This window comes from Dermacentor andersoni, chromosome 10 (assembly GCF_023375885.2).
Source record: "Dermacentor andersoni chromosome 10, qqDerAnde1_hic_scaffold, whole genome shotgun sequence".
NCBI classification, from domain to species: domain Eukaryota; kingdom Metazoa; phylum Arthropoda; class Arachnida; order Ixodida; family Ixodidae; genus Dermacentor; species Dermacentor andersoni.
In genome coordinates, this window is record NC_092823.1 from 16,270,247 (window position 1) to 16,558,604 (window position 288,358).

A 288,358-nucleotide genomic window follows, 5' to 3' on the forward strand; every position below is an offset into this window, starting at 1 on the left:
GAGTGTTCAGACGGTAACCTCCGGATACGGAGCAAGTTGAGCAGTTGTGTGCGTAATTTACGAATGTATGTTGATTATCTTTTAAATCATTGATCTTGGGTGGCTAGAGCGAATGCGTAGTTTGGAGCCTGTCTTCGATATTGTGTAATTGAGCGAATATATGCTTATTAAACATGACCCTGTAAGAGTAAGAACAAATATTTTCCAATTAGGCGCTCTCTGAAAGCCTAACTGACGCGGAAAAAGGTCGAGGGTAACATCGACCTGACCGCTTCCAGCCTTTTGAGATAATGTCATGAATGACACGGCTCCGTGAGCATGTTCCTTGCGGCCAGACGACTGTCGATTTTTATTCACATTGTTTTTTCCGAAGGCAAGCGGTTTAAAGTTGAAATGTCAATATAGCAACAAACGTGCGCTGCCAAAAGCTCGCTTGGTCACCGAAACGATACCCGATTGAATGATAGTGCAGATTTTGCGCGTCATTGCCTTCAAGAAATTGCGCTGCCACCGACAGAAGCAAGATAACGAAGTTGAACTGCTTGGCAGCCTTTTACGGGCCGCGCTAGACAAGGGCGGCATTACTGACATCGCAGGCGCTTTCTTTTTTTCGATTTCGATTTCAGAAAGAGATAATGCTACAAATGCAGTGTCATTCGTTCTTCTCTCGTGGATTTAAACACGGGCTTTAATGGTCTCCACATCGCGTTTGTTTCCAAGAGTAGGTGTTAAGCCGCGTTAAGACTACGCGCGCTACGTACGGATTGTTCGCACAGATCGTAAGCGTAAACGCAAAAAGCGCAACTAGTTTGTTCACACTACTGTTGCATTGAGCGGAAAGTACGCAACAATAGCAACCAGCCTGGGCGTAAATGTTGGAGTACCCGCTACTTTTACGACAGGCACAGATACGACTATTACGACGCCGCCAATGCACGACGCAGTTTCGGTTTGCATCTTCCAGTCACGGAGCTCCCGACCTCCCCAGATTCCGCGTTTTCATCCGGTGCCCGCCATCCCAGCAGTCCGACGTAGCACCGTTGTTCTTTGCGTGTCTATGCGGTGCGACGCTCTTATTGTGCTGTGTGTGCTCGTCGCTGGTGATGATACTAGCTTCGGAAGCCCCTATGTGACCGCCATCCGGCATTGCAACGCTGTTCCATGCTGTTGCTGCCGACGCCATCCGCGTTTTCTCGGGTTCGCGCCGAACGCACGCGGTGTCCCGGAGTGCAGTGCGGTTTTCCGGTCTCGTTGTCTTGTCTACACTGCCAGTGGCAAGTGATGATACTAAGTGCGGAAGCTTCTTCGCAGTGCAGCGATGAATTACTAATTGAAGAAGTGCGACAGAGGCCGATACTATGACCATCGCCTGAAAACTTTGGGCTTGAAGAGCCTCGACCTGCGCTAACAGCTGCTTGCTGATCGGCGCCATGTTGAAAAATGCGAAAGGCGACTGTTCCAGAACGGTGATTGGCCAGTCGTAAAAAACGTATCTTATCGAAAGGCTCAATGTGAACAGAGGCGGTTGCTAGCTGCGTAAACAGCCGTTCCAGCAGTTGCGCAAATTGCAATAAATACGCCACTTATAGCGGATGCGACTGTAGTCTGAACGCGGCATAAGCAGCAAAATGTTTGCTCACACCCGCAAACGCGCAAATAAATCGCACGCACACACACGCACTTGCTCTTCCTCGCACGAGCACGCACTCTCTTTTTCACACGCATTCACAGGCCCTCTTCATCGCGCGCATCGTACGCACAGATATCCATGCGCACACAAACACGCACACTTATGTCCGCAGGCATGCATGCTGAAACACGAGCAAGCGCGGTCGCACACGTGCACATTCACACGCCGCCATGCATGCGCCGCATGCAGGCAAGCCCACACACACATGCACTAACACGCAGATCCAAGCATGCACACACGCCGCCAACGCTCACACACACATACGCGCACTCGCGTGCAAGCATATCCACATCATCATCATCATCATCAGCCTGGTTACGCTCACTGCAGGGCAAAGGCCTCTCCCATACTTCTCCAACTACCCCGGTCATGTACTAATTGTGGCCATGTTGTCCCTGCAAACTTCTTAATCTCATCCGCCCACCTAACTTTCTGCTGCCCTCTGCTACGCTTCCCTTCCCTTAGAATCCATTCCGTAACTCTTAATGACCATCGGTTATCTTCCCTCCTCATTACATGTCCTGCCCATGCCCATTTCTTTTTCTTGATTTCAACTAAAATGTCATTAACCCGCGTTTGTTCCCTCACCCAGTCGGCTCTTTCCTTATCGCTTGACGTTACACCCATGATTCTTCTTTCCATAGCTCGTTGCCTCGTCCTCAATTTAACTAGAACCCTTTTCGTAAGGCTCCAGGTTTCTGCCCCGTACGTGAGTACTGGTGAGACACAGCTGTTATAAACTTTTCTCTTGAGGGATAATGGCAACCTGCTGTTCATGATCTGAGAATGCCTGCCAAACGCAGCCCAGCCCATTCTTATTCTTCTGATTATTCCAGTCTCGTGATCTGGATCCACGGTCACTACCTGCCTTAAGTAGATGTCTTCCCTTACCACTTCCAGTGCCTCGCTACCTATCGTAAACTGCTGTTCTCTTCCGAAACTGTTAAACATTACTTTAGTTTTCTGCAGATTAATTTTTAGACCCACCCTTCAGCTTTGCCTCTCCAGGTCAGTGAGCATGCATTGCAGTTGGTCCCCTGAGTAACTAAGCGAGGCAATATCATCAGCTAATCGCAAATTACTAAGGCATTCTCCATTAACTATTCTCCCAATTCTTTCCAATCCAGGTCTCTGAATACCTCCTGTAAACACGCTGTGAATAGCATTGGAGAGATCGTATCTCCTTAGGAGATACGATCTCCTAGGAGATTAGGAGTAGGAGATTAACCTTTCGATCTCCGAGTAGGAGATTAACCTTTCCTGTCCATGGCCTTTTTCCTTAATCGCCGTTTTTGTCATTACATTATTATTATTATAATTATTATTACAATTAATATCATTGCGTTGTACTATGTACTAAATTGTACGTATATTGTATATCATATTAACCTTAGGTGTAATGTATTAAGCACTGCATTTTTCAAGATCAATATTTTGTTGTATTATGTATTAGATGTATCCTTTTGAACGATCAATCACCTGTATTTCCATCATTTGTATAATGCGTCCGCGTATTCTAATGCCCAACATTGGGCGCTGTAGGTATGTAAGTAAATAAATAAATATTCTCGCTGCGCCAGTTGCCCGCATTGTGCGGCTTACGTAATGCACGTAAACCAGCCGGTAGCTGGCGGAGACGATAGCGGCAGAGCGCTGTACGTGTATCATTGTTCCGGTGGCAACCTGCGAGGTATCTGAATAATTAAATGTGTGCCTTACTCGTACCCATATAGTTGCAAGCACTGAGCAAAATTAGGGGCTTGTAGCGTTCCATCGGTAAGTAGAATTATGCGTGAGAGAGCTATTGTTATCGCAACACTAATAAATTGCAAGGAAGAGAAGGTAATTTCTTATTCCTGTTCTGTCATGCGGAGAGGTAGCTTACACGTGTCTGCATTTCATGGGGCAACATATTTATCTAGGCACGAGGCCGCGTTTTGTTTCCATGGCGGATTACGTGTTGCGATATACAGGGCATGTTTTTCTAGCTGCAGCAAATAAAAAACAAATAATGTGCCCGTGGCAGACGGCACAATTTTAAACCTTGATCTAAATTATTCGATAAGGCGGCTATTACTTCAACTGGAAATCGAAAGTCAATAATTTATACAATTAGGCTAATTAAAATTTCCATTACAGCACCGAATTGAAGCTACTAAACATGCAATGCATACCGACCGAATAAATTCTCACGGCTACGTCAGTTTCGAGATAATCATTTTCAAGGTGCCCAACGAAACGCATTGCCCTTCAAGTTAGTTTTGTGCTTCAATCCATAAAATAGCGTTTCCTTAAAAATCAAGTGAAGTAACAGTGCATTCTTACCGCAAGTTTGACAGCGCATTTCTCGAAATCAGTGTCATCCTCACAATTCGTTCAAGGTCGGTAGCGAGCGCCTGCTGTAGTCGGTATTACCAGTGAAATGTCAGACAACGCAAGCTCGACACGTACTGCTCGTTCGTACAGCGTGCACAACTTGCATACGAGCGTCCAGCGCCGGCAGGCCAAGCGCAGCTGCCGCCGAGTCCGCGTCGCAGCCGTTTCCCGAGAAGCTCTGGCAACCCGGTGCGGCCTGTGCGCCGTCGATAGCGGCACGGCGCCGTGGCTATCGCAGTACGAAAAAGCTATTCGCTTGAAAACGCAGTGGCGCATTGCAACAGAATGTCTGCAGCACGTTGTTGCCAACAGCACCCAGCCATCCCTGTGGCTCCTGCTTGTCTCATTATAGCTGCAGCACATGGTATGCCGAACAACGGCGGGAACTGCTTCCAGCCTGTCAGACCGGTCAGTAGGCCAACGATCAACGGCGGCGCCAGCTAAGCCAATTACTCCGGCGGATAATCCTCGCTCACCAAGTCAAAGTGGGCGACCAGCGAGTTAACCGCTTCTCTCTGTGCCACCGGTTGTAGACCTTGCACTCGAACGGCGTCCCAATTTCGCGGTTGTGTTTACTGCAGCTGTTGCCGAAGGGGCTGAGAAAAGAAAACTACGTGGATTAGTTAATACGATAGGGCTGTTCCAGAAGCGAAAATTGCCGAAATTATTCGAATACGAATATGCGAAGAAAACGGCCTTTGAATGTTAAATCCAATGCCAAATATTTTCGCATTTCTGAAAAATCGGAAGAGAAAAGGTGCTTTTCCTAAAAACGAAGAAAAAGAACAGCGGCACATATTTAAGGAATGTCTTTCACTACTTGACTTCCTGTCAGGTGAGAAGATTGTAACTGAGAAGCTTAAAGGTTATCGTATCAAGGGGACCACGACAGTTATTGTCCGCTAATGTGACCGTGGTGAGATTATCCACATTTGTTTTGCCTAGATCGAAAGAAAAATTCTGGAGCTGCCTGAAGCGAATGGCTGAGAATTACTCAGTAGATAGTTACGCTGGCTGAGGAAGTCGTTCCTTGCAAACGCGGCGCCCCCGGCTGTAGCACAAGAATTCGCAAAAGTCATTACCAACTCGCAGTGAAGCCAAAGTTACAACGCGTGCTGAGCCACCGGCACGTGCTCCGCGTGCAAAGCTTATAGTGCGCAGCAGAACGCAGTTCCGTGTTTCAGCGTCGCCAATACTTAAGAAACGTGTTCTGTAATTTCAAGCGCTACATAAGCGTTTGTACATGTTTCTGACGTCGGTACAAACAACGGGATCACAGCAAAAAGTACAGTCGCGGACAGTATATTACGGACCATGAAATCTAAGAAAAAGCTGAATATCTCCGCAACCTCACAACGCAATCTGGTATTTGCATTTTGGACCTCGACTAGAATATGCTAACAACGTTGTCGTGGGCGGTTTTACTGGTTAATGCTACAGGCTGCTCGAGAATTGAACGTTTTCGGAGATCCCGTGGTCCATTTTATACTGTCCGCGACTGTACATTCGGGGGCACCAGCCTGTATCGCACGCATGTTTCTCGCCTGCCAGCGCAAACTGTGATAGCAGCCGGAGACCGTCACGTCACACGTTGACCCGACAGAAGCGGATCGAGTCGGCTCGTCCATCTGGAAACGCTACTGCACCAGCCCGACCGATGCAGCCGCTGGCAGCGTGCACGTACGGGTCAGCCCAGCCGGCGCTGGCACTTGCGCAGGACGACTTCGACGCCGTGATTTATGCGCCCGCAGCGGCACCAGGGAAAGCCAAATGCAAGCGCATCAGTGTGCATCAGCAGTGCAAGCTCATCGTCACGATAAGACCCACGAAATACAACTGGTGCAGAGGGCACCGGAAACCGGAAGCTCAATTCTAACGCGTTGGTGTCTCGGCTCGACGTCCAGACTCGTCGGAAGCAAATTCATGTAAAGGCGGCCACGTCGGGCTCGGTCAACCCGCTCGTATCGGTTTGATGCAAATGTGGCCACAGCAAGCGCACCTTCCTGTTCGACCACAACAGTCACCACAGTCCTCCGAGTGAGTCTCGAGCAGTCGGGTTCTACAATTCTGGCGTCGTAGCAGCTGACGCTTTGAGACGCGCTAATAGACTGCATCGTGTTAAGGATCGGCGTACATAGCCCACGAAAAAGCCTGTTACGTTCTTTCGTCGGAGTGAAAACGTCCTACCGTTGTTGGCGTCCTGTTTCTGTCCTCACACAAAGGCCCGCGTCTCACACACAACTGCTAGCTTGTTTTGAAATACCCCACACGATCCTGCACAGCCACCTACCTAGTAGCAGAATGCTCCGCATGACATCGATTCCCACAGCGCCTGAGAATTGTGTAACTTTTGCCTTTCTTCTCTTATCGCACCGTCAATAATTTATTTTACGCGTAGGCGTACACGCCCCGTTTGTGAAATAGGTGGGGAAGGCACGCCGGGCAATGGAGCCGCAGCATGGATGCGCGTCGCCTTTGAAACGGGGCTGTTGGTTGCGCCACCGGGCTCTTGTTGTTATTGTGCCCGATACCCAACCTACATTTAAAGATAAAATAAAAAACAAGAAACAAAAAAACAACATTCCCAGCATCAAGCTTGCTTAACCACTATTGGGAACTTTGTTTTTGTACGCCTCCGTTGTCTGCGATCTCCCCACTTTTCAGCAAGCAAACTTCCAATCTTCTCTACTAATTTCTATAGCGGCCATGGCCACTTTCTTACTGCCATCACTGAACCTAAGGGCTTCAAGGAGGCCAGAGGAGTCTAAATCGACCGCTGGGCAGATATCTTCACATTGTAATAAAACATGTTCCATCGTTTTCGTAGCTACACCGTAGCATGCGCATGCTTCTTCTTCCTTGTTGTACCTCGCTTTATAAATACGCGTTCTTGGACATCCTGATCACCTTTCTAAAAACAGAGAGCTTCCCTTTGAGTTGTCATAAAATGCTTCATTCCTGATTTTCTTTTTCCTCTTATGTAGTTGCTCAAAGCATGCATCTTTTTCCATTGCTGCCATCAATGTCTCAGACTCTGTGACTGCGTTTGACGTTCGGTCATTTATACCGTCGCATATTTGCTGTTATTTGCTGGTAAACTTCCGAGTTCTTTTCCTCCACTGTGAATTAATGTTTCCCTGTATAAATATCTCAACACTCCAGAAACCCATCGAGAAAGCTTAAATATGCCTAAGTCGTTGTTAAATAAACAATTATACCCTGAGCTTCCCTTACTTCGAAACTTCTCCAGCCCATATCACCCGGCACAGCTTCCTTTGTAGAGCTCGCGTAAGCGCCCAGTGCGAGGTGTCCCACTCACCTTTGGTTGCAATCGAATCCTGATGGTAGCCCTGACTTCAAAAAAACAACCGCATTTCTAAATGTAATTCCTTGAACCATTGCACCTTTCCACATATCCCGGAGCACCTCGCACCACACAGCGTATCTTCGCAGCGCTCTGTACTTCATTATGGCCGCATTTTTCTGACTTTCCGCAATTATTGTTTTTCCTTTATCTCCAGATGTCGTCTTCGTTTATTCATACACCAAGATATTTGAATTCTTTTACCCGAGGTACTTCCTGGCCCTGTATTAACACTGCCTGTCCACAGTTTGATGATGTGTTGTGTTTAGTGGCGCAAGGGCCAGGTTTGGCCAAAGAGCGCCATGACAAGTGTTAATGTTGATTTATTATGGAAGATGTGACTTGGCTGTAAAGTGGCCTAAAAATAGTCGCTGTAAACTGCGTAAAATCTACGTGCTATAAAATTATGGCGATGATTTATGAAGAAAACTATGACCATTAAAATCCATCGTAGGAGAATGATGCAAAATGGAAAATGTATACGATAGTAAAATTACTTGGAGCACTGCTGCCTCGCCAGAGCCCTTGAAACACAAGGGCCTAGAGGCGCGTGCTACACGAAATTGCTATCACAGCGGTATCCTCTGAAGAGAGGACCCGCTACGAACATGTGGGGCTAAGAACATGCAAGACAACATCTTTCAGGAAGCCCAGGACTGCGCTGGAGTCAAACAGCGGTTCTGGGCCGAGTAACATTACTGGATGAAGGGGGATGTGCTGGCGGTATGCTAAGGGAAAATGTTTCTTTCTTTCAGATTCGGCTGCCCGACACTCCAGAAGGACGTGGAGGACGGTCAGCCTCTCCCCGCATCTACCACAGGTTGGAGGCTCGTTTCCGGTGAGTAAAAAGTTATGTGTGCCAAATGTGTGTCCTATTCTTAGACGACAGAATAGGACATCTGTCCGGCGTGATTTTGTTACGGAAGGCCAGAGTCCTAACTGTGGCTTTATTAGGTGGAGCTTATTATCTTTTTCCGCGTCCCACATGCGTTGCCAGTGGGCACGCAGCCGCCTTCGCAAGAAAGGCCTCAGATCTGGGACAGGCACCTCAGCGGTAGGGTTAACGGCTTGCGATGCTATGGACGTAGCCATCTCGTCCGCCAGTACGTTGCCCTCGATGCTCCTATGGCCAGGCACCCAGCATATAATGATATGCTGGTTAGATATGTACGCTTTACACAAGACGGAATATAGTTTATTAAGTACTGGATTTTGGTGTCTATAGGGTGACATCAAGGCCTTCACGACGCTTAGGGAGTCCGTATATATCGCTGATTTTTCAAGTTTCGATTTTCTTATGTGATTTACAGAAGACAGTACTGCGTAGGCCTCGGCCGTAAAGATACTTGTTTCCGGATGCAGTACACCAGATTCTGAGAAGGATGGGCCGAAGGCAGCATAAGACACCCCGGCATTTGACTTCGAAGCGTCTGTGTAGAACTCTGCGCAGGAGTGCTTGTGCTGGAGTTCAAGAAAATGCATTCGGATTTCTATCTCTGGTGCGTGTTTTGTTACTTCTAAAAAGGATATGTCACATTCAATCAGCTGCCACTCCCAAGGTGGTAACACCTTGGTTGGATGCATTAGGCGAAGCTCGAGGAGTGGGACATGTATCTCATCACTAAGCTCCCTCACTCGAAGCGAGAAAGGCTTTCTTACAGAGGGGCGATTATGGAAAAGTGTAGTGCAGGTCATATCGTTAACAGTGTTGAAACATGGATGTTCATTATTGGAGTGCACTTTAAGGAAGTATGTGCAGCTGATGTAAGATCTTTGCAGATGGAGTGGCCACTGATTCGATTCTACATACAAGCTTTGAATGGGGCTAGTTCTGAATGCGCCTGTGGCCAGACGGATACCCAGGTGGTGGATGGGATCCAGCATTTTTAGTGCACTCGGGGCGGCAGAGCTGTACACTATGGCGCCATAGTCTAACCGAGATTGAATAAGGCTCTTATAAATATTTATTATACATTTCCTGTCGCTACCCCATGTTGTGTGTGATAGCGTCTTTAGTAAGTTCATAGTTTTTAGACATTTAGTTTTGACATATTTTATGTGCGAGATGAAAGTAAGCTTAGAGTCAAGTATTACACCCAGAAATTTCTGTTCTTTGTTGACAGGTATTTGTTGTCCACCCAGCGCCATGCACGGGTCTGGAACCAGGCCTCTCTTTCTTGTAAAGAGAACACATGAACTTTTGTGGGGGTTGACATTAAATCCATTTTCGTCTGCCCACTTTGATATCTTGTTCAAACTCTGCTGTACTTGTCTTTTGCACACTGCAAGGTTACATGATTTAAAACCTATTTGTATGTCATCTACGTACACGGAATAAAATATAGCTGGTGGTAATGAAGCGCGGAGTGTGTTCATTTTAACTATAAAGAGCGTGCAGCTGAGGACACCTCCCTGGGGTACACCAGTCTCCTGTATAAATGGACGTGATAGTACATTCCCGACTTTCACGCGGAAGGTACGGTTGGACAGGTAACTTTCTATCAGTTTTAGCATATTGCCATGGATTCCCATTCTCGACAAGTCTCGTAAGATTCCGTACCGCCACGTTGTGTCGTAAGCCTTCTCCATATCCAGAAATACCGATAGGAAAAACTGTTTGTGGATGAAAGCGTCGCGAATATATCCTTCAATGCGTACAAGATGATCGGTTGTGGACCGCCCTTCTCTAAAGCCACACTGACAGGGATCTAGCGCTTTCTTCAGTTCAAGGAAGTGAATTAGTCGTCGATTAATCATCTTTTCAAATACCTTACAAAGGCAGCTTGTGAGGGCTATCGGGCGGTAACTTGCCACTAAGGAAGGATCTTTGCCCTGTTTCAAAGCAGGGACAACAATGGCTTGTTTCCATGCGGTCGGAAGGTACCCCACAGCCCAAATAGTGTTAAATAGTGCAAGTATTGTAACTTGCGTGTCACTGTGTACGTTTTTAATCATTTCATACATTATTCTATCTGGTCCTGGCGCAGAGCTCTTGCATGCGTTCAAGGCAGCTCTCAACTCTGCAATACTAAAAGGACGGTTGTATGGTTCGTTCTGACGACATTTTCTGATTAGAGGCTTACATTCTTCTATTTGTTTGTGTTTGAGAAACGATTGTGAATAATTTGTTGAGCTTGACACGTTCTCGAAATGCTCCCCAAGTGAGTCTGCCTGGTCTTGTAGTGTATCGCCCTGTGTGTTTACCAGGGGGAGTGAATGTGTTTGCCGCCCTCTAATCCTATTAACTCTGTTCCAGGCTTTGGCCTCATCCCTAAACGAGTTAATGCTCGATAAAAACTTGTGCCAGCTTTCTCTTCTGGCCTGTCGGCGGGTTCGCCTGCCTTGGGACTTTATTTTTTAAAAGTTGATAAGATTCTCTGCAGTGGGAGAAGCGCGTAGCAACCCCCACGCCTTGTTCTGATTCTTACGGGCGATCCTACATTCGCTGTTCCACCACGGTACACGTCGTTTGCATGCCAGACCACTCGCTTCGGATATGCATTTTGATGCGGCATCTATTATGAATGATGTAAGATACTCTACAGCAGCATCAATTTCTAGAGAAGACATGTCGGCCCATGAGATGTTAGTGAGAGTTCGAAATTTCTCCCAGTCGGCTGTGTCTATCTTCCACCTAGGAGCTTGCGGAGAATATTCGTTTTCTTTTGATGTTCTTATCAGTATGGGAAAGTGATCGCTCCCGTAAGGATTCTTCGTAACTTCCCATTCAAGTTCGAGCAGTATAGACGGGGAAACTATAGTAAGATCTATTGAAGAAAATGTTCTGTTTGCTAGAGAGTAATATGTGGGTTCCTTTTTATTCAGCAAGCACGCACCGGAAGAAAAGAGGAGCTGTTCAACAAGACGACCTCGCGCGTCTGTACGAGAGTCGCCCCACAGGGAGCTGTGCGCATTGAAATCGCCAAGAACAAGATAAGGTTCTGGCAATTCGTCTATAAATGACTGAAATTCATGCGTGTTTAATTTGAAGTGTGGGGGTACATAAAGCGAGCAAATGGTGACGAGTTTATTTAAAAGAACAGCTCGAACCGCCACTGCTTCAAGGGGCGTTTGTAGCTGTAAACGCTGACAGGAAATATTTTTATGAACCAAAATGGCAACACCGCCTGATGATACGACAGCATCATCGCGATCTTTGCGAAACGTGACATACGGTCGGAGAAAGTTTGTGTGTTGTGGTTTTAAGTGTGTTTCCTGTAGACACAGCACTTTTGGATTGTGTTTTTGGATAAGCTCTTGCACGTCATCAAGGTTCCTGAGAAGTCCTCTGACGTTCCATTGAATTATTGGTGTATCCATATTGGTAGTAAATAAGTGCTGTGTATACGGAAACAGATGTATTAATTACAGAGATTTCAGAGCTTAGGTTCCAGAGCTCTTTCGAGGCCCTGTAACCGGGGTTTTACTCTTTTTGAAGCGTTCGAGAGAACCTCGACGCTCCTTAGGCGCTTGGTGCGCCTTGAGGATGGGTGTAGTGTCCATTGCCTCTTGTGAGGCGCCGGACACGTGCTCTTGCGAGCGAGATGTTTCCCGAGAGAGTCCCGCCTTGGAGGGCAAGACCCCTGCGCCCACCAGCCCGGAGGTCGATGGGGCTCCCTGAGGGATCTGGCTGCGCCGGCTGTTGCCAGCGCTGGAAGGGGCCGGGGAGGTTGGGACAGCCTCGGCGGCGGCCACCTTCGGGGTCGGTGGTCCCTCATTCTGCGTCGACGGAGCAGCGCTAGCTGCAACCGCCGCGGGGGCAGATGGCGTAACTGCCGACTCACTGCCTGTGGGTCGGACAGCCGCCGGAGGCCGTTGTGACGCTGCCCCCTGACGCGCCACATCGGCAAAGGTTTTCTTGGGCAGGTACGATACCCGCCTGCGTGCCTCCTTGAAACTTATGTTTTCTTTTACTTTAACTGTTACAATTTCCTTCTCTTTCTTCCAAGATGGGCACGACCGCGAGTATGCAGCGTGCTCGCCTTCACAGTTTACGCAGCGGAGAGAGTTTTCACAAGATTCAGAAGTGTGCTCATTAGCACTGCATTTAGCGCAGGTTTGGCGGCCTCGGCAGCTCTGAGAGCTGTGACCGAAACGCTGACATTTGAAGCAACGCAGGGGATTAGGGATATATGGCCGAACACGGAGCTTGATATACCCGGCCTCGATGGACTCGGGCAGGACACTTGTGCCAAAAGTTAGTATCAGATGTTTGGTCTGTATTTCCTTGTTGTCACGCCTCATCTTAATTCGCTTAACGTTGACGACGTTCTGCTCACTGAAGCCCTCCAAGAGCTCAGCCTCAGTCAGCTCCAAGAGATCATCATCGGAGACTACGCCACGGGTGGTATTCATAGTACGATGCGGAGTTACTGTCACTTTGGCGTCGCCAAATGATACTAGGTTCGGTAGGTTCTCATATTGCTTCTTGTTTCGGAGCTCCAAGAGGAGATCACCGCTTGCCATTCTGGATGCTTTGTAACCTGTACCAAAAACTTGGGTGAGAGACTTAGACACGAGAAATGGTGAGATTGTTCGTACGGGTTTGTTTGGTGTTTCGGAGTGGACTACGTGGAAGCGTGGAAAAGTTTCTTTTTGACCGGCGAAAAATTCTAAGACATCATCGGTGCGCCCCCTCTTCAGGGAGCGATCAGGTAGTAGGGGAAAGGAAGTAGCCATAGGAGATTGTAATTTCGGCAGTAATGCCAGCCACCCACCGTGGAGTCCTACAAGGGGGCGCTGCAGGGCGTGTGAGACACGGCCTGCAAGCGCCAGCTGTACATTACCACTATAACCAAATATGAAATAACCTAGGTTGGCTATTCACACAAGGTTAACCCTTGCTGCCTGGAAAAATTGGAAGTAAGCGGAAGCTAGGAGGAGACAGGAAAGACGAAAAGTAAGAGAAAGACGAAGATTGGAGGGAGAGAGAGACAGGAAAAGGCAACTACCGATTTCCCCCGGGTGGGTCAGTCCGGGGGTGCCGTCTACGTGAAGCCGAGGCCAAAGGGGTGTGTTGCCGCCGCCGAGGGGCCGTAAAGGTCCAAACACCCGGCATTGGCTCAACCCCCAGGATCCCCTTTTCCCCGGACACGGCTAAGCCGCGCACGGCTACACGCGGGAGGGTCCAACCCTCGTGTGCTCGGGTACGTGGTGTCGCAACGCACCAAACGCCTGCTTGCGCAGACGCCCCTGCGGGGCGTCCACAGTTTCTATTGAATACCACAAAACGAGATTTTTTTAACGCTGAACTTTAATAATAAATTCTCACCTTCTTTTGGCAGACGTTGCAGATCACTTTGCTTGTTAGCAAGCAACACGATGTCGTCCGCATAAAACAAACATGGAAGCTGCTGCTTTACTATGGTGCCCGCCTGTTTGTATAAGCGATTAAACCCGATATTACTTCTCTCTAGAGCCCTTTATATCCTCACCATGCATATCATAAGCAGCAGTGTGGATAAAGGGCACCCCGGCCTCAGTCCACTGCTGATATCAACTTTCTCCTCGCTGCTCATCCCTTCCCATTCAACGAAAACGGTTTTTCTAGGTAAATCTCCCTCAAAAGCTGCAGGCCATCGTCGCCTAAGCCTTCCCCTTCCAGAATATCCCACAAGATGGCACGGTCTACCGTGTCACACGCCCCAGTAATGTCCAAAACAGCTACATATAATGGTCTCCTTTCTACTTTTGATATGTCAATACATTGAGTAAGAGCAATAACAGGTGTATTTATTCTTGTGGATTCTAGAATTTCTTCTTCTCAGATAAATGCTGGCACCGATGAATGTGAGGCTGTATGGTGCAGACTGACGCTTAATAATAACAAAATTTTAACTGTTGTAGGAGTTGGATGAAATCCCACCGCTGGCGCCAGTTGTAGGCGTTGAGGAGGACTTCGGGATGAACAACTTGGGAGGTTTATTTACATTATTTACAGTGAGCGTCAATTAACAGTCTTAGAGTCATTACGGGCCGGCAGCAACTGGGACGCTGCGGCCCGTCGCAAGACGTTCGAGAGAGAAGAATCAAGGGACGCTCTAGGAATCCCCTAGAATGCTCCCGGTCTGCGTCTTTTAAGCCCTTCGGTGTCTTGGCTTAAAACGACGTTCGGCCGATGGGCGAGCCCACTCAGATGACGCCATTTTCAGCCAATGGTAGGCGCCCGTGCGGTGGTGTCACACCCGGCGGCTCCCTACGGTCTTGCCTTGCCGACTTGCAACGCCCTCTTCAAAGGCGGACGGGGCGACGCTGCTAAGTTGTCACGGCGCATTACAGCCGTCAGGTTGTCACGGCGCATTGCCTCAGGAATGTGGCACCTGCTTCTGCATTCCTTACTTAGCAGTGGTGCGATTCGATGTGGTCTGGGGAACTCGAAGTAGGCTCAGGAAACGGCCCCATATCTAACAGCTCGTCCTCGCCCCGGAAGTTCGGAATGGCCGGTGAACTCAATTCGCTGGCCATGAGGAACGCTGAAAGAACCTGCAGGGTACTGGTGTCGAGCCTCGTTTGACAACCTTCGGGATCCTCGGCCCTGGAGAACATACGTCAAACAAACAAAACAACACAGCGCTGCACCACGTGTAAGCGCAGGCTCTTCACCCCTGACTCGCCAGGCTATTACTGAGTCAAAATGAACCCTGATCTTTTATTTCCCCAATTTTGACAAAGCAGTTCCAACCACCTTTCCAAACCGCTATCCATTTCTCCCCGAATGCCGACAAGACCAGAGTACTATTGTTGTAGCAAAACGGGTCGTTGCCGTTGCAAACAAACAGTGAAAACAGCCGAACATAACTTAATTGGCCTAACTACACGAACAGCATGTTTCCAACCTATCGCAGTGGCGTACTTATCGCACGTATTGGTGCCACTGAACAGTCTGGTCAACTTCACAAGTACGTAATCACAAGCGCGCTAGCCTTGTGGTCACTAAACAGAACGCGTACTTGCGTTGTAGGCAAACCTTTCATTACGCCTACTCACGTGTCTTTCTCTAGTCCATGATGATGTATGGGGTTTCATGGCGCAAGGGCCAGAAATGGCCAAAGAGCGCCATGCCTGTGGTAGTGGGTGTGCAGTGTAACTATGATTACTATGAAATTGGTGTGTCGTGGCTGTAAAGGGGCCTTAAAATATACGCTCTAAAGCGCGTAAAATCTGTGTAATAAAATTATGGCGATGACGTATGACTTGTACTATGAACATTTAGATGCATATAAAAAGAATGATACGATAGGTAAAATATATGAGATTATGAGAAATGCCAGAGCACTACTGCCTCCTTAGAGCCCTTGAAACACAAGGGCCTGGAGGCATGTGCTATTGAAAACAATTGTCGCAGTGGCATCCTCTCGAGAGAGGAGGCGCTAACATGTAACGTGTTAGCGCCTCCTGGTCTTACATAACACGTAAGACCACATCTCTAAGATAACGTAGCACTGTGTCTGTATTAAAAAGCGGTTCTGGACCAAGGAGCATTGCAGGATGAAGAGGAATGTGCTGTCGGTATGCTAATGAAAAATTTCTCTTTCTCTCAGATTCGGCTTCCCGACACTCCAGGAGGACGTGGAGTACGGTTAGCCTCTCCCCGCATCTACCACAGGTTGGAGGCTCACTTCCGGTGAGTAGAAAATTATGGGTGCCAAACGTGTGTACTATTCTGAGAAGACAGAATAGGACATCTGTTCGGCGTGATCTTGCAGTAGAGGGCCAGAATCCTAACTGTGGTTTTATCAGGTGGAGCTTATTATCGGTTTCCGCGTCCCACATGCGTTGCCAGTGGTCTCGCAATCTCCTTCGCAAGAAAGGTCTCAGATCTGTGACAGGCACCGCAGCGGTAGGGTTAACAGCTTGCGATGCGATTGACGTGGCCATCTCGTCCGCGAGAACGTTACCCTCGATGCTCCTATGGCCAGGCACCCAGCATATAATGATATGCTGGTTAGATCTGTACGCTTTACACAAGACGGAATATAGTTCGTTAAGTACTGGATTTTTGTGTGTATAAAGTGACATCAGGCCCTTCACGACACTTAGGGAGTCTGTGTATATCGCTGACTTTTGGAGTTTTGATTTTCTTATATGCTTCACGGCAGACAGTAATGCGTAGGCCTCGGCCGTAAATATACTTGTTTCCGGGTGTAGTACATCGGATTCTGAGAAGGATGGGCCGACGGCAGCATACGACACCCCGGCATTAGACTTCGAAGCGTCTGTGTAGAACTCTGCGCAGGAGTGCTTGTGCTGGAGTTCTAGGAAATGAGTTCGTATTTCGATCTCTGGTGCGTGTTTTGTTATTTCTAAAAAGGATATGTCGCATTCTATGACCTGCCACTCCCAAGGCGGTAACAACTTGGTTGGATGCATTAGGCGAAGCTCGAGGAGTGGGACATGTATCTCATCACTAAGCTCCTTCACTCGAAGCGAGAGAGGCTTTCTTACAGAAGGACGATTATGGAATAGTGTAGTGCAGGTCATATCGTTAACAGTGTTAAAACATGGATGTTGATGATTGGAGTGTATTTTTAGGAAATATGTAGGGCTGATGTAAGTTCTCTGTAGATGGAGCGACCATTCATTTGATTCCGCGTATAAGCTTTCAATCGGGCTTGTTCTGAAAGCACCAGTGGCTAAGCGGATACCTAGATGGTGGATAGGATCTAGAATCTTTAATGCGCTCGGAGTGGCAGAGTTATATACGACGGCACCATAGTCCAATCGTGATCGAATTAGGCTCTTATAAACATTCATCAGACACTTCCTGTCGCTACCCCATGTTGAGTGGGATAGAATTTTAAGTAAGTTCATTGTCCTTAGACATTTTTCTTTAAGATATTTAATGTGCTGTATAAAAGTAAGCTTGGAGTCTAGTATAATACCTAAAAATTTGTGTTCTTTGTTTATGGGTATTTGATGTCCACACAGTTGAAGACAAGGATCTGGAACCAGGCCTCTCTTTCTAGTAAAAAGAACACTAGAGCTTTTGTGGGGGTTGATCTTAAATCCGTTTTCGTCAGCCCACTTGGAAACCTTGTTCAGGCCCTGCTGTACCTGTCTCTCGCATACTGCGAGGTTGCAGGATTTAAAGCCTATTTGTATATCGTCGACGTATACGGAATAAAAAATGGCCGGTGGCAGTGAAGCACGTAGTGTGTTCATCTTAACAATAAAAAGAGTGCAGCTGAGCACACCTCCCTGGGGTACACCAGTTTCCTGCGTAAAAGGACGTGATAGTGCATTACCGACTTTTACTCGGAAGGTACGGTTGGACAAATAACTTTCTATTAGGGCGAGCATATTGCCACGGATGCACATTCCCGACAAGTCTCTCAAGATTCCGTAGCGCCACGTTGTGTCGTACGCCTTCTCCATATCGAGGAACACGGATAGGAAATATTGCTTATGTAGAAAGGCGTAGCGAATGTTTCCCTCAATGCGCACAAGGTGATCAATTGTGGACCGCCCTTCCCTGAAGCCACACTGAAAGGGATCAAGCATTTGGTTTAATTCCAGGAAATGTATGAGTCGCCGATTAATCATTTTCTCAAACACCTTACCAATGCAACTTGTGAGGGCTATCGGGCGGTAACCTGACGCCAACGAAGGATCTTTACCTTGCTTTAGAATGGGAATCACAATCGCTTCTCTCCATGCAAGTGGAAGATATCCAGCAGCCCAAATAGTGTTAAATAGTGCAAGTAAAGTCAGTTGTGTATCAGTGTGTACGTTCTTAATTATGTCGTACATAATTCTGTCAGGTCCTGGTGCAGAGCTCTTGCATGCGATCAAGGCAGCTCTTAGCTCGGCAATGCTAAAGGGACGGTTGTAAGGCTCATTCTCTCGACCTTTTCTTGTTAATGGCTTACGTTCTTCTGTTTCTTTGTATTTGAGAAAATATTGTGTATAATTTGTTGGACTTTACACGCTCTCAAAATATTCCCCAAGTGAGTCTGCCTGGTCTTGCAGTGTATCTCCCTGTGTGTTTACCAGGGGGAGTGAATGTGTTTGCCGCCTTCTAATCCTATTTACTCTGTTCCAGGCTTTGGCCTCATCCCTAAACGAGTTAATACTTGATAAAAACTTGTACCAGCTTTCTCTTCTGGCCTGTCGGCGGGTTCGCCTGCCTTGGGACTTTATTTTTTTAAAGTTCATAAGATTCTCTGCAGTGGGAGCAGCGCGTAGCAACCCCCACGCCTTGTTCTGATTCTTACGGGCGATCCTACATTCGCTGTTCCACCACGGCACACGTCGTTTGCATGCCAGACCACTCACTTCGGATATGCATTTTGATGCGGCATCTATTATGAATGATGTAAGATATTCCACAGCAGCATCAATTTCTAAAGAAGACATGTCGGCCCATGAGATGTTAGTGAGAGTTCGAAATTTCTCCCAGTCGGCTGTGTCTATCTTCCACCTAGGAAGTTGCGGAGGATATTCGTTTTCTTTAGGTGTTCTTATCAGTATAGCGAAGTGGTCGCTCCCGTAAGGATTGTTCGTAACTTCCCATTCGAGTTCGGGCAGTATGGACGGGGAAACTATGCTAAGATCTATTGAAGAAAAGGTTCTGTTTGCTAGGGAGTAATACGTGGGTTCCTTCTTATTCAGCAAGCACGCACCTGAAGAAAAGAGGAACTGTTCAACAAGACGACCTCGCGCGTCTGTACGATAGTCGCCCCACAGGGAGCTGTGTGCATTGAAATCGCCAAGAACAACATAAGGCTCTGGCAATTCGTCTATAAATGACTGAAATTCATGTTTGTTTAATTTGTAGTGTGGGGGTACGTAAAGCGAGCAAATGGTGACGAGTTTATTAAGGAGAACAGTTCGAACCGCCACTGCCTCAAGGGCCGTTCGTAGCTGTAAACGTTGACAGGCTACGCTTTTTTGAATTATAATTGCAACACCGCCCGATGATGCGACACCATCATCGCGATCTTTCCGAAAAGTAACATATTGTCGAAGAAAGTTTGTGTATTTTGATTTTAAGTGCGTTTCCTGTAAACACAGCACCTTTGGATTGTGTGTATGGATGAGTTCTTGCACATCATCAAGATTCCTAAGAAGACCTCTGACATTCCATTGAATGATTTGTGTATCCATATTTAAAGAAATATAGGTGCTGTGTTTACGGAAACGGAAGGGATGCCTTACATTACAGAGCCCTTTCGAGGCCCTGTAATAGGTGTTTTGTTCTTTCTGAAGCGTTCGAGCGAGTCTCGACGCTCCTTAGGCGTTTGGTGCGCCTTGGGGACAGGTGGAGTGTCCATTGCCTCCTGTGAGACGCCGGACAAGCGCTCTTGCGAGGGAGAGGTTTTCCGAGGGAGACCTGCCCCGGAAGGCAAGACCCCTGCGCCCACCAGCCCGGAGGTCGATGGGGCTCCCTGAAGGATTTGGCTGCGCTGGCCGTTGCCAGCGCTGGAAGGGGTCTCGGAGGTTGGGGCAGCTTCGGCTGCGCCCACCTTCGGGGTCGATGGCCCCGTCTGCTGGGTTGGCGGAGCACCGCTAGCTGCAACCGCCGCGGGGGCAGATGGCGTAGCTGCCGACTCACTGCTTGTGGGTCGGACAGCCGCCGGAGGCCGTTGTGACGCGGCCCCCTGACGCGCCACATCGGCAAAGGCTTTCTTGGGCAGGTACGGTACCCGCCTACGTGCCTTTTTGAATGAAATATTCTCTTTAACTTTGATCGTTACGGTTTCTTTTTCCTTCTTCCAGGAGGGGCACGACCGCGAGTATGCGGCGTGCTCCCCGTCACAGTTTACACAGTGGTGAGCATTCTCACAAGCTTCAGATGTGTGTTCGTGGGCACTACATTTAGCACAAGTTTGGCGGCCTCGGCAGCTCTGCGAGCTGTGGCCAAAGCGCTGGCATTTGAAACAACGGAGTGGGTTGGGCACGTACGGCCTAACACGGAGCTTGATATACCCGGCCTCGATTGACTCGGGCAGGACACTTGAACCAAAGGTGATTATTAAGTGCTTCGTCTGAATCTCTTTACCATCTCGCCTTATCTTTATTCTTCTAACATTGATAACATTTTGCTCACTGAAGCCTTCCAGTAGTTCCGCTTCAGACAGCTCAAGCAAATCATCATCTGACACAACACCACGGGTGGTGTTCATTGTACGGTGCGGGGTTACTGTTATGGGGGTCTCTCCAAATGACACTAGTTGCGGTAGTTTCTCATACTGTTTTACATCGCGGAGCTCCAAGAGGAGGTCGCCGCTTGCCATCCTCGACACCTTGTAACCTGGACCAAAAATATCAGTTAGGGACTTTGAAACAAGGAATGGTGAAATGTTTCGCACTGCTTTGTTTGGCTTTTCGGAATGAATAACATGGAAGCGGGGAAAGTTCTGGGTTTGGCGTCCAAAAAACTTGAAGACATCTTCGGTGCGCCCTCGTTTCTGAGGGCGATCAGTAAGGGAGGGGAAAGAAGTTTCCATGAAAAAATGTATGCATTCGGCAACAGCGCTGACCGCCCACCACGGAGCCCAACGAGGGGACGCGGCAGAGCTTGCGTACAAGTCTGCACTACGCCAGTCGTACGCCGTCACTATAACCGAATATGGTGTACCCAAGGTTGGATAGCCACACAGGGTTAACCCTTGCCGCCAGGAGAAAGGAAGTAAAAAGAAGAGAGAAGGAGACAGGAAAGGTCAAAAAGTGAGAGATAAAGACGAAGATTCGAGGAGGGAGAGACAGGAAAAGGCGACTGCCGATGTCCTCCAGGTGGGTCAGCCTGGAGGTGTCGTCTATGTGAAGCCGAGGCCGAAGAGGTGTGTTGCCTCCGCCGGGGGGCCTTAAAGGTCCAGACACCCAGCATCGGCTCAACTCCCAGGATCCCCTTTTCCCCAGACACGGCTAAGCCGCGCACGGCTACACGCGGGAGGGTCCAACCCTCGTGTGCTCGGGTACGTGGTGTCGCAACACACCAAACGTCTGCTGACGCAGACGCCCCTGCGGGGTTTCTCTAGTCCATACAGGACACGTACCTTAATCTAACAACTACACTTGCGTAACTTACGCACTCCGTAGAACCCTTAAAAATATGCGTCTACTAATAACTAGTTCTACGCACGCTCACTAAAGAAGACAGAATACGGCTGCCCTCAACACACACGAGAAACCCAGTCAAATATCTGCTTCCGTCCGTCCACACAGGACACGCGCCAATGGAACTAAGAACGCTTCTCAGTGCAAATCATGCACTCACTGAAAACTACGCGGTTAACCTTAGAAAATAAAAAAACGCTTATAAAAGAAAGAAGGTTAACTAATGCACACGCGCGTTACGATAGGCCTCTCAACAACCTTGACCTTCAGGTTACTCACGCAACAAAAAAAAAAAAGCCTATGTACTCATTAATGAACACTTCGCAAGATTAAACTTTTACCTAAAATGCATCTGTCCAATCTCGGAGCTTCTCAAACAAAACATAAACAGAGCTCATACCTTACATATTGAAAGAAATTCTTAGTCTCCAATCGCGAAAATTTGCAAATGTTCAAAAATAAAACAAAACAACACGTTTTCCTTCTACGGAAGCTCTCATGGCCTCTCTTTTCAAACGTTTACCTCTGACTCATACTTTGAGTCGTACTCGAGGTGGTCGCGGTTTGAAAGCTATTCTGGCTGCCGAGGAATAACAAAAGGGCTGACTCACTATCAGCTCCCCCAAGACGTTATAGTCTCCTGCCAATTTGCGTCCTGGCGCCCCTCTTTCCTCACGAACTCGATTGACCGCGTCGCTACTCCCCACCTGGTCTCGACTTGCCACCTTGCGCTTCTTTGAACTACACGCTGAGCTTCGAAGAGAACGACGGAACGACGAGGAATTTAACTGCCCCGTGCCCTTTGTCCGCGTCTGTGCAGAACATGCTTCGCGGTCCCCCTTTGACCGGTGGCTCGAACGATTAGGATGCGTCAACATCGTCAGTGACGACGGCACCTCTTCCCTCGCGCCCTGCCCTTTTGGGTCTCTCGCCGTCTTTGGCGGCGCTACGTAAGTCACCGCATTCCTATCTTTAGGGCGCTTCTTTCTGCGGCGCTTTCTCTTGGAATTCCCTTTTATGCGGTCCTCTGGCGTCTCGTGCTGGCCGTTACACATTTCGTCGTCCCGGATCGGTCTCTTACCCGAACAGTCTGAGTGATTTACATTTAAATCTACTCTCACTTTGCCTAGACTTGCGGACAGCTCAACCGACTCTTGAACAATGCAGCAGGCTTTACTTGAGTTAGACAACTCGCACTCTTGCGAACTGCCCTCTACTGCATTGCCCAGCTCACGCTGTGCAACGACACACAGCCTGTCGGTCTCGATCGCTGTCTCACGCGCACAGTCCGAATGATTCCCAATTAAATCATCCATCTCTAGGCTACCTAGACTGGCGGAGAGCCGCACCGATCCCTGAACAATGCAGTTGTTCTCTCGTGAGCTACGGAGCTCGCCACTCCGAGAACTATTCTCAACTGCATCGTCCAGCTCGCACATCACTTCGGCACGCAGATCTGACCTGACATGAGTGCTCGCGTCTGTCGGGTCAGCAGTACCCTTTTCTTCGCTAGCAACCTCCCTAACATTACAAGCGACGCACACGCGCGGTAACTGTGCCAATTTGTTCGCAGCTGGCCTAGCTGTCTCTACAGTCATCTGTTGGCACAGCACCTCGTCGCTCTCCCTGCGGCCTTTAACGGCCTCTGTTGCCACTAAGGCAACGTTAGCAGCTAGCCTTTTCCCTTCACTTATGAATGTGCAGCCAATCTCACAGGCACTGCTCTTCTCGTCGGCTTTTGGCGAAAATCCGCTAGACACTTCATCATTCTTGTGCTCTGTACTGCCTACAGAATTTTCTGACAGCCATTGTCTCTGTGCCATTAACTGATCACAATACTGTATCTGTTTTACCAATGCTGCCTTCTCTCTCTGGTACTTTTGCTCACGCTCACGCTTACGTTCTTGATACGCACGTTCACGTTCATTCTCACGTTCTTGACGCTCACACCTAAGGGTAAGTTCTTGAAGCTCACGCTTCCGTTCATTCTCGCGTTCTTCACGCTTACGCTTACTCTTACATTCACGACGCTCACGCTCCCGTGGTTCTTGTATCACCTCCCAAGCAAGCTCAATGCTTTTATCATCATTGCCACTATCTTCAATCGCCTTTATGATAGCTGGCGTTTTCATCTGTTCGTCCGCCTCAACTCCCAAATCGTCGCACACCAAGAACAAGTCTAACCTCGTCAACCTTCTAAGATTCATGGCAGCTGCCCCGACTTGTGGTTAGAACTGTTTTCCTTAATTAATTTGTGCAAACACACAATGCAACAAATTCCCGATTTCCAGAACTATCAAAATGAACACACAACATTTGAGTCTGGCGAATCAAAAGGAAAAAAAAAAACCACGCGCTCACTTACGGTTGCAGCACCCTGCCATCTGGTTCATTGGTCCGCTGTTCCCGGTTCCTCAGGACTCCCTGGGTCGAAGGCTCGCTCTTCTTCGCTACTCCCAGTTCCTTAGGACCTCTTTCAACGAAGGCTCTCTCTTCTTCGCTCTTCCCGGTTCCTCGCGACTCCTTTAGACGAAGGCTCTTTTTCGCTGTTCCGGGTTCCTCGGGATTTCTCTCGACGAAGATTGATCCGTAGCGCTGCCACCAGCTGTTGCATTTGGGGGCGATCCCACCGCTAGCAACCAGTTGTAGGAGTTGGAGGAAATCCCACCGCTGGCGCCAGTTGTAGGAGTTGAGGAGGACTTCGGGATGAAAAACTTGGGAGGTTTATTTACATTATTTACAGTGAGCGTCAATTAACAGTCTTAGAGTCATTACGGGCCGGCAGCAACTCGGACGCTGCGGCCCGTCGCAAGAAGTTCGCGAGAGAAAAATCAAGGGATGCTCTAGGAATCCTCTAGAATGCTCCCAGTCTGCGTGTTTTAAGACCTTCGGTGTCTTGGCTTAAAACGACGTTCGGCCGATGGACGAGCCCGCTCAGATGACGCCATTTTCAGACAATGGTAGGCGCCCGTGCGGTGGTGTCACACCCGGCGGCTCCCTGCGGTCTTGCCTTGCTGACTTGCAATGCCCTCTTCAAAGGCGGACGGGGCGACGCTGCTAAGTTGTCACGGCGCATTACAGCCGTCAGGTTGTCACGGCGCATTGCCTCAGGAATGTAGCATCTGCTTCTGCATTCCTTACTTAGCAGTGGTGCGATTCGATGTGGTCTGGGGAACTCGAAGTAGGCTGAGGAAACGGCCCCATATCTAACACTGTGTGTTCATTTTACCGTCCACCTGATTCATCCGTCGATGTGCTTATGCAGTTGGCAGTGACAGTTGACGCAGTTCAAACAGACTTCATGGTACTTGGAGGTGATTTCAATCTGCCTAATATTGATTGGAGTCTTGAACCTCACTTTCAATCTTTTTCGGGTCGGTCAGGTCAAGAACTGATTAACTTAGTTGAATTTTTTGCATTACGTCAAACTGTTTTGGAACCGACACGTGGGAACAATATCTTAGATTGGTTATTCACAAATAGACCTGAATCCGTCCGGTCTACTCAAGTGCTACCTGGAATAAGCGATCATAATGCTGTGCTTTGTGAAATGAATGTTGAACATTTAAGAAGCATTGGAACAGCAAACAGACGAGTATATAACTATGAAAAAGCAAATGTAAGCGAGATAAATAAAGCGTTGGATGAGTACCGGACGGTATTTGAAACATATGCCGACTACACTGGTGTAACTGAATTATGGCTTAAATTTAAGAAGACGATGTTTGAGCTGAGGCAGCGCTTCGTTCCGTCGTGGACAGTAACGAAAAGGAGTAAAAGTAAACCTTGGTTTACTCGGGAGTTACGCAGTCTAACACGCAAAAGGCAACTAGCTTACAGCAAATATAACGGAAAGCCGACACGTGATCATTGGTTGAATGAAGCTGCACGAAACTACCAAAAAAATGAAAGTTGCAGTGGCAGCTGCAAAGCATTCATTTAGAATTTCAATGGAGTCGAAATTAAAGGATAATCCGAAGGAATTCTGGAAACAAGCAAATAGAAACGGAAAAGACACTGCGACTATACCACCGCTTCTGTCTAGTAACAGCTTCATTGATGACGACGTAGGAAAAGCTGAGTTCTTTAATACGTATTTTAGCTCTGTTTTCAGCTGTGCATTGCAACAGAGACATGATATGAGTACCTACCGGTGATGAGTGTTATGGATGGTGTTATTAGCATTAGTGGTATAGAGTCTCTGCTGCAGAATCTGAAGATTGCTAAGGCTGGGCGTCCCGATGACTTGACAAACATGTTTTATAAATTTTGTGCTCAATCGGTTGCACCGTACTTGAAGATTATATTCGAAAAATCGCTTGACGAATCCTGTCTTCCAGATGACTGCAAAATTGCAAGCATAGTGTCAATTCACAAATCTGGTCCTCGTGACACCGTCTCAAATTATAGGCCAGTATCACTAACTTCAGTTGCGTGCAAGACTCTTGAACATATTTTGTATACTAGTATAGTAGCACATATGGACGCACATTCATTGTTTAATCCTCGTCAGCATGGTTTTCGAAGGGGCCTATCTTGTACTACGCAGTTGACTGAATTTGTGCACGATCTGGCAGGAGCACTGGGCAGGCGTCTTAGCGTGGACTGTATGTTTTTGGATTTCAAAGAGGCATTTGATACCGTGACGCACTGTTTACTAATAAAGAAAATGGCCTTTTACAATATCAGTCCTCAAGTGATATCATGGGTAACAGATTACCTACGTTTACGTCAGCAGTTTGTGGTGGTGAATGGTACTCAGTCTCAGAAGGTGCCATTTGTGTCCGGTGTTCCGCAAGGCTCCGTGTTGGGGCCGCTATTGCTCTTGCTGTACGTGAACGACATTAGTGACGGAATAGTGTCTCAAATGCGGTTATTTGCGGATGACTGCGTCCTCTATAGAGTAGTCACTTGTGACCGTGATGCTGAGATGTTTCAGAAGACTTGCACAGAATCTCAGCGTGGTGCGTCAAATGGAATATGAATTTGAATTTGTCTAAAACTGTTCATATAAAATTTACAAGAAAGAGAAACCTTGATATGCAACCATATGTTATTAGGAATGTAATGTTGGAACAGGTATTCGAATTTAAATATTTAGGTGTTTATTTTACTCCCGCTTTGAATTGGTGCCGTCAAGCCGATTATGTCGCTGCTAAAGCATGCAAAACCCTGGGATTTCTTCGCCGAAATGCAAACGCTTTTTCACAGTCATGTCGGGACATTTTGTACAAGACTTATGTGCGGTCAATTCTGGAATACGCGTGTACGGTTTGGGGCCCGCCTACTCGTAGAGATAAAGATAAGCTGGAGCGGGTGCAGAACATTGCCGCTCGTTTCGTATCTGGCATACGCGGGGCTCAGTGCAGTGCATCGCGTACGAAGGAAGCACTCAACTGGGAATTGCTAGACATGCGCCGTAAGAAGTTGAGGCTGAAGTTTTTCCATGCTATTTATTATTCAGCTGCTCGGGTTGATCGCGAAAAGTTTGTGCAAGAGCCTTTTTATAGATACAATCGTGTTGACCATGATTTCAAGGTCCGTGAATTTGCGACAAAAACTGAATTGTTTAGAATGTCTTTCTTTCCTAAAACCATCAGGGAATGGAATAGACTGCCGCGTGATGTTGTGAGGGTTGAATCAAATGATGCGTTCTTTCTGATATTGTAGATGTGCTTTGCTAAGGGCTTTGCCTTTTTTCGTTTTTCCTCTCTTGTTATCACTTTGAACACTGTGCAAGAGCAGAGGTGTCGTATGTATTTATTCTTGTACACCCCCACCCCCTGTAATGCCTTGGCGCTGTGGGTTCCTTAATAAATAAATAAATAAATAAATAAATAAATAAATAAATAAATAAATAAATAAATAAAGTAAGTTATCATCCTGACACCTAACGATTCTGAAGCCATTCAGTTCTCCCAATCTGCCATTATTCTCTGTCCATGCTTGCAGTTTTAATTTAATCGCCTGCATTGCTTACCTGTATATCACGGATGTAATGGCCAACGGGCTCTATGAGCGAATTCTATCTTTTGTCCCTTTCTTTTAGAAACTCATTCCACCTTGTCGTATTCGCCATTTTTGCAGGAATTCTTCTAGTGCTTTCATCACAGCTTCCGTACTTTTGGTCCTAATTCGTTAATCAGCCTAAGGGACCCTCGTCTAACCCTGTGGCTGTGCGTTTAGGAATTTTATCCTCGGCTTTGTTCTAGTTGAAATTTCTCAGCACCAGCTCCTCTTCCATCTGGTTCTTGTTCATGCTCTTTTTTTTTTCTCTAAAACCGCCTCATCACTGCCTTGGAATGATCCGGATGTTATTTTTCGGATGTAATTCAACTCTGTATCCCCTTCTAGTTTGTTTCCATCTTTGTCTAGGATATATTGTAGTGTTCCAGACTTTCTGCATAAAAAGTTTATGTGGTTCCAAAATATTCTAGGCACTGCCTTCCTTTTCTAACGTATTTCTGACAACTAACGTTCACTTTCACCTTTTATCTTTGCTTAAACCAGCACTTGAACGATAGATTCCTTATCCCGGTATACTTCCCATTTTCGGTCTATTTCAACCTGCGGCAACTGCGTTTTTTTTTTTTTTTTTTGCCTATGTTCTCGTGATGCTTTCTGTCGTACGTCGATCCCTTCCCGTATCCAACGAACGTGTTGCTTCTCTTTCCTTATTTATCTGATCATTACATTAAACAGGTCTCTATATTCCCGCTCTTTGCTAGGCCATTTGCCAAGTTCTTTCGCGACTCTTGTGACTATATTTAGTATTTGTTCATCGTTTAAATTCGGACTGGCCATATTTTGCTCCTTGCTCTCTTTCCCAACTACATATGTCATTTTCAAAATACGTTTATGGTCCCTTCCTGTGTTGCTATAACCTACCTAGTAAATGACCATTTCTCTGAACTTACCAAAAAATACTTTATGTTATCAGACAGTAATCAATAGCCGATTGCCTATTTCCAACTTCCCATGTGATCTGGCCATGACATTTAGGCCCCGTATTTACGATAAGAGGTTAAGTTGCTCACAGAGATCGAGCACTAACTTACCGTGGTTGTCGGTATAACCGTCTAGATCCTGTGTGTCGGCATTCGTGTCACCCTCAAAGGATAATTTTCCCATCATTCCCGAAACCCTTAAGAGGAAGCTTTAGCTCGGGTGCTCCTATCTAAATACATGTAAAAGGAGAATTCGTTTTTCTCGGCAACCACTGATCCAAATTTGGCGAGGTTTGTTGCATTCGAAAGAAAAGCTTAAGGTCTAGTGACTGCTGGTTTAGAATTTTTGATTTATGCCGTCAATTTTTAACTAAATATTGGGAAATTATGAAAATTTTCGGAAACCAAGCTATCAAGTTTGCAACGGTGTAACTCAGCAAGGAATAATATCACAATTCTGTGAATTGTATATGATAGTACATCTAAAGCCGACAAAATTGATATGTCACACATGAGTCTAAAAAAAATTCAGTAATATGGCAATACAGCTTTTGCAGAACCCTTGTAAACAACATAACAAATTCACGTAAGATATAAATTGGCACATTGAATTTGTCCGCTTTTAATTATCTAAGGAATACTGTTTACAGAACCGCGAATTGATTACAGAATTGATGCAGACCTATTAAGTTGTAAACTTTGTGCTGCTGTTTCTTTTTTCAAACTTTGGAGTTCTTGAAAACCTTTAAAAAAAATTCCAGGCCCCAAATCGAAATTCCGTTTCCAACAGGCACTATTATTTAACTTTTTCTCTCAAATGCAACAAATTTGATTACAATCGCTCCAGGGGTTACCTCAGAAAAACGTTTTTGGCGTTCTACATGTATTTGAATAGGCCGCGTCGGACTTGGGCCCGAGCTAAAGCTTTCTCTTAATATGAGCGCTGAGGTCTTCCACTTACTCTTGCTTCTTCTCTTTAGAACTTTCTCTCGTCCATAAATACGTTAGGCCCAGCCAAGTTTTCTTTCCACTGATCGTGCCTGCCAACAAGATGTTCTTGACACTATCAATTTACTCTTTCCCATTCGGCTCCATTATGTATGTCCATTCCAAGTCCCCTCCCTTTCCAATTTAGTTCTGTTGCACCCTTCCCAAAAGGGCGTGCGGCTAAGCAACGCTACCCAGAGGAAAATTTACGTGGCGAGCGAAGTGGCCCAGGAGAAAGGAGGCGAAGCGTCATAGAGAAGGAGGGTAAGCGGAGGTGCGCTGCGACGACCTCCCTTGGCAGTTGCTTCGGTTTCCCTGTGCGCGTACTGGGTTCGTCTCGCGATCGAAAGGCTGTGCGCCGAGCGAGCAAGACTGAGCAGCCACGCAAGCGGTGACAGTCCCAGCGCGAGTCGATCGACCCCGAAGTCATCGCCAAGTGCCGGTCACGAGCTGAATAAGTCCGGCAAAGTCTCCTGGGCGTGCCCAGGAGACTTTAGAAGAGGAAGGAGGAGGGGAGAATGAACAGTGCGAATAGTATATTACCAAATTGCTTGAAATAATAAAGACTGTGCATGTACTGTTAAGATCGGCCAGCTGCAGTGCAAGTTTGTCAGCCAGTTACGCCCGCGGTGGTAACCTCATCTTGGAATGCCGCCGCCAACCTCTAGCCTCGTCGCCGTTGCGAGTGAAGGAGTTCGACGAAGCAGGCTTTGTGCTGAAACCGCCACCCGTGACGGAGCAGAGTTCTACGAAGCCCCTCTGACGTCGGCTCCGGACCATTACACCTGTGTGTGTGTGAACACGAGTATGTCAGCCCGCCTCCTCCAAAAGGGCGGGTCATCTACGGTGACGTCGAACGATGACTGGACGAACATTTCCGTCCACTTGGAATCAAGGGGGGGGGGGGGGCAAGTGCTTATAAGCAGCGATTGTCGGCTGCTAGTGTGTGCTCGTCGTACTGAGCTGACTGCTCGTTGTCGTGCTCGAAATGTACTCGTGAGCGGTGTGCTCGTAAGCTGTTTGCTGTATGCGTCGTCTTGCGGGCTCCATTTGGGAGTCACGCTAGACTGTCGATGTATGTCTTGTCTAAGATGTAAATACTGCAAATAAATCCTGCTCGCCTAGTCCTGTCGCCACAAGGTCATCCTGACAACTACGACCGGTCCAACTCCTACAGTACTTACAGTGCCTTACCTTCTTTCCTAATCACACTTTACACATTATAATTATCGAAAGACAGACACAAAACATAAAAAACAAGAATAAGCCTTGAGAAAACCGCCACACTTACAAACAATGAAAGCATTTTTAAAGCATTCTACGCAATTGCACTCATACGATTGCGCATAACTTGCGTTCACTAAATGAAACGACACTGTAACCTTCTTATTTATTAATTGGCTTAAATGTTTCTATAGTTGCCATTCTTTATACTTTCGCTTTCATATAGTAACAAGTAATAGGACTTTAGCACACGGCACAGCATAACACACAAATTCCCTTAATTGTCATTCGAGGAGACCCATTTTGACTGTTCTCTGAAGAGGTAAAGTACAATCCAGGAAGCGCCAGTACTGATCCAAGGAAGTGAGGTTATGAGCCGCTGACTGCCGGAAAGGGCAGCAAGGGCAGGCACAGGTTATAAAAGGAGCTCTCCATGAGGGAATCCAGAGGGCGCCACGAGATCCACCCATTCTGCTGCAAGTGGTCTTTGGCTCCCGTGAGGTGGCCGTGCTTTGCATCATTCCTGTACCAGTGCGGGTCCTGCAGGTGCACCAGCAGTTGACTAGAGCATAATCTTCAGCAAGGCCCATGGTGACCGTTTAACAACGCAAAAAGTATCAGTTACAAGCCGAAGTGATGATACACACCGGTGCTTCGTTATCATCATCATCAGCAGCCTATTTTATGCCTAATGCTTCCTACCAGTGCTTAACTAAAGCTATTTCTTTGCCTACTGTCCCGGTTTTGGCGAGGCTGCCTAGCTGATGAGGTAAAAAGAAGTGTAACAGTCGATCCTCATCTGGACGGATACATTTGTGTATTTTTTTGTGTATACAAATGCGATATCAAAGTGGCTTATATAACTATTCTATGCTAACTGAGCATGCGCATCTAGATTCTGCGTAACAAAAAAAAAATTATAACCGACGATTACGATACTCCCTAATGCAAAATTTGAGCGCAGATTTATACGTGTTTTCATTGGGCGATATTTTAGCTGGCGCAGACAATATGTCTCGTGCGGCACGTTGCACATGAAGCGAAGTGTGGCGCGACTGCCTCGCTAATCTGGAGATCACGAGAGGCAGCGCGTGGGGGACGCGTGGGCGCAATTTATTTATTTTATTTACACATACATACTGCAACCCTAAGAGGGTTATCGCAGGAGTGGGGTACAAAATTAAGGGTGCCACACAGACAGCAAAAGGGGGTACACAAGTCAAAGGTACAAAGCAAAGCACTAGAATAAGGAATATGTTAAAGGGACACTAAAGGTTACCAGAAACTCAAGTTAAAGTGGTAGAGCAATGTTCTAGAACGTCTAAGGCGTCAATATAATCGCGTACAGAGCTTTAGTGACCGAGAAATTGAGGTAAATGCATGGCACGATTTGAGACCCCCCAGCGACATTCCGGTACTAGCCCGATGACGAAAGCACTCCTCATAATTTGTGTTAGTAATACTCAACTACTCGTATTTAAAATATCATTTCATTCGATTATAAGACAAAAAAAAAATTCTACTTGTCTACGTATATTCGATTCTAAGAAAAAATAACATTTTGACGTTACCCTTCAGTAATATGGGTGTTCGAAAGGTTTCGATTGCGCTCGACTCTGCGCCGCGCACGCTTTGGAGTTTCAGTAGTTTGGTTATCGCGTCGTGCTGTGAGGGTTCTGCTGGCTCGCGAAACTTTCATTTGGAACAAGCAGCGAGAATGCCACGTCCATGTGATGTCATGGGAAGCCCTCGTTGCTTTCCCGCTCCGCAGAGCCGGTGTCGAGGCCGCCGTCGTAGTACGCAACGACGTCGGCAGCGCGAGCCCTCAGCAGCACGTCGCGCTCGTCAGTGCTCAAATCGCTGAAGTTGAGCCCACCATCGCGAGCCAATCTGTCGGTGTCAGGGTCCATTGCGACGAGCGTCGAAGTTTGCGTCATAGAATGAAGTACCAGCTTATGGGCGTCTTGCGCTGGAGTTTGAGGTATAGTAGCGGCGCCTGGTGGCGGTGCGGGAAACGACATCTGGGTCGTACCAGCGTGGGTCGTATTCAGCCCTGGCTGTGGCGAAGCACGTTTCTAGGCCGAGTTTTGCGTCGATTCGCACTTTTTTCTGCCCTGTTGCGAGTGCGAAAAGGCTCGTCACTTCTCACAGACCACGCCGACCACGCTGCGAGCTGGCCGCAGCCTATAGTTTAACGAAAACGGACTCTCCGTGTGCCGTGGGACGTAATGCTGGGAGCAGAAGGAATCGGTGATGCCGATCCGGAGAGACCTAGCCGAGCCTCGAAAAGGCGTCACCGTCATTACTTCTGCGTCGTGGCCTGCCATGAACAAGAAGGCCTGAATCCCAACATCAGATTCTACCGTTTTCCTTCAAGGCCTTACGAAGTGGAGCGTCGGGCGTGCTGCATAGCTGCAGTTCGTCGCGCTGAGTAAGCGAAACTTCGTGCCATGCTGACTGCTTCGCCTGTCTTGAAGCTTGCTTCATTATCTGCGTTCGAAATTTCGGTCTTTTGCACCCACAGTCCCGACAGCAGACCGACATAGCAGCAGGCATGGCTGGTAATTCACGATTCGAGACCCGGCCACAGCGAAAATTAACAATTCGACCGATGCGAAGTGGTGAAGTGTGTGCAAATGAGCACAAATGGTCGGGCTCATTCGATGACAATTCACTACTCCACTACGAGCAGCACAGGTTAAGAGAGTTACATGCGCTCATCCTTGATCTCAAGCCAGCACGTTGAGGCAGCGCAGCAAGGCAGTATTGATTGCAACACATCGATGTTCGAGCGCTGTCATTAAAAGCTACATCAAGCGAGCAGCGCACTAGCTCGCGCTACAGTGCGATTCGCACGTACGTGCGAGCTCATAACCATTGCATCAGTTTAGCGGCATGCAGTCAACAAAGACTGCAGGAGGCCCGCCGTTTGGCGGCATGTCGAAAGACCGCTGCCGTCGCGGCGCGTACCGTCGTGTGCTCGAGCAGTTCCGTACACATGTCTGCTTATCGCTGCTGTGGATTCATTTATAGCACGCATTTCCTCGCGTTTGTGCGCCTGAATCTAGCAGCTAGCGTGCAAACTGCGATTTCGGTTTCTCGACGCTCATCAGCAACAGGACCAGACGGAATCACATACGCTGCACTCTGCCATCTTGGCACCGAATCACGACGCCTTCTTCTATCTTACTATAATACGACGTGGAAGACAGGAAATGTTCCAGATTGTTGGAAATGCAGTCGCGTTGTAGCGCTGCTTAAACCGGAGAAATACCCTAACGAGCTTTCCTCCTACAGACCGATTGCCTTAGCCAGTTGCGTCGGCAAAGTAATGGAAAGAATGGTCTTGTCGAGGCTGGAATGGTTTCTAGAGAGAAATAATTGCTGTCCTGATTTTATGCATGGATTTAGAAGAGGCCGTTCTTCGATTGACGGTGTTATCGACTTGGTCTCCACTGTTGAACAAGAAAGAAGTCGCCGTCGGTTAGTTGGAGCTGTTTTTCTGGATATTAAGGGTGCATACGACAATGCACTCCATTATGCAATCCTTGATGCACTGGAAGATTTAGACGTCGGTGGCCGGCTATATGCATGGATTCTTAGCTACCTCAGTGGCCGCACGCTGTATATGTCGACAAGTAATGGCGACACCGGACAGTACCCTATACATCGAGGTGTCCCACAAGGAGTTCTCAGTCCAACTCTTCTCAATGTTGCATTGATTGGCCTTGCATCCGAACTTCCTAGCACGGTGAAGATTAGCACATATGCGGACGACATATGCATATGGACATCTGGAGCTGCCCGTCCCCAAATGTGTGCTAGGCTTCAACGTGCAGTGACAATCCCAGCTAGGTATCTGCGGCGTCAAGGCCTCCAACTCTCAACAGAAAAATGTTCCGTGATTACATTCACGCAAAAACAAATGACCAGGTATCCGATAATCGTTAACGGAGTAGCGATACCTACGGTTACACACCACAGATTCCTTGGCTTAGTCATAGACCGGGGATTAACTTGGTCAAGACACGTCGCCGCACTGAAGTCAAAGCTGAACAGTTTTGTTCACGTTCTTCGTGTCGTTGCAGGAACAAGATGGGGCCCCTCGGAGTCGTCATTACTCCAATTGTCTCAAGCACTATTCGTAGGGTATATACGGTACAGCATTCCGGCGCTCTCAAGCATGAAACTTAGCTGTGTGCGCGCGCTGGAGAGCATTCAAGCTCAAGCATTGCGCACATGTTTAGGCCTCCCACGATGCACGTCAACCAATGGAACAATAGCGGAAGCTCGTGCTTGTCATATTGGGGTATACTTGCTTTGCGAACCTCTTTGAATGTACCTTCGCGTGTTGACCCGACACAGGCACCATCCTCTGCCATCGCTCCCTGCCACCCACCCAGGTTCCAGCTTTTCAAGGACTATATCGCGCCATCAAAGCGTTTTGCCATCGAGATTTTCTCCCGCCTGTATTCCAAGAGTACCCCCGTGGGTTCTGCCTAAACCTGTCGTTACATTGCAGATACCTGGAATTACTAAAAAGTCATCCGTTGCATCTATTGGCCTCAGGCAACTCACCCTGCGGCACATTTCTGCAAAGTATGGAGATACTGTACACGTGTATACCGATGGCTCTGTCACACCATATGCCTCCACTGCAGCCTTTGTCATTCCACATATGATCATCGCTCGGCGGTTTAAACTAGGCCATAGCTCAACATCAACTGCCGCAGAACTTGTTGCTATCCGAGAGGCACTTCGATTTCTCTCCGAGGAGCCTCCTCACGCATGGACGATATTCTGCGATTGCAAGCCAGCTGTTCAAACGATTGACTGTGTCCTCAGACGGGGCCCGTATTATTCCATGGCTATAGAAATTACAGAACGCCTCGACCACGCAACTAGAAATGGCCACAATGTCACCTTTCAGTGGATACCCTCACACTGTGGCCTGATCGGGAACGAACAGGCAGACGCTGAAGCGAAAACTGCTTTTGATAATGCTTTGTGAAGTACGCATTCCGTTCTCACGTACAGACACAAACGCCCTACTTCGTCGCGTTAACCGCAACTCTACGTTAGAACAGTGGACCTAACCAGATCGACGACACAAGCGATTACACAAATGGGACCAAGAAATGAAATTTCGTATGCCTCACAAGCTCAAAAGAAGCCACACGAGCATGGTGCACCGGATTCGCCTTGGTGTCGCATTCACCAACCGTTATAGACATATGATAGGTGCCAGTGATACCAGCCCAAACTGTGAATGCTGTAAGGTGCCAGAAACACCTGAACATATATTTTGTGTGTGTCCCGCCTACTCGCAAGAACGACAGCAACTTGTCCCTTCCATTGCAATGATCCATGACAGACCGCTATCGGACGAGTTTCTTTTAGGTCCTTGGCCTAATGCAAACAGCGCAGCCCTAGTAACAAGAGCCGCTATAGCTTTTCTCCAAGCCACTGGGCTGGACGCACGGCTTTAGAAGGCCAGAACTCTGTGAATTTGTATATATGCATCTCTTCCTTATACCATCATCATTCATCAGCCCTTTCCCTCCCCGTCCCTCTTCCCCAGTGTAGAGTAGCAGGCCAGAGCAAGTTATAGCTCAGGCCGGCCTCTCTGCCTTTCTGTAAATAAATTTCTCTCTCTCTCTCTCTCTATTAACAGACAGGGTGCATATATGCATTGCCAGACCAGTAGACCCCTTCAGCGCTACATAGCTTACGATATCCCAGTCGCAAATTTTCATGACTCACGCGCTCTCAAAGAAGAAACTGCGGTCCACGCATGGCAACAGAAACGATCCGAAATAACCTTCTGTAAGCATGGCTCAAGCCGCCAATACCCCAAGCACGCACCAAGAAAACGAGCGCGCGCGGCAGCCGAGCGAGCCGGAGCGAGCGGCGTCCTGGCCGTGACGTCACTCTCGAGAGGGCGCCACCCCAAATTCTCGCCGCTATGGCGTGTGTTTTCGCGCTCGTGCGGTCTATTTACTATGACGTGCGTCTTCTACGTGGTAAACAGCTCTGTGAGACGTAGTGAAATGGTTTCAGTCGGTATCGCCGGACTCTCGGCTGGCATTGAGGCGGAGGGAGCACGCACATGTGCGCCAGTGTTTGAGCCTACAGCCAGCCTCGGAGATAAATTTTGTATTTCTGAATGTGCCGGTCACAATGTTACCTTAAGGCAGTGTTATCCTCTAGTTCTACGCTGCGGTTTAGGTGCAATGAAGCATACGCGACGATCGCAGCAGCGTGGGTGCCGTTCTGCTACGATAGGAGCTGTGCTGTTATACTTTGACAAACGTTCAAACTGTTAGCTGCAGATTACATTGCGTGACTACTTGGTTCGGCGGACGAGGTTTCCACCCATGAATAAAATAGTTTTGGTTAGTAATAACAGCATAGCTTAGTGTGAATGAAACTTGTCCAGCAAAGCGGCCGTTTACGAACTGCGCGTCCAAAGCAGTGGCACGTGCTGGATTACAGATACGTTTGTTCTATATAGCGCATGGTCCAAGCATACGGCATCAACGTTTATAGGTCTATAAACGTAGTGCGGCATGACTTATGCGAGGTCGTATTGCGGCGTTAGCCCGTTTTCTCTTTCTTTTTCGAGGAAGAGGGCAACCGATTTATTTTTCGGTTGTATCGGTTCCGTTCTCTACGACGCACCCACCTGTATTATGGAAATATTGTCCTCAAAGATAGCCATCGAATTCTTATTATGCGATCCCTCACATATTTTATGGCTTTACAGGGCAAAAATGCAATGCCGACGCACATAGCTTATATATCCACCATGCTGGTTCACCAACCGCGGTATATCGCTGTGTTGAGCAGCGCCATCGGCCTCATGCAGGAAGGCTAGCGTAGACATACAGTGATTTCAAGCCTACTAGACATGAAATCCGTGAGAACAATGCCGGTGTATAACAAATATTTGACAGCGCCTGCCGCTTAGATGTTTCGTGGTTGCCTTAGGTTGGCCGTACATGAGCATGCGCTATTATGTTGTGTGTTCTAGTACCTATGCCAAGTGATCATATAGTGAGCAGATTTACAATTTCATGCTGGTAATGCAGAGACACCGGTTCTCTTCGGTGACTAAAAACACGATATATGCAGAACAGTTCACAACACACACGCACACACCACGGCTGATAATGCGCGTCACATGTTTGCGCCCCCAAGAGATATTTCCGCGTACTGTAGTTACCGATGCACCGAAAGGCTTCCCTGACGACATTATATGAACGGACATTGCGTAAATTTCACGAAGTACGATCTAAAACATCTGTAAGTCGTTCCTCAATACGCGACAGCAATACTTTAGGCAGCGCCGCGCCGGATCGCACAAGCCAGAGAGGGGGAAAGGCACGCCGCGCGCCGTTTCCTCCTGGCCCGATGAAAAGGTCTATATATACATATATAGACCGTTTCATCGGGCGAGGAGGAAAGGGCGCGCGGAGAGCCTTTCCTCCTCTCTGGCTTGGGCGATCCGGCGCGGCGCTGCTTGAAAGTATTGCTGTCGCGTGCTGCGGAACGATTTCGAGGTGTTTTAGATCTTACTTTGTGAAATTTACGCCATGTTCGTTGATATAAGGTCGCCAGGGAAGCCTTTCGGTGCATCGGTAACTACTGTAGGCAGAAATATGTCTTGGGGGCGCAAAAATGTGACACGCATAATCAGCAGTGGTGTACGAGCATTATCAGTCGCGGTGCGTGTATGTGTTGTTTACTATTTTGCTTATATCGATTTTAATTCAACAAAGAAAACCGGCGTCTCTGCATTACCAACATTAAATGGTAAATCAGCTCACTGTCTGATCGATTGGCGTAGGCAGTAAAACATAAAACATAAGAGCGCATGCTCGTGCACGGCCAACCTAAGGCAACCACGAAACATCTGAGCGGCAGGCGCTACCAAATATTTGTGATACACTGGCATCGTTCTCACGCATTTCAAGTCTAGTATGCTTGAAATTACCATATGTCTACGCTAGCCTTGCTGCATGAGGCCCATGGCGCTTCTCAACACAGCGACCACCGCGGTTGGTGAGCCAGCACGATACACATAGAAGCTGTGTGCTTTGGCATTGCCTTTTTGGCCTGTATACAGCCATAATATATGAGACGGTTCGCATAAAAAGAATGCGACGGCTATTTTTGAGCGCAAAATTTCCGTAATACGTGTGAGGGCGTCGTAGAGAACTGAACGAACACAACCGAAAAAAAAAATTCGGTTATCATCCTCTTTCTCTAAAAAGCACGAGAAAACGGGCGAACGCCGCACAACGTTTGTAAATATATACCCGCAGATGCCGTATGCTTGGACCATGCGCTATATAGAACAGAGATATCTGTAATCCAGCACCTACTACTGCTTAGGACGCTCGCGCAGTTCGTAAACGGTCGCTTTGTTGGACAAGCTTAATTCAGACTGTAAGGTATGCTGCTATTACTAGCCAAAACTATTTTATTCATGGGTGGAAACCTCACCCATCCAACCAAGTAGTCACGCAATGTAACCTGCAGTGAATAGTTTGAACGCTTGTCAAACAGCACAGCTCCTTTCGTAGCAGAACAGTGCCCATGCTGTTACGATCGTCGCGTATGTTTTAAGGCTCCTAAACCGCAGCTTAGAAATAGAGGATAATACTGCAATAAGGTCACATTAGTGATTGGAACATTTAGAAATACACAATTGATCTCCGAGGCTGATTGTAGGCTCAAATATGCGAGCACACATCGCGCTGCGTGTTCTGTACACCTCAACGCCAGCAGAAATTCCGGCCATGACGCCTTAAACCACTCCAGCACGCCTCACAGAACCGTTTACCACGTAGAAGACGCACGTCATACTAAACAGACCGCACGACCGCGAAAACAAACGCCAGAACCTACCGCCAAGCGTATACCTGCCATGCAAAAGACCGCTTTCACCCAAGCCAGTATGGCGCTGCTCATAGGCGGCGCCACTGCGTTCACAAAATGGCGGCGCCTACGAAAAAACGGTCTATAGAGAGCCGCCAGTTTTTAACGCGACAGCGTTAGGGCCGATTTACGCTCAAACCGCCCATCGCCGCACGCCGCACCGCAAGCCAGCGGTCCGCCAGTAATGGCCGACGTGACGTCACGGGAGGCGGTCGTGAACTTTTGCCTCCGTGCGGCGCCCGCATAAACATGGCGCTGGTTCGTAGCGAAGCGGAGTGCGAGGCCTAGGCTGCAGCGGCAGTTTCTTTTTTTGTGTGGTTTATTGTGATTATTGCAAGAGCTATTCAGCACCTGCAAAGCTATTTGTCTAACGCAACAAGCAGCAGTACTCTTCCTGACCTCTTCAGTACGTGCGATCGCCAAAGGAAACAGACGGATGTGTGCTGTGTTTACGCGAGGGTGGCAAGTTATGGAGCCGCCGATTTCGTGTGTTTTGCCGTTTTTTGCATGCGCATTACAAACGCGAAGGCCATCGTATACACCTGCATTCTGAGCTTGACACTAGTTTGGTACGCGGCAAAATGAAAAGATTGCGATCGCCCTCCTCAGCATATGGTGTTCGTAGGTGTTGTGTGTGCGCGCTTCATCGATACGAAGATTGCAAGTTTGTGCAGTACTGGTTTGTGTTTCAGAAGTGATGGCACGATGTGTAGCGATGAGCTTCATTATCGCCTCATCGCAGTCATTCGTAATGTGCTGTTTGTGTCTACCTTCGTGTGAGCTGTTTTGCGGGCTGCGATGCGCATTGGTGACCGCGAACACGTACAGAACGTTCGAGCGCTAGGGTTCTTACTTTTACGAAGCGTAAGTGTACTGTGATGTGTGCGTGCAATGTGTCGCAGTGGTGCTACGCGTATAAGTGTTCGTTTCATGCAATATGCATATGTTCTGAAGTGAACCGTGCATAAGCGTTGCGGGCGAGTTTTGGTTCCGGCCCTTTCTGCCTCGTTCACGTATCTTGTGTGTTTTTCAGAAGTTACTTCCGTGCTATGAAGGTGTTTGTAATCAATGAGGGCAATATAAGGAACAGCTTAAAAGTTACATAAGTACATGCGCGCTGTCGTGAAATGCGGGCGCGCTTATGCACTGTTCTCATAAACGCAAATTTCGGGCACCCTTCATTTTTGTCATGTGGACACTGGTGTGAACAGCAAAATTCCTGAGGTATATTTCTAGATTAAGCAAATTATGCAGTCTAATACTGAGGGATGTGAGCATCTTGCATGTGCAAGAAATTCAGCTGCTTGTTTCTTGTTAGTATCTGAGTACACACTGTTAGTGCCAACACCAGTGGCACGGCATGATAAGCATATAATGTGTGAAAATTACATACTTCCTTTTGATTCTTGACAATTTGCATTTTTTGATAAAAAGCCATATGCATGTAACAAAGCATGAAGATGACAACACAACTGGTATGGTCAATATATGATTCGAGGATTGTAGCAGCAGAACTTAAGGAACACGGACACAGAATGGACGACTAGACGAGGATGCAGCTGCACTGTCAACTGATTTCTTAATTGAAATTACCACTCTTATTTATTTCGTCGCCATATCTCTTATCTGTCTGAGGCTGTCTCAAAACGGTGACTTCCTTTCTTGTCAAGGCGACTGACGGTGTGCTTACACATTGCGCTCCTGTTTAACTCATCTCAAATGCCTCAAGAATCTCATGAGTTAGCCTATTGTTGTTCTTTTTCAGGACTTTCACTTCACGAAATTTGGAGGTGCATGTGCTTACTTAGCTATCTTGTCTCTTGTTCATTTTGCAACATTTGCAGTGCAAGGCCAGATTGCTGCCAGGGGTCCCTGAAAGTGATGATGCGTGCTCTCTTGTTCGAACATTAAGGCATCTTCCTGTTTGCTCTATGTATTGTTTTCCACAGGACAGGAGGATGGCGTACACTACTCCTTTGACACAATCGCAGTATCTGCTCTGGTGCATGATCTGGCATTGTGGTTCCTTTTTTTCCTGGTTCACTCATGAGCACATACTTTTTCCCTTGTTTGGTGCTGAGCACACTACTCGGACGCCGTGTCTTTCACCAACCTTGATGACATTCTGGGTCAGTCCGTGCACATATGTAATTTTTGCAGAATTGTTTTTGGCATCCACAACTTCAGATCCGCTTTTGCTTTCTTGTTTTCTTTTAGTCTTCTCTACGAGGCCTTCAGCTATGCTGCATAGTATTCACACGGCATGTCTTTCCTTGCATTTTTCAGCCTACTTAACTGTCCTGAAAACTTTGTTCATTTTGATGCTGGCATGATTTTAGTGCTGAACTAAACTCTGCACTCGCTATTGCCCTTCTTACAGTCTTGAATAGCTTGACGTGAAGGGAAGAAATTGTCTCTATGCTCTGGGCTCGAACCCCCAGTGTAGATGTCCCGGTTGGAATTCTAGTAAAATGTCGAGGAACTGCAGGGGACTGTGGTTCAGACGCTCATAAGGGAAGTTCAACTCTGGGCACGTTGATCGAAAGGACTCCAGTACGGTGTCCTCAAGTTGTTCGTAATCAGTTGCATTCTCTTTCAATAGATGAAGCGCCAATAGTGATGGCACACTAGGAAGGAACAAAGACAGGACAAGGCACTACTTGCAACTGTTTATTGAAGTCAAAGGTGGCTGATTAATAGCCATGGGGAGAGGGGGGGGCGATAAAAGAGGAACACTGATTATGTAAATGTGCACTATCTATGGACATGCTTTCATTTGTGTAAATATTCAAAGACGGGGTGCTGACACAGGCTTCCCCTCTTTTCTTAATCTAGTTGGCCTCCAACAATTAATGCGCCACAGAATCTTTACTTTTAAACATGACTGTTGTATCATGAAGCCTTGCTTCACATACTTGTTTCTTCTCATTCCCGCAGGCCTTGCAATGAAGCGGCAAGTTTGAACCTTATCCATTTTTCAATGAAAGCTTATGTTCCCACAGGCATCCATTAATACATCGGCCAGTTTGGCCGATATACTCTTTTCCACACTTCAGTGGTATACGACCCCTTCTTCACACTTAACAAAAGGGTTCGTATGTTTAATAGAACACCCGACTTTCTTAGAGCCATCTGAACCAATCGGGCGGCACAAAGTAGCAAGTTTTCGGGGCGCAGAAAAAAACCACAGGAATTTTGTATGTCAGGGCGATGTGTTTAAGATTATGCGCCACTTTATGAGATTATGGTATCACCACTGGTTTAGCTTTCTTTTCGAATGTTTGACCTTCACTTCTTTTTCTTTCTTTTTTCACCTTTTTCAATAACGTCTCCGAAACTGCGCTTAAAACCAAGCAAGAAAAGCCAGCCTTCCTCAACTTCAAAATCTGTTTGTCAAAGCTTGCTTGTGCCTTATGTCAGCAGGATATTTTTCAGTGCGGATTCGAGGCACATACTGGCAGTCGCACGTTTAACAGTCTTGGAGTGTGTAGACTCATACGGCAACAATTCCTTGCGGGCGCGGGGTCAGCACATCCAGAAGGAACCTTTGTCAGTAAGGGTTATGTCAAGATCTAAAAACTGTAAGCTGTTATCCTTGGCTAGTTCAAAAGTAAAATCTAAGCCTTTGCCTTTCTGTTTAAAATCAGATAAAATGCCCTGCACAGTATGCGAGTAAGTCACAGGGGATCATTCCGTCAGTAAAATTAAAAATCGTCAACATACCTAAATACCTTGAGCACTTTGCCTCCGTCAAACACCTTGGACAGCACTCTGTCGATGCCCGCAAGGAAAATGTTGCAAAGTACGGGGGCCACGCATGAGCCAATACAAATTCCTTTCTTTTGCACATAAAACTAGCCTTGAAAACAAACAGCTGTTGAGCACAAATAAAGCTCAATTAAACATACGAACCTTTTTGTTAAGTGTGAAGAAGGGTTTGTATACCGCTGAAGTGTGGGAAAGAGTATATCAGCCAAACTGGCCGATGTATTAATGAATGCCTGCGGGAACATAAGCTTTCATTGAAAAATTGATAAGGTTCAAACTTGCCGCTTCATTGAAAGGCCTGTGGGAATGAGAAGAAACAAGTATGTGAAGCAAGGCTTCATGATACAACAATCATGTTTAAAAGTAAAGATTCTCTGGCGCATTAATTGTTGGAGGCCAACCCGATTAATAAAAGAGGGGACGCCTGTGTCAGCACCCCGTCTCTGAATATTTACACAAATGAAAGCATGTTCATAGATAAGTTTTAGATTTAGATTAAATGTGATTTCCTTCATATATATCTTCAGTGTTCTCGCACGTGCGCATTCACATAATCAGTGTTCCTCTTTTCTCGCCCCCTCTTCCCATGGCTATATAATCAGCCACCTTTGATTTCAATAAACAGTTGCAAGTAGCGCCTTGTCCTGTCTTTGTTCCTTCCTAGTGTGCCATCACTATTGGCGCTTCATCTATTGAAAGCTATGCACCAACTAGCCCCACAACATGTTTTATTGCATTCTCTGTTTGGCACAGTATCAAGAAGTCCACATATCGATAGATCCGTGTGACACGCCTTTCCTTGATGGATCCTTGAATTTTCTTGTCGCATGCTGCCAAGTACAAGTCACTCAGGATTGGGGCTATTTTTGATCCAATGCAGACCCCTCTGTTTTGGACAAACAAGGCACCATCATGTACAGTGATTATGGCAGCGAAATAGGCGCTCGACAGCTCCAAGAAGGTCTCCACAGACATTCCTACAGAGTTTTGAAATGGTATGACTCCTTGCTTCATGACTGTCTCTCTCAATACATTCATCAAATCCACATGCGGTATTGAATAATACATATCTTCGATGTCAATTGAGGACCCATACCAATTATTCATTTCGTACATTCTTATCTCGAAGGTTAGTTCTGCGGAGTTCCTAATCATGAACTGATCTTCTACCCTAACTTGAGAAAGTTGCGTGAAAAGGTGTGCTGAAAGCAGCAATTGCCACGTACCAATTTTATGGCTTTTTTCACTGAAGAACACCGACAGTGTGGTGGTTTTGTTGCACAGCTGGCTACCATTAGTTGTTTCTCCTAGAAGCATCTTGACCTTTCTTTTCGCTTTCTTTAGGTCTTTATTTTCTACCTTGCAGAAGTTCTTGTTGATGGCTTCTAATGCTTTTGTATTGTAGCTGCTGGCATCAAATACTACAAATCCCTCTTTGTCTGAAAGGCACAATATGAAGTTTTCTTTTTTCAGTTCCTTTACAGTTTTAACAAAACTGTGCACATGGCATTTGCATTCTTTTGAATGAGCCAGTGTATCTACTCTGTCAGCCACAACTCTGCTAGTGTCCTCTTCATTCGCTTTTTCTGCTACTCGTCTGATAATGGCAAGCTTCACTGCTGCGTCTAGTCTCAGGGGAAGCGCAAATTTTGGACAGAGTTCCAATACTTCAGAAGGTTGTGAGAGCTGCAACTGTCCTACTGTGACCACTGGGTTCTTGCTTATCTTCTCGTACTCTTTTTGTTCTTGTATTGTTGACTTCAAAATTGGCAGGAACCACTTATGCCACATGTGTTCAGTGTTAAAACTGCCGCTGGCCAAGTGAAGACGATAGTATTTTTTGCCAGAGGATCGCACCTTGAGGAAGTCGGTGAGTAGGCGAATCTGTTTCCATATATCAGCCCGCAGTATCTTCATAATTCTTCTTGCGTGTCCTTGGGAAGGCGAAAACATCCTGAGTAGCAACCTAACGTCTTCCACTGAAACATTCTTCTTGATGCAACATGAGGATAAGCGGGCCCAGCAAATGAAGAAGGCAATGTGAAGACATATTTGTCGTGAGTCAAGCACATCCAGGAAACAAGTAGAAATGCTGAGAGTGCTGAAAATGAATGTCAAAGAGGTGTTTAACGGGGCCAGTTGTTCCATTCTTCGAGGATAGTAGCAGCAGAGCTTGAGGAACACGGACACAGAAAGAACGAGGAGATAAGGACACAGCTGCACTGTCAGCTGATTTCTTTATTGAAATTCCCTTTCATTTTTTTTCATCGCCATATCTCTTCTCATATATCTGAGGCTGTCTCAAAAAGGTGACTTCCTTCCTTGTCAAGGCCACTGGCAGTGTGCTTGTTGGTCATTTGAATTTGCATCATTTGCATCTTCTGAAGGACCCCGTGCATGCGAATAAAGTACTTGTTTGCTCCTAATGCTCAATTTGTGTTTTTCAAATACCATACTTAATAAGGTACCATATGATAGAAACTTTCTAATTTCAAAAATACTGGGATGTAAACATCAGTTTGTATTAATTATGGTAATGGCTATTCGCTTTTAGAAAAGTATTCAATTCAATTTGCTTCTGGCACTATACTATTCGGTCCTGAAAATACTTATTTGCTCACCTGTAATATTGCATCTTTTTTGTGCTGCCTTTCACACGGGCATTGCAAACAAGACTCGCATAAATGTGCACTCAGAGCATATTACATATAATTAAAGAAAATTTCCCAGTGGGCTAGTTGATTCGACATAACACTGTTGCGAAAAGTGACGAAGGGACAGGACTTAAGAGAGAAAAACAATGCACGACACCCGAGTGCAAACTAACAACTGTCTTATTTTTCAGAAAATGAGACCTTCATATAGCCTACTCGCACGTTCAGGGATGTTCTTCCCAGTCTAACCACGCCATCTATTGTCATTCATTAAGCTAATCTCTTTGCTGAGTGATATAGATGGCACATGGGGTCATCTTGATGTTGTAAGCTTCCATGACTTCTTTTTCTTTGGTTACTACATTTCAGCAAGATCCCCATCCTGTGGAAGATACGGCATGAAGCGCAATGTATGGCAAGGTCTCTGGGTGCTTGTATCAGACTGCAGTAGTATAGATGGTCGCACAGTCAATCATTTACGCACCTGCCTGTTTGGCGCATGTAATCAGCCCCACGTGTCAAAGGTATCTTGTAGACCATGTCTATCGTGCACTCAGTCAATCCTTTAATGTGGTTTATAGTGCATGCATTCAGGGTATTCCTTTCGCTGGTCATTCCATTTACTTTTGAGCACATTTCCTTTAGCTTTTGTCGTGCTGTGAGGACCACTCGTTCGCTCGGTTAAACTGAGCGAACGAGTTCAGCAAAAGATGAGAGCGAAGGCAGCATGCAGTGGGAGATTAAAAAATCGGCAAGTAAGAAGAGGCATAAGGAGGAAAGTGGATAGGAAGGTGCAGCATAACCATGAGGCAGAAAGGAGAGGAGTGTATGGCAAAAGTGTGCGAATAAAAGCGAAGTGCAGTGACGGTAGCTACGGGATGGTGCCAGAGTAGCACGCAATGTCTGGGAGGTTTGTTAGCGGTGGCTTCTGTGAACCACGTCCACGCATCACCCATGCGCTGGCTCACGCGATTCGAGATTGGCAAGGCAGTGGCGCCACACTTCGCTCCGTTTGCAACATGCCACACGAGACCGATTGTCCTTGCCAGTGAAATGACAACGCATGTAGAGCTGCACTAAAATTTCGTATTAGGGAGTATCGTAATTGTCTGTGATTTTTTTCTGTCAATTGCATGTGCTCTGCAGTAATAAACATTGCAGAAGCATCGTTGGTCGCTTATGCTCTTATGCCTCTCAATATAGGTATTGTATCAAAGCAGATTCCTTGCTTTGTACACATTTGTTTCCAGAGCTGTCTCTGCACATTTTACACTTTATGAAGAGGGGAGGCTATGGAACAGCTTAGAAGTTATATCACTGCTCCATGTATTGCAATTATTCATTTTGTGCTAGGTGTCATGTGCTGTAATGTAAGCTATCCAAATGCTCCTTATGCAATCTTTTGCACACGTGGCGACACAGCAAAACACCTTCTCTGCCACTGCCCAACTGTCGCATATCTGTACACGTGTACATGTGTGATAGCGTTTCCCTTTCTGTCATGCGGGCCATATTGCGATCACATCACTCTCGCTCACTATGTGTATATAATTGTTGGCTGCCAAGCTGTGGTGTACTTTTTTGTCCTTATATTCCTTGGCTGTCATTCTGCCACGTTAAGTTGCTGCCATGCAATAAAACATGTTTCAAGTTCAGTCTGCCTCTTCGTTCACGGAAGCCCTGGAACACGACACCAACCTTTCACGCTCACAATTTGTTCTGTGAGCTGTACTCCATCTCAGTAGTTCCTTGCCACACTGGGGAAGCTGTAGGGCTCCTTAGTTAATAGGAAGGCTGAATGGCCCTCAAGGTGTCTTCATCGCACCGCACCGTCTGCTCGGTGTCTGCTTTCCATCCTGTCATTACATGCTCCATTGTTGGAGGATTGACGAAAAAAATGTTTTGACGCCATAACCAGAAGCCTTGTTTACGTGCATGCGACAGCGGAGCTTCGCTTAACCTGTACACTTTCCCTTCATTTACCTTGCAGCCACCTTAATAAACAGCAGGTATGAACGCCCTCATAAATGTTCACTTGCGGCGCAGCGTCTGCTCGGCATCTACTTGCTGGAATGAAAGCAGTTTAGGAAATAATCTAAAGCTCTATTTTACTGACTGCAGCATTTATCATGGGTGCGAAGAGGGTGTTGCGACAGAAAGCCTGTGGTGCAAATTCAAGGAAATGTACTAGGATGCTGATCAAAAGTTTTATAGTTGTATAGTGCAAAACCACATTTACATACAGGAATGACATGACACTGGTCATAACTTAAAGCAACGGTTCATGGGGTCCACATATATGGGCACATAAACATCATTCCCAATGCAAGTTTGCCAGTTGCAAGTTTGACTTGATATGATAGTCACTTTTCATATAGAAGTGACATGATGACATACTGGTAATCAATGCCTGTTATTTCTTTATTCCCACAATGATCAGTTGTATAATACTTGTGCTCAGATACGATAACGCATCTCTGAATCACAGATATCACATCCAATCTGCCCTATGCAAGTTTGCTTCATGAAATGGGAAACTCATTGATATAATCAGTTACGGATTATGCCAAAGTGTTATGCTGTTTCTTGCAGTTTTGTCTTTCATGAGTATTTGCATAATGTGAAAAATAGTAGCCTGATGTTCTAAATGTTATGTATACTATATGACAATACTATTCTTTTTTCGTGATCAGAGGAGGCTTTTGTGTCAACATATAAATTGGAAGTTTTTTAACAACGAATATGTGACAAGTACTTGCAGGTGAACAAGCGTATGCAGCCTTCCAAAGGCAAGCACGGTAACGAATGTATCTTTTAGCCGTATTGGCACAAAACTTTCCGATAGGCTTTTTTTTTGCCTAAAGCCAACCACCCATCTCGATCTAGCAGATTTATCTTTTATGTGACAAGTCTGTGTTGTTTTCCTTGCAGCAAGTCCTTTTACATGTGTCTGCAAAACATTGGCCCTTCATTATGTTTGTTTTTTCTACAACTTTCATGTTTTTTTTTTGGAAACAATTTATTTTGCATTTTTGGAAGCTCTTCATACAGCAGCCATTATTTCTTGGAAAGCTTCTTTGCAACGAGGCTGTAAAGTTGTTGATACACTATTCAAGTATTTTTTTTATATAACATTAGTAGCCTTGCACTTAAAACTTATCCTTTGTCCCCAATAGTTAGCTCTATTTTGCACTAGTTGGTTAAGATGTAGTACCTAAATATATGGAAATAAATATTGCTACTACAAGTACTCACGTCGTCGTGTCACTATTCAATATTTGACACTTACTATTTTTGTTCAATTTCTGTTTGAAAAAAATTAACATTCGCCCACCTCACAATGCATGAAGATGCGCCCAAGCCATATTTGTGATGTAAAAAAGAGGTGAGGCATGCAGACAGGACACAAGAGCAGAGAAGTGGACTTCTCTACTCTTGTTTCCTGTCTACACACCTCACCTCTTTTTTGCATAATGAATCCTTACCAAATAGCTCAACTTTCTGTCGTTCTAACCCATATTTGTGCTTTCTGAAGTCTTACTTTGCTGCATATAATAGTGGCAAAAAGCAGCTTTTCAGAGAGAACTTGATTTTGTTGTTCTGTGTATTCTGTTCTTCTGCCATAAGTATAGTGAACTGATAACTATATCGCATACACACAGCCTCTCAATGGAACAGACATTTATTTGATACACATGAATTCGCACCCTGTTCATCTAGATTTCAAAATTATGCTGATTGTGGCTAGCCTCCAGTATGTACAGAAGCATGTCTATGATGTGGTCTGAGGGTACATGTGCAGTGCTACTGTGAAGCTAGTTATAGTTCTCACAGCAATGCACCAAGTAAGGTTGTTGCTTCATTGTTATAAAGAAAGACAGCATCAGCTAGGCTGTAAGGGCAACAAAAATGATTGGTGCAATTCACCAAACATACAAACAGAATATAATATGACCATAATGCCATGTGCTAGTTAGTACATCAAGTGACTAAGAGAATGATGTAAGGGCTGTTTGGTTAATCTGGTTTATTTGTCGTTTTAAAACACAGGCTGTGAAGGTAACTTCAACATGTCTAATTATTCACGAAATTGGGGAGATGGCAGTGAGACTCCCTGGGAAAGCAATACCTCAGTTGTACTAATGGTATGGCTTGATTATATAATTTCATCATTGCTTGTTTAGAAATATGATGGTGAGTTAGAACCTATGAAATGCCACTACAGCAAGGCTGAACATCCATCCTTACTTCTCAGAGGCTTAAAGAGTGATAAACAGTTATGCTTTAGAGCATATTTTGGTAACAAATATATGCCATCTTCATTTCAGTGGAATGGAAAGAGGTGATTGAGCACAGCCATGCTATTGTAGCACGCATGAAGGAATACAGGAGAGCCTGGGGGCTAATATATGTTAATAGAGTTAACAAGTAGCTGTGACTGGCAAGATTATTTTGCTCCACAGAGGATGCTGCAGTAAGGTTTGTGCAACTGTAAGCAATACAAGAACGAGTGAAAGATTACTTGTAATATATGGATTTGTATGGCAGATGAGAATGTGCACCCAATTTGCCACTACGCATTTTTTCTATTTTATGTTCAGCACAGAGTGTGAGTCACTATGGCTTCTTAACTGGAAATTTCTGCGTTCCGTTTCACAGTGTTTATGGGGCTACCTGCATTCATTTGACTACTTATGAAGTGATTGGATAATAGAACATGCCCACATTACAGATTTACACAGAACAGAATATGAATTCATCATAAAGCTCCACCCGAGAAACTCTGTTGGTTATGAAAACAAAAAATGGCAACAAACATTCCCTTACTTTCTTGTGCTGCCCCGTAAATGCTGCTAATTAACTAATGTCTACGATGCAGACATTCTGTTCTTTCATTAGGGGTAGGTGCAAGCTGCCCTGACACAATGAACATGCATTCATTGTCTACAAGCTACTGCATGTTGGAATTGGTGTTACAGCAGGCATGGTAAATGTTCTCCCCTGCTTGTGTCTTGTGCACCATATGAGCCAGCATTTCATTTCATTGTCGTGTACCTGTTTAAGCTGTTACTGATTCAGAAAGGCAAATATAAAACGACTTACTACGTCAACCATTTCATATGCAAGATCACTGCACTCATTGCAAAGCTTATTAGAGAGTTTTAGATCAGGGGGATGCAATCGTTGAGGCTCTAAGTACTAGGGGGCCTCAATGCTTGTGTCCCCTTAATCTAGATCTCTATAGTCGCTTGATAATCTTGCTTTGCTTTGAGATGAAGTACACATACTGTGCACCTATTTGTTAGTCTATGCACTTCTCTTTCTTTTTAATGTGGTTGTGCATTAGCTAGCTAGGTTGTCACTACATGAATGAGATTAGGGCCATGCCTAACGCTATCAAATAACATTCCTTTGCTATAGCTCACTGACTGTGCAAGCTTCTTTTTTATCTAGGGAAAAGAATAAAAAGAGAATGCATGCATAAATGATGTTGATAGCAGCAAATGGTCTCAAGGCAATCATCCTTGATTGTCGCCATTGCTGAGAGAGCAAGCATGCCTGTATTCACTTTGACCACAGGCTGTACATTGTTTAAATGCTGATAGAGGTATGGATAAATAGTGAAGGGGCAGCAGATTGGCCACCCAGGCCTTTATGCATGGGCATTGCTGCCTTGCGTGCCCCATAAACCTCTGTCATCTCTTAAGGCATGAATGACATAACACTACTTCTATTGGCAGGGACATCTTTAGCAGCAACAAGAAATGTAAACATTAGGTGAATTCACGCCTATATGGGGTGTCTTTTCAGCAATATGAATTAATATTTGTTTTCATGCAAACATTCTTCTCTTGAAAACATATCTGACAAGCATCTCTGCCTGAAGAAGTAACTGTGATATGTACATATCACTATTATGTATGTCATAATTGTAATCAATTGCTCAGGACGTACTGATGGCTAGTTGTTTAGTCATGACTTAACATGGCAGTGCACCTTGAAATAATGATGTAACATAGTATGAACAAATGCTAGCTCTGTGCGCTCGTGTACGTTCATTCGGTGTTACATCATTGTTCAGAAGTGCGATGCCATATTACATCATGTAAGCAATTGTAGGCTCACTGTTAACTTGACAGCTACTAAAGAGACCTCAGCAGCAAAGTGCAACTAAATCAACAAGCCACTTTTGATGATTCACATGCGTGCTCAGTGACGAAGTGACTTGTCAATCAACACAGCTGTATTCTGTGATAATAGAACCATCTGTATAGGAGTATGTTAATAGATAATGCTGCGGCGCTTCAGCAGGCTACGCTGTTGCTGTGACAGATCCCTTGCTCATTGGCTTAGATACACCTATGTGTTCATGTATGCACGTTCTTCCAAGCTGTTACGTACAGGGTCTGGCCCCATCCGTGAAAGGAATGCGCATTGGTTGGTGGCAGAAAACAGACCGAGTTTATTTTCTACAAGAGATGCAGATGAGAGCCGCATGTGTTCGAGGGGGCAAACTCTCGGTCCCTGTCTAGTGGCCGAGATGCTGGGGATGATGGAGAATTCTTGGAAGTCGACTTGGGGCAGGGTCGCTTCCTGTTTCGTCTGCACTGGTGCCTTGTCCAGCCGAGGAGTGGTGGTGCATCACTTGTACACAACATTTTCCTCCCTTCTGAGATGGAGTCGCCTTAGTGATCCGGAGGGTGTCGTTACCGCTGCGGGCATGACTCTGCAGTTGTGTTTGGCACGGTCTCAGGGGCAGTGCCAATCTCTGGTTTGGTCACCGATGATTGCGAAGGCTTCAGCATTCCTGAGAGAGTGGCCTCTGACGACGTGGAGTTATCTGCTTTTACCCCAAGCATAAATGGGAGCGGGACACTGCTCGCGGTTAGCGTACAGCCCTTATCCTGTGTCGCCGAATCTTCTGTGGGGTGTCTCAAAACACGGGGCTTGATGTGGTCACATTGTCATTGCACTAACCTGTTGGGGCCCTTAATGAGCCACGATCTATGGCCTAGCTTTTCCAAAACCGTTCCCTCTGTCCAGATCGGATTCCCTCCGAAGTTTCGAAAGAAAACTGCTTGTCTGACAGCGAGTACTGTCGACTTTGTGTCCCTGTTGCAGTTCGTATGGATTTTGTTCGCTTTTACTTGGGGCTGAATGCACGTGAGAGCTGTATCCAGCTCACGCCCGAACCCAAGTGCAGCTGGCATTTCACCCGTTGATGTGCAGATGGTGGTGTGTTGCTCTAGAAAAAGTGGGCCGGCCTACATGCGAATGTTCTGTCCTTGTTTTTGGCTAATGCTCGTTTTGTTTCAAAAGCCATCCTTTCTGCTTGGCCATTTGTTGTAGGATGGTACGGTGTGCTTGTTACATGGGTCACTCCATTTTTCTTTAGGAAGCTCTCAACTTCTGCTGAAAGGAAGGATGGCCCGTTATCAGTCACAAGCTTTTTGGGGAGCCCAAAAGCTGCGAGAAGGTTCCGGAGTTCCTCAATCAATGTGGCAGACTGTGTATTATGCATGGAGCACACTTCCAACAATTTGCTGTATGTGTCCACAACAATTAGCCAGCATTCTGCCTTCTATGGGACCAACGAAGTCTGCGTAACTGTGTCCCAAGGCGTTCTGGTGCGTTCCCATTTGGGCACTGGTGCCCTGGCTGGTGCCCTTTGGTGTTGACAACAAGTTGCACAGTTTCTAGTGAGCCGTTCGATATCTGCGTCAATGCCTGCCCAACAAAAGTACCTTCGTGCACATGCCTTCATGACCACAATTATATGGTGGTTTGCAGGTGCAAGTTTAAGAAGGTAGTTTCTCGCCTTTGTTTTGGAGTTACCATCCGGGAGCCTCTAACAAGGCACCCTTCCTGCGCTGAAAGCTCAGTCTCCAGTTTCCGGCACGATGAAAACTGTTCTTTTGGCAGTTTATGAACTTCACCGTTTGAAACAGCCTCCAGCACTTGGGACAGAACTGAGTCCTCTCGAGTCATTCGTGTTAGTTGACGCGGTGAATGCTCAAAGCTGAGCATGGTACCCAACATGAGCACGTCTCTTGGGGGATAAGGTTCAACTTGTGCCGGTAGTGAAAGTCAGCTTAGAGTGTCCGCATTTTGGTGCAGTAGGCCAGGCCTGTACAGCAACTTCTAATCATACGTTGCTAGTTTAAGGCACCATCGCGTAATCCTTGATGAAAAGACTCGGTGTACTTGCTTTGTTTCACTCACGATTCCAATCAATGCCTGGCGATCTGTTATGGTCACATGCCAGCCAGCTATGTACTTATGAAAATGACTGATGCTGTAGATTACTGCTGCACTTTCTTTGTTGAGCTGGAAGTAGCTCTTTTCGGCACTTCCCAGTGTTCATGAACTGAATGCAATGGGCGCCTCTCAGCAAATAGCATCTTCCTGAGCGAGGACGGCATCAACACCGTACGGCGATGCGTCCACAGACAAAAGAAGGGGCTTCGTCCCGTCGTAGTGAGCGAGCACTGTAGATGCATGAATCATCTCCTTAAGTGCCTCGAAATTGTCTTGATGCTTGCTCTTCCACTTCCAGGGCGTGTTTTTCTCTAGGAGCCTATACAATTCCACCACGACCATTGCTCTGTTCTCCAAAATGCAGTAGTCAAATGAAATAAGGCCCAGAAAAGCCCTTAGGGATGTCTTGTTAGATGGTTTGGGTGCTTGAAGTATAGCCTCAACCTTTTTCTCGGTGTTGCAAACACCACTGCCATCAATTCGATGTCCCAGGAACTAAACTGACGTAATTCTGAACCTGCACTTTTTTTTCTTGAGGCGTAAGCCTTTCTCAGTGTCTCGACAGAACCTGATTCAGACGCTGTGCGTGCTCATTTGCACTATTCCCGTTGACAATGATGTCGTCAAGGTGAACACTCACCCCTGGAATTCCAGGTATCTGTGTCTCCCTCAGGCACTGGAAGATAGCTGGTGCAGCGGAAATTCAGAACGGGAGGCATTCCACCCTGAATAGTCGTTTTGTGGTGTTCACTGTGAGCAGTGCTGCTGTTTCTTCATCAACTTTCAGTTGTTGATATGCTTGATAAAGTACCAACATTAAGAAGAGGGTTCCACCATGTAGGTTTGCAAACACTTCATCTGTAGTTGGTAGCAGGTAAGATGCCTTCTTCGCTGCTGCATTAACAGTAACAGTATTAACAGTACTCCTATAGTGACCACAGACATTGAGTGTACCGTCGGTCTTCTGAACAAGTACCAATGGGGTTGCCCATTTGGTATGCTGTGTTGGTTTTAGGATGCCTTGGGGCTGTAGATGGTCAAGCTTATGTTCCATAAGCGCCTGCAGCGCCACTGAAATCGGACGAGCCTTGCAAAACATTCCTGTCGCACCGTCTTCGAGTTCCAGGTGAACTAAAGGACCTGTATAGCTTCCAATGTCTTCCTTGAAGACATCTGGGTGTCATCCCACGACCTCTGTAATTTCTAGTGCTGGCTCTCCAACGTGGTTGATCCCCTTCACCTGAATTTGAAGTGCCAAAAACCAATCTCTTCCTAGGAGGTTGCACCCGGTGCCCTTCATAACCAACAATGGCAGCAGATAGTCCTTTGATCTCAACATCACATGAACTTGTGCGGAGCCCAGGACGTGTAACTGTTTACCTGACCATGTGCACAAATCGAGCGGCTCGCATGAAAACCACGGAGTGTTTTTCTTCCACCTTCTGTAGTCCGTGTCCTCGCTTATCAGGGAGCATGCCGCACCTGTGTCCACCTCAAACTGGACTGGATTTCCCTCCACTATCAAGTCCACGAGGGACTTGGGGCAGTGTGTACGTACACTATATGTGTGCAGCTTGCAGCAGGATTTGCTGACAGGTGGTGGTTTGGCACTGTGTGCCCGTAGCTGCTAGTTGTCAGAGCGTGGTTCCGTGTTTTTCTTTTTCTTTGAGATGCAGGCATGCTCGATGTGACCTTCCTTGGAGCAGAAACGGCACTCGGCTGTCTTGAATTTGCATGTTTCAGGGTCGTGCAAGCCGTCGCATCGATAGCAATGTCGCGCTGACGTATGCTTGCCTCCTGGCTTGGTTTGCGACGTCCTGTTAATTTCCCCCGAGTTTGCCACTCCTTTGATATCTCGCTGATGCCTTGACGCACTTTCCGCTGACAAGGCTAAGTCCACAGCGCATTGAAATGTCAGGCTTTTTCTGCGAACAGTCTCTGCGGAAGATGTTCGTCCCAGACGCCGCGGACGAACCTGTCCCGCAGCATCACACCTTGGGACGGCATAGTTGGGTTCGCCGCTGAAGCGGTTGTTTGGGTGTCAGGTGACGTCGTCGATATTGTAGCCGAAGGCAGCGCTCCGAAGTTGCAGTCGGCTGTCAAGGTTCCGAGGGCCGCAGCGTAGCTGCTGATCGACTCGTCTGGCCGTTGGTCGGGTCTTAGAAACACGTACCGGCTCTAAAGCTCGGATGTCCTGTTGTCGAAGCGCCGCCTAAGAAGTGTCACTAAATCATTTAAGTTGACTTCTGCCGGGATCTTCGGCGCTATCAGCGCGCGCACACGGTGTTCGAAAGTGTCGGCTCAACACGGCTTCTTCGCTGACGTCGCTCGCCATGAAGTAAAATCGAGGCGCTGGATCCACGATTCCCATGATTTGCCCGAGAAAGGCTCGACAGCGCCGTGCATTCGTCCTGTAGCCACGGTCGAAAAATTATCCGCTTCGCAACTCCTGCCTCATCGCCAGTGTTACGTACGGGGTCTGGCCCCATCCGTGAAAGGAGTGCGCATCGGTTGGTGGCAGAAAACAGACTGCGTTTATTTTCTACAAAAGACGCAGGCGAGAGCTGCATGTGTTCGAGGGGGCAAACTCTCGGTCCCTGTCCGGTACCCGAGAGGCTGAGGGCGACGGAGGATTCTCAGAACTCGACTCGGGATGGTGCCGCTTCCCGTTTCTCTGCGCTGGTGCTTCGTCCAGCCGAGGAGCGATGGTGCGTCGCTTGTCCACAACACAAGCATTCGCTAGCACAGCTACAAAAAGTGCGCCAGCGCGCCGTACACAACCGAGCACATAGTGACCTATGTTGTCGCAACATTATGCGGTAGCAATAAACAAATAACAAAAAAGCGGCACAGGTAAGACGACTGCACAGTATTCCAAAGGTGGGTCACCACGTCAATGCCACACATGCAGCACAGAATGTGACAGTGCAGGAGTCGCGTTTTCACCACGATGCGGAAGCTTCAACCTACATCGACAAAAATATACTAGTGTCGTCTGCTGTTGGCGATAGTTGCCGACTTCGAACAGTGTTGCTCTGCGCACTGCCGAATGTTTGCCAGCTTTCAACAGACGTCGGGTCCCCAAACCGAAGTGCGGATGCAGGCGTAATCGAACCGCTCGAGCTAAATAATAAAAAAATAACTAATAACACAGCAAACGTAATAGTAAAATTCTGGCACGGCGCGAAATTTTGCTGGTCGCCAGCACACGAGACTGCCAACTCGCTGATGCATGTTGCCAGTTGCTGGCTACCTATTTGGACAACCAGAGGGCGCATGCGAAACGCACCGCATCATGCGGTTTGAGCGTAAATGTAATTTTGTGACCGATCGCGACGACCGCCCGTTTTTCACGAACCGCATGCATGCGGTGCGGCGTGCGGCGATGGGCGGTTTGAGCGTAAATCGGCCCTTAAGGAGCTCGTGTCGCAGAAAAGCCGGTGTCGTCGGTGTTGGCCGCGAGCGATAAATCCCAGGAGGCACTTCATGAATAAAAAACAACTTGCAAGATGGGCTGGGTGGGAATCGAACCAGGGTCTCCGGAGTGTGAGACGGAGACGCTACCACTCAGCCACGAATTCGATGCTTCAAAGCTGTACAAAAGCGCCTCTAGTGAATGCGGTGTTGCCTTAGAAACGTGCCGTAGAAAGTTATATTGCGGTGTATATGCTGATATCGGTATTTATGAGCATGTAACTTGCAGAAGTCGCAGTTACACGAGTAGCGAAGTACGTTTCCGCTACATTTCTTCTGCGCTTTGCGCACACGCAGAGCCATCTTGCGGCAAACACAGAAGACCCCCTCCTCGCAATGTGCAGCGCTGCCCCGACACGTGGCGCGCCACTCGCCCGCTTCTCCTCTTCGGGCCGTGCGGGGACCGGTGCGGGGACCGGTGCGAGGATGCCCCACCACCCTTGCGTTTAATAAGTTTTCTCGCTCTCTCCCCTTCCAACTTCCCTGGTGACGCTTCGCCGTGCTCCCTCACGGGTTGCAGAATCAAGCGTCCTTCCTTCCCTTAGATCACTATCATCATCACTCGTCACTCGCACCCTCGCGTTTTGGCGACGTGGCTCCTCTTTCCGCTCACAGCGCGATTCCTAGGTGCAGCGTCCGATGAGGGACGCCTCTGACCTGATCGCTGCGCCGTAGCGCGTCTGTTGAGAAAGCGTCCCCTGCGATGTGTGCCGAGCTGCTTCCGAGGAGTCATGCGTCTGCGTAGTGCTCCCAAGCGAGATGGAGGACGATACCATCGAGGTGTCAGCCCGGCTTTCCGTGCTGATCACGACGTTTGGCTCGCGTAGATAATTTCTCCCTCCGAGACACCGAGTTCTTTGGTTCGTTCCGCTTGCTCAGGCGCACGTTTCGTTGCCGCGCCGAACGCTGCGTTGCTCGGCGCTCACCGCATGATTGGTGGATGCAGTCCGATGCAGGGCGCCTCATAAGTGATCGCTGCGCCGTAGCGCAATGTCTTACACCCCTTGGCGGGTCGATGGGAACGCTGTCGCGTTCCACTCTTGAAGGCGAAGCTTAAGCGTCCTCCAATTTTTGAAGCATAATGTCTGCTCCCCCTCTGATTAATACGACTGCTATTCTATCTTCTCCTGCCGCTTTTCCCCCGCTTCATTTCTTGCAAGGCCCTTCTAACCTCATGGCTAGTTATCGAAGGAGTCTCTGCAACCTATCCATTACTGCTTCGATTGGAGGTATCATGGCTCCTCTGGGTACTGTACAGGTCAGTATAGAACTCTTCTGCTGCTTTTACTATACCTTCGATATTGCTGATGATAGCACCCTGCTTATCTTTCAGACCATACATCTTGGGTTTGTCTGATGCCAAGTTTCCTTGTCACTGATTTCAGGCTGCGTCCATTTTCTTACTGCGTCCTGAGTTATAATTTCCAATATCCCCTATTTTCTCCCCGTTGGTTAGTTCTGACAGTTCCGCGGATTCTATCTGATGACTTGAGTTGGAGTTTCATTTTTTGTGGTTTCTTTATTAGGTCCTTTGTTACTTGGCAGAGCTTACATACTGGTTGCCTTGGTGTCTTGTCTCCTGCTTCAGTTGCTGCATCTGAAGTGAGCCTGGTTACGGTTTCATTCATTACCTCTATGTCGTCTTCATCTTTCTGCTTTAAGACTGCATATTTGTTTGCAAGTACCAACTTGAATTTGTCTCCTTTTACCCTTACTGCCTCTAGGTTGGCCTGTTTCTTCTTGATCAATTTTACTCTTTCTCGCTTCAAATAGAGGTGAATCCTAGCCCTCGTTAGCCTATGATCACTGCACTTTACCCTACCTAACACTTCTACATCGTGCACTATGCTGGGATCGGCAGAAAGTATGAAGTCAATTTCATTTCTTGTTTCACCATTAGGACTTTTGCAGGTCCACTTTCTGTTGCTACGCTTCCTTAAGAGGGTATTCATTATTCGAAGCTTATTCCTTTCTGCGAATTCTATCAGCATCTCTCCTCTAGCGTTCCCAGAATCGACGCCACAGTTGCCAATTGCTAGTTCGCCAGGCTGCTTTTTCCCCACTTTTGCATTGAAGTCGCCCATTACTACAGTATACTGACTTTGCATTTTTCGCATCGCTAATTCAACATCTTCATAAAACTGTTCTATTTATTCTTCATCGTAAAAGGAGGTTGGAGCGTAGATTTGTACTACCTTTATTCTACACCTGCTAAGTTTTATTACGACTACTGCGACCCTCTCATTAATGCTGTAGAATTCGTCGATGTTGCCCGCTTTGTCCTTATGGATTATGAATCCTACTACGAAGTGCTTCTTATCTCGTAGTCCTCTATAGACGTCAGACTCTGGAGTTTTGCAAGACACGTAGCGCCACCTGCCGGCGCGAAAAGGCAGTAATTGAGTATAGTGCGGAGTCAGACTCCCGTGCTAAGTTGCCTATGCAGCTAGCGACTGCCAAACGACGATTTGACTATATTGTGGTCCGTATTGCGAGTGTTTAGCCCATTTAACACCCAGACAGAGAGCTACGAATTTCTACGCTAGTCGGACGCGCCCCCGAACTGCCATTAAAGCGCTTGTTGGCTCACTTGGCTCACTCGTCAGACTGATGGCGAAAATGAGGGCAACCTCGATAGCTCCGCGCGCTACGAAGAAACGCCGCAATCGACGCTACTGTTGTCGTGTAAATTGCCATCAATGTGAATGACTGAATAACAACGCTCAGTTTTACTGATTTTCATCACGATCGTATGAAGGGGAAAGGCGAGAGCGCTGAATACGGGCCGTTCGACCTGTTGGGTAATCGAATTACTTGCATTCCCTACAACACAGCGGCTCGCATGAGAAAGTGCGACAATTTTGTTCTTCTGTAATTGTGTTGCGTAGCCCTGAGGGAGGACAGTGGTAACCAAGCGAAAACTCAAGAATCTGCAGCCGCCACTTCGTTGGTAACCGAAAAAACAACGTTGCGAACCATCCTGCTTATGTGCCATCGATATTTCCACCTTTTAACAGGCATCCGCCTCCGCTTGACTCAACAAGTGGAACGGAGAGATTTGGCGGGTCAGTTTAACCAAACGTTTTGGTTCGTTTATGAATTCAAAATCCTGTTCTAGAGCATCGTTGTATCGCGAGCTCATTTCTAGTTTTGGTATTTTTTATGTCCTGCGCCGATACAACAAGCACGTTTCGCAATGTGCTGAGCCTGCTAGACTGCGTTTTTCAAATGTGAGCAATAAAGTTGCTGTAGGAGCACTGGATGAGTAATTGCGAAGTAACATACGCGTGTAAAGAAAAAAATGTCGCGTGTGTTTACATTTATTTGTGCGCGCTTCTTGCTCGAAGCGTCTGCGAAAAGTTCAAAGGTACTGCGCGATGATGTAGCTCCTGCGAGAAAGAAAGATGCGGCGCGTAGGCACTGTAGGAAGCTTACTTTCGTTATGTTCGCACGCTGTTTTCTGCTTTGGAAAACGTTTTCTGTTTGCTGCCCTGACAAAGGCTATGGAAGGATTTACTCTCTGTAAATAATTGCGAGAAAAAAGATTACGATAAAATGCATAAAAATATAGGATAAGAAGCCAACAAACACTGACGCCAAGGACAACATAGGGGAAATTCCTTGTGCTTAATAAATGAAATAAAGAAACGATAAATTAATGGAAATTAACGTGGATGAAAAAAACAACTTGCCGCAGGTGGGAACCGAACCCACAAGCTTCGCATTTCGTGTGCGATGCTCTACCAATTGAGCAACCGCGGCGCTGTTTCCCCATCCACTTTCTTGGGTATTTATGTGTCCTAGTAGAACCCTGGGAGTGTTAGCCAGCACCACCCCTCACAGACCTTGGCGGCGGACGTCGAACGTCCTTTTGGCCGCCTGCGTCACGAGAGCGTGATCTTTTTGGGTGAAGGCAACTGGTCAAAAAACCCACATATGCTACCTGAAGGCGTCACGTAGCATGAGGTAGATGCCTTCTTCTAGTTTTTAAACCTATAGCAGATACCTAAGTTTTGTGTTCGGGACATTTTCAATATGAACGAATTTTCAATGCTTGGATCTTTATGCTGATATGCCTATAAACAAAGCTGATGCGCCCTGTACTTGCGAGTTGCAGCACGCCGAAATAACACCCGAGACTTCTTTTATATTGTACACGTACTTCACCCTGCTGAGCTTACTCCCTTTCCGAAGCGTAGATTGGCGGAAGAAGCTTTCCAGGTCCTTGATTTTTTAGGAAAGCGTGCCTCAGCACAACCGAAAGCGGAGGGTCCATTGTGGCCTATACACCTTCGCTTGCAGACAGCTGTTCTTGCACTACTCAGTTCGCGCCATGTCTGCGCTGGGGGCGCTGATGACGGGCTTTTCCGCAGCGCCGCCTGGGCAGAGTCTGAGGTCTATAGCAGAGGACGCGGCCTTTGTCAGCACTGTATAGGCCTCACCAGTTCTTCTAACCTACCCAATGCTATGCCAGTTATGTGTGATAGTTCCTCAAGTAGTCCTGCTTGGCTACCCTCACTCGAGAGTGGTTGGGTGTTAAACGTTGCAAGGGTCAGTTTTCATTGCCGGCCTGTTCGGGTCCAGAGATTCTTAGCACCCTCTGCTGCGTTACAAGTCTGACCGCCGCCTTGCACAGCTGCTCCACAGGTGCTGGGAACTGAGGGCCATTGGTTAATCGAATGATTCGTTCGGGAGGGAGTCGCCGAACACTGCACCAGGGAGGCCAATTCCTGTTCTGGTGAGGAAGTGTCTTGTTGAAGCTTACTGGGTCTTCCTAATTTGGTTGTACCTGGATAAGTACAGCCCCCCTTGCTCTAGGCGTTTTTGCCGGTGTCAGGCGTCACTTCAAGCCTGGAGATGTACTGTACTGGGGAAAGTGAATTCAAGTTTGCCACCTTCAGGGAGAAGAATGCGGGGGTTCAAACTTCCGACTATGGCAACCAAGCATCCAAGCTAGCTCAGTCAAATAACCCTGTCTAATTTTGGAGAATTCCCGCCCAGAGGATCCTACCTGCGTGAAAGCATGCTTGAATTATCCGCGATAGACGGATTTTGCTGATCAAAAGAGGTGGCACGACATAGTGTTTCTCAATCGTTCTAACATCGTGGTTTCGGAGTCTCCCGTACGCATTGCGGTCATCAACGCGGCTTCATACACGATATATTTTCGTCAATTTTGAACAGCACTTAAATGTAGTCTTAAAGAAAAGATGAGAAACGGAAAATCTTTCAGCGCTTACCGGGAATTCACGAGTCGCATATGGACGGTGGTACACCAAGCAGCTTGCGGTTGCGTCTGCCTAGCTCTGGCATCAGAGAAGTCTATCCGAACGAGACGGAATTGATACTGAAACGCCGCCCAAGGCTGCGGCGTCGGATGTGAGCAGAGTGCATTGGCAGAAACTTTCGCTCAAAGGGCAAATACTCAGAATGGCAAGAACATATGGTTCTCAGCCGCGCATAAAATAGGCGACCTTGGAAGCGGCCTTGCTCTATGCATGGAAAGCGCTTATACGATGTGTCCTTTAACAGGGTGTCTACCAAGTTGATATTTCCAAATTCCCTGAGTATTCCAGGTTTTCCCTGAGTGCCACTGCGAAATTCCCTGAGGGATTCAGAACTATGTTTTATGTCAAGACGGGCTGGAACCATATCCCCCGATGCTGTCACTCATTAGTAAGCGCATGAAATTTTTTTTTAAAAGAACCAACTTAATCCAATTTGAATACTAAGGAGTAGTGTTTACGTTATTCAAAAAAAGATTAGAAGGAAGGGGTCAGTAAAACGCACAGCAAATAAAATGTCTTCGAAAGAAATTGCAAATCGAATAAGACATTCTCAAATATGTACAAATAAAAAGGAGATGCATACAGAAGCAAATATTTTCGAATATGAGCTATTTATACCAACTGATAGCAAGCTCAGTGGTATGAGGCCCGAATTTGGTCACAATTGAGAGTCTCTCTCAACAGCTTGTAAGTCAATTTCAACTGTGCTGACATACTCTCAGCCCGTGCACGACGCCTCAGTGTTGTGCTTCACTGCTTTAAAGAGTTTATTTTGGTTTGTATAACGGACACCCGCATCTCGGCGTCAGCCAAGAGTGTTTTTTGAGCTCAGGCTCCTTCAAAGAAGCGCTCGCATACTTCATTCCCCGTTCATTCCTCAATGCGTCGATCCTTTCTGTTCTCGCCCTCCTTTTGTCGCGCGTTCGCACTACGGACCATTTGAAGCACACTCTTGGTCAGTTCACAGTCAACGTCCAATTTTTCGGACCCCTTAGGGGCAGCGAAATCTTCCGAAAAATCAGGCAGTCCGAAAAAATAAATGTATGTCTTTTACTGCTCTTAAGGGCTCAAATCGACACAGGCACGTCTGCAAAAGCTCTGAATGCCTGTCAGTACACTTATTAGGCATAGCGGTGCTCTTACTGTGACAGGAGAGGGCGGGCGCACGCGTGTAAAATTAAGGAATACATATTGTGTCCCGTGACAATTGCCCCTTCCTACGCTTATTAAGCTTCACCGCAATACTTTTACTAATGCTTCACCGCGTTACACAATACTGAGGCGAAACTAACTCTCAGGAACCAGCATTACGGATTGCGCCGTGCTTTCCGAGCTTCGAAGCCAAAATTATTGCTGACAGCGGAGAATTGAAGAAACACGGCACCGAACGGCAAGAAGCTTAATAGCGAACGTCGAAGCGGCTAGGCGTAGCGTTGCCGCAGTGGTGGCTGCGGCTGCCAGCGCATCTCCATGCGATAGCGCCGGTTCGAGGCAGCGAGGTAATCAAAATGGCAGCGGTAGTGGCTTTGATTAATGCCGTTTAGGACCTGCGGTCATGCAGAACGTCCGGAAAATCGGACGGCAAAGAGTTCTTGCGTCTGAAATTTCAGACGTTCTGACACATTGACTCTATGGGGTACGTGGTGGTGCCGCGAAGCCGTCCAAATTATTAGGAATCCGTAAAGTAGGTCGTTGACTCTACACTGGCCACTCCTCCAGCCGACGACAGGGCGTCAAAGACGATTCGTTACGATTCCTGTCTGTTACTCGAGCCAGCATTACCGCGACTTTCGACCCTTTCAATAAAATTACAGCTAATTTTCTCTGATAGAGGCACAAGTTCCCTGAGTTTCTCCAGACTACTAAATATCCCTGAGAATTCCCGGTTTTCCCAGTTGGTAGACACCCTGTTTAAGCTACAGCGAATGTGTCTGCGTTCAGTTAGACATTGTTTGTATACTTCGCGCGGGAAAGCTATTGACGTCCCTTCTGCGGCCGCAGTTTCAATACTTGCAATTTAGCAGTTGCGAATGTAGGCTCGTGATCTACGGGAGCACAAACGGAAACACGCGAGAACGAATATAAGTGCAAATGTAGAAGAAAAATCTATACACCTTTACCATGACCTAACAAATTAACCACGACAGCTCGTTTGTAGCGAATTTCACCTACTTGGAAATATTGATGTTGCTGCGTGTGCTTCTACTAGCGCACTTGTATTTTGCTGTGAGCCGCAGGTTGTGCACATTAATTTTATTTTGTATCTACATGCCTACAAGGTTGTGATTGCCAATGCATTTCCTGCATTGCAACAAATATGTTTTCCACCCTGTAACGGCCCAAAAATGGGCTAACAGTGTTAATAAATGAATGAAATGAAATAAAAAAAAAATGGACGCTAACTGCGACCGTTTTTGACGTGATGAAAATATGTATGTGAACTGTACAACTGCTGTCGCTACGTTATTGTTTTCTTTATTGTTTCCTTGATACTGCACACTTTCTCATCACTTTTTTCTCTTCCTTTCGTGCGATAATTGTTTTTCTTGGGGGGGCGGGAGGAGAGGGGCATCTCACTAGAAATTCAGCGCAAGGTATGTCAGTAGAATCAAGTTAATCAACAAGCGCAAGAGAGCTGACATAAGGAAGTATAATATGTATAGAATTCAACATGCTCTCAGGAACGGAGGAAGCCTAAAAGCAGTGAAGAAGAAACTGGGAATAGGCAAGAATCAGATGTATGCGTTAAGAGACAAAGCCGGCAATATCACTAGTAATATGGATGAGATAGTCCGAGTGGCTGAGGAGTTCTATAGATATTTATACAGTACCAGTGGCACCCACGACGATAATGGAAGAGAGAATAGTCTATAGGATTTTGACATTCCACAAGTAACGCCGGAAGAAGTAAAGGAAGCCTTGGGAGTTATGCAAAGGGGGAAGGCAGCTGGAGAGGATCAGGTAACAGCAGATTTGTTGAACGATGGTGGGCAGATTGTTCCAGAAAAACTGGCTACTCTGTATACGCAATGCCTCATGACCTCGAGCGTACCGGAATCTTGGAAGAACGCCAGCATAATATTTATCCATAACAAAGGGGACGCCAATGACTTGAAAAATTGTCGACCGATCAGCGTACTGTCCATTGCCTACAAATAGAATCAGGAACAGCTTAGACTTCTGTCACCCAAAGGACCAGGCAGGATTCCGTAAAGGCTGCTCAACAATAGACCGTATTCGCACTATCAATAAGGTAATATATATATATATATATATATATATATATATATATATATATATATATATATATATATATATATATATATAGCTTTCATTGATCACGAGAAAGCGTTTCATAGCAAAAACCTCAGGAGTTATGGAGGCATAAGGAATCAGGGTGTAGACGAGCCGTATGGAGGACTACGGTGGCTGTGGAGCCGCTATAGATATCTTTCAGTAAAGATATCTATAGCGGCTCCACAGCCACAGTAAACCGACCTCAAGTACCACTTGGCAACAGTCAGCAGGAAAACTGCCAGCATGTGATACGCGCTTTGTTCACGGCACTACGTTCCCACGTCGCGAAGATGCCTGCTAGTTCAACGAAGGATATGCTGGAAGCAGTGCTGGCTCTTGAGTCAGTAATAGACCTCAGACTCTGCCCAGGCGGCGCTGCGGAAAAACCCGTCACCAGCGCCCCCATCGCAGCCTTGGCGCTAACTGGGTAGTGCAAGAAAAGCTGTCCGCAAGCGATGGTGCATAGACCACAATGGACCCTTCTCTTTCGTTTGTGTTGAGGCACGGTTTCCTAAAAATCAAGGACCTGGAAAACTTCTTCCGCCTATATCCACGCTTCGGAAAGGAAGCTCAGCAGGGCGAAGTACGTGTACAATATAAAATAAAGTCTCGAGTGTTATTTCGGCGTGCTGCAACTCGCAAGTACGGAGAGCATCAGGTTTGTCTATAGGCATATCAGCATAAAAATCTAAGGATTTCAAATTGGTTCATGTTGAATATGTCCTGAACACAAGACTTAAGTATCTCCTATATTTTTATGTATTTTATTGTAATGTTTTGTCTCGCAATTATTTACAGAGAGTAAATCTTTTAATAGCCTTTTCCAGGGCAGCAGACAGAAAACGGTTTCCAAGGCAGCGAACAGCTCTCATAACGAAAGTAAGCTTCCTACAGTGCCTACGCGCTGCATCTTTCTTTCTCGCAGGAGCTACAGCATCGCTCAGTACCTTAATTTGAACTTTTCGCAGACGCTTCGAGCAACAAGCGCGCACAAATAAATGTAAATAAACGCGACATTTTTTTTTCTTTACACACATGCGTTACCTCGCAATTACTCATCCAGTGCTCCTATACAGCAACTTTATTGCTCACATTTGAAAAACGCAGTCGAGCAGGCTCAGTACATTGCGAAGCGTGCTTGTTGTATCGGCACAGGACATGCAAAATACCGAAAGTAGAAATGTGCTCGCGATACGACGATGCTCTAGAACAGGATTTTGAATTCATAAACGAACCAAAATGTTTGGTTACGCTGACCTGCCAAATCTCCCCGTTCCACTTGTTGAGTCAAGCGGACGCGGACGTCTGTTAAAAGGTGGAGATATCGATGGTACATAAGCAGGATGGTTCGCAACGTTGTTTTTTCTGTTACTAACGAAGTGGCGGCTGCAGATGCTTGAGTTTTCGCATGGTTACCACGGTCCTCCGTCAGGGCCACGCAACACAATTACAGAATAACAAAATTGTCGCACTTTCTCATGCGAGCCGCTGTGTTGTGGGGAATGCAAGTAATCCGATTAACCAACAGGTTGAACGGCCCGTATCCAGCGCTCTCGCCTTTCCCCTTCATACGATCGCAATGGAAATCGGTATAACTAAACGTTTTTATCCTGCCCTTCACGTTCATGGCGATTTACAACACAACAGTAGCGTTGATTGCGGCGTTTCTTCGTAGCGCGCGTAGCTATCGTGGTTGCCGTCGCTTCCGCCATCAGTTTGAAGAGTGAGCCAGCAAGCGCTTTATGGCACTTCGGCGGCGCGTCGAACTAGCGTAGAAATTCATAGCTCTCTGTCTGGGTGTTAAATGCGCAAAACACTCGCAATATGGACCAAAATCTAGTTAAATCGTTGTTTCGCAGTTGCTATCTGCATAGGCAACTTAGCAAGGGAGTCGGGCTTCGCACTACTCAATTACTGCCTCTTCGCAACGGCAGGTGGCGCTACGTGTCTTGCAAAACTCCAGAGTCTGACGTCTATACTCTGCTCTACTTCCACATACACTCAGTAGCATAATGGCAATGTCTCGCCCACTTGGTCCATTCCGTCGTCCAAAAGTGCCCTTAATAATGCAATGGAACTGCGCCGGTATTCTACAGCGTCTTTCTGAACTCAGCCTTTTCCTTCGAGACATACCTATACCAATTCTAGCCCTCTCGGAGGCCGGTCTCCCAAATGGAAGGATGATCCCAGGGTACATCAGACATGGAAATCCGAGTATACCATCATTTGCAAATGGAAGTGCGATGATATACATCAGGCGAGAAATACCTCACGTCACCTTACCAGTGCAAGACCTTTGTTCTACCTTCTTGGAAGTCGCCGCTGTGCAAGTGTGCCTAGGAAAACGAAAACTCAGTGTGGTGTCGGTGTATATAAGTCCGCGCAGGAAGGTCTCCATGGAGGCGTTCATAAAGGACCTTTGTATTCGTTGCCCCTCTCCTATAATAATCTGTGGGGACTTTAACGCACATCATTCGCTTTGGGGAGGTAAGACTCCAGATTCCCGAGGCAAGGAACTAGTCACAGCCGCGGAAGCTGCTGACTTGTATATCGGGAAGGATGGCAAACCGACTTTCTTCAGACCACCAGATTCATGGAGTGCCATAGACCTCGTGATCCATTCTACAGACCTTGTCGTATCGTCAACAACGGCCCCAGACAGGATGGGCAGTGACCACTTTCCGATCTTCACCAACATCACGGGATTTCACACTGCTGGGCGACAATTCTGTGCTGTGACCCGCTGGGACACATACAGAGAAGCGTTGGACGAATCCCCTGGTGAGCTGTTCGCAGATATGCTGCGGAGCAAAAGAGTGGCTACCTCAATGTTGAAACTGCCAGATCATTTCCCTACTCCTGATTTGAAACTAAAGAACCTTTGCGCAGCGCGTAGGAGAGCGGAGCGAAAACTAATGAGAAAAACGGGAAATCCATCTGCGAAAACTGAATACAACAGAATAAACGCTGTCATCCGTCGTCACACAAAAAGATTAAGACGAGTTCAATGGGCTGCTTTCTGTGAGAGTTTATCGGCGTTTACTCCCATGACAAGGATATGGGGAGTAATAAATAGCCTATCAGGAAAGATTCGCCTACACAGGCCATTCGAAGTACTTGCTTTAAAGCAAGGAAAAGATTTGCAAACCCTTGCAGAAGATTTTGCAGGCGTATACACATCTGGCAGATCAGCAGGAGTATCGAACCCTCTGTTGTCTGAAGCATTCCATACCATGGATACGCCGTTCACCTTTCGTGAGTTGGATTTGGCGCTTAGCAAATTAAGAAGACGCTGTGCTGTGGGTCCCGATTCGATCAGCAATAAGATGCTGACAAATCTGCCATATGAGCGAAAACGAGCACTTCTGGACATATTTAATCACGTCTAGAGCACAGGAGAGATCCCAGAAGCGTGGAAGACAGCATGCGTGGTGCCAGTGCTCAAGTCCGGAAAGGATCCTGCAAACCTCACCTCATATCGGCCAGTATCGCTAACATCATGCGTATCAAAGTTGATGGAAAGACTCATATGTACGAGGTTAACATGGTATCTTGAGCAAGGAAATAGACTGCCATCATGTATGACCGGATTTCGTCCACGGTTGAGTGCCCAGGACAGTGTCTTGGATCTACTAAGCCATATCGAGCACCATCGCGTAGACGGCCTTTCCACACTCGCCATCTTTATGGACGTTGCCAAGGCATACGACTGTGTGCTTCATACAGGCATCATCAACGGACTCCGAGCCATAGGCGTCTCGGGAAATGCTCTTCGATTCGTCCATGAATTTCTCAGTGATCGATGTGTACAAGTTAAGCTGGGAAGTATAATGAGTGTCAAGCGACGCATTTCCCTCGGCGTCCCACAAGGAAGTGTCTCATCCCCCTTGCTTTTTAACGTTGCCATGGCCAGCCTTCCAGATGCCCTGAAAGTAGGTCGGACGGCAGTTAAAATGTCCATCTACGCAGATGACATCTGCATTTGGATCTCGGGGTACCAACACAAATGTTTGGCCCGGATAGCCCAGGCCGCAATCTCCACTATGGATCGCCACTTATCGACGCTTGGCCTATCCTTATCAGCAGAAAAATCAGCCTTCATGCTTTTCCCGGGAGTGAGACGCAAGTCAACACGTTGACGCTGAATATCAGAGGGCATTCAATTCTTCGTGCAACTCATGTTCGATTCCTGGGCGTCACCATCGACAACAAGCTACTATGCCGTGGTGCGGTCGAAAGTGTTGTGGCTGCATCAGTGCAAAGAATCAACGCACTTCGTCGATTGGCAGGTGTGCGTTGGGGAAACAATCCTATATCCATGCTTAAACTGAACGCTGCACTGATAACAAGCCGCATTCTCTATCAGCTCCCTCTGATATCACCGTCATCGAGTCAATTCGAGCGCTTGGAGGCAGTGCACAGAAAGGGACTTCGCTTGGCGATGGGAGTTCCAACGGCGGCTTCAAACAAGAAAGTCACTAATGAGGCAGAGTCTCTTCCACTCCGCCTCTTGGCATCTCAGGCCTTGCTGACGCAGCTATTAAGGCTGGGCGAGTCACGCGCAGGCACGGCGCTTCTCCGGCGGCTAAGATCAAGAACTCGCTCACATTTCCATGCGGCGCTGAACACCTTCCGATTTTTAGGATTGGAATGGCCTAAACGAAGTCGCCTTGACCCGCCATGGTCTTTTCCAGAAGTTATCTGCAGCCTCAGTATACCCCACCTACCGACGAAACGCACCATTTCAACTGCCGAAGCCAAGTTTATTGTGCTGGACCACTTGAGCACTGTGTTTCAAAGCCATCTACAAGTGTACACAGACGGTTCGGTGTGCGCACAAACAGATAGCTGTGCAGCGGCCTTCTGCATACCATCCCTTGATGTTTCATGGTCTGGCCGACTGGATCGCGTAGTTTCCTCTACAACAGTAGAAAGCGCCGCAATCACCGCGGCTTTGCGGAAACTACGTGCCTTTTCTGCACGAGATGTCGTGGTGCTGACGGATTCCAAGTCAGCATTACAAAGATTACATCGGGGCCTACCTCTAGAGAAATTTACAAGGCAGTCTCTGGCACTGATTGACGACCTAACGAGGAAAGGATTTATCATAAGGTTTCAGTGGATTCCATCACACGTAGGAATTGATGGAAACGAGGAAGCTGACGCCCTTGCACGCCTAGCGCTGACATGTGTCCCAAAAGTGAAAGCTCCAAAAGCTTTTCAAAACCCTAAGGATGCAATCCGCCTTCACTTTAGACAGATGCACAAGAATCCACACGAATCCTGTGTGACTCATGGATTTACACGCGAACAAGCGACGCTTTTATACCGCATCAGGACCGACTCCGCATACACCCCAGCTTGGTTATTCAAGACTGGGCTTCGCGCTTCCCCACTCTGTGTTTTCTGTGGTGACATTGGTGACATCGAACATTTCATTTGGCTATGCCCACAGTTTGACAGAGAAAGAAAAGCGTTGGTCGACAACCTGCAAAAAAGCGGTCTCACGCACAGGACCTTTGAAGACGTTGTTTTCCCCGGAGGGCCCGCGGCATTCAGGAAGAGAGCGCAACGACTGCTGATAGCCTTCCTGCGAGACACGGGGCTCATCGACACCTGGTGACACACCCCTGATCTCAACTCGAAGGAGGATCAGGCGGAACAATTGCCGGTTATGTATGCCAGGCTAACCCCGCCTGCTTCAACATCACCACCACCACCACCACCACCACCTATTGTAACAGATCATTTATTTCCTCCATAGATCAGCAAGAACCTCGAAGATCTTATGAAAAGATAAACAATCCTATAGGAAATACAATTCACGTAATTAATGAAACTACTGCAGCACATTATATTCTTGCTTCCTTAATAATTTTCTGTCTCGATCATAATGATGCTACATAATGTTTTACTAAGGTTATTAAGTATTTCTGGGTAGTACCTTCATGTCCTCTTGCCATAGTTGGTTTAGCGTATCTGTTTTCCTCAACATTACTTTTTTTTTCTCACAACTGCTCAAGGATCTCAAAGATCAATACAGTATATTGGAACAGTTCACTCATTTTCTAAACATCTAGCCTGCTCTAAGCATCTTCACGACTGATATGGTTTAGACCAGTGCTATTACAACCTATTTTACAATCCTTGTATATAACTTGCTGACAAGTTCTTTCCTATTATGCGAACAAGAGCCACACACAGTAATCCCTTAGGACAGAACGTATTCAACTAATGCTTTGTAGGTTACCAGTCGAAGATGAACCGGAGCGTTCCCTCTTAGCCCTGTAATGGCCAACGTATCATATATGCTAAAGTGAATTTGATGATTTAAAATGCTTGTTTATGCGCAGAAAACATCATACAAAGTTTATATTTACGTTCTTGGCATGCTGTAACCGGCTATCTGAACTATCCAGCCATAGATAGTTCAATAAAATAAGCAATATTTGAATACTTGCGATAATAATTAAATTATACCTCAAGTAACATTTCACAATTTGCTTGTTTTTGCACAAGTGTACTTTCCATGTCTAGAAATAAAGGTGAACATTTTGTTCCAAGTGTTCTTCATGCAAAACTGTGTCTCGGCATTACAGGATTAATTTGTACAGTGTAAGATATTTTAGTTGAGTGTTCGATATAAACCCGTCTGGTGAGGAAATTGCATAACTGAAATAAAACACACCGATAACTACAATTAAGATAATTTTGATTGACCTTTTAAGGCCTATGCGGGTCCCGTGTTCACAATGTCAGTGTGACCTGCATGGGCCTCGAAACCTCAGTTGACATTATTTCATTTTATTTTTATTTGCCGAGGGTTAGATTTCTCAAGCAAACTTATCAAGGCATAAATGTGGAAATAATTCAGTGTGCTCTTACCGGAAAAAACTGCTGGAAATGATAAGATGCCATGAATAAGCTATCTTTGTTACCTCGACAAACCTCGAGACGTCCTTGCAAACTTTTTCTGAATGATTTACATCTAGCCCTGGTGCCTACATTCATAAAAGTTCAATGAGAGCCTTTGCTGAAGAATTACGAACCAGTGTCTATCCTGTTCAAGGCCTTCCAGACTCGTCCATCACACACAGGTGACAATTGCCAGCTGTCACTAATACTCACCAGAACAAGCAGATGTGATTTTCCCGATGACGTGCGGCAGACTCCAAGAATGCCCTTGGAAGATGCGTCAGAGTCGCCACCTATTTGGAAGTCAATGAAAACCAGTCAGCGGAAAGCTATTGAATGTGGACAGTTTCAAAACAGAGCATGCAAGCTCTCTGCGCAGGTTTGCATGTCAACACCTTGGCCGTTGCCTCCAAGATTTCACCCGCTTACTTGTACAAACGGGCGTGATGCAGACGAGGTGTAGTAAGATTAATTTTGGGAATTTCTATCTCAGAAGCATTCTGTGCTTAGGTCTCTTAAGACCCAGCCAAATGACCCCAGTGACAATCACAATATACTCAAATGCTCAAACTGTTTTAAGGAAAACCAAACAATTTCATCAGTCAGTGCTTTAGCACCACCGGTTTCGATGTACAAAACAAATGCAGTAAAATACCACTGATACGTTTTTAGCTCGCTACGAAAAAAAGTGTATACAATAAAAAAATGAAACATTTTATAACGCTTGCAACAGCACTACTCATGAAATTAAAATTATGCGAACCTCATGCACTGTGGGAATCGAGGTACACGCGAAGCTTTCTGTACTGTTTGTTTTGATTGCCAATAATAGCGGTGATGTGGACGGCGAATGGTAAATTTCTTCAACGTTTAGTCCAACAGGAGAGTGGTGAGTTGATGTTAACCGTTACCTTGCGTGCACCGCTGCTGCCTGTCAGTACAAGGACACGCACTGTGCGCCATACTGCATAATCTCTGAGAGGGTTGAGCACATTCATTATCTCACATCGTGTCATGGCAGAAGTAATTGAATTATGGGGCTGTACGTGCCAAAACCACAATCGGATTATGAGCCACGCAGCGGACTCCGGATTAATTTTGATACCATGGTGTTCTTCAACGTGTCCCAAAATCTAAGTGCACCAGCGTGTTTTATTTCCATCCCGTCGATGCCGAGGGCGGGATCAAAGCCGTGGCTTCAAGCAATGCCACAGCCTTTCCGTCCTGCCTTGTTTGCGCCAAAGCGCTCACATTTATGGTCTGGTAAGCAATACCATATCCGCAAAGCTACTGCGGCGGGCACAGAAGTGTTGATTTCACGTGTGGCTGCTTCCGTAGTGTCGCCTAGACCTTATGGTGCGCTTCAATGTGGCTCTGCTTCTGTACGGCCTGCTTAAAGGGGTTGGGACACCAAATTTTGAGGCTATAAAAAGTATGTTGTAGGCTGCTTCCGTATGCAAGGACACCCAGAACGAAGTATTGGACGCTGCAAACATTTTAAAATAATTTTAATTCAGCTCCAAAAAGTCATTAAAAACTCCTTCTCGTAGTCGAGACCCATCGCTAGCGCGGCAGTTACTACGTCACAGAGGAGGAACGAAAATATTGACGTCATAGCACACTAGCACAAAAACGTGACGTATGATGAGTAGCGATGAAATGCCGATACGGAGCATGCTGAGCCGAGCGACCGAGCATAGCCTCCACTATGACCGAGCTAAAGGCACATAGAAATCCTTTCTTAATGCAAAGAAAGAGTAAGGCGTGCAGGCACGGACACAAGAGGAGAGAAGTGGACAACACGAACGCCGCACGGCGGCCCGCGAACGGCAAACTGCGTGCGGCGAGTTGCCGAGCGGGCGGGCCTACGTTTGAGCCTGCCGACTCCGAAAGGGACCATGATATGCGGCGTTCGTGTTGTCCGCTTCTCTCTTCGCATAGTCGCATAGAGACCACTTCGGCAGCTCGGAGCGGTCTCTCATTCGCTTGGCCTTTCTCAATGTGAGGGCCTGTCCACGTTACCGGCACGGAAACTCGCCGCACGCCGTTTGCCGTTCGCGGGCCCCCGTGCGACGGCAGTTTTGCTCGCGAACGGCGAGATTTCCTTGCCGTAGAGAGGATGGGCCCGGGACCCATTTGTGCGGCAGCCGTACGGCGAAGCGGCCAATCAGCGACCAAGGAGTGGTCACTCTGGCACCGAGGGCAGCTTCACCGCCTCTGATCGTTCGGCACCGCCGATCTCGTCGCTAGGCCTTTTCCGGTTCACTTCAAAGCTAAAGCGTACGGCGCTTCGGAATGAATCACCGACTCTCACAAGCCGCAATATTTTCTTACCGTTGTTGTCGCTCTTCGCAATAATTATAATAATCGCGACATGCACTTCGAATCGCCAGTTGTTGACATCTGCTGGCAGAGCACGCGTATGCGCGAGCAGACGACGCAGCATAGTTTTACGTCACTATTTTTTGTGGCCCACGTGACCAAGCCATGTAGCGTTTCCTCCTCTGTGACGTCATAGCATCCCCCGGAGCCCAGAAACCGAAACCGAAATCGCTCGGTATAGCAATGCTATTATTAAACTATTTATCGGATATATATGAATCCCGCTGTGTGTATCGTGCTCCCTGAAGCATGACACAACGTTTGAATCAACAAACGCATGAACGAAAATTGTGATGTCTCCACCCCTTTAAGTTGTCCACTTGACAAATGAGCATGGTGCCTAATTTTCAAAAAAAGCAGAAACGCGCCGTACCTGGAACTTAAACTTATCCCGTTTGCCCGCAACCGCTGTCGTATCTGTTGGCCGATGCGTGATTCTCGCACCTACCGGTCGCCACAATGAGATCAATTTTATTATCGCTTCATGTTTCGAGAACATCACGAAAAGCACTTTGCCTCCTTTTAAATAAATGCAGTAGTAGCAGCGAGACGTGAATAACACGCGTTAGTGACTATTCACGGTGTGTTGATCCCTCTGAAAACTGTGATACCACGAAACATGAGCGGGATGGTGTGAACATCGCTCAGCAGTAGAAAAAATAGTCGTTAGCGTGCACTCATATCATATCGCGTCAAGACTTTATATTACAATTTGATATGATAATTATAACTATCATCATTATTATGATAACTGCGATAATCCCGTGACTCTCGCTTAGTAGTTACGCGACCAGAGATGTTCCTTTAATATTTGAATGAACGAATGTGTGTTGGTTAGTGGCGCAAGGGCCAGGTATGGCCAAAGAGCGTCATGCCAGTGTTAGTGGTTCGCAGTCGAGTGATGAATTCTGAGAAGCAGATGTGACGTGGCTGTAAAGGGGCCTAAAAATAGTAGTCGTAAAGTGCGTAAAATCTACATCTAATAATATTATGGCATTGAATAATGAGGTGGTACTATGATCATGAAAAATGCACTTCGAAATAATGATACGATATACAAAATATGTCAGATGCAAGAATTGGCAAGAAGCACTAGTGTTAGGAATGGCCGTACGGGGTGGCAACGTGCCAGCTATTTCAGCTCGCTGCACGTGTTCCAATCCGACCAGACGGGGCGCACTTCAGAGAACTGCGAATAACCGGCAGCCACGTGGCGCGGAGTCAGCTCAGGAATGTGCTACCCGCCAGCGCCCCCCTTGACGGAGCAGAGTTCTACGAAGCCCCCCTGACGTCGGCTCCGGACCTTTACACCTGTGTGTGTGTGCAACACGAGTATGTGAGCCCGCTCCTCCAAAAGGGCGGGTCATCTTCGGTGACGTCGAACGGTGACGTCGAACGATGACTGGACGAACGTTTCCGTTCGCTTGGAATCAAGGGGGGGACGAGAGCTTATAAGCAGCGATTGTCGGCTCCTAGTGTGTGCTCGTCGTAGTGAGCTGCGTGCTCGTTGTCGTGCTAGAAATGTACTAGTGAGCTGCGTGCTCGTTGTCGTGCTAGAAATGTACTAGTGAGCTGTGTGCTCGTAAGCTGTTTGCAGTATGCGTCGTCTTGCGGGCTCCATTTGGGAGTCACGCTAGACTGTCGATGTATGTCTTGTTTTAAAAATAAATCCTGCAATTAAATCCTGCTCTCCTAGCCCTGTCGTCCCAAGGCCCTCCCGACAACTACGACCGCTCCAATCCTTACACTAGTACCTAAACAGAGCCATTGAAACGCAAGGAACTGGAGGCATGTGCTATATTATACGTTACCGCAGCAGCATCCTCTGGCGAGAGGACGTGCTACAAATTTCTCGGGCTAATTACATGTAATACGACGTCATTCAGTAAATCTAGGACTGCTTTAATATTAAAAAGCGGTTGTTCAAGAAACATAATGGCATGGAGAGGGACATTATAGGGGGTATGCTAGAGTAAAATGATTATTTCTATATTTTTTCGGCTTCCCGACACTCTCTGGGGATGTGGAGGACGGTCAGCCACTCACCACATCTACCACAAGTTGGTGGTTCATCACCAGTCAGCAAAAAAACTGTGGGCGCCATAATTGTGTCCTATTCTGAGACGACAGAATATTCATTCATTCATTTTCATACTATCAGGACCCGATGGTATTAGAGATAGGAGTGCTCTTACAATAAATTGTTAATTGCAACTTTAAAGCCAGTAGGGTGTTCGATTGCAGCGACGGTGGCAGGAAGGTGGTTCCAGTCACTGCTTGTCTGCGGCAAAAAATAGCCATGGCAATTGTTAGTGCGACATAAAGGAATTTTAACCTGGAGTTTGTGATCGATCCTTGAAGACACGTAATCTGGAGGGAGGGAAAGATCGTTTTTAGGTGTTGGGTTAGTGTAAAAATTTTGTGATAGAGGTATAAGTGGAATTAATTAAATCATGGGGTTTTACGTGCCAAAACCACTTTCTGATTAAGAGGCACGCCGTAGTGGAGGACTCTGGAAATTTCGACCACCTGGGGTTATTGAACGTGCAACTAAATCTAAGTACACGGGTGTTTTCGCATTTCGCCCCCATCGGAATGCGGCCGCCGTGGCCGGGATTCGATCCCGCGGCCTCGTGCACAGCAGCCCAACACCATAGCCACTGAGCAACTATGGCGGGTCTTAAGTGGAAGCACTTACGGCGTGACCGAAGGATCGGTAGACCTAAATTACCTTTCATCGAAGAAACGCTCGCGTAGCGAGAGTAATTTGAGAGCACATATCCTGCAGCGCTGTTGTGAACGGATTCAAGGGCGGTGATTTACGCAAAGCTAGATCGGTCCCAAATAGAGCAAGCATATTCTAGTTTTGATCTAACTAGAGTTGCGTAAACTTTAGTGTTTAAATCAGAGAGAACAAAGGAAAAATTTCGCCGTAGAAATCCAAGCATGCGATTACCATTCTTAAATACATGGCTTAGGCCTGCTCCCGCACATGTGGGACTTGGAACCCAGCATGGGCGTTGTGGAAGAAGAGATTACTCAAGAAGGGGCATACGACCCGGGTTGAAAGGCGGCTTACGGCTGCCGGCCCGGCAGGCGCAGGGAAGAATATACTTCGTCTGCCACGCGTATTTCCACCGCCTTGAGCCGAAGGGACGGCGGCCGCACCACGCGACGCGTCCCCGCTGCTTCGAGGCTTCCTCGACTGCCGAGGGACACTTTTGGCATCATTGTCAGACCTCGAGACGGCCTTAATGTAAACAAGGTCAGTAAAATACGCTTTGAGCAAGCCTTGGCCATGGGGGCATCCTTGGCTCCGGCCACAATCGAAGAGGACGCGATGTGTCCCAATGGAGTTCAGAACATTCTTGTGGAGCGCACTCGGCACGAGAAAAACGCGGACGAGTGCGCTTGAGTGCAACAAATCAGGCTCAGCGTAGGCACGTTTGGGGTGGCGGCGTACCCGAAAATACGTGTAAGAAGTCGACGCTGAAGTCAGCGAGGTCAACTCAGAGCGAGAATTGCAAATCATCAGAATCCGGGCGCTGTCGAGGCCAGACGGATCAAGACCACCACGGCGGTGGTGGTGCTTTTCGAGGGTACCCAACTACGAGGCATGCGGCGTGAGCACATTTTGCTGCACGCTCTAGCGACGCCACACAGAAGTCTGCTACGGGTATGGAGGACTGGGACACCAGGCTGACGTGTATCCCAAGTAGAGAAGAAGTTTGGCCGTGTTGGTGGGATACATACAAACTTGTATACATAGCGCAAGAATGGCACAAGGACGAAGCAGGAACACGGGACGAACACGGACGACGAGTTGAAAGTTAGCGCTCGTCCCGTGTTCCTGCTTCGTCCTTGTGCCATTCTTGCGCTATGTATACCAGTTTGTGTGTCCCAACCCCGGAAGCAAGTGGTGTCACACCTGCGGCGAACGATCGCCGGCGGAAGATCACCAGTGCGATCCGAAAGGCACGTTGTGTGGTGGCCCGCACCCCACAGCGACCAAGGAGTGCAGGGACAAATTTCAAGCTCCCTATATTGCCAGAAGAAGACGGCGGCAGCGGCGCCGACGCGCCGAGCAGCTGCAGCTGGGGACCGACGTCGACACGGCGGCCGGCAAGAGCCGCTCGCGTATACGCCAGCTGCGCGGAAGCGGCGCGCAATCAGGCACCGCTCCAGAGGGCGCTCGGTGTCCAGCGCGAGGATCCAGGAGGAGCCTACCTGGGCCAATCGTGTCAAAGGGAAGACAAAGGAGCTACAGAGACCCACGGAGGTAACGCGGTCGGCTTCGCCAGAGCATGGTAGTAGGTCGCACGTGGACGCATTACTTATGGAAGTTAAGGAGCTTAGGGACGATATAGATATACTTCTTTCCTCTATGGACGACCGCACGCCAAGTTTCATCCTAGATGCCAGCGCTGGTTTCTCCCCTGGCGGAACGATTTCATCTCCAACGGGTGTAGGTTTCCGCCGCCGCTTCCCTTAGCGGTCGCGCCCGCGTTCAGTTCGCGCTGCGCGCGAAACGTCTCTTGTTTGCGACGGCGCCTCTTCGGATGACCGGAAATTATTATTGTGTTGTTAACTGGCACGACAGCAATGTAAACACGAAAGGGTTGATGCCACCAGTGAAATTCTGCCGATTCACAAGAAAATGGTACGAAAAAAGTAGAAGACAGACATGGATTACTGCGGTGCGCCGAGCGAAGTAAACAACTGGCAAACGAGCGAGCTTGTTCATTGATCACTCCCGAGTGTATGACGGTTATTATATGTAACCCACATGAATTTAATAATTACTCGGTACATAATCCTTTTATTCACATAAAAACTTTAAGTTGTTCAACGAGCACTTGTCCTGTCTTCTTTCTCGTGTTTCGTTTGTGTGTGCGCTGCCCAAGAATGGAAACCACTTCTGTTGTATGCGCTAGCAGTGGCCGAAGTTCACGCGTGCCGAGAAATTGAATATGTGCACGATGCATTGAACATGACCGGAGTTCATTCCCGCTTCACCACTGCACCGATCGATCAAGTTACCGGAAGATACGCGCCCGCGTCTTGGTCGCGCCGGCATTGCTGAAGCAGGAATGATTACTAATACTTTCAACTTCCATCTCTTCAGCACGGTTAAAAAATGGCCAAGCTGTCTACATTGCTGCCTCTATTCCATATTGTAGGGGACATACTAGTTAAAGTTGTGTGCGCATGTCGTACTTGTGCTATGCAGCGACAGTTCGGCAGCAGTGCACTAGGAGCCACATCTAAATTTTGCCTCTGCTTTTGCAGCCCGAAACCGGACTCGACCAACGTGCTATCGCCCCTTCTGACGTCTACAGTGCCGCGTGTGTCTGCACCACAACAATGATCGGAGTCACGTGGCCAGAGCTACTCTTCGGCGACTGCGCAAGGGTCGGACAAGCGCAAGACCACAGCATAAAACCATCAACGGAGCGAACACCTGTTACAGTTCGGCAGCAGTTCGGCAACACCTCCAGGTGGCTCTCGGCACCGCCACAACGCGGCCCACACAAGAGGCCGCATTTCTACCAGAGAGCTTGCCTTCGCGCATAGCGTTCGCCGCAAGCGTTTCCTGGTAATGTTACATAAGCTGCAGTTCCCAGGAAGGTCGAGAAGCAGTCAGGGATTTTTTAATGCTATCGCGTTCCACTCCTAAAGGCGAAGCTTATAATAGCATTATTATACCGAGAAATTTCGGTTTCGGTATCTGGGTACCGGGTGATGCTGTGACGTTGTAGGAGAGGAAACGCAACACGGCTTGGTCACGTGGGTCACAAAAATAGTGACGTAAAACTATGCTGCGTCATCTGCTCGATATAACGCCTCCTCGTTGCTCGAGCATACGCGCGCTCTGGCAGCAGAGGTAAACTGGCGACTCGAAGTGCATGTCGCGATTATAATCATTGCGAAGAGCAACAACAACAGTATGAAAATACTGCGGCTTGTGACAGTCGGTGTTCATTCCAAAGCGCGGTAAATAAGCTTTAGCTTTGAAGTGAACCGGAAAAGGCCTAGCGACAATATCGGCGCCACGGAACGATCAGCGGCGGTGAGGCTGCCGTTGGTGCCAGAGTGACGACTCCTCGGTCGCTGATTGGCCGCTTCGCCATACGGCTGCCGCACAAATCTTGAAGGTAGTGACTACAGTGACGGGGCCCGGCACTTTAACATCTGCACTACAGTGACGGGGGCCGGTACTTTAACATCTTCACTACGGTGACGGGGCCCGGTACCCTAACATGTGCACTACAGTGACGGGGCCCGGTACTTTAACATCCACACTACGGTGACGGGGCCCGTCGTTTTAACAACAACACTGTAGCGACGGGGCCGTCACTATAACGATGTCGGTATTGGGGCGAGGGATGGATGGATGTTATGAGCGTCCCCTTTGGAACGGGGCGGTGGGTTGCGCCACCAAGCTCTTGCTACTATGCTGCCTAATATCCTACCTAGGTTAACCAATGAAAAAAGAAAAACAAAAAAAAACACTATGAACTACCGCGTCCAAACTTTCTGATCCCCTATTGCGAATTGTGCTTTTGTACGTCTCCGTCTTTTGTCGTTTCCCTACTTTTCTTCCACCAATCCTCCAATCGCCTCTTACTAATGTCTATTGCGGACCTGTTTGCTTTACCACTGCTCCCGCTGAACCCAAGGGCTTCAAGGAGGCCAGTGGTGCCTAAATCGACCGCTGGATAGACGTCTTCACATTGTAATAAAATATGCTCCGTCGTTTCCCTAGCTTTACCGCAGCAAGCACATGCTTCTTCTTCTTTCTTATATCTCGCTTTATAGGTGCGTGTTCTAAGGCATCCCGATCTCGCTTCGAAAAGTAATGAGCTTCCCTTTGAGTTATCATAAATGGTTTCTTTTCTGATTTCGTTTTTTCCTCTTAAGTAGTTACTCATGGCAGGTTTCTTTTCCATTGCCGCCACCCATGAGATTAATTCAGCCTCTGACTTTCCGCTTGAGCTTCCTTGTTGCTGTGTTGCCCACCCCACAGGCCGCATACTTGCTGGTAAGCTTCCTAGTTCTTTTCCTCCACTGTGAATCAATGTTTTGCCTGTACAGATACCTGAACACTCTCCCAGCCCATTCACTTTCTTCCATATTCCTCAGCCGTTCTTCATACTCAATTTTACTGCGAGCTTCCTTCACTTCAAAACTAGTCCAGCCCATATCCCCCAGCACAGCTTCATTTGTAGTCTTCCCGTGAGCGCCCTATGCGAGGCGACCCACAGGCGAGGACGACTTACGGAGTCGCCATCTGTCGGAAGCGCCTCACATGCGTCGGCGCTAAATAAACATACTACGCGGCAGCCCTCCTGAACAATTTTGCAAGTACTCTCGAAATGGCAGTATTTTACCTTTAAAATAATAATGTTGGACAAACAGAAAATACAGAATGGTTTACAGACGCTATCTCTTTACCTACTACGTACTATCGTGAGCAATATGAGCAGGAACACGCGAGCGCGTGGCAATTGCCTCGAAACCGACGTGGGGCGATGCGTTGCGGCCGCTGTAGGAAACAAAGTGGAAAGGGCGCCGCGGTTCCGCCAACTGTCGGCACTCCCGCCTCACTAGCGTTGCTGCGTAACGGCACCGGATTGCATGTCACCGGGCGCTAGCGATGATAAGGCGGTTATGGCATGCAGAGCGTGGACCGCGCTGTCTGTAGTTCAGCGCAAAATACCGCTGTTAACCTTTTTTGTTCCTTTTTTCTTTGTCTGAGTGTGCGTATGTGGAGCGGTCAGACCCGATTCTTAGATATTTGCAAGCATGCGACAGGGAATATTTTCTGGCCGACTTCTTAAAAGGTCTATCGTAAGGCCAGTCGCACCTTTCATGGAAACGTTCGAATCTTTGATGAACAAGAAAAGAAGTAAAAACGCTACGTCACGGCCGACGCGCATCTTTAATTTCTTTTTCGTGGCAAATGCTTATAAGGGAGACCACGACTGCCCGCGGTTAGAAGTGCGTTTCAGCGTCCTGCGATGTCTCGAGTGCCGTTGAATAAGCGGGAAGAAGTCGTTGAGTTGTGGAAGAAAGCTTACTCGCAGCGAAACATTGCTGCCTTGACGGGCTGCCGGTTGAACACAGTCAACAGGATAGTGCAGGCGTACCGAGATGAAGGACGCATTAAGGATGCGCCGCACGAGAGGCGACCTCGCGCCACGTCGGCGGATCAAGACCTACAAATTGTTGCTGCAGTCAACGAGAAGCCATTTCTAAATGCGAAGGAGGTGCGCAGTACTCTTGCCCTGGAACATGTAAGCGACAGCACGGTGCGGCGAAGGCTAAGGGAAGCCGCCCTCCGTAGTCGTATCGCTGCTCAGAAGCCCCTTCTCACAGTTGCCAACAAGACTGCTCGCCTAAAGTTTGCTGTCGATCACCGCAGCTGGAAGGTCGAGGATTGGAAATATGTCATCTTCTCTGATGAATCTACGTTCTCAAGCCGCTGGGACCAGCAGAGAAGAGTGTGGCGCATGAAGAATACGCGCTTCTCTCCGCAGAACGTCAAGCAGGTGGCCGCAAGTGGACGCACGTCAGTAAACGTGTGGGCGGCTATTTCGCGGGATGGCCTAAGTCCCATTGTAAGAATCCCTGAGAGATTTACGAGTTCTGCATATTGCACATTGCTGGAGCACGAGATGATCCCCTATGCACTGAGTGGTCCACACCCGGATGGGTATTATCTATTCCAGCAGGACTTGTCTCCCGTTCACACAGCAAAGGTCGTGGCACGTCTTTTAGGCGAACTAGGGGTAAGGAGCTTGGAGTGGTGTGCGAAGGGTGCAGACATGAACATCATAGAACATGTTTGGGCACGTATGAAGGCTAACCTTTCAAGACTCTCCTTGGACTCGACGACCAGTGATGAACTGTGGGAAGCCATAAAGCGCGAGTGGAAACATCTTCAAGATGACAAAGCCTTCATCGAGGCTCTCTACGTGTCTCTGCCAAAAAGAATGGAGGCCGTCATTCAAGCAGGCGGAGCCATGACCCGTTATTAACGCATGAAGCCTGCAAGGAAAGGTCAAGCTGTAACACTGATGTATTGGGATACTTTTTGTGTGGATGAAAATTTTGTTACCATTAAGCAATCGTCTAATAAAACCTTTAAATTCACTGCTGCGTACAACTTTTCTTTGTTCACAATAACCGAGACATAGAAAAACACGCATAACAAAACAACCCTGCTTTTTCCTGCGTGCGAGCGCTATTACAGGCGCCACAGTATCACGCCGGTATCATTGCGATACGTTCCGCAAGTATGATAAAAAGAGAGCTAGAGATATTTTGCGCTCAAGTACAGACAGCACGGTCCACGCTCTGCATGACATAACCGCCTTATCATCGCTAGCGCCCGGTGACACGCAATCAGCTGCCATTACGCAGTAACGCTAGTGAGGCGGGAGTGCCGACAGTTGGCGGAACCGCGGCGCCCTTTCCACTTTGTTTCCTACAGCGGCCGCAACGCATCGCCCCACGTCGGTTTCGAAGCTATTTCCCACGCGCTCGCGTGTTCCTGCTCATATTGCTCACGATAGTACAGTAAGCTGGGACACTGCGCGCGGTCGCCGCGATCGATTCCCCCGAACCGGTTTGCGTGAAACGTAAACAATCGCTGAGAAAACTATGTGAAATATGTTCTTATAGTGGGATGGCTGTCTGTGTAATTAAATGTAGCATAACAGAATGAAACTGCAATGCAGCGATCGCACGGGTTCGCGGTGACCGACTTCGCGTCTGCATGCATGTCCTCGCACAATGTTTCGCTTTCGCTCCGAGCACGTTTTCGCACCGTGCCGTGAGCTTTATGCCGCAGCATATGAGCATTTGACACTACGCAAGCAACCACTGTTGCATGGACACTATCGGAGCTGTTCAAAAATAATTTCGTTATAGCTAGGGTCTTCGACGCCTACGGCGACTTGTGATGTTCCGTCGCGATGATTCAGTCTTAATTTTCTTTTCTTCTAAAGTCTTGGAAGCTTCAATATCATTATTTCTCAAATTTCATCGAACTGCATGTTTAGCGGTCTTCTAAGCGAGCAATTACCCGCTGCTTCTTTTTCTTAATTCAGTAGAATATTCATTGTCTGGTGCTACACAAGCAGGAACATGTGCCGTGCCTTTTTTAATGTTTTTACCGTTCCCCTTCCATTAGAGTGAACTTTCTTTATTATAATCATCATAGGTGGTACAGTGCATACGCAAAAGATTGTTGGACTCAATAAACGCAAGCTAATGGTTGGGTCCGGATGCGAAATATAATAGACATTCGGTACAAGCATAGGAGGATCAATACAGAGGATGAAAGCAACAATTAGCACATAAAAAACAGAAAAACAAATATATTTTTATTACACCATACATAAAAATTATCACCAGTTACATAAATTATCAAACCGCAAAGAACAGAACGCCAAGCATGAGTACAGGCACCAAATCAGTGGTTTATAGCTAATAAATACGATTTCAGTGCTCTGCCGAAATTTCGTTTCTTTTATTTTGGAGGGTATGTTGTTCCATGCCTTAACTAAAACAAATTCAATTAGTCTTTTTCCATATACATTATGTACAGGATGCAAGTCGACATATCCAGCGGCAGTACTTCTGGTAGAACCTGAAAAAAAAATATGGACACATGGAAAGGATGATTGCGTTTCACAATATTGTTTACATAGATAGCTATATTACGCCTACGCATAAGATCGAATGGCAATATGTTTAATTAAACAGCCTGCTGGGTGTATCGGTTCTTGAGTGCGTCATTATTCTTAATGCCCGCTTTTGTATGCAACCAAATGGAGCATAAGATAATGAAGCTTCAATGCAGCGATCGCACGGGTTCGCGGTGACCGACTGCGCATCTGCATGCATGTCCGCGCACAATGTTTCGCTTTCGCTGCGAGCGCGTTTTCGCACCGTGCCGTAAACTATGTGCCGCAGCATATGAGCATTTGACAGTACGCAAGCAACTATTGTTCCGTGGACGCCTATCATATAGTATCCAGCATCAACCTATTCGTAGACCAAAGCTTCACGACAACCGGGAAGCGCGCGCGGACGAGCGTCTCAGTGCGCGCTTTCTGCTACTCATGGAACATCGCAGCCCGACGCCGTATCAGAAATCTTTCTCGGGGAAGTGCTTGTTGCACAACCGAGTTGTAGCCAATGGCTGCTTGCCGGTTCTACGTTTCGCGCAACTTTTTGTCCTGCGAGTATGTCTAAAGGCTGACACAGGGGCTCCGTTGTGTACGTCCGGCACTGCGGCACCGAGCAGTAGCCTACCAAGTTGGGCGCCTTCAAAGGCAGCCACTACCTATTATAGTACTTTCAAGTGTTGTCAAGCATACACCCGAAGCGGGAAAACCTCCCCACTAAATCAGAACCGCAGCCGCAGGTGGGGACTTTAAACTTTCGTTTTCAGCTCGCTTAGGCGCTTCCGAAGCAGTCGACGCGGCCACTGTGTCCACGTGAGGCTTCATACCACCTCACGCCGACGGCAGCGTCAGCTCTTCCATGTGGTGGAGCTCGCCCCCAATAGTGACGGGTCTCTTCCGAGCACGTGCTTCGCCAGTCACAACGGACACTTCATCCTTACACGTGTTTCGCCAGTCACAAGAGCAATCTGTTCACTGCACATGTGTCGTTAGTCAGTCGTTTTTTCTTTCGTTCTTTTTCTGTTCCTCCACCTTTCCACACACTCTGTGGCAGTTGCCACGGCCGTATTACGGGCCACGTATAGTGTACCCGTCGTTAAGTGATGGAAAACCTCGCTGTTTTACCGAATGGCCCGTTCGACCTGGGAGCGACGTTTTCATCTTACAAAGACCTGCAGGCTGCCATCCGTCAGTACGAAGACGACAATTATGTCCAGTTTTGGGTACATTCATCGAGAACTATTGCAGCAGCGAAGAAGGATTGAGAAGAGACGCGGATCCGGCTCTGAAGTTTGCTGAGATCGAGTACGTTTGCACTAATGGGGGTCGGAAGTTTACTTCAAGATCAACAGGTGAACGACCAAATCAAAAGTTAGTTTCTTGCCAAATCAACTGTAAACTTAAACTACTTCCTTAACGCGTGACCTTTTCTGATTCACCCGCCGTGGTTGCTCAGTGGCTATGGTGTTGGGCTGCTGAGTGCGAGGTCGCCGGATCGAATCCCGGCCTCGGCGGCCGCATTTTTATGGAGGCAAAATGCGAAAACACCTGTGTACTTAGATTTAGGTGCACTTTAAAGAACCCCAGATGGTCGAAATTTCCGGAATCCTCCACTACGGCGTGCCTCATAATCAGAAAATGGTTTTCGCATGTAAAACCCCATAATTTAAACTTTCTGATTCACGGCCTTCGTTATTACAGGACGACGAAGATCGGCTGCAGAGCCAGAATAAAGTTCCTGACATCCCAAGACGGCCATGCCCATCAAGTTAAGGCAATCGAGACAGCGCATAACCACATTGTTAGCAAGGTTAGTAGCGGGCTATTGTACATTCTTGTATTACTAGGGCGTGTAACAAACAAACATGGAACAATTTTTAATGCTGCAGAGCACCTCCTGCAAAGTCGCGACCAATTATGAAGTAAATGAGTGGCTTCAATCTCCACTGCTTTCGTTACAAGGGTGTTATGAACAACTGCCACGACAGCGTAAGCTAACTGGGCAACAACTCAACGATACTGAGAAGATCCTCTCGCTAGGAGGGAATAAAAAGCTTATCCAGACTAACCTGCGGAGCAATGGCAAGATTGTGCTGCTTCGAGATCTTCGTAATGTGCAGGCAGCAGCAGCAAAGAAAGAAATCTATGCTAGTGGAACACTGCAGTCGATAGCATCTATTGCCAGGCAAGCTGGAGGGACCCTGATATCTTGGCCAGAGAGGAAGACAACCAGCTCATTGGGCTGTTTTATCAAGATGAAGACATGAGAAGTGCATTTCAAAACTACCCCGAGATAGTATTCGTGGATGCTATTCATAAGACTAATGACAGGAGGCTGCCACTGTACTTTATCTGTGTAGAAGATCCGAATGGGTACACAGAAGTTGCCGGATTCTTCCTGTGTGTGTCAGAAGATGAGGACACAGTTCGCTCACTCTTTCATCGATTTGTTGTGCTCTCTGGAAGTGAGCACATGCTCAGAACGTCTGCAGTGATGACAGACAAGGATTTTACAGAGAAAAAAATACTTGGAGAAATATTTCCCAATGCAAATTTTTACATTTGCCTGTTTCACGTCCTGCGTACCTTTAAGAGGGAAATCACACAGCAGAAAATGTCCATCACACCACCTCTTAGAATTGCAATCCTGGAAAAGCTGCAGTCAATGTGTTATGCTAGGACAAACGAACAGTACTCGCAACTGCTGCAGAGCATTCAAGATATGGAGTGTCCTCTGGTGATGGCATACTTCATGAAGAATTGGCACCCAATAAGACATGAATGGGTGTCAGGAATGCAAGGGTCACTGACCTTAGGCAATAGGACAAACAACAGGGTTGAATCTATTAACCAGAAAGTAATGCAAATTATTTCAAAGTATGAAAGCCTTCCACGACTTTTCAGTGATCTGATGGCACTGTTAACAAGCTTTCGTATTGAAAGGGACCACCGTGCTGTGGAGTCTTTGTTGAAAACACCTGCAATCTTGAACTTAACAGAAGACGAGAGCAAGTTTGCACAGCTCCTCACACCATATTGCTTTAAGAGGGTGCGTGAACAACTGAGAGCATGAACCAAGTTGCTCCATCAGTGACATCAACTACTGACCAGTGCACATGTCCCACATACAGAGCTCTTGGAATGCCCTGCAAACATATGTTCCATGAGCGGAGATTGGAAGGCCTACCAGCATTTCAATTGTTTGGTATTGCTGAACGCTGGACAAAGGCATACTATGCCAAGACCTGCAGAGTTGCAACATCACCAGAATATGCACCTGGGACTGCAGCTGTCTTTGACTTGCACAGCAATGCAAGGCCAAAAATATTGTCTGAGATACAAAAATACAGAAAAAGCAGCGAAGCATTCCAGAAATTGGCATCACGCATTGCTGAGCAGCCAATGTCTAGGTTTGAAGCTTTAATGACAGCGGTAAGGCAGTTCACCACTGCTGTAGAAAATGGGTCAGGAGTTGTCATCGTCGAATGCCCAGATCAAGAAGACGCATCAATGTCAGCTCCAGCTACATACAGCCAACATGGCACATCTGCTGCTGCTCCTTCACCTGCAGGTGAGCCATTTGCATGTATCCACATCTCCTCGTGAGCGCTTCCACACAGTTGTACATGCACCTATTTTCCTTCAGGCGGACACCAACAGCAGCCATCTGAAGACAGCGCGTCTGCTGCAGCTTCTTCACCTGCGGGTAAGCTGTTTGCATGTATCCTCATCTCCTCGTTAAGGGTTCTACACAGTTGTACATGTACCCATTTTCCTTCAGGCGGACACCTACAGCAGCCATCTGAAGACAGGAAGTCTGCTGCGGCTGCTTCACCTTCGGGTAAGCTGTTTGCATGTATCCTCATCTCCTCGTTAGGGGTTCCACACAGTTGTATATGTGCCAATTTTCCTTCAGGCGGACACCAACAGCAGCCATCTGAAGACAGCAAGTCTGCTGCAGCTGCTTCACCTGCGGGTGAGCCATTTGCATGTATCCTCATCTCCTCGTTAGCGGTTCCATACAGTTTTACATGTACCCATTTTCCTACAGGCGGACACCAGCAGCAGCCATCTCAAGATGCCATGTCGATTGAAGATGTTATCCTGCCCACAACAATAAAACATCGTGGTCGACCGAAAGGGAGAGGTCAAACAGTTGTTGGCCTACCAAAGAAGAGAAGGTGTCTACGACCAACACCATTTGTAATGAAAGCCCCCCTTGAACGTGCCGTAATGATGCTTCAGTGGTTTGTTGAAGTAGGCGCAGCAGTAAAGGCTATCAGGGGACACAAGATTGGTGAAGAAGAAATTGAAGTCGCCCCTGAGAAAGTTCCTTCAGCAGTTATGGACGACAGAGTTGAGATACGTGAAATCCAGAACTATTTCACTGATGATGGGTGGGCCGCACTCACTGCAACAATTACTCAAAAGCGTAATCTTAGTTTGTGGACATGTAGTGCATGTCAGCAAAGGGTCCATGATAACGCCATTGTGTGTGGTGGGTGCCTGGAGTGGCTGCACTTTAAGTGTGCGTCTGTCACATCTAAGCCAAAAAGTAAGGTGTGGTTTTGTCGGAATTGCTATGTGTGAAATTTTTTGAAAATGTGCAAAGTTTTCTCTAACTTATATGGGCATGTTCAGATTACGGTAATTAAGGTCTCATGACCATTTATTGTTTTCAATGAAATGTTTGTATGTGATAGGCAAATATGTTGACACAAAGGAATAACCTTTAGTTCTGCATGAAACGCTCTAGCTTTCTTGGGAAAAAGACTTGTACGACAAGAGGTGGAGAATGCTATTTTTGCGATTTCGCAAAGTTCCAAGTTTTGGGCCCTCCTGCATGCACAATTTATTTTTGTCATGCTTGAGTATTTTTTCATGCAAGCCTAACAACTTGTACTGTTTAAAGCACTAAGTAACATTTCTTTTGTTTCTTATTCTGGGAAAAAAATCCTAAACGCTGCTCCAGGTGCTATGCGCTACAAAGAAGCCACTTTTCAGCCCAACTTTCACTCAAGATGTATCGGCATTTGATCAGTGATCACCGAGGAAAGTCACGCACAACAAAAATTTATCGTGCATGCAGGAGGGCCCCAAACATGGAACTTAGCGAAACCGTTTAAATGGTATTCTCCACCTTTTGTCATATACGATCATGGTCATAGGACGTCGATTACCGTTCTTATCTCAACATGTCCATATACGAGGTCTGTTAGAAAAGTATCCGACCTTTGGCTGAAGAAATAAAACTGGCATAACTGGAGGATTGGAAACCTAATCACCCTCAAAGTAGTCTCCTTGGGACTGCACACACTTCTCCGAGTGGTGCTGCCATTGTTGGAAACATTCCGAGAAGGCCTCTTTCAGAATTTAGCTCAGCTGTGGTTGCAGCCATAATGTCCTCTCTTGTCTGAAATCGCGCTCCTTTCAATGACCTCTTGATTTTGGGAAACAGCCAGAAGTCGCAGGGGGCCATATTAGGAGAGTAAAGAGCCTGTTGAACTACAGGAGTCTGGTTTTTTGCCAAAAAAGTATCAATCAAGTGCGAGGAATGTGCAGGAGCATTGTCGTGATGGATGCGCCAATTTCCTGTTGACCACAACTCCGGTCTTTTACGCCACACAGCATCAGGTAGGTGACGGAGGACATCCCTGTACAGGGTGTCTACCAAGTTGACATTTCCAAATTCCCTGAGTTTTCCAGGTTTTCCCTGAGTGCCTTTGCGAAATTCCCTGAGTGATGTAGAACTATGTTTTATGGCAAGACGGGGTGGAACCATATCGCCCGATGCTGTCACTCTTTAGTAAGAATATGAAAAAAAAATTTTAAAAGAACCGACTTAATCCAATTTGAATACTAAGTTTATGTTATTCAAAAAAAGAATAGAAGGGAGAGGTCAGTAAAACGCACAGCAAATAAAATGTCTTCGAAAGAAATTGCGAATCGAGTCAGACATTCTCAAATACAAACAAAAAGGAGATGCATACAGAAGCAAATATTTTCGAATATGAGCTATTTATACCAACTGATAGCAAGCTCAGTGGTATGAGGCCCGAATTTTGTCACAATTGAGAGTCTCTCTCAACAGCTCGTAAGTCAACCTCAGCTGTCCTGAAATACCCCCAGCCCGCGCACGACGCCTCAGTGTTGTGTTTCACTGCTTTAAAGAGTCTATTTTGGTTTGTATGAGGGACACCTGCATCTCGGCGTCAGCCAAGAGTGTTTTTTGAGCTCGGGCTCCTTCAAAGAAGCACTCGCATACTTCATTCCCCGTTCATTCCTCAATGCGTCGGACCTCTCTGTTCTCGTTCTCCTTTTGTCGCGCGTTCGCACTACGGACCATTTGAAGCATACTCTTGGTCAGTTTACAGTCAACGTCCAATTTTTCGGACCCCCTAGGGGCCGCGAATACTTCCGAAAAATCAGGCAGTCCGAAAAAATAAATGCATGTCTTTTACTGCTCTTCAGGGCTGAAATCGACACAGACACGTCTGAAAAAGCTCTGAATGCCTGTCAGTACACTTATTCGGCATAGCGGTGCTCCTACTGTGACAGGAGAGGGCGGGTGGACGCGTGTAAAATTAAGGAATACATACTGTGTCCCGTGACAATTGCCGCTTTCTACACTTGTTAAGCTGCACCGCAATGCTTTTGCTAATGCTTCACCGCGTCACAAAACTGTACTGAGGCGAAACTAACTTTCAGGAACCAACATTATGGAAGGCGCCGTGCTTTCCGAGCTTCGAAGCCAAAATTATTGCTGACAGCGGAGAAATGAAGAAACACGGCACCAAACGGCATGAAGCTTAATAGCGAACGTCGAAGCAGCTAGGCGTAGCGTTGCCGCAGTGGTGGCTACGGCTTCCAGCGGATCTGCGTGCGATAGCGCCGGTTCGAGGCGGCGAGGTAATCAAAATGGCAGCGGTGGTGGCTTTGATTAATGCCGTTTCCTACCTGCGGTCACGCAGAACGTCCGGAAAATCGGACAGCAAAGAGTTCTTGGATCCGAAATTTCAGACGTGCTGATGCATTGACTCTATGGGGTACGTGGTGGTGCCACGAAGCCGTGCAAATTATCGGGAATACGGAAAGTCGGTCGTTGACTCTACACTGGCAACTCCTCCAGCCGACGACAGGGCGTCAAAGACGATTCATTACGATTCCTGTCTGTTACTCGAGCCAGCATTACCGCGACTTTCGACCCTTTCAATTAAAGCTAATTTTCCCTGACAGAGGCACAAAATCCCCGAGTTTTTCCAGACTACTAAAAATCCCTGAGAATTCCCGGTTTTCCCGGTTGGTAGACACCCTGACTGTAGTACTCTTTGGTGATTGTTTGACCCTGTGGTGCATACTCGTGGTGTACCACACCGCGGGAGTCAGCGAAAGCAGTCGCATCACTTGACGTTGCTGTGCACTTGGCGGGCCTTCTTTGGTCTTGGTGACATGGAACGCTTCCTTCCACTGTGACATTTGTGATTTGGTTTTCGGGTCGTGCCCGTACATCCAAATTTCGTCACCAATGATTATGGTGTTCATGAAGTCGGGGGCACTGTTTGTGGAATCCAGCATGTCTTGTGAGACTTCAACACGAAGTTGCTTTTGCTCCACCGTGTGAGCAGCTTCGGCACGAATTTCGCCGCAACTCTCATCATGGCCAAATCTTCGGTCATAATGGAATGTGCAGGGAAAGTGCTGATGCCCACCTCTTCCGCAATTTCTCAGATATTCACACGGTGGTCCCGCATCACCATAGCGTTCACTTCGGCAATGACCTGGTCATGTTGATGGCTGACCGGAGCGCGGCTCGCTTTCCACCGATGTCCGGCAGCGTTTAAACCAGTTGTACCACTCCTTAATCTATGTGTTGCTCATAGCATCGTCACCGAAAGCCGTTTGAATCTTCCAAATGGTTTCCACTTGGCTGTCACCTAATTTCTGGCAAAATTTGATGCAGTAGCGCTGCATCAAATTGGTCGCTCCGCCATTTTCGTTGCAATAAAAAAAACGCCAAGAGCACTGCGCGCTACATCACTCAAACACTGCGTCCCAGCGACTGACGCTACCGGCCGGTGGGAAAAAATTCGCACATGCGCACGAAGGTTCAAGGTCGGCTGATGCAAGCGCGCTTGTTTCATATCTATCAGGTGCTCGAAAAAAAGAAAAGGTCTGATACTTTTCTAACAGACCTCGTATATCTTCACATTTTTGTCATATGTATCGTGAATAGGTTCTCAAGCTGGGCTCCATGGAACTAATGCTATTTTCGGTTCTGCGAGCACCACAACTAGCCTGTTTTTCTCCGCCACACTTCTATACAAGAGTATTCACTAATGCAGAGGGTGCCTTTCACTAGATGCCTGTGATAACATTTTTTATACAGTCGTTGCTCAGGGGTGTAGAAGCCTCATCTTACGTTTATTTTTTTTATTTTTTTGTTTTTCATTAGAACCTGGTCTGTTTTATGTTCTGCCAGCTATTCTTTTTGTGTCACAAGTCGTTATATGCTTTTAGATGTTTCTACAAGAATCTTATGCAGTGCACACCTGTATATTTGTTGTGATTCTGATTGTATTTTTCTATACTGCATATTTATTACCTATTGCGAAGTACCATGCTACAACTAGAACGCTAAGTAAACAGTTTTTGTCTGCGATTAGTGCAGAAGAGAATGCCCGAGTGAAAGCTGTTCACTGTCATGAGGTCACAGTACTGCATTCATGTTTTTCACATCATTCTAAAGAGCATTATTAAAAGCTATTCACTGCCATGAAGTCCAAAGTACTGCATCCATGTTTTTCATATTTCAATAAAGAGCATTATTATATTTCCACACTTACACTCAGTAATTTTCCTTCGCTAAATACGCTGAAGTTTATTTTTAGTACCGTCCAAAGGCAGGAATGAGCGACAACTTGCCTGTACATTCGTGAAGTACCCATTGCGGTCGTTCGATCCGTATGTGTGCAATCAATGTATTCCGTTACTGCACGGAAGTTGCTGACATCGTGAAATTCACGTGGTGTTGTGGACAGTACTGGAATAAAATATCGCGGTCCGTGAAGTGCTCGGCATCCCCATAGGCGCCAGCACCGAGAAGCTCATGCAGCCGGGGGTCCACAACACCTTCGATGAGGTTGGGTCACAGAAGTTAGTCCAGGTTGTCAGGCTCGCTTCCTCGCCTGCGGGGAGGCGGATCCTGGAGGCGCTGGACTTTAACCCGTCAGGGAAAGGTGGTGCGTGCTCGACGCGTGGTCGCGGGAGGCCGTCATGGTCTCGCCGTTCCCGCGCAACGTGCACCCGCAACGCAATGTAGGCAGACGCCGGGCCCGGGCGGCCGCACTTCTCGGATCCGTCGCCGACGATCCACAATCGGTCGCGTTCGTCGACGTCGCCCAATACGGTTCGTCCGACCGGTTTGCGGCGGCCGTGGTGGATCACAGGGGCAACCTAAAGCAGCCGTGAAGTGCTCGAAGTTGTTTGCATAGAATGTTGTTTGCAAGAAGTGCGGCCATTGACGTCGCTACAGTGTTGACGTTAAAGTGCCGGTCCCGTCTGTGGTTAAGACCTGAACATCGCCCCCAAGTGCTCCGTGATCGCTGCGCATGCGTGGGCTGAGAGAAGGTGAGCAAGGAGAACAACTCTTGTTCGCAGGATGTGACGTCACATTGTTTCTTGTTTTTACTTTTTTGAAGGAGCTATTCTCGAACGTAGATTAGCCATTGCCGTCGTGTCGGCTGCAAGACGTTCTGCGCGCGCTTGGCGCGCTTTTGTGCGTGTCGAAAGCGTATAACGTGCGCGATATTCGTGCGAGCGCAGTTTGACTTGAGCAATCGTGGGTTTGGACTCCGTGACATTTGCTTTCGTCATATGCGAGTTAGGGGCTTGCCGACAGGTAAACCGCCGCTGTACTTAGGTGAATACCTTGTTTTTCGTGGTACTGAAATAAATAGCGCTTCGCTGCGATGGTGACTTCAATAGAGTGCGGTAATTGCTGCGCATTACGGGCGATTTAATTGCACAGAACGTGCTGCATTATCGGTGCAGATAGAGAAAACTTATCCTGTGAGACTTACTTCCGTCAGTCAGTCGGTTAGATGTTTCGCTATTATCCAGTGCACATTTCTTGATATCCACTAACGATCTGCTTCAAATATCGACGAAGTGTGTATTGATCGTGCACATTTTTTTTTTTTTTATTCACGCAACTGGCGATGGGCAGCAGCGTTACGGCCGTGAGTTTTCCTTTCGAGCAAACCTTTTCAAATTGAAGTTTTCGCTCATGTTCGCGAGATAGCAAATTTAAGTGTTACACTCGCTGCTGTATTTTTCGATTCCATGTGACCTGGATTTAAGCTGGCTCAGGTTGTATTAACGCGCGCAGAGGCTTTTCGAAAAATAGTTGTCACCTGAGAAATCAATGCAGTATGCCAGTTCTTTTGGAATGGTGCTATTTGTGAAATTGATCATATTTCCCCTAGTCATGCTCAACTACCTACTGGTCAGATGCTTGAACTTCCGAAGAAGTATTTGTAAAGTTTCCCTTCCAACTCAGCATTGTAACTGACGCTTCTCGGAAGTATGAGTGGTATTTGCCCCTGCAACACTGCCATGAGTTCAAGTTCAAATGGTGCCCATCGACTGTCTATCCGTGTGCCAATAGAAAGCAAAGAACTCATTCCTCAATTGTTGCAACATTTTTTCATTCCATCTTCAATTAATTTGTTTACTTATTTTCCTGGTCATAGTGGACTTGCACACATTGAAGTTTTGGATAGTTTGGCAAAAGCATTGCATAGTGGGCCTGTAGGGTTTTTTTGTATTTAGCGCATTGCCCTTCTGACTGGACAAATTAAGTAACTGCATTACAAGTATTTCACTTCCTTGGAATGTCTGTTCCATGTGCCTCATAACAGTACACGGTTGAATTTGGCACATGCACCTTCATATGACCAAGTGTAAGTTTGTATTGCAATGGAAATAAGAACATGAGTGCTTCAATTGTCTTCATCACATTGCTGATGCCTTCAATGTGTGAAAATGGCTTGTAACAATATTGCTGTGTTTCATGTGAGGATATGGAATAGAATAACTTTCTTCTTTTATGCTGAAGGTATTCACCCCTTTTGCCTGTTGGGCTTCAAATCTTGTAGAAAATGGGGTGAGCAGCCTGGTGTGTGCCTGAAGAGCAATGCTAGTTTGTGCATGATCATATTGTTGCTGCTGGGAAGATGACATCTTAGGCACATTTTTTTCATACAATTAACACAAATGTTTCTATCTTTCCCCTTGTGGCTTAATCGTAGAAGACCTGTTCGTTTTTCAGTTACTTTGTTGTTGTTTTTTTTTACATATCAGTATTATGTACTATCAAGTTAGTGGGAATATAAAGCTATTTGATGTTGTATTCATGGGGTATCCTAGCCGATCCCTCGTCATGGGTATGTGCCATATGTCACAGGCAACAGTCATTCTAGTCTCTCTTTTTGTGGTAAAAGTATCCCAAAGCCTATTTTGTATGCTTGCAGATGAGTTGAGATTTACACATCAATGCCAGCTCACAAAGCATCTAATACGGCAATCAGCCAGCCACCTCCGCAGATGGAGAATTCTGCAGTTTCCAATCATACTGTTTCTGTTGTCTTTGGCAGAGATTTTGATTGTACACAGCGGGAATAAACTGTAGGACCATAAAAAAACTTGTGATGACAAGGGCCATATATGGTGGAAATTATAGTAGATTATGACCAGCATTAGCTCAAGCCCTGCTAAAGGTCTGTGGTATCTAAAAAAATAATAAAGTGCTGGTTTTCATATCTATAGCTGCTGTGTGCATTAAGCTCAAAACTCCCTTCTTGGCAACATAACCCAGGAATGCCCACTCCAAACACTCTTGCACATGCACTTTGACAGCATCTGCTTTGATCTACCTAATTGCATATCAGTAAAGATGGGTCTAGTTCACTAAAGACTGACAATGCTGCATTCGAATGTAACCAAACCGTTCTCGAAAAGTTCTTGAAACCAGTCAAGCAGGTTTTTGAGAACTTTTAATCTGGCAAAATGACAAAATGAAAGTTATTTGAAATAAGTGATGCAATGCTGATGAGGTTTGGGCATGCATTTCAAGGTGCTTGGCCTTCATTATCTCTAATCATAGTGAACCTGCCAAATTGGCAAGGATCTTGAATGAATTCTTCACTAGGCCCAACTATTTTGTTGCTGCCCTATATTGTGCACTCTTCCTATATAGGAAGAGTGCACAACAAAAATCTTGTGGCTTCCTGTTATCATAACACCCTATAACTTCCTTAGATGTAGGGCCATTCGATATTCACCAATACTTCCACAGGATTCAGATGATGCCTTTAAAGATGTGTCCCTCATGCTTACATGTAAAGGAGCACTGACATTAAACTTTTGGACTGAATTTTTTTATATTAATCTGGTTCCAAATGGCAGCTTTTATGGCCACACCATGCCACTGAAAGCTGCATGTGCTTCGAGCGATTCTTAATGTGTGCCAAGACTTGCTTCACTAAATAAATTTTCTTATGACTCTTCTCAAACATCTAAATTAAAATTAGTTTACTTCTAGTGTTCTATAAGTCACAACCACGATACGATTACGAGGCATGCCATAGTTGCGGACTCCGGCTTAACTTTAATCGCCTGAGGTTTTTAACATGCACCCACTCCACAGTGTGCACCAAGACAGAAAGACCAATGTTGTGCTGCATAGTGGTCCTAACATGCTCAGTTTTCAATGACCTAATAATGGCATGGCTTACTCATGAACAACTACAGCATGCATCATTTGTTTGTGACCTACCATGCAATGTTGTCACCAGATTATGGGGCCACACTGCCTTTGGCACATCTTTAAATGTTGGCGTTAAGGATATATTTGTTGCGCATAGAAGGAATTTGAAGTTTTGTAGTGCAGTTAACTGAATGACAGCTACACACGCATAAGAAAAAAATTGTGCCAGGACTACTCAAACTCTGCAGTGTTTGAGTTTGACCAATTCTTGCGATTTTGCACATTTCGGATGACTGCAGGTCATTCATTACAGTTATACCAGCTTTTGTACTTTTTAGACATGCTGTTTGCCCCGGTTTTATACAGTGATCATAGATAGCCACACCACACCATGTTGGTAGAAAAATTCAGAATTTTAGTAAAATGGGGTTGCTCCATGTTGAGGTGCACCAGCATGTCATAGTAAGTGGAAGCCAGAAGCAGCAGATTTAAGGCATTGTGCCGCACCATGTAAAGTCAAATTATTGTGCCCCCCTCCACTCTCGATGGCAAAACCTGCTGGTGAAGCATTGTGAGCAAGCTTTCGAGGTACCCTGCGCTCTTTCCAAAACAGCGTCCGAGGCAGCCATCTATTTTGCCTACAGGACGAGAAGTCCCTGGCCAGGAGTGCATAGAACATACGGAAATAGCTGTCAATTGTGCTGCTGAACACCTAGAGATCTATAGTTTTGACCTCAGGTTGCAGAACACAGCAATGCTATAGCAAACAGTGTAGTGAAAGCTGTTTCACGGCTCTACCACGGCATAGCCAGCACTGCATGCATATACTATACACAAGCATGAGGTTTTAGCAGCAATACTGAACAGTAAATTGTATTTGTACAACTTCACTCTGTCTTTAACACTGCCAGGCTTTAAAATACATGAGAAGAGGTCACTATCTTTCATTTGATGTGTTTATACAAAAAAAGTGTGTGCATGGAAGGGGTTAATTAAGGCTCCTTTGTCAAGCCAAAATGCTTCCTGGCATGATAAAGTTAAGCCTTGTGCATTTCAGTCTGCAGTTGCTCACTGCACTTTCAAAAGCGCAATCAGCACAGAGCACAAAAAAACACACAAGCGATGGTTCAGCAATTTATTTGAAACAAATGCAACTTTGTTTTACAGAAAGACCACATTCCAACAAAGCAACCACATGCTATGCAGACAATACAGCCAACTTATGTTAATTGTACAGATGTTAACATGCCCTGCCTTTATATGTGGAAATGTTTCAAGTCTCAAAGTGTGCCCCTACTTTGTAGCTTGTCCTTGGAACAATGGATGATTCAAACAAATGCTAAATTTAGCACCATTGCCACACTGATAGAAGAAAACTACATATTAAAATGGCAACTTCTTGGAGAACAGAAAAGGGTGTATAGTGAACTTCCAATAATTTGACTCCGGTTAATTTAATTTTTTCAGTTAATTCGAACCTGGCCGACGCCCATGCATTTCTATGGGATTAAACATTCATCATTTCGATCCTAAAACTGGCATTCGCCGGATAATGCGAACTTGACCAGACCCCAATAATGACCCCTTTTAGTGGCAGTCCATGTCTCAGTAGAGCTTAGGGGACAGTGAATGCGTTAAACAAATGCCATCTCTCTGAAATGCCTATTTTTGACCCACCCGAGAAAGATTTTCAAGCAGTAACGGTAGCTGACAATGTCCGATTGTGGTACTTATCTGATTCTAACGAACACTTTTTGTTTTCGAAGGACATTGAGACGAAAATTGCCTAGCTGTGCAATCGATAGCGAAACTAAAACCGTGGTTGCACCATTCATATGCTTTACCACATATCATGGCTGTAATACGGCGAAGCTGGCTTTGGAAAATCAGCTGGCATTCTAAAATATGAGGTACGCGTAGGTTTCTACTTTGGTTTGGAGTTAAGTCATTTCTACTTTAGTTTTATACTGTGGACAAATAGAAATTTGATGCACGTTCGTTTCAGAGGCGTGTTACTCAAGCACATATTGCCAAATAAATCAACGGTGCTTCAGCAGGCTTTTGCATCTTAAATCGACCCGTCAGTCTCGTGAGGGTAGAATTAATGGAAGTTGATTGTATAAATTGCGTGATGAAGCACCAAGAAAGTTAGCTTGCTCAGGTAGTGAAAAAGCATGGAGAAAGTGCTTCACACAACATCCACCAATGTTCTGTTGCAGATGCAAAAGCTGCCTCCCTTATCTGGAACAGAATAAATTCCTTTCGAAGGCAAAATAAAAAACAGAAAGAGAAGTCATCAAGGCATTCCACATCCATCTTATTCAGTCATTACAGTGTTGCTACATCACCATTTGCTTAGCCTCCTATGCCAAAAAAAAATTGTCGAAAATGAAATGACCTGATTCCCATGTTTTTCACCTCCCAAGCAGTGTTTACTGTCAATTATTACTGCTTTCTGTAACCTCACCTGTAAATACTGTATGTTAACCTGTATGTTAACACTGAGCTATACGATAAGCTTAGTGAAAGTTAAAAAAGAATACTGGATATTCATTTTCGTTTTTTTTAGAGATAAGAAGGGGTGCTTAGAAGCGAGCCACATTTGCAAAATGCTTGAATAAACAGCAACTACCCCGGTAATGCGCTAATTGTGGCCATGCTGTCCCTGCAAACTTCTTAATCTCATCCGCCCACCTAACTTTCTGCTGCGCCCTGCTACGCTTCCCTTCCCTCGGAATCCAGTCCATAACCCTTAATGACCATCAGTTATCTTCCCTCCTCATTACATGCCCTGCCCATCCCCATTTTTCTTGATTTCAACTAAGATGTCATTAACTCGCGTTTGTTCCCTCACCCAATCTGCTCTCATCTTATCCCCTTAATGTTACACCCATCATTCTTCTTTCCATAGCTCGATGTGTCGTCCTCAGTTTAAGTAGAACCCTTTTTGTAAGCCTCCAGGTTTCTGCTCCGTAGGTGAGTACTGGTAAGACACACCAGTTATACACTTTTCTCTTCAGGGATAATGGTAACCTGCTGTTCATGATCTGAGAATGCCTGCCAAACGCACCCCAGCCCATTCTTATCCTTCTGATTATTTCGGTCTCATGATCCGGACTCGCGGTCACTGCCTGCCCTAAGTAGATGTATTCCCTTACCACTTCCAGTGCCTCGCTACCTATCGTAAACTGCTGTTCTCTTCCGAGACTGTTAAAAATTACTTTAGTTTTCTGCAGATTAATTTTCAGACCTACCATTCTGCTTTGCCTCTCCGGGTCAGTGAGCATGCATTGCAATTGGTCCCATGAGTTACTAAGCAAGGCAATATCATCAGCGAATCGCAAGTAACTAAGGTATTCTCCATTAACTCTTATCCCCAATTCTTCCCAATCCAGGTCTCTGAATACCTCCTGTAAACATGCTGTGAATAGCATTGGAGAGTTCGTATCTTCCTGCCTGACACCCTTCTTTATTGGAATTTTGTTGCTTTCTTTATGAAGGACTACGGTGGCTGTGGAGCTGCTGTAGATATCTTTCACTATTTTTACATATGGCTCGTCTACACCCCAATTACATAATGCCTGCATGACTGCCGAGGTTTTGACTGAATCAAACACTTTCTTGTAATCAATGAAAGCTATGTATAAGGGGTGGTATTAAAATTAGATCTTTCGTCTCCTGCGATAGCTTACTGGTATCCTGTCTAACGAAGTTACAACCGACTTCTATTGCATACTCCTTAAGGATGCCCATAAGATTTTCGTTCATTGCTTCAACACTAAGGTTCTCTTCCTGAGCTAAAGCCCTATACCTCTTCTGTAGCTTGATCCGAAATTCCTCTATTTCCCTCTTACCGCTAACTCATTGATCGGCTTCTTATGTACCAGTTTTTTCCATTCCCTCCTCAAGCCTAGGCTAATTCGAGATCTTACCATCCTATGGTCACTGCAGCGCACCTTGCCGAGCACATACACATCTTGTATGATGATGATGATGTATGGGGGTTTTTTGGCGCAAGGGCCAGGTATGGCCAAAGAGCGCCATGTCTGTGCTAATGGGTTTGCAATGTACTTATGATTACTATGAGGTTGGTGTGACGTGGCTGTAAAGGGGCCTTAAAATATACGCAATAAAGTGCGTAAAATCTGTATAATAAAATTATGGCGATGACGTATGACTTGTACTATGAACATTTAGATGCATTTAAAAAGAATGATACGATAGGTAAAATATAGCAGATTATAAGAAATGCTAGAGCACTACTGCCTCCATATGGCCCTTGAAAACACAAGGGCCTGGAGGCATGTGCTATTCAGAACAATTATCGCAGCGGCATCCTCTGGAGCGAGGATGCTCTACGAATTTATTGGGCTTATAACGTGTAGAACTACATCCTTTAAGAAGTCGAGAACTGCCTTGGTGTTGAAAAGCGGTTCCTTACCAAGAAACATTGCTGGGTGAAGAGGTATGCAATGGCGATATGCAAGAGGAAAATGCTTCTTTCTTTCAGGTTCGGCTTCGCGACACTCCAAGAGGACGTGGAGGACGGTCAGCCTCTCACCACATCGACCACAGGTTGATGATGATGATATTTGATGTTTTATGGCGCAAGGGCCAGGTATGGCCAAAGAGCGCCATGTCTGTGGTAGTGGGTGTGCAGTGTAACTATGATTGCTATGAAATTGGTGTGACGTGGCTGTAAAGGGGCCTTAAAATATACGCTCTAAAGTGCGTAAAATATGTGTAATAAAATTATGGCGATGACGTATGACTTGTACTATGAACATATAGATGCATATAAAAAGAATGATGCGATAGGTAAAATATATCAGATTATAAGAAATGCCAGAGCACTACTACCTCCTTAGAGCCCTTGAAGCACAAGGGCCTGGAGGCATGTGCTATTCAAAACAGTTATCGCAGTGGCATCCTCTCGAGAGAGGAGGCGCTACGAATTCATGGGACTAATAACATGTAAGACCACATCTCTAATATAATGTAGCACTGTGTCTGTATTAAAAAGCGGTTCTGGACCAAGGAGCATTGCAGGATGAAGAGGAATGTGCTGTCGGTATGCTAATGAAAAATGTCTCTTTCTCTCAGATTCGGCTTCCCGACACTCCAGGAGGACGTGGAGTACGGTCAGCCTCTGCCCGCATCTACCACAGGTTGGAGGCTCACTTCCGGTGAGTAGAAAATTATGGGTGCCAAACGTGTGTCCTATTCTGAGACGACAGAATAGGACATCTGTTCGGCGCGATTTTGTAGTAGGGGGCCAGAATCCTAACTGCGGTTTTATCAGGTGGAGCTTATTATCCGTTTCCGCGTCCCACATGCGTTGCCAGTGGTCTCGCAATCTCCTTCGCAAGAAAGGTCTCAGATCTGTGACAGGCACCGCAGCGGTAGGGTTAACAGCTTGCGATGCGATTGACGTGGCCATCTCGTCCGCCAGAACGTTACCCTCGATGCTCCTATGGCCAGGCACCCAGCATATAATGATATGCTGGTTAGATCTGTACGCTTTACACAAGACGGAATATAGTTCATTAAGTACTGGATTTTTGTGTGTATAAAGTGACATCAGGCCCTTCACGACACTTAGGGAGTCTGTGTATATCGCTGACTTTTGGAGTTTTGATTTTCTTATATGTTTCACGGCAGACAGTAATGCGTAAGCCTCGGCAGTAAATATACTTGTTTCCGGGTGTAGTACATCGGATTCTGAGAAGGATGGGCCGACAGCAGCATACGACACCCCGGCATTAGACTTCGAAGCGTCTGTGTAGAACTCTGCGCAGGAGTGCTTGTGCTGGAGTTCTAGGAAATGAGTTCGTATTTCGATCTCTGGTGCGTGTTTTGTTATTTCTAAAAAGGATATGTCACATTCTACGACCTGCCACTCCCAAGGCGGTAACACCTTGGTTGGATGCATTAGGCGAAGCTCGAGGAGTGGGACATGTATCTGATCACTAAGCTCCTTCACTCGAAGTGAGAAAGGCTTTCTTACAGAAGGACGATTATGGAATAGTGTAGAGCAGGTCATATCGTTAACAGTGTTAAAACATGGATGTTGACGATTGGAGTGTATCTTTAGGAAATATGTAAGGCTGATGTAAGTTCTCTGTAGATGGAGCGACCATTCATTTGATTCCGCGTATAAGCTTTCAATCGGGCTTGTTCTGAAAGCACCAGTGGCTAAGCGGATACCTAGATGGTGGATAGGATCTAGGATCTTTAGTGCGCTCGGAGCGGCAGAGTTGTATACGACGGCACCATAGTCCAATCGTGATCGAATTAGGCTCTTATAAACATTCATCAGACACTTCCTGTCGCTACCCCATGTTGAGTGGGATAGAATTTTAAGTAAGTTCATTGTCCTTAGACATTTTTCTTTAAGATATTTAATGTGCTGTATAAAAGTAAGCTTGCAGTCTAGTATAATACCTAAAAATTTGTGTTCTTTGTTTATGGGTATTTGATGTCCACACAGTTGAACACAAGGATCGGGAACCAGGCCTCTCTTTCTAGTAAAAAGAACACAAGAGCTTTTGTGGGGGTTGATCTTAAATCCGTTTTCGTCAGCCCACTTGGAAACCTTGTTCAGGCCCTGCTGTACCTGTCTCTCGCATACTGCGAGGTTGCAGGATTTAAAGCCTATTTGTAAATCGTCGACGTATACGGAATAAAAAATGGCCGGTGGCAGTGAAGCACGTAGTGTGTTCATCTTAACAATAAAAAGAGTGCAGCTGAGCACACCTCCCTGGGGTACACCGGTTTCCTGCGTAAAAGGACGTGACAGTGCATTACCGACTTTTACTCGGAAGGTGCGGTTGGACAAATAACTTTCTATTAGGGCGAGCATATTGCCACGGATGCCCATGCCCGACAAGTCTCTCAAGATTCCGTAGCGCCACGTTGTGTCGTACGCCTTCTCCATATCGAGGAACACGGATAGGAAATATTGCTTATGTAGAAAGGCGTCGCGAATGTTTCCCTCAATGCGCACGAGGTGATCAATTGTGGACCGCCCTTCCCTGAAGCCACACTGAAAGGGATCAAGCATTTGGTTTAATTCCAGGAAATGTATGAGTCGCCGATTGATCATTTTCTCAAACAGCTTACAAATGCAACTTGTGAGGGCTATCGGGCGGTAACTTGACGCTAACGAAGGATCTTTACCTTGCTTCAGAATGGGAATCACAATCGCTTCTCTCCATGCAAGTGGAAGATATCCAGCAGCCCAAATAGTGTTAAAAAGTGCAAGTAAAGTCAGTTGTGTATCAGTGTGTACGTTCTTAATTATGTCGTACATAATTCTGTCAGGTCCTGGTGCAGAGCTCTTGCATGTGATCAAGGCAGCTCTTAGCGCGGCAATGCTAAAGGGACGGTTGTAAGGCTCATTCTCTCGACCTTTTCTTGTTAATGGCTTACGTTCTTCTGTTTCTTTGTATTTGAGAAAGGATTGTGTATAATTTGTTGGGCTTGACACGTTCTCAAAATGCTCCCCAAGTGAGTCTGCCTGGTCTTGTAGTGTATCACCCTGTGTGTTTACTAGAGGGAGTGAGTATGTTTGCCGCCCTCTAATCCTATTTACTCTGTTCCAGGCTTTGGCCTCATCCCTAAACGAGTTAATACTTGATAAAAACTTGTGCCAGCTTTCTCTTCTGGCCTGTCGGCGGGTTCGCCTGCCTTGTGACTTTACTTTTTTAAAGTTGATAAGATTTTCTGCAGTGGGAGAAGCACGTAGCAGCCCCCACGCCTTGTTCTGATTCCTACGCGCGATCCTACATTCGCTGTTCCACCACGGTACACGTGGTTTGCATGCCAAACCACTTACTTCGGATATGCATTTTGACGCGGCATCTATTATAAATGTTGTAAGATACTCCACCGCAGCATCAATTTCTAAACAAGAGATGTCAGCCCATGAGATGCTGGTGAGAGTTCGAAATTTCTCCCAGTCGGCTGTGTCTATGTTCCACCTAGGAGCTTGTGGAGGATATTCGTTTTCTTTAGATGTTTTTATTAGTACCGGGAAGTGGTCGCTCCCGTAAGGATTGTTTGTAACTGTCCATTCGAGTTCGGGCAGTATACACGGGGAAACTAGGCTGAGGTCAATTGATGAAAATGTTCTGTTGGCGAGAGAATAATATGTGGGTGCCTTCTTATTCAGCAGGCATGCACCAGAAGAGAAGAGGAATTGTTCAACAAGACGACCTCGCGCATCTATACGAGAGTCGCCCCACAGGCTGTTGTGCGCATTGAAATCTCCAAGTACAACGTAAGGTTCTGGCAATTCATCTATGAAGGACTGAAATTCATGTTTGCTTAGTTTGTACTGTGGGGGTATATAAATCGAACAAATAGTGATAAGTTTGTTTAGCAAAACAATTCGAACCGCCACTGCTTCAAGGGCCGTTCGTAGCTGTAAATGTTGACATGCTATGCTCTTTTGGATTACTATTGCAACACCTCCCGATGATGCGATGGCATCATCGCGATCTTTGCGAAAAGTAACATGCTGTCGGAGAAAGTTTGTGTGTTTGGATTTTAAATGTGTTTCTTGTAAACACAGCACTTTTGGATTGTGTTGGTGGATCAGTTCTTGTACATCATCGAGGTTTCTAAGTAGACCTCTGACGTTCCATTGTATGATTTGTGTGTCCATATTTAATGTAAATTAGTGCTGTGTTTACGGAAACGGAAGGGATGCCTTAGATTACAGAGCCCTTTCGAGGCCCTGTAATAGGGGTTTTGTTCTTTCTGGAGCGTTCGAGGGAGCCTCGCCGCTCCTTAGGCGCTTGGTGCGCCTTGAGGATGGGTGTAGTGTCCATTGCCTCTTGTGAGGCGCCGGACACGTGCTCTTGCGAGCGAGCGGTTTTCAGGGGGAGTCCCGCCTTGGAGGGCAAGACCCCTGCGCCCACCAGCCCGGAGGTCGATGGGGCTCCCTGAGGGATTTGGCTGCGCTGGCCGTTGCCAGCGCTGGAGGGGGCCTCGGAGGTTGGGGCAGCCTCGGCTGCGCCCACCTTCGGGGTCGATGGCTCCACCTGCTCGGTTGGCGGAGCAGCGCTAGCTGCAACCACCGTGGGGGCAGATGGCGTGACTGCCGACTCACTGACTGTGGGTCGGACAGCCGCCGGAGGCCGTTGTGACGCTGCCCCCTGACGCGCCACATCGGCAAAGGTTTTCTTTGGCAGGTATACTACCCGCCTTCGTGCCTCTTTGAACGATATATTCTCTTTTACTTTTATAGTCACAATTTCTTTTTCCTTCTTCCAGGAGGGGCACGACCGCGAGTACGCGGCGTGGTCCCCGTCACAGTTTACACAGTGTAGAGAGTTCTTACATGCTTCAGTGGCGTGTTCAAGGGCACTGCATTTGGCGCATGTTTGGCGGCCTCGGCAGCTCTGCGAGCTGTGGCCAAAACGTTGGCATTTGAAACATCTCAAGGGATTCGGCACATACGGCCTTATACGAAGCTTGATGTACCCGGCCTCGATTGACTCGGGCAGGACACTGGAGTTGAAGGTGAGTATTAGGTGTTTAGTCGCAATTTCTTTTCCGTCTCGCCTCATCTTGATTCTTCTGACATTTATGACATTCTGTTCGCTGAAGCCCTCCAAGAGCTCAGCCTCAGTCAGCTCCAATAAATCATCATCGGAGACTACGCCACGCGTGGTATTCATGGTACGATGAGGAGTTACTGTTACTTTGGCGTCACCAAATGAAACTAGATTGGGTAGATTTTCATATTGTTTCTGGTTGCGGAGCTCCAAGAGGAGATCGCCGCTTGCCATCCTGGATGCTTTATAACCTGTACCAAAAACTTGGGTAAGAGACTTGGACACGAGGAATGGAGAGATTGTTCGCACGGGTTTGCCTGGTGTTTCAGAGTGCACTACATGGAAACGAGGAAAGGTTTCTTTTTGGCGGGCAAAAAATTCAAAGACATCATCGGTGCGCCCCCTCTTGAGGGAGCGATCAGGTAATGTGGGGAAAGAAGAAGCCATAAGAGATTGTAATTTCGGCAGTAACGCCAGCCACCCACCGTGGAGTCCTACAAGGGGACGCTGCAGGATCCGTAAAACACGGCCTGCAAACGCCAGCAGTACGTTACCACTATAACCAAATACGAAATAACCTAGGTTGGCTATTCACACAAGGTTAACCCTTGCTGCCTGGAAAAATTGGAAGTAAGTGGAAGCTAGGAGAAGACAGGAAAGATAAAAAGTGAGAGAAAGACGAAGATTAGAGGAAGAGAGAGACAGGAAAAGGCAACTACCGATTTCCCCCGGGTGGGTCAGTCCGGGGGTGCCGTCTACGTGAAGCCGAGGCCAAAGGGGTGTGTTGCCGCCGCCGAGGGGCCGTAAAGGTCCAAACACCCGGCATTGGCTCAACCCCCAGGATCCTCTTTTCCCCGGACACGGCTAAGCCGCGCACGGCTACACGCGGGAGGGTCCAACCCTCGTGTGCTCGGGTCCGTGGTGTCGCAACACACCAAACGCCTGCTTGCGCAGACGCCCCTGCGGGGGACCACAGGTTGGCGGTTCGTTTCCAGTAAGAAGAAAATTGTGTGTACCAAATGTGTGCCCTATTCTGAGGCGGCAGAATAGGACATCTGTTCGCCGTGATTTGGATGGGAAGGGCCAAAAACCTAGCTGTGGCTTTATAACGTGCAGTTTATTGTTTATTTCTGCGTTCCACATGCGTTGCCAGTGTTGTCGTAGTTTCTTACGCAAGAAAGGCTTGAGATCTGTGAACGGGACAGCAACTGCAGAAGAAGTGTTTAGTGATGTGGCCATTTTATCAGCCAGTACATTGCCCTCGATACCTCTATGGCCAGGTACCCAGCATATTATGATGTTCTGGTTAGATGAGTACGCTTTACACAATACCGAATACAGTTCATTGAATACGGGATTTTTATGTTTGCTGAGTGACATTAAGGCCTTCACGACGCTGAGAGAGTCTGTATAGATCGCTGCTTTTGGAAGTTTCGATTTTCTTATGTGCTTTACAGCAGAGAGTAGTGCGTAGGCCTCGGCCGTAAAGATACTTGTTTCCGGATGCAGTACATCGGATTCCAAAAACGATGGGCCGACGGCTGCATAGGATACCCCGGCATTTGACTTCGAAGCGTCTGTGTAGAACTCTGCGCAGGAGTGATTTTGCTGGAGTTCTAGGAAATGCATTCGGATTTCAGCCTCAGGAGCGTGCTTTGTAACTTTTATAAAGGATATGTCACATTGTATCACCTGCCACTCCCAAGGAGGTAAGAGCTTGGTTAAGTGCATTAAGCGATGCTCGAGGAGCGGGACATGCATTTCATCGCTAAGCTGCTTCACACGCAGCGAGAAAGGCTGTCTTATGGAGGGACGATTGCTGAAAAGTGTAGCGCACGTCATATCGGTAACGTTATGAAAACATGGATGTTCAGGATTGGCGCGTACTTTAAGGAAATATCTAAAGCTAATGTATGATCTCTGTAGGTGGAGAGACCATTCATTTGATTCCACATATAGACTTTGTATGGGACTCGTTCTGAAAGCGCCAGTGGCCAGTCGGATTCCCAGATGGTGGACTGGGTCTAGCATCTTTAGCGCGCTCGGGGCGGCAGAGTTATACACAACGGCACCATAATCCAGTCGAGACCGAATTAGGCTCTTGTATAGGTTCACTAAACACTTCCTATCACTACCCCATGTAGTCTGGGATAGAAGTTTCATTAAGTTCATTGTTTTCAGACACTTTTCTTTAAGATGTTTAATGTGTGGAACGAAAGTAAGTTTATTGTCGAGTATAACACCTAGAAATTTGTGCTCTTTCTTTACAGGTATCTGATGTCCACACATTTCCAAGCAAGGATCCGGGACCAGGCCTCTCTTCCTTGTGAACAGCACACAAGAACTCTTTTGAGGATTGATTTTAAAACCATTTTTCTCTGCCCACCCTGACACTTTGTTCAAACCATGCTGTACCTGTCTCTCGCATACTGCGAGGTTACAGGATTTGAAGCCTATTTGAATGTCGTCCACGTAGACAGAGTAAAAGATGGCAGGTGGTAGTGAAGCACGAAGCGTGTTCATCTTCACGAGAAATAGCGTGCAGCTGAGCACGCCTCCTTGGGGTACACCCGTTTCTTGCGTAAAAGGACGTGAGAGTGCATTGCCGACTTTTACCCGGAAGGTACGATTTGACAGATAGCTTTTTATTATATTAAACATATTACCGTGGATGCCCATTTCTGACAGGTCTCTTAAGATTCCGTAACGCCACGTTGTGTCATACGCCTTTTCCATGTCGAGAAATATCGAGAGAAAGAACTGTTTATGTATAAATGCGTCCCGGATATTTGTTTCAATACGTACAAGATGGTCGGTTGTGGAGCGCCCTTCTCGGAAGCCACACTGACAGGGATCAAGCATTTTGTTCTCTTCAAGGAAATGGATCAGTCGCCGATTTATCATTTTTTCAAATACCTTACACATGCAACTTGTGAGGGCTATCGGGCGGTAGCTTGCCACTGATGAAGGATCTTTGCCTTGTTTTAGAACAGGGATCACAATGGCTTCTTTCCATGCGGTCGGAAGGTACCCTGCGTCCCAGATGGTGTTGAAAAGTGTAAGTAGTGTAACTTGGGTGTCATTTTGTAAGTTTTTGAGCATTTCATACATGATTCTATCAGATCCTGGTGCGGAGCTCTTGCATGCGCTCAAGGCAGCTCTCAATTCGGCAATACTGAAAGGACGGTTGTAAGGCTCATTCTGTCGGCTTTTTCTTGTTAAAGGCTTACGTTCTTCTATTTCTTTATGTATGAGAAAAGATTGCGAATAATTGTTTGAACTTGACACGCTCTGAAAGTGCTCCGCAAGTGAGTCTGCCTGATCTTCTAGTGTATCGCCTTGTGTATTTACCAGAGGGAGTGAATATGTTTGTCGCCCTCTAATTCTATTTACCCTGTTCCAGACTTTGGCCTCGTCTGTAAACGAGTTAATGCTCGATAAATACTTCTGCAAGCTTTCTCTTCTGGCCAGTCGGCGGGTTCTCCTGCCTTGGGATTTTACTTGCTTAAAGTTGACTAGATTCTCTGCAGTGGGAGAAGCGCGTAGCAACCCCCACGCTTTGTTTTGTTTCTTTCGAGCGATCCTGCAGTCTTCGTTCCACCACGGGACCCGCCGTTTACATGCCAAGCCATGTGCTTCTGATATGCATTTAGATGCCATGTCTATAATGAAGGCTGTGAGATACTGCACAGCAGCATCAATTCCTAAACAAGACATGTCATTCCATGAGATATTTGTTAAGTTTCGGAACTTCTCCCAGTCGGCTGTATCGATCTTCCACCTAGGAGCCTGTGGTAGACATTCTTTTTCTTTATGTGTTTTTAGCAGTATGGGGAAGTGGTCGCTTCCGTAAGGATTCTTGGTGACTTCCCATTCGAGTTCAGACAGCATACAAGGGGAAACTAGGCTGAGGTCAATTGAAGAAAATGTTCTGTTTGCGAGAGAATAATATGTGGATGTCTTCTTATTCAGCAGACACGCACCGGACGAAAAAAGGAACTGTTCAACGAGGCGACCTCGCGCATCGATACGAGAGTCTCCCCACAGGCTGTTGTGCGCATTGAAATCCCCAAGCACAACGTAAGGTTCTGGCAATTCGTCTTTGAAGGACTGAAATTCATGTTTAGTTAATTTGTAATGGGGGGGTATGTAGAGCGAGCAGACAGTGATAAGTTTGTTGAGGAGAACAGCACGAACCGCCACTGCCTCAAGGGGCGTTTGTAGCTGCAAACGTTGACACGCTATGCCTTTCTGAATAACAATGGCAACACCGCCCGATGATGCGAGAGCATCATCGCGATCTCTGCGAAACGTAACATACTGTAGCAGGAAATTTGTGTGTTTAGATTTTAAGTGTGTTTCCTGTAGACACAGCACTTTTGGATTGTGTTTGTGGATGAGTTCCTGCACGTCGTCAAGGTTTCTAAGAAGGCCTCTGACGTTCCATTGAATTATTTGTGTATCCATATTGGAGGTCAATAAGTGCTGTGTGTACAGAAACAGAAGTAGTGATTATAGAGATTACAGAGATTAAATTACAGAGCCCTTTCGAGGCCCTGTAACGGGAGTTCTGCCCTTTCTGGAGCGTTCGAGGGAGCCTCGCCGCTCCTTAGGCGCTTGGTGCGCCTTGAGGATAGGTGTAGTGTCCATTGCCTCTTGTGAGGCGCCGGACACATGCTCTTGCGAGCGGGAAGATTTCAGAGGGAGTCCCGCCTTGGAGGGCAAGACCCCTGCGCCCACCAGCCCGGAGGTCGATGGGGCTCCCAGAGAGATTTGGCTACGCCGGCCGTTGCCAGCGCAGGAAGGAACCTCGGAAGTTGAGGCAGCCTCGGCTGCGCCCTCCTTCGGGGTCGATGGTTCCTTCTCCTCGGTTGACGGAGCAGCGCTAGCTGCAACCGTCGCGGGGGCAGATGGCGTGACTGCCGACTTGTGGGTCGGACAGCCGCCGGAGGCCGTTGTGACGCTGCCCCCTGACGCGCCACTTCAGCAAAGCTGGCCTTAGGAAGGTATGCAACCCGCCTGCGTGCCTCTTTGAATGATATGTTTTCTTTTACTTTGATAGTGACTATTTCTTTCTCTTTTTTCCAAGACGGGCATGACCGCGAGTATGCGGCATGCGCGCCATCACAGTTCACGCAGTGTGGAGCGTTTTCGCACGTTTCAGAGGCATGGTCACGGGAACTACATTTTGCACATGTCTGGCGGCCTCGGCAGTTCTGTGAGCTGTGGCCGAATCGCTGGCACTTAAAGCATCGTAGGGGATTTGGAATGTACGGTCTCACTCGGATTTTCACATAGCCTGTCTCGATAGTGTCTGGTAGGTTGCTTGAGCCAAATGTAAGTATTAGGTGCATGGTATTGATTTCTTTTCCGTCACGTCTTATTTTAATTCTCTTGACATTGATCACGTTCTGATCATTCCAACCCTCTAGAAGTTCAGCTTCAGACAATTCAAGCAGATCAGCATCCGATACAACGCCACGGGTAGTATTCATGGTACGGTGGGGGGTCACTGTGACTGGAACACCCCCAAAAGATACAAGTTTGAACAGTTTTTCATATTGTTTCTGATCGCGGAGCTCTAGGAGAAGATCACCGCTAGCCATTTTTGATGCTTTGTATCCGGGACCAAAAACTTCTGTCAGAGATTTCGAGACAACGAAAGGTGAGATCATTCTTACAGTCTTCTCAGGCTTATCAGAGTGGATGACATGAAAGCGGGGAAAGTTCTGTGTACGATTGCCAAAAAACTTAAAGACATCTTCGGTGCGCCCTCGTTTCTGAGGGCGATCAGGAAGTTTGGGGAAATCAGTTTCCATGAAGATTTATAAAAATTCGGCAACAGCGCCGACCGCCCACCACGGAGCCCAACGCGGGGACGCGGCAGAGCTTGCATACAAGTCTGCACGACGCCAGTCGTACGCCGCCACTATAACCAAATATGGTGTACCCAAGGTTGGATAGCCACACAGGGTTAACCCTTGCCACCAAGAAGAAGGAATGATGATGATGATGATGTGTTGTGTTTAGTGGCGCAAGGGCCAGGTTTGGCCAAAGAGCGCCATGACAAGTGTTAATGTTGATTTATTATGGAAGATGTGACTTGGCTGTAAAGTGGCCTAAAAATAGTCGCTGTAAACTGCGTAAAATCTACGTGCTATAAAATTATGGCGATGATTTATGAAGAAAACTATGACCATTAAAATCCATCGTAGGAGAATGATGCAAAATGGAAAATGTATAAGATAGTAAAATTACTTGGAGCACTGCTGCCTCGCCAGAGCCCTTGAAACACAAGGGCCTAAAGGCGCGTGCTACACGAAAGAGCTATCACAGCGGTATCCCCCGAAGAGAGGACCCGCTACGAACATGTGGGGCTAAGAACATGCAAGACAACATCTTTCAGGAAGCCCAGGACTGCGCTGGAGTCAAACAGCGGTTCTGGGCCGAGTAACATTACTGGATGAAGGGGGATGTGCTGGCGGTATGCTAATGGAAAATGTTTCTTTCTTTCAGATTCGGCTGCCCGACACTCCAGAAGGACGTGGAGGACGGTCAGCCTCTCCCCGCATCTACCACAGGTTGGAGGCTCGTTTCCGGTGAGTAAAAAGTTATGTGTGCCAAATGTGTGTCCTATTCTTAGACGACAGAATAGGACATCTGTCCGGCGTGATTTTGTTACGGAAGGCCAGAGTCCTAACTGTGGCTTTATTAGGTGGAGCTTATTATCTTTTTCCGCGTCCCACATGCGTTGCCAGTGGGCACGCAGCCGCCTTCGCAAGAAAGGCCTCAGATCTGTGACAGGCACCTCAGCGGTAGGGTTAACGGCTTGCGATGCTATAGACGTAGCCATCTCGTCCGCCAGAACGTTGCCCTCGATGCTCCTATGGCCAGGCACCCAGCATACAATGACATGCTGGCCAGACATGTACGCTCTACACAAGACGGAATATAGTTTATTAAGTACTGGATTTTTGTGTCTATAGGGCGACATCAAGGCCTTCACGACGCTTAGGGAGTCCGTATATATAATTGATTTCTGGAGTTGTGATTTATTTATATGCTTTACGGCCGACAGCAGTGCGTAGGCCTCAGCCGTAAAGATACTAGTTTCCGGGTGCAGCGCATCGGATTCCGAGAAGGATGGACCGACGGCTGCATAGGACACCCCGTCGTGTGACTTTGATGCGTCTGTGTAGAACTCCGTGCAGGAGTACCTGTGCTGGAGTTCCCGGAAATGCATCTTTATTTCAATCTCTGGGGCATGCTTTGTGACTTCCACGAACGATATATCACATTGTATGAGCTGCCACTCCCAAGGAGGCAGCAGCTTGGCTGGATGCATTAGGCGAGGCTCGAGGAGTGGAACGTGCATTTCTTCGCTAAGCTCCCTCACACGCAGCGAGAAAGGCTGTCTTACGGACGGACGATTGCGAAAGAGTGTAGCACATGTCATGTCATTAATGGTACTAAAACAGGGATGTTGGGGGTTTGAGTGGACTTTCAGAAAATATGTATGGCTAATGTATGTTCTCTGCAGATGAAGTGACCAATCATTTGATTCTACATATAAACTTTGTATGGGACTCGTTCTGAAAGCGCCAGTGGCCAGTCGGATTCCTAGATGGTGGACTGGGTCTAGCATCCTTAGTGCGCTCGGGGCGGCAGAGTGGTAAATCACGGCGCCATAGTCTAGTCGTGATCGAATGAGGCTTTTATAGAGATTCATTAAGCATTTCCTGTCACTACCCCACGTAGTCTGGGATAGAAGTTTGATTATGTTCATTGTTTTTAGACACTTTTCTTTGAGATGTTTAATGTGGGGGACGAAGGTGAGTCTGTAGTCAAGTATGACACCTAGAAATTTGTGTTCTTTGTTTACAGGTATCTGTTGTCCACGCAGTTCTATGCAAGGATCTGGGATAAGTCCTCTCTTTCTTGTAAAAAGAACACAAGAGCTTTTGTTAGGATTGATCTTAAATCCATTCCTGTCTGCCCACGTTGACACTTTGTTCAGGCCATGTTGTACCTGTCTCTCGCAGACTGCGAGGTTACAAGATTTGAAAGCTATTTGAATGTCGTCTACGTAGACAGAGTAAAAGATGGCGGGTGGTAGTGAAGCACGAAGCGTGTTCATCTTCACGATAAAGAGCGTGCAGCTGAGCACGCCTCCTTGGGGTACACCCGTTTCTTGCGTAAAAGGACGTGAGAGTGCATTGCCGACTTTTACCCGGAAGGTACGATTTGACAGATAGCTTTCTATTATATTTAGCATATTACCGTGGATGCCCATTTCTGACAGGTCTCTTAAGATTCCGTAACGCCACGTTGTGTCATACGCCTTTTCCATATCGAGAAATATCGATAGGAAGAACTGTTTATGTATAAATGCGTCCCGGATATTCCCTTCAACACGCACGAGATGATCGGTTGTGGAGCGCCCTTCTCGGAAGCCGCACTGATAAGGATCAAGCATGTTGCTCTGTTCAAGGAAATGAATGAGTCGCCGATTTATCATTTTTTCGAACACCTTACAAATGCAACTTGTGAGGGCTATCGGGCGGTAACTTGCCACTGAGGAAGGGTCCTTGCCTTGTTTCAAAACAGGGACTACAATGGCTTCCTTCCACGCGGTTGGAAGGTACCCTGCATCCCAGATGGTGTTGAAAAGTGTGAGTAGTGTAAGTTGCGTGTCATTGTGTAAGTTTTTGAGCATTTCATACATGATTCTATCAGATCCTGGTGCGGAACTCTTGCATGCGCTCAAGGCAGCTTTCAACTCGGCAGCACTAAAAGGGCAATTGTACGGTTCATTCTGTCGGTATTTATTGATGAGTGGCTTGCATTCTTCTATTTGTTTATATCTTAGGAAGGATTGCAAATAATGATTTGAGCTTGATACACTCTCAAAGTGCTCCCCAAGTGAGTTGGCCTGGTCTTGCAGTGTATCGCCCTGTGTGTTTACCAGGGGGACTGAGTATGTTTGCCTACCTCTAATCCTATTAACTCTGTTCAGGCTTTGGCCTCATCCCTAAACGAGTTAATACTCGATAGATACTTTTGCCAGCTTTCTCTTCTGGCCTGTCGGCGGGTTCTCCTACCTTGGGATTTTACTTTTTTAAAGTTGACAAGATTTTCTGCAGTGGGCGAAGCGCGTAGCATCTCCCACGCTTTGTTCTGATTCCTACGTGCGATTCTGCATTCATTGTTCCACCACGGGACATGCCGTTTGCATGCCGAGCCGCTTAATTCACGTATGCATTTAGATGCGGCATCTATTATAAAGGCTGTGAAGTACTCCACAGCAGCATCGATTTCTAAAGAAGACATGTCGTCCCATGATATACTAGTTAAGTTTCGGAACCTCTCCCAGTCTGCTGTGTCAATATTCCACCTAGGAGCGTGTGGTGGATATTCATTTTCTTTAGGTGATCTTAGCAGTATAGGGAAGTGGTCGCTGCCGTAAGGGTTGTCGGCAACTTCCCATTCAAGTTCAGGCAGTACAGAGGGGGAGATTATTGTAAGATCTATTGATGAAAAGGATCGGTTTGCAAGAGAGTAATATGTGGGTTTTTTCTTATTGAGAAGGCACGCTCCGGAAGAAAAAAGGAACTGTTCAAAAAGACGACCTCGCGCATCTGTACGAGAGTCGCCCCACAGGCAGCTGTGCGCATTGAAATCGCCAAGAACAACATAAGGTTCTGGCAATTCGTCTATAAATGACTGAAATTCATGTTTGCTTAATTTGTAGTGTGGGGGTACGTAAAGCGAGCAAATGGTGACGAGTTTATTAAGGAAAACAGCTCGAACCGCTACTGCCTCAAGGGCCGTTCGCAGCCGCAAACGCTGGCAGGCTACGCTTTTTTGAATTATAATTGCGACACCGCCCGATGATGCGACAGCATCATCGCGATCTTTGCGAAATGTGACATACTGTTGAAGAAAGTTTGTGTATTTTGATTTCAAGTGTGTTTCCTGTAAACACAGCACTTTTGGATTGTGTTTATGGATGAGTTCTTGAACATCATCAAGATTCCTAAGTAGACCTCTGACATTCCATTGAATGATTTGTGTATCCATATTTTAAATTATTTGGTGCTGTGTTTACGGAAACGGAAGGGATGTCTTACATTACAGAGCCCTTTCGAGGCCCTGTAATAGGGGTTTTGCTCTTTCTGAAGCGCTCGAGCGAACCTCGGCGCTCCTTAGGCGCTTGGTGCGCCTTGAGGACAGGTGTAGTGTCCATTGCCTCCTGTGAGACGCCGGACAAGCGCTCTTGCGAGCGAGAGATTTTCAGAGGGAGTCCCGCCTTGGAGGGCAAGACCCCTGCGCCCACCAGCCCGGAGGTCGATGGGGCTCCCTGAGGGATTTGGCTGCGCTGGCCGTTGCCAGCGCTGGAGGGGGCCTCGGAGGTTGGGGCAGCCTCGGCTGCACCCTCCTTCGGGGTCGATTGCTCCGTATGCTCGGTTGGCGGAGCAGCGCTAGCTGCAACCACCGCGGGGGCAGATGGCGTGAATGCCGACTCACTGACTGTGGGTCGGACAGCCGCCGGGGGCCGTTGTGACGCTGCCCCCTGACGCGCCACATCGGCAAAGCTTTTCTTGGGCAGGTATGAAACCCGCTTGCGTGCCTCTTTGAAGGTGATATTTTCCGTGACTTTAATTGTAACAATTTCCTTTTCTTTCTTCCATGATGGGCACGACCGCGAGTACGCGGCGTGCTCCCCATCACAGTTTACACAGCGGAAAGCGTTCTCACAAGTTTCAGTGGTGTGTTCTTTGGCACTGCATTTAGCACAAGTTTGGCGGCCGCGGCAGCTCTGCGAGCTGTGACCGAAGCGTTGGCATTTGAAACAACGGAGTGGGTTTGGCACGTACGGCCTAACACGGAGCTTGATGTACCCGGCCTCGATTGACTCGGGTAGGACACTTGAATTGAAGGTGAGTATTATGTGTTTGGTCGCAATCTCTTTACCGTCACGCCTCATCTTTATTCTTTTCACATTGACAACATTTTGCTCACTAAAGCCCTCCAAGAGCTCTGCGTCTGTCAGCTGAAGCAAATCATCGTCTGAGACAACGCCGCGGGTAGTGTTCATAGTGCGGTGCGGAGTCACTGTCACTTGAACGTCCCCAAATGACACGAGACTGGGTAGCTTTTCAAATTGTTTCAGATTCTGGAGCTCCAAGAGGAGATCTCCACTTGCCATCCTTGTTGCCTTGTAACCTTGACCAAGAGCCTCAGTTAAAGACTTTGAGACTAGAAATGGGGAGATTGTGCGTACTTGTGTGTCCGGCTTTTCCGAGTGAATCACATGAAATCGTGGGAAGTTGGATCTTTCACGACCAAAGAACTTGAATACATCTTCGGTGCGCCCTCTTTTCTGAGGGCGATCAAGGAGGGGTGGGAAGGAATTTGCCATAGGAGAACTTAATTTTCGGCAATAACGCCAGCCACCCACCAGGGAGCCCAACAAGGGGACGTTACAGGGACTGTAAAAACAGGTCCTGCAAGCGCCAGCTGTACGTTATCACTATAACCAAATATGAGATAACCTAGGTTGGTTATTCACACAAGGTTAACCCTTGCTGCCTGGAAAATTGGAAGTAAACGGAAGCTAGGAGGAGACAGGAAAGATGAAAAAGTAAGAGAAAGACGAAGATTAGAGGAAGAGAGAGACAGGAAGAGGCAACTACCGATTTCCCCCGGGTGGGTCAGTCCGGGGGTGCCGTCTACGTGAAGCCGAGGCCAAAGGGGTGTGTTGCCGCCGCCGAGGGGCCGTAAAGGTCCAAACACCCGGCATTGGCTCAACCCCCAGGATCCCCTTTTCCCCGGACACGGCTAAGCCGCGCACGGCTACACGCGGGAGGGTCCAACCCTCGTGTGCTCGGGTCCGTGGTGTCGCAACACACCAAACGCCTGCTGACGCAGACGCCCCTGCGGGGAAGAAGGAAGTAAATAGAAGAGAGAAGGAGACAGGAAAGTACTAAAAGTGGAAGGGAAAGACGAAGGTTTCAGGAGAGAGAGACAGGAAAAGGCGACTGCCGATTTCTCCCGGGTGGGTCAGTCCGGGGGTGCCGTCTACGTGAAGCAGAGGCCAAAGAGGTGTGTTGCCTCCGCCGGGGGGCCTTAAAGGTCCGAACACCTGGCATCGGCTCAACCTCCAGGATCCCCCTTTCCCCGGACACGGCTAAGCCGCGCACGGCTACACGCGGGAGGGTCCAACCCTCGTGTGCTCGGGTCCGTGGTGTCGCAACACACCAAACGCCTGCTGACGCAGACGCCCCTGCGGGGACATCTTGTATGATGCCAGGGTTAGCACAGGGTATGAGGTCTATTTCATTTTTAGTCTCGCCATTAGGGCTCCTCCAAGTCCACTTCCGGTTATCCCGCTTGCGGAAGAAGGTATTCATTGTCCGCAAAATATTCCGTTCTGCAAACTCTACTAATAACTCTTCCCTACTATTCCTAGAACCTTTGCCATATTCCCCCAATGACTTTTCTCCAGCCTGCTTCTTGCCTACTCTGGCATTGAAGTCGCCCATCAGTATAGTGTATTTTGTTTCGACTTTACCTAGCTCGATTCCACGTCTTCATAGAAGCTTTCGACTTCCTGGTTATCATGACTAAATGTAGGGGCATAGACCTGTATGGCCTTCAATTTGTACCTCTTATTAAGTTTCACAGCAATACCTGCCACCCTCTCGTTAATGCTATACAATTCCTGTATGTTACCAGCTATATCCTTATTAACCCATATATGCCTAGTGTCCTATATGTAGGACACTGAAATTTTTCAAATAACTCGAAAATTTTTTTTTTGCCAAAAAGCTAGCGCCCCCTAGGGGGTGTTTCTGAGGCTATGGCCTTCTCGCGTGCAAGTCTTGGTTAGCGTGGGAGCACAGCTCGCCACGTGCTTGCAGTTTCAAAATCGACGTTCCGCGTGAGCTTCGACGAACGCCATGCCGAGAAAGAAAATGTAAGTAATATAAATTGAAATGATTTTTGATGTTTTCGAGATTTTTGTCAGTTATTCCTGAGTAATTGAATATGCTGTGAAAACAATGTCAATGTGGTATAGGCAACATGTTTTTGTTTACGATCTGTCAAACAGCGGTGTCCTATATGTAGGACGCTAGGCAGATCGGGGGTCGCTGTTGTGTCACTCTGGAACGCGCGATGCGTCGCGCGCGTAGCGTTGAAGTAGCATAGTAAAATACATATGGACGTATGGCAGAAACTTTTTTTTTTCCAATTGCAGTCAGAAGATTCCCTGCAGTTCATTTTACCGCAGAAGAGATCCGCAAACGCTCAACGACATTCTAAACCAGATTGACGCTGGGGAAGATGTACCGTCTACGGTGGCCATTCTTCCGCCCGAAAATCACGCGGCGGCAGTGACAGATGAAGAAAGCGGTGATGAAGAATGCACCAGCATGGACCATATGCCGGGGAGCACTCTTCGTGCTGAAGTTCTGGACACTTGTTCAGAGTCAAGTGAGGACGAGAACGACCAGGAGCCACCAGCTAAGCAACAGAAACGACGTGTCAAGTGGGATAAACGCGATTTGAACGCGAGTTTCCCAACTCGCCACTCGTGTGATTCAGACTCCGCTGAAGGAGCACCGCTAACTCCAGTAGAGGCATTTGAAAAATTTTTCGATGATGAAGTCATCAACCTGCTTGTTGCAAACACCAACACCTATGCACAACAGAAGAATCGGTTATTGAACGTGAACGCAGGTGAGATGAGATGTTTTCTCGGCATTCTGCTTCTCAGTGGCTATGTGCCGGTTCCAAGGCGTCGCATGTTGTGGGAAAACTCACGTGATTCTCATAATGAACTCGTCGCGAACTCTATGAGGCGGGACCGATTTGAAGCCATTTTCACCAACCTACATGTGGCTGATAACAACAACCTAGTACAAGAAGACAAATTCACAAAACTGCGACCACTGTTTAGGCTCTTGAATGAACGGTTTCTGTTGTATGCTCCATTACTAGACTGCTTGAGCATTGATGAAAGCATGTGCGAGTACTTCGGAAAGCATGGATGCAAGCAGTTTATGAAAGGGAAACCAATCCGATTTGGCTATAAATTGTGGTGCATTTGCACCCCATTGGGCTATTTGCTTTCTGTTGAGCCCTACCAAGGGAGGTATGGCGTCAATGTGGATGATAAAAACAAGCTTGGTCTAGGAGGATCTGTTGTTACAGAAATGGTGTCCAGGTTGAAAGAAAGGCTTGATTACTGTTTTCATGTGTTCTTTGACAACTTCTTTTCAAGTCTCAAACTTGTTAGAATGCTTTCGTCAATGGGTGTCAAGTGCACAGGCACCGTGCGGGATAACCGAATAGAAAACTGTCCCATCCTGACACAGAAAGAAATGAAAAGCAAGAATCGAGGCTTCTACGATTACAAAGTCGACGCTGAATCTGAAATTATTGTATGTCGCTGGAAGGACAACAGCACAGTGACCGTCGTCTCAAATGCTCACGGGGTCGAGCCAACACAAATGGTGAAAAGATATTCGAGAGAAAACAAGTCCAAAGTCACGGTGGAGCAGCCGTTCTTGATTTCGAGCTATAATGGCAACATGGGAGGAGTTGACAGACTAGACGAAAATATTTCAAAGTACCGCACAGCCATTCGAGGAAAGAAGTGGTATTCTTCACTCCTGACATATCTGGTTGATGCATGTGTGAATAATGCATTCCAGTTGTACAGAATTGGAACGACCAAAACAGAGCTCACATTTCGAAGGACGATAGCGGTGTCGTATATGAAGAGTTATGGCACCAAGCCATTGCGTGGAAAAAGCCGGCAATCTTTACTGGAAGCACAAAGCCGATTTGACCGCATTGACCACACAGTGATTCCTCAAGAGAAGCAAACAAGGTGTGCTCATTGCCATGAGAAGACCACAACACGTTGTGAAAAATGCGACATCGGAGTCCATGTGAAATGTTTCAAATTGTACCACTCAAAGGAGTAGTACATGTGCCTAGTGTCCTATATGTAGGACGGCTAAAAAACGCAGTTCGAAATTTTTTTTTTTTTGAATAAAAGGTTGATTCTACTTTCTGAGGTACCAGAAGCAATTATTACGGGAAAATAAATCACTTTTCTTAATTTCCCCAAGTTCAGGCATGTATGGGTTAAACAGGAATCCGACTACTAGTTCTCGTCTCTCCGCTAAACCCTGGTGGCACAGCATGTGCCCGCTTTTTAGCACTGTATATGCTTCATTTGTCCTCCCAACCTGACTGAGCTCTATTATATCCCATTTAATGCCCGCTAATTCCTCCAATAGCACTGTTAGACTCTCCTCACGAGAAAACGTTCTAGCGTTAAACATTGCCAGGTTCAGATTCCAATGGCGGCCTGTCCAGATCCAGAGATTCTTAGCATGCTCTGCTGCATCACAGGTCTGACCGCCGCAATGGTCAGTTGCTTAGTAGCTGCTGGGGACTGAGGGCCGAGGTTTGATTGTTCTATTCATACAGAAGGTCAAGGACTGGCCAAGTACTGGCCAAGTACTGCACCAAGGTGGCCAATCCTGCTCTGGTGAGGGAGTGCATTACCGGTTCTGGTCACCGGGGTCAGGCCACCAGGCCTGTTTATACAGCTGTATCAACACGTGGATTTTTTTTTATCCAGTGGAAAATTGCGTGGCACCGGGATTTGAACCACAGTCCTTTTGCATGTGAGGCAGATGCTCTACCTCTACGCTATCGCATCGGGGCACAAGTAGTAAGTAATTATACAGAAAGCGTTTTATTTACTGTAATTGGAGGATTGGAGCAGATTAGTTCGACCACTCAAGGAGTGGGAACGGTTCAACTGTCAGAACCCCAACAAAAGGACTGGAATCACATAAACCACAACTCTGAAGGAATGAAGTGGGAATAGAATGGAGCGCCCCCACTCTGCAATCCTGCACCATGCCGATATATCCTGTTCTTGGGCAATGCCAGCGCAGCTCTAGAACCACAAAGACGACCGCACTACCAGGGTGAAACACATCGAAGGCCCTGCATGAGCAGCTGCTGCATGAGCATGTGCTGCCAACGAGCGATCCTGCACAACATATTATATATATATATATATATATATATATATAGATACACGCGCGCAGTGCACAGACTGGTACCCTAGGTAGGGGCTAGGACTCGCAAAAACTATAGTGTTTTCCACAAATGTGACGAGTACCAGGCCACTGAACTCCTTGCCCTGTGCCCGTTGCTGTCTATCTTCATGAGCCTAGATCCTGATGCAACCACTGGTGCCACACTGCTACTTTCAAAGGCCACCACTAGGTGAAGCGCCACGGACCGCCCAGGCCAGGGGACATCGGCTTGGTCCGATACACAAACGACAGTAAACTTCGAATTTACAGGACTACGAATTGGATTAGTAAATTCTTAACTAACCGGTACCAATTTGTAACTACTAATTAACTTTCTTCTCCGCGATCGCTAGTAAGATCTGGTGTGCCACAAAGCTCTGTATCGGGACCAATTTTATTCCACCACAAACATGGCTCCACACAATAATTTTGTTTGAAAACGTATGTGAGTGCATATGCTTGTATTGGACAGCGAGAATAATTAAGAGTCAGTAAGCAATGTCAAATACATGCAATCTGGCTTACAAAACAAAAGGAACTGGTCACTATTTAGTAATAGTTTTCCTTTGTGTGAAACAACTTCTCCCTTGAAAAGTTCCTCATTCTACAAAGGTTTATATAGTGAAATATAGAAATATTTGGATATATTTGAGTTATCACCTGGCCAAAGGAACTTCTAGTGGCAGCCTGTCTCGATCTCGCAATTCCTGGCACTGCCCAATATACAGCATGCTTGACTGCTGCAGTGGTCAAGTGCTCTGCAGCTGTAGGAAACCGAGGGATAAGGGTTGATTGCACAATTTATGGCATTTCCAAATTTTTAACTTAGCACCATCTCTATGCTATGTCGACACTATGCCACTAGACCATTGCTGTGCTGCAGTCATCATAATATTAATTACTCATCATATACACAAGCTAGACAACTATTTAGGCAAAATTTTACACTGCGCGAGGAAGACAGGACGTGAACTGAAACATAGACACACACAAAGCACAGGCTTCCAACTGGTTTTATTTTGTGAAAGCAAAGAATATATAAGGTACTTCAATATAGCAAAACAAGGAGCAATTGCAAATAATTTGTGCACGAGGTATTGACGAAAAATATCAAGGCCATGTATGCATTAAGAGTGCAGTAGAGTCTTAATGTGCCCATCTAAGACTTCAATTCTTTCCTTGAGAATCTCCTCTTGCAGTGCAAGAGCTGCGACAGCGAAAGCTGCCTGCCTTATGAGGAACAGAATAAATTCCTTTCGAAGGCAAACTCAAGAACAGAAAGAGAAGTCATCAAGGCATTCCACATCGCTAAAAGGTGTGACAACTAAGTTAGCTCACCTTCTTGATCCCTATCAAGGAAAGAAATAGAATTCTTAGATGGGCACATTGGGACTCTACTGCGCTCTTAATGCACAGGTGGCCTTGCTATTTTTTGTCACTTCCTCGTGCACAATTTCTTTGCGAATGTTCTTTGTTTTGCCATTTTGAAGAACCTTATAAACTCTCTGCCTTCACCAAACAAAGCCAGTCGGAAGTCTACACTTTGTGCATGCATCTATATTTTTGTTCATGTCCTCTCTTCCTTGCAGAGTTTAAAATTTTGCTCAAGCTACGAGCTGACTAGCCCAAAACATGCCTTACTTCAGTGTACAGCTGGGCTTGTTGGTAAAGCTACACAATGCAGCTCAAGTGTTGATGATATGTGGTGTTTAATGGCGCAAGGGCCAGGTGTGGCCAAAGAGCGCCATGACAAGTGGTGATGTTGACGATGTATTATGGAGATGTGACTTGGCTGTAAACTGGCCTAAAAATTGTCGCTGTAAAGTGCGTAAAATCTACGTGCTATAAAATTATGGCGATGACTCATGACGAATACTTTGAACATTAAAATCCATCGTAAAAGAATGATGCAGAATAAAAGATATATGAGATAGTAAAATTACCTGGAGCACTGCTGCCTCACCGGAGCCCTTGAAACACAAGGGCCTAGAGGCGCGTGCTATACGAAAGAGCTATCACAGCGGCATCCTCTGAAGAGAGGACCCGCTACGAACACGTGGGGCTAAAAACATGCAAGACAACATCTTTCAGAAAACTTAGGACTGTGTTGGTGTCAAATAAAGGTTCTGGACCGAGTAGCATTACGGGATGTAGGGGGATGTGCTGCCGGTATGCTAGGGAAAAATGTTTTCTTCTGTCAGATTCGGCTGCCCGACACTCCAGGAGGACGTGGAGGACGGTCAGCCTCTCCCCGCATCTACCGCAGGTTGGAGGATCATTTTCAGTGAGTAGAAAGTTATGCGTGCCAAATGTGTGTCCTATTCTCAGGCGACAGAATAGGACATCTGTTCGCCGTGATTTTGTTACGGGGGGCCAAGAACCTAACTGTGGTTTTATCACGTGCAGTTTGTTATTTACTTCTGCGTCCCACATACGTTGCCAGTGGTTTCGCAGTTTTCTTCTTAAGAAAGGTTTCAGATCTGTGACAGGGACCGAAGCAGTAGGACTAACTGCATGCAATGAAATGGATGTGGCCATCTGGTCCGCTAGAACGTTACCCTCAATGCCCCTATGTCCGGGCACCCAGCATATAATGACATGCTGGTTAGACATATACGCTCTACAGAGAATGGAATAGAGCTCAGTTATTACGGGGTTTCTGTGTTTACAGTGTGACTTCAAGGCTTTTACGACACTTAGGGAGTCTGTAAATAAAATTGTCTTTTGAATATTTGATTTTCTGATATGTTTCACAGCCAACAATAGTGCATGCGCCTCAGCCGTAAATATACTTGTTTCAGGGTGCAGTACACCGGATTCCGAGAAGGATGGACCAATGGCTGCGTAGGACACCCCGGCATGCGACTTAGAAGCGTCTGTGTAAAACTCTGCGCACGAGTACTTGTGCTGGAGCTCCAAGAAATGCATTTTGATATGTGGCTCTGGCGCATGTTTAGTAACCTCTATAAAGGATGTGTCACACTCTATCAGCTGCCACTCCCAGGGTGGTACTAGCTTAGCTGGAGGCATTAAGCGTTGCTCGAGAACTGGGACATCCATTTCCGTGCAAAGTTCTCTTGCACGCAGTGAGAAAGGAAGTCTCATAGAGGGTCTGTTATGAAAAAGTGTTTCACACGTCAAGTCGTTAGCGGTTGTGAAACACGGATGTTCCTTATTAGAGCGAACCTTGAGAAAATATGTTAAGCTGATGTTTGTTCTTTGAAGATGGAGTGGCCACTCATCTGACTCTACATATAGGCTTTCAACAGGGCTTGTCCTAAATGCGCCAGTGGCCAAACGGATACCCAGATGGTGAACGGGGTCTAACATCTTAAGTGCGCTCGGTGCGGCAGAGTGATATGCTACGGCACCATAATCTAACCGTGATCGAACAAGGCTCTTGTAAATATTCAACAAACACTGTCTGTCGCTACCCCACGTTGTGTGGGATAGGATTTTAAGTAAGTTCATTGTTCTAAGACATTTTTCTTTGAGATGTTTTATGTGCGGAATGAAAGTAAGCCTGGAGTCAAGTATAACACCAAGAAATTTGTGATCTTTGTTTACAGGAATTTGTTGTCCGCCCAGTTCTACACAAGGATCTGGGACCAGGCCTCTCTTTCTTGTGAAGAGAACACAAGAACTTTTGTGGGGGTTGACTTTGAATCCGTTTTGGTCTGCCCACTTAGAAACCTTGTTCAAGCCTTGCTGTACCTGTCTTTCGCATACTGTGAGGTTGCAGGATTTGAAGCCTATTTGTATATCGTCTACGTATACGGAATAAAAAATGGCAGGTGGTAGTGAAGCACGTAGGGTGTTCATCTTAACGATAAAGAGAGTGCAGCTGAGCACGCCTCCCTGGGGTACACCAGTTTCCTGGGTAAAGAGACGTGACAGTGCATTGCCAACTTTTACACGGAAGGTACGATTGGACAAATAGCTTTCAATTATTTTCAACATATTTCCACAGATGCCCATTCCCGACAAATCTCGCAGGATCCCGTAACGCCATGTTGTATCATATGCCTTCTCCATATCAAGGAATATGGAGAGGAAGTACTGTTTGTGTACAAAGGCATCGCGAATATATCCTTCAATGCGCACAAGATGATCTGTTGTTGACCGCCCTTCTCGGAATCCACACTGATAAGGATCGAGCATTTTGTTGAGCTCAAGGAAATGTATAAGTCTGCGATTTATCATTTTTTCAAAAAGCTTACACAGACAATTAGTTAGAGCTATCGGACGGTAACTTGCCGCCAAGGAGGGGTCTTTCCCGTGCTTCAGAACAGGAACCACAATCGCTTCCTTCCATGTCGATGGGAGGTATCCGGAAGCCCAAATAGTGTTGAATAGTGTAAGTAGTGTAACTTGTGTGTCAGTATGCAGGTTTCTAATCATGTCATACATGACTCTGTCAGGTCCCGGTGCAGTGCTTTTGCATGTGTTCAAGGCAGCGTTCAACTCGGCAGTATTGAAAGGCCAGTTATACGGTTCATTCTGCCTGGATTTTCGAATGATTGGCTTACGTTCTATTATTTCTTTATGTTTAAGAAAGGACTGGGAATAATTGATTGAGCTTGACACACGTTCAAAGTGCTCCCCAAGTGAATCTGCCTGGTCTTGCAGGGTTTCGCCTTGCGTGTTTACCAAAGGGAGGGAGTATGTTTGTCGCCCTCTTATCCTACTAACCCTGTTCCAGACTTTGGCCTCATCTGTATACGAGTTGATACCTGATAAAAATTTCTGCCAGCTCTCTCTTCTGGCCTGTCGACGGGTTCGCCTGCCTTGGGATTTTACTTTTTTAAAGTTTATGAGATTCTCCGCAGTGGGGGAGGCGCGTAGCAACCCCCACGCTTTGTTTTGTTTCTTACGAGCGATCCTACAATCCTCGTTCCACCACGGCACGCGCCGTTTACACCCCAAGCCATTTACTTGTGATATGCATTTAGATGCGGCATCTATTATGAAGGCTGTAAAATATTCCACAGCAGCATCAATTCCTAACGAGGACATGTCATCCCATGAAATACTGCTGAGAGTTCGGAATTTCTCCCAGTCAGCTGTATCAATCTTCCACTTAGGAGCCTGTGGTGTATATTCGTTCTTTTTAGGTGTTCGTAGCAGTATGGGGAAGTGGTCGCTTCCGTAAGGATTGTTTGTAACTTCCCATTCGAGTTCAGGCAGTAGTGACGGGGAGACTAAGCTAAGATCAATTGAAGAAAAGGATTTGTTGGCAAGACAGTAATATGTGGGTTCTTTCTTATTCAGAATGCACGCACCAGAAGAGAAAAGGAATTCTTCAACAAGTCGTCCGCGCGCATCTATACAAGGGTCGCCCCACAGGTAATTGTGTGCATTAAAATCGCCAAGAACAACATAAGGCTCTGGCAATTCATCCATGAAGGACTGAAATTCGTGTTTAGTTAATTTGTAATGTGGGGGTATATAAAGCGAGCAGATAGTGATGAGTTTGTTTAGCAGAACAACTCGCATCGCCACTGCTTCAAGGGGCGTTTGTAGCTGTAAGGGCTGACAGGCTATACTTTTATGAGTGACAATCGCAACACCACCCGATGATGCGACGGCATCATCGCGATCTTTGCGAAACGTAACATACGTTCGGAGAAAGTTTGTGTTTTTAGATTTTAAGTGTGTTTCCTGTAAACACAGCACTTTTGGATTTGTGGATTAGTTCTTGCAAATCATCAAGGTTCCTAAGAAGACCTCTGATGTTCCATTGTATGATTTGTGTATCCATATTTAATGTAAATTAGTGCTGTGTGTACGGAAACGGAAAGATGCCTTAGATTACAGAGCCCTTTCGAGGCCCTGTAATAGGTGTTTTGTTCTTTTTGGAGCGTTCGAGCGATTCTCGACGCTCCTTAGGCGCCTGGTGCGCCTTGAGGATAGGTGTGGTGTCCATTGCCTCTTGTGAGGCGCCGGACACGTGCTCTTGCGAGCGGGAAGTTTTCAGAGGGAGTCCCGCTTTGGAGGGCAAGACCCCTGCGCCCACCAGCCCGGAGGTCGATGGGGCTCCCAGAGGGATTTGGCTACGCTGGCCGTTGCCAGCGCTGGAAGGAACCTCGGAGGCTGGGGCAGCCTCGGCTGCGTCCACCTTCGGGGTCGTTGGCCCCGTCTGCTGGGTAGACGGAGCAGCCCTAGCTGCAACCGCTGCGGGGGCAGATGGCGTAACTGCCGACTCACTGCCTGTGGGTCGGACAGCCGCTGGAGGCCGTTGTGACGCTGCCCCCTTACGCGCCACATCGGCAAAGCTACTCTTAGACAGGTATGACACCCGCCTACGTGCCTCCTTGAAAGATATGTTTTCTTTGACTTTGATTGTCACAATCTCTTTTTCTCTTTTCCAGGACGGGCAGGCGCGCGAGTATGCGGCGTGCTCGCCATCACAGTTGACACAGTGTGGAGTCTTCTGGCATGTTTCGGAGGAATGTTCGGTGTCACTACACTTGGCACATGTCAGCCGGCCTCGACAGTTCTGTGAACTGTGGCCGAACCTTTGGCACTTGAAGCATCTGAGAGGATTGGGCACGTATGGCCTAACACGAAGTTTGATGTAACCGGCCTCGATGGACTCGGGGAGGACACTTGAGCTGAAAGTGAGTATCAGGTGTTTTGTTTGGATTTCTTTTCCGTCTCGCCTAATCTTGATTCTTTTGACATTTATGACATTTTGTTCACTGAAGCCCTCCAAGAGTTCAACCTCAGTGAGCTCCAGCAAATCATCGTCCGAGACAACGCCGCGTGAGGTATTCATCGTGCGGTGCGGGGTTACTACTACTTGGGTCTCTCCAAATGATACTAGTTTAGGCAGTTTCTCAAATTGTTTCTGATCGCGGAGCTCCAAGAGGAGGTCACCGCTGGCCATCCTCGACGCCTTATAACCTGGGCCAAAAACTTCGGTAAGGGTCTTAGATACCAGGAACGGGGAGATTGTGCTGACTTGTTTCGCTGGTTTTTCTGTGTGGACCACATGAAAACGAGGAAAATTGTGGACTTGGCGTCCGAAAAACTGAAATACTTCTTCGGTGCGCCCTCGTTTCTGAGGGCGATCAGGTAGTTTAGGGAAAGCATGTTCCATAAGTAATGTTGGGTTTTCGGCCGCGATGCCGACCACCCACCATGGAGCCCAACAGGGGGACGTGACAGAAGTTCCTGCTGGAGAAACTCTGCCAACGCCAGCCGTACATCGCTGCTATAACCAAATACAGCATAACCAAGGCTGGCTAGCTACACAAGGTTAACCCTTGCCGCCAGGAAACTAGGAAGTGAGGAGAAGTGATGAGAAGACAGGAAAGATGTAAAAGGCGAGAGAGAAAGACGAAGATTGGAGAGGAGGACAGGAAAAGGCGACTGCCGATTTCCCCCGGGTGGGTCAGTCCGGGGGTGCCGTCTATGTGAAGCAGAGGCCAAAGGGGTGTGTTGCCTCCGCCGGGGGGCCTTAAAGGTCCAAACACCCGGCATCGGCTCAACCCCCCAGGATCCCCCTTTCCCCAGACACGGCTAAGCCGCGCACGGCTACACGCGGGAGGGTCCGACCCTCGTGTGCTCGGGTACGTGGTGTCGCAACACACCAAACGCCTGCTTGCGCAGACGCCCCTGCGGGGGCAGCTCAAGTGTGTCTGCTCTTCCGTGTTCTCATGATATGGCTCAGCCTTGAGTGAATGTGTAGTTTCAATACTGGCTACTATATTTTAACGAATAATACAATTTCTATCTTCAACTTCCAGCCAGACAGAGTACTTCATACTACATTCTGAACATTGCTGCAGTGTAGCAGGATTTCTGTCTAATGCATTGGCCTCTACCACCAAATGCCTGAGAAATTAAAAAAAGTTATGTAGATTCCAAGCACAGTGGGGATTCATGTTACAGGAGGCATACTGCAGGTAAATGGCTACATAGTGTTGGTTCGGGTTCTTCCAAACATTGCAGTGTTGACCAATGTGTTTGTGTATGGTGAGTGATTGCATATATGACACAAGCTTTGTGAGGAGAGTACGAATGCAAAGGCATGGTTTCTTTGCCTCTTTCCTGACACTTTGTGGCGGCTTCTGTTTTGACGAGTGGAAAACTTGGCTTATGCAGTATGCGCAAATGGGTTTGAGACTTTTAAGACCAATTTCCTTGAGGCAAAGTTTAGCATGGAGTCAGTTTTGTCACAAGGAAGTTATTCCTATTCACACATGCCTGTTTTGTTTTTTGATTTTTCATTTAGTTTCAGGTCCACCTAAATTATTGCCGTCATGACAGCCGTCACATATTATATGGTAGCATCAATCTTTGTATTAATCATTCGAGTATTGAAATCTAAAAGTTTGCAGCAGTGTAAAAGGACAGGAGGACAAGAGGAGAGAGGAGAAGAGAGGTTGCAGTGTAACAGAAATAGGCAAGCACTAATTGAGCGACAAGACCACTGGACACAGGAAAAGCAGATTTAGCTGAAACACAGCAGCCTGTAAGGAAGAGACGGAACAGAATTCTTTATGAAGCTTAGTCTGCATCAGTTTTATATACCATCGGAGATCATGAACATGCCAGAGGCAAAGCATACTGTTACGGGGATGTTGGGAGTATAGAAAGACTGTATTTACAATATATATTGTCACGTGGTAGTGACGGTTGAGAAGGCAGCAAAACTATGATTAACGAAACAAGCGTTTTATTGGGCGAACTTGTGCCCTCAAAAGAGGCTACACTCAAAGAAGGATGGTAGCAGCGAACACGATCGGCGGTCGTCGAAAATCTGATGAGCGGGTCAAGCGCGTCGGCTTTTATACATATGTCGTCGAATGTTCCAGAGCAGTCACTGGGACCTGCGTGCCTTCCACAATATTCCACATTATTCGCGTCGCGCACACGTGCAATCAGATAACACAAGTTGCAGTGAAAGACAGTGGACGAAACCATCGATAACATTCCAGAAACTTCTTTTACATGCAGGCGCGTCCTGTGCTGTGCGATAACATTTGTTAGGCGGCGAGAAGTGGTCACCCAATAAAGATAAAGAAGTACACGTGTCAATATACAAGATGAGGCAGAGTAGTTAAGATGGCTGACCACCAACAGCACGCAGCAGCCAGCGTGCTGCGGTCTTCTTCCTCTCTTTTTTCATCCTTCCGTAACAGGACCCCGGGGTGGTGAAGCGCCGTCTTGGCTCATGGTAGGCAAAGAATCGCGAGCGAAGTATGGCTTCAGCCGCGAAACATGCACGACGTCAACAGGCGTCAGACTTGAGGATGCATCAAACTGAAGTGGCGAAATCTTGTAATTTACGTTGTTAACTTGACTTAGGACTTCATAAGGCCCTGTGTAGTGAGAGAGAAGCTTCTGGGAGAGGCCAACCCGAAATGCTGTAAAAAATAATTTATCATTTACAGGGCTGACCAGCATCTTAGACCTTATAAACAGAATTTTTGAATGTCCAATATTGCCACATTCCCGGTACCAGCTTTCCAAACTGTTGAGCAAAACGGGCACAACAATGTCATATTTTTGTTTTTGCCCTAAATGCTACACACATATAGAAAATGCTGAAGCAAATTCCTCTTTTCAGTGCACACAGTGCAGACACAAAACCAGTGTTTCCAGTCTATCAGATTTGCCTTTTTTTGTAACTCTCGATGTGGAGTCACAGTTGCAAAGATTGTTAAAGGACTGTACACTTCTTGACCTGACAAAGCCACTTCATCATGATAGTTCAGTTGCTGATATATGGGATGGTGAAATGTACCGAAGATTTGCGGCTGCAACACAACACTGTGGGCCTAGAATCAGCTTCACGTTAAATGCTGATGGAACACCAGTTTTCAAGTCGAGTGGCACGGCCATTTGGCCCATTCAGTTGATAGTAAATGAGGTTCCTGCTAAGCAGAGGATGTCCAAACTAGTTCTTGCAGCCTTGTGGTTCTGGAAGGAGAAGCCAAACATGGAGCTTTTTCAAAGCACATTTGTCGAGCAAATGAGCCAGCTAAGTGAAAATGGCTGTCTTGGAGCGACAGGGGCAACTTCAGACATTTAAAGCTTACTGCATTTGCTGTGCAGTTGATTCTGTTGCCAGGGCACCCATGCAAGGTGTGACTCAATTTAATGGGTATTTTGGGTGTAATTGGTGCCTACAGAAAGGTGAACGAGCTGGTGGATCGACAAAATACCCAGTAGAGTCAGTTAATTCCACTGAGAGGACAGAAAGCCAGATGCTTGAAGATATGCAAGAAGCAGTTACGGAAGGGGTGACTGTTCGTGGTGTGAAAACAGTGTCTCCGTTGATAAGTCTTCAACATTTTAACATAGTATGGGGCTTTGTTCCCGACTACATGCATTGTATTTTGCTGGGGATTGGACGACAGTTCTTAGCTTTATGGTTCGAGTCTTCTGGTGGTGCATACTCGCTAAGTCGTGAGCAACACAAAATCGATGAGAGGCTTATGGCTATCAGGCCACCGAGGGATCTGAAAAGATTGCCAAGACCTACGAAAGAGCGAAAGTGGTGGAAAGCAAAGGAGCTGGAAAATTGGATATTGTATTACAGCATTCCAGTGCTTGATGGCATTCTTGACAAGAAATACCTTCAGCACTGGGCATGCTTAGTTGAAGCTTTGCATATTATGCTGCAGTACAAAATAGAAACTTGCGAGTTAATTCGAGCTGAGCAACTCTTGCTGGAGTTTCATGTGCGTTCCCAAATGCTTTTTGGCAAAGCATTTATGACATTTAATATGCACCAGCTCACACATATTGTGAAAAGTATTCGTTACTGGGGTCCGCTCTGGGCACACTCTGCATTTCCATTTGAATCTGGGAACGGCGGCCTCAAGCAATCTGTAAAAGCTGCAAATGGGATTCCCCATCAGTTGTGCGGGGTTTTGCAAATTGAAAATACTGTAATGGAACTGCAGGACCTGGCTAGTAACCCTAGTGTGGTGCAGTACTACAGTTCTTTTGATACTAAAGTAACGCAGAAAAGTGTATGCAGCAGTGATGGTACCCGATTTTTTGGGAGTAGTTCTCAGTATACTCCACCAGCCTGTCCATTGCCTTGTGATCAAGAGATCCCACCACATTCTGTCCAATACAGAAGAATAATGTTAAATGGGTCAATCCTTACTGACAGCTTGTACGCATCAAGCAAGAAGACAAACAGCTCAGCCGTGCAGCTCTCTGAGAACTCATTTGCCATCATTGAACAAATCATTTTCAGTGGTGATAAGACTTACATAAGTGTTAAAAAGCTTAGGTGCAGACCATTAAAGTATTACTTCGTGACACTAAATCATGTGCAAGAAGTGCTTCACAAGGAGTCATCCGCAGTAATTCTGCAGCCTGCAGATATAAGAAGTGTTAGTGTATTTATCAATTTGGAAAGTGCTGCATACATATGTGCTCCTCCCAGTACACTTTCCCTTTAGTCGTTTTGCTTGGCGAGCACTATGGGAGTAACCATAATATATTTTGTTCTATGGTTAAATAAAAAAAAAGTCTTTTGTAATACATGATTGCTTGCTTTCAACATTCCCATTTGCAATGTCAAGGCTGTGAGAACCACATTAGTAGGGTTCCCAGTTTAATTTTCGTCTCCGGAGTTTTTCTTTTTCTTGAATTTTCAAATCTGTGCTCATGTCTATTTACGTCTTGTTCTCGTGTTTTTGAGCATCCAGTGTGAAATCAGGTTTTTTGGTTATCTTTGTAAAATGTAATCTGGAATTAAACTTGTGACCATATGCTCAGCAGCAGTATTTGCATGCTTATGTTGATGTACACACTAAAGTTTTGTCTCCATATGCTGCTCTATGATTTGTAGTTTGTAATGTGCTCCTTGAATCTATGTCGAGGTTATCGGGGCCACTGTAGCGAATTTACCTAAGCATTCTCATGTATATTGTATTTGTGTCCTATCTTTGAAGGCATCATTCCAAAGTTAAAAGGACCACAAACAACTTTCACATATTCTAAATTTACACATGCATGGTATGCTGTATACAATCGCAATCATTTTTGTGGCGACCCTCCTGTTTACCTGTATTGTCGTCTCATCCTTATTTCTTTTTGTAGCATGGTTTTTTTTGTAAGTCCTCTAGCCAGAAAATTGTTTCTTGTGGCCAGTGTATAGTGTCCAATAGGTTTTTGTAATTCTAGTTGCTCTACCTTGTGAAAACTTTTGTGCACTGTTAATTTGTAGTATGAAGTAGCTCGCTGTTTTAATCTCAAATGCTGCTGTGTATGAATTTTGTGCATTTTGTGCATGCTGCTTCGCAACGTATGTATATATTGAAGCATAACTGCGAGTCGGCCTAGTTGGAACAGATTCATCTTAAAACATTTCTGTGCGCAAACAAACAGGGACTTAACATGGGCAAGGGCTTAACATTTACTTCGCAAGTACCGGTAGATAATAAGCTACAGTTTCTTGATGTCAAGTTAAAATTCCTACCGGAGCATGTGTGTTGGTCATTCTCACCCTGAGCTGGAAAACCGCTAATGAACTATGCCTCAAACCATTCCAGGCTTGTGAAGAATGGGTTAGTCATTTCGTGTTTCTGGTCAGCGTTGTTGAAGTCATGTCACCAAACTGTAAAGATTGCATTTTTTGAGCAAGTTGATAGGTTGAGAAAGGCTGGGTACCCGCTCGCTGTGATGCTGGCATCGTGCGCTAGACTAATGAAAGAACTTAAAAAGGATAAAGGACAATGCACAAAGAATCAAAGGCAGAAGGATGTAGCTTCCAAGGTTTCAGTGATTCCATATGTGCACGGCCTTTCACACAGACTTAAAAAGGTGGCTGGTAGTTATGCAGTAAGAGTGGTATTTTCGGCAAAAAACAAAATAGGTAGTGTGTGTTCTAAGGTTAAAAAGAAGTTCGAAAGTAAGGGTGATGTAAAGAAAGAATGCAGTGTTAAACATCCACGCAAGAACCAATTAGTTGATTGCGCGAAAAACGCTGTTTACCAGATTCCTGTGACGTGTGGTCATGTGTACGTAGGGCAGACTGCGAGATGCAATAACACAAGGTTAAGGGAGCATTTGTCTAGTCTGAAAGGTCGCCCTAGTACGCATTTGGCAATGCATTGCCAAGAACATGATCGCTCACCTTGTCTTAGTAGCACAGACATTTTGTATAGGCATAGGAATCAAACCGCTAGGGAAATTGTGGAAGCACACTGGATTGAAAAACAAAAAGAAAAATGTATCGACCATCCTTCTGTTTCATTGTTGGATAGAGAAAATTCGCTTCTATCATCACATCTTTAACACATTTTTGTTTTTTATTTTTTGTAAGTGGTTGTTTTATGCACCTTGCTGTTTTTATGTTGAACGGGTGGCTTTTTTCCACGTCTTTTTATCACAAGTGTTATGTGTGCTATTGACGTGCTCTCTTGACTTGATCGCGCAGATCTGCGGGTATCATATGCGCTATAGGCGTGCTCTGTTGACTAGATCGCGCAGATCTGGGCATTTAAGCAGGTGGTTCTTAAAAAATAATACCAGTTGTTAGAAAGCGCTCGTCCTTGTGTTGCCCCTACTCTTCGTCCCTGTTTGTTAGAGCACAAAAAGTTTTAAGATGAGTGTGTATATACATTCCGTGGATATAAATTTATGCCTTGTTTTTATGCCCTTATGTCTGAACTCTGCTGTAATTTTGCCCATGTCAATAAATATACCGTGCTGGGATGCCACGGACTTGTTTTAAATGTTTGGTGGTCTTGTTTTATGCACAACGTTTAAGTTTGTGACTGTGCTGGTGTACTTTAATTAAATATAAGAAAACTATTATGACACCCTTTGCTACTAGCTTGCAAGGCTGCCATCAATGGTATACATTTCTTGTAGATTCATCAGAAGATGAGTCCTCTTCCCATAAACTCACTTATTTTTGCACTAAAAATGACATTTATTCTACACATTGCCTAGTCAGTTTTTTTTTTTACTTAAAATCGGTAAGTTCGTGTTTCTGTGCGTGAACACTGATATGTCTGTACGCAAAATATTCAAGAAAAAATGACAAAATTACACAAGTTACAAAGCTTGCTTGTAGCATTGGGCCTATTTTCATCTAGGCGTTTGCAGGATACAGAAGTTAAAGCTTCTGGGAGCACAACTGTAGATTACACAAAGTTCTAGCTACATTTTACACTGTACTATATATAAACTGATTGTCAGCTGGCAATGCCCAACTGTCCAAATTTGAGATAGCATGGACCCTACAGTATATTTAAAGATCGAGCAAAAATCCTAAGGAATGCAAACATAAGACGTGCAGCTCTTGAAATACCTTATATGGGTTTAAATTGGAAACTTGTGAAGTCAAGCGAGAAATAATTAAACGGTTAATGGGTCTAGAATTCTAACCGTAGCTAGATACACTTTTAATCAGGCTGTCATGTTAACAAGAAATATTACAACCAGAAGTTTAATTGGAAGAGCAATGTTCCAATGGGTCTGCTCCAATTGGAGATGTACGACCAATTGCATGACCGAATGCATACAAGCATTCCAATTGGGGCACCAATTGGAAATCACTGTTCCATTGGGTCTCCAATTGGAATGTGTAGAACCAATTGGACTAACAAACATTCCAATTGGGATACCAAATGGAAATGGTGAACCAATTGGAATAACCAACTGGAACTGTGAAGTCCAATTGGTTTTTCCAGTTCAAGTGCAGCACTCCAATTGGTTTCCAATTGATTCCATTTTGGTCCAATTGATATCAACTGGCGTGACCACTTGGACCAATTCACTTTTTTTGACTGGGGGGGCTAATAAACGAGATCGGGCGACTTGACATGCCCTGTGAGCGCGATCGATGACTTCATGAGCATGGTCAGTTGCAACACGTGGCACAGAAGGGATTATGATGTCAAAGGGCAAAGTGGGGTTGCAACCATACAAAAGATAAAAGGGTGAATATCTTGCAGTGTCACGTCGGGACAAGTTATACACAAACGGTAGTAAGGCCAGCGTGGTGTTCCAGTCGCGGTGATCGTTGGAGACTTACATCGACAGCATCTCTGTGATTGTTCGGTTGAGACATTCCATAAGACCGTTTGTTTGTGGGTGGTAGGCGGTGGACAGCTTATGCTCAGTGCACAAGAGCGGACGAGGCCGTCGACAACTAGAGACAAGAATGAGCAGCTGCGGTCTGTAATAAGTGTCGAGGTGCACCATGGTGGAGAATGACGTCGTGGAGGAGAATATCGACGACGTCTGTTGCACAGCTAGTCGGCAACGCCTTTGTTATCGCATAGCGTGTCATGTAATCAGTAGCGATGGCAGTCGACTTGTTAGCTCTAGTCGTCGTCGGAAAAGTGCCAGGTAAGTCAAGGCCTAAGCGAGAGAACGGTTCACAGGGAACTTCAACTGGATGGAGTCATCCGACAGGTGGTAGGGGAGGTTTCTTCCGGCACTGACACAATTCGCTAGTTGCGACATAACAGTGCACAAAGCAGTAGAGACCTGGCTAGAAGAACCGGCGTTGTACATGATCGTATGTATGCAAAACTTCAAGGTGTCCCACCGTCGGTGCATCGTGAAGTTGTTCAAGAGCAATAGATTGCAGATGATGAGGACGGCCAAGGAGCAACTCAGGGTCATCAGCGTTCATATTGCGGTGGTAGAGGATGCCGTTGCGCGGCAAGAACATGTGGTATGTGCCGTCAGTGCTGTCGGAGTGATTGCACTCCAGCAACGATGGACTGTAAGGACTCGTTGCGTTGTTGTTCGGTGCGCATGTCAGTCATGTCAGTGAAAGCCATCACGCAGGTCACCGGATCATGCACAGAAGGATCAAGTGGATCCATGGGGTGACGAGAGGCAGTTAGTGTCCTTGTGGAGGCATCCAGTCTTGTAATTGACAATAAATGAAAATTCCTGGAGCCAGAAAGCCCAGCCACCAAGCCGTCCTGTCGGGTCCCGGAGGGAAGACAGCCGGCAGAGTGCGTGGTGGTCTGTAACGACCGAAAATGTATGGCCGTACAAATATGGCCGGAACTTGACGACAGCCCAAACTAAAGCGAAGCACTCCCACTCGGTGATGGGGTAATTTCTCTCGGCAGGTGACAGCAGGCGGCTGGCGTAAGCTATCACGCACTCCGTACCATTCTGTTGTCGATCGAGAACAGCGCCGATGCCATGGCCGCTTGCGCCAGTGTAGACTTCGGTCGGTGCAGATGGATCAAAGTGGGCAAGTATGGGAAGGGTGGTCAGAAACCTGATGAGAGCGGCAAACGCATGAGCCTGCTCCGGGCCCCATGAGAATGGTGTGTTCTTCTTTTTGATCTGTCAAAGGCCGAGCAATGTTGGCAAGGTTTTTGATGAAACTATGAAAGTAAGAACACAGGCCGAAGAAGCAGCGCACGTCAGAAGCAGAATGTGGCACAGGGAAACTGCGTATGGCACGAACTTTTTCCGAATCTGGTTGGACACCGGATGCGTCAATGAGGTGCCCCAACACGGTAATCTGACGGTGCCCAAATTGACACTTCGTGGAGTTGGAGGCCAGCTTTTCAGAAGACCGCAATAATGGCAGTGAGTCGGGTAAGGCAGCTGCCCAACATGGGAGAAAAAACAGCTTCGTCAAGGTAACAAAGACAGGTGGTCCATTTGTAGCATCGCAGAAGAGAGTCCATCACAAGTTCAAATGTCGCAGGAGCATTGCATAGGCAAAGGGGCATGACTTTGAATTGATATAAGCCATCCGGTGTGATGAAGGCTGTCTTCTCCAACCATTTCATCAACCGAAATCTGCCAGTAGCTGGATCGAAGATCGATGGACGATAACTATTTAGCTCTGCGCAAGCAGTCCAAGGCGTCATCGATGCATGGTAGTGGGCAGACGTCTTTTCGCGTGATCTCATTTAAGTGGCAATAATCGACGAAAATATGCCAGGCACCATCTTTCTTTTTCCACACGGACGACAGGCGTAGGGCTCGCTGATGGCTCGATGACCCCTTTGCGGAGCGTTTTGCCCACCTCTGATTGGATGACTCGACGTTCAGCATGCGATGCACGATAGGGACGCTGACAAATAGGATTTGTGTCTCCAGTGTTTATACGGTAGTGAACAACAGATATTCGGCCTAAAGGCCTGTCGCCCAAATCAAAGATGCCACTATACGATTCAAGCAGGAGACGTATGTCCCTGGCCTGTGCAGAGGTGAGGTTAAGTGCAGTCATTTTCGCAAAGTCGTCCATTAAGGAACCAGAGCTGGGCGCTGCGATTGGCACTAATAAACCACTCTCAGAATTCAGACTCACAATATCAAATTCAGAACCACTAGAAACGCTGTCCAAGAACATGCTGGCCGGAATCACTTGAGGGCACAGGCTCAAATTCAGAAGAGGTAAAACAATGTCATTATTAGTAACCGTGACCGGTTCAAAGCACATCGATGATGGGGCGAAGCACATATTCATCACCAGGAAACTGTGGCTGGGCGGTCAAAGTCACGGAAGTAACTGCTTCGAGTGACAGACGCACATCACGAAGCGAGCACAAGTGCGGTGGGCGGTGCTAGGAGCATCGGCGAGTTGAGGCAGTTCTAACTGAAGAACGTCGGCCGTGCAGTCGAGGAGAGCAGAATGAGGGATAAAAAGTCAAATCCTAGAATAACGTTGTGAGGGAAGATGTTGCTCACAGTAAAGAGAACAGAAGTAGGGCGGCCAGCTATACTTGCAGTACACATTCCAAGAACCAGCATTCCACCGTCAGCCATATGAAGCACTCGGGCAGCTGCTGGGGGACCTTCTTTAAACGACTATGCAGGCTAGCACTCATCACAGGTATGTGGGCTCCACTGTCGATGAGTGCTTGGACAGCTATGCTGTCTATTTTAACGCCAATTACACTTCTCCTTGTGTGCATAGACAGAGGATTTGCTGCAGCATTAGGCAATGCAGCACCATCTCCGAGGGCTGCATTTCTTAGTTTTACGAACTGGTGCGGCCAAACGCCACAAGGGACGAAAGGCGACGTGGCTGTGGCGAACGCGAAGATGGGCGACGTGTTTGCGGTGAACGAGACTGGTGTCCGTGCGGCAATGGTGAGCGACTGTACCACATGTTCCTAGCAGAGTTGGCGCTGTTAGATTCGGCGGTGGGCGAAACATTGCGGGCATTTTCATCACAACGGCTCAGGTTGGTCGGCATGCGAAGTGTTAAGGGCCACGAGTTGCGACAGTGTCAGGCGACATGACCAATGCGGCAGCAGGTGAAACATATCGGCTGGTCGTCCGCAGTTCTCTACTCAGTCGGGTTGCGATAACGCAGAGAGAAGCGTCGGGGTGGAGCAAAAATAGTAGAAGGGCGTTTGTTAGCTCTAGGATTGGCAACAGCACAGACAGAACGTAAGCCAATGTTTTCAAGTTCCTGGTGAATGATGGCTTGTAAGAAGGGGACTGAAAATGTTGTAGCATCAGGGATAGGCAAACAGAAATGCAGGCGCCATCGCATCCAGTTCACGTCAACGATTCGCACCACATCCTCCGATGGCGACGCATGCTGCTGTGTGGGTTGATCTTCACACGTTGGTGTTGCAGTAGTAGTGGGAAGTCCGGCGAATGGTTGCAAGAGGCATCGGCTTTTGGCGTGCTGGAATTGTTGGCACTCTTTAAAGATAACATCAACTGTAGAGCAGCTTTTGCACATGAGCAGATAAAAGGCGTCTTCAGCAACCCTTAAGCACGTGCCCGACCTTCTCAGCTTCTGTCATGTCGTGATCGGGTTTGCTTTACGACAGTGCCGGCATGTCTTGGATGTACAAGAGATAGGACTCCGTGGGAGATTGGGTACGGCAGGCCTATTCCTGTTTTGCGTCAATTTTACGGCCGTCTGGTTTGCCAAACAACTCTGTCAACTTCTCTTTGCATTGGTCCCAGCTGGTTAACTTCTTTTCGTGGTTTTCATACCACACCTTTGCCGTGCCTCTTAGGTAGAACAACAGGTTAACTAGCACACGCGTGGGGTCCCATTTTTTGATTCCACTCACACGTTCGTACATAGCCACCCAATTTTCAACATCGGTGCCATTGGTCCCACAGAAAGTTCCAGGATCATTGGGTTACGCAATCACAACCTTGGCTATGCCCGATGACAAGGTACAGCAAGATGCTACTTTACCCCCAGATGTCACCTCTTATGACATTTCAAGGCAGCGAGACTGAGACTGCACTGTATTCAGCGGCACTGACAACCATGATGTAGAGGATTGACTTTCCCCCTATGTACAACACATCAGCAGAATAAGAACGAGGAAATGCCCCACACAGGTGCATGGCACTAAACTGGACGCACTACCTGCTGTATGCAAGAAAGAATGAGGAAGAATGAGCTTCCCGTTACTCCTGAGCACCTACCTACAACTGCTTTTATGGGCACAGCATTGAAGCTGCAATTGAGGTAATGCCTAACACCACATGAAATACAAAGCACACTACGTCAACACAGAGAAACCAAAACAACTGCACACACTTCTCACCGAAACAGACACAACACCTGCTTTGTTGCATCTGAGCTGAAACGGGTGAATCCCAAACTCTGTGTCACATAACATCTGAAAAAATTAGCTGCTACGAGAGAACCAATGAGATTAATCTGGCGCGCTATGCATGCATCTTTAGCCTAATGGGTAAAGAATTGGGCTGCTGCACTAAGGACCCAGATTAAAGACCCACCATCAGGCACGTTACTAACTATTATTGAGCCTATCTGACTGGATGTACGAAGAAGCCAGGAGACAGCTCATGATAATGCTTTGCATAAGAGACAACGAAGCTGAACCCACGTTTTCTGCCTTGTGCTTGCAATGCTCTACCAAGTGAGCTTCAACGGCAGTTGTCTCAATGTCAATTTTCTTGGATAGCTGCGCATATGTACTAAGCAAAGCCGTGGGAGTGCTAGGCAGCAGCACTCACAGTTATGATGGCAGACGTGTAGTATCCTTTAAAACACCCACATTACAAAGCACATGATCTTAGAAGCCGACAACTGGCTAATAAGCACTCGTTTTCTACCATGAGGCCCAAAGGCAGACGAAATCAAAACATTTGTATCTTATGAGCGAGAAAAATCAGGGGAACCATGAAGCTCAATTTTTTGTTTATAACAAGCATGTGATGGCAACAGACAATGAAGCAACAGTGACTATATAGAAAAATGCGTCAGAGCTGACGACAATCATTAGCAGCACACACTATAATGCTTTCTCTAGTTTATTGTCGCAAGACATCTGGCAGCAAATCCTCTGAATTCTTCTTCTACTATGTCTTTTGCAACTGAAATCTCGTCGTTCAGGAGTAAAACCACCGTCGCAGGGCGGCGTGCAGCGAGTTGCCATGCCGGTAACGTGGACGGGCCTTTACACGTTAAGAAATGCCAAGCGAACAAGAGACCACTCCGAGCTGCCAAGCTATGCGACTGGCAGATGCTATGTCAACTGCCCTCCACGACAGCGCTGTGCATGTCTCGGTTAGCCAGGGGCCAGGGTTAACTCGGTTACAGTGTTCGAGAAGCCTGTAACATAGAGAAAGAATTTTTAGAATGACAGGACGCTGAGCTAGGTGGTAAGGATTCATAATGCAAGAAGGGGCAAGGCGTTCAGACACGGACACAAAAAGAGAGAAGTGGTCAACATGAACGCCGCATATCCTCGTCCCTTTCTGAGCCGGCCAGCTAGTGTTACACTCAACGTGTAAAGGCCCGTCCACGTTACCGGCACAGCGACTCTCCGCACGCAGTTTGTCGTTCCCAGGCCACCATGCGGCGTTCGTGCTGCCCACTTCTCTCCTCTCGTGTCCGTGTCTGCACGCCTTACCCCTTCTTTGCATTAAGAAAGGATTTCTATATGCCTGTAGCTCAGTCATGGTGGAGGCTATGCTCGGTCGCTCGGCTCAGCAGGCTCCGTAATCAGAATTTCATCGCTACTCATCATACGTCGCATTTTTGTGCTAGTGTGCTATGACGTCAATATTTTTGTTCCTCCACTGTCAACTCATAACAGCCATGCTAGCAATGGGTCTCGACCACGAGAAGATTTTAATTACTTTTTGGAGCTGATTAAAATTACTTTGAAATGTTTGCAGTGTCCAATACCTCGTTGTGGGTGTCCTCGCATACAGAAGCAGCCTACAACAGACTTTTTATAGCCTCAACATTTGGTGTCTCAACCCCTTTAAGCGTCCTCTCAATTTTTGTTTCCGATTTTCCACACTTGGTGAAATTTGTACGGAATGCTTTTGTCTAAAGGTGTCCAAACTCCGAGTGGCCACGTTAGTGAGGATGTCATTATGGAAGTGTGGAAACAGGACATGCATTCACTGATATTGAAGGCGATGCCACACATTACACGATCGTACCCTCAACCAAATACATTTTAGAGAATGGTTGGTTGGTTGGTCAGTTGGGGTTTAATAGCACAAAGGTTACTCAGGCCATGCTGCACCAGTCACAAGACGATAGAAAATGCAATGTTAAAACAGGTAAACCTGCATTACATCAGAGTTTTAGCAGTGCCGCATTACGGTACGGTAACTGCAACATACGGTACAGTATTACCGTTCCGTACTAACCCACCGCAATGACCGAGGATGTTTTAGCTACGTGTGCATTTATTGCGTACGGTAATGTGATAACGATGATACAACGTTGTGATAATGAAACAACAACATGCTGAGCGCGAGATATTCATTTTGGCGAATACTAGAAAGCTTAAGCTTCTTTTTTATACCTGAAGAAAACAAAAGAAAAGAAAAAAGAAAAGCTGCGCCAAAGGAACTATCCGTTGGTTTGTTATGAACATGTCAGCAAATGCTTCCTCACTTTTTTAGCTGCCCTGCCTTGCACCATATGAGCCTTCACTTCATTTCATTGTCACGTGCCTGTTAAAGTAGCTACTAATTAACACAAACACTAAAAATCACTTACTAAATAAACCTTTTCACACAATGTGAGATCACTGAACTCACTGCGAAGCTTAGTCGCTTGACAATATTAGTTTTTCTTTCCGATGAAATACAGGCACTGGCCAGTAAAGCCCCTGGCCAGCTGTTTATGTTATGCTATGCACTGTTTCATTTTTCTTAAAATATGGCTGCGCATTAGCTAGCCAGGTTGTTGCTACATAACATGCAGCCCACTCCATGCTCACTCAAATAACCTGAGCAGAGCCCACAATAGAACACGTATGATACTGACAGCACTGACAGACTCACAGTCTCAAGTCGATCATCCTTGTTTGCTGTCATGGCTGAGAGAGCAAGCATGCCTGTCGTGGCACCGATAAATTTTTGTGCCTTTTCGTAATCAGTCGTAGATAGTTTAAATGCTAAATGATGTATGTCCAAGTAGTAAAGGGGCATCTCATTGGCCGCCGAGGCCAGCAAGAAAGAATTGTTTGATTTCACTAAAATATAAGGTGTCTTATCAGCAATATAAGTTTGCTGTAATATAGATATTCTCCTTGAAAACAGCTGATGAGCATATATCTGCATAAGGTGACCGTTACGCATACATAATGTTTTTATGCCAGTCATAATGAATTGTACACTCGTTGCTTAAACTTCACTCCCTTGCTACATCGAGTTAACTGCATGTACAACGCATTTACAGACAGAACTTGGCTGAACCCATCTTTCATTTTTCTGCTTCAGTTAAAGTATTATTTTGTTTGGAAATTTTAGAAGCAGCAAGCATTCAATTTCTAAAAGGCATTCTTTAAGCCGCGCTTCGTCTTTGATGGTATGGTATGTAAAAAAAGGGGGGCATTTCATGCATAAAGGTGTTTTAAGCACACTCTTGAAATTGGCAGAGTAAAAAGAAGCACAAACAAGCAAATCAGGAAGCCGTAATCGAAGCCTCACATGCGTACTCAGTGGTTAAGAGGGAGGGACTTGTTGACCTATGCAGCTGTATTCACAGACAGCTGCGCTTATGTTGCGTGTTCTTGCATGCTGCCGCTAGCACAACTACTGAAAGTGCACAAATGCGCCGAACATAACTGAGCATAGATAGCGATATATGGGGATTCTCGGATGGATAATTTTCCGTGATAGTGCCAATATTGCGTGACATAGAACGTGGCACATTGGATGATTCAATAGGCTTCGCTCAACCAGTCAATGCAGCACGCACTGAAAGTGATCATCCAAGAATACATCCCATGTTGTGACATGATGCGATTGAAATACATTTCTAAAAGGTGGTGCAGATAAGATGACTGTGCAGTGTTTCGACGAAGGATGACTGCGCCAATGCAATAGAATGCATTGGCGCATTCTATTGTTCTGCAATAGATGACTGCAGAACAGAATGTGACAGCCGAGAGTCGCGTTTTCACCATGACGCAGAAACTTGAACTCACATCCACAAAAATATGTGTCTGCTGTTAAAAGTAGTTGCCAACCTTGAACACCTTCGCTTCGCCAAATAGTTGCCAGCTCCCAAGAGACTGTGTCGCCCAATCCGAGTGCGTGTGCTGTCCACTCGTGTGGATTCAGCATGCACAAAATTTTTCAACACATGCGCCCTGCAGGCATCCGCCCTGATTTGCACATGGGTGGATGCGGGCAGAACGGATGAGCGGATGGAGCATATTTCGGCCATTACTAAACGGGAAAGTCAAACGGGAAAGAAGAGAGAGCGTATTCAGTACAGCAGCATAAACTCACTCAGTTACGAATGGTGTCAGCGATGGCATCCACGTTTTCGCGAGAGAACTACACAACCTATAAGTGAGGGCTTATGCCGAGCACAGCTTTCTCTAATAACATTTTATGGTATGCACAAACTGTATGATGTTAAACAAAAGTGAGAATCAGTAGTAATAGCCCGTAATATATATATGTTTGGATCACAGTTGCAGTTTTTTATGTGGCTCGGCCACTCATATTGACTCGTCTCGGGGTGGAAGAATGCGGCTCATATGCGCAGATATGTATGTTTTGCTACGTTTGAGAATCAGCGATGCGCCGTTTCTACAATATCTGAAGCTGACAGCGATCTGAAGTTGTAGATGTAGATATAAACAAATGCACCGCTTTGGCAAATCCGACGTGGAAGGCTGCGCTTGAAGGCTTCTTGACTATGCAAAATGTTTAGTGAAAGTGTAAAATGAATACAGAAAGCGATGTGCAAGCGCAGACATAAGCAACAACGAGCTCTAAGGCAGCCGCGTCGGCAGACGGAACTCAACGTGCCTCTATCTGCAGCGCTGTTAACCCAACAGTCCACTCAGGCCTGTTCACCCAGTATAGTCGATGAGTGAACGACATGCTGCCCCAGAGAAACCATTAATAATTAACTGCGATCCACGAAACACACAACCGACATACACTCAACATGGGCGCAGGTACACAAATCAACCGGCGAAGTCTGGTATAGTTTCGTGGAGGTTGTGGGCGATTCAGTCTGTTAGGAGTTCTTTTGGGGATTCCTTTCAGTAAGCCTTCCTAATGATACCCCTGGCTAAGCCATAGGGGTGCAATATATTACATCATGGCATGCTCATGCAGGTCGTAGGTGATTTGCTGGAGTTTACTAGCTTGAGGGCATCATCTAGGTTCACCGCAGGCACTATGCACGTGTTATTGATGGGGTGGATCCAAAGTTGCAGCAGAGATGGTTCGGTCAGTGCAGCAGCCTGTATGATAGCGGCGAGGAGGTAGTGTGGCTGGAGCATCATCAGGTCAAGGCCTCCCCAGGAGCGGCAGATGACCTTACATCTTTCTGTGGATAGAGGTAGAAGTTACTTGATTTTTTTGTGCAGCTGTATGCAGCACGCACAGATGCATCAACAAGCTGTGTAATGTGGGAGATGTCGATCTCCCGGAGAGCAGGATCAGCATTTGTACCATGGGTCACATTTTGGATTTTCCGGTAGTTCACCTGAACTCCCAAGGCTTGGGTCCAGTCCCTAGAGTCATACTGATGTGGGTACATATACATATTGCGTACTTGAACCTCCATGCTGGCCACAGTATGGGCGGTTGCGGTGCAAGGCCTAGCACAGCGGTGGCATGACACAGTGGTGGCACGAGGTCTGGTGGCCCCCCTGGGGCTCGCCCAAACATCAAGAGGGGGTCAGTAGAGAGCCTTTATGAAGGCACTGGTGTTGTGGGCACTCGAGACACCAGCGATAAGCAATTTTTGCTCTCGCAGTGCAGAGCCTAAGTGAAGTGCTGCCATACTCCCGGCCTCCCTAAAAAAAATTAAATTATGGGGGTTTTATGTGCGAAAACCACGGTCTGATTATGAGGCACGCCATTGTGGAGGACTCTGCAAGTTTGGACCACCTGGGGTTCTTTAACGTACACCTAAATCTAAGTACACGAGTGTTTTCGCATTTTGCCCCCATCGAAATGCAGCCACCGTGGTCGGGATTCAATCCCGCGACCTTGTGCTCAGCAGCCAAACACCGTAGCCACTAAGCAATTTTGGCGGGTCCCGGCCCCCCTCGCAGCAATCACTGATGATAGAAATGTTGTGGAATGGCAATAAATGCCTGCCTGCCTGCACGCGCTCCAATGCGCGAGCAGAGTATATAGACTTGCCAGAGCAAACTAGCTCTAATACAAACCATGCAACGAAAACCGAGAGAGGGAGGCGCGCAGAAAAATTCCCTGGATTTCCATATAGTGGCGGCACATGCCAGGAAAGAAAAAAATTGGGAAATTGGCACGATTTTTAAACACACACACGGCATTGTAAATATACGGCATTGACCATTTTGCACTTGTTCACGGTGCCGTATATTTACGTCATTGACCCTGAAAGGGATAAATAGTTGCAGTGAAGCAAGCACTTTATTTCAGTTCAATAAAGAATTCAGCTTTCACCGTTCTGCTATAACAGAATAGTGAAAAGATAAAAAATTATGCGCTTATAATTTTATTTTTGTGGTTATCGCCTTATTTAGGTAACAGGGAAAGTTTTAAGTACGAACTATTTGCAGCCTCGTGGAGGAACAGTGGCTGCCAGTTATGAGGGCAAGGGCGGGGCTTCACTGCAGACTTGAGTTGTACCTGACTATAAGCGGCAACAATACAGAGCACGCAAAGCTGTCATCACTCGGCGCACTCTGTCCTCATTGCAGATTGCTTTCCAGATAAGGCCCACACGGCTGCGCCATATGCAGACGCTGCTGGTGTAGGATGCCCCTCTCATCTCCTCTGTCCTCAGAGCTTTGCACACAATGGAAGACGGCCCTTGCACAGGCAAGATTGAGCCACTATCATCGGCTCCCGTCGCACACTTTCACTTGCACATAGAGCACACAGGGCGTGGCAACAGTGTTATCACACCAGGACTCTATAGAGAACATCACAGCGACGACAGCAGAAATGCACCGGCAGTGTCCATATAATCGCTACCACAATAAAAGAATGTGAGAGGAGGCACCACTGAAAGGATCATTAAATGTTATTTGAAATTGGCCAATAATAGGCAACATTAGCTTACAGAAGTAAAATGGTGGTAGGAAGGCATGTAATGTGCCACAGCACTGATACGATTAACGTTTTAAGAAAGTGTGAAGTTTGTATAAAAGTTAGCGGAAGTGGTATAGGAATGAATAATTTGACGTAAAAAGACATTGTAGGCACAATTAAATGAGACAAGCATGTCCGCAGATCAAGTACGATCCACCTTGTTTGGCCTAAAGTCGGGCCTGCTTGCACTCATTAATGCGATGAAGAGCAAGAGGAAAGCATTAGGAATGCAGTCGCTGATAACTTTAGCAATTTGAATTAGTAAAGCTCAGTTTATGAGGTCGGATAATCGTAGATGGTACGTGCTTTGTCGCTGGCTTGTGTTACTAGGCATTTGGTTAGATTATAGCAAATAGACGCAAATGTGACTTAATATACAACACAAGCGTTGAAGAGGAATGAATCTACAAAACTTAGAGAAATTTGCCGTGTCCTGTGAATAACGTATGAGATATGTTTGTGGCAGGAAGAATGCAGGGACATTAAGAGCCAGGGGCACACCGTTGTAGAGGAGGGTGGTGATGCTGTGCTCTTCTTGCTACAAGGGCATCCACTGAATTTGGAATGCAGAACACATCGCAGTGCAAACAGCTTGGTGCGACTTCAGTGAATGCTTGATGAAATCACTGATGGCTCCCCTAACAACCATGAAATCAATCAGTTCATTGCCTTACACGTGGACAGGCATGGCCCTACACGTGCCCTGCTGTGGGCAGGCACAAAAAAATAAGTATATGTTCCTTTTAGTCTGAATGGTGTATAATAATTTTTAAGGTCATCAATCCTAACACAGTTACTGTTGTGCTGATGTGAAGCTATTAACATTGAAAAACAGTTAAGGTATATACATATATATACATATACGGGCTTTTCTTTTTAAGAGCACCAAACTTCTAAAATTTGAAAAATATGAATCACGGTAACATTATGTTCACCATTCGAGTGTGCAGATTGGCAGCCTCTAGATACAGCACGATTACTGCAATTATGTGTGTAATTAGTGAAGTTACTGTAATTAACTTTCTAATAATGCTAGTAGGTATGAACGAGAGATGGAAGCTACCTTTAGGTTATTTTTTAGCTGATGACCTCCTAAATGACCACAGGGCCAATTACGAGCAGAGGGTCAAGATCGCTGCCTGTGACTGCCGAATACATCCGTTTGAAAGCAGTAGAGGTCGCCCGTGCCTCTGGACTGACGAGGGCGCAATTCAAGGGCTCGCCATCCTGGGTGCGACAATTCATGAAGAGGAAGGGCTTTGCACTATGGCGCCGTACTTCTGTGTGCCAGAAACTGCCCAAACAATTCGAAAACAAGCTCATCGAGTTTCAGCGATATGTAATAGCACTTCAGCAGCAACGCGACTACACAATGGGACAGATTGGAAATGCCAACGAAATGCCAGTGTGGTTCGATATGCCGTCAAGCCGGACTGTTTCCGAGAAAGGAGCTAAGCAAATCAAGCTCCCAACAACGGGCAACGAGCACTCACGGTTCACTGTGATGCTCGTGTGCACAGCTGATGGGAAGAAGCTGCCCCCTTTCATCATTTTTAAAAGGAAAAAATTTACGAAAGAGGAACTCACACGCGACGTCATCGTCCAGGATAATAAAAAGGGTTTCATGAATGAATGCTTAATGCTGGAGTGGGTCCGGCTCGTCTGGAAGCAGCAACCTGGTGCTCTCTTTGAGCAAGTGAACATGCTCGTTCTTGACTCGTTTCGAGGCCACCTCACAGCCAACGTAAAGCGGGCCCTGTGCGATGTGAAGACAGACCTCGTGGTCATCCCTGGTGGACTGACATCTGTGCTGCAGCCACTAGACGTTGTGCTAAATAAGCCATTTAAAGATAGAGTGCGCGAACTCTATAATGAATGGATGCTGGGCGATAATCCGACTAGTAGCCCCACCGGCTGCCTGCGGGGTCCACCACTTGAGACTGTTTGTGGCTGGGTGTCATCGGCAAAGAAATCTCTCTCTGAGGAGATGGTGCGCAAGTATTTTAGAAAATTCAGCCTAAGCAACGCGCTGGACAGCACAGAGGACGATGCTCTATGGGACGTGGGCAGCGAGAAGCACTCATATCAGACTCTAGTTCGGACGACTCTGATTCGGAGTAGCGCTTGTGTACTCGTGCCCTTCTGTGTAGTATACACCCGGCCAATTTTTAACAGTATTGCGCGACCATCAACCCACATGTTTGCCAGCCCATCATCATGGCACGGAGTGGTGAAATAGCGAAAGTAAGCACACGTGTACACCTACGCGTATCTCATTTGTTTCGCAGCTCAGCGCCATTAGTAAGGTTCTAACAAGCACGCGGTTCGGTGGTCGCGCGATACTGTTAAAAACTTGGCCAGGTGCACATGCAAGCAGCATTTAAATAAACACTGTCCCCATCGTGCAACCGGCTGAGTCGCATTTGTAAGGATGTCTTTTGGTACTTTTGCCATTGACAGACAGACAGACAAGAAACTTCAATTGGACCCAAGGGACTATGTTGTCGTAGTTGCGGGCAGCACCCACGCCGGGGGCGTAGACCGTGATCTTCAGCCCTGTCGCAGGCCCTTTGGACAGCCCGAAGCTGGACTTGAAGGTCGTCGCTCTTGACGGCTTCATCCCAGTCTTCTTGCGTGTTGAAAGGCGAGTGGCGCAACACAGAACATTGCCACAGCATGTGGTTCAAGGTGGATCGTTCCTCGCCGCAGTCAGGGCAGCGGGGATCCACACCCGGAGTGTAGTGGCTCAGCCTTGAGCGAGACGGAAAGGAGCCCGTCTGCAGCATTCTCAGCACCGAGGCCTACGGTCTGCCTAGCTTCGGGTGAGGAGCCGAAAACTGCCTGCGTGCCAGCTGGTAGTGAGCAGTTATCTCGTGAAAATTAAGCAGCGAGTCCGTAGTTCAGTCGATCCCCTGCGAAGCCGGGCCCCTCGGACCGGTGCGGTTGATGAGACCTCGCGCCTGGTCGTGGGCCAGCTCATTCGGGTTGATCGAGCCGGGGGAGACGTTCCGGCCCATGTGAGCCGGGAACCAAGTGATGACATGACGGGCCGTGCCTGTCTTGCGGGTCCTCAGTACTGCCGCAGCCTCGGCCAAGACCGAGCCGGCGAGAAAGGCCATCGCCGCCGACCTGGAGTCCGTGAAGATCTGCGTGTGCCCGGGTTCGCATAGAGCCAACGCCACTGCGACTTGCTCTGCGACGGACGCCGTCGAGCGTTGGATAGGCACCACATTCAGGATCTTGCCGTGGGGGTCAACCACCGTGGCCACATAGGAGTTTGATTCGGGATACCACACCGCGTCTACAGAGGACGCGAGCTCTGGGTTCTGCAGGGCAGTCTTGATGAGTGCTCGGGCTCTGGCTGCGCGCCGGGCCTCGTTGTATTGTGGATGAACGTTCCTCCGGAAGGGGGAGACTTGAAAGGCATCCCTTTCACCCTCGCAGAGCGGGACTGCGCACGACTCCTCGGCCATGGCTGCCAGACCCGCCATCTCGAGTATTCGGCGGCCGGCCTTGGTGGTAGAGAGGCGAATGATCTGTGCCGTTGTCTGTGCTTCGACCACTTTGCTCAGGGTGTTGTGGACCCCGAGTTGCATCAACTTCTCCGTGCTGGTCGTCACGGCGATGCCAAGGACTCGTTTAATGCTCTTCCTCATGAGTGCGTTGATCTTGTTCTCCTCCAACCGCGACCAGCTTAGCGCAGAAGCCACGTAGTTGATATGGCTCATGAGGAAGGCGTGGTAGATCCTTATGAGGTTGGCTTTGCTGATGCCCCCTTCCTGCTCGTCACTCGAGAAACGAGTCTGAGCATGTTCTCTGTCTTCGCGCTCAGGCGCGCGATCGTTTGCGCGTTGCTGCCCTTTGCATTGAGGACCAGTCCGAGTACCCTGAGAGAATCTACCCTCTGGATGCGCTGACCCGTTTTCGTTCCGAGTTCAATCGGTACTTGGTCCAGCGTCGTATCAAACTTGCTGCCTTTTCTGTCGGGCCGATACAGCAAGGGTTCCGACTTGGTCGACGAGAGGACTAGTCCCGTGCCCTCGAGGAATTCTTCCGTGACGTGCAAAGCCTCTTGCAGGGCCCGCTCCACCGCCGCACCAGACGGTGATGTCGTCCGCATGGAGAGCGTGATTGAGATTGACGGCCCCGATTCGGTCGAGTCAGACTGATAGGTCTCTCATGGCGATGTTGACGAGCAGTGGAGATAACACCGCACCCTGCGGCGTGCCACAGGCTACCAGCGTGTATCCGTCCGACTTGATCTGGCCCAACTTGATCGTGGCCTTGCAATCCCTTAGGAAAGAGCTCCCGTAAGCGTGAAAGCGTTCACCAAGGTTCAGTCTCGTCAGAGTCGAGGAGGTGCTTGTGTTTGACGGTGTCGAAGGCCTTGGCGATGTCCAGCGCCAAGATGCCTCGGACATCTCTCGTGACTACGTCGACTATCTGCCTCTTGATCAGCAGCATGACCTCTTGAATGGACAGCGAGGGTCTGAAGCCGAACATATTCGGTGGGAGGAGGTGTCGTTCCTCGACATGCCTCGATATTCTGTTGTGGATGAAATGCTCCGCCACCCTACCCACGCAAGACGTGAGCGAAATGGGTCGCAGACTGTCTATGGCTGGTGTCTTGCCCGGCTTCGGAATTAGGATCCCCGTTGCTTCCTTTCAGGCATCTGGTACGATGCTGGCCTCCCAGACATCATTAATTTCTTCGGTGAGCAGTTCGATCGAGCCGTCGTCCAGATTTCGAAGGAGTCTGTTCGAGATTCCATCCGGCCCGGGCGCCGATTTTCCGTTGAGGCCTTGAAAGGCCGCTCTGACTTCCGAGACGGAAAAGGGGGAGTCGAGCTCCTCATCCGCCTTACCGCCATAGGCCGGGTGATCTTCTGGCCCGGACTGCCCGATGGGGAGGTAGCGACGCGCGACTTCGTCTATCACTTCGTTTATAGATGCGCCTTCGCTATTGAGCTTGTGGACCAGCCTATCGATGGCCAGAGTGCGGTTTCTATTGGACTGCGTGTCGTCCAATAACTGCTTGAGGAGGTTCCACTTGCCTCCCGCACGCATCTGGCAGTCGACCGATGCGCATACTTCGTTCCATTGCTGCTGGCCGAGCTCTTCGCAGTGCGATTCGATCACGCGGTTGAGGGCCGCGATCTTCGATTCAGCTTCTGCGTCTTCCATCTGGCCGTGAGGGAATTCTTGGCGTTGAGCAGGTGTGCCAATCGAGCGTCCATGAGCGCCGATGATGACGATGATAAAGAAAATCACAAGCAAATTTGATTTTGTGTTTTGACAGATGGTTAGGTTAGACGGCCCCAACAAACACGGGATGGTGGAAGTGTGGTAGATTAAACTTGTTTTGGTCAGCCTAGCAATAGCTTTCTCAGCAATGCAGACTTGCAAGGCACGTCTCGCACTGCAATGTATGGAGCAACGTGCCATCTGCTGCAGCACCTGGAGGTGAGGCCCGAAAGCAGGGGATGTGGAATGAATAAATCGTACATATGCGAGCCCAATTCTGAGAGAAAACATGGCTTCAGTTGTTGTTTTGTTGTATTTGTGCAGTGTGCAGCCGACACTGCCCACTTTCACAAGTGTGTGTGTGTAGGGGGGGGGAGGGGGCGTATAAACGGCCTACTTTTCCACCTCAATATTGACTGTGGGGGTGGGGCACACCTCCCCCCTGAACCAATAGATACACCTATGACAAGCATGGTGCCACGAACATACAGGCAAACACATCTCACTCGATGACCCCGAGCACCTGTAGTGTCCATGTATGGCACTCTTTGGAATGAAGGAAGGCAACCCTGGGGTTCAGGGGAGCTTCCAAGATGGCTGCAGTTTCGTTGAAATAAATGTGTGTGTGTTCCCAATAGATACACCTATGACAAGCATGGTGTCACGAACATACAGGCAAACACATCTCACTCGATGACCCCGAGCACCTGTAGTGTCCATGTATGGCACTCTTTGGAATGAAGGAAGGCAACCCTGGGGTTCAGGGGAGCTTCCAAGATGGCTGCAGTTTCGTTGAAATAAATGTGTGTGTGTTCCCAATAGATACACCTATGACAAGCATGGTGTCACGAACATACAGGCAAACACATCTCACTCGATGACCCCGAGCACCTGTAGTGTCCATGTATGGCACTCTTTGGAATGAAGGAAGGCAACCCTGGGGTTCAGGGGAGCTTCCAAGATGGCTGCAGTTTCGTTGAAATAAATGTGTGTGTGTTCCCAACAGAATCGGCCGTAATCAGTCTCAATACTCGAACTACTATACGTTACAATGGCGACGAGGATGCGTCTGAACATCGCGAAGGCTGCCAAGCAACGATTTTAAGCAGAACGAAGATACCAACACACACTGTCGAAGCTTCTACTTTGCGGTATGGCGCACAACATGCTTCCATTGTTCCCTTTCTTCGACGCGCGTGCCACTGACGCCAACAACGTCGGCACCGAGTGGTTGAAGTGGGTGAAACGCTTCGAAAACTTCATCGTAGCCTGCGGTATCACAGCCGATGCCCGGAAGACGGCCATACTGCTACACTACGTGGGGGAAGAAGTGTATGACATATACTGTGCACTACCCGATCCTCCCGCAGCCGCAGCTGCGTCTACCGTTTCAAGCACCGGTGGCTCCAGTAACGCAACCCCTCTCTACACCGCAGCACGTAGGAAGCTCGATGACTATTTCGCACCCCGAGTAAACACTACCTTCGAGGTTTACCGCTTCCGTCAAGCCAAGCAAATGGAAAACGAGTCGCTCGACGCATTTTACGCCAGGCTACGACAGCTTGTTAGGCACTGTGCTTTCGCCGATGACGACACCGAAATCAAGAATCAAATATTGCTGTCTACAACGTCGACACGTCTGCGCCGGTATGCCATGCAGCATGACCTCGACTTGCAAGGAATTCTCAAACAAGGCAGGTTATTTGAAGAGGTCGAGCACGACATCTCCGTGATCGAGCAAGAAAGCCGGCATTGTAAGGAAAACTCGGCGTCAGCGTCTACACTTGCAGTAAACTCCGAGCGCACCTCGCGACCTCATCAGCCGAAGCACCATGGGAAAGAGCCGTCACGGACTCGTGAGCCTCCGCGCCATCAACGGGCAAACGCGACATGCTACAACTGCGGAAAACCATGGCCTCACAGTAAGGGACGCTCTAGTTGCCCCGCTCTCGGCAAACGGTGTACTGCGTGTAACAAAACTGGGCACTTTGCTAGTGTGTGTCGTTCAGCACACAAAGCCGTACACGCAGTCGTGCGCGACAGCAGCCCTGACAGTGATGAACACGTTTTCATGACCTCCTCTCACTGTCACGCACTCACGAGATCTCCACAGATGGATGGCGAGGACGTCCGTTTTACAATTGATACTGGCGCTACCGTGTCTGTAGTCGGTTCGAACAGCTTAAAAAATCATCTAAGCAAGGAAACGCTGTCCAAGACATCTAAGAAAATATTTGCTTATGGGGCAAGTTCTCCTTTACCGCTACTTGGAAAGCTTGATGTTGTCATGACCTAAAAGGAGAGCAGCAGCCATGAAACTCTCTACGTTGTGTCTGGAGACTGTGCACCACTGCTCAGTTTCTCTGCAGCTTCCCGTCTAGGACTAGTCCAGATCACGTATAGTGTGGGAGACGTTACCAACAGACTGGATCCGAGGATGGCCTACCCGGACCTCTTCAAGGGAGTGGGCTGTCTAAAGGACTTCCAGGTGCACCTCCATGTTGACCCCAGTGTCCAACCAGTAGCCCAACCTCACAGACGCATTCCCTTCTCTATGCGAAAGCCACTGGAAAAAAAGCTCGAAAGGCTACAGGCCCTTGGCATAATCGAAAAGACTGAAGGACCAACCCCCTGGGTATCGCCAATTGTCGCAGTACCGAAGCCACATGACCCCGAGCACATTCGAATGTGTGTTGACATGCGCTGTGCCAACCAAGCTATCCAGCGTGAGAGACACGTCACACCCACAGTGGACGACATCTTTGTTGCTTTGAACGGCTCCATCTTATTCTCTAAACTCGATCTGAAAGATGGGTACCACCAACTAGAACTTGACGCATCATCCTGTGTGATCACCACTTTCTCCACACATGCTGGGCTCTTCAGATACAAGAGACTCAACTTCGGAATCAACTCGGCAGCCGCAGTGTTTCAGGACACCATCCGTCAGGTTCTAACTAACATCCCCAACGTGCTCAACGTAAGCGATGACATATTGGTGTATGGAAAGACTGAGAAAGAACATGATAAGGCTTTGAAGGCCACATTGGAATGCCTACTTGCAAGTGGTCTCACACTGAACGTCAAGAAATGCAAGTTCTACCAACGGGAACTTACATTTTTCGGGCATGTGTTCTCCAGCAACGGTGTGCAACTGGACCCCACTAAGGTGTCTGCGATCTTAGGTGCATCACCACCTTCCAGCGCCACTGAAGTGAAGAGTCTCCTCGGGCTCGTTAACTACTGTGGTCGGTTCATACCCAACTTGGCCCACCTCACCCAACCACTCAGGAAACTCACGGCCAAAGGAGAGGACTGGTGTTGGACAGACATACAGCAAGACGCCCTGGACGAACTGAAGAGAAAGCTTTCCGAGGCCACAACTCTCGCCTACTTCAATCCAGGAAAGAACATCACACTCATTGTAGATGCTGCTCCTCATGGCCTTGGTGCCATTCTCACGCAGACATCCGGAAGTGAAACCAGAGTGGTAGCATATGGGAGTCGTGCTCTTTCTCCTGTGGAGGCACGCTACTCTCAAATTGAACGGGAAATGCTGGCCGTGGTGTGGGGAATTGAGCATTTTCACATCTACTTGTATGGGACAACAAGTCCTCTGTAAACAGGACAGGTCAAACAAGTTTTCGCCTTACTATGACCCACACCCATACACAATCACCAAAGTCAATAGCTCCAGAATCACAGCATCCAGAGATGGAGTGTCGATTTGTCGCAACTCAAGTTTCTTCAAAGATGCAAGCACAGTTCAAGTGGAACGACATCAGGACCCGACCGACATGCCATATCTGGATGATGAAGCTGTGCCAAGTAACAGTAACCTTCCAACCCCCAGCATAGCTACTCCTAGCCAAGCCATATCAGCAGCTCCCAAGACCGTCTCACAGCGGTACCCCCAACGATCAAGGCAACGACCTAGGCACCTGAAAGACTTCGTGTTTAAGCAAAACTGATTTTTCCTTCCCTGAGGGGATGATGTAGTGTCCATGTATGGCACTCTTTGGAATGAAGGAAGGCAACCCTGGGGTTCAGGGGAGCTTCCAAGATGGCTGCAGTTTCGTTGAAATAAATGTGTGTGTGTTCCCAACAGAATCGGCCGTAATCAGTCTCAATACTCGAACTACTATACGTTACAGCACCCATTGTCACAACTCTGACGTGATGAAGACCGCCGGTAGCAAGAAGCGAACGCTTCGTGCAGCCTCAGTTTCACCACAAGAATATCTTTCAAGACCAAATAAGTGAAAGCCAACCTGAAAGTTCTGGGAAGCTCAACTGCACAATCGAGGAATTGCAATTGCACTATTGACAGACCAAGTAGCCCGAATCAATGTCTAGATCAAGACTTGAAAGACTACTGCAGACTTGCAGAGGTGAGGAATTTTACGAACTGTTACCCCGTAGAATCTGTGTTCTGTATAAATACCAGTGATGAGCGCCCTGAAGAAGCAATGTGGCCAAGACTCCATGTGTAGCTGGTGGAGAGGCCAGACCCCATTATCAGTGCTTCAAGCCGCTTTCTGTAGACCCAAGTGATCGTGGTTGGGACTCTAGGTGCATATATTCCAGGGTTTCAAAAATGGAGGGGGGGGGCAAAGGACCTACTTTGCCCCACCCCCAGTCCTGAAAGTGGGGAGGCAAGTGCCCCCCTTGCCTTTCCCGGTAGCTACGGCTATTATTTACTATTTGAGGTTCCGTAATCTTGAGTTTCGATGACCTGTTGGAGCAGAACGCGAACCATTCACTCCCCGCTGCCGGCACTTTTTACGATAGCATCGTCCCAGCGCGGGCGTCCCTATTAGCTGCAGGGGCAGTGTGCATGCAAAAGCGTGGTTGGGAACCATGGGAATCCTCAAAAGGTTCACTAGCAGAAGAAACAGAATGAGGGAGGCAAGTCTCGCACAACTCGTACTTTTTCATCATGTGCCATATTGTGTACGTTGCGGCATTCCACAACTGGTACAAAGTAGAAGAAGCCAAGATCAACATCCTCATCCGCGGGGTGTACAAGATAGTACTGGGTCTACCCGAGTCCACCAGCACGCACCGCTTGCTCCAGGTCAGGCTTCACAACGTGCTTAGCGAAATCACCGAGGCACAGCGCACTTCACAACTAGAAAGAAAAACTGGTAACAGTTGTCACACGTGCAGCTCTGTAGACGATGCGGCCACCGTGAACGCGGCTAACGTGATCAGGAATTGAGCCTCGCGGCACCTAGCATGCCCTGGTGGAGAAAAAGAGAAGTGTGTCTTCATTTTCCGCATGGCGGCTGCGTGGCAGAGGCGGTGTGTCGTTTCACCTAACCTATTCTAACACCGTGGCCGTGACGTTAGTGAAACGTGAGTAACCTGAAAAAGAAAATGAAACGGGCAGCACGGTGCTGCAGGGATTCAATGTTATCTAATGTAGGCTTGATCCGGGATCCATATGGTTGAAGTGTACTCGATTTTAGGTCGGGTTAAGGTAATATAAGCAAGTTTATGCACCTGCACAGGAGCATGTCGAAGGTTACTTCACAAGAAGCCAAGAGAATGGTTAGAAGCTGTTAGTATCAAATACCTGTGATAATTCCAGGTTAACAGACTGAAGGTGAGCTCCTAAATATTTGTAAGTGGAAGGTGCCTCAACTGTTATGTCATCTACCCCGTCAAGCTTCTGGCTTTTAGTCTGTGCCCCCAGCATTTTTGTACATGCTGTAATGTACCATAATGCTCAAATAAAATGAATGAATGAATGAATTCAGAGTGTATGTGGTTCGGATCTCTTAAGAATTTCTAGAAAAGGACACAAGCTTTGTCTTAGAGTGGTTTAGGGTCATTAGCAGGGGTGGTGCCAGGATTTTTTGACTGGGGAGGCACCCACACCTCATCAATTTCCTGGAAAGCAACTCGTTCTTCCATCCATCTCCAGATGGTTTTAGAAAACCTTTTTCATGCGATACTCAACTTCTTTGTTTCACTAACGATTTGTTTGCCGCCTTAGATCAAGGATTCAATATTGACTGTATTTTTTTAGATTTTGCCAAAGCTTTTGACACCGCATGTCATAACCTACTTATCCATAAACTTAATCAGCTTAATATTTACCCAAATGTGTTGTCTTGGATTAAGGAGTTTCTTTCTAATTGAACTCAATATGTCCCAAGCAATAACTATTCACCTGCTGTGTCAAGTTACATCCGGAGTGCCACAAGGCACTCCGAGCCTTTACTCTTCTTGATTTACATTAATGGACTCCCTAACTGTGTAACATCAATTAATCTGTTCGCAGATGATTGTGTAATATACCGAAAGATCACTAACTCTGATGATTCAGATAACCTGCAAGGAAATCTTCACAATGTGTCACTCTGGTCTAAGAAATGGCTCATGAAACTGAACGCTAGCAAGTGTAAATCTATGCGCATATCATGTGTGGCCAGCAATAGCAATCAATGAGGATATGTACTGAATGACACTTCCTTAATGTCCGCTAACGCTCACAAATATCTTGGCCTTCACATAACTAATGATCTCTCATGGAATATGCATACTAATCATATTACTGCTAATGCTAATTGCACGTTAGGATACCATTGTCGTAACTTTTCTACCATTCCTACCTCGGTAAAATTGACACTCTACAAAACCCTAGTTCGCTCAAAACTAGAATATGCATCTGCCATTTGGGATAACAATCAAGCATCACTAACCGTAAGCCTTGAAGCAATTCAAAATCGAGCAGCTCGCTTTATTTTATCTAACTATTCCCGCCATTCCAGTGTTACATGTATGAAAAAACTCTGAATCTGCCAGATCTCTCATTATGCCGCAAATGTGCTCGTCTTTGCCTATTCCACAAGGTTCATCACTTTAACCACGTGCTTGAGAGTCAACTTATCACCCCACCTTTCTACATTTCATCCCATTCTGACCACAGATATAAAGTTGCCGTCCCATCCTCCCGAACGAACAAGTATCACAATCATTTTTTACCTCCCACAAGTGTCGACTAAAACCACCTTCCTGCTTCCATCATTCAGATCACAGATATATCTTCATTCAAAACAGCAGTCTACCACGCTATCGCTTAACGTTGTCTGCATACTACTGTCTGCATATTACATTGCTTTGTTAAGTACCACTCCTTTCTGTAGTGCCTTAGGGCCTTGAAAGTATGTATAATTAATAAATAAATAAACAAATAAACAAATGAGTTCATTCAGTGGGGCAGGAAGGTGGGGAACTTTTGTGTTGTGTTTTGACTATCTTTAACTGGGCTGAAGGCCTTCTAAACACATCAGTGTGATAAGCTATTCCAGCATCACAGTAAGATATAAATTAAAATTTAGCATATTTACACAGCATTGCTTCTGCTCAAAAAATGAAAATTTATATATAATACATGGCAAAGCACATACATATAAGACCGGTATTACAGTCAAACCCACTTATAACAATATTCAGGTGCCACGAAAGTTCCATTGTTATAACCAATAATTGTTATAACTGGGCTGCATGAAAAAATCAAAATAGGGGGATGGCAGAGCTGATCTTAGCAAATTATAATGGCAGGGAGGCCAGTGCCCCTCCCCACCGCCTTCCTCCATCCGGCTGCTGATTGTGCTCACTTGTTTAACTGCTTCCTGGGAGCTCCGATTGCATGTAACAAGCCACAGCTGTCGGCGTTAAAGAATGGCACTGCTATGACAACTGCAAAGAGGGGTCACGGGTGGCAAGTGATATGCAAGCACTATCGAGGCATTGCTTTGGTGGCGCCAAAAGGGGCCTCTTAAAAATTGTGAGAAGGCTGCCGCGGCAGGCTGTCAGCTTGAGAAATCCAGAAGAAACGCTGAGGCGAGATCATCATAAGCATCTCACCACGTACTTCTCACTGGCTTGCACGAGAAAATCCTATGTCCGTCAGCCTTGCATGCTTTACGCAAAGTTTGCCGACATCCTTCTCCAAGACATCCAGGTGCTCCACTTTAGTATTAGCCCCAAGAACGAACACTGGCGCCGCTGCAATCGCAGCGATGTGACGTCACGGCAAGGACTTGCCTGCTACGCCGCCGATGATCTCCTTGATCTGCACCGCCTGCGCCCGCTTTTGTGCGATACGATGGTGACTTACTGCTCTGTTCCGCAATGTAAATCTCGCAAGGACGATGGTGTAAGTTTTCACTTCTATCCGAAGTCGACGAAGCTTAAGAAAGTTTGGTTAATAAAGCTTAGAATGGGCAAGCTGCCGTCAAAACACGCCGTCGTCTGCAGCAATTAAGCACTTCAGAGAAGAGGATTTTGTATATCCCGTATACAAGACGCTAGGTAAGATCATTTCGGGTGTACTTTTTGGTTCTTTGCACGCAGTCAACGTGTCTGTCACTTTATTACCAGGTTACAAGTACCGAAAGTTGTCGCCGGAAACAGTTCCGTCCGTCAACCTGCCTGTACGTCCACACGATGCGAGGCGGCCGCTTGTGCGAACGGCGATAAGACGGCGTAAGTGTATCGATATTGATTCTCTGTGCTGTTAGCAATAACAAGTCGTTTACTCATATATGTAGATGCCAGAAATAATCGAAAACGATTTGCGATAGCCAGAATAGGCGAAATGTGCTGTCGCTTGCTCCGGCATTGCTCGGTGTAGGAGCGAGCAGTGACACATTGACTCACGGCGGAACTCCTATCGCCCGCGTTTGATTATGCAGAAGCAATGTTGATCGCGCATTTGTACCCGCACGAGCACTTCCTCCGTTGTTTAATTCACTGTAGCAACGAGTCATTACTGTATACGTATTAAAAGAGCTCCGCAGCTATCTTAAACATGTGCCATGTTGGGCACTTTCTACCGCGATCCAGCCTGATCGGAATCGAAATTATCGATCGCGATTGGCCCCTCGCGCAAGCTACCGAAGGGAGTCAATCGTGACCGATAATTTCGATCCCGATCGGCCTCAATCGCGGTCGGAAGTGGCATTAATGTTATCTATTAATAAAATGTCCAGAAAAGCTTGAATTTCAATTTCAGGGGAAAGAGGCATTCCCATACGCTCTTACGAGCTGCCACAGACATCTTCCATTTGCACTGATGCTGGAGAAAAATACCAAGAAGGCGCAGAGGAAAGCTTGAGCAGCGTGATGTTGGAACTTGATGCACCACTGGCCGAAGAGAGAGAAGCAGTAGAATGTGATGGTATGTTTATCCCTTAAGTAATACTAAATTTGACGTGCCAAATTTGTGTTGCATTCGGGCACCCACATCATTAACTGTGGTGTATAGTACTTTGCTCTTTTTAGTTGGTTTCATTTTATTTTAGATTTCCATCCTCCAGAAGCTCTGGCTGCGAGTCCAGGTGATTGCACTCCAATATCAGAAGGTATCCAGCAAACAGTGCAGCACTTTTACTGCTGTTCGTAATACTAATTAATATGTGAGACTGCATGTTATTGTTACGCTCAATTTGTCCTTTCTTTTTTTCAGAGATAAGTGCCGAGGCTGAGGAGCTGTCTAAAGAAATTGGAATTCAGGCCGACACTAGAAACAACTTATTTGCAAGAGAACAGCTTATCACAATTGCAAAAGTGCCCGATGAGCATGGTCTTGTTGTCCTCACAAGCATAGGCTCTTTCGAGTTGTTCTACAACATAACAGAACTTTACACAGAAATGCGGTTGTGTCAAGGAACGCGAAGCTTATCCTTAAGTGATGATGATGCTGTGTTCCTCACATACATGAAGCTCTATCATGACTTAACATTTTCATTTTCTCTGTTGGCGGTGTTTAGTGTCCACCGTACAAGTGTGTCGAACATTTTCAAGGATTCAATTGTAATTCTAGCAAGCATTCTTGAGCATGCAATTTTCTGGCCAACAAAGACCACAGTTGTGAACTGTCCCACAATGTATTTCAAAGAATACAAAGACACGAGGATGGTGCTTGACTGCACTGAAATAGAAATTGAGCGCCCAAAAGATCTAGTATCAAGGCTCCTCACATACAGCCACTATAAGCGCACGTACACTGCAAAGGTCCTGGTGAGTGAGACACCAGGAGGCTTAATTAGCTATGTAAGTCAGGCATATGGAGGGAAAGCATCTGACACATACATCAGAAAGGAGTGCAGAGTTCTTGACAAGTGTATTCCCCATGTTGACAGTGTGATGGTAGATAAAGGCTTCTAATCGGTGAGCTTTGCAAAGAAAAAAATATCAAAATGATCAGACCTCCATTTCTCATCGAAAAACAGCTCACTGCAGAGGAAGCTAGGAGAAATCAATCCATAGCAAGCGCCCGAGTACATGTGGAGAGGGCCATTCAAAGGATGAAACTGTACCGCATCTTAAAAAATCGGTTTGATCTCGACTTTGTGCCATACATTGACAGTATATTCAAAATAATTGCTGGAACTGTGAATCTCTCAAGGCCATTGTTCAGTAACAACAAGTTCCTTTTCAACTGATAATGTCGGTGCGCGTATTTATCAGGTTAACTCTCTCCAAAGTAATTTTGCAGTGATTACTGGCTCTTACCAATTAGCTTTGTGAGCTGCCAGGCAAAGCGTGATATTTAACAAATGTGATGAACGAATTATCTAAAAATAAAAAAATCTATCCAAGGAGCCGCTCAAAGTGTGAAGTTTTTGTCAATGTGCACACTTACACAGTGGATAGTCTGAGTGGAAGGAAAATTTCTGGCTGTAACAAGTGTGGTGGTCCTCAAACACCAAAAATGCACAAAAAATGCACAAAAATGCACAAATACCATCATCAGTGTCCGTAGTTTAGTTTGTATGATTTAGAGTACTAAAAAAAAGCATTTCTTTTTTAAGAGAGCCATTCTGCACAAGTTTTGTGGAGACTGTAGTTATTTAGGCTTATACAGGCACACACGGAAATGTCTGTCATACTGTATTGTTGTAGCAGTACATAGGCACAGCTAAGTACCAAAAGTGACCGGCTTTCAAGTTGTTCATTGAATTTGGCATAGTAAGTACTACTGCTAGCTTGGAAATATTTTTATTCCCTGCCAAGAACACGAAAGGAAGAGCAGGACCAATAACATGCGCTGTCAAACCTGTAAAAAAGTCCTTGGGCAGTTATATTAATGGCAAAAAGCAGCACACTTGTTCAGGTAAAAAAGACTGCATGGTATGGCACATTCTGGTAGCAACCTCTCCTTATGTTTTAAAGATACAATAATGCAGTGATCTTGTCAACAAAATGGGCAACGAGCTTGCAGAATGTGTACAACCAGATACTACACAGTAAACACCATCTAGCATGGACTGCCTTTCAGCCTTTGCTTCATGGCATACTTTTCGATGTGCGAACACCTAATTTTTGTAGCTGCTATAAAACTGCTTCAGCAGCTGAAGGCCTTTGAATGCCGTACTCATGGTGTATGCTTTGAAAAATAATATGCATGCAAGAATATTACTTTTACCTTTTCCAATTGCTGCCTTTTAACTAGTTTTATTTCAAAACTGCCCACTACGGATAGGTTAGTAAAGCAAACTGGAAGAACAGATTTTGTGCTTCTTGTCAAGAAGCACCACCTTTATTTGCACGACTCTTGCATTTATTTCAATAATGCCAATCTCAATTTGTACATTTTATGAGAAATGCAATGCGTAAAACAGTGTGCCTGCATTCTTCATTGTTGTCCTGTTTCATAATGCAGTTACATCACTACATATCACAGTAATGCTTGTCAGCATATCTTTGTTTTAGTATAACAGTTGGACAAAATAGGCGGCAATACATCAGAACTAGAAAATGTAGTGCTCCTGAAAATTGCATTCTTTCTCTACCACAATAACAGAAACCCTATATGTCACAGGAAACAAACGGCCCGAGTGCCAGAAGCAAGCCAAGCAATTGCCAAACCAGAAAGGAACTGTTCATGGAAACTGTTTTTCTGGTGTCATTCTGATATAATCCCTTACACTATCACAGTGGCGTTAAAGTGTGCAGCTAACTAAACATTTAACTGGGTGAGGCACTTGTTTGTCTTCACAACACAGTAATGCCAGTTAATGACAATTACAAAACAAACAACAGCCAGAAACGAAACAAGTAAGACTGCATATGCCTGCTATACTGTGCCATAGTTGTCTGGCTGCCCTAATATTAGTATTGCAGTGACAACCAAATATACCACAAACATAACCACATGAGCAGCAGACAAAAAAATGAGAACATCTTTGTAACATGGTGCCTTTGCAATTATCATCCTTGTATCAATGGAAGCCCATGCGAGTTAACACGAAATGCACATACACGCATGATTGGATACCCACGTAGAAAGCTGGGCATGGAACATAAACCAGAAGTGACTACTGTCATTCCCTGGGATGACTTTCTGATAACACAGTTATAGCATTCTAACATCACAGTTGCTTCACAAAACACAGTCAGCCAAAAATTTAATTACACGAGGCACTTGTTTGCCTTCACAACACAGTCGTGCTAGTTGCCATACCGACTATATCACAAAACAAACATCAGCTGAAAATGAAAAAAATTGATAACTACAGACGCCTACTGTAATGAGCAGCAGTTGTCTGGATACCATAGTATCACAATGTCAGCTAAATATCCCACAAACATGACCACATAAGCAGTAGACAAAAAAATGAAAGCATCTTGAAAGCATCTTTGCACTTATCATTGTATCATTGGAAGCCCATGTGAGTTAACACGAAAGGTACATACAAGCATAATTGGATACCCACGTAGAAAGCTAGGCATGGACTATAAACCCCAAGTGACTACTGTCATTCCCTGGGATGACTTTCTGATATCACAGTTATAGCATTCTCATATCACAATTGCTTCACAAAACAAAAGTCAGCCAAAAATTTAATTGCATGAGGCACTTGTTCATCTTCACAACACAGTCGTGCTAGTTGCCATACCAACTATATCGCAAAAAAAACACCAGCCAAAAACAAAAAAAAATATTGACAATTACAGACGCCTACTGTAGGCGCACCTCATAATCAGAAAGTGGTTTTGGCACGTAAAACTCCATTTTTTATGCCTGCTGTAATGATCAGCAATTGTCTGGCTACCATAGTGTCACAGTATCAGCCAAATATCCCACAGACATGACCACATAAGCAGTAGACAAAAAAATGAGAGCATCTAACACGGTGCCTTTGCACTTATCAGTGTATCAATGGAAGCCCATGTGAATTAACACAAAATGCAAATACAAGCATGATTGGATACCCTTGTAGAAAGCTGGGCATGGAACTTAAACCACAAATGACTACTGTTATTCCCCAGGATGAGTTTCTGATATCACAATTATATTTACGATATCACAGTCGCATCGCATAATGCAGTGACCCAAAAATTAAATGCATAGAATGCCACATAGACAAATGCATTGCCTGTGATTCCTAGTCTGTCATTCGAGTGTCTGTTATGGTTCGGGGTTGCATCGCAAATTCCTCTAGCCACTGCACGACTTAGCTGTTTACACACAAATATGTTTTAATAGTGACATAATGCTAATTTTTTGTGTGCTACAGCATGCTACCGTGTTTGCATTTTCTTGCTCACTGTACAGAGGGGTCCACTGTTAAAGGAAACACTTTAGTGCACAGCATGTCCAGATTTTCCTTTCTAGAAGCAGTACAATCACCTAGATTTGGAGCAGATAACTTATAGTTGTTAGTTCTCACCCCTTTCGACACACCTGTCCAGTGCACTAAGATTGCTTCCGCAGCCACATGCAGCTAGGTTGCCAGCCAAGCAAGGGCCGCATATTTCATTGTTCCCTTTAACAGTGGACTGCACTGAACATCAGTAAAAGCACTCAAACTGCAGATGTCTCCAAACTTTGTAGGAGTGCTTTCTCTGATTGCACATACAATGTTTTTTATGTATTGAGTTAACTTGGCAATGGCATTCTGTTGCTGAACATGAAGTCGCAGGTTCTTTCTCGGTTCTGCTCCTACTGAGAGAGCAAAAAAATAAGCAAAATGCTTATATACCAAGCTTTAGTCACATTGTAGCAAACCTAATATTGATGTAAAACGTCCCCCAACATCATCCCTAATAAGCCTTTTGTTACGTTGGAATGTTAAACCTCATATATCAGTCATTTTGTGCCTTAAAAAGGGAGGCTGTAGTTTGGTTATGTGCAATGCATAAAAAATTGCATGTGCAACTGAAACAAGGCAGTTCATGTAGAAAGAACATGTGGCAGTATGTACTGCTCAAAGAAATAGGAAGATCTTTCAACCACATCACTGAAATATGCCTCATCAAATAGCACTGGAATGCAAATATTATCTTCTTCATTGACAAACACAAACAAATCTGCATGATGAACTGCCGTGATGCCCATTTGTACCTGCACTTGGCAGAAATATGTGGTTGCACGCTTTAGGTTCTGAGTCAAAGCCTTTTCTTTGTTTTTCTCCATATTCTCTACCAAGAATTTTTTCATGGATTCAGGGCATTTGATTTCCAGTACCCACTCAGGACAACAGTTGCACTTTACTAATCCATCTGGACTTGCACCCATGTAAGGACGGCCTTCCATAATGAAAAGTCGACACTGCCTCACAACCAAATTCTCATGAGTGGCGCACTGGCTTTGATAGCATTTTCTTGCACTGCCTTCGAGTGCACTGCCACGAGACATTTTTGCTGTACGGACATTATTCTGCCACATCACTTTTTTTAGCAAGGGTCTCAAATCATGCGGGCCCATCTTTGTCCTCAACGTCTGTACACGGGTAAATATGCTGTAGGCAATAGAAGCTGTGACCATGCCTACACTGCGGCGCAACCAGAGACTAGATTTTGCCTGATCTCGTGTTAACTTTTCAATCATTATAATGTCTTCGTGACTCTTGCTTTCCTGCAAGTGTTCAAGTAGCTCTTCTGCTGTCACTTCACCACTGATGCCAAGAAAACTTGCCTCCTTCAAAGAACCAATGAGTGCTAAGTCTCTGGGTGCTAGCTCAGTAGTGGAACATCTCGGTTCTATGGTTGGCTCCCACATGGCTTCTGTTGCTGAAATACATTTTTCCAGAAATAATGCGGAATTAACATTCACTGTAGTATGGAGAAAATTGGTATGCACAAGAAATATGATGAAGCAGATAAAATCTTTTTTGTCTTGGATGCAAAGCACACAGATGCTTGGATAATTAATTGCTGTGGTAGTCATGACACCTACGTTTGAACAGCGGACACTGTTTAAAGGTTTCAAAGCAACATATCCTTAGCAGCAAATGTTTGCAGTGGGAGAAATGCCTTGAAGACACGTTGGGGTCTATTCAAAAGAGTCGCAAGGTTTGGTGCAATAAACATTACATTTTGCTAGATGTAGCTGCCTATGAAGGATATTGGAAGGCATGAGCCTTACTTACACCTCACACAGCCTCAGATGTGTGATTAAAGATATGGTTAATATTTTTCAGGCTTAGCTAAACTCAGTGAACTGCCTAAAGCTTCACATAAATACAGCTGGCACATCTTAAAACTGGTTATTTGCTACTGTGGTTATTGATGACGTGCTTCTCTTTAAAATAATTATGTTGCAACCACAACGAAACACTGCACAGTGCCTGACTAAGCAATATGTTGCAGTGCAGCTCATTAGGCATGTCATCGACTACATTGCAAATACTCAATATAGGAAAGACATGCAAAATTAAACTTTTGCAGTATTGGGACATGTTTGCGCACTGCATTACTGCCACTTGATAAGGAGATTATGCTGAGGGGCCAAGCAGCTGCTGCTGGCCAGTCCTTTATGAGACTCAGATTCAAAAAGCCAAACCAAATTTGAATGCATACCTAATTCAGTACCTCTGTCTAAGTGCATTTTTGCTGCAGATTGATAGCTGACATTCTCCAGAAGTCTTTCAAGTATGTTGCCTTCCAGCTGGGGAATCTTTGATTTTTGCGTGGAAGATGTAGCAACAAGAGAAGCACCAATGTTATGTTCTAGATGACAACTTCTTAGTTGTAAACACGGCACCTATTCGATAATTGAGCATCTATCATTAAGGTTTGTGCATTCATTTTCCCACCTCTCAAACTTAATAAGCAAGCAAAAAATTCATATTTTCGCGTCATCAGAGTGCTACATCCTACTTCTGTTTAGAATAAGAGATGTCAAGCATTCACCTAAGGTGTGCATATTGTTAACTATACTCAGCAGCTAGCACTAATGACTTCATTCGTACTCTGTGCCTATGACAAAGGCATCTGTAAATAGCATTTGCAGTACATAGTTTACAGTAAAGCTAGTGCGTTTGTTGAAGTCATGAAACTGTTCTTGCAGCTTAAGAAAATGCAAACAGCAAGGCTATCTACAAGAGCATTTTCACCAAACCAACATTGAAAGTAGAAATTGTGAGCTGCCCTTCATTTCAGCATTGGACTTGCTGTTTTCCCTCTCATTCCTCTCAGTTTTAAAAGAATAATATATGTACAAACCTTCTTTCCACATGGAAGGTCGACTATAGCTCTTGGCTCATACTTTTGTTTAACATACTCTTTGTGCTCCTTGCCCCACTTCTGTGGCTGGTCAGTTGGCGAGAGCTTGTCGAAAGTCCTGGCAGCATTAATATGCAGCAGTACAGCTACAAGTGTTTACACTTGTATTTTCTGTAAAATTGAAATGGTTAGGATATATCAATTCCAAAGACATTAAACCTCACAAATTGGTCTTAGTCTTTAAGCATAATATTTTTCGATAAATAATGCCTAATCATACATTCATTAAACTTGTTACCATGCATTAGAACAATGACTGATGTGAAGTTTCAGTCTGAAGGAATAACTTTTCTGCCAAGACTAATGCTCCTTGCAGCCTACAACAGGTGGCTTTTTAGTTGAAAGAGACACTTCAAAAACAGCTCCGCTGCAAAAAAAAGAAAGTTACTAGTTTAAATGGAACAGGAATGCATTTAAAAACATGTTTATATAGGTAGTTTTCACCACATATACAAAAGAAAATTGGTGCTAGGCAAATATTTCTGCTAAATGGATGTGACTTGAATACTGCTTGGCTTGAATTATGTAATTGGGACATGTGCCCCAAAGTTAATAATGATGAAGAGAATTAGCGAATCATTGATGTTACCTAACCACGTTGCAATTTATTGTGCAAGTAATGTGCACCTTTCCAATAATACAGTTGATCTGACAGAATAGCGCTATCTGCCATGGAAGACATTAAACAGAATTGTTTGCAATAAAAAAAATCACCTAGGATATCTAAATATCAAACAAAACAGTGCCAATCACACAGTGCAACATGTGCTTTCGGATGTCAAATGGAAACTTAAGTATTAGGGCATAAGCATTCCTTGCGAGTACCCTAGTGCTGTCACGCGAGAAGTGTAATGCCTTTTGTGTGCTCAAAAATGCGTAATATGCAAAATTACGACATTTACTTAATATTAAAGTGTAAATGTAGGTGGGTAGCTTTATAAGCGATAAAGAACAATTTAAAGCAAATAAAATAATACCCTAAGTATACAGGAGAGAGAGGGGGATATAAGGAAGGTAAGGATACAGGGATTCATGGAAAATGCACGGGGAAACTTATGGTAAAGCTCGGCCAACTGAAATTTGGACGTGGGCCAATTTGAAATTTGGGGGTTGACCAACTTAAAATTTGGGGGTAGGCCAACTTTAAATTTGCAAGAGAGCCAGGTTAAATTTGAGGGTGGGCCAACTAAAGTTTAGGGGTAGGCCAACTTAAATGAGGGGGTATGCTTACGCATACTTGGACAAGGTTTCTTCCCAGCAGCCAGCCAGTGATCGAGTAGTCATACCCTGCTTTGCACGAACAGCTGGCTCGATCTACCACCGCGTCGCAAACAGTAATCTTCACTTCATAAGGAGCACTGTTGACAGCAGTCGTTCGCAAGACGAACGCCAGAAAGTCGAAACGAGCATTCTCAGCTGTTTCGACGGTGCACTCAAACACGTGGCCCGCATAATAAACCTCCTCCGCCTCAGTGAGGCAGCGGCTCGTCTCGCACGCCTTGTCCACATACCGGTTGATGCTGCTCTGCGCTAATGCAACTGCGAACAAAAATAATTTACAAGCAGGTTGTGTAAATTAATACATGTGACAGCACAGCTGCTGCGGCGCTGCACGAATTGAGACGAGCGGCCAGCAGGAAAGAAACTCCAGCATTTACCACCTTCAACTCGTTCGTGTACATAAACAGAAACGATAACAGCTAGCTATTACAAGGTAAACATGAAATTAAACAAGGTGCGTCAGTGAGCATACAAGAAAACTGCCAAAACAGCTAGGGTGGAATTTTCTATGGTGATCACTTTCGGATGTAGTGTCACTTTCGGTAGGTTTCGCGAGACTTGACAGCGCTCTTGGCACTGTGCTTAGATAGAAAGCTTGGCGCAGTGCCAAAGAAAACACTGTCGGACCGATACGCGGACGCATGTGGAGAACTCTTGTGAAAGTGAAACTATTTCCAAAAGCGATCGCCCGAGCACCACTTTCCAAGCGTGCACAACGGAGCGTGTGCGTTTCTCGTTCGCGCATTGAGGACGATTGTACACACAAATGTTGTTTGCTTACCTGAAACACGATCCCTGCTGTTTTCGTCGTTCATCGGAAGCTTGCTGCAAGCAAAAAGCGAACGCAAACACCGTGCTATGCGGTGCGACGAAGCGAGCACGCGTTATCTGGGCGGCTGCCGAAACTTTAGTCCTGGCCGTGACGTCATCTGAAGCTGCCGCCATGCGGCGCCATTACTCTTTCTCGGGGCTAGTAGCGAAAGGTTTCTCGCGAAAATGAAGCCCCAGAACCGGGCATCTTGTGAGGACAACGTTGAGGCAGTCTGCTCCCCCGCGCCATCGCTGCCAACACTACCTGGTGCAAGCATCGTCGCAACTTTATTCGGACGCAGGGAGCAGCTGCCCTTTTAGCGACAACAGAAGTGCTCCAAGTGAAAGCTAGGGAACTTTCGAGGGAGCGAGGCCTAACGCCAAAAGATTTCAAAGCCAGCCGGGGCTGGCTTCAGAAATTCATGAAGCACTTCGGCTTCAGCCTCCGACGTCGCACTTCAATCACCCAGAAACTGCCAAGCGATTTCGAAGAAAAGCCGATAGCTTTTCAGCACTACATGCTGCGAAAGAGAGAAGCAGCAGGCTACAGCCTCGGGCAAATCGGCAATGCCGACCAGATGGCTGTGTATTTTGATATGCCAGTGGCATACACTGTGAATGAAAAGGGTGCTAAGGAGGTGAAGGTGCACTCTGCAGGCTACGAAAAGCAGTGCGCAACTGTGATGCTGTGCTGCACAGCTGATGGACATAAACCCTCTCCTTATATGATAATTAAAAGGAAGACACTGCCTGCTCGAGAAACATTCCCAAGAAATGTCATTGTGCGGGCAAATGAGAACAGGTGGATGTCGGGTGCGATGGTGGAAGAGTGGGTTAAGATTGTGTGGCGACGGCGTCCAGGAGCCCTTTTGACAAAGAACTTGCTCCTTGTCGTCGACTCTTACCGTGGGCACTTGACCAACAACATGAAGGCTGCACTCACCCAAGCGAACACGGACCTCTCTGTCATACCGGGCGGCATGACGGGCCATTTGCAGCCACTTGATGTCTGCATCAACAAACCTTACAAGGATCGTCTATGGAAATATTAGACGGAATAGTTGACTGACGAAGACCACATGCTAACGGCAACGGGCCACATCAAACATGCATCGCTATCGCAGCTGGTGGGCTGGGTAGCTGCAGCGTGGGACGACATCTCAGGTATTTTGATCGTGCACGCCTTTAAATAGTGCAGTATATCTAATGCGCTTGACGGTACCGAGGATAGTGCACTGTTTGAAGGTGACAGTGACAAGGAACATTGCGAGTCTAGCAGCGACGACGACGTTGAATGAGCTCTGCACGTTCAGATTCAATAAATGCTGTTTGCATTTTGTGAATGCTGTCCTCAGTTTTTTTTGTTCAGCCTACATTCGAGGTAATATATACATTCTTTTTTTTGGCTTCGGACTTTAGGGGGTCGGCTTAGAATCGGGCTCGGCCTAGATTCGAGTAAATACGGTAGGTTTAGGTTACCTTAGGTTAGGTTACGTTAGTGTTAAAGGCGTTAGGGTGGCGCAGCGTATTCTCAAAGCGGTTACGCCATGCAGATTTTTGTCTTTGCGTCTCGGCCACATTAGGTTAGGTTAGCGTAAAAGGAGTTAGGGTGGCACTTATAGATTTTCAATATATGCGTCCCGGCTTCTACTACGGTCCTACTGCTCCCACGGAAACATCTGTGATGTTATTTCCAAGGTACATCGCCATAACGCGAGAGAAAGCTATGGTCCAGCGCGACTAACTTAGCATAAGCACCGCAGGTGAGAGACAGTCTGTCTGACACAGCAGTCGCCCAATGGGGTGTCAGTGCCCGTTGCTTCCCCTATTTCACCGCGCCGGCAGCCAGCATTCGAACGAAAACTCTATCCCACTCTGCAATGCCGGCACACCTAGGGACAAACGCATACAATACGCGCTAAGAAAATCTCCTCTGTAGTGCTTAGGCAGAGTCATATATTCAAGGAGGAAAAGCCTCCAGATTTTCTCTCTTGCACCCGCTCTTACTCACACCTGCACACAAATGTCTGGAAGAAGGTCTTCGCCTCACCGTCATGCCTCGCATGCAACAGGAAAGGAGGCGCATCTGCCCCGCCTTTCTCGCTCGCACATGCGAGATTGAGCCATGTTCACCGGTTCACCCTCGCACGCTTTCTCTCACACATACAGCATGCGGTGCACGTTGACAATTTTATCGGCCTTGAGCTTTATACAGAACCTCATGGGAAAGAATCTACATGCAACAGAGGCGTTGGCCATGCCTGGCCAGGCGCAAACATGTCTCTCTCCAGTCAGGTTTAAACAAAGGGCTGTAGATGGAAAAAGCAAAGCTTGCACAGCCCGCACAGCGACGCACAATGTCGCCAACGTGCTCGCTTGCACTAGTACTCTCCCCATCCATGACTACACAAAGTTCGAATTATCAGTGGCAGTGCAGATTTCAGTGTGAATTAGAGCGATGGAAAAAGCATATTTTGATGAAAAAGACATATTGCTTTCAATATATTGCTGGACGGACCATGGCAGCTACTTTTAATTATCAGAAATTTCGAATTAACCAGTTGTGAATTAACAAGCTTTTACTGTATAGGTATTCTTCAAGACACAGACACGGTGCAACAGTGAACATGCAATGGTGAACGACATGATACAGCTGAAAGATGCTGTCTCACTTGAAATGGCAATGTGAGAAACCAGTGTGCGCTGCCTTTTGCCAGGTGAGTGGAATGTTGCAGAGAGCGTGGTAGTACTAGAGGTCCCACAGCCCATTGCAGATGCAACTGCAGCTCTTCATGGCCAAGAATATGGAACTGTATACAGTGGAATTTCGATGATACGATCACGGCTAATAGGAATTTCCGGATGATAAAAATTTTTCTGTGGTCCTGGCCGAGCCCCATTACTTTGCAACGTGCTAGAGAACAGTTGTTATGAATAAACGCCGCCCCACCGATGGCCTCGAAAGAGAACAGCGCACAGACACGCAATTTCTCCCTTTCTCTTTTGGTGCAGAGGCGTCACCGGACAGCGCGGAGGCCGCGACTGGGCACGAAGAGTTTGGAGCGGTGGCGCTTTTGTTGCTTTTGTGCTTTTTCTCCTTTTCCACGTGCCATCATACAGAGTGGCTGCTGTGCTTCGGGCCACATTCTTTGTGTTTGCACCATTTTGCCTAGTCACAACGAGCCATGTCTCGCAAGCGGAGAGCGCTCTCCTTTAAAGAGAAATTAGACATTCTTCAAAAGGTTGATGAGGATCCCAAGAGAAAGCGGACGGAGTTGGCTAAGGAGTAAGGACTCGCAACATCAACACTGAGCACAATTGTTGCACAGCGAGACTATCATGAAAAACGTGCTTCCATTCAACGTCAACGTGAAGCAAGCGAAGACCGCTCAGCACGTGAAGCTTGAGAAGGCTCTCCTGACTTGGTTTAAAGAAGTAACCGCAGCTGATGTAAATAGTGACGGTAAAGTTTTGCGGGAGAAAGGCGACGAGTTTGCACTTGCTCTGCACATCGATGGATTTCAGGCCTCAGGTTGGCGGCTGCAGCGTTTGAAGACTAGGCACGGTCTCGTTCATATAAGCGTTTGCAGTGAAGCGAAAAAAGCTGACGAGGCAGTTGTCAGCGACTGGCTAGCAAAGCTGCCATCACTCATCGCGGAGTATGAGCCTCGTGATGTGTTTAATGCTGATGAGGCAGGTCCGTTTTTTAACCTGCAACCCGAGAACAACCTCTGTTTAAAAGGCGAAGCATGCAAATGAGGCAAAAAATGCGAAGAGCGCATTACGGTTCTCTTATGCTGTAACGCCGATGGATCGGAGAAACTTAAACTCTTGGTAGTTGGCAAGTTTCAAAAGCCCCGATGCTTCAAGCGTGAGAGTCATTTGCCGTGTGTCTATCGCGCAGACAAAAAGGTGTGGATGACGGTGGCGCTGTTCAAAGAGTTTGTGTCGCTCCTTGACAGGAGGATGGCTTGCAAGAATCGGAAGATTGTTCTGTTTCTTGACCAGTGCGCCGCCCACCCGAGGCAAGTAAAGCTTCAAAATGTCAAACTTGTCTTTTTTACCCGCAAACATGACGACATACCTGCAAGCCATTGACGCTGGGATTAAAAGAACACAAAGCACCATTTCAAGAGCCTTCTTGTGCACCGCCTACTTGCTAAAACTGATCGAAAGGACGAAGGTGACCTGCGAATAAGCCTCTTGGACGCCATCCATTTTATAGTTACAGTGCAGTCCACTTATAACAATATCGAGAAAGATGAAAAATGTGATTGTTATAACCGATGATCGCTATATCTGGACTACAGTTATTTAAAAAAATAAAAAAATAATAAAAAAAACGCGGAACATATCTTTGCAGCTCCGAACTCGAATTCGCTACTTGCTCTAAAGAATAGATGATGTAGAAAGTAGGCCGTGAACAAACAAACTTTATTTCTAGCGCCAATGACCATGTCAAGGGTTAGGCGCGCCGAAATAGTCCGAAATCTGCACTTGCTCTTGCGGCAGCTTCAGCTTCACAATGGCGGTGTGCATGGATTCCAGCTGCTGCACAAACACTGGCAGTAATCCTTTAGCATGCATAAAATCAATTAAGGAGTCGATCGACGACAGTGCACTTTGCGTGGACAACGAGGTCGGGGTCAAGGAGCCACTGTCAATCTCATCGTCACTGTCGCTGCTGCCGTCGCCACCGTCGCACAACTTTGCCGTCTGTTGAGACAGCACATCTTCGGCGATCGCCTCGTCGGTGACCTCATTGCAGAACGAGGCAGCACTGTCTGCAGTTAAAAAACTCCTCCATCGACGCACCACCTGTGTCACCAGTAGTAACGAGCTCCCAGAACTCGGTTATGTCAGCGGCTTCCACCGTGTTGGTCTCAGTGGGTTGGGGAAGTTCGTCCTGATGCACAAAGCCCGCCTTTTTTGAAGCAATTGTATATGGTTGACTGCTTTACTACATACCATGCACCATAAACGAAGCGCATGGCTTTCAAAAGGCTGATCTTCAGGTGAGGGTCTGCATGACCCGACGTGCCAGGAGCTGCGCGGTCAATGGCTAAAATTAGCCACTCCAGCATGCGCCGCCGATACAGGACATTAAAGTTGGCGATCACGCCGACGTCCAACGGCTGCAGGCCTGCCGTAGTATTCGTAGGCAGAAACATCAATTCGACAGACATTAGCTTCGGGATAACGTTGTGTGCGTTACAGTTGTCAAGTAGCAACACTACTTTTCTTCCTTGGCCTTCAATTATACTGTTGAACTCAAGCAGCCATTCTTCGAACAGGTCGCGGGTCATCCACGCCTTCTTATTGCTGCGATAGCGGACTGGGCTGTGCTGATTCTTAAAGCACGTTGGCTTCTTTAATTGTCCGGTCATGAACGGCTTGAGACGATGGCTCCCGTCCATGCTAACGCACAGCGACACAGTCACCATAAGTTTCGTCACAATTATATATGTCCTTCTCTGCGTAGCACTCCAGCACGCCAGGCAGCTTTGTCTGCAGCCACTGTTGCTTTGCCTGCGTGTCCAAAGGCGCCGCTTCACCTACCACGTTTTTGTAAACGATTCCGTGCCGCTCTTTAAAGCGCTGAATCCAGACTCCCCCAGGCTCAAAATTTGGGCGTCCCAGAAGAAAAGCAAAGTTTTTCGCTTTGGTGGCAAGTATTGGCCCACTAATAGGCACATTATGCGCGCGGGTTGTGATGAACCACTGGTAAAGCGCCTCTTCAACATCAGCGTACAAAGGGTCTCTAATCCTTTTCCGCTGATCGGCATGGCCACTAATAGCTCCTGCCTTCACAATTGCGGCGCTCCCGGTTTTCAAGATGGTTGATATCTTCGACTGGGCGAGCTCATACATCTTCACGAGGGCGCTCACCTTGAAGCAGCGTCAACAGTCCTGCAAAATATCCATCTTTGTGTCAAGCGACACAGCTTTGCGCTTTGTCGGCGCCTTCTTCGAACTGGGCCACTGGGTCGTACCGTTGGTTGCACGCTGCTTCGGTGGCATCAGCCTGCTATCGCGAGAGAGAGAGACTGAGTGCCGGACGGGCGGCTGGGCACCACCGCGCCGCTTTGCTTGTCGCTTTTTTTTTTTCTTTCTCTCTTTAAGAGCGACTGTGGCCAACGTGCATGAAGCAGCTAGCGCCATCTTGTGGCGCGCTGCGCCTACTCAGGTACTCTCTGGTGCACGGGCGGGGCGGGACACGCTGCATGGTAATGGCGGCAGATACAAACTTACGAAGGTAAACATTGCCTCGTCTCGACATCGTTCGTTTCAGGGAACTAAGCAATGGAAATGTTACGATTATTTGGCATGGAAAACGCCATCTGGACGGCAAAATTTTGATCGTTATATCCGACATGCGGTGAATAACGTATCGTTATAAATGGTTTTTTTTCCCCATAGACCTAATGCATAAAATGACACTCTCACGTCGACCCATTGTTATAACCAATATATCGTTATATGTGGTATAGTTATAAGTGGACTGCACTGTATGGCATGGGATCAGGTAACTCCGACTACCGTAGCGAACTGCTTCGGCAAACGCGGCTTCTTCGGGAGTCCAAAAGAGGTGCCCCCAGAGCCGGAAGATACAATTGAGGATTGGGAACGGCTTAATATCGAGTGTGCAGCTGATGACTTTTGCACGGCAATCTCGCCACCTGTGGTGCACGCACGGTAGAAGATATTGTCAAAGAGGCCACATGCGAGTCTGCTGATTCTAGCGATTATGGAGACGACATAGATGTGGGCGACGGCGAAGGACCACCACCGGCGGCTGAAACGCTGCACGTGCTTGACGTTCTGAGGCGTGCTATGGCAGTGGATGAAATCGGCAACAACACACGCACACGTTTTTATGGATTTGAACAAAGTCTGCTAAGCGACCTGACAAAGAAAAAGAAGCAGAAGGAAATTCGATACTTTTTCTTCAAGAAATAAATGCTTTTTACGTACGTGTGCCTCAGTGAGTTCACCTCTGACTCTTTAATTTAGCTAGTTTTAATTGTGTTTCGATGATACGAATTTTGGCTAATGGGAATATTTTTCATGACCCCATGAGATTCGTATCATCGAGATTCCACTGTAATCAGTCGTGTAATTTCCTTATGGAACTGAGTAAATCCTCAAGAGACACTCTACCATCAAAAAAGAAGCAACAGTATTTGCCAAGAACTTGCTAAAAAGATTGAAATCTTGATTATTTCTTTTCGCAAAGCAAAAAGAACTGATGCTTCCCAATTTGTGTGACCCAAGGTTTAAAGCCATTTTCTGCACAAGTTCTGCATGGGCTGTTGAGCCGCTGGCAGCTGAAATCAGTGATCAATGTGCTTGCATGGATTCTCCCTCGCAGCAGTTTCAAAAGTAGGAACTTTACTCCAAGTCATCGACCAGTCGTGACAGCAATAAAAAAAGCCTGGAAACAGTTGGGAGAATGTTGAACTGCTGGCATCACAAAAAAGTCAGGGCAGTAACCCTGGACACGACAGTGAAGAGATTCAGAAGTACTTCAATAAGCCACTCATCTCCAGGAAGGATGACCCTTTGAAGTACTGCAAAGAGTTCTCTACTAAGGTACTGCAAAAGTTGCTTTGCAATGCTTTCACATCCCTGTTACCAAGGTGCCCAGTGAACACGTTTTCCACCACAGAAAATGCGGTGACATCACGGAGAGAGAGTCTAAAACCAGGTCATGTTGAGCAGCTTGTGTTTATGCATAATAATCTTTAATTCTCATAATAGCAGTGATTCACTTACCGCATTTGGTGCTCGAGGATACGGGCAGGTGTTTTTCAGAGTGTGACCTCCTCCTCTTGTTTTTTATTTGAAATTAAAATACTAAAAGCTTTGGTATTCGATATTCAATTTAATATTCAAAATTTTCGGCCATCTTTAAGCACTATAGATTTGAATTCCATTCAAGCTGAAATGTCACTATTTGCACAAACCTAATAAATTACTTCAACAATTTCGTACATCCTTATTCGTTGTGTCGAGGGTTGACTGAGGTTCAACTGTAGATTACAGACGAGCTAAACCCCTCACCTATTGTTTTTCAAACATTACTTTTACTATTACTTTTGCTATTGCTATTACTATTTACTTTTAATATTACTATTGTTTTGCAAACAGTGCATTATGCACAAGTGGCATTTTGCAAACGCCACTTGTGCTGTTCTTGTGCTGTGCAAGTTCATTGATACAACTCTAGGATAACAAACGGCTGCAGAAACTACAGAACAATGCTGACGTCAATGAAATGCCACAACTCCAGGTGACTTACCCATCATGACTGGGGACCCTTGCTGTTCAAAATGCTTCAGTAGGGCATCAACGTGGTTGGCTACCTCGCCCCCAGTGCTGGCATGGAGGATCCGACACGGAACCTGCGATATACAACAGTGCACACTATGAAGCTGTGGCACCAACATGTAGCACAGCATGTCAAATGCACAAGTGCACCAGTTAAAAAAAAATCATGAGCCAATCCACTCTGTGAAGGTGTTTGGCCAGCAAAGCTGTTCAGCACACGACATGGAGGTGACACAATTATGAACAAAAGTACGAACTCATTTGTTGTCTTAATGGTTGGTCATCGTGATGAAAGGTACGCATTCATTTATTGTCTTGATCGGTGGTTATTATTTCACTCGCAACTGCAATCACATTCTTTGATAATGTCAAATCGATGCACGTATGCTGCTGGGTGGTCAGTTAGGCCAGATCGGTGTGGCATTGCAAGGGATATGCCTGCAACATGGAACGCGTAAACCGTTCCCTTTTCAGTACCGACACATCCACATCGAAATTACCTACAACGACAACAGGGGTAGTGTCATCGCAGCTAATTCCAGCAAAGTGAGCAGCCTCGAACCTGACAGGACTATGAGCCATTGCATTTTTTGCTTGCTTATGGGGGTATGAGCCATTGACGAAAGTTTTCGACATGCTGTTCTGTATGTTGTAAGCCTGATTAGAAAGAAATTAAGCACTTTTTGCTTCACTCTGCTGAGTGCTTGTAGCCTCTGCCTTACGGCGCTATGAGTCATCGCATTCTTTGCTGGCTTAAGGGAACATGAATGCTTACAGGGGTATGAGCCATTGATGATGATAGTTTTTGTTCACGGCAAACAAAAATGCATAGAACCATAGCCATATACACCTTCGCTGTAAAAGATTTCTGGGAACAGTTGATACTATTGTGCATGTCCAAAAAATTTAATTATGGGTTATAACGTCCCAAAACTGTGCAGTGGGTTATGGGGAACACCATAGTTAAGGGTTCTAGGTTAATTTTGACCACCTGGGGCTCCTTAACATGCACTCAAATAACACAGCATTGTGCATCCTGTGCACCCTTCTGACATCACTGTGTCAGCATCTCACAAGAGTGCACTTGCCTAATTTGGTGTTCGCATTTCAGCTTGGTCCCTATAACGTAAAACTATTCCAATGTGGTTTTATTCGAATCTCCTGACGTCAAATTTGCGTAACCGTTGACGCAAGCATCAGGCAGTCACCCACAGGGTTGTCTGAACGGACCAATAAAACGCTCTCCTCGATCATAGGAGATCACTTTTCTTTGCTTGAAAAACGAATAACACTGCCTACACTGAGCAGGTCTTATCTAATTGGCTCACAAGAGGCGAGGAGCACGCTGAAGTGGAGAGGGACTCGATGGGGCCGAGCCACTGCACCGAAAATTGATAACCGGATGAAGAGGGCGGTGCCGGCGTCTGCGACTGGTCCACTCTCCATTACTTAGCTTGCGGTGGCTCGTCGACAATAGCGGTGGCATGCAACGGTAGCTTAAGAATGATGCTAAAACGGATCCTCAGCAAAGAATAGTTAGCAGAACGAGGTCGTAAACGTGCCGAAAGTGCTCGAAAACGTTACACGGATATGCAAGAACTTTTATTACACGCAAATAAACCCGTGCTCTCCGGCAGGTGCGAGTAGCCAGTGCCTTAGCAATCGGCAGCAGCCATCTTTTATTCCTTTCGGAACAGGGCAGCCTGCAGCTATTCAGAAGAAAATTCAGTTTTGTTTGGCATATTAATGCACCTTTAACGCGTACATGTCACTTTGACGCCGTGAGTTTTTGCGGTTTTGTGACGTCGCGTGAGAGGCATGAAGTGCGTGCAGCCGGAAAACTTTTGACCAGTAGCCGAGGGGTAATGGCGAAAAGGCGTCGAATCAGAAATAACTATTGTTCTTTTGTTCAGTGAAATCATGCATAATCATTGTGTACACGTCATATCAGATGGGGAGCTATCGCGGTTTTTGTGACGTCGTGTGACGGACAGTTGAAGTGGGGGTGGCATAAAAAAGTATTTGACCAATCGCAGAGGTTTGAGTGCTGAAATGGAATAGAAAAGTTTGGAATAGTTTTACGTTATAGCGACCCTTGTGTACTACATAAATTAAGAACAAACCAGCAAAAAGAAGATGCACACAGGAAACATTCAAGGCCGGAAATGAATGAATGAATGCGTGGTGTTTAGTGGCACAAGGGCCAGGCATGGCCAAAGAGCACCATGCCATTGTTAATGAGCTTGCAGTGGAGTTACGATTTCTATGAAGTGGATGTGATGTGGCTATAAAGGGGCCTTAAAAGTAGTTGCTATAAAGTGCGTAAAATCTATGTGTAATAAGATTATGGCGATGACAAATGATGGGTACTATGAGCATTAAGATGCACTGCGAGAGAATGATACGATATACAAGGTATGTCGGAAACTAAAATTGGCTTGAGCACAACTGCCTCATTAGAGCTCTTAAAACACAACGGCCTGGAGGCATGTGCTATACAAACCAACTATCACAGTGGCATCCTCTCGAAAGAGGATGCATTACGAATTTAATGGGCTTATAACATGTAGGACAACATCATTCAAGAAATCGAGGACTGCTTTTGCGTTAAAAAGCAGTTTTTCACCAAGAAACATAGCCGGGTGAAGAGGAATGCAATAACAGTATGCAAGAGGAAAACGTTTCTTTCTCTCAACTTCGGCTTCTCGACACTCCAGGAGAACATGGAGGATGGTCAGCCTCTCACCACATCTACCACAGGTTGGAGGTTCATTTCCAGTAAGTGTAAAATTATGGGGAACAAATGTGTGTCCTATTCGAGATGACAGAATATGACATCTGTTTGCCGCGATTTCGTTGCGGCGAGCCAAAAACCTAACTGTGGCTTTATCATGTGCAGTTTGTTATTTATTTCTGCGTCCCACATGCGTTGCCAGTGGTTTTGCAGTTTCTTTCATAAGAAATGCTTCAGATCTGACAGGGACCTCAGCAGTAGCATTAACAGCATGGAATGCAATTGACGTCACCATCTGGTGAGCCAGAACGTTGCCTTCGATTCCCCTTATGGCCAGGTACGAGCATATAATGCTGGTTAGATAGATAAGCTTTACAGAGGTCAGAATAGACCTCAATAAGTATGTGATTGTTATGTTTGCAGAGTGATATCAAGGCTTTAACGACACTTAGGGAGTCTGTATATAAAACTGCTTTTCGGAGTTTTTATTTCCCTATATGCTTCACAGCCGAAAATAGTGCACAGGCCTCGGCCATAAAGATACTTGTTTCCTGACGCAGTACATTGAATTCCGAGAAGGATGGACCAACGGCTGCATAGGACACCCGGAGATTTGACTTCGAAGCGTTGGTGTAGAACTCTGTGCCAAAGTGCTTGTACTGGAGTTCTAGGAAATGTATTCGGATTTTGACCTCAGGTGCGTGCTTTGTAACTTCTAGAAAGGACGTGTCACATTCTACCACCTGCCACTCCTAAGGAGGTAACAGCTTGGTCGGATGCATTAAGCAATGCTCAAGGAGTGGGACATGCATTTCATCGCTAAGCTCCCTCACCCGCCGCGAGAAAGGCTGTCTTACAGGGAGACAATTATGGAAAAGTGTAGCACACGTCATATCGTTAACGGTATTAAAACATGGATATTCATGATTAGAGAGTATTTTGCGAAAATATCTGAGGCTGCTGTAAGTTCTCTGCAGATGGAATGACCATTCATTTGATTCTGCGTATAAGCTTTCAATAGGGCTTGTCCTGAAAGCACCAGTGGCTAAGCGGATACCTAGATGGTGGACGGGATCTAGCATCTTCAGCACGCTCGGGGCGGCAGAATTATTACGACGGCACCCTAATCCAGTCGCGATCGAATTAGGCTCTTATAAAGATTCATCAAATACTTCCTGTTGTTACCCCAAGTTGTGTGGGATCAAATTTTCAGTAAGTTCATTGTCTTTAGACATTTTGCTTTAAGATATTTAATGTGTGGAATGAAAGTAAGCCTGGAGTCAAGTATAATATCAAGAAATTTATGCTGTTTGTTGACAGGTATTTGTTGTCCACACAGTTCTACACAAGGATCTGGAACCAGGCTTCTCTTTCCTTTAAAAAGCTGCAAGTGCATTTATGTGGGTTGACTTTCCATTTTTGTCTGCCCACTTAGACACCTTGTTAAAGCCCTGCTGTACTTGTCTCTCCTATTGCGAGGTTGCAGGATTTGAAGCCTATTTGAATGTCGTCCACATAGAACGAATAAATTAATGGCTGGTTGTAATGCAGCACAAAGCGTGTTCATCTTCACAATACTGCGCTATCTCATAGATAGCGCAGTATTGTCTCAGGCATCATCATACAAGTATTTAGGTATTCATCTCACGCATAATCTTTCATGGGCCACGCATGTCAACACCATTTGTGCAAAAGCTTCAAGGACACTGGGGTATCTGCGCCGGAACCTGCGAAATTCTCCTAACAATGTTCAAAAACTGGCCTATCTAACACTTGTGCGGCCACAGCTAGAATATGCAGCATCCATATGGTCCCCATATCAAAACTACTTAATAAACATGCTAGAATCCATACAAAAAAGAGCCGCTCGCTTCATTACATGTAACTACAGACCCCTTTCGAGCGTAACACAGATAAAACTTGATATCTATTTTGAGCCATAACATATTCGTCGTTCAGTCGCTCTTTAATGCTTACTTCATAAATATCGCCACTGCACCAGGCAATCTGCGTTACCTCTAGAAGCGCCGTCATGCATTTCGAGCCATTTACATAATCAGTACAGCATCAAGCGCATATACGGAAGAACACAAGCCTTCAATTCCTCAGCCCTTCCACGTGCCATCGTTCTTTGGAATGATCTTCCCGATAATATTGCATCCATATGCAACCATCAATCATTCCATGATCAGCTGCACGAATACTTTTAGGAGACATCATGACATTAAACCTTGTAAAAATATCACGCTTTTTGGATATTGTTTTTTTTTTAACCCCTGCTTTATTTTTTTTCTTGAGTCATGTGTCAGACATTTGTGCTGTACTTATATACTTCAATTCTTTTGTGTACTTTGCTCTTATGTTTGTTGCTGCTTTTTAGTACTAGCCCTGTGCAATGCTTTCCCTTTCCCTTTTTTGACCTGTATATTTTGCATTTCTTATAATATCCTTGTTCGTCTCCCTTACTGTCAATGCCTCTGGGCCCTGTAAGGTATTGTAAATAAATAAATAAATAAAGAGCATGCAGCTAAGCACACCTCCCTGGGGTACACCGGTTCCTTGTATACAGGGGGTCATAATATTGTAACGATGTTAATAAAACAATTATATTTATTAAGGGCGAACCTGTACCCACAACTAAATATCATTGCGGTCGTGAAGAAATCCCAGGCAGTCGTGTTCTAAAACTGGCCTTGAACCGTCTTCCTCTTTCTTCTCGCGTGACATCTCGTGTGCGTGGTGCATGTGAGCCGGGTCCAACCGGCTACCCGTGTCACGAAGATCGCTGCCTGTTGTTGCTGAACAACACCACGGTATGGCGAGCACAGTGTCCAATACAAAGGGCGCGCAACTTGAATGTGACCAAATTGTCGTGGCATTATCCCCCTCCTTACCGAATCGGCCCGATGCGTGAGAGGAAGTAGGGGTTCCTGCGGGCTCTCTCTTTTTCTCTTTGTTCATGACCTCTCCTGGTAGGGTATCATGCGGACAACATGCACAACTTCCGTGGAGTTGCGCCGTCTTGGGCTCTCGTGCACAGCGGATTTAACTTCGTAAGTGACGTCGCTTATACGACGAAGTATTTCGTAAGGGCCGAAGTATCGGCACAGAAGCTTTTCAGACAGTCCACGGCGTCGCACTGGGGTCCATACCCACACCTTGTCACTGGGCTGATAATGAGCTTCACTACGGCGCTGGTTGTACCGGCTGGAGTCGATGCATTGTTGGCGGCGTATTCGGTACCTTACCATCTGTCGTGCCTCCTCGGCTCTTTGCAAGAAATCATCTAGGTCAGATGAGTTATTGTTTTCTTCATCTAACGGCGACAAAGCATCCAAAGTTGTGGTTACTGCTTGGCCGAATACAAGTTAAAACGGGGCGACTCATATTGTTTCTTGAACGGCTGCATTATATGCGAAGGTGATGTACGACAAAATTTCGTCTCACAGCCTATGTTCAACATCGACATACAACGAAAGCATGTCAGTCAGTGTTCTGTTGAGGCGTTCAGTTAAAGCGTTTGTTTGAGGGTGGAACGCCGCAGTTCTCTTATGATCAGTATGTGTCATTTGCAACAAGCATTTCATTAGGTCCGCAGTAAAGGCTGTTCCACGATCGGTAATAACAAGTGTGGGAGCGCCATGCCTGAGGACGATATTGTTGACAAAGAATTTTGCAACTTCGACAGCCGTTGCACTGTACAGGGAATCAGTTTCAGCGTAACGGGTCAGATAGTCCGTGGCTACAACTATCCACTTTTTGCCTAAAGATGATGTTGGGAAGGGTCCAAGGAGGTCCATACCAACTTGCTGGAATGGGACTTTTGGTGGTTATATTGGCTGGAAGAGGCCTGCCGGTTTTACGGATGGAGTCTTGCGCCGTAGTCACTCGCGACAAGTCTTGACATAGTGCTGCACTGATGCTAATAACTTAGGCCAGTAGTATTTCAGACGAATCCTGGCGAATGTACAGCTCACGCCCATGTGTCCAGATGTCGGTTCATCGTGACATGCATGCAAAATTTCTTCTCGCATAGCTGTGGGTATGATGAGTAAAAACTTTGTCTCGCTGTTCTCGAAGTTTCTCTTGTAGAGGACACTTCCTCGTAGACAGAATGAGGAAAGCCTTCTAGAGAAAATACGCGCGAGTTGAACGCGCGAGTCCCTCCAGGCACTGTATAAGTGGAAGCAATTCCGGGTCATCTCGTTGTTGCTGAGCAAATTGTGACGCGTCAACAATGCCAAGGAACTGGAAATCCTCTTCTTCTGACACAGTTGTCCCGACTGGTGCGCGTGACAAGCAGTCGGCATCGCTGTGTTTTCTCCCGGATCGGTATACGACAGCAATATTCTACTTTTGAAGCCTAAGGCTCCTACTTGCTAGTCGTCCGGATGGATCCTTGCGATTCGCCAGCCAGCAAAGCAAATGGTGATCACTGACTGCTCTGAATGGTTTACCATAGAGGTAGGGCCGAAATTTACATATTGCCCAAATGGCTGCAAGATACTCTTCCTCGTTTGCTGAGTAGTTTGCCTCTGCTTTCGAGAACTTACGGCTCGCATAAGCTATTTCTCCTGGCCGTTTTTCCACTGCACTAGTATGGCACCGAAGCCGACATTACTCTCATCGGTATGAACTTCAGTGTCAGCTGTCTCATCAAAATGGGCAAGGATTGGAGAAGCTTGCAGGCATTTCCTTAACTCGTCAAAGGCGCCTTGTTGTTCACTTTTCCACATGAAAGGTTCATCTTCTCTTGTTAGTATTGTAAGGGGCTCAGCAATCTTTGAAAAGTTTTTCACAAATCTTCTGTAATATGTGCATAAACCCAAAAGACGTCGCATGGACTTTTTGTCTGTGGGTGTCGGGAACCTCGCAACAGCTGCTGTCTTTTTGGGATCTGGCCGAACGGCTTCAGCACTGATGACGTGTCCGAGAAACCGAAGTTCATTGAATCTGAATTGACAATATGTTGCCGATTTTCACACGAAAGATATGATTCGACAAATAGCTTTCTATGATGTTCAGCGAATTTTCACGGATGCCTATTCCCTACAAGTCTCACAAGATCCCATAACGCCACGTTGTGTCATACACCTTCTTCATATCGAGGAATATTGATTAAAAAGAACTTTATGTACTAATGCCTCACGGATACATCCTTCAATGCACGCAAGGTGATTGGCTGTAGACCGCAATTCTCTGAAGCCACACTGACACACTGATAGGGATCAAGCATATTGTTGAGTTCAAGGAAATGTATCAGTCTACGACTAATCATTTTTTCAAAAAGCTTACACAGGCAACTTGTGTCAGGAAGAAGACCAAGAGTTGACCTTGGCATTGCACTCCAAACTGCCACAGAACAGTACTGCGGCAGTTTGCACGGTGGCGCTATAGCCACTTGAGCTACTGTTTTGCTTTATGTATGAAGAAGTTCTAAAGGTAGAAAGCTTATACTTGCAGGAATGCTGTATATAGCATTTTTCTTCAAGCTGTATACTTCAGAATTTTTTTTTCTTTTGGTGCAAAGCAGCTTCGATGTTGTTACGAAGTTTTCTCCTTTTCGATAGAAATTATTTTATTCAATAACTTTTTCTGAGGAATTGGTAATAAATGTTTGCTTGAATATAATATCATTACAACGCACATTCCTTTTCCTACATATTGATACCATACATTCTAATATCAAGCATTTGCTGTAGCAGCAAAAGAATCGTTTAACAGACTACCCAATAAACTGCCTATTTTCTCGCAGACCAGTAAGTGTTAAGAGTATCAACTTAGGCATTAGGGCTATGAAAAAAAAAAAAAAAAGAGGTCTCCGATCCATGCTGTGAAGGTAGGGTTGGACAGTGAAGCTGTAAATGACAAAGATAACAAGTACCCATTGCAACATAGGTTGAAATTACAGTATGTAGAAGCCCATTCATACGTTTTGGAAAAAAATGTGAGCAAAAACGTACTAACCGGGAAAACATACAATCCAAAGTAACTGCAAGAAGTCACAGGCCTGCGTGATACATGCAGCACAGTCACAGCGTAAGCTAGAGGAGCGGCTCCATAGGAGTTCCATTTTCGGCAGCACACACTACAGGGTCTTTGCAGAGTCTTTGCAGTCTCTTCGCGTCGTTTTCACGAGAAGGGTTCAAACTGTCCGCCCGGCATCAACGGCGAGGTCCGGCTTCTGCTGTTTTCAGCACAGTGGTCTGCTGAGCCTGACGATGCCTGGATGCAGCTGCGCACGTAACTACAATTCGCTTCTTCAGCAGCGGTTCATACCTAGTGAGGTGGCACCATAACGTGTACCGAAAGGTAAACGCAGATATCCAGACTACATGGCGAACATGTCACATCCCTTGACCCGTGGCACGGCACGTCGCTGCTGCTGCCACTGATGATGATAACGATGGCTTATTGACATCCCTTCGAGACGGGGTGGTGACAAATGGCCAGCTAGCATGCTTGAGTTAACCAGGTCCAGCTATGGGCAGCATGCAACTTCTATATGCAACTGCTAGATGTGGGGACACATGGTGGAGTATAATAGAACTGCAGTGCAAAGTTTGTATGCATCGACATTGTAGCCAGGCCAGCAGTTGGGCGAACGAGTTTATTGCGGCTGCGCAAGTTACATATATAGAGAAGCCAACGTGACTGCAGATTCAGCCGTGCTACATCTCCCCTTTACTGGGAGACAAATTATGCCTTTCAGGTTGCGGGTATTGACAGGGCTTGTGGCGAGTCCTCGTGCTTCTGCGTAGCTCTTGGGACGAGTGGTCTTCTTTGGGACCTTCTCCGGGAGCCTTTGCTGGACTATCTTCGCGATGGATTGGAAAGTCCTGCAGGTGTTCTTTTGTGCGCCTGATTTCTCAACCATCTTCCATTCTCAGGATCGCTGAACGGGGCGTGTTGGCTGGCCTCAAAAGAATAGCAGGCGAACAGGTTCGCTGGAGGGTGTCGTATGTAGTGACTGGCTGACCTGGAGAGAGGGGTGGTAGGTGCCTCGTTCCGCGGTTATAATAGACCTTCTGGCATTGATGGATCTCCTGGAGCCAGCTGTGAACGGCTTTGCTTGATACTGCCTCTGGTACTAGGTGGCTGGTGGGCACAGGCAGCAAGGTCCTGGTTTGCCGTCCCATGAGTCTCTGCACAGGTGACTTTAGAGTATCATCTCTGGGGGTGTTGCGCCATTCGAGCAACACCATATGAAAGTCAACTCGGTTATGTAAACATTTCTTTAGAAGCTTTTTGGCCTCTTGTACTGCTCTTTCCGTCATACCATTAGAGCGGGGATGATACGGACTTGACTTAACATGAGCATTGCTTAGCTGCTGCAGGAAATCCTTGAAAAGCCGGCTGGTGAACGGTGGTCCGTTATCATTGCAGAGCTTAAGCGGTAAGCCATGTGTGGAGAACAGCTCTGCGCACCATGATGCCAGAGCACTAGCAGTGCTTTGACGGAGTTCGCGGATCTCAAAAAAGAAAGAATAAAAGTCCACAATTATGGCAAATTCACGACCCTCATGGAAGTACAGGTCCATGCCAACGAATTCCCAGGGCAGCTTTGGGATGTCGTGGCAGTAAAGAGGCATTTCCGTGTTTCGCGGCTGGTATTTCTGGCAGACAGTGCAATTTTTTCACAACTGCTCTATCTCATGCGATATATTTGGCCAGTACATGACGTCTCTTGCCCGTGCCTTCATCTTTTCCACTCCTGGGTGCGCAGCGTGAAGCAGCAGCATAATTTCTCGCTTTTTTGAAGATGGTATGACTACCTTGTTGCTGCAAAAAACAAGGCCGTCTTGCGCGTGCAGCTCTTCTTTGTAGGACCAGTACGGATGCACATTTTCAGGTACCTCGCTTCTTTCTGGCCAGCTTGTTTTGGCGTAACCTCAAAGCTTGACGAGAGCAGATCTTCAATGGTGGCCGCAAGAAGATCTCTCAGGCGCTGTTGCGAAGCTGAAATGTAATCAGGCACATTTACTTGAAATTGCTCAGTTTCTTCTTGCAAGAGTTGCTTGCTACGGAATCTAGATAAGGCGTTAGCACAAAACAGCTCTTTCCCTGGCTTGTAGATCAGCTTAATAGGATATCGCTGCAAAGTCAAACGCATGCGCTGTAGGCGAAGTGGACACTGATATAGTGGTTTGCTGAATATCGGCACCATGGGGCGGTGATCAGTTTCGACAGCTACGCTTTCCTGGCCGAAGATGTAATCATAAAACTTGATGCAGCCATGTACAATTGCCAATGTTTCTTTCTTAATTTGTGCGTAGCATTGCTGCGCCTCTGTTAGTGAACGTGATGAGAAAGCGACACGGCGGCCATCTTGAATAAGCACTGCACCAACTCCCAGTTGGCTCGCGTCGACCGAAAGGGTGACCAGCTTAGTTGCAACGAAAAAGGAAAGGATTGGTGCGTTAACTAAGCTCTCACGCAACATTTCATAACTTCGTTGCTGAGCCTCGGTCCAAACCCAGGCAAAGTCCTTGCGCAGCAATGTTCTCAGTGGTGCAGTCACGACGGACATGTTAGGAATGAAACGTTGTACATAATTCATCATGCCTAGAAAGACTTGGAGTTCCTTACTGTTCTTTGGCTCTTTCATTTCCAGTATGTAGTTCACTCGACCAGGGTCCAGGAGGAGGCCTTCTGTGCTAAGGATGCGACCTAGGTAGCGGACTTTGGGCTGCAAAAAGGTGCATTTCTTGAGGTTTAGCTTGAGGTTGTTTTTGAGACGTGCCAACAAAAGCAACAGGTGGTGGTCATGCTCATCTTTCGTGCGGCCCCAAAGTAGTATGTCATCCATTACCACGGCTACGCACGGTAAGCCTTTCAGCAAGCTATGCATAGCTGCTTGGAGGATTTCTGGAGCTGACGCAATGCCGAAGGGCATTCGAAGAAATCAATATTGCCCATACGGCGTGCTCATTGTCCATAGTTTAGAGCTTGATTCAGAAAGTTTAATTTGCCGAAATCCTGATGCTGCGTCGAGTGTTGAGAAGTACTTAGCACCGGACAGTTGCAAGGCTGCGTCTTCTAGGGTTGGCATTGGGTAATGTTCGCGCAGCAGCACTTTATTAAGCGCTGTAGGGTCCAGGCAAATTCTAACCTTGTCCTTCTTAACTGTAACCATATGGCTAGACCACTCTGTAGGCTCGGTTACCTTTGTTATGACGCCTTGTGCTTCCATACGCTGTAGCTCAGCCGTGACTTTGTCCTGAAGAGCAACAGGAACTCTTCTTGCTGGAACGACGACGCCCACTGAGTCTGGCTTGAGCTTCATGTCGTACTTGAAATCTTTGAGCTGCCCGAGTCCCTCGAAGACATCTGCAAAAGACTGGGCTGGCGGGTATAGTTCATGCTGTATGTTTTGCATACGGTATATGAAGCCGAGACTTTCAGCTGCTGCACCACTCGAAGTGGCAGGGACGTCTTGTTCGACAATAAAAAACGTTTGTTCCTTGGGTCTGTCATTTGCTGAAAGTATCAATTGGACTTTCGCATGCGCGGCTGTTGTGTGGCCAAAAAATGCTGTGAGCTTGACATTGTCGGCTTGTTGAGGCTTTTTTGGCAGCTTTGCAACATCGCTTCTTCAAATGACACAACAATTGGCACCTGTCTAGCTTGCACGTGATGGGATCGCCCTCAATGTAGACCGCTGTGCTCCAGTGATCGGTGGTTATCGCACCGATAGTCAACGTTTGCAAAAAAAAATTCATCGTCTTCGGCTCGTAACCCTCGCATTTGTTGGTTGGCACTGCGCAGAAAGTTGGACGACTTGCATGCTCGAGCGAAATGATCAGCCTTCCGCACTTCCTGCGTGTTTTTCCTTTTGCTGGGCACGTGTCACTGCGGTGCATTTGACCCCCACATTTGTAGCAAACGTTTTTTCTTGTTGCTACCGCGTTTACTATGGTGCGTTCGCTGGCGCTCGTAGCATCACTTATCTCACAAAAGTGCTCTTTGCCTTGTTCTTGCTCGCGGCAAATGTCGACTGTATTTTGGTACGTTGGGTTTTCCGCGATAAGTCTTTGCTGTAGGCTCTTACCCTGAGTGCCCAAAATGATTCTGCTACGCAAGATGCAGTCTTCAAGGTCCCCAAATTCACAGCTCTTCGCTAACACACGCAGTTCTGTTAGCTACTCATAAAATGTCTTGCCTTCTTTTTGGTTCCTTGAACCAAAACGAAATTCTTGGGATGTTAAGTTCGTTGCAGGCTTGTAATGCTCCTCAAATTTCTTAATCAGAACTTCAACGTCATTACTGTCTTCCGCTTCCTCGAACTTGAAGGTACTGTATGACTTCCTAGCCTCTTTGCCTATGGTAACTAGCAACGTGGCTGCTTGAACGTCTTTTGGCTGCTTGTTCAATTGCGTAGCAGTGGAAAACAGCAGAAACTCACTTTTCCAAGTTTTCCAGGCAACCTAAGGGTCGTGCGATGGATCCAGAGGCTTCGGGGGCGGTAGTAGCGCGGACGCCATCAACATATCCGCGGGGTTCCGCTACCACCATGTAGCTAGGCCAGCAGTTGGGCGAACAATGAGTTCATTGGGTTGTGCAAGTTACATATATAGAGAAGCCAACGTGACGTAACAGATCACGGGATTACTGGTGCGCCGTGACTGCAGATTCAGCCGTGCTACAGACATGTCACATCGCATGTCAAATGGTACGATACGATGCTAATGATGATGATGACAAATTAATTGCATTCACTTTGAAACTGGACGGTGAAAAATAGTCGTCTAGCCTGCTTGAATTAATCAGGCATGCCATACATGTTTTTCATTACACCAATATTTATAAATCCCCATAATCTTCTTTCTCTTCCTCAGGACTTCCCAATGTACCTTGTGCTGCTACCTATCCAACTTCTACATGAGGTGCCTCCTGGTGTAATAATATGCAAGTGCATTGCAAAAGGAATATGTATAGATGCCACGTGGTGCACATCTCACATCGTAAAGCAAGTGGCATGCTACGATGATAATGACGATCATGATTTATTGGTATCCCCTTTGAAATGTGGTGGCAACATATTCACCTAGCTTGATTTAATCAGGTACATAATATATTTTCTAGCATTCTTGTATACATTCCCTAAACTTCCCTTTCCTTAAATTCTCTTTTCTTGCTTTGTTGGCATACAGGGACACTCTAGGAGTTACAAGGTGCAGTCCGACACAGCTTCTGATGGTACAAAGTCTCCTCATGAGGTTGCCAAAGTTATCTGACCACCTGGAGCCCAGGTGGCCATCCACTGCTGTCTACCGAAAAGATGAAATGGCCAAATGTAGCCAGAAGAGGAACTTTGTGACCGACAGCACACAGCTTCCCACCTTCCTCCTCTCAGTCTGGAGGGGCTGTGTGGGTTCATGACCTACCGGCCGCTGCAACAGTTCTAAACCCAGCGACAAAACCCCATTCGTACATCATCAGGACACCGAGCAAAGTTGTCATGCCTAACCGCATCAACCTCGTGCCCTTCTCTGAAACAACGGTACGCTGCCCTGTAGGCACGAGAAAAGAGAAAAGAAATAAAAGTGCGGCAGGCAATAGCGGTGTCCAACGCAACAATCATCCTGCCAGCAGGAGCGCAGCACAGGGTGACAAGACATAACGTTTGGAGAACACAGCAAACACAGCTACAAGCGCAGGCACGTAATCAAGCGTTTCCTTGCCTGCAATGCCATCTGCAAAAAACACCGTGTCTTGCTGCACAAGGTCTGTGCATCAAGTGAACACACCTTAGAAAATTAATTTGCTAAATGCTTCAGTGTAAAGTATGTAAATATTAAACAATCTCGGGGAAGAGATGTAGGAGGTAAGGAGCGCACTGATGTATACAGACAGGGCCAATTAAGGCAACAGGGAGATGCATCCAACTTTAGTCATGCTTGCATCTCTGATGAGATAATCTACCATGCAGAAGCAGCTGCCCTCATCCTCTCCACATTCTTAATGTGGTCGCACTGTATGTTTAGGGCTGTTTGTATAATGTTTGTTCTATAATTATGAATGTGTGCTTTGGGTGTGCAACTTGTCCCTCCAGACCGCCAGAATTCGTGACACAAGGACCACTGTAACGATTCCTTAATGTTGCAGCAGCTCTGCTTTAGAGGTACAGTCGCAAGCAAAAGCTTGAAGACGAGAGATGCCGCAAAAAAATATTTTTTCTGATCAGCCCAGGCATGGCATGCTGAATTCGAGTTGTGCTGCCTACATGCATCTGTTCAATCAATGCAATACATTGTGACAATTCATGGTTGCACAGCTGTGCTAGAAGAATTTAAGCTCTTGCCCGGTACCGTAGTCTCCTGACTTTTGCCTACCACCGTAGGACTGTTTCAGAGACAAGGCAAATGTAAACAGAAGTGTTAATTTGAGCTACAAAATTAAATAACAACATAACATTAACATTCACACAATGAATGGCACAAGATTTGTCACCACACTACCATGGCACTTACAATTCAGCTGCCAAGCCTATCCTCAACAAATCACAATTGCTTTTCATGAACTATGCTTGTACGGCAGCCACCTCTATGCTGAGGCGTCAGACACGCTGGCAGCGCGGCGTTACCTAGGCCAATCATGCAAGGCTAAACTGAACACAAACTGAACCTGTGTTTTGAACAATCATCTCTGATCGTCTTCCCCTGTTGCCCAGTGTGTGCTCCTTTTATACTGCCATCTACACGCATACGCTGGGGAGCACAGGCAGGGTTACATATCGCCATTTGTGGTCAGGCATTACCTGGTAACATGACATCAAAGCAATGCTCAGTAAAACAACAGACGGTATTGGATGCTGAAAATTCCTGTAGTTACAATGCGTTAATTTCTAACACTTACCTAACCAACAGAGGCGTAGCCAAAAATTTCCTTCTAGGGGGCTCATGTTGCAGCTCAGCCTCCTCCTTATAGAATTTGTAGAGGGATAAAATATATGAATTATAACTGCATTGCAATTGCCAAAGATGCTGCAAACGAATTTTCGAATGCTACGCATTGTCAAGACAAGTAAAATGTGTATTTTTTCATAAAGGAATATACTCGTATGTCTCACAAATTGTGCCCGAAGTAACTCGTATCAATGCTTCCATGCTTTTGTCTACTTAATAAGTAAAGAAAATATCACACTAACTTTAGAACTATATCAGTTTGAAACCAGCAAAGTAGTGCATGCCGCTGATATAGAAAATGTAAAGACCGTGAAATAAAGAAGTTGAGGTCAAATATTTTAATTAAACTGTCATTCAAGAACCTTGCTCACATTTTTGTACATATGCAACAGCCAAGGAACAATCTCAATGACGCTGTCCTTCATTCCAATTTATTTATTTATTTATGTATTTATTTATTTATTTATTTATTTATTTATTGAAAATACCTTACAGGCCCCTTGACAGGGCATTGAGTAAGGGGGGTATAATAACAGAGCAAAGTAACTCGACAGTGTACAAACATACGGCTCAAAGTAGCAATGTAACACAGAGAAGGAGGAGCTGTCACATCGCGCAGGAGGAGCTGTCACCGGTCATGTATTTCGAGTAATTGCACCAAAATTCTAGTCGCAACGGAGAGCCCATATAAAGAGCAGGGGTTCTGCAAAATATACGAGGGCGAGTAAAATGAAAGTGAGCTAAAGCGAATGTATGACAGACGGAGCACTTTATTTAAAAGTTGTCTTCATGAGCACTGAGGCATTTGCCCCACTGACTAACACCATGATCATCATTTATTATTCCCTTAAGGGGGACTTCATAGGCATTACATAAGGGGGGGGGGGAGACAGTGATGGGAAAGTGCCATACATCAGCTCAAAAAAAACGAAACAAAGGTAACAGAAAAATAAATAATAAACTGTGTAGAAAACTTCAGGTATAAACAGAACAATGAAAGTATCTCAAACTGAGTAGCATAAATTAAAAGAAAACTGTACACCTAAATGTTAAAAACGCTAAACAAAAGTGGCAAAGAAGAAGAGAAGGAAAAATAGGCAATGACCCAAGCAAGTTGGATTGCTGGGACAGGAAACGTGAGAAAAAGTGGCTATTTTGGGTTCAAGTGGTCTGACAGTAACTGCTTAAATTTGGAGGGATTTGACTGAAACCACGGCTTCGGGAAGATTGTTCCATTCTTTTATGGCGATGGCGAGGAAGGATTTGTTGAAGGCGTTGGAAGAACCATGCAAATGCTGTATGCTAAGGGAGTTAAAGAAACGGTGAGATGGGCGTAACGAAGCATGCAATGAGTTCTCGGACAGTGCAGGAAAGTTAAAGTATAATTTATGAAAAAAACAGAGCATTGCAAGTTTCCGGTGGAGTGCTAGGGGTTCGAATCCGAGAGTCAATTTCATGTCAATAACGCTGTCCCAAGGTGAGTACTGGGAAGTTATGAAGCTGGCTGCCCGGTTATGAATGGCTTCGAGCGACTGAATCAAGTAAACCTGGTGAGGGTTCCATATGGCTGAGGCATACTCCATATTAGAGCGGACGTATGTTTCGTGTGCTACTTGCCTGATGAATGGAGGGGACATAGCCAGCGATCTTCGGATGAAACCAAATGTTCTGGAAGTGCTAGCACAAAGTTTCATGATATGGTCCACCCAAGTTAACTTGTTAGTTATTTTGACTCTCAGGTACCTGTATGAGTTTGTTACTGATAGCGCCGTGGAGTTCAGCGAGTACGGGAAAAGGGCAGTGAAACGTTTACGTGAGATGTGCGTGCATTTACATTTCGAAATATTAAGCTGCATAAGCCAGTCAGAACACCATTTCTGGATTTTGCTTTTATTTATTCATTTATTCATTTCCTCAAAGGTCTCTGTTGAGACATTACATGAGGGAGCGGGGAGTTAGTGACAAAGATAGGTACTACAAATTACAAAGGGATATTTTCGATGAGTCGCTTGAATGCAAGTGGGTCGATGATAGTGGCAACTTCGGCAGGCAGGCCATTCCAGTCTCGTGTTGTGCGCAGAAAAAATGATTGCTGAAAAGTAACGGTATGGGCTTGTGGGGGATATACTGTATTAGAGTGACTGGTGCGGGCAATGCGATGTGCTCTTTTTATGTACGGGTTGTCAAAAGGCAAGGAATGAAAGAATTTATGAAAAAGCTTAAGACGGGCTATTCTACGGCGTGAGGCTAGAGAGGGTAGGTTTATTTGGGCTTTTAGTGCCGAGATACTTGAATTGTATGAATAAGTTGACAGGATAAATCGTGTCGCACGGTTCTGAACCGACTCGAGGGCTTTAATAAGGTTATTGTGGTGGGGGTCAAAAATAGCTTCGGCATACTCAAGCTTGAGCCGCACAAAGGTTAGAAAAGCAAGTTGTTTAATAGAGGGAGGAGCGAGGAAAAGGTTACGGCGTAGATAACCTAGAGTACGATTAGCAGAGTTTATTATGTGGTTAACATGACAGGTCCAAGTTAAGTCACGCGAGATGTACACACCAAGATATTTGAATGAATCCGTTGTTGCAATCTGCGTGTTATTGATGCTATAATTAGGGATATCGTAATTACGACGACGATGAATAGACATTAACACGGTTTTAGCTACATTTAAATACATGAGCCAAGTGGTACACCAGTTTTGTATGCGCGATAGGTCATTTTGTAACGCCAAATGGTCGCTGGGGTTAGTAACTGCTCGGTAAACCACACAATCATCAGCGAAGAGTCGGATATGAGAAGAAATATTACAAGGTAGGTCATTGATGTATATTAAGAAAAGGAGGGGACCAAGTACGGTACCTTGAGGTACGCCTGAAAGCACGGGTGTTAAGGTCGTCTTGCTTAGGTCGGCTCAGGTCGTCTTGTAATGATTCCATTTGAGGGAACAAACGAGAGTTAATGAACGATTGAGGGAACAAACGAGTGAGGGAACAAACACGAGTTAATGACACCTTAGTTGAAATCAAGAAAAAGAAATGGGCATGGGCAGGACATGAAATGGGGAGGGAAGATAACCGATGGTCATTAAGGGTTACGGACTGGATTCCAAGGGAAGGGAAGCGTAGCAAGGGACGGCCTGAAAGTTAGGTGGGCAGATGACATTAAGAAGTTTGCAGGGACAACATGGCCACAATTAGTACAAGACTGGGGTAGCTGGAGAAGTATGAGAGAGGCCTTTGCACTGCAGTGGGCGTAACCAAGCTGATGATGATGATGATGATGATGATGTAATGATTCCTGGTCGTTATTATCAGAGATGCGGCGATAAATGGCGCAATCATCCGCAAAAAGACGGACGGATGACAAAATCCCAGATTGCAGGTCGTTGAGGAAAATTAGGAAGAGAAGCAGAGCAAAAAGAGAACCCTGCGGAACTCCACAGATAACTTCAGTAGTTTCATACGCATGACTGGCGATGACGGTGAACTGTGAGCGGTTAGTTAAAAAGCAGCGAATCCAGGATAAGACAAGAGGGTCGAGTGATAAGCATGCAAGTTTACACAATAGACGTTGGTGAGGAACATGGTCAAATGCTTTTGAAAAATCGAAGTAGATGACGTCTGTTTGAAATGAAGAATCTAAATTAAGGTGAAGATCGGTTGCAAATTCAAAAAGTTGGGTTTCGCACGAGAAGCCTGCCCTAAAACCATGCTGTTTGGGAAAGAAGAAAGTATTGTGATCGAGGTGATTCGCAATATGGGAGTAGAGTATATATGTTCGAAGAGCTTGCATGAGATGCATGTTAATGAAATGGGACGATAATTAGAGGGGTCAGCATGGTCGCTACTCTTAAAAATTGGCACAACCTTGCTTGATTTCCAGCCGTCCGGAATTTGACTGGTATTGAGGGACTGGGCAAAGATTAGCTGCAGGATTTGGCTTGTGAAATGTTTCGTGCCTTTAAGTATTTAAGCAGGAATGTTATCAGGTCCGGGTGAAGTGGATGGCTTGAGGTTATCGATGAGCTTTGAAATTCCCTCAGATGGTGATGGTTACGGGTGGCATTGGAATAAAATTTAGGCTCGGTAAAGTAATGCTCTTATCCGCTGGCTCGTGGGTGAAAACTCAGGTGAAGTAGGAATTCATTGTGTCTGATCGCTCGTAAAGCAGAACATCTGTGCCGTCTTGTCTTTTTAAGCATATGTTGTAGGAACTGTTCTCGTTGGGCATTAGCAAATTCCAAAATTTCTTGGGGTTAACACGCAATATTTCTAGATGAGTGTGACTGTAGAATTTTCTTTTGGATGACCGCAATAATCTAGTGTATTTGCGAAGGATGCCGAAGTATTTTTCCCATTTTACATTTTACAGTAAACAGGCAGAGATTTTCAATTTTCCAAATAAACACTGAAACAAAATAACAAAACACTTTGTAAAAAGCAGTGCTATGCATTGCAGCACACACATAGGTATTAGAATAACAAATAACAGGTCATGGGGAAAAGAAAAAAAGAATAATAAGAGGTATAGCTTTAAACTGAGTGCAATATTACGTAATCTTGCTAAGAAAATATCGCTTAATAACATCACTTGAATGGTCAAAGGGGTCAAACAATTCTTTGTTTAATTTATTTAATAATACTGGAAGAGTATAAGAAAGAGACTGCTCGGTATAATATGCCCTAGACGTCGGCACTAACCAAATTTCTTCACAGAGTGAAGGTCCGTCATAAAAGAATGATCCGTGTCAGGTGCTCGATAACATACAAGTAGTGTACTAGGTACATGAGGGAACGCAAATTTTCAGACACATTATTTCGCTGTGGCTGTTTATCTCGAGTAAAGCAGATGAAAAAATTGAATTTACAAAAGCAAGAATGCCGCTTCCCCGATGACCTACTCAATCTCGCCTGTAGATATGAAAAGACTGGTTGCCGTGGAGCAATTCTGAATCGTGAATATCAGGTGTTAACCAAGATTCAGCAAATAAAGCGATGCCAGTGCTATGGTTTTCGAGGATGGCCTCAACTATTTCTTTTTTTGGCAGGTAGCTTCCTATATTTGTCAGTAGGAGAGAAATTTTGTTAGTTTTAGCTGTGCGCAGGCATTCTGACAGCTGGACCTGCGACAAGGAAGTGTCGCACGGCACTTGCGTTAACCGCTATGAATGTAGTTCTACAATGGAATCTGTTTCGGCGTTGTAGGTGAATAGTTTTCTGCCAACAACCAACTTATCAAAGCGGATCTTAAATGAGGCATTAGTTTGTTAAATGAGGCGTTAGCTTTTACCCAGCTCTCACCGAGTTCGTCCTGAAGTCCGAGGAACAATAGGTTTGTGCGTCACAAGTGGTTTTCAGCGTCGTCGCACTTGTTTGTCAGTGCTTTAACGTCTGAAGCAAGCTCGGCCAAGTCAGTGTTTGTTTCGGATGCAGCTACTTTTACTGGGTTTGTTTCAATAGTTTTTTTTTTTTCAAGTATTTCGACGTGCACTGAAAGACGATGCACCGAGTCTTCAATGTTTGTTTGAACGGACCGGATCAAGGCAAGCTTGTCAAGTACGGTGCCCTGAGCGGATTCAATACAAGATATGGCTTGGTAAACTGTTTCCAAGGAAGGCGGAGCATCGTTTCCGTTAGGGCCTGGGTTTAGTTCAACATCACCAGATAAAACGAGGAGAAGAGAAATAAGGTGGGCCATTGGAAGCAAGCGATACACAGCATCCTTTGACAACACTCGATGGCGTCTTTGGGGCACGACACCGCTAGCAAAAATGGGTTGCTAGAGCGACAGTACGTGGCATAGGGAAGATAACCTGCTGCAGCTGAAAAAAGGGCGTCTGCATGACGAGTTGCAATGCGGTGGTGTGCCCCAAACAACCCCAGTGGTACAGCGGCTTATGTAGGTGCCAGATTCCCATGCTTGTGCCAGGTTGCCAGATGACAGACTAGTCCACCGCTAGAAGCAGGGGATGCAGGTTGATGTGGTCGTTGTCGATGTAGTCGTCAGCTGGCAGCCAAGCGATCTCGTTGACGACATGCGGCCCAAAAAAGCCTGAGCTTTCAGCGTTGGAGCAGGAAGTGGCGGGACCCCATATCAAGATTGCCTGCAGCAGCTGAAAAAAGGGCGTCTGCATGACGAGTTGCAATACGGTGGCGTGCCCCCTAAGGAGTCGCGATTCCTATCTCATCAAGCTGGTTGGGTTGCTGCTTCAAAAAGTATGCAACTAACTCCTTCCCATCATCGTCTGACATGAATCTGGTTCCCTTGACCTGTTTTTTTTTTCAGTTGCCCCAAATTGTGGAAGTTGCAAAGCGACAGGTCTGGGCTATATGGCGAATGTTGCAGCATTTCCCACTTGAACTTTGCCAGTTTTGCGTTAACCAAGTCAACGACATGGGGATGGGCATTGTCGCGGAGCAAGATGATCCCTTCGTCAATTTTCCACGTCGTTTGTTCTTTATTGCGACACACAGCTGATCCGGCACTTCACAATATCGGAAAAGATTAATAGTCTCTCCAGGTTTAGCAAATTTGATCAGTGATGGCCCCTGATGATCGAAAAAACAGTCAACAACAGCTTTCCAGTGGAAATGACGGCCTTCGCTTTCTTTGGGGGTGGTGAATTCAAATGTTTCCACTGTATGCATTGCCGTTGTTTCAGGCCCGTAATAGTGGCCATATGATTCGTCCCCAGTGACAATTCTAGACAAGAAGTCGCCACCCTCATTGTGATACCGGATCATATGAGTCAAGGCAGCGCCGAACCTCTCGATCTTCTGGCAGTGGTTCAAAATCTTGGGCATCCATTGCGCACACAAGAACCGATAATCGAGATGTTCATGAATTATGGCGTGAGCCGAAGCATGACTGATGTTCACACGCTCTGCCTGTTCATCGATGCTTATCCTCCGTGCTTGTCTAGTCAGCTCATCAACCACTGCAATTGCATTGGGGGTGATTGCACAGTGGCTCTGGCCCGGTCTTAGATCGTCATTACAACTTCCACTTCCTTCTTTGAACCATTTGCTCCAACGCTTCACAGTGGACAATGAAATGCATGTTCAGCATACATGGCAGCCATATGGCGACAAATTCTTTTTTTGGGAAACATCTTCAGCAGTCAAACCTCACGACACCATGCCATTCAACTTTTTGGGTGTCCAATATGTCACGTAACCATGCTTAATCTAGTGTATGAGAGAAGAACATTTATCCTCACACCTGTGTGTTACTTTTCTAAATGAGAGATGCCTGTGTGCTACATGCATGCCTGGCAGATAATGAACCAAACCAATATTGCGCGGAGTAGGTTGACTCATTTTCATATGACTCGTCTTCGTTCATTAGAAATGCAAAGATACAATGGAATATACAAATGCGAAGATACAGCTTGATAAAGGGCAAAAAAGTGTCACTGGAAACAAACTGCACTGCACGTATACACAAAACCTCGCAACAAGATATTTAAATATATGCATGTCTCCAATAGATCTACATATCTAAAAAATGTCGCTGTATATGATGCGTCAAACAAGGCAAATAAATATGTTGCGCAGTCACAGATTCACAGATCACAGAATCCTAAGCCCCCCCCCCCTTCCCCCCTCCCTCCAATCCCCGCGATGTATCGCGCGTGATAGAAGGCGGTGGCCATCCTCCCCGCTTTTCTCCCTTGCACACACAAGACGGAGTCACCATCGCTAGCTCACCCATGCCACTCCCACCCCCCCATGCTTTCACTTGCACACGTAGCATGCAGCATGCAGTCACAATGTTATCGCCCTTGGACTTCATATGGAACATGAGGGCGACAGCAGGAATGTGGCTGGAAAAAAGATTAAATTATGGGGTTTTACATGCCAAAACCACTTTCTGATTATGAGGCACGCCATAGTGGAGGACTCCGGAAATTTCGACCACCTGGGGTTCTTTAACGTGCACCTAAATCTAAGTACACAGGTGTTTTCGCATTTCGCCCCCATCGAAATGCGGCCGCCGTGGCCGGGATTCAATGCCGCAACCTCGTGCTCAGCAGCCTGACACCATAGCCACTGAGCAACCACGGCGGGTGAATGTGGCTGGAGTGTCCATATAATTGCTATCGCCATAATATAATAAAAGTATCCGGCAACTGAAGCGTCCTGTGGACCTTTACTTTCCGGAAAAGAAGTAACGAAATCGAACTTTCACCATGTAGCAATTTGCTGCGCCACAACAATGTCTTTTCTTTTTCTTTTGTGGGGGCGGAGCAACACAATGAAAAAAAAAAAAAAAACGCAAAGGAAAGCATGTTGCCTCCAATGTAATGCTTACTTTGGGCACCTAATGTGGCTACCGAAGGCATATCGAAAAAAACATGAGACGCTTGGCCCACAGAGAACCATACACATACTGCTAGGTATCCTCCACTGGCGAGACAAGACTTTCTGGAGAGGTCGCACTCAAGCAAACGCATTACAATGTATCGAGTCCCCACAGTGATGGCGGCGAGTGACCATTGTTTCTTTTATTAGTCTGCTAGTCAGAAATCGTCCAAAACTCTGCCAGGCAAAAATCAACTGGAGCAGACAAAAACAAATGTGCACCGAAGTGTGCCGCGAGGTGGTCGGGGCAACACGAGAGAAACGCATGCGCTCTCTGGCTCTGGCAGCCCGCGGGTAGCGAGAACAAGAAAATTGAAGAGGCTGAATGTGCCCTTGCGAATAAAAGTCAAAGTAGAAAAATAAATAAGAACGTAAGAACCTTTGCTGGCTTTAGTGTCTTGACATGGATGCTTTGGCACAGGTGAAAAAAAAATGTTGATAGTCTTTTCTGTGACATGACAGCACAAATGAAGCATCACAACGCTTCGTCTCATCGCACCTCACTGCGTACTTTGTCAACTTGTCTGATAGTGTGTTGATTTGGCTTACCTCGTTGTATGATCCGATGTACTACTTTAGAAAAGTTAATGCACTTTTGGCATCATGTTTATAACATTATACTCACAAAGTTCCGGAATTGAAAGTCTGAAGCACAACTTTGGAAATGTCAATGCACCTTTCACCTCAAAAGTTTGAGAACTTTATACCCATAAAGTTTCGGAATTCAAATCCATGCGCTTCGTAGATTACATGGCCTCCGCGAGATGCCGCAACGAGCCCGCTCGCCATCAAAACGGCCATGAAACTCAGTGCTCGGATGGGGCTCCTTGCATTATATGACTCCCGCTGCAAGTGCATTGCCGCAAAATCCAGCCCAAGTTTGCAATGTTCGCACTGAAATGTCTTTTTGGGCGTGAAAAAGACATTCTAGACAAAATCCAGAACGATTTCCAGCGCCAGAGGTTGTTTTGGCCGGGGCATGACAGCAGGAAAAAATGTCAGGGGGGGGGGCTGAAGCCTCGTTAGCCTCCCCCCCCCAGCCTGGCTACGCTCCCATCACCCTATCTCCTTTCTTCTTTTGCTTGTTCAGCAACTGTATTTTCTAGCTTTCAGAAAGCAGTCAAAAACAATTTAGGCTCAAAGCTTCATGACATGACTCTTTAAAGGCTGGAAAAGGGCCTGTATGTGAGAGGGCAAAGCCGAAGAAACGCATTGTAACAATGATCTCACACAAGAATGGGCTGTTTCAAGTACTACAAGTATTCTCTGCTAACCTGGTAAAAGTGGTCAAGGCAGAGGAACACTTCAGTGCTGCCAATCCAGTCACGAGAACCGTTGAACTGGGCTTCCTTATCGCCAAGCGTCACGAGGGCTGCCTGGATCTCGGTGATGCTTGGCACAGCCCTTGCTTGCTCCTACAAAAAGAAGTCTCTCTTCAAGGAAGAAGGCTCTCAGCTGGATGAAAGTCAGAAGGGTGAAAAGCAGCTTGCTTTGCTTATTAAAACAGTGCACTGAGGGACAGTAAATGAAGAGGACACATGCAGCGCTGGCTTCCAGCACTTCATTACTCCAAAGGAACAGGTCTGCTCTTTTGTAATAAGGAAGTGTTGGGAAGTCAACACTGTGTGTGTGTCCTTTCCAGTCCCTTGTTGTGCTGTTGTAACTTGAAGATGTTCAGCCAAAAAGTCAAAATTATGACTTTATCAATTTACTTTGAACTTTGTTTATATTAAGTAAGAATTTAAATGATGTGGGAGACCAAACAGATACAGCTGCCTAAAGCGACAGCTTGGCCGAGCTGCAGGTTCCCCATTACTGTCAGAGAGGGAGCACACAAAAAATCAAGAATATAGGTTATATAGACTGCTGTTAACCGCGAGGTGAACATATTGTTACGCATGAAGAAAACGAAGAACAGTGAACGTGCTTGCGGTGCCAAGTGGGGGAAGGAAGAAGAGAATGACGCTGAGTTGATCAACCAGCTGGCCGCTCTTGCGCTCACCTTCGCAACCTAAAGTAAACGGTCCCCTTCATCTGTAAGGGTTATAAACGGTCTCCTTCGCACGCAACAAAGCGGTGGAGGTGCGGGGTACCGCTCACAACAACGGAACCATCACTGCCGCAGTTTCGTCGAAGCCGTCGACTTGCCGGCCTCCCGCCATCAGCCGTGACCGTCTTCGAGATGCCAGAAGAAGTAGCCGCTCCGAGGGCAGCGCCTGGCAGTTTACTGCCATACTAACGAGTTCCACCCACCTTCGGAGGCAAAGCGGGGGAAGATGCCGACGAGTGGCTCGTCCACTACAAACAAGTGAGCAAGTCCAACGGGTGGGATGCAACCGCTCAGCTCACCAATGTGGTGTTCTCCCTGACCGATACCGCCCTCGTGTGGTACGAGAACCACGAGGACGCGCTTACGACGTGGGAACATTTTGTTGACGAGCTAAAGGGATGTTTTGGGGACTCAGTCGCCAAAACGAGCAGACATTGTCGCAACAGGTGCAGCTACCAGGTGAGACATGCACAACATATATCGAAGAAGTGTTAAAGCTGTGCAAGGTGGTCAGTGCTCGCATGTCTGAAGAAGATAAAGTTGGACATTTGCTGAAAGGAGTGGCTGAGGATGTGTACAATTTTTTAATTGGAAAGGAGAGCCTCAGTTCTGTGTCCGACGTCATCCGGCACTGCAGAACTTTTGAAACGCTCAAGATGCGTCGGATTGTGCCAAAGTTTGGACGGTTGGCAAACGTTACGACAGTTGCTAGAGTGGACACAAGTCCTTGCCTCGACCTTCCTTTGACGATCCGACAGACTGTCCACGAGGAACTTTCCCGCCGCGAAGAGTCTTTGCATTCAAATGCTGACCACCATGGTGTGTACACGTCACGTGAGGCTATGACAGCGCCACATTTGGCTCCTTGGCAACCGATGGTTACCACAGCAGCCGTAGAGTACAGCGCAGCCCCACAGTCGAGGATGACAACACGCCCTCTGACTCTGCGCTATGACCAACGCACTCAGCGCACGCCTTCTCGACGCCCGATGTATCATCGTGACACACGCCACGAACCAACCCATTACACGCGGGAAAATGATAATGTCCGCTTCATCGACGAACAACCAAGGTTTCGACCTCTCCCGGTTTGTTATTCCTGCAGTGTCCCGGGTCATATATCGCGGTTTTGTAACCAGCGTATGACCACGTGGTATGGCCAGCCCTCAGAGTTTTCTCGGCCCTCCGAACGGCCACATGGTGCCCCGTGGCCAGCACACGTATCATCTGGCGACAAGTATTGGCCGAGAAGCTCCCGGAATCGCTCCCCGGCATTTGACAGGAGTTTGACACCCCCACCGCAACGTTGTGCTCCCCGTTCTCCCTCACCGCTGCGTCACACCATGTCCCCTTCCTCACCGGAAAACTAGCTAGCGCGGCCGATGGCGGTGAGGTCGCTGGAGACGTGCTACTGACAGAAGTACCTCCTGTGTTGATGCTGAAAAACAAAGTGCACGTTCTTGTAGATAATGTCCCTGTGATGGCTCTGGTGGACACAGGCGCAACAATTTCGGTCATGAGTGTCTCTTTTAAACACGTGTTAGGGCGAAAGGTTTTGTTTAAATGGGACGAAGATTCAAAGTTCTGTGGAGTGAGTAGCAAGCCGTTGCGACCTATTGGTGTGTGTAGTGCTGACGTGTTTTTGGGAGGCCATCTTTTTACGACAGAGTTTGTAATTATTCCTCGGTCGACCCATGATGTTATTCTCAGCATGGACTTCTTGCGGGAGTTTGGTGCTACTGTCGACTGCCGCACAGGGAAGGTATTCATAAGTGGTAGGATTCCATCAGGACTCCTGGAGAACCCTGTCGATCGCGAAGCTACACTGTGTGTTTGTGGTGATACGGTCATACCTGCATCATCTACCGTTTGCGTTCCCATTGTCTGTTGTGGCGCCGATTCCGACAGCTTCGAAGCTACCGTAGAACCGATGCACTTTAACTGTGTGAAGAAGAATGTGTTGGTGCCACATTGTGTGGTGTCGATCAAAGGCAGACGCACTGGCTTATGGACCGTAAACTGTTCTAAGGAGCCTGTTATACTACCAGACGGCATGAAATTAGCCTTCGCCAGGGAACACGCATCCTTATCAGTGGCTGAACTTACAGATGTGCCGGAGGAACCTGATGGCCACAGTTCGGAAACAGCCCTTTTGTCGATGGTAAACAGATCGCTTAGCACGAGTGAACGCCGAACGTTAGTGGGTGTGCTTTCGAAGCACATTTCGCTTTTCGACTTTGCGCAGGACAAAATACCTGCAATCCCTGCGTCTCGAACGCGCCATACCATCAACACGGGTTCGGCAAATCCGATTAGACAAAAGCCATATCGTGTTTCACCATCAGAGCGCCAGATTATCAATGAACAAGTGCATGAAATGATGAAAAAGGGAGTGGTACAAGAGTCAGCGAGTCCGTGGGCAGCTCCAGTGATTCTTGTTAAAAAAAAAAGGATGGATCTTGGAGATTTTGCGTCGACTATCGCCGTTTGAATGCTGTAACAAAAAAGGACGTGTACCCACTCCCACATATTGATGACGCAATAGACTGCCTTCATTCGGCCTCTTACTTTTCCTCAGTAGATTTACGATCCGGCTATTGGCAAATTCCGATGCATTCTGACGACAAGGAGAAGACTGCCTTTGTAACCCCAGACGGGCTCTTAGAATTTAATGTGATGCCATTTGGATTCTGCAACGCTCCGGCAACTTTCGAGAGATTTATGGACACTGTTCTACGCGGCTTGAAGTGGAACATCTGCATGTGCTTCCTCGACGACGTCGTCATCTTTGGCCGCACCTTCAGCAAACACAACTCATGTCTGGATATTGTCCTGAACTGCATCAGAAACACTGGTCTAGTTTTAAACTCTAAGAAATGCCACTTTGGAGACCGCCAAACCCTTGTGCTTGGGCACCACGTCGACAAGGATGGCATCCGCCCTGATCCCCAGAAAACAGCAGCCATTGAAGCGTTCAGTGCACCGCGCTCTGTCAAGGAGCTCCGTAGTTTTCTGGGGCTTTATTCCTATTTCTGCCGATTTATTCCTAAATTCGCCGATGTCGCGTATCCGCTGACATGCCTGCTATGAAAGGGCACCCCCTTTGAGTGGACTCCAGAGTGCAACTCTTCTTTTCGTCAGTTGAAGTTCCTGCTGACGTCACGACTGGTTCTTCAACACTTCAGTCCTTCAGCTCCGACAGAACTCCATACAGATGCCAGTGGCATAGGTATTGGTGCCGTCCTAGCTCAACGCTACAGTGACCGCAAACACGTGATAGCATATGCAAGCCGCTCATTAAGCAGGCCCGAGCAGAATTACACTGTCATGGAACAAGAATGCCTCGCAGTAGTATTTGCGGTTCAGCGGTTTCATTCTAATCTGTATGGACGCCCCTTTACAGTGGTCACCGACCACCACTCATTGTATTGGCTTGTGAATCTTCATGACCCTTGTGGCCGCTTGCGCACTGACTGCAAGAATACAGCTTCACCGTCTCTTATAAGAGCGGTCAACGACACTCTGATGCGGACTGTCTCTCGCGTATGCCACTTAGCACTACGGACTGTGACGCCGACAACTTCGATCACTTCGTGGCTTCTGTGTCGCCGCGTTTTCCAGACTTCAACTGCTTCAAAGCCGAACAGCGAAAAGACGATAAATTAACACCGCTCTTCACCGCTATTACCGCCTCGATGACAGTAAACCATTTCTGTGTACGTGATGGACTCCTGTATAAGAAGAACTTTTCCTGCACTGGCGCACATTTTCTCCTAGTGGTACCCGAGAGCCTTCGCACAGTGATTCTAAGTGCTACGCACAACGACCCTACGTCTGGCCATTTGGGTTCAGCGAGGACGCTCTACCAGATTCAGGAACGCTTTTCTTGGCCTGGAATGCGACAGTCTGTTGAGACGTATGTGTTCAGCTGCATGCAGTGTCAGCGCCACAAACGGCCATCTACTGCTCCAGCTGGTCTCCTGCAGCTGATCCCGCCTCCAAGCACGCCTTTCCAACAAGTGGGCATTGACTTCGTAGGCCCATTTCCAAAATCAGCCAAGGGAAACCGTTGGATAGTTGTTTGCGTCGACTACCTCACACGCTACTGTGAGACGGCGGCTGTGCCCTCCACAACTGCCACTGACGTTTCAACATTCTTGCTGCAATATGTGATCCTGCGACATGGTCCGCCTCGCGTGATCATCAGCGACCGTGGACGACAATGCACAGCAGACATTGTAGAGGAGCTGCTTCGTTTGTGTGAATCCAACTTGCGTCACTCGACACCATACCATCCACAAACGAATGGGCTTACGGAGCGCACCAACCGAACAATTGTAAACATGCTATCTATGTATGTTTCATCCGACCACAAGAACTGGGATGGCGTATTGTCTTTTATCACGTACGCGTTCAACACCGCCAAGCACGAGACTACCGGCTATAGCCCTTTTTCCCTGCTGTACGCACGGCCACCCCGGTACACAATCGACACTGTTTTCTCCTTCTGTAGTCACGAAAATCCCACTGTCGCCGAGACTCTCTGTCTCACCGAAGAAGCTCGTCGTATTGCTCGTTTTCGCACTTTGGCATCGCAGGACAGATCAAAAGCATGCTACGACATTCGCTACCGTCCGGTAACCTATCGCCCTGGTGATTTAGTCTGGCTGTGGACTCCAGTACGGAAACATGGATTATGCCAAAAGCTTTTGGCCACCTACGATGGACCATTTGTTATTATTAACAGACTCACGGAAGTCACGTATAACATAGCTCGCCTCACGGCGAGTGGTAGAAGAGCTGCCAAGACACAAGTGGTCCATGTCGCCAGCTTGAAATTGTTCACGTCAAGACAAATGGATTGACTCGCCCGGCAGGCTTCATCTGCGCCGAGAGGAATGTTACGCATGAAGAAAACGAAGAACAGTGAACGTGCTTGCGGTCCCTAGTGGGGGAAGGAAGAAGAGAACGACGCTGAGTTGATCAACCAGCTGGCCGCTCTTGCGCTCACCTTCGTGACCTAAAGTAAACGGTCCCCTTCACCTGTAAAGGTTATAAACGGTCTCCTTCGCGTGTAACAGTATTAAAATCAGGCAGAACTCATTTAGAATAAATATACATGTATATGGAATACCAATACATGTCATGTACAAGGTGTATACTAGGCTCCTATTCTGTGCTTCCCTTTGAACATGTGGCAGGCATGTCCATCTGCCACTGCTAAACTCACACATAGAGGAACAGGGGAAGGATGCATACACAGAGGAGGAGCTGAGGTATCTTCAAAGACACAAAAAAATGTTAATGCAGAATATGCTTTATTTCTTATATCGATTGTCTCAAATAATGCATGTGTGGTAAATGAGATGTGATACTGGCAGCATATTGTCACGTGGTCGTGACGGCAAAGAACACAGTAGCAATACTGTGAAAGGCAAAACTAGCTTTTATTGGGCGAACCTGTGCCCACAAAACAGGCTACACTTAAAGCACAACGAGAGCGGCGAACACAGTCGGCGATCGTCGAAAATCTGATCAGCGGGTCCAGCGCGTCAGCTTTATACAGCAGTCATCGAATGTTCCAGACTAATCGTTGGGACCCGCGTGCCTTCCACAAAGTTCTACACCATTCGCGTCACGCGATGAAATCAGATAACACAAGGTTCGGCGACAACATACAGCGGATAGAAGCATCGATAACTTTCCAGAAACTTCGGATACATGCAGGCGCGTCCCGCGCTGTGCGATAAGATTTGTTAGGCGGCGAAACGTGGTCGCCCGATAAATATAAGTACACGTGTCAATACCCCCCTCTTAAAAAGCATCGACCCGATGCTGCAAACAAACGAAAGTAATAAGGAAAAGCACTCGTAGCAAAGAAGACAACAAAATAAGGAAGTTCGTCAGCGTCCGTAAAAGGGTTTAAGGCGCACCACATGGACCACTTCAGATCGTGCGCGGCGCCGCTGTGAATGCGAAATGCCGTCTGGCACGACCTCATAGTCCAGAGCGCCAATACGTCGGATAACCTTGTAGGGTCCGAAATAGCGTCGCAGTAGCTTCTCACTTAGTCCTCGTCGGCGTATCGGGGTCCATACCCAAACACGGTCGCCGGGCTGGTACTCGACGAAGCGTCGTCGCAGGTTGTACTGTCGGCTGTCGGTACGCTGCTGGTTCTTGATCCGTAAGCGGGCGAGCTGTCGAGCTTCTTCGGCGCGCTGGAGATAGGAAGCGACGTCAAGATTTTCCTCGTCAGTGACGTGCGGCAGCATAGCGTCGAGCGTCGTCGTCGGGTTCCTGCCGTAAACCAGCTTAAATGGCGCGATCTGTGTTGTTTCTTGTACCGCCGTGTTATAAGCGAATGTTACGTACGGCAGGACCGCATCCCAAGTCTTGTGCTCGACGTCGACGTACATTGCTAGCATGTCGGCGAGGGTCTTGTTCAGGCGCTCCGTGAGACCATTCGTCTGCGGATGGTAGGCAGTTGTCCTCCTGTGACTTGTCTGGCTGTATTGCAGAATGGCTTGCGTGAGCTCTGCTGTAAAAGCCGTTCCTCTTTCGGTGATGAGGACTTCTGGAGCACCATGTCGCAGCAGGATGTCCTCGACGAAAAATTTCGCCACTTCGGCTGCGCTGCCTTTCGGTAGAGCTTTAGTTTCAGCGAAGCGGGTGAGATAGTCCGTCGCTACGACGATCCACTTATTTCCGGAAGTTGATGTCGGAAACGGTCCCAACAAGTCCATCCCGATCTGCTGAAAAGGTCGGTGAGGAGGCTTGATCGGCTGTAGTAATCCCACTGGCCTTATCGGTGGTGTCTTGCGTTGCTGACAGTCTCGGCATGTCTTGACGTAATGGGCGACATCGGCGGTTAGGTGCGGCCAGTAATACTTTTCTTGTATCCTCGATAGCGTTCGGGAGAAACCGAGGTGCCCAGCGGTCGGATCGTCATGTAGGGCGTGCAGTACCTCTGGACGCAGCGCCGACGGAACAACAAGAAGGTAGTCGGTGCGGACTGGTGAGAAGTTCTTCTTCACGAGTAGGTTGTTTTGAAGCGTGAACGAAGATAATCCACGCTTAAATGCCCTAGGGACAACGTCGGTGTGCCCTTCCAAATACTCGACTAGGGCTTTTAGCTCCGGGTCCCCTCGTTGTTGTTCGGCGAAATCTTCCGCGCTTATTATGCCAAGGAAGGCGTCGTCATCCTCGTCATCTTGCGGCGGCGGGTCAATGGGGGCGCGTGATAGGCAATCGGCATCTGAGTGTTTTCGTCCGGACTTGTATGTTACAGTGATGTCATATTCTTGTAGTCTGAGGCTCCACCGTGCCAGCCGTCCTGAAGGGTCCTTTAAGTTAGCTAGCCAACACAACGCGTGATGGTCGCTGACCACTTTGAATGGCCTGCCATATAGGTAAGGGCGAAATTTCGCTGTAGCCCAAACGATGGCGAGGCATTCCTTTTCGGTTGTAGAATAATTGCCTTCCGCTTTTGACAACGACCGGCTAGCGTAAGCTATCACGTGTTCATGTCCATCTTTTCTCTGGACTAGGACGGCACCGAGGCCTAGGCTACTGGCGTCAGTGTGAATTTCGGTATCGGCGTGCTCGTCGAAGTGCGCAAGTACGGGCGGCGACTGCATGCGTCGTTTGAGTTCTTGAAATGCGTCGGCCTGCGGCGTTTCCCACTTGAACTCGACATCACATTTGGTTAGATGGGTTAGCGGCTCCGCGATGCATGAAAAGTCCTTGACAAAGCGCCTGTAGTAGGCACACATGCCAAGGAATCTACGCACTGCCTTCTTGTCGATGGGCTGCGGGAACTTTGCGATGGCAGCTGTCTTCTGCGGGTCGGGGCGGACTCCAGATTTGCTGATGACGTGGCCTAAAAATAGTAGCTCCTGGTAAGCGAAGTGGCACTTTTCCGGCTTCAGAGTAAGTCCTGATGACATGATGGCCTCTAGTACTGTTGCAAGCCGCCTAAGGTGATCGTCGAAATTGCCGGCGAAGACAACGACGTCATCCAAGTAAACGAGACAGGTCTGCCACTTCAATCCTGCTAAAACCGTGTCCATCACCCGTTGGAACGTCGCGGGCGCCGAGCACAGTCCAAATGGCATAACCTTGAACTCGTAGAGGCCGTCCGGGGTGATGAAGGCGGTCTTTTCGCGATCTCTTTCGTCGACTTCTATTTGCCAATAGCCAGACTTGAGGTCCATCGACGAGAAGTATTTAGCGTTGCAGAGCCGATCCAATGCGTCGTCTATCCGTGGGAGGGGGTATACGTCCTTCTTCGTGATCTTGTTCAGACGACGATAATCGACGCAGAAACGTAGGGTTCCGTCCTTTTTCTTCACCAGGACAACAGGGGACGCCCACGGGCTTTTCGACGGCTGGATGATGTCGTCGCGCAGCATTTCGTCGACTTGTTCTCTTATAGCTTCACGTTCTCGCGGCGAAACTCGGTAAGGGCTTTGGCGGAGTGGTCGAGTGCACTCCTCGGTGATTATGCGATGCTTGGCGACTGGTGTTTGTCGAATCCTCGATGATGTCGAAAAGCAGGCTTTGTATCGTCGGAGCAGACTTCTGAGCTGTTGCTGCTTGCCCATGGGGAGACTTGGATTATTGTCGTAGTTTGGTTCGGGAACCATGGTCGTCGGGGCAGATGCGGCGGAATCCGAGAGGACAAACGCATTACTGGTTTCCAGAATTTCCTCAATGTACCCGATCGTCGTGCCCTTGTTGATGTGCTTGAACTCCTGGCTGAAGTTTGTCAGCAACACTTCAGTTTTCCCTCTATGCAGTCGAGCGATCCCTCTTGCGACGCAAATTTCACGGTCTAGCAATAGACGTTGGTCGCCTTCGATGACGCCTTCTACGTCAGCGGGTGTTTCTGTGCCGACCGAAATAACAATGCTGGAGCGAGGCGGGATGCTCACTTGATCTTCGAGCACACTCAAGGCGTGGCGACTACGAGGGCTCTCCGGCGGTATCGCTTTATCTTCCGACAGCGTTATAGACTTCGACTGCAGGTCGATGATTGCGCCGTGTTGGTTCAGGAAGTCCATACCGAGAATGACGTCTCGTGAACACTGTTGGAGGATAACGAAGGTGGCAGGGTAAGTCCGGTTATGAATGGTTATTCTTGCCGTGCATATTCCAGTCGGCGTGATGAGGTGTCCTCCAGCGGTCCGAATTTGAGGGCCTTCCCATGCGGTCTTAACCTTCTTCAACTGGGCGGCGATGTGTCCACTCATTATGGAGTAATCGGCCCCTGTGTCCACTAAGGCGGTAACTGCGTGGCCGTCGAGAAGCACGTCGAGGTCGGTGGTTCTTTGTCTGGCGTTGCAGTTAGGTCTTGGCGTCGGATCACGGCTGCGTCGCGTTAAACTGAAGCTGGAACGTCGCGTCGTCACGTAGTCTTTTGTCGGTGTAGTCTTGGCTTTCTGACTTCGTCGGGACGGCGGCGTGTCATTATTATGTCGTGGAGATGGTCTCTTCGGCGTCTCCGTCGGCGTCGGAGGATCTTCGTCAGTTCGACGAACAGCAACCGCACCTCCATCGGTTGCTGCTTTTAGTTTCCCGGATATGGGCTCGCAGACTGGCCCCGGGCTGGGCCAGTGTATGGTCAGCGCTGCGGCGACAGGTAACGGCCTGGTGACGGCGAACGGGACGGTCGTCGAGGGCTCCACTGAGTGGCGGCGAGGTAGTCGGCGATATCGCGAGGTCGTTCGCCAATCTGTGGTCGCGGCGCGTTCACGGCGAACCCTCGGAGTCCCATCTCCCGGTATGGGCATCGGCGGTAGATGTGCCCGGCTTCTCCGCAGTGATAGCAAAGCGGGCGATGGTCAGGGGCGCGCCAAACGTCAGTCTTCCTTTGAATGCCGCGTGGGGTGACGGGTTGGCGTGCTGGCGGCGGGGTTGGTGGTGGACGACGGAACTGTGTCGTCACTGGGCCCTGCCGTGGGCGCGGAGGGGGAACGTGACGGCGGGCTACAGCGGCATATGTCATCGCTTGCGGCTGAGGCTGCGGCGATTCAGGGGCTACTCCGAGTTGTTGTTGGAGCTCCTCACGTACGGCGTCGGCAATCGAAGCCACTTGAGGCTGCGGTGACGGGAACAGCTTTTGTAGTTCCTCCCGCACGACCGCTCGGATAGTCTCGCGCAGGTCGTCGGTGGCCAGTGACTGAATTCCTGTATAGTTGGTAGAGTTCGTGCGGCGGTTGAATTGCGAGTTCCGGATTTCGAGTGTCTTCTCGATGCTGGAGGCCTCGTGAAGAAACTCTTCTACGGTCTTCGGTGGACTTCGTATCATTGCGCCGAAAAGTTCTTCCTTCACGCCACGCATGAGAAGGCGGACTTTCTTCTCTTCGGGCATATCCGGGTCGGCGTGGCGGAACAGGCGGTTCATTTCTTCCGTGAATATGGCGACGTTCTCGTTAGGTAGCTGCACTCGGGCGTCCAGCATAGCTTCGGCCCTTTCCTTGCGCACGACGCTTGTACAGGTGCGCAGGAAGCCGGTACGGAACAGGTCCCATGTTGTCAATGTCGACTCCCTGTTCTCGAACCACGTTCTGGCGGCGTCTTCTAGGGCGAAGTATACATGCCGCAACTTGTCGTCGGAGTCCCAGTTGTTGAAAGTCGCGATTCGCTCGTACGTCTCCAGCCAGGATTCCGGGTCTTCAGTTGCTGCTCCATGGAAGGTCGGTGGGTCCCGAGGTTGTTGCAGGACAACGGGGGTCGCTGGGGCAGCCATTGGGGTTGTCTTGGCCACGATCTTCTTGGTCTTCTCAGGTAGAAGTCCATGTTCCGGGGGCAGTTGTTGTAGACGACGGCTTACTCGATGGTCCGTGACTACGTTGGTGCTCTCTTTACAGTCCGGGCTTGGATCACGGCTTGTCGGGGGCGTCCGGTACATGGACCAAAAGCACCTCCACCAGATGTCACGTGGTCGTGACGGCAAAGAACACAGTAGCAATACTGTGAAAGGCAAAACTAGCTTTTATTGGGCGAACCTGTGCCCACAAAACAGGCTACACTTAAAGCACAACGAGAGCAGCGAACACAGTCGGCGATCGTCGAAAATCTGATCAGCGGGTCCAGCGCGTCAGCTTTATACAGCAGTCATCGAATGTTCCAGACTAATCGTTGGGACCCGCGTGCCTTCCACAAAGTTCTACACCATTCGCGTCACGCGATGAAATCAGATAACACAAGGTTCGGCGACAACATACAGCGGATAGAAGCATCGATAACTTTCCAGAAACTTCGGATACATGCAGGCGCGTCCCGCGCTGTGTGATAAGATTTGTTAGGCGGCGAAACGTGGTCGCCCGATAAATATAAGTACACGTGTCAATATAGCCTATATGTTATGGCACACATTTGCTTCCAAATTCAAATTGTTAGAAGTAGCATGGTATGTGTCTCATTGCTTTGCTGTCATGTGACTGTGCTTTAGCTATGACACCGAGTGTCCAAGCATAATTGAGAAGAACTTTTTGTTGGGCGAGTTGGTGCATGGCCATGTTTTAGAAAGAGTTGCGCCTAAGAAAGAACAAACACAGAAAAAAGCGAGGTAGACGAAAAGAGTGCTCTTTTCGTCTATCTTGTTTTTTTCCTGTGTTTATTCTTTCTTAGGAGCAACTCTTCCTAAAACATGTCCGAACATAACCCAGCAAGATATGTCATATTAACTAAACACAAACAAGAAGAACCACACTTTCAAGAAGGTGGCTCACGTTGTTATAACACTAAGCAAAAACAGCCATAACTGATAGTTAAAACTAGTAGTGTGATACAGGTGAAGGTGAACAATACCACGCAGGTGCGGTTAATATGGAGCATTACCAACTTCCCCAATTTTTTCTCTTCTATTATTGCATACAGCGCTACTTTCGAATGATCAGTGGTAAACAGCTTTCGGCTTGTTCTTGTGTGCTATGAAAGTACAGATTTAAATATATTCTCCATGGCAAAATTTTTCTATGAAAAAAGGCTTATCAATGCAATAATATAAATCAAATTGCAATTTCTGGGTATTAAACCATAACAAGCAATTGAAGAATTTCACTGGGCAAAAACAAGCATAAGTTCGCTTATAAGCACACACCCCTTCAGAAGCAGTTTGGTTGCAAATCATGATCACCAGCCTATTTCATGTCCACTGCATGATGAAGATCACTCCCAATGGTCTCCAATTATGCTCATCTCGCCAGACCACCTGATCTGCTGCCATTCTGAACTATGTTTCTCTTCACTGTGGCAATCAATCTGTTACTCTAATACAACACTCCTTGCTAATTGTAGAATCCACTCACCCCTGTCTTGTGTTTGTGGTGCACCACCCAGGAACAGATGGTCTGCAAGGTCCGGTAGCCACAGCCCCAGCCCTGCAGGAAAGCGTATGCGTGGCATCTGAACATGCTGGAACCATTTGAGTGTAACATGTGAACACACATCGGCTTAATCAACCACTTGCAAAACCCTATACTTTACCGCGAAAGAAAATTATTTATTTGTTTGTTTGTACAGTTTTGCCAGCCTATTTTAGGCTGTGAAGAATGCTGTGCTGTAAGGTATTGTCATAGTTTGGGCATATCTTAATGCAAACAAATTCTTACCACTTGTCATTCCAACAAATGCAAAGTTTGTTCTGTTTCAGGAAAAAAGGCCATGCTCCATAAGTACCAAGTTCCGTAAGGACGAAATAAATTTTGAGAAATGTCATGCAACTGCACATATCTTCTGGCAAACAAAATCCAGGAATAGTGAAGGGTAAAACAGACACCGACCAATAACATTAAAATAAAAATTAAAAGAAACTATGACTGTGATCTTGACTATGAGCAATTCCAACCAGACGAGTTTTCGTCATACTCTTGAGTTCAAAATCCAGAAATCTCCAGACTAGGAAGCAAAATCTGCTGTGCTGTGAGAGAAAAGAAAAACAAAAAGGGAACAACATATCAGGATGCACAAACCGCAGGAACTGGGAAAATGTGGCCGACCATTTTAATGGAGTTTCTATTCACAAGATGGCCTGAAGTAACCATGTCCTTTTTTTTTTTTTTTTTTCAGCTCCAGGCGAGTATTTATCCTTGCCATAGTCCTGTTTGCTACATATGCGACACAAGATCGGCATAATTCGGAGAAAGTATTGTCTTAGCGCTCAACTAGCAATACTTGTAGCAAACAACACATTTGACACATCATTTTGATCAACACTGCATCATACACAAGATGTGCATAACCTTCAATATGCATTGGCAGGCCTTCACAGAACTAATTTATTGAAAGTGACCTCACTGAGACATCTCATAACCTTGTACAGACTAACATACCTCCTTAGCAGCTTTCTATAAAGTATGTGACAGCCAGGTGGGACTGCAAAACCGGACTTCATAGCCTTGGTATGTGACTGACATACTGATGGTTAGTACCCAGCACAACTGGGGCAAAGACAGCAGGGTACAAAGAAGCAGTGCTAGTGTTGACTTACAACTAATGCTATTTGCACTTTTGACCTGCATGCTTTTTATGCATACAGCATAGCCATCTCAGTAAAACCAAAGCACAAGCAATGCTATATGTGAAGGTATAGAGCATGAGGACCAGACAACAGTAAACGTTACAGTAACTGTCACCAATTGACCAGCAATCTTGCCATTGCTGCTGGAAAGTGGTAGCTGTGTAAAAAACACCCATAAAAGCCAAATCTTCATTATCGGTTGCTCCCAGCTTGATCAGTGATCTTGAGAGGCATTTGGCTTTGCAATGCTGTCATAGGGGTTTGTGACCCCTGACATGCCAATTTCTTGAAATCTTGTACTACAGTGTGCTAGTTGACCAGAATTCTTCTTCCAATTGGTCAGCCAGCAAAGTAGTGGGGGTCACTGACAGCATCAAAGGAACAGTCACCCTAATATAGGCAAAACTTTATAGCAAGCCATTCCTTTTCTGTTCTTGAGTTACGGTACACAGCGCATGAGACCATTTTATCCCATTCTAGACCAGTTATGCATATGGCATAACTCTAGTGGCATAACTGGCATGGCATAACTCTTGCCATTAAATGAGCGCAACAGCTAGACTAACGCACCTTGCATCCATATTGACAAGTGTACTTGTTTATCTTTATCCGTGAAACCACGTTTCACCGCCTAACAAATGTTATCGCACAGCGCAGGACATGCCTGCATGTATCGGAAGTTTCTGGAATGTTATTGATGGTGATGATATGTGGTGTTTAATGGCCCAAGGGCCAGGTATGGCAAAAGAGCGACATGGCAAATGGTAATTTTAACAATGTATTGCGAATGGCGTGGACAGTGAATTTATCATGGTAGATGCGACATGGCTGTAGAAGGGCCTAAAAACTGTCGCTGTAAATGGCGTAAAGTATATAGGCACTAAAATGATGACACTGATTAGTTAGGGACATGAGCGATGGCAATTGGATTTTGTTAAAAACACGATGCAACAAAAGAAAACATAACAGTGACACTGTCAATAGTGACAACTGTCAACTATCAAACGGTTTCATCCTTTCTTTCTGCTCTTTGTGAATAAACCACAGCGTTCATCCCTCGTTTTTACCAGTCAAATCATGATTGTCAAAAGGTTTCTCTTATGTTGTTTGTTATGCAGATTCTTGTTCAGTGTCTGTTATCTTGTTTGATCTTATTTCATACTTGTTTTTTTGTTCCAAATGCCTACTCCTGCCTAAGGCCTGGTAACAAGGCTTGCAGTACTTGTAAAATAAATAAAATAAAGTAAACAAATAAATAAACAGAGCTTCAAGAGAGCCCTTGAATAGGAGGGCTGTTAGTTGTGTGCTAAAAATTACCAGTACAAATGATTTTCAGAGTATGTATCTGTTTCAGCTAAAAACTCCACGACTAATTTCAGGTTAAAAAGCAGTTCATCGCTAAGAAAAAAATGCAGGGTGAAGGGGTATATTTTCACGATATGCAAAAGCGAAATACTTTTTCCTCTCTATTTCTATTGCAGGGCACTGAATAAGAACATGAAGAACTGTCAAACAATTTCTGCACTTACAAGTCGGAGGATCACCCCCAGCCAAGCGATAAGAGTAAGTACCGTATGTGTGGCCGATTCTTAATCAGCAAAGAAGTACTTCCTTGTACCGTGATGTTTTCTCACTTATCCAGTTCCCCAGTTTTCATTTTATCATGTGAAGTTTATTCATTGCTTGTGTATCCCACTCACCTTGCCAATGATTCCTCAATTTACGGCGCAGAAAAGGCTTTAGGTCTTCCATCTGTGTCGCTAAAACTCACTGACATAGCCATTTCGTCAGCAGCCACATTGCCTTCTATACCCCTGTGGCCAGGTACCCTGCATAACACAATCTCTTGGTTGCACATATTTGTGGAGCACAACAGGGCATATAGTTCATTCAAAACAGGGTTCTTGTGTTTTCGTAGGCTAATTAGGGCTCTCACTACACTTAATGAGTCTGTGAAGACAATAGCCTTAGCGACATTTGTGAGTTTTATGTGTTCAATAGCCTTAAGTATAGCGTATGCTTCCGCTGTAAGGATACTGGTGTGTGGGTTTAGTGCTCCAGATGTTGAAAATGAGGGTCCCAGAGCTGCGTAAGCAACACCAGCAAGTGACTTCGAAGCATCTGTGTAAAATTCATCACAGGAGTAAGTTCCAGAACATGCGAATATATGCGTGCCTCCGGGGCTCGTTTCAATATTTCTAAGAAAGAGATGTCACATTGGATAGTCTGCCACTCCCAAGGCAGTGGAAGCCGTGTAGGAGCCATTAGGACATTCTCTAAAAGAGGGACCCCTGTTTTTTTCTGCGAGTGCTTCCAACCAGAGGGTCAAAGGAGGCCTAGAGGCTGGGCAGTTACGAAATAGCCCAGCAGTGGACAAGTCACAAATAGTAGAACGACAAGGATGTTTAATATCTGAGCTAACTTTCAGGGCATAGGAGAAAGTTAAATATGTCCTTAGGTAGTGCAATGACCATTCGTTTGATTCGACGTAGAGGCTTTGCACAGGGCTAGTCCTAAAGGCACCTGTAGCAAGGTGGATACCTAAGTGGTGAATAGGATCTAGCATTTTAAAAGCGCTAGGTGCAGCAGAGTTATAGACTATTGCTCCGTGTCAAGCTGTGTTAATATTAGACTTTTGTAAAGTTTTAAAAGGGACCTCCTGTCGCTTCCCCAAAAATTGCGTGACAAGAGCTTCAGTAGATTCATAGTCTTGAGGCACTTTGATTTCAGATACTTCAGGTGTGGTACAAAAGTTAGCTTACTGTCTAAGAGGATCCCTAGAAATTGGTGTTCACGGCCCACAGATAGCCGTTCTCCATTAAGATCTATTACGGGGTCCGTCAGTACACCTCTCTTGTTAGAGAACAAGACGCACATACTTTTTGACGGTTTAGTTTAAGACCAATTTCTTCTGCCCACTTAGATAACTTATTTATGCAAAGCTGTACTTGTTGCTCGCAGATACATTACATGATTTGTAACCTATCTCAATGTCATCCACATATGCACAATAAAACAGAGTACTTAGTATGACAGTCTGGATCAAGTTCATTTTGACAATAAAAAGAGTGCAGCTCAGCACAACTCCTTGTGGAACACCAGCCTCTTGCGTAAATGGACGAGACAGAATGTTACCAACTCTAACCTGGAACGTGCAATTGGAGAGGCAGCTCTGAATCACGTTCAACAAGTTGCCTCGAACTCCCATTTCAGACAAATCACGGAGGATTCCAAAGTGCCAGGTTGTGTCTTATGCCTTCTCCATATCTAAAAATACTGACAAGAAAAACTGTTTGTGGACAAAGGCATCACAGATATTTGTCTCGATGTGGACAAGGTGATGTGTTGTGGATCTACCCTCCCTAAAACTGCACTGTAAGGGATCGAGTGCCTTGTTGCTTTCAAGAAAATGGATGAGGCAACGGTTAACCATTTTCTCAAATAGTTTGCATAGACAACTTGTCAGAGCTATATGCCTATAACTGCTGGGTGAGGAAGGGTCCTTGCCCTCTTTGAAAATAGGAATTACGATTGCTTCTTTCCAGATGGAAGGAATGTAGCCAGCAGAGAACAAGGAACTGAAGAGTGACAGTAGTGTTTTTTGGGTTTCAGAGTTCAAGTGTCTGATCATATCATACATTATTCTGTCACTTCCTGGAGCGGAATTGTTGCAACAGTTCAGTGAGGCCTGGAACACAGCCATTCGAAATGGATGATTGTATACTTTATTGGATGTGCCTTTTTGACCGAGAGTCATCTGCTCTGCTTGTCGCTGGTATTTTAGGAATGTATCTGTGTAATGAGATGTACTGGAAACGTGCTCGAAATGTGCTCTTAGACAATCAGCCTGGTCCTCAAGAGTATCTGCTTGCATGTTTACTAATGGTAGAGGATGAGTTTCACGGCCTTTTATTTTGTTTACCCTGTTCCAGGCTTTTCTTTCGCCTGTATAAGAATTAATGCCGGAAATATATTTTTGCCAACTGTCCCTTTTGGCAAGGCGGTGCGTCCTTCTACCTTCTGGTTTTATTTTTTTAAAGCTGATAAGGTTTTCGGTAGTTGGAGAGTCACGGAGCTGATTCTAAGCCTTATTATGTTTCTTTCGCGCTTCCTTACATTCATCGTTCCACCAGGGAACACGTTGTTTAATAGGCGATGCATTTGTTTGCGGGATACATATTGACGCTACGTCGACAATAAATGCGGTTAAATATGACAATGCATCGTCAATACTAAGCATACGAATATCACCCCAGGTCATATATGTCAGCTCTCTGTACCGCTGCCAGTTCGCAGAGTCAGCTTTCCACTGAGGCACATGTGGAGAACATTCGTCCCGTTTCCTTAATTTTAAAACAATCAGGAAATGACCACTCCCGTATAGATTCTTATGTACCTTCCGCTCCAAGTACGGCACGACTGTACTTGAAACAATGGTTAAATCTATAGATGTAAATGTCTTGTTTGCGACGCTGTAAAAAGTTGGCTCCTTCTTATTTAGCCAACACACACGTGTACTTAAGAGAAAGTTTTCAATCAGACGCCCTCTGGCATCCCATTCAGAGTAGCCCCACAAGGTACGGGGAGCATTTAGGTCTCCATCAACAATGTAGGGTTCCGGAAGTTGTGCAATAAGGCTTTCAAGTTCAGTTTTGGAAAGTTGACAGTTGGGAGGAATGTATAAAATGCAATTGTCAGCAGCTTACTAAAAAGCACTGCTCTGACTGCAACTGCCTCTAGGGGCATTTTAAGCTGTACTATTATTAACCTTTACTAATGATTTGTCTTCCGCTTTAGATCGAGCTTCAGTTATTGACTGCACCTTCCTTGACTTCGGGAAAGCTTTCGGTACCGTCTCACATCAACTACTATTACTGAAACTTAGCACACTCCATCTTGATTGTAATTTGCTTAAGTGGATTGAATGTTTCTTGCAGAATAGAACACAGTACACTTCTGTTAATGATCATGACTCTTAATCATGCAATGTAACATCTGGTGTTCCTCAGGGGTCAGTCCAAGGGCCTCTTCTTTTTCTAATTTATATTAATGACCTGCCTGATTCTGTTACTTCTAACATAAGGCTCTTTGCAGACGACTGCGTTCTCTACCACGTCATTTCTAATGAGTCTGACTTGTTCATTCTTCAATCTGACCTAAATAAAGTTTCTTCTTGGTGTGATGCATGGCTTATGAAACTAAACATTAACAAATGTAAAGCAATGAGGGTGTCTCGAAAGATTAACCAGTCCATTTCTCAGGGCTATGATCTTAACGGTTGCCCTCTTCAGTTCGTCGACAGCTACAAGTATCTAGGCGTCCATATCACTAATAATCTGTAATGGCAGAAGCACATCCACCATGTTATTAGCAAAGCTAACAGTTCCCTTGGTTTTCTTCGGCGGAATTTCCGCCTCGCTCCCGTTCCGTTGAAACTACTACTATATAAAACACTCGTTCGTTTTAAACTTGAGTACGCTTCATCGATATGGGACCCGTACACTAGCTCGTTAACACAGTCCATAGAATCGGTTCAGAACCGCTCAGTTAGGTTTATCCTCTCTACTATCGCTTAGCCAGCGTTTCTTGCATGAAGCAAGAGCTTAAACTACCTCTCCTTTCTACTAGACGTCGAATTTCCCGCTTATGCCTGCATCATAAAATATACTACACTAATATTGAGCTAAAAATGACACTTTTTTCGCCACTGAGCCATTTGTCATTCCGCATTGATCACCGCATGAAGGTTGGGATGCCTCAGTGTAAAAGCAATGTATGCCTCGAAGCCTTCATCCCGAAAACAAGTCAAGACTGGAATCGCCTTCCCGCATCCATCGTCACTATCACAGACCATGATGTGTTCAAGTCAGCTATCTGTGACCATGTGCTGCCTCATTAGCCATTTTTCTTTTCTTTTTCTATTGCCACTCCTCTCTGTAATGCCTGTATGGCCTTGAAAGTAAATAAATGAAATGAAATGAAACTTCTGGTAGTCAACAATGAAATGCAGACTGTCACCATTTATGTTTTTCAACCAGCACCAGAAGTGATGTCCGAGGACTCTTTTATGGTATGATTTTAAAAAATTAATCCTGGGTTGCTTCACTTTCTTTTGGAGCTACACAGTAAGGGTTTTGTTAAATCAGTGTCACAATCTCCTGTAATTATGCAGAACTTTGTCAGTGGTATTTGAATGACAACTGACTTCAACAAGATTTGTGCAGTGTACCAATTGGTGTGACAGACTGAGAAGGTCCTTGACTCTCAACTGATGATAAACTTGCACTCATGTCACTGATAGCTCAGTGGCTTGTTTTCCATGCTGTACTGCAATCATCTCTATGTTCAAAGTGAACAGTGAAACCTTTTACAGTGAAATCATTTAGCACGCATTTGTCTCTTATCTTAAATGACTTTCATTTTCAGCAGCTGACCCAAGCAGAGAACACACTCAAATCAGCTGCCACAGCATTGTAAACTGGCTTCTCCAACGTCCTCAAGCACAACAAAGGGCTCCTGCTAGCACACGCTGTTATGTATCGAAACAGCGATGGGAAATACTTAGAAGTCTGTTACATCTCAAAACAGCGATAAGCATTCCTTGACTGCTTCCCACGAGGCAGCCCTTTCATCAGCCCCTGCCTAGATGGCGACAGGGCCCGACATAGGCTGTGACGTGCAAACAAAGGAGCTCACTTCAAGGTGACAACAACCACTGCCTTCCGTGGAAGCAGTAACTACCACGAAGGCTACTCTACCGACCCCGACAAGCTGATCGCAGCAGAGAGTCCATTAATTGATGCAAGGGGCTAATGTCTATGGCTTCCATGGGAACTGCATCCACTTCAGGTTCCCAAATTGCCATGTGGTTGCCTTGTTTGCAGGGGCAACAATGGAGGCAGAGTCTGGCAGAGCGGTGCGAAGGGTGGGATTTTGCAAAACGATTCAACGATTGCAATTGGCTGAGACAGTCATCAGATTCCCTAGTCTGATCACTTAGGGAAATTAACTGCTTTAAAAGAGGGCACCTTTGGTGCAGTTGTGTGTCCCTATGTGTGCTCAGACATGTAGTGAGCTCAGACATTTAAAGTGCTCCTACATGGAGTGGGCTTCCATATGTGGAGGCAGTATAAATTATGTAAAATAAACCCTTTTCTTTTGCTTCTACTCCCCAGACGTACTCATCCCTATGCCTCGAAAATTCCTTACCTAAATGCTACCCACAAGCCGCAACAATGCTACTGCTTGTGCATAGGACGCTCAAATGTTTGACTGTCTGCATAATTAACTTAATCACATCAGTGCTTATAATACAGGATGCTGAAGGCCAGCAGAAAAATTATTTATTACAACAGCTTAACCCACTGCCCAACTCAGAGTTAAAGGCACACTAAAGACAAATACTAAGTCGAAGTGGGTTGTTTAAATATCATTCCACAAACCTCACAATGATTGTGAGGTTTTTGCTAAGAAGAGACTTAGTTTACGAGAAAATTTCATCTCAAGGGTCGGATACCCTTTTTAAAATTCAAACCTCCCGCCACCCAACTGGGGTAGTGGTAACGCTGCATTTGCCATCACCACTCTTTGCTGCCATCGGTGCCTGACAGACGGCGGTACTGAGCCAAGATAAATAAAAACAAAGCGGTGGGTTCGCCACCGCAGCTGCTTTTTGATCAAGTGGCGTAGACCGTTTGGGCATCCCGCAACATCACGTGGAAGTTGAATTCTCTGCTACTTGCAGTTTGTTCGAGTTTCGCGAGCCAGGAAAACCAGCACAGCACTACGCGATAAAGAAACTACTGAAGCACGAAAGTGTGGATGGTGTGGAACTGAGCAAAAATGAAACCTTTCAACCATCCCCGTTGTTGTCAAGGGAAATTTAAATTAGTTTTTTCTAGAAATGAAACAGCTATAGAAATGGACAAGTAGCATTGTATTTCGTCTTATAATACAATACAAGAGTGTTTTTTGCAACGTATGGTTGAGTACTAGTGACAGAATTTAACTGAGGAGTGCCTCATCAGGCAAGTACTTGGATGTCCCAGGGGAGTCTCTAATCATCTCCTGCATTTACCTCAATTTCTCAATTACTGAGTCTCTGTTCGTAGTAATATTGACGGCTTAGAGGTCATGGAGCACTAATCTGTCGCTCTAGCTTGTCTTAATATTTGCCCTTAGTGTCCCTTTAAGAAGTTCCAAACTAAAACATCAATTCTGAGGTTTAACGTTCCAAAGGTGCACAGTCAGCTGAGGGATGCAGTAGTGGATGCTTCTGAACCAAATTTGACCCATTTTCAAAATGCACCAAAAGCACACTGCACAAGCATTGTTTTGCATTCTTCTCCCATCGACGAAACATGGCCGCAGCCGCCGGGAATCAAGCCCATGACCTCATGCTTGGCATGGAGCAAGGAAAGCGTAGGAGAGACTCCGGCCAGCACAAACGTGTTGGAGAAAGTGTGGCGGAAGTCACATGCTGTTTTTCGCAAAGGAGCACTGGCACTTGTACCCCAAACATCAACATTGCCGTAGCAACCGCACTCCTGACACTCTCACTGCTGCTCTTGACCTCTGAAAAGTGAGGTAGGTTTTCTTGGCTCGTGTCTTTCTCACAGCAGATTCTGTTCACGAGACAAGCCGACGTTGGAGCGTGGTATGTAAGCTGGAAAGTTTTGTTTAGGGCCTATGAGCAGGAGTGTCAGCCAGCAACAGAGACACTCGAGTAATTACGACACGGGTCTTCGTCATCTTCTTCAACGTGCCACGAAAAAATCAAAGGAGCGCGTCTTGTTCACTAATACTGTTATAGAAGTTTCGTAGGCTTTGTTCTGACGAGCATCAGCAGCACACAGTTCCAGCGGCTTGTAGCAATGCAAGTTCAAGGTGTGCACCTAACTGCTCCGGTGAGCCAATTGGAGGCGCAAAGAGAGATGGCACACAAACAAGGCTCCATTTCCGGCATGAAAAAACATGACGTCAGTGCCTCTGCTATTTTGTTTCTTTCCTCCATGTCGCTCAGCAACACCGATGCCATAGCACTAAGCCACAGCATGGTGGGGGGGGGGGAGGGGGAGGGTAGCTAAACCTTAATGCAACATGCACAGCTCTCTCTTTTCTTAGAGTGGTATCATTCTTTGGCTCTTCTCAGCACTTTGCGGTTTTCAGTTTCTAGCCAACATGTGACACTATATGTCACTAGTTGTCACTAGAAATTAATAAAATAAATAAAAATGCTTGATGGTCGGTTTCCAATACTGGCCACCAAAGCTCCATGCTCTAACCCTTACACCAAAAACACATTCCCCCTGAAAAGGCAGAATAAACTTGAGCAAGCCAGCGCTTGAGCTGATTGGCGCTTTAGGCACGTTGCATAGCAACAGTTAAAAAGTGAGTGCAGGCATCTTCTGGATGACAATGAAAAAAGAAGTCAGTCCCCGAAATGTCTCTCTCAACGTACTGTGGTTCGTTTCTACAAGGTCAAGCACACTGCCTCCCGTTATTGAACACGTTTTAATGCTGAATTTTAGTGCCACTTAATCTGTGTGGCAGGTGCACCCCATAGCAACAACTACAAAAAACGAAGCTGGAAACAAAGCATAAGTTACGGAAGTGTTCCAATACATCATGATGCACATCACAAACTGTTCTACCACTGAGATTACAAGAGATATGCATTTTATGGGGTGTAAAGGGGGGTGCCCTGTGGTGGTTTTCTCTCAGTCCTCTACTATGCGCCATCCAAATGAGGACTCTCCGGTGGGTATGGATGAATGCAAACAACGCCATGCAGAAGCCAAACATGTTCGATGTGCCACCAAACGAGCAAAGCAGAAAGGAAAGACGATCTGTGCCATCTCTAGTGAGAGAAGCAGTAGTGAAGAGCGGCAATATGGACAGGTTCAGATTGAAGAGGTAACAGAAGAAAATCAGGTGGACAAAAGAAGAAGATGGTGTGGACAATTAATGAAAACTACTGTGAAAAACAATAAACATGAACATATGTATTTATGCAGTATATATATATATGTGTGTATGCGGTTGTTGCTACATAACATGATCTACTGAGGAATGCTTACAAAGGTGTCACAACAATATCAACCCCAAGGTTGGTTCCATGGCAATGCTTTTTATGGCATTTCATCTGTGGCTTAAGGAGACTGCAAACCAAGCACAGCAAATTCATCAACTTTTTCAGTCACACAAGGCTATTGCAACAACTTACTGCAACATTATTTTTACCTTTATGTGCATATGCATTGATGTTTATCATGTCAAATTCCTGCCCAAAAAATAAAACGCGTGCGCAGTAACCCCCAACACTCCCTTCTTTGCTTTTTGCTACTGTGCCTTCTTCCCATTTCAACCAAGCAGCCCAGCTGCAAGTCCTTTTGCACTAATCAGTGGCTTGGGCAGAACTGGCTCGTTACAATAAATATTTCCCCTTTGATTTATTTCACATATTAATATTACAATCGCACCTTCAAGTGCAATATTTCAGGACGAGCTCTTGTGGTTGAAACCATCTTGTTTGTTCATATGCAATATAATATGCATAGTATGCATACTATGCAAAAAAAAATTAAAAGTTTGCATCTCAAACTAGCAGGTCTTAAAAAGTGCATGACAAAAATTAAAACTGGCATACAGAACAAGCCAATGAATAATGCGAAAAGGTGAAAATAGGTCAGGTTAATTTTATCCTGCCGATTCGAGACGTAAAGAAGAAGTTTATTCTTTCTTTCAGAATACAAGAGAAGTGAAGTAAAGGCTTATAGCCTAACCAGGGCTCTTGCTCAAGTCAGCATTTCAAGTGGAGAAAGCGCACATACAAGAAATGAAATGTCATGCAATTCCATTGAATATACGAACACAAATTATACAATTTAATACAAACTAGCAATGTAAATAAAGAGAGTAGTTATTTTAGCAGAAATTTACAAATATAAAGCAATATTCACATATATAGTGTAAATGCATTCTAATACATAAACATACTGACAATAATAATTTTCGCTCAGGATAACTCAGACAATTACTTAAAACATAGTTTTTCACATATAGTGCATTCACGCTACACTTACAGTATTCAAAACACACAAAAATGAAATAAAAGTAAAATTTCCATTAAAACACAGAAGAAAACGGCAATTTTGCACAGTACCATATTCTAATACTAACCTTCTGTCTTCTTTTTTAGTGATGTGTTCATTAAAGTTGATTTCCTGCCCTATTCCATTTAACAGAATGGGATTTCAATAGTTTATATACTGTCTACCATAATTAGCTCTAATTTGCAGTGTCCTTATGATGTTCCTTCTCAAGCAATACTGTGGTGTAGGTTTAATTGACGCAATTCTGTATAGTATTTTTTATATGCGGTATTAGTTTATAAATATATACCGTGGTTACGTTTAGAATTTATTCCTTAAGAAGCAGTTATGAGTACGTAAGCCCTGCAGTCGTCCATGACAGCTTTCAATATTTTGCAAAACCCGTTTCTGTAATACACTGCCAAATTGCAAGAAATGTATGCGTTAATAAGAGTTAAGGCAAGCATTAACTTGAGTAACATAGGTAATAGCTTATAGACTACAGGAGAGTGTCATTGGCTTCAGCACTTTCTCAGTTGTAACATTCGGTGTTGTTCAATTTTCAGTACAAATAGTCCATTATAATGACAAAAATGCATGAAAACTGATTGACAATGTCTTAGCAAATTTCAACATGCATTACTTGCAGACAATTTTCAATCTATATTTATAATTTCAACAACAGTAGCTAGCTATATTGCCCCACAGCATCCAATTGATCACTTTAATGTTCAATATTGGAATGTGTTTAAATATATAACTTTTTCTTTTGCAAATCATTAATGAAAGGTGCTGCCTAACATATGTATGTCAATCTTGAAACAGGCCATCACAAATTTTGTAGCAAACCATTATACAAAAATTGCTGGCTCTCCCGTAATCGAAACTAGATGTAAGCATGAAATGGCAACCGGCAAAGCCGATTGGTTGGAGATGATACTAGCCACAATCTTAAAATGGGTGTAGTGCATGTTTGCAACAGCGCATCCCACCACACCGCACCCTGCCATACTGTGTCCGCATGGACGCTGCCCAGCTAGAAGAAAACCAGCTGAAGGCGGCAGCGAAAGACACCAGGGAGCGCCCAGGTGGAAGAGAAGCGCCTTAAGGATGTGCCATGCAGTGTGGCGCCATCATCTCTTGAGGCAATGCAAAACCCACGCTGCAGAACTCGCAGACCGCTGGTGTTCAAAAGAGCACAGACAACCCTGTCTCAGTGCCAAAAAACGACAATGAAGGGTATGGAACTCTGTATCTGCCTTTTGAACATCGCTTTTGGAAATGACAAATACAACTTCAGCGTACTACAAGTTACAGCAAGAGTGATATGGTGAACCAACATTAGAAAGAACTCTGAAGCAATATCTTGTAACTTGTTTGGGCAGTAGCTAGAGCATGTAATGCAGCCCTGTACAAAGGGTTGTGGGCCAGAAACTGCATTTTCTTACGTTTTGACTGGTTGCCCGGACGATCTCTTTTTTTTTTTTCTAGCAACTTGCCTTTATGTTCTTGTTTGAGTGCCCGGATAACAGCTCTGGCTTTTTGCTCAACGTCACTTGAAGGCCGCCGACAACAGGCGCTAAAAGCATTGCACGCTTAAAATGGTGCGAGTTATTCCACAACAAATTCTTGACAACCGCATGCTAAGTACAAGTTGCACCAGAGCTTAATTCTTAAAAGATTCTTGAGACATTGTGTAAAAGCAGTTCCTAAATTGTCATGCAACTTACTGGATAATTTTCAAACCATCGCAATAACAACAAAGGAAGAGGCAAAGATAATTTCAATACAATAATCAGGAAGAAGAACAGCTTTCCAATCACAGGTCAATATCCTCGCCTTGTACCCATGCTTTTTGTGCATATTCTTACACAAATACCCAAATACAAAGAAAAAAACGAGTATATCACCACCTTCGCATCATGAGTTCTGCTAAAGTCAGTATACTGTAATATGGCTAGTAGAACTAGCTGACGACATAGACAACTAAAGAGAAGCAGACCTAACCTACTTGACTTTTCTGAAATGTTTGGTCATGTATCAAACAAATAACTAATTGAAGAAATCAAATCAATATACTCAACATAATCAATCACACTCACACACTCAATATGTCACACTCAATATGGTCACACTCAATATGCGCTGATTTTATAAAGCCTCAGATATAGCGCACGACTCCCCAGGGTTCTAGGTTATATCCTACTGTCTACATTAACAACCCAGCTATTGTAATCCGTGTTAGCATACAACCGTCTGCAGACGCCTGTAGGTTAAATCACGAAATGAACTCAATTGCAGATCATGCAAAACTGATCAACTTCAAGATGATTTAAAAGCTTCAAGTTGTGTACTAGTAATAAACAATTCATAACATACGCAGAAGTCCACTGCTAACAGTAAAACCATAAAAATATCGGGTAAACAAACTCATTTCACTCATATTACTTTCAATGTACTCACTCTGACCAAGTCAACGCAACTGCTCTGAATCTGTTTTTGTACAAGAGGTGTCAACAGCACCTTGGACCTCCTGAAACTAAACTACTGGCATATAATCGTTACTTGATATTTGTTAAAAGAATATGGCAACACAATATTGTAGGCAACAAAGAAGTTCTGTCATGATTGCAGCCACAGAGACCTCCTAGATCACTAGTTCGCCTCAGGTCACCATGTCGAAGAGTTCGTCTCTCAGAAAAGGTCTACCATGCTAGAACTTTCTCTACTGCGTTTTGCACCAGGTCACCAAAGTCGCCCATGATATATTGCCACGGACACTAAGTCTGATTAAAAATAATACCAACATTAGCAGCAAGGCTGCTTAAAAAATGAAGGTATCTTATTGCTAGAATTGCACGTCTAAAACTAAAGGACCAAGTAATAAGCAACCAGATTCAGATATAAACATGTTTGTAAATTTCAAGCAGAGCTTTGTTTTTTTTATTTATTACTTCCAGGAATATTTTACATATCAGTTTTCTCTTTTGGAACCCAACAACGTTCTCTAAGGGTCATAGAAGAGGGCACAAAACTTGCAGATGCTTATCAACATATTGTTTTATACTGAGTGCTTTACGTCTTTTCTTTTTCCACTTGCCACTAAAGGATGAAACAGCTACAATCGAATGACTGTATAGCGAAGTGCTGGGGGCCTCCGAAATCATTCATTATACCGGTCACTTTGACGCATAGGTCGTGCACCGTAGAGTAGAACCAGGACAGAAATATACATACAGGTCATTTCGTTGCAGAGATCTTCGCTGTGGAGGCGTTCAAGTGTATCTTGTACTACGAGACCATCAACGTAGTTGAACGTTCGCCTGCAGTACAAATTAATGTGTAGAGTATGCCAGTGCTCTTGCAAACCGTGCTACCGATTATTTCAGGAGTATAATTATGTACGGCCATATTACGTGAAAAACGCGCTAGGTTATGTTTCCGTTGTCATCGGCTCTTTTATGCTGCACTAAGTCACACTGTGCCAGTCCACCAGACTATCTATTTTGTTGCCAATGACGCGAGTCCATTGCACGCTTATTTTGGAATGTATTCATGCCTCTGTTGCCGTTATAGGCACATCAACCACTCACTCAACTGCCTCCCCCCCCCCCCATACAATACAGCGAATAGAACTTGCAGTATGCTCAAATAAATTAATACGCCGCCTCGACAACGCGCACAGCGGAAACCATGCATGCTATCAACGTACAAATATTTTACATTCCGCTGTTTCAAGTTCGCATTGCGCCTAAGCTGCACCTCCACCACAGCCGCACAGCGAGGAGCCAGTGCAACTTCGGTAAAACGTCAACAAGACGTGAGCTTTCAAACAGCCCGCTAGACTAAACAATGCATCGCGTGGAACGTCATTGAACAAAATGTAGGGATAGCAGACGTACTCTGTCGTCGACACCGTCGCAGCCGTAGTGATAGTACGCGTACTTTCCCTTCACACATGCAGCACGACTCGCTTGCGATGGCAGGCCTAAGCCCTCGTGGACGTCTTCGAGTATAGTTGCCATCCTGTTCGTACAGATTGAGAAGCGTCCAAAACGTGCCGGGATCAAGGAGGTTTTTTTATAACCTCCTTGGACGAGAAACACGGTCGAAACAACGCGCCATGCAACGTGCCACAAGTTAAGCAAAGCAACCTACACATGTGCTAAAGGCCTGCCCAGTGATTCTCAAATGCATGGAGCTCTTGCATTGCCCAGGGGGCGCTGCGAAAAAAGGTGCTAAAAAGCGCCCTCTGTCCTAAAATGGGTCGTACCAAGCTCGGTCGTCTGCTTCGGAAAGCACGTTTACAATATGGACCCGCCACTTTCGGTTGTGTTTTATCACGGCCTGCAGCGAATATCGGGCGCCGAAGATTTTTTCAGGGGTGGCACGCTGCCTAAAGGCAAGAAATTATGCAGTGCCGAATGCGTGTATGCCGTTCAAGAATTAAGCGGCGAAGCTTTAACGCGGTGTCAATCGCAAGTGAAGCGAGTCGCGTACAAAGTGGAACTTCAGGTAAGGTTTGCACGCTGCTAGATTCAGGCGCACAAACGCGAGGAAATGCTTGCTGTAAATGAATCCACAGCAGCGATAAGCCGACATCATGTGTATGGAACTGCTCGAGCACACGACGGTTCGCGCCGCGACGGCAGCGGTCTTTCACCATGCCGCGATGTACGAACTGCTCGAGCGCACGATCGTACGCGCCGCGACGGCAGCGGTCTTTCTACATGCCGCGAAACGGCGGGTCTCCTGCAATCTTTGTTGACTGCATGCCGCAAAACAAGTAGTTATGCCTGCGTTGTAGTAGCGGCCATAGACAAGAACGGCACCGAGAGCGGCGCTGCTGCGCCGGCGTTGAGAGCGCCGCATGCGAAGCAAAATTCTTTTAGCGGGTGGTACCCCTCTCCCATCTCTCGTTCGCACCGCCTTGATTGCCTCCTGCACTGCGCGTGTTTGGGCACGTTTCGTGCCGCGCGCGGTGTGTGCCTACGGCTGTGCGCGTGGACATTTCATTCGAAGAGCGATGTACAGTCTGTTTCACATTTAGGGGGAAACTCGGAGCGCATTCCATCGCGATGCGGCGAGCGCTTGAGTCAGGCGGCGGCAGCAGCTCGCGCAGGTGCTCGAGGGGCGGGATCTTGAACGGCGTCGTCTGCTACGGCGGCGCGCGCTGGCCGCACTGTCGGGAAACCGTCTACTGTCAGTTGCAGGGCGCCCATCTCATCGTCACTGCGTGAAATGAGCCGGTATTCTTTACTAAGCGTTGTGCGACGCCCACTGATACGCCTCGAAGGTAAGTTCATCGCTGCAGGGCAGTCATAGACGACGTACTGATTCCATACATTCTTGACGGCCCGTTTCTGTTAGGCGACTATATATTCTAACGCGATAGGTCGCCTATCCTTCTAACGCGATAGGTCGCCGATCCACACTGCTCGCGTTGTGCAAGAACTGCTGGAAGAGCGCGCAGTCACTCTCTTGGGGTGGTCGCCTCAATCCGCGGGCGCCAACATCATTTAAAATGTCTGGGGCTCGTTGAAAGTATCGCTGCCGCACCATCCCCTCTATCAGTCGCCCGAAGATAGGCTTCGATCCACCATCGTCAGCGACTGAGACGTGCTGCGAATGAACACATCCCTGATCAAGTCATTCTACACTTCACTGCCTTCAGGATGAGCGCTGTCATCGCTGCCGCTGGGGACATGACGAGATACTAACCGAAGTTCCGAGCGTGACGTGTCCGACTCCCCGCCGGCGGGCAGGGTCTGTCTGGTGTAGTGATTGATTGTCGAGAAAAATCACTTACAGCTCATTGTCTTAACCTAAAACATTCCTTTAATCGTACCCGTTTGTTTCATCGTGTTCGACCCCCATAGTAATCATTGTTGAGTGCTTTGTTTTCCTTTCGAGTCAAACAAAGACTGAGCACGTTGCGCGCACATCTTGGTGCGTCTTGTCGCTGCTTATTACGGTAGCACACACAGTGAAGAAATATACGTGCACGCGCTCAGTACCCCACCCTTTCGAAAGAACAAACGAAGCATGCTGTTAAAAGGAGTTTGTGGAACTCCATTATCGCTAATGAAGGCTCAGAGTTTGGCGCCGCACATTGTTTAGTAAACAATATCAGCTCAGCTCCCGCAGTGCCGCTGAAATCGGTACTCTGCCCCTGACAGTAGCACGCTTCCCGACAATGCGGCCAGCGCGCGCCGCCGTAGCAGACGACGGAGATCACGACTCCGCCCCTCCAGCGTCTGCGCCTGCTCGAGCTGCTGCCGCCGCACGACTCCATTGCTTGCCGCATCGCAATGCAATACGTTCCGAGTTTTCCCCTAAGTGTGAAACAGACTGTACACACTTCTATTTGCCTTTAAGAAGATCGGTACGCTTGACGATTATTTTTATGGCTGCAATGCGGCGAAAGGGCAGCGTCTGCTTAAACATTTAAGTGACGCTGAGCAGGTAATTGGAAACGACATCGTATGTGCCGCCGGAAAAATCGTCAGCACATACGATGCGGCACATGCATACGGCACATACGAGCTAAAGTCATTTTTGCAGTTTCTCACAATATGTTTGCTACAAATCCGTGCTCTGATGGCGACAACGGATTTCCATCGACACTGTGCGGAAATAAACAAAATATATCGCTGCATAGCACAAGTACGACATGCGCACACAACTTCAACTAGTACGTCCCGTACAATATGGAATAGAGGCAGCAATGTAGACAGCTTGGCCATTTTTTAACAGTGCTCAAGAGGCGGAAGTTGAAAGTATTAGTAATCATTCCCGCTTCAGCAATGCCGGCGCGACCAAGACGCGGGCGTGTATCGTCCAGTAACTCGATCGATCGGTGCAGTGGTGAAGCGGGAATGAACTCCGGTCATGTTCAATGCATCGTGCACATATTCAATTCCTAGGCTCGCGTGAACTTCGGCCACTGCTAGCGCATACAACAAAAGTGGTTTCCATTCTTGGGCAGCGCACACACAAACGAAACACGAGAAAGAAGACAGGACAAGCGCTCGTCGAACAACTGAACGTTTTTATATGAATAAAATGATTATGTACCGAGTAATTTTTAAATTCATGTGGGTTACATATAAAAACCGTCATACAGTTAGGAGTGATCAATGAACGAGCTCGCTTCGTTTGCCAGCTGCTTACTTCGCTCGGCGCACCGCAGTAATCCATGTCTGTCGTCTGCTTTTTTCGTACCATTTTCTTGTGAATCGGCAGAATTTCACTGGTGGCATCAACCCTTTTATGTTTACATTGCTGTCGTGACAGTTAACAACACAATAATAATTTCCGATCATCCGAAGAGGCGCCGTCGCAAACAAGAAACGTTTCGCCCGCAGCGCGAACTGAACGCGGGCGCGATCGTGAAGGGAAGCGGCGGCGGAAACCTACCCCCGTTGGAGGTGAAATCGTTCCGCCAGGGGAGAAACGAGCGCTGGCGTCTAGGATGAAACTTGGCGTGCGGTCGTCTATCTGTCCCTTTTAGTAACTGGTAATAACTGATGCAATGCATATGAGCTCGCACGTACGTGCGAATCGCGCTGCAGCGCGAGCTCGTGCGCTGCTCGCTTGATGTAGCTTTTAATCGTAACACTGAACGTAGTGTCACACATTACTACTGCTTCCCCTCCTCTGACTTCTGGATTGGATTGGCGCGGCTCGCTACGTGCTTACGCGCGCTTTTCTGAGCGCAGATGGATGTGCGCCTGGTTTCTGCACTAGGCTTTTATGCAGTCGCTTTTTCGAGCGCAGATTGGTGTGCGTCTGGTTTGTGCACTGCGCTTTTATACGATCGCTTGTCGCTGCTTTCCTTTTCTCTGGGGCCGCCGTTCCTGCGACCCGGTCGCAGGAGTGGAAAGGGGGGGTAAGCGTTATCGTGCCCTGGTCGTTCGAACGCTTAGGGCCCGAAAGCGTTAGGTTCACCCAAATAGACGCTAAATAATGGTTTGGCTTGGCTCCGTATATTATTTTTAAATAGGTGGCGCTAAAGCGATGAACGCGACGATCGAGCCATGATCGAGCCCTGAATCGGTGCTTCCGTTCTGCCCGTGCGGTCTTCGCCTGTGTCCGTGGCTGTGGAGGAGTGATTGTAGCTGTTTGATGTCGTTAAATGTGAGAGCTTGTGGCGAAGTGATTGAGTATGGCCGTAGTAGTTCTGCCCATGTAGTGTTTTGCGGACTTCACCTGTGCCTGTGACTGATCGTGTTGCCCAATAGCTTTGTGGAAAGCGACGTGGTTTGTGTGGATGTCATCGCAGCGTTTGCCAGTTCCTGGGTGGCCCGTGTGCCAGTTATTGATGGCGTTGCCCAGTAGCTTTGTGGAAGTTGATGTACCTTGTGTGGATTTCGTTGCCGCTTATGACTGCCTTAATTATAGGTGGTCATGTGCACGCTGCCTTTTGAAGCGCGTCCGAGCGCGAGAAACTTCGCCGATTTTTTTGTAAACAACGTGGGCGTCTCGAAATGTTAGCTAGAAATCAACCAGCAGCGAGCCAAGTCTTTATTTTGTGGTTTTTCGAGCTTATGCTCATGCGAGCAGCAGAAGGACAAAAGGTCCGTTACATAATGTCAGTTCCATAAAATCAGCTTTGCCGCAATACAGTCATGTTATGCGGTGAAGCATACGTAATGTATTGCGGTAAAGTATATGGAAAAGTAGGCAGGGACCACTGCGTTACTGGGGCGATTTTCTTGTATTATGGTCATGGCCGCGCGCAAACAAGGAAAAAATCACTGTCGAAGCGCATGGCACAAACCTTGCCAATGCTTCAATTGGAAAAAGAAAGAAAACGAATTGAAGTGGGTGATGCCAAAAACAAAGCCTTGACTTTTGTATTATCAAAGCAGTTCCGAGAATGGCCAATCATATTCCAAGCTCCTGCATTATTTATGATTGTTTAAAGTATATGCATATATTGTGCACCAGCCTTAGCACCAATTCTAATGTACTTTAATGATGTAAGTTTAATAACACGTGGCAAATATATAATTTGTGCTGTATGGTGTTGTGCTGTTTATAAGCGGCTGTTTTCATCTGGTAATGTGTACATTGGCTGGAACAGTTGATGCATCCTCCTTATAGAACTCATTGAAATGTGAACCACCTCTCAAGCCATCATTGTTCTTGCAGTTGTACACCAGATTTCACAAACATGGGGATAGTTATGATATAGAAAGAGTAGCTGAGGCTTAACATATCCACATGCATGCACAGGAGTGCGGGAGTCGACCATCTATCTCTCTAACTCAGGTTGAATGTGCATACTTGAGTAACATGTAACACTTGTTGGGTGTCAGGTTTCTTTTATTGTTAGCCTAGTTTGTGTTTTTTCTCCCATTTGTAGGTTTTAGTGTGTGTTGCTGTGTATGTATATAATTGCTTCCAGAGTGGCTTTCTTGCTGCTAATAAATTTAGAGAAGGCAGCGTTCTTCATTTTGTGCATCAGACAGCAAGTGAGCATGTTTCAAAGGATGTTGGATTTTGTTGCCATAAGCAACAAAAAGGCATAAGCATATAGACTGCTTGCTGGAGGTACTCTTTATAGCATTAAGGATATTATCATGCTGATAACTCTGTGCACAATAATTAGAAAGATCACATCAGGTCTGATATGTCTTCTTGCCACCATGAAATCTTGTCAGATGCATAACACGGGACATACACCACAGATCTTGGCCAGCCATTCTCATTTGTGGTCTCGACCTCCTACCACTGAGCAGACTGGTCCAAGAGACAAAACATGCAACTTTTATCTGATTAAATGTAGTGCATGTTGCACAAAATTAGATGCCAGGTGTTATTGTTGACACAGATACATATCTGTGAGCCTCATAAACTAATGTCAAAAGAAAGAGAGTAATACCCATGAAATGCACTCTTGGTAGGATGGCAGGACCATTCTCTTGCAGAGTTAAATAACAACCATGCAGCAATATCATGATATCAAGCTGAACAATAATTCACTCCAAGAATAGGTTTCTTCATGCAACATTGCACTGATAGTCTTGAAATACAATACCCATTGCTAACAGAAGGCCTTCCAAATTATGCATGACAGGAGGGCATATTTTAGGAAGCAAGAATGAAAATGGAGCCAGTTAACTATGAAAGTTGTGAATGCAACTCTGCAGAAGTTAGAAAAATGAACCAAACGGAATAGTTTAAAAGTAAGTGGTTTAGAGACAAAAGGCCGTTTTATTCCATGCCAGAAAAGCAAGCAGAGGTTGAAATGCTTTCCACATACATACCTTCAAGGTGCATGTACAGGGTCTGTCCTGAGAGTAATGTCAGTAAGGCGATTAAAAATCATTTATTGAATTTTTTGTTACAAAAAGTTTAAGACTCTTCAAAATACTCTCCTTTTGTGTCAATACATCGGCTCCAGCGAGACATCCAGCTCTCGAATGCATTGTCCTCCTCCGGAATGGCCTTTAATGCTGTGGTGCTAGCTGCTTTAATCACGTCCGCTGTCCCAAAATGATTGCCTTTCAGGGGTGTTTTGAGGCATGGAAACAGAAAAAAGTTGGGCGGGAGCCAAGCCTGGGCTGTACGGGGGCTGGGGGATCGTTGGCCCCACTGCATTAACCAGGTAGTCGGTGACGATGAAGGCACTGTGGGCCAGCACATTATCGTGGTGCAACTTCCAGTTGTCTGCAATGTCCGGCCGGATATGTTGAACCCTGCGTTTCAGTCTTTCAAGGACATCCACATAAAACTTGGAGTTCACAGTGGTTCCAGGTTCTTTAAGCTCATGATGAACCAGTCCGTGGATGTCAAAAAAACAAACAATGAGCATGATCTTGATCTTTGATTTGCTCATCCTGGCTTTCTTCTGGGGAGGGCACGAGTGTGTGTGCCACTCAGATAATTGCCTTTTGGTCTCCAGGTCATATTCAAATACCCAAGTCTCGTCTTCTGTAATGATGTTGTCAAAAAATTTTCGCTCACGTTTGCACATGTTGAGATTTTCTTGGCATGTTTCAACGCGGTATGACTTTTTGTTGTCAGTGAGCACTTTTGGAACCATTTTTGTGCACGGCTTCCGCATGCCGATATCGTTTGTAACAATTTCATGAACTCGAGTTTTCGAAACGTTTAACGTGTCGGCCATTAAACGAACACTTAATCGTTGGTCTGAGTTCAACAGTTCTCTCGCTCGTGTCACATTGTCAGTCATAGTAGTCGTAGATGGCCATCCAGCGCAGTCCTTGTCGTCGCCCTCTTCCCGGCCTTCCAAAAGGCCTTGTGCCACCGAAACACTTGCCGATCTGACCAGGCATGTTCTTTACAAGCAGTCTTAAGCATAGTAACAGTTTCCGCAGCGGTATTGCCAAGTTTCACACAAAACTTGATCGCAAATCTTTGTTCTAATGAGCGCTGCATTTTCACTTGCACAAGAATAAAAAACAGCTCTCACAAACGGGCCCGTCCGACACTCTTCGATGTTCGGAGCACACTGACTGACTAGGCAACAAGAAAACTTACCTGTTTATTTCACAAATTCTCAAATGAAACATGTTTTTATTACCTCCTTGTAGCTCATTGATATATATGTGTGTGCGTGTGTGTGTTCTGAGGCTGCCTTTTACAGGAATAGTAAAGATTGGTTTGGGAAGTTGGCACCTGTACCTTGAGGTTGTAGTTCATTCTCAATGAGATACAAGGAGGTAATAACATATGTTTCAATTGAGAATTTGTGAAATAAATGGGTAAGTTTTTTTGTTGACAAGCCTGGCCAATTAAGGCAAGTTTTAATTGTTGATATGCTTGCGGTATGGGAATAAGCAGCTACAATAAAATGTACAGGTTGGTTTTGTATGGCTTCAACTAAATATGAGAGTTGTGTTTTTTGTCGGCGTATCCCGGATTAATGAAGCATACTCCAGTTTTGATCTTACAAGCATATTATACAGTATAAGTTTAAGGGAAGCAGGAGTCCAAGAAAACTTGCAGCAAAGAAAGCCATGTGTTCAGTTATTAGCATTAGTCAAAAAGTTGATATGCATTTACACTGAAAGATCACTAGCAAAAAATCTGATTGGGCAACCTAATAAAAATTATATCAGTTTTTTTCTATTGCATTATGAAACGATACAACTGATACACTGATAAAATTACTTTTAGTTCTATTCTGGACATATCTGTGCTATTCTGCTTGTACAAGTCTACTAGTGTATTCTTTTTATTAGTGTAATAGTGTATTCATATTAGTTTGCCAGATCTATAGTCTATCAGTATCTATGTGTGTTGTATAGGTGTAATGTGCTTCAAGGAGAAGCAAGCTTCATTTGCCCAAAAAATGAGTCAGAAATAATGCATTTATATTATCACAAAAGACAATACATATAAATCAAATATGAAGCCCAGGATTCAGAAAGGAAAGATTGTTGGAACAAATATACACCATACAACAGCTTAGAAGAATAAAATTGTGATCACGTTTAAAAGAGAAAAGATGTTTAAATTGGTTCACAACAAAGTTTAGCCTCTTTAAACAGGAGGTTATTGGCAATCAAGCCACCGAATTGGTTCACACGTACACCACGAAGATTATCAGACTTCACAATCTGGAAAGCTAGTGAATGGAAGTGGTGGGTTCTTCATTATTCATTACCATGCCTTCATAGCTTTTTGCCGGATAAGTATGTCAGACATTCCAGTTTGCTTGTGGAGGGTGTCTATATACTTCTACTAGACACCGTCACTTCAGATGACCATAATGAGATCATCTGATCTTCTCTCGGAGTTTGTTGTGAGAGCACAGTCTTTGTATGGATTGGGTGCAATGGCATACAATGTACACCAAATCCTGCATCTTCCTAAAAGTGCGGCTAAACTAGGACCTCATTGGTCGCATTCTTCATTTGTATTTGAAGGCGGAAATGAACTTCTTGTGAAATTGGTCAGTGGAGCTAACGATGTTCCTTTACAAATATTGGAATGTTATGTACTTGCTTGTAAGTTACAGACAGCTAAAGCTAGTTTAAATCTTTCACCAGAAGCAGTGAGTTTTTTTGGTGCACAGGAAAGGGGAGCTGATCAGCAGACAGTTTCGTTAGGCACTGGAAAGCTGTGCCTGAACTTGGATGAAAGTGAAAAACAGGCTGTAGTCCACAACCGTGGCTGTGACTCAACAAGTGTCACTGAATATTACCGAATGGTCGTCAACCAACAAACATTCCACTCTCTCCAGTACACTTGAACTATAAAGACTAAAAACAGTGCATTTGTCAGCCTCTCAGGTGCGTTTTCTCTCATTTGTAGAATTCTTACTGGAGCGAATTCTTGTATAATTCTGAAATGCAAGAAACTATTTCCTGTTGAAATTCTCTATGCAAAGCACCTTTCAGTCTGCGTCAGAAGAGAGGAGCCACTAGTTTACGTAACACCCAGCGAAGTTATGCGCCTTTATGTGTTTATAGAAATAGACAACAATATTTTTGAATGGACAATACGAAACCTTTATGAAAGAGACTAATTCCCATGCTCAAAACATGGCAACGATGAACAGTATGTCTTCAGCCATGGTACATGAATGTCTGGTAATAACAGGTTATAGCTTTAAAAAAAACTGTTGGTAACAGTGCACCACACTTTATGGCATTCTGTAATAATCAGCTTTTTGATGTTCGAATATATTAACCAAGCCAGAGCGATCAAAATTCTAGAGTGTTTATTTTTTCTTGCGTTAGCTTGTTGTTTTCCTAATGAACCAGCTAGCCCAATTTGCCACTCTTCATTATTGTACTCTTGTTGATTAAGTGCTTGGGGAATTGCATGGTCTGCATGTTGGCAGTAGTGATGCAGCTGCTGATGAACAGCTGCAGTAGCCAAAAAATGACAATATTTTACAGGACTTATGCACAGTTTCGGGTCGGTGTCCTTACATGTAGCGAAGGGCCCTACTTAACCACGTGACTGCCTTGAGTGGGTGATCACAGTGAACAAACAGTGGTTCACTAGCAGATGGTGAAGAGGTAAAGCTTCTCAGTCTGTATGCAGAGGCATGGAAAGCAGCTGAATGTTAAGTGAGCAGTTATGCTACTTGATACAACAGCATCATTTTCACACCATGCATCTGTCTGCCTCAATTTATTTACTCCTTTGACTCAATGTAGCTGGTGCAAGTTTATCCGTTAACTGTGGCGGCATGACTAAGACACTATCTTTTTTCTGAATGAAACAAGCAAACTCTGAAATTTTATTTTAACAGTGTATTACGGTTTGAATCAAAGACTCCAAACACTATATATGAAGCCTGTTCTGATAGTCTTCTTTGCTTTCGCATGCTGAAGGCTACACAGGTTAAACTACTTTTACACATTTCGACGTGCGGTGGTTGAACTAGCACCCAGTGAAGAATTGTGTCTTCTGATTTTGCAATATGTGCACTGATGTTTAGCTGTTTTTGTTCATGATAATGTGGTTTTAATAATGGTAAATCCATGTTCTTACTTGAATAAGTTCTCAGATCTGTACTCACTTTTGCTTAAATAATATTGCTGTATTGTCATGTTCTGATATATTGCTGTAGATCTTGTACCAATAGCGATGCTTGTCCTGTTTCCTTGCTTCCTGTCAGTGTGCCATGCCAGTTTGTTCTTTTTGCACAAGCTCACTTGTGTTCTGTCACATATCACAACACTTTTGGGATGAGTGCAAAAATGCATAGTCTAGAGAAAATAGCTTCATATGAAGTTGTAATATTATAAAAGCATATTCCAATTAAACCTGGTGTTCTATACAGCATCTGTGAGCACAAATGGGCATGGTGAAGTTGGTACTTCAGTCTGTGTTCTTCCTCTTATGTGTTTGTTTGAATGTGGCTAAAGTTGCTTGCTTATTCTTTAGATAGTGGAGTGTAAAATAAACCCTAGTCATGTTTGTAGTCATGTTGCTTGTGTCTTGTCCTTGTTCCTTTGTGGATGGATGCATTAGCGTTGTTATAATTTTCAAATCAAGTAAGCACAAACTAGCCCAGAAAGTAGCTTTAATGAAATCACGTTGGTAGTGTCTAATTTATGGATTTCACAAACTCAGCCGGACATGTTAGAGCTACAGTTGGTATCCACAGTCTTGAAAGTGCTTTGTTTTGCTTTTGTAAATAAACTTTATTAGAACAGTAGGAAGATACCTGTGAAGAAAGGAGTCAGACAAGTAGACACAATCTCTGCAGTGCTATTCACTACGTGCTTGGAAGAAGTATTCAAGCTATTAAACTGGGAAGGTTTGGGAGTAGGGATCGACGGCGAACACCTCAGCAACATTCGGTTTGCCGATGACATTGTTCTATTCAGGAACACTGCGGACGAGTTACAACAAATGATTGAGGACCTTAACAGGGAGAGTGTAAGAGTGGGGCTGAAGATTAATATGCAAAAGACGAAGATAATGATAAATAACCAGGCAAAGGAACAAGAGTTCAAGATCACTAGTCAGCCTCTGGAGTCTGTGAAGGTGTACGTCTACCCAGGTCAACTAATCACAGGAAACCCTGACCATGCGAAGGAAATTCACAGAAGAATAAAAATGGGCTGGATCGCATACGGCAGACATTGTGAGCTCCTGACTGGGAGCTTACCATTATTATTGAAAAGGAAAGTATACAATCAGTGCATTTTATGGGTGCTGACATATGGCGCAGAGATTTGGAGACTGACAAAGAAGCTTGAGAACAAGTTAAGGGCCGTGCAAAGAGGGATGGAACGAAGAATGCTAAGTATAACTTTAAGACACAGAAAGAGAGCAGTTTGGACAAGAGAGCAAACGGGTATAGATGATATTCTAATGGACATTAAGAGAAAAAAATGGCGCTGGGCATGTCATATAATGCGCAGATTAGATAACCGTTGGACCATTAGGGTGACAGAATGGGTACCAAGAGAACGGAAGTGCAGTAGAGGATGGCAGAAGATTATGTGGTGCGCCAAAATTAGGAAATTCGCGGGTGCTAGTTGGAATCGGTTGGCGCAGGACAGGGGTAATTAGAGATTGCAGGGAGAGGCTTTCGTCCTGCAGTGGACATAAATATGATGATGATGATGATAATGACAGTAATCCTGTTTTGGATATGCATTAAATATTGCACATCCGTCTCGCAAAATTTGTAAATGTAATTTTGTATTAAAAGAACTGGAGCACACCTGCTACAAAGATGGACTGATACTTTTCTCATGCAACTTCCCCAATGTAGTTTCAAAGGCTAGGTAACGCTGCTGTGCTTTGAAAACGTGTGCTTTAATTTATGTTAAAACATGTTTAGGATAATATATCTGCATACAAGCTGTAAAAAGTTTTGATAATTGCACAGTTTATACACTTCATTTTTATTTGATACTCCAATATCCCAACTGTGTTTGTTAATCTGTTCACGTGGCAGGCAATGCATTCAGGGTTGTATATTCCGTTCATTTTAAAAACGTCTCTTCAGGCGTGTGGGCACCGGCATGTGTGCTATTTCTAACATGCTTTATCAGTGCCTCAATCAGATTTCTGTATGTCATATGATGATCTCTATCTGGGTTTAAAAGACTGATACGTACATCATGCTATTTGGGCTTGTAGGCAGCACAGTGAGATCTATCTGCTGCCTGCCAGTCTGGTAAAGAGTTCTATGGGTCAGGTAGGAATATATATCACTCTTAGAAGGACCCGTACAACCTATACATATTCCTAAGAGACTATAGAAATTTCTATCAGTTTTTTTTGCTAGGGTACTGATGTTAGGTTTTTAACTAGTGATGGCACTCCGGAGAGACATTAGTGGAGACATTGCCCCACTGGGCACGTGCAGCAGCTAAGCCCAGTGGTGGGGGGAGATATGGACTTTGCACCCGCTTCCGAGAGCAAGGATGACGTGGCATTGCGGCGGCGCCCTCTCCCCTCACGCAACACCTGGCACGCTAGGGCGACGGCAGATGTACCCTTTCACCCGCTCTGCTCCGTAGAGGCACGCTCGCAATGTGGTCACAACCAATGGGATTTGAGCTTCCATTTCGCTGAGACAACAGACGCTGGCTTTTTTGCTCAATGGGCCATTTGTTTAGTCTGTTTGAACAGAAACAGACCTGCCAGAGTTTGGTTGTTTCACAACAAAACACACAGTCATCAACAGAAAGTTTAGTTTTCTACGTTAAGTTCTTTGCGAGATCTAAAATGAGAAAAATCAAGGGCCTAAACACTCAGCATTGTGGCATGCCAGAAGTGACAAAAGACAGATTTGTGAATTGGAGTTGTTAACATAAAAATTGTGTTTAGTCATGAAGAAAGCATTCAGTGAATTTTAGTAATTGCATGTGGATCAATATTAAGTTAGCTTATTCAGGAGAAGGAGGCAGTGGCACAAAGTAGCAGAATTTTAAACGCTAAAAGCATCCATTCAACGCAAGAACTAAGTTCAATGGAGGAGATCAAGTTAGTGAACATGACAATATAGTTGTGTTTTTCATGAGGGACAAGGTCTTATGGAAACCATGTTGACATTTGTTGTAGAAGTTTTGTGACACAATTTAGGATTATTATGGAGATTGAAATAAATGATGTTACAGGGAGGCTTGGCAATTGAGGCCAGCAATTGTTCCGCCCAAGTGTCTCTCATAATATTACTGCGGTAGATCACCACGTGCATTCTGTTCTAGAAGCTGAAAAGGTAATGCTAATCTGTGTAATGCATCTGTCGAATGCCGACAACAGTATGATGCTGATGCGGTGACAACGATGGCATGATCGACGATGGGATGACAATTCTAGAGTCATCACGATTGAGGCATAACGACTTTGGGATGATGAGTGCATGCCTGGCAACGACTGCATATTTACTACACAGCGTGAAGGCGGCAGCATCCGACGGCGTGATATTACAACTAATTTGAAATGACAATGCAATGATGACGACAGATTGAAGACTGTGAATGGTGAACAATGATGCGTCCACTTGGTAACTAAAGAAAAACATATGAGGACAGCTAAGCATGTCTTATCTGAGTTGTGATTGCGAAAGCATTAATGCCCAATTGAACGCTGCTGAGCAGTCCTTCGAGTTTTACGCTGCAAGTGATGCACCCTAGAGCTACATTGGGCCCGAGCTAGCAAGCAGCAGCAGCCTGCGGTGCCAACACCGCATGCCACCGATGTGCTGCATGACCAGAGACCAGGAAACAGCAGTGGCCACCAAGGCCGGCAGGCACGCGCAGCAGTTAAGCCCAGTGGAGGGGGGAGATACGGACCGGGCGGCGGCTTGCGAGAGCAAAGATGACGTGGCGTCGCGGCGACGCCCTCTCCCCTCACGCAACACCTGGTGCACTATATAGCGACAGCAGGTGTACCCTTTCACCTGCTCTGTTTCGTCGAGGCGCGCTCGTGACGTGGTCGCAGCCAATGGGATCTGAGGTGCTGTTTCGCTGAGACGACAGACGCCGGCTTTTTTGCTCAATGGGCCATTTGACGCTTTTGCATAAATAATCGCTACAGAATACTGATGACGTGGTTATGTTGAGCTCGCGTTCACGCTTCATCTACACGGACCACCCTACCTGTGTACTTTCGGTACTGGGGCCAATTCTGTACCATGCAATACACTCAGCCATGGAGCACCCGCAACGATCACGCGATAGGCAAAATACGCTGTGCTTTAAACATGCACCCATAGAGTGCCCCAATATTGCAACCAGCCGATCCGTGCATAGTGAAGCGTCTGCATGGCCGCGTTTGCCACGTGGCCGTGCTATGCGAGTGTGTGACTGATATATCAATTGAGTAATCGAAAGACTGGTTCCGAATGCATTTACTAACCAATTTGAGTCCGCGGCACTTTTATGTGCTGCTTTGAATAACTGCGTGTGGTACCACGGTTCCCGCAGTCACCCAATGCATGTGGCGCGTACTTTAGCAGCAGCACTCGGCGTGTTTCGACTAAAGCAATTTCATTTCAATTCTGCTCGCCACTCATGGCGGCTGTAGCTGCTTATAGTTATACAGTACTTTGGTTATAAAGTACAGTAAGTCTAGTTAATAAATTCTATTGGGATGTGAGGTTTTATTTAGTTAAATCGAGAACTTCGTCAAATTGAAACCACTTGATTAGATCACGCAACATGCCATAAAATTGATGCAAGAGCCAAAAATGTCGTTTTTGCCTACGTTCACACTTATTGTAGCAGTTGAGCATGTACTCTGCCTTAACAGAAGAAACGATTAAACATTCTTAAAAGCTATATGTCAGTGATACTAAAATCATCAGAACTCAATTAGACCTACTATACCCACATTTTTCTTTTTAATTATGGCAAATCAGGCAAGATATTAGTTGATTCTAGGTTTTCAGTGCTCATGAATGTGACAGTGAAAGTATTGAATGTCATGTAGTATAATGCAACGAAAACAAGGACACCAGAAAAAGCAAAACACAGACATAATTAGGCGCTTGTGTCTGTGTTTCATTTCTTCTTGTGTTCTTGTTTTTGCTGCGCTACACTACATGCTGTTCCATGATGATCAACGAACAAGCCCACATTGCCACCCCCGTGTAGAGAACAGGAAATTTCGTTATACACTTAAGCTTTGATATAACAAAGTAGGTAAAATCGGCAATTCGCTTCGTTATATAGAAATTTCCTTGTATTGAAATTCGATCTGTTATGCAAATGAGTACAGTCGTCGATCGATTTTTGTTGCACGGAAAGGGGCCATGCAATTTTCCGAATTATTGGGCAATAAAAAAAAGCAAGTTTGAATGAGAAAACATTTTATTTTGACGAATATAGGAGTCAGCGATGAATGATACGGTTTCATGCCACGTTGATATCGTCACATCAGCGGTACGTACGAATTAAGTGACGCCATATGCTTTCGCGTGCACTCCGCCCCCAAAGCGTCGCCCGGTCGCACTGCGACGACGCTATCATGAAAAGCGCCGGCAGCTGGGAGCGAATGCTTCGTCTGCTTCTCGTTCCAACGGGTCATCAAAACTCGAGATTGCGCAACTTTCAATACTAAACGTGCGGGAAAACAGCTTACATGATGCCACGCCGTCTTGGCATGCCCGCTCTTTCCACACGCAGCAGATTACCTCTAGAGCAGGGTGCGCGGATGCATAGCCTGCGGAGCCACTCGCAGTCATGGCCAAGACGCGCGCCAACTTACTCCCCCACTCCGCCCCCACGCGCGCGCTTGATCGCGTTACCGCGAGCTCGCTTTCCTTCCCCACTTTGCCATTGCTCGCGTGGGAAAGCCGCACTTACGAAGTCACCATCTTTCTTGTCTCACCCTCGCACTCTTTCACTCGCACCTAAAGCACAAGTGCGCGGGGCGCGATAGGATCTGATCGCACTTGGACTTAATTTATACGGAACATGATGCGGCTCCAAGCTGTTCTTGTCGCGCCGCACGCAGTTTGAGAGGTGCGTTTGCAAGCAGCCGCTTGTAATTCAATCATTTGACTATCTGCGTCCGCGAAAGTTACCATTGATTGTCTTGGCACTCCTCTGCGGCAGAAGCGAAATTTCGTTATATTGAAATTGCACACAAATACACTTCTTTATATTGTGGCTCTAAATGCATGGTGTCCTATGGAGAAGAGGTTATGAAAAGTTAAATACTTCGCTATATCGAGAATTTCGTTATACTGAGGCTTAACTGTATAGAGATTTGAATTTATATACCTTGTTGTGCAGCTCCTTGGGTCATGGTTTCTATGACTATGACTCATATGACTCTGTATCTGTTGCGTAGAAAATCTCTCTCGCCCCATTTCCCTACCGTTCTCCTTTTGGAGGAGGCCCCCTCTTGATGCCACTCTTGGCCTAAAGCCCCTTGATAATTTGAAAGTAGCGACACTCTCCTCCTCACGGCGCTTTCCTCCTCGATTCTCCTCGCCCGCCGGCTGCGCACGGCACGCTATTCCTCCTCGGCTCCCGCGGACGGGCCGCAGGATTCTATGGAGGTGTGTTATATTGGGCCAGTTGCGCGCCCCACTGGGGTTGAAAATTTTGAGAAATGCTAATAACAGCATCGATAATGCTGGAGGCAACGTTTATGAGGAGGTTGGTTTTTTCTTAAAGCCGTATGAGCGGGGTATACTGGTTTAAAGGGAGCTTTGAGGCGAGTTCTATACTCCAGAGAATTTTTCTGCCACACGATCAGACGTTTTACTTCGTGCGTCTGATCTAGTATTGCTTGTGACACATCCCTTTGTGTGTGGCTTATTAAGCGAAAGCCTTAGACTTCTGTTTCAAGGTCCCGTTGTGAGCTACAGAAAATATCACGTGACCGAAGGAAGGCGGGAAGCGAACCAAAGCATATGCAGCCGCGTATAAGAGATGATTAATGGTTAGCAAAGTAATGATTGATTAGTGATTGGATTAAGATCAATTCGCGTGTATTAAGGATGATTAAGGTGGATTAAAGTCGATGAAGGTGCATTAGGGTGAATGAAGGTGGATTAAGGTGCATAAAGGAGGACTAGGTTGGATTAAGGTCGATGAGGTTAATTAGGGTGGATGAAGGTGCGTTGATGTGCATTGAGGACGATCATAGTGGATTAAAGTGCATAAAAAGGATAAGGTTGGATTAAGAGGGATTAAATAGGATTATGGTGGGCTAGGGTGTATCAAAGTTAATGAGGAAGCATTACGGTTTATTAAGGAGGACTAAAGTGCATTAAGGAGGGTTAGAGTAGATTAAGGTCGATAAAGGTGGATTAAGGAGGACTGTCATGGATTACGGTGGATTAAAGTGGCTGAAGGAGGATTGAGGATGATGAATGTGCATTAGGAGGATTATGGTAGACTAATCGGTCTTAATACTCAATGAACCCCAATTCACCTTAGTCCACCCTAATCCACCTTAATGCTCCTTCCTCCACCTTAATACAACCTACATCGCCCCTAATGCAACTTAGCCTACCCTATGCGGTCTTAATCCTCCTTTATCAACCGTAATCCGTCATAGTCCACCTTAATCCTTATTCACGCACTTTAATCCCACTCAATCCTGCTTAATGGTCCCAATCTACCTTAATACACCCTAATCCACCTCTATCAAACCTAATCCAGCTCCATGGTCCCTAATCCACATTAATCTACCCTAGTCCATCCAAATCGGTCTTAATCCTCTTTTATCAACCCCAATTCACCTTAATCGACATTAATCTTCCTTTATCCACCTTAATCCTCCCTAATCCTTGTTCATGCACCCTAATCCACCCCAATCGGTCTTAATACCCTTTCATCAACACTTCACCTTGCTCCACCATAATCCGACTTAATCCTCCTCCACGCACCTTAACCTTTCTTTATTCATGCATCTTAATCCTTCCTAATGCACTCTAATCCACCTTAATCTTCTTTAATACACTCTAATCAACCTTAATCCTCCCTAATCCACCTTATGTCAACTACTGATTCATTAATTAACTTGGGTAATCATTCTCTTATACAGGGGTGGACATGCTTTGGGGCCCCTCTGGCCTTCCTTGGGTCACGTGATACTTCCAGTTTACAACGCGACCTTGAAACAAAGATCTAAAGGCTTTCGCCTTAAATCTTAAAAGAAACTCAATTTTGACTAGTTAACGCTCATCACCTGCAATACTACGGGCATACTTGCCACTAATTTTTTCAGGGTGCAAAGCAGAATCAATAATACGGCACTTCCGACTGAATAACAGTTAGCGACGTGCGAAGTGATGGAGCCGCCCCAGAATATTAAGCATACCGAGGACAACCGCAACAAAAACGCTGGTGAGCAGGCCGGAAGAATGAAAAAAATAGTGCAGCATTGCGGGATGCTTTGCTATGAGCTATAAGAAAGACTCATCAGCTCTTAAACAACGCTGTTCTTTGTCGGAACAAAGTTCTTTCAGCCAATGTCATGCAGCCACTGCTTCCTACGCAAGCCGTCACGCTTTCATTGTGGTATCATAAAAACGGCATAACCATCTTCAGCCTTCTTGCTGCGGTTATATGCGCAACAGCCCGGCATAGCGCTAGCACATAGACCAGAAACACAGCGTACAACGTTCGCTACGCCGAGCCAGCCGTGCTATGGAGGAAAATGGCGCGAACGAAAAAGAAAAACACAAGCAAAACTCAAGATCCGCGCGTTTCCAAGGGCAACGGCAGGGAGACCAATCGTCGTGCAGAAAAACGGGGGCAAAACTGGTTGCCGCGGGGGGGGAACGCGCAAGGGGCGAGGAGGAGGCGAGGAGGTCGCGCGGCGGCGGCAGAGTTCAAAGAGTGTCGCTACTTCAAAATTATCAAGGGACTTTATCTTGGCCCACATCATTTCATAATCGAGGCATGTAAGGACACAGTTCCTTATGCGATGCAGCTCTGACATCATGCGTACCATACAGAATTGTACGTGAGCCTGAGCCCATGCATAACCATTCTTCTGATCAAATGTTAATTTTTAGACTGACATCCTTTCCTCTTGCATGACAGTTATCTCTGCTGTATTGTTGCTGCTCTCGCATGTATGTATACCAATCAATTATCTTAGTCAACTTCTTCTTGAACATTGAGTCCAATCTTTGCCAACTTAAGTGTGTATTGAATGTTAATTTTTTAAGACCTGTCTTCACAATCTGCCTCCACCTCATCCATTTTAGCATCCTCAATTCAGTCACTTCTCCATCCTGACTTCTAGGTGACTTTATTAAAATTGTTAGGTTCCATACAGTATTGCTGGTCATGTATTGTCTTATAAGTTTATTAGACAGTGAAAATCTTCAACTTGACTGGAACCTGTGTAACGTAAATATCATAATGCATCTTTTCAGTTTTTCCAAACTATGTCAATTACGCTGATTCTGTGGGCTGTCCAAATTTTCCATGTTGGTGTTTTCAGTTATCATTGAACCAAGGTATCCGTCTTCTCTATGGTTTACCCTCAAGGCTTCCCTTTCATCTACTCTGAGAAATTGGCATGCGGCTACCAGATGTGGGCAGCTTGCCTCACAACACTTGCACATGCTCAGCTACTTTTGCCTAACCTTTGTGCTAGATGTTAATCAGCATGAGCAAAGCAGCGAGAATGGGGAATTATGAAATTAAGGCAGAGGTTCGAGCATTAAGGGAAGTCATACTTATGAGGTGACTACATGTCAAGGAAAGCATTAAAAAAAGATGGGAATTTGCAGTTTCCTGTTTATTGGTCTATTAAACTCTCCCTAGCTGTCTCAGTTATTTCATCATGTGTTGCAATTTTTAGTTGCAATATGTTCTTATTAAGTGCTGCCACACTTACTACTAGAAGTTTGAGAACTTATATTTCTTATTCACTTGGTTCATTCATACCTACAAGCAGCAGTCTTTTTCACTTTACATCAGCTATTGAATGTAATGCCCAGATATGTTCTCAGTCTAGTTCAGTGGGAGTCACTAACACAGTGAATGATCATGAAACATGTGTGTTCTTAGAAAGTGCCTTCATGTGATGCAGCTGTAAGTTAAGGTAGGGGATGCTTTGGAAAGCATGTTATGTGGCTTACATGAGAATTATTTTATGCCAGAAAGCACACAAATATTTGTGTTTATTTCTGGTGTTCTTCTTCCTTAATTACTTTCTTGATTCAGCGCATATATATGAAGCAAGAGATCTTGGCTTGTTCTTTCTTTACATTAGCAAATTACATTAATCATATAATAGCACACTTTATATAATTGAGCACATTAAAAGTCACTTGGCGAGCAAAACATGTACTTTTCTTTTTGAATATCCCAGCCTAATGTTTTAGTGTGTGCAGTTTGGACGTGATTCTTGAGAAGCACTACATCTGCTTCAAGTATATGAGGTATAATTGCTTTTGCTTAAAAATAATCCTAATCTTCCTTGATAGCTGTCCTTTTTTTACTAGACAATATAAGCATGGTGCTTAATTCCAAGATAAATATGCCTGCTGTAACTGTATTCATCAGTGTTTGACTATTCGTTACCTACTATTCCTATTAGAAAAATGTATTTGCCAACCTCCAATTATTTGCATTGAAGTAGTGAAGAGTTTGACAGCAGCCTGTCTGGTTTGGTCAAAAGAGGCACAGTAAGTAGTTTAAAATTAGATGCTAACCATAAAAATGAAAAATAAGAACTGGTTCAACTGGAGCTTTGTTCACAATCTTTGCGAACAAGGCTTTCAAGTGGGAGCCGAAGCATCTATCTTGTATGCCCGATCTTCATTTGCTTATTATTATTATTATTTGAATTCATCTAGCCCTAAAGAGGTGGCAATTTATTTTGAATACTACTCTTTGCATTTTGTTTCCATTGCTGAGTTTTTTTTTTAAAAGTAACTTCATGCACCACACAAGTACAACTCAAACATTTTCATTCTTTCAAGGACGTCACACCTAGTGGAAGGTATTCTGCACTAACATAATTATTTTGAGATTTCCAGTAAATACGTAGTCCTCATAAAAAGTATCTAAATAATTTTGGCCTAAGCGGTTATACATTAACCATGTAGGCTTCATCAGCTTCTGACATCACTTGGTCTTGGCAAACTTGTGAGCTGACAAGTTTGAGCATGCAGTCACTTCCCTCCATCTTTGTTTCGATGAAGGCTTGCCCTTTGGTGCTACTCTGGATCCACCCCCGTTTCCTGTGATAACCACTACGGGCTTCAAGGCACACACCCTCAGGAAGACTTTTCATGCACAAACCTGGTTCTTTCACACTTTTACTAAGACAGACATTGAAAGCAAGGATGGCATAGCAGGCATGTTGGTTACAGAAGTACTTTATTAAATGGCTTTGTAAGTATTCATCTTGTGGACATTTCCATATCCTCTTCTGCTGAATTAGCTGGGGGAGCATGTCTCCTTCTCATGCATACCCCAGCCCAGCCAATCACAACTTCAGCAGTGGATGAAATGGACATTTCTGCTAGGTGGACACAGAATACATCCCCTGTGCTCTGTCCTATCTTTCCACCTTTCTCCATGTATTTTACTCAGTAAACTACTGGTTCAGCATGTTGGCCACCTTAATCAATCTTCCAATATCAGCACTTAAAAGGTATACAATACAAATAAGGCACTGTAAACCCAAGCAGTTAGGCTGGCGATTGCTGCTGTTATGCACCATACAGGCAGACGCAATGGCTTCACTGTAGCTTTCTAAGTTAACTTTACTGAACTTTGAATTTAGAGAAGGCAGAATATAAACACAGACTAGCATCTTCCTTATGTGCTTCACGCCTCTGCTTTTCTTGTGTTACTAAAATAAGTATGTTGAACCTAAATGAAGTAAAAGGAAAAGGAAATTGTCACACTAATTTCATTTCACTGTCTTTTTAAAGGTATAGCAAGATTTTTTAATTGCATTACGAGTGGTTACTTGTTTCGATCTTAATGTTCATTTCTCATACTCCAATTGGACTACAACTGTTCCCTCATCCACAGCTATCAAGGCCTTATGGCAACTTTGGAAGCTCTCTGAACTGAGTAAATGCTATGCATTGCATTATTTCTTAATACATTTTCATGGCTGCCTTTAACCTCTATAGTTCCTCATTAAAGCCAGCATCTCTCTTGTGACCACATTTAAAGCGCTTGTGGTAATGTATGCCTAACAAGAAAGATGGGTGCTTTGTAGTGCTAGTATGCTCTAAGTAAATTGTTTTATGCAAAAATTGCTGACATAATTGTCTGACAACTACTGCATCATGTTTGCTATTTGCCTTCTGTTTCAAATTCACTGCATCTATACATTTTACCAGTGCATGAGTAGGGTTCAAGGCTGTTCTTTAAAATGCTCATGAGCACTTATCATGATCAGTTCCCCATATAAGTGGTTTTGCTGATGAGAATACAGGAATACGAGCAAAATTGACATGGAACCAACATATAGATAACGTCTGCATGACTGCCTATCAAAAGTTATATTTTCTGAGAAAAAAACTGGAACATGCATCACGTAATGTAAAACTTATTGCATACACCGCCTTCATTAGGATGATACTAGAATATTCAGCCGTTGTTTGGAGTCCCCATCAAGTGATGCTTAAGAGGAAGTTGGAAAGGATACAGAGTCTGGCGGCACATTTTATTTGTTCGACATACCGAAGGAAGGAATCGGTCACGCTTATGTTACAGCGTTGCAACTTCTATCTTCTTGAGGTACGTAGGAAAAAATATAGGCTGAAGGTGCTTTATCAAATAATGCAGGATCAACTTTAGATTGATAAGCTCAAATATCTACATGCTCCAGGCAAAAGATACCCACGAACTAACCACGACTACATCATAAAGCCGGACCATACCAACAGTGATACATATCGATACTCATTTTTCCTGGATGCGATAGAAATGTGGAACCAATTGCCAAACGCTATTGTTAGCCTAAAAGATGTCGCCAACTTTGAAAATGCTGCTGAGGCATATTTATGAAAGTTTTCGATTTAGTTTTAAAGTGCCAAGTGATATGTGCGACTTGATATTCATTGTACGCATTTTGATGAATATCAGAAGTGTGCTGAACAGCATTCAAGTGAACATCTTATTCACTGTGAATTGACAAGTGTTAAGCAACTTTACGTACATTGACATTGTCTATATTTGATTTATGTAATTGTATTGTCCTCTCTGTTATGACCCTCTACGAGGGTTGACAGTATTAATAAATAAATAAATAGACAACAAGGAATGTCGGTAAGTATACTTTATTTTCAGCACACGTTTTTTTAATGAACGGCTGTTATACTGCTAAAATCTGCACATTTAATAAAAGTACACTGCTCTGCTTCATCACTCCATGCTAAGTGCAAGTATCCTGTACCAGGAAGTCAAACCAAGACGTGGGATGTTCAGTCTGTGAAAATAAAAACGAGTTTGAAACATTCACGTGCAAAAACTAAAGCACACTCAAGAAAATAAACACAGCACAGGAACATATCCAATGAATCAGAATTACCTTTGAGAGCAAACATATAGTTTCTATGGCACAGTCATCATCAGCCTGGTTACGCCCACTGCAGGGCAAAGGCCTCTCCCATACTTCTCCAACAACCCCGGTCATGTACTAATTGTGGCCATGCCGTCCCTGCAAACTTCTTAATCTCATCCACCCACCTAACTTTCTGCCGCCCCCTGCTACGCTTCCCTTCCCTTGGGATCCAGTCCGTAACCCTTAATGACCATCGGTTATCTTCCCTCCTCATTACATGTCCTGCCCATGCCCATTTCTTTTTCTTGATTTCAACTAAGATGTCATTAACTCGCGTTTGTTCCCTCACCCAATCTGCTCTTTTCTTATCCCTTAACGTTACACCTATCATTCTTCTTTCCATAGCTCGTTGCGTCGTCCTCAATTTGAGTAGAACTCTTTTCGTAAGCCTCCAGGTTTCTGCACCGTAGGTGAGTACTGGTAAGACACAGCTATTATATACTTTTCTCTTGAGGGGTAATGGCAACCTGCTGTTCATGATCTGAGAATGCCTGCCAAACACACCCCAGCCCATTCTTATTCTTCTGATTATTTCCGTCTCATGATACGGATCCGCCGTCACTACCTGCCCTAAGTAGGTGTATTCCCTTACGACTTCCAGTGTCTCGCTGCCTATTGTAAATTGCTGTTCTCTTCCGAGACTGTTAAACATTACTTTAGTTTTCTGCAGATTAATTTTTAGACCCACTCTTCTGCTTTGCCTCTCCAGGTCAGTGAGCATGCATTGCAATTGGTCCCCTGAGTTACTAAGCAAGGCAATATCATCAGCGAATCGCAAGTTACTAAGGTATTCTCCATTAACTTTTATCCCCAATTCTTCCCAATCCAGGTCTCTGAATACCTCCTGTAAACACGCTGTGAATTGCATCGGAGAGATCGTATCTCCCTGCCTGACGCCTTTCTTTATTGGGATTTTGTTGCTTGCTTTATGGAGGACTATGGTGGCTGTGGAGCCGCTATAGATATCTTTCAGTATTTTTACATACGGCTCGTCTACACCCTGATTCCGTGATGGCACAGTGAAGAAACCTTATTCCTCCGGCTTTTTTTGAGCGCGAGAAAATATGAAAGTGCATGCGTTCTCCCCATATTGTGTATCTGTCACCTTTTCACACACAACAAAGATGTTGTCTCAATGTGCCCAACTGTCTTTGCATATCCATTTCTCTGCTCTCATACCATGATACCTACAGTTAAAGGCTGTAGCAATGCTTAGCTTGAATGGACCAACACAAGCTACATGCATTGTGCTGTTGAACATGGCATTGTAAGTTAAGATTCATGCACAGCACATTCATGTGCTATAAACATTTGATTGTGATTGTGGGCGAGATAAATAAAAAGAAGGTATGTAAATAATAATGTTCCCTAATAAGCTGTGCAGAAGTGCTCTCCCGTTTGGACAGAAGCCGAGCACAGCTGCAGTGAACAAGAAGCCAACTTATACAGCATTTAAAATCTAGGTTCTAAATGTGTTACAGATTTTTCTGAGTTCATGGTCGAAAATCTAGGTGTTAAAGGTGACAAACATTTAAACAGGTCTCTATTCAGACTGGTAATGCTATGTGTCACCTAGTTTGATAAAATATACCATATCACTGGTCTCCCAAGCTAAGGCTGCTGTCCAGTTGCAAGTGCAAATCACTCAATTATGTCTTGGGCACGTTTGAGCAAAAGGCAGCCAAGATTACTGTGCCATTGAGGTCTATTTCCTGACATCTGATTTCTTCTCAGAAAGCCACCTCTCTAAAAAAAACCTTCACAACAACATAACCCAAACCTTTCTTGAGAAAAGCCATCACACTGGTCCTTGAACACTAATTACACAGTGGCTCCTTGTGATGTAATGTTATGTACGTCAGCACCTTACAAAGTACAGGAAAATTTAATACTGGCAGTGTGACAGGTACACAGAAAAGTAAAGGGATAAAACATCACACAGGCTGCCATGAGTGTTCATATCTCTATTTCAATGTGGATGTTTTTAGCAGTGAATACATGTTTTCATTAAACTGAGTCATAATGTTACAAAAGCGAAGGGCAAGGGTCTTTACATTCTAAACTGACAAATGTGCTTTATTACGATTCACCGCAATACAGGAGGTGTTTTGCAGTGAACGGTCACGTAAGGTTTTGGCTAACTACGGCGGGCGTGTCCTGCAGCGCGGCCTCTTGTGTATTGCGGTAAAGCGTATTAATGTGACAAGAGCTAACCTGGCATGTATGGCTTTAGCCAACAAAAGTTCTCAAGACATCATGCAACCTGCCACGAAAACCTGCTTTGTTGAGAGTAGAACATTAGGTTCGTCACTGACAGAAACCATACATTCCAGATTCACGTAAATCTTTCCCAATATCGGCATGCTTCACCGCAACACACAAATATGTTGCGGTGATAACGGTGGTCGAACAGGCTGGTGCAAATGTTTCGACAGGGGAGCGTGTCTTCATCAGGGCAACTGCTTTCCTTGGCAGTTTTCCTATACGTGAGACCCCCCCCCACTTCCAACAGGGGAGATTTAGCTGGACCTTTGCCAAGAAACGTACCGACAAGCGTTTGGTAGTGGCTGGTAGATATGCAGGTGTCTAAAAAGCGTTGCGAAATTCGGTTCCATAAGGTTAGCTTCAACGCAATACAAATATGTTAAGCGGTTAGACATACAAAATATTTTGCGGTGAATCATAGCAAGGGTACCTGGCCTTTGATGCAAAGCAGCTTTCCAAGAGGCACGGTAATCCCGTGGCTAGTTATGCAGTTCCCCGCATGCGAGTGAGTTCCCTGCGTTCGGCGGTTTCCCAGTGACATACAAAATTACATTGATTGACTGTGTTGTAAATGGGCGACGGCACTATATGCTGATGCAAAAGCGTCGTTTCGCTTTCGAAAACTGCGCTCGGCTAAAGAGAACAACCTTGACTCGCATATGACCAAAGCAGTTGAACAGGAAACTACGAAATTACGTAGCTGTTATGGAAGAAATCAACAGCTCAGAAAAAAATGGCCGTGTAAACATTAACTGGCTTACGAGGTCGACAAACCAACGGTTCAAAGCATCACAGCCACGTCCGAACTAGCGCTGAAGGCCGGCCAGTACACTTAGGCGCCTCGGCGCGCGTAATGTAACAGGAGACGGCAGGTGCACGCGTACATCATTACGGAACACATATTATTTATGTCGGTGAAAGCGGTCACTCTTCAGTTCTGACATGCTTCAGTGCGTAACACTAGTCTACTGCGGCGAAGCTGACTTCAGGACCCCGATTTCTTCAACTCATCTAGCGAGGCAGGTCCGTCTATCACGCTTGGCGACGTTTGACATTTTCTGCCTTAATTTCGTTTGTTCTTTTTAATTTTCTTATCACAGTGACCCTGTATCACGCAGTAGCAGAGCTAGTGCAGCGTCTTAGGTGCGTTAGGAAAGGTAAGCGTGTATGCAGCAGGCACGGCGGCATTGGCTCTTGTTTGGAAACTTCAAGAGACGCTCTTCCGCGCAGCGATGTCATTTGTATTATTAAAAGAATGCAGGTGATGATTAAATGAGCCGCAGCAAAGCTGTAAAAAAGCAGTAGTAATGCTGTTCTAAGATCCTCTCGCTCGAGCGAGATGGTCCTAGAAAAAAAGCGCGATGCAACGCGATCTGACGGAATAGCTCGTCATGCCAGTGTTTTCTTACGTCCTCGTTCTTACGCGTACCCTCCCCTGAATCAGACTACTGAATGGTTCTGTGCAGGCACTGACGATCCTGACGGAGGCAATACCACTCACATGAGCAGCTCCATATAAGATGCCACGGCCCATTCCACATGCCGGCTGCAATTTGACGCGGCCATGAGGCAAAATATGCGCACAAGGTACCTAATGGTAACGCATCAAACAGCTCACAGCCCCAATCCTTTATTACACGCATATAGCGTGGAAAGATGAATTACTCACGCTCTAAGTGGGCACGGAATACGGACCGTTTCGCAGCGCAGCCGGCTCCGTAAGACGGCCGCCATGGAAGTGAGCGGATGTGACATCATGGGTTATAGCGGACGTGACGTCATGGGTGAACGTAGACATTTCGGGCACCTTTCGTCTGCTGTGCCCCGGGCACAGCAGACACGGCCTTTCTCTGGCTTGATTCGGTGCGGCTTGGTGCAGGCGCACATACTTGGTGTGCGCCTGCTTTTTTTTGCGCTGGTCTTCGAACACATCGCTCGCTGCTCGCGCTTATATATAAGGAAGTGCTGCGCCGCGGGCGTACCGTGTATGTAAGCGCGCCAGAAAACTGCGCCTTGTTTTCCATTACTTTGTCATGTACCTTACCACTGAGTAGCACCAGCGATCGCTTCTAACAAACGCAGAAGTGAGTCTTTGCAGCGCGTGTCGCCATTAATTGACTCCCACCACAGCCATGTGAGGTGCGACTCCAGCAGCGGTGCAGTTACCCTGCAGCTGGCGGAGAGGAGGTGGCGCTTCAGTTTATTAACTTGCTAGTTTTTGCGTGTGAACGCCCGTGATAGCTCGTGAGGTCGTGCGGGACGAGCTGCTGGCGCGACATACCCACTCGGTGGCCCCGAAGGATTGTGCAAATTGATGAATGCCTCCTTCGCGGCAAGCGAAAACACAATCGAGGCCGCCTGATGACGGGCGACAAGGTTCCGCCGAGCCGGCAAAATCACGGCGGCATTGCAGACCGTGGACCATGGGTATTCGGCATGACCTGCGTGACCACCGGGCAGTTCCGACTATTCAAGGTCGACAGACGAGACGCGGCGACGCTAGGCCCCATTATTGCAGCCAACGTTGAACCGGGGACCACCATCCACAGTGATGAATGGGCCGCATACAACTGCATCCCGAACTTAGTGGATGCTAACGGAGTGAGCCTCAATCTGCAATGGGAAACTAAACCAGACAGCATGAAATTTGTGGACCCGATCACGGGCGTTCACTCGCAAAAAATGAAAAGTTATTGGCATGCAGAAAGTGAAGCGCCACCTCCTCTCCGCCTGGAGTCGCACCTCACATGGCTGTGTTGGGTAGTCAATTAATGGCCACACGCGCTGCAAAGACTCATTTCTGCGTTTGTTAGAAGCGATCGCTCGGCGCTACCCAGTGTGAAGGTACATGACAAAGTAATGAAAAACAAAGCGCAGTGTTCTGACCCTTTGCTTTTGTATGAATGTTTCCCGGCATTGCTGCGCGCTTACGTACACGGTACGCCAGCGGCGCAGCGCGAGCAGCGAGCGATGTGTTTAAAGACCGGCGCAAGAAAGCAGGCGCACACCAAATATGCGCGCCTGCACCTAGCCGCGCCGAATCAAACCAGAGAAAAGGAAAACAGCGACAAGCGATCGTATAAAAAGCGCAGTGCACAAACCAGACGCACACCAATCTGCGCTCGAAAAAGCGACTGTATAAAAGCCTAGTGCAGAAACCAGGCGCACATCAATCTGCGCTCGGAAAAGCGCGCGCAAGTACGTAGCGAGCCGCGCCAATCCAATCCAGAAGCCAAAGGAGAGGGGGGATGTGATGTGTGACACTAAGTTCAGTGTTACCCTTTTAATGACAACGCTAGAACATCGATCTGCTGTAATCAATACTATCTTGCTGCGCTGCCTCAGCATGCTGGCTTGAGGTCAAGTATGAGCACATTTAACTCTCTAACCTGTGCTACTCGTAGTGGGGTAGTGAATTGTCACCGAATCAGCCCGGCCATTTGTGGTCATTTGCACACACCTGGGCACTTGACCACTTCGCACCGGTCGAATTGTTAATTGTCGCTGTGGCCGGGTTTCGAATCGTGAATCACCAGCCATGCCTGCTGCTATGTCGGTCTGCCTTCGGGACTGTAGGTGCAAAAGACCGAATTTTAGAACGCAGATCTATAATCAAGCAAGCTTCAAGACAGGTGAAGCAGTCAGCATGGCGCAAAGTTTCGCTTACCCAGCGCGACGAACTGCAGTTATCCAGCGCGCCCGACGCTCCGCTTCGTGAGGCCTTGAAGGGAAACGATAGAATCGGATGTTGGGATTCAGGCCTTCTTGTTCATGGCAGCCCACGACGCAGCAGTATCTACGGTGACGCTTTTTCGATGTTGAGCTAGGTCCCTCCGGATCGGCATCGCCGATTTCTTCTGCTTCCAGCATTACGTCCCACGGCACACGGAGAGTCCGTTTTCGTTAAACTATAGGCTGCGGCCAGCTCGCTGCGTGGTCGACGTGGTCTGTGAGAAGTGACGAGCCTTTTCGCACTCGCAACAGGGCAGAAAAAAGTGCGAATCGACGCAAAACTCGGCCTAGAAACGTGCTTCGCCACAGCCAGGGCTCAATACGACCCAAGCTGGTACGACCCAGATGTCGTTTCCCGCGCCGCTACCAAGCGCCGCTACTATACGCGGCGTGCACGCCGATGGCCGCGCCACTGGTGGCGGCCTTGCGCAGAACGCATGGGAGAGAAGCGAGCCGCGCGCCGTAGCACGCCGTAGTTGGTTGCGTCGCTGATAGTGCTTCTCCATCTTATTTGTGTTTTCAGAGCAAAATAAGCAACACCCTTCGCATGTGTGGGATGGCCAAAGCTTCCGAAGAATGTCGAAGAAGAATTGTTGCAGGGTGGGGGGGGGGCTCAAATACCGGCGAAAACGTGCCGGTGATACGGTTCTAATTATTCCCCGCAAAGCCTCATCAGCAGGAGCAACGGTGGCAATGGATCGTAGCTTCGGCGCGAAATTTCTTGTTCTCATCCTTTCCTTTGTCGCTTCGGTGTTTTTTCTTTTTTATTATTATTTTTTTACTCAATTGTAGTTAGACGGGTAAGCGACGAAGTTCGTCTGCAGTGCAACCTGCGGTTGAAAGGCATTTCGCTAAAGTTCGGAATGCCGTTTGCCGCTTATATTGTTTTCCGCTTCTTTACCGCGTTGGGCTAGCTAGGCAGCACGACTGCATGAGCGCATTGTTTTGCATGTTAAAGCTACAGAAGTTTGCAAGAACTGAAATTGTTAGTTTTATGTGGCCCGGTAAATCCTCGCACCAGCTGTCGCGCACTTCATGTTTTTACATTTATTTTATGCGTGGCTTCGCCCATGTTTAACTGTTGCTAGTTGCTTCATGCATTACTCCTGATTCTTTTGAGCTGCGAGGTTTTCACCCTGCCTCGTTTGTAAAGGGTATAAATCACGCTGTGTCTTATCGGAATGACACTAAGCAAGTGCTTCTTTAACAGCTTTATTCATTTCGCCCGAGGGCACCTTAGATATTGTGGTTTTTTGGGAAATGTGTTTAGAAAATAGGTAGCTCAGGGCGAGAATTGCTAATAGTTACTGCATATGGTATTTTTGTTCTATTTTTCGCTGATCCATTTTTCGCTGAGTAGTTCGCGTCACATCATCATACCTTGATGCTGTCTGAGCAGACTTAACACGCCGAGTGATTTGTTTGTTTCACAACGTAGTCGCTTCTTGCAAGTGAATTTTGCACTCAGCTGAATTATTTCTTATTATGATTACGCCGCATAGGACTAAACCCGGCCTTGCCGCCAGCGCTGTATCTAATTTGACTGGCGCTGCTCTGCCTTTAAATATATCATGTGGCCATTCTCTCTAGTAACATTTAAAAAAGTACTGCAATGTTAGTCACACTATAGCTTTGTACGTTTCCAAGCAGTTCCCTTAGGGAATTTAAAATTGCAAAAACTGCAGCGCGAACGGCAGTTCATCGGCGGTACAGCGCTAACACGCGCTTTTATTAACCCGTGCGTTTGGTGGCTTCGTTGACTATAGTGTACGCGCTTCTATCAATAAATTCGCAATTATTCTACTTCAGGCGACTTTCACTACACTTATTCGGCGGCGTCACATGTATTCATCGGCAGAAAAATCACAACGGTATATGCAGACATCGCACCGTGCGGATTTGTTATCTAAGTCTGCACTAACGACGGGTGCTTATTATTGAGGTACAGAAGCAGCATTACGGCAAGGGTAGAATTAAAGAAAAAAAAACGGTCGAGACATCGCATTAGTCAACAAAATTTGTCGGCTAGTTTACATGAGCTCCACTTCATGTAAATGGTCTTCATGGCGTTTGTCTGCGGGACGCACCTGGCGCGTATGTGGACCATGTTGCCCCAAACACCGGTAACACCTTGTTCATACCCGCTCCCACAGAGGTCTGCGTCTTCCCTACAGCTGTCACCGCAGAAGAAGCAGTCTGGCGCCCGAACCAAGGACAAATCGCAGCCGCGAACTTCAGTCACCCTTGCTGCAAAGCGTTGTCGTCTGCTACTGCTCCCACGCGTATTGTTGGAAGCGCCCGCTAGGTGGCTATCAGTGGCGCCTCTATAGGCGGTGCACGCGGCCTATACCTCAAACTCCAGCGCAAGACGCCCATGGCAGTGCAGCCGTGCAGCTCCTCTATTTTTTCCGTGCAATTTTATGTTTCCGTGCCTGTTGCGTCGCGCCCGTTTCTAGCCAACGTCGTTTCTAGCGGTGTCCCATAGTCGATCTGTTGCTCCGATTGACCGCATGGTGGCACCACGCTATTACCGTCTCCAGCCTCGCACTGGGCGCTCACGGGCAGACTGCAAATGAAGCTGTGATGGGTGATGGGCTGGACTATTTTTGAAGTGAGGGAAGCTCACAGTAAAATTGATTATGAAGAACGACTGAGAAATGTGGAAGAGAGTAAATGGGCTGGGAGAGTGTTGAGTGTTGTTGTATTAGCTTGTATCTGTACAGGAAAAACATTCATTCACAGTGGAGGAAGAGAACTAGGAAGGAAGGAAAGAAACCTTATTTCAAAAATAAAAGTAGGCGAGCGTGGTTGGGCCCTTAGTCCAGGGCTCCACTGGCGCGAGCGGCTCGCTGGGCCAGGAGAGCCATTAGGCTCTCCTTTCCCTCGTCCGCAAGCCATGACTCCCACTGCCTATTTAACATAAGTGGATGTGCAGTTAATTACGTATGGGTTATTAATATGTGAAGGCCTTTCCAGGCACTCCCGTGTGATATGTTGTAATGTGGGTTTATTAGAACACCATGGACAGACGTCCAGAAATCTAGTTGGGTTTATTTTACTGAGTTGATGCAGGTTGGGCAAGCTGTTTGTTTGAATGCGTCGCCAGTAGCTACTCTGTTGTCTGTTAAGGGTTTTGGATGACCGTACTCTCTGCGTTCCTCCCGCTGTTGTAGAAGAATGTCACGAGTGCTTGGAAGGAGTCCCGCGCTCGGCTCGGCCGCAGCTCGGTTGTTGAATCCTCGAGGTATACGGTCTGCCGCAACGTTGCCCTCCAAGCCCTCGTGAGCCGGACACCAAATAATGTCGTGGTGTTCTGTCAGGGTTTGTCCCAGAAGTCTACGTACCATATTGGGTACCGTCCCTTTGAGAAACAGGCGACACGCTGTCTGCGAGTCGGAGAGTATGACTGCCGATTCGTTTCTGTGTTCCGCGTCTGCAATGACCACGGCTATTGCAGCGAATTCGGCCGCACACGTGGACCGAGTTACGACTGTGGCCGTTATGACACGTTGTTTTTGAGTGACTGCTAGCGTGTAAGTATCTCTACTGGCTCTGCTAGCGTCTGTGTAGTACGCGGTAGAACCTTTCCCAAAATGATTCTGTAAGGTTGCAGCGCGTGCTCGTCTTCTACCTGCATGGTACGTTGGGTGCATATTCTTTGCAAGGTATCGGTGCCACCGTGATATGAGATCTCGTGTCCCTGTCCAGTAACACTGTATCCTCGTCGCAGTACAGCGGTCGTGTCGTGAAGCCCTGATTTTCTAGAAGTGCACGTGCCTGGTTCGTTGAGCAGAGCCGCTCTCTTTGAGCTATGAGGAGCGTGCTAGCGTTTTCCTCAAAGGTGTTGTAGATACCCAGTTTCTCAACTTCATCGTTGTAAGCATTTTCGGGGAGGCTAAGCGCTGCCTTGAAGGCTTTCCTTATAATTGTATTAGCTTGTTTCACCTCCTGGTTTGTTAGTGCTTGGTACGGGAGTGCGCCTCACAGTTGAAGAACAATTCCTCCTGGTCCGGGACTCGAACCCGGGACCACCGCCTTTCCGGGGCAGCCGCTCTACCATCTGAACTAACCAGGCGGCTAGCAGATGGCAGGGCGAAGTCGAATTTGACGACAACACGAAGCAAAGACAAGACTGCCGCCCTGCATGTTTATGTAGCCTATTGCATGGCGAGCTCTTTTTCTTGTTTTCCTCCTTTTTCTGTTTTCGACGGCGATGCTCTTCTGATGTTCCCCTAGGGGACCTTCTTCATTACTATCTACTCTGACCTCCTGAGCACCCGCGGGCGCCCTAAAAAAGCAACAGCGCGACCACCAAGTCGCCAGCCCACTTCTCGTGCCAGCCTGTAATTGAAGTGGATCCTGTCTCGTTTAAAACAATATAGTTGTGGCTGATGTAAATGTTGAGACTATATCTGCTCCCAAAACATCTGCCAGAAAGGTGTACGCTTATACTAGAACTAATTATGACGCAATTAATTCGGCATTTGAAACCTATTTTCCTACTTTTGATACACTAGCAGCCGAACTGAACACTGAAGAGTTATGGAACGTGTTTAAAGAAAAACTATTTGATCTGCGTGAAACTTTCGTTCCCATTCGAATCTTGTCAACTAAACGCACTAGAGATAAACCATGGTTTAAGACTCTGCTGTGTACTCTACTGCGACGTATAAGGCGAATGTACAGGAAATGTAAAAAAAAAAAAAAAAAATTCTTTAGAAAACAAGTGTGAGCTGAAAAGAATGAAGCTTAATTTCAAAGTCTAACTAAAGTAGCTAAGAATTCTTACTTCTCGAGTCTTGGTAAGAAGCTAGTGGAGGACTCGAATCAGTTTTGAAAATACGTTCGTCTCAATGGTAAAGAAAATACATCTATTCCTCCTCTAAGATATTCTCACACAATCGTTGACGATGATGAGTCTAAGGCAGCCATCTTTAGCAATTATTTTTCGTCTGTGTTTAGTCCAAGTTTTTCACGCGTTGTTAACATGGTTTCTTCAACTGAGGCAGAAGTGATACCTGAGGTGACTTTTAGTGTGCATGGTATTCGAAAATTGTTAGAAAATGTCAAACCAGCTAAAGCGTGTGGCCCAGATGATATACCAGCAGCGATAATAAGGAACTGTTCGGCAACGTTATCGTTGTACTTTCACCGTCTATTTCAGAAGTGCTTAGTTGAGAAAGCACTACCTTGTGATTGGAAGTTAGCACGTGTTACACCTGTTCATAAGAATGGGCCAAGAAATGACGTTGAGAACTACAGGCCGGTGTTGTTAACTAGTATACCATGTAAAATATTTGAACATGTCCTTTATAGTTGTAGAATGACACATTTGATTAAACATAATCTTCTGCATCCTAGTCAACAGGGATTTCGGCAAGGTTTTTCTTGCTCAACGCAGCTTGTTGAGTTCACGCATGATTTGGCTCTAGCAATAGATAAGCGTAAAGTAGTTGTCTGTATTTTCTTGGACTTCAAAAAGCATTCGATGTTGTTCCTCATGACCTCCTTATTAGTAAATTACGGGGCTATAAACTGAATAAATCTGTTATTGCATAGATAGCCGAGTATCTCTCTCTAAGACAGCAGTCGGTAGTTCTCAACGGTAGTTCCTCCGGATATGTTCCCGTGACCTCAGGAGTTCTCCAGGGCTCAGTTTTGGGACCTCTTTTGTTTCTGATGTATATAAATGATATTACTATTGGCCTCAAATCTTCGTTCAGCATGTTCGCGGATGACTGTGTAGTTTACAGGACTATAGAGAATGAACGTGATTCAGACTACCTGCAGCATGATTTGAATGTAATATTATTACGATATGATTCCGCGAGAGACGAGCAGCCGCGAGAACGACGAAGAAGTTGGTCGGTGCCCTCGGCACGAGAGAGTGTCAGCCTGGCTGCCTGGCTCCAGTGTAAATAGCGTGTAAATAGCATCTCTCGTCTGTGTCTTTTCACACGTAACATTTCTGGTGGAGGTGCGGGGTACAGAAGGTCCAAAGGTGCGGGAATAAGTGGGGGCGTAAGTCCGAGGAGGTGGTGGCCATCGGTTGCGGCAGTGATGGGCGACGTGGCCGATGCGACAGCAGTGGAAGCAGATCGGCCTGTCATCAGGTGTACGCCATTCGGACGGGTTGCGGCGAGATGTGGCAGAAAAGGACTGCCGGGGACGAGGAGGGCCGATAGAGAACTGGGGAACGCTGGGTCGAGACGTGGAACACACGGTGTTCAGACCCATGTTTTCAAATTCCTGTCTGACGACAGCCTGAATCATCGCAATGGTGGTTGCTGGCGGATCGGGATGCGGCGTGGAGAAGGCTGGCAAAGAGGCGGCCTCGAGTTCGCGGCGAACAATGCGGGTGACGTCGTCACAGGTGGTGGTCTGACGTGGTCGACCCTCACATGTCGACGTAGCAGCAGTGTTGGGTAGCCGCGTGATGTGGTTTGAGATACGGCGGCTCTTAGCCTGTTCAAGGCGACGGCATTCTTTTATAATGGCATCGATAGTCGACACGTTGCCGAATACAAGCAAATTGAAAGCGTCGTCGGCGATGCCTTTTAGCACATGTGCCACTTTATCTCCTTCGAACATATGATCGTCAGCTTTACGGCATAGAGCCAAGACGTCGAGGATGTAGGAAACGTATGGCTCTGTAGGTGACTGAACACGAGATGCAAGAGCCTTTCTCGCGGCAGCCTTGCGCGCAATGGGGTCGCCGAACAGTTCCCGCAGTTTTTCTTTGAAACTGTCCCAACTGGTTATTTCGTCATCATGTGTTTGGTGCCACACGCGTGGGGTGCCGCCGAGATAAAAGATGACATTGGCGAGCATAATCGTTGGGTCCCACCTGTTATTAGCGCTGGCATGTTCATAGAGCTTGATCCAGTCGTCGACATCCTGTCCCTCGAGGCCAGAGAACACACCTGGGTCACGATGTGGGGCAACCGTGACGACTGGAGCAGTCGGACAAGCCGACGCCGTTGCGGAGGCGGGTTCGTCACCGGGAGGCATGGTGACAAGCGCGGTGTGCCGACCACTTCGGAGTTCCGTGGTGAGGACGGGGATCGCTGACCTCCACCAGAAATGTTACGTGTGGAAAGACACAGACGAGAGATGCTATTTACACGCTATTTACACTGGAGCCAGGCAGCCAGGCTGACACTCTCTCGTGCCGAGGGCACCGACCAACTTCTTCGTCGTTCTCGCGGCTGCTCGTCTCTCGCGGAATCATATCGTAATATATCGTATTACGATATGATTCCGCGAGAGACGAGCAGCCGCGAGAACGACGAAGAAGTTGGTCGGTGCCCTCGGCACGAGAGAGTGTCAGCCTGGCTGCCTGGCTCCAGTGTAAATAGCGTGTAAATAGCATCTCTCGTCTGTGTCTTTCCACACGTAACAATATCATCCTGGTGTGCCCATTCAGAAATGTCGTTGAATGTTAAAAAGTGTGTTCACGTCACCTTTACAAGGAAACGTTCGTACTAGTTGAATACGTATACCATAAATAGCGCTATGTTAAGCACGGCCAGGGAATATAAATATCTAGGAGTTTATTTAACGAGTGATTTGAGGTGGACTAAGCACGTTCACCACATCAAAATAAAGGCTGCACGTGTTTTGGGTTTTTTAAGACGAAATTTCAGCGAACTTCCATTTAATTTAAAAGAACAACTGTATTTCACTCATGTGCGCTCATTGTTAGGGTACGCATGCGTTTGATGGGATCCGTATACCAAAGAGCTGGCCGATACACTTGAAAAAATACAGAATAAGACAGTGCGATTCGTTCTAGGTATTTGGGATCGTCAACTTAGCATGAGAGAAAGCAAACGTAAAATTAAATGGGAAGACTTGAAAGATCGTAGACGGAACCTCAGGTTGAAATTTTTCCATAGTATCTACCATTCTAAAACTGGAATCAATAATGAGAAGTACATTCAAGAGCCGTCCTATATATCAGAAAGAAGGGACCACAGTCTCAAAGTAAACGAATTTTCCTTTAAAGGTGACGTCTTGCGCTATTCATTTTTTGTTAGATGTATAAGAGAGTGGAATGATCTTCCGCCTATGATTGTATCCAATGTGTCGAATGAGGCTTTTTACCACGCTTTGTGTAATTAGTTTCTTTATTGGTCTCAAATATGATGCTTATTTTTATGTATCCCCCTGCTGTAATGCCTGCAAAGGCGAAGCAGGTATCAAATAAATAAAAAAATAAAATAAATAAAACCACCACGCTTTCTCACTTCCCTGTTTACTTCGACAACCTCGAAGCCTTTCTCTGGGCTCATTTCCATATCGCCTCATTAGCAGCCACTACGGCTCTTTGTACGTGACTGTCACGCACAGGCACCTCGGGTGCCGTGCACACCACGATCTGCACCTGAGGGGATAGCTTGCGCAAGTCATCCACCCCCTTCGCCAAGCGCTGACCTAATCCTGTCCCTTGCCGGTTTAAGACGTCATTTAGCCCATCTGCTACTATGGCAAGGTTGCGCACGTGGGCATTTTCCGCGAGCTTTTCTTTTGCTCGCTCCATGACAGAACCCAGTGTCCGCCCTGGAAATGTCCCTACCGCCGCTCCTTTGTCGCCTTTGACCCCCTCCACAATTGCTTTTGAGCACCCTGCCAGGTTTGAGTCGCCAGCGATAATCACCCTTTCACTCTCTCCTACCTCGACCTGCTTTCCTTTGTCCTTTTCCGCGTGATTCGGACTCGACAAGGGGCATTGTCCCCTGAACTCCTGCTTTTTCCGCGTGGCGGCCTCAAGGTAGGTGCCGCTCTTTCCAGCTAACCCTTCATCATCCTGCCTGCGTTCCACGCATTTCGCTGACCCCCCCTCGCCTGTCGCGTCGGGGGTCTGCGTTCCATTGTCACGCACATTCTCGTTCACAATGGCGGCCCTGTTCAGCTTTTCCTCGGCTGCTTCAAGTCTCTTTTCAACTACCTTCCGTGCATCACGCTCCCTGCTTAGCTCATTCTTGAGCTCTTGCACCTGTTTGAGAAGCTCTTCCTAGAAAGCCTCCATTTTCTGCAGCCTAGTATCGACATCACATTGTGTGCCGGTTGGTATGATACCTTCTCCATTCTCATCCGTCTCCTCATCTGCCTTGAGGGACCCCCCGCGCACTGCTTGCTTTACCGTCTTTCTCGCCATGTATTGCACGGCTTTTTGCAAATACTACAATACTATAATAATGCTACTACTGAGACAAATACTATAATACTATATCAATGCAGAGCGCGTGCCTTTTAGCAAAGACCGATACGCACAGGATCCACATCCTCAAAATGTCGCAAAGCAACTCTCACCACTGTTTCAAAACCAATCAATGCCGCGGAGACCGAAGGTATGACACGCTCTCGCACGCGCTCAGCCACGCGGACACGCTCTCACTTTCCTACCAAAACACGCGCCGTAAAACCACTAATAGCTATTTGTCTTGCCACTTCCAAGCTACCATTTAAAGACTACAAACACTCAACGTCCCGCCCGTCTGCACGTGTTGGAGCACGTGGCACGAAAGGACTCTCTAACCATCCTGCAAAACATATGTACACGAAGCACACCCGAAATACGAGAGACAAAAAAAAAGGAAAGAAAAAGAAAACCACCAAATTACTACTTAAAGGCAAAAAATCAGCAAAAAAAAAAAAAACGGAAGCAAGCTCAAAGCAGGCAGAAAAGCTTATGATTTCGTCGCCGCCACGGAGCCCTGAAAAGCACGCCACAAAATCTAAACAAGAACGTTTGGAAATGGCATCGCTCCGCGGAGTGTGTCTGGCGCATCGAAGCGGCGCAGGATCCTCGACGAGGTGCTTCGCGTCGTCTGCTGGAGCGCGCCGCTCTAGCTCTGCTGCGAGGGCACCGCACCAAGTGCAGGCGATCGAGGCGCTTCGCTCACTTTTCCGGCTGGTTTTGTCTAGAGCTTGCGAACAGCCTGCTCAGGCAATATGCACGAACAGAAACAAGCTTGTCAGCGCATAAGTGACTTCGCTTTCTTCTAAGTGATGAGGGTAAAATAACAGAGGTAGTTTTTGCGCGCTCTTTATTAGGCTGGGGCCATATTATTTTACTGCCACAGCTGCTGACCATAAATCCACAAAGGCCATAGATCAGTTGTTCATGCTCACCATATTTATGGTGACTTCCGGACGTACACCCGACAACAAATTATAAAATTTTAGTGAGAATTTGCACATTACGTTTTCAGAGGAAAAGGTGAAATGAACTGGAGGCTAAGAACCACTTAATTAGCCGGCAAGTCGTAATGTAAGCTGGAGAATAGACACGTCGATTATGGATTTTGAACTTTCACCAACCGATTGAAAATGGACAGAAACAACATTCGCATTATGCGTGCACTGACTGCAGTTAATAAAAAATAAAAAACGAAAGCGTCTGCGCCACCAATTTACATAATCTTATCAAGGTTATCAAAGGACTGATCGACGATTCCTATAAATGAGAATGCGACTTCCCGCGACACGTATGCGACAGTGGCCGGCACTGCTTCGGCATGTTTATATAAAGTATGGCAAAAAGAAAGATGAGTGGCATATATTTATCGGGTCTAAAAAGATGAAATGGCACGTAATGTTACTGACGAATCAGTGGCCATGCCGGATAGAGCAGTTACCTACATCATGTAAGCGATCCTTGCACAGTTACGAGCCACATTAACACGGCAATAAGAGCGCCGCGGAGCAGCGCAGGTCACTCCTTAGTTACTGTCGAAGTACTTTTGTGCCCTCCTTAATGGCAGAATCGATGGCAAACGTGCACGATTGAACAATCCATCTCTAATTTCAATCCCTCTCTCATTCTAATGCGCGGCCGCGCCGGACACACTGGCGCTCCGCGGAGCGATGCCACGCTGAGCCGTGTTCACCCTAAGAGTGGACGACCCTGTACATGTAATCAAGAACGCAACCGATCTCGAAAAGCTGAAAGTGTGATACTGAAGTGCTGCCCCCCCCCCCCCCCCCCCCCGTTTTCCCGTTTTGACATGGCTTCTGTTGACTCGTTATCCCCGTGTGATTTTTTTGCATTTTGTTGGACCAGGCCATAACAAATCCACTCGATGCTTCCACTTCAATTGCCAGTCAGTGCGAAACAAGCATGACATGCTCGACCTTTTATTCAGCAGCTTGGCCCTTCAGTTTGGTGTCATTATGCTCTCTGAAACGTGGTTTGACCAGCACTCAGTCGTATGGCAACTGCCTAAATATCAATGCTGTACTAAAAACAGAGAAGCGTCGCGAGGCGGTGGTGTCAGTGTGCTTGTCCGTGATAAATTTTGATGCAAAGTGCATCAATGAATTTTGCTGTAGTACTGATGACTATGAAGTCCTATCAGTCTTGAGTGCTCGAACTGTCTACTCAGTTTTCTACCGTCCACCAAGCGGTAATTTAGACAATTTCTTCCAGTTTCTTGAAAAACTTTTCCTTTACGTAGGTGAATTGCAATTTAAACTCGTGTTGGGTGGTGATTTCAATATCAGTATGATGCTCGACAATCCCATGAAGCGAAATTTTGAAGCAGTTATACACGCACATGGTTGCTTCAATGTCATATTGTCACGTGGTCGTGACGTCAAAGAACATAGTAGCAAAACTGTGGATCGGATCGGAAAACATTTACCGAGCTCTAGAAAAGAGATCTTCGCGGCTTCAGACGGCCTCTTCCATCTTCTGATGGAATCTTCTGTCTGCAATCACAGGGTTGGTGCCCTAGTCCAAGGCTCCACTGAGTATGGCCAACCCGCGAGCTCGCTCTACTAGGCGCTTTTGGCCGTTCAAGCTTACGCTGGAAAGCATACTCTCCCACTGTTCCGCACTCGGGTTTTTAATTTTATAGATAGTTGGGGACTCAATATTTTGACAGGCCCATGATATGTGGTACAGATCTGGTTTCTCTCCGCACCATGGGCACTTAGCCTCATATTGTGTAGGGAAAATTTTATTCAGAAGGTTTAGATTCGGGAAAGTACCCGTCTGCAGTTGTCGCCATGCAACAGCATCCTCTCTGCTTAGGTCCTTATCCGGGGGTGGGTACTTCAGTCGGACCCCTTTATAATAATTTAGGATATCTGAGTAGCCCATGGGTACTGACTCGGGTTCCTCAAGGCTGGATGTGTCGGACGCCCGGTTGGTATGCCCTCGAGCTATCCTATCCGCCTCTTGGTTCCCTGTTATGCCAGTGTGCCCTGGTACCCAGATGATGGTATGCTGAACTTTGTTTCCCGGGTCGCATGAGCAGAGTATGTGGCGTGCTCTGCGCCCAATTCTGCCGTTTGTAAAATTACGGCATGCTGCTTGAGAGTCTGTTATTATTGTTAGGGACCTGCCAGATCGATAGCCCTCCAGTGCTGCCAGAGCCACAGCTGCCTCTTCGGCCTCGACTACCGTGCAGTCCTGTAGTGATGCGCTGGTGATCTCCTTGAGGTCCGAATTAACCACCGACGCCACTGCTCTGTTGTTGTGTCTTCAGTCTTTGACGAACGTTGCCGCGTCCGTATACCTTGTGTTGTCCTTGTTCGCCAAGGTTCTCTGCACGTACTCCGCTCTTGCTTCTCTACGCGCCTTGTGCAGGTTCCGGTCCATATTCTTGGGTATCGGTGCGACTCGCAGTGTACTGCGATACTTGTCCGGAATGGCCTCGGTACGCTCGATCTCTTGGATAATGTTGCCGCCGCCATATCTTCGCAGGAGCACCCTTCCCGTGGGGGTCTGCATCAACCTACGTGCCTGAGAGCATAGTAGTGCTTCTCTTAGTTCACTGAAGGTATTGTGCAGTCCCAGGGCCAGCAGTTTCTCGGTCGATGTGCGCTGCGGCAGGTGAAGCGCAGTTTTGTACGCCTTTCGCAGTATGGCGTCCGCTTGTTCTTCCTCTTGCTTGGTGCATTTGTGGTAGGGAAGGCTATACACCACTCTGCTAACCACAAGGCTCGTGACTAGCCTAAGTGTGTCGCTCTCCTTCATGCCGTGTCTCTTGCTAGATACTCTGTTGATCATACGGGCTACCTGCATGGTGGCAGTCTTCAGCAGTGTCAGAGTATGATTGCACCGTTGATTGGACTGAAGCCACATCCCCAGGATCCGAATGGTGGTCTTCTCCGGAATGCGTTGTCCCGCGAGGTATACGTTGAGGCTGAGCTCATCGTTTGTAGGGACCGTTCGATTTTGTTTGCCTCGCCACACCCTTAGGAGCTCGGACTTCTCCGTCGAGCAGGTGAGGCCCCTGGCCCTAACGTAGGTTTCTACGCAGGTGGCCGCTTTTTGCAGGCACTCTTCTTTTTCGCTGAGCGATCCTCGGTTCACCCATACCGTGATGTCGTCAGCGTAAATGGCGTGCCGTATGCCTTCAAGTTGTTCGAGTTGTCTTGCTAGCCCGATCATTGCGACGTTGAAGAGGATGGGGGAGATGACCGACCCTTGAGGAGTTCCCTTGTTTGGGGTGCGAAACTTCTCTGATCTGACTGCTCCCAGGCCGATTGTTGCTGTCCGGTTAGAGAGGAAGGCCTTGACGTAGCCATGAATCCTTCTGCCACAGTTCAGGCTATCCATTCCTGTGAGTATGGCTTCGTGGCTGACATTGTCGAAGGCTCCTTTAATGTCCAGTGCCATGATGACGTGTTCGCTGTTTCGTGGGACGTTGCTGAGCACCTCCTCCTTGAGCTGGAGGAGCACGTCTTGCGTCGATAATTTAGCGCGGAACCCAAACATGCTGGGGGGGTACAGCTCGTTGTCCTCCATATAATTTTGTAGCCTCATTGTAACCACCCGCACATACAGCTTGCCTAAGCATGACGTGAGAGAGATTGGTCTAAGATTTTCTACTTGCAGTTTTTTGCCAGGTTTTGGAATCATCACTACCTCCGAATGCTTCCACGCCTCGGGTACTGTCTCCTCCGCCCAGTGCTTGTTGAGATAGTCAGTAAGTTCGACTACCAGCTCATCACTGAGGTTGCGAATCAGCGCGTTTTTTATCTTGTCTGCGCCTGCAGCCGTATTCTTAGTGGTATTTCTTATTGCTGCGTATACTTCTTCTTTGGTTATAGGCCTGTCCAGATCAGAATTTTCCTTCCCCTTGTAGCACTCCGTGTAGACTGCTGGGTCACCGTCCCCGAAGCACTTGTGCCTTACTCTTTCTATGAGCTCATACTCTGAGCCCTGAAACTGGTGAACCAGCCTCTGTATGGCCTTGTTGTTCTCCGACTTGGTATTAGTTGGGTCCAGGAGTGCTTTGAGTATGCTCCACGTTCGGGCGGTACTCAGGGTTCCGCTTAAGGAATTGCTAAATTGCTGCCAATTTGCTCTCGCCAATTGTTCCGCATACTCTTCTGTCTTTTGCGTAATTTCCGCAATCTTCAGCTTTAGCTTCCTATTAAACTTCTGTCTTCTCCATCTTTTGGTCAGGCTCTGTCTTGCCTCCCATAGCCGAAGCAGTCTAGAGTCTACCTCCGGTATGTGCTCTGTGCGGTGAATCTCCTTGGTGTACTCGCTTTGCCTTTCCTTCAGCATGTTCCCCCATTCCTCGATTGACAGTATCGCGCCCAGCGGATGTCCATCACAGGCTTGTCTAAAGGCATCCCAATCCGTTATTTTTGCTGTACCTATCCGACGCTTTACGTGAGCCATTCCGATTTGCGTCTTGATGATGTAATGATCACTACCCAGGGTTTCCAGCATATTTTCCCAGACCGCCTGTCTCGCTCTTCTTACGAAGGTGAGGTCAGGGCTGGTGTCCTCCTGGACGCTGTTTCCCATCCTGGTGGGGACCTCTGGGTCCGTTAAGAGTTGGCAGTTTATGTTGTCAGCCGCCTCCTTGACTGTCGTACCCTTTTTATCGGTGGTCTTGTATCCCCAGCTAGGATCCTTGGCGTTGAAGTCTCCAACGATTACGAGCGTGTTGTTTTTAGCCAACCTGCTCACACCGTGGAAGAGGTGCGTGAATTTTCCCTTCTTCTGCTTTGGAGGACTGTATACGTTTACAATAAAAGTACTTCCCCCGTTCTTCTTTTTCGGTATAATTTCGGTAATGTCCTGATCTATGTCTGTGTCAGCAATCTTGTCGTGTGCTATGGCGGCAAGGGTGCTGCTGATCAGAATGGCTGTTCGACCAGTGACCTCGTTTGCTTGGCATGTATACCCCTGTAATTTTGGCGTGAAGCCCCAGGTCTCTTGCAGAGCAATTACGTCGGGCGGAATTAACTGCTTGTTGATGAACTGTTGTAATTGTCCTTGTTTTCTTCGGTAGCCTCTGCAATTCCACTGCCAGATTTCAAGCTTTTCGTTTTTGCCTTTTCCTTTATTGGGTCTGGCCATGATTAGTTATCTGGATACAGGCCTAATGTTGGACGTCGCTGGTCAAATTTGTCTTTGACCCCTTGTGTTCTTTCTTGTTTACGCATGTTGTGTATGTCTGTGTTTTGCATCTCTATTCGTTGCTCTATTATGTTGAATTTCTGTCTCATCTCTGCCATGAACTTGACAAAGTAATCGGGTGCTTCTGATGCCTGTTCTTGTGGATGCGATGCCCTGTGAGGGGCTCCCGATTGGAGGTCCCTAACTGCTCTCATTAGCTCTTCAATCTTTTCATCCTGCTCCTCTACCTTCTGTCTGAGGACCTTATTTTCTTTTTCTAACTGAGTCTCGTGTGTACTGATGTTATTTCGACTATTGTTACCCGAGTGCGGAACAAGCGATTTGGGAGGGCCTGCATCCCAGCTCACCTTGCCGATGTTAATGTTGTTGTTGGGCTTCTGCTTCTTCTGGTGCCGTTGCTGCTGCGGCTGTTGCTTGCCTCCCTTGATGCCTTGGGACGACTGGGGAGCGTTGGTCCGTGATCGGCTTCGCGAACTGTTCCGTGAACGACTCCGCGAACTCCCCCTCCGCTCCTGGCTCTGGTTCCGGGATTGGCTCTGGTCGCCCTCTGAGCTGAGCCATCTCTTCCGATGCTGCTGCTGCTGCTGCCCGCTCCGGCTCTTTTGGCGGCTTTGCCGCCCGCCATAGGCCGGCCCGCGAAGCTCCCTGAACTGCTTCAGGCGCTCCTTGCAGTCCCTGGACCCGGTGGCATGGTCGCCTCCACATACCAGGCACTTTGGCTGGCATTGATGTCCTTCCGGCGGGTTCCGTGCTCCGCACTGCCTGCAGGCCTTGGCATCCGGCGTCGGACATACGTCAGATCTGTGGCCTTGCTGTCCGCAGTTGTAGCACACTTGCCTCGTTGGTCGGTATGGGTGGCATTTGTATTCGCCTCCCCACCAGTTGACCATCCTGGGAATGAAGGGTCCGTCGAAGGTAATGAGGGCTGTCTTCGACTTCCCCAGCATTCTGGCCCCCAGTATGGTTACACCCTGGGTGCGCAGTGTCAGGTTTTCCATCAATTCTTCTTCCGTGGTCCCGGCGTCTTTCCCGTGGATCACGGCACGCTTGCAATCTTCGGGTGTCGCTACGTAGGTGTTGACTGGAAAGGAGCGTCCTCCGAAACTCAAGCTGGTGATTCCTCGAATTATCTTCGCGGTCTCGTCGCTTGGTGTGCTCGCTATTATGATGTTGGAGCCTAGTCGCAATCTGATGATAAAGTCCTTGCCGCCTCTAATCTTGTTTCCGCAGGCCGCACCGATGGCTTTCGCTACATCGGCTCCTTGTAGTGCTTTCACCGGCAATCCATCCTTCGGTCTAATAATAATCTTCGCGTCATTTTTCGGGAGCGGTGGCGCCCTTTGCCTAGGCCGCTGCGTTGCTCTCCCTCCGATTAAGTTTGGCGCCCTTGCGCTTTCCGCGCAGCCAGCTGCGTCGCTCGTTGTGACGGCACTCGCCGGCGCCACCTTGCCATTGTTTGCCCCTGCCTGGGGCTCTCCGTTCTTTAAAATGGCGGCGTTCCGTAAACCGCGTTTTTGGGCCTTAATTTGGCGCTTGGTCAGGAAGAGTGTCCAATCGTACTCACTCTTCGGATGATTTGTTGGGTCCGCTGCTTCATGGAGCATAAAGGCGCTTTCGTAGTCCTCGGTTTCCGCTGCCTCTAGGTCGGAGGTAGCCTCGAGGTGGTCGGCTTCCATTTCTTGAGCTTCGAGCGGATTTTTGGCGACTCCGCTCAGTGTTGATTCAGAATTCGGCAAATTCGTGTGGCGGAGACCAATTTCAGGCTGCGTCGATGCCATGGTGTCGGTCTTGCTGCCCGCAAGCGCCGTCAGAGCGCTGGACCTAACATCAGGCCCAGCGCCTGCGCTCCGCTCGGCCACGCGGGAGGCCTCAAAAGTCCGATAAAAACCCCAAAAACGGGCCTATCGGCTTGAAACCGGTATCCAGGTGGTCGGAAACTTGAGCGGTATCAGACAGAGCCAGTGGTTGATGGCTCGTTGATGGGTAGCGGTCCGAATTGGTCGAAAAATGCGGAGCCCATGCAACGCACGGCCAGCGTCTCGCGAACTTCTAGCTAGTTCGAAAACTAGCTTTTATTGGGCGAACCTGTGCCCACAAAACAGGCTACACTTAAAGCACAACGAGAGCGGCGAACACAGTCAGGGATCGTCGTAAATCTGATCAGCGGGTCAAGCGCGTCGGCTTTTATAGAGCAGTCGTCGAATGTTCCAGACTAATCATTGGGACCCGCGTGCCTTCCACATAGTTCTACATCATTCGCGTCAGGCGATGAAAATCAGATAACACAAGGTTTGGCGACAACAGACCGCGGATAGAAGCATCGATAACTTTCCAGAAACTTCGGATACATGCAGGTGCGTCCCGCGCTGTGTGATAGCATTCGTTAGGCGGCGAAGCGTAGTCGCTCGATAAAGATAAGTACACGTGTCAATACCCCCCTCTTAAAAAAGCATCGACCCGATGCTGCAAACAAACGAAAGTAATACAAAAAAGCACTCGTAGTAAAGAAAACAACAAAAATAACGAAGTTCGTCAGCGTCCGTAAAAGGGTTTAAGGCGCACCACGTGGACCACTTCAGATCGTGCGCGGCGCCGCTGTGAATGCGAAATGCCGTCTGGCACAACCTCATAGTCCAGAGCGCCAATACGTCGGATGACCTTGTAGGGTCCGAAATAGCGTCGCAGTAGCTTCTCACTGAGTCCTCGTCGGCGTATCGGGGTCCATACCCAAACACGGTCGCCGGGCTGGTACTCGACGAAGCGTCGTCGGAGGTTGTAGTGTCGGCTGTCGGTCCTCTGTTGGTTCTTGATCCGGAGGCGGGCGAGCTGTCGGGCTTCTTCGGCGCGCTGGAGATAGCTAGCGACGTCAACATTCTCTTCGTCAATGACGTGGGGCAGCATGGCGTCGAGCGTCGTCGTCGGGTTCCTGCCGTAAACCAGCTTAAACGGCGTGATCTGTGTTGTTTCTTGCACCGCCGTGTTGTAAGCGAAGGTTACATACGGCAGGACCGCGTCCCACGTCTTGTGCTCAACGTCGACGTACATCGCTAGCATGTCGGCGAGGGTCTTATTCAGGCGCTCCGTGAGACCATTAGTTTGCGGATGGTAGGCAGTTGTCCTCCTGTGGCTTGTCTGGCTATATTGCAGAATGGCTTGGGTGAGCTCTGCTGTAAAAGCCGTTCCTCTGTCGGTGATGAGGACTTCTGGGGCGCCATGTCGCAGCAGGATGTTCTCGACGAAAAATTTCGCCACCTCGGCTGCGCTGCCTTTCGGTAGAGCTTTTGTTTCAGCGAAGCGGGTGAGATAGTCCGTCGCCACGACGATCCACTTATTCCCGGATGTTGACGTCGGAAACGGCCCCAACAAATCCATCCCAATCTGCTCGAATGGTCGACGAGGAGGTTCGATCGGCTGTAGTAACCCTGCTGGCCTTGTCGGTGGTGTCTTGCGTCGTTGACAGTCTCGGCATGTCTTGACGTAACGGGCGACGTCGGCGGTAAGACGCGGCCAGTAATACCTTTCATGTATCCTCGACAGCGTCCGGGAGAATCCGAGGTGCCCAGCAGTTGGATAGTCGTGTAAGGCGTGCAGTACTTCTGGACGCAGCGCCGACGGAACAACAAGAAGGTAGTTGGCGCGGACTGGGGAAAAGTTTTTCTTCACGAGTAGGTTGTTTTGAAGCGTGAACGAAGATAATCCACGCTTAAATGCCCTAGGGACAACGTCGGTGTGCCCTTCCAAATACTCGACAAGGGCTTTTAACTCCGGGTCCCCTCGTTGTTGATCAGCGAAGTCTTCCGCGCTTATTATTCCAAGGAAGGCGTCGTCATCCTCGTTATCTTGCGGCGGCGGGTCAATGGGGGCGCGTGATAGGCAATCGGCATCTGAGTGTTTTCGACCGGACTTGTATGTTACAGTGATGTCGTATTCTTGTAGTCTGAGGCTCCACCGTGCCAGCCGTCCTGAAGGGTCCTTTAAGTTAGCTAGCCAACACAACGCGTGATGGTCGCTGACCACTCTGAATGGCCTGCCATATAGGTAGGGGCGAAATTTCGCTGTAGCCCAAACGATGGCGAGGCATTCCTTTTCCGTTGTGGAATAATTGCCTTCCGCTTTTGACAACGACCGGCTAGCGTAAGCTATCACGTGTTCATGTCCATCTTTTCTCTGGACTAGGACGGCACCGAGGCCTAGGCTACTGGCGTCAGTGTGGATTTCGGTATCGGCGAGCTCGTCGAAGTGCGCAAGTACGGGCGGCGACTGCATGCGTCGTTTGAGTTCTTCAAATGCGTCGGCCTGCGGCGTTTCCCACTTGAACTCGATGTCACATTTAGTTAGCTGTGTCAGCGGCTCAGCGATGCGTGAAAAGTCCTTGACAAATCGCCTGTAGTAGGCACACATGCCAAGAAATCTACGCACTGCCTTCTTGTCGGTGGGCTGCGGGAACTTTGCGATGGCAGCTGTCTTCTGCGGGTCGGGGCGGACTCCAGACTTGCTGATGACGTGGCCTAGGAACAGAAGCTCATCGTAGGCGAAGCGGCACTTTTCTGGCTTCAGAGTGAGCCCTGATGACTTGATGGCCTCGAGTACTGTTGCGAGCCGCCTAAGGTGATCGTCGAAATTTTCGGCGAAGACAACGACGTCATCCAAGTAAACGAGACAGGTCTGCCACTTCAATCCTGCTAAAACCGTGTCCATCACGCGCTGGAACGTTGCAGGCGCCGAGCACAGTCCAAATGGCATAACCTTGAACTCGTAGAGGCCGTCTGGGGTGATGAAGGCGGTCTTTTCGCGATCTCTTTCGTCGACTTCAATTTGCCAATAGCCAGACTTGAGGTCCATCGACGAGAAGTATTT

General features: G+C 46.4%; 3 protein-coding genes, 2 long non-coding RNA genes and 2 pseudogenes across 6 annotated transcripts; 4 read left to right on the top strand and 3 right to left on the bottom strand.

Moving 5' to 3' along the window:
- Positions 1-30,907: 30,907 nt before the first annotated feature.
- On the bottom strand, positions 30,908-238,346 carry Ufsp1 (UFM1 specific peptidase 1). 2 transcript variants are annotated; one of them, XM_050168959.3, is made up of 6 exons: positions 238,047-238,346; positions 221,841-221,912; positions 208,751-208,891; positions 183,443-183,545; positions 73,458-73,537; positions 30,908-31,186 (listed from the first exon to the last, which is right to left on the bottom strand). In XM_050168959.3, the coding sequence occupies exons 1-6, from the start codon at positions 238,167-238,169 to the stop codon at positions 31,016-31,018; spliced, it is 690 nt and encodes a 229-aa protein (XP_050024916.2). In that variant the 5' UTR covers positions 238,170-238,346; the 3' UTR covers positions 30,908-31,015. The 2 variants fall into 2 exon arrangements, with proteins under 2 accessions (XP_050024916.2, XP_054921124.2); XM_055065149.2 differs by lacking the exons at positions 30,908-31,186; positions 73,458-73,537 and adding an exon at positions 85,997-86,283.
- Positions 94,021-98,646, top strand: LOC140213690 (uncharacterized). Its single transcript, XR_011890590.1, has 2 exons — positions 94,021-96,242; positions 97,855-98,646. It is a non-coding gene; the product is annotated as an uncharacterized lncRNA (long non-coding RNA).
- LOC126519319 (piggyBac transposable element-derived protein 2-like) lies at positions 121,603-124,712 on the top strand. The gene is made up of 2 exons (XM_050168950.3): positions 121,603-121,631; positions 121,914-124,712. The coding sequence occupies exons 1-2, from the start codon at positions 121,615-121,617 to the stop codon at positions 123,646-123,648; spliced, it is 1,752 nt and encodes a 583-aa protein (XP_050024907.2). The 5' UTR covers positions 121,603-121,614; the 3' UTR covers positions 123,649-124,712.
- LOC140213666 (uncharacterized) lies at positions 124,369-137,626 on the top strand (annotated as a pseudogene).
- LOC126519326 (uncharacterized) lies at positions 161,462-167,251 on the top strand (annotated as a pseudogene).
- LOC140213667 (uncharacterized) lies at positions 168,044-171,544 on the bottom strand. The gene has a single exon (XM_072284921.1). The coding sequence runs from the start codon at positions 171,542-171,544 to the stop codon at positions 170,717-170,719; it is 828 nt and encodes a 275-aa protein (XP_072141022.1). The 3' UTR covers positions 168,044-170,716.
- Positions 238,347-261,810: 23,464 nt separating the features above from the next.
- On the bottom strand, positions 261,811-266,214 carry LOC140213687 (uncharacterized). Its single transcript, XR_011890589.1, has 2 exons — positions 266,045-266,214; positions 261,811-261,975 (listed from the first exon to the last, which is right to left on the bottom strand). It is a non-coding gene; the product is annotated as an uncharacterized lncRNA (long non-coding RNA).
- Positions 266,215-288,358: the final 22,144 nt, after the last annotated feature.

Bases quoted from the DNA above. Each gene is read 5' to 3' on its own strand.
- LOC140213667 (XM_072284921.1), bottom strand. From the start codon at position 171,544: ATGTGGGAGCCAACCATAGAACCGAGATGTTCCACTACTGAGCTAGCA.
- Ufsp1 (XM_050168959.3), bottom strand. From the start codon at position 238,169: ATGGCAACTATACTCGAAGACGTCCACGAGGGCTTAGGCCTGCCATCG. The intron at 208,892-221,840 runs GTGAGTGGATTC...TTCTTTTTGTAG, and splicing joins ACCACAAACACAAGACAGGG to GAGCAAGCAAGGGCTGTGCC. The intron at 31,187-73,457 runs GTGAGTATTAGT...GTGCACCTGCAG, and splicing joins AATCACATCTGCTTGTTCTG to GACCCGCACTGGTACAGGAA.